The sequence below is a fragment of the Salmo salar genome, chromosome 13 (genome assembly GCF_965601325.2).
Source record: "Salmo salar chromosome 13, fSalSal1, whole genome shotgun sequence".
NCBI classification, from domain to species: domain Eukaryota; kingdom Metazoa; phylum Chordata; class Actinopteri; order Salmoniformes; family Salmonidae; genus Salmo; species Salmo salar.
Genome location: NC_138303.1, coordinates 20711225 through 20993447, shown reverse-complemented (window position 1 = coordinate 20993447; position 282223 = coordinate 20711225). Strand labels below are relative to the sequence as shown.

Genomic DNA, 282223 nt, shown 5'->3' with positions numbered 1-282223 from the left:
TGCCTCTAACCCTAGGAAGCTCTTTGACACCTTCTCCTCCCTCCTGAATCCTCCTCCCCCTCCCCCCATCCTCCCTCTCTGCGGATGACTTTGTCAACCATTTTGAAAAGAAGGTTGACGACATCCGATCCTCGTTTGTTAAGTCAAACGACACCGCTGGTCCTGCTCACATTGCCCTACCCTATGCTTTGACCTCTTTCTCCCCTCTCTCTCCAGATGAAATCTTCCGACTTGTGATGGCCGGCCGCCCAACAACCTGCCCGCTTGACCCTATCCCCTCCTCTCTTCTCCAGACCATCTCCGGAGACCTTCTCCCTTACCTCACCTCGCTCATCAACTCATCCTTGACCGCTGGCTACGTCCCTTCCGTCTTCAAGAGAGCGAGAGTTGCACCCCTTCTGAAAAAACCTACACTCGATCCCTCCGATGTCAACAACTACAGACCAGTATCCCTTCTTTCTTTTCTCTCCAAAACTCTTGAACGTGCCGTCCTTGGCCAGCTCTCTTGCTATCTCTCTCAGAATTACCTTCTTGATCCTAATCAGTCAGGTTTCAAGACTGGGCATTCAACTGAGACTGCTCTTCTCTGTGTCACGGAGGCTCTCCGCACTGCTAAAGCTAACTCTCTCTCCTCTGCTCTCATCCTTCTAGACCTATCTGCTGCCTTTGATACTGTGAACCATCAGATCCTCCTCTCCACCCTCTCCGAGCTGGGCATCTCCGCCGCGGCCCATGCTTGGATTGCGTCCTACCTGACAGGTCGCTCCTACCAGGTGGCGTGGCGAGAATCTGTCTCCGCACCACGTGCTCTCACCACTGGTGTCCCCCAGGGCTCTGTTCTAGGCCCTCTCCTATTCTCGCTATACACCAAGTCACTTGGCTCTGTCATATCCTCACATGGTCTCTCATATCATTGCTATGCAGATGACACACAATTAATCTTCTCCTTTCCCCCTTCTGACAACCAGGTGGCGAATCGCATCTCTGCATGTCTGGCAGACATATCAGTGTGGATGACGGATCACCACCTCAAGCTGAACCTCGGCAAGATGGAGCTGCTCTTCCTCCCGGGGAAGGACTGCCCGTTCCATGATCTCGCCATCACGGTTGACAACTCCCTTGTGTCCTCCTCCCAGAGTGCTAAGAGCCTCGGCGTGACCCTGGACAACACCCTGTCGTTCTCCACTAACATCAAGGCGGTGACCCAATCCTGTAGGTTCATGCTCTACAACATTCGTAGAGTACGACCCTGCCTCACACAGGAAGCGGCGCAGGTCCTAATCCAGGCACTTGTCATCTCCTGTCTGGATTACTGCAACTCGCTGTTGGCTGGGCTCCCGGCCTGTGCCATTAAACCCCTACAACTCATCCAGAACGCCGCAGCCCGTCTGGTGTTCAACCTTCCCAAGTTCTCTCACGTCACCCCGCTCCTCCGCTCTCTCCACTGGCTTCCAGTTGAAGCTCGCATCCGCTACAAGACCATGGTGCTTGCCTTCGGAGCTGTGAGGGGAACGGCACCTCCGTACCTTCAGGCTCTGATCAGGCCCTACACCCAAACAAGGGCACTGCGTTCATCCACCTCTGGCCTGCTCGCCTCCCTACCTCTGAGGAAGCACAGTTCCTGCTCAGCCCAGTCAAAACTGTTCGCTGCTCTGGTACCCCAATGGTGGAACAAGCTCCCTCACGACGCCAGGACATCCGGAGTCAATCACCACCTTCCGGAGACACCTGAAACCCCACCTCTTTAAGGAATACCTGGGATAGGATAAAGTAATCCTTCTAACCCCCCCCCCCCTTAAAAGATTTAGATGCACTATTGTAAAGTGGTTGTTCCACTGGATATTATAAGGTGTAATTTGTAAGTCGCTCTGGATAAGAGCGTCTGCTAAATGACTTAAATGTAAATGTAAATTCTCTCTACTATTATTCTGACATTTCACATTCTTAAAATAAAGTGCTGATCCTAACTGACCTAAGACAGGGAATTTATACCTTGATTAAATGTCAGGAATTGTGAAAAACTGAGTTTAAATATATTTGGCTAAGGTGTCTGTAAACTTCTGACTTCAACTGTACATATCAAATTCAATTGTTTTTGTCACATCTGCTGAATACAACACTGTAGACCTTCACTGTAGACCTCACAGTGAAATGCTTACTTACGAGCCCCTAACCAACAATGCAGTTTAAAAAAATACAGATAAGAATAAGAAATAAAAGTAACACGTAATTAAGAGCAGCAGTAAAGTATCAATAGCGAGACTATATACAGGGGGCTACCGGTACAGAGTCAATGTGCTGGGGCACCGGTTAGTTGAGGTAATATGTACATGTAGGTAGAGTTATTAAAGTGACTATGCATAGACGATAACAACAGAGAGTAGCAGCGGTGTAAAAGAGGGTGGGGGGGCAATTCAAATAGTCTGGGTAGCCATTTGATTAGGTGTTCAGGAGTCTTATGGCTTTGGTTTAGAAGCTGTTTAGAAGCCTCTTGGACCTAGACTTGGCTCTCCGGTACCGCTTGCCATGCGGTAGCAGAGGGAACAGTCTATGACTAGGGTGTCTGGAGTCTTTCACAATTTTTAGGGCCTTCCTCTGACACCGCCTGGTGTAGAGGTCCTGAAAGGCAGGAAGCTTGGCCCCAGTGATGTACTGGGCTGTTCGCACTACCCTCTGTAGTGCCTTGCAGTCGGAGGCCAAGCAGTTGCCATACCAGGCAGTGATGCAACCAGTCAGGATGCTCTCGATGGTGCAGCTGTAGAACCTTTTGAGGATCTGAGGACCCATGCGAAATCTTTTCAGTCTCCTGAGGGGGAATAGGCATTGTCGTGCCCTCTTCACGACTGTCTTGGTGTGATTGGACCATGTTAGTTTGTTGGTGATGTGGACACCAAGGAACTTGAATCTCTCAACCTGCTCCACTGCAGCCCCGTCGATGAGAATGGGGGCATGCTCAGTTCTCTTTTTCCTGTAGTCCACAATCATCTCCTTTGTCTTGATCACGTTGAGGGAGAGGTTGTTGTCCTGGCACCACACGGCCAGTTCTCTGACCTCCTCCCTATAGGCTGTCTTGTCGGTGATCAGGCCTACCACTGTTGTGTCATCGGCAAACTTTATGGTGGTGTTGGAGTTGTGCCTGGCCATGCAGTCATGAGTGAACAGGGAGTACAGGAGGGGACTGAGCACACACCCCTGAGGGGCCCCTGTGTGAGGATCAGCATGGCGGATGTGTTGCTACCTGCCCTTTCCACCTGGGGGCGGCCCGTTAGGAAGTCCAGGATCCAGTTGCAGAGGGAGGTGTTTAGTCTCTAGGTCCTTAGTTTAGTGATGAGCTTTGAGGACACTGTGGTGTTGAACGCTGAGCTGTAGTCAATGAATAGCATTCTCACATAGGTATTCCTTTTGTCCAGGTGGGAAAGGGCAGTGTGGAGTGCAATAGAGATTGCATCATCTGTGGATCTGTTGGGGTGGTATACAAATTGGAGTGGGTCTCGGGTTTCTGGGATAATGGTGTTGATCTGAGCCATGACCAGCCTTTCGAAGCACTTCATGGGTAAAACAGTATGTAAACATTATTAAAGTGACCAGTTTTCCATTATTAAAGTGACCCGTGTTCCATGTCTATGTAGATAGTGCAGCAGCCGTTAAGATCCCGGGTTGAGTAACTGGATGGTAGCCAGCTAGTGACAGTGACTAAGTTCAGGGCAGGGTACTGGGCGGAAGCCGGCTAGTGATGGCTATTTAACAGTCTGATGGCCTTGAGATTTCACAACTATCCGTAAAGTGGGTCTAATATAGCATGCAGTAACATTACCATTCACTGTAACCTTGTGTAACTGGTCATTCTCTTTGATTAAACACAACTTTAAATCCATGTGTGCTTTTTGGTTACTCTGTTCTGTAAATGTTACTTACAGATTATGTCCACTAGATGGCGGTAACATATCTTCACTGTAGATCTGTTACTTTGGCTAGAGATCAATCTGGAGGAAAACATGTTGGTCTCTGATATTAATAAAACCATTGCATATTCTAGAATGAGGATGTCAGTTCTACCGTCAAAATACATTTCCACTATCGATTTGTGACACCAGTGCATCGCTGTTCAAAAGGTGCCGTATGGTACATGTTTCTGTTATACCAGCCTCCTCAACACTGTTCAAAATGTGTTTCAGGTTTGCTCTATGAGAGGAAAGATCCGCCAGCAAGACATTGTCTTGGAGATGCTGCCACTGCCTTTTTGTGTGTTTGCATTCACAGCTGAGAATAGATCTGTCCCTCCAGGATTCTATGATTGCATGTTGTTGTTGCAAAATCAGCAATTCCCCGCTTATTATACGAGTGCTTGCAAATTTCCGCATAAAACAGTCAAATGATCGCCATTTTGTCGCATGGTTCAAAAAAGACACACATCAACAAACTTTTTCCCTCGTCAATGCATTTTCCCAACAAATTGGACAAAATCATTGCATATTGCCATGCAACATTTCAGAATTGCCGCAGCAGAATCAAACATTTTTACCCGCAAATATCACCAAGAAATTCCTCTTAATCTTGAAGGGACTGAATAAATGACCAACACTTTTCACATTGAGGAAGAATCAGAAACTCCCCACTGTTTAGAGTTGGCAGGGGGTGGTATGTGTGTGTGTGTGTGTGTGTGTGTGTGTGTGTGTCCCTCCCTTTAGTCTGTGCCTTTAGTCTACTTTGTCAAGTGGTAGTTAAAGTGAGACAGTGATGCAGTGAGCTCCATTGTGAGAGTGGTCAAAGCCATCCTAAAAACATTTGGGAGTTGATGGAGCTGATTTCACGATGTTCATGAGGCCTGAAATTGTGTGTGTGCGTGCATTTTCTTGCGGATGTGTAAAGAATACCCTCTCATTGACTCTGAGGGGTTGGGAACAGGCCTTATGTTTGCCTGTTGATCCATCCAGTTCATCCATTCAACAATTTGTCTTTTATTCCTTCACTTCTGGCAGGTTTCTGTCCCTTAGCTCCAGTGATTCCCTTTGATGAGGCCCTGCTCTGTGAAACAGTCTGTGGAACCAATCAGAAGCTGGAAAGAGGAGAGCCTCCTAATGTAATTACCTCAGCCAATGGTATCTCTACTATTGATGATGATTCACCTATAATTCTAATTCTATGGAAATGTATTCCTCAGTCTCAGGCTTCGCTTGTTATGCTACATAGAATGTTTTTTATTATTATTATAATTTTTTTTAGCATATAAAGACATTCTGGAACTCATTTCCCACCTATCTGATGAATGTTCTGAACTGGTGGTCCATCAGATGACCAAAGTCCTGCTCTGTGTTTTGAGTGTCATGTATAGAGAGGAGGCTAGACTGGTATGGGCTTTCAGTGAGGAATAGAGAAGAGGTCTTCATTAAGGAGTTGAAAATGCATTGAAACTCAAGTGAACTCAGTTGTTCCTACACTATGTAATTGGTCAGTGGTGGTCCATTCCCAAGCCTGCAGAACAGGACCATACACATGGACCATGGTCCGTCACTCTCCCTCAGGGCGAGACACGTGTCAGCTGACCACTGGGGTTTCAACATCTATGGCTGGAATGAATAACTGACTAATTACTACCACATTTCCTCCACAGAAATGGAAGGAATCTCAGCCAGACATAGAAATACATAGGAATCAGTGGAGGCTGGTGGGAGAAACTATTGGAGGATGGGCTCATTGTAATAGTTGGAATGGAATTAATGGAGTGGTATAAAATACCAAACATATGGAAATCACATTTGACTCTGTTCCATTAATTCCATTCCAGCCATAACATGAGTCCGTCCTCCAATAGCTCCTCCCACCAGCCTCCGCTGTTAGGAATATATTGGTGTAGGACCTAAAGCTTTAAAGCTAGAATCCTTAGTTGCTACAACATGTTTTGACTTAATGAATTAATGATATATACCCAATGATTCTTGAAGAATATAACTTATAAATGCCTCATGAGCTTAGTTCAACTCTCGTACCCCATAAGAACCCAAAATGGAATCTTGTTTTACTCCAATGTTTGTAAACAATGTAAATGTATTCGAACACTAAAAATGGTCTCATATCCTCAAAAAATGGATAAAACTATACTTTTGATATCATGGATGGTCAGTCCTTGTATCCGTAGCTCTGTCTATGCATTTGAGAGCTTTTTACCAAAACAGAGGTGGGGTGCCGCTTTGTTATTGTTTAAATTCATGACAACTTTAATGGATATGCTATTTCATATGTTTAACAGACATGTGAACACCCTACTGTGGATGTGTTAGGGAATTTGACATCAGGAGTACAGCTCCTCAACATGCTCTCCAATTAGTTAGGATTTTCAGTCAGACGGACCATCACTGTGTCCCATTCTTCCATCCCCCCACCCATTATAAAACTATTCTAATTGAGTCCGGAATTGCAACCATTTCCTTTTAATATCCCTGATTTGTTTCATTTGGGGAGCCCAGCCTGTGCTGCCTGTCACATACACACAGACACAGAAAACACACACAGGGTCTAGCGAGCAGGATGCGGAGGATGACTGTGTGGAACCTCAACATACCCTCCCAGGCCCTGTTAGTCAGTCAATGTGGGTTTTTTACTCCATTAGATGTGGAATGGTCATTTCCATGGAGCTCACAGGTTGGTCAGGCTGCCAGTAAAAACACTGATCTCTCTGTCTCTCACTGTGCCCCCTCAGCAGAGCAGGAGCTAATGCAGTGAGGGAGTGTGTGTGTGTGTGTGTGTGTGTGTGTGTGTGTGTGTGTGTGTGTGTGTGTGTGTGTGTGTGTGTGTGTGTGTGTGTGTGTGTGTGTGTGTGTGTGTGTGTGTGTGTGTGTGTGTGTGTGTGTGTGTGTGTGCGCATATGTGTGTGATGAGAGAGAGAGAGTTATGGGTCAATCTGCATAGCCATATTTCTCAGGTTTCATGGAAGAATTGGCATTGTCTCTCTTTCTCACATTGACAGTCAATCTGTTTAAATCCATCACCACTTTGTGGTAAAGCGAGGTTCATAATTGTAATGAATAGCTTGTCAGAGTGTGGGCTTTAGTAATTGACCATGTCCCCATGATTACATGTGCGATGGACTGGTATTAACCTAGTGGTTAAGAATGTTGGGCCAGTAACCGAAATGTCACTGGTTCAAATCCACGAGCCAGCTTGAGCAAGTAACTTAACACTGATTGCTCCTCTAAGTTGCTCAGGATAAGTGCATCAACTAAAATGTGAATGTTTAAAGCAAATTGGCATCATTTATGTTTATAAAAAATGTAATTCACAGTATAGTTATTACTTAAAGGAAGAGATATGCATCTGTAGGTCCAGGTTGCAGGCCTGACTGTTTTCTATGCTGAGTATTCCCAACCCAGACAGTCTTTCCTGAGACATTGTGCATTACATGTCCATTGTGCTGCACACAATTTAAGCTTAGTCTTAAATGATGCATGCCAATATATACCAGAGATAATGGACTGTTAATGTTACCAGCAACGTACCAGGCTGCATACTACTGCTGGCTTGCCTCTGTAGCTAAGCAGGGTGGGTACTGGATGAGAAACCAGATGCTGCTGGAAGTGGTGTTGGAGGGCAAGTAGGAGACACTCTTTCCTCTGGTCCCACAAAAATATCCCAAGGCAGTGATTGGGGACATTTCCCTGTATAGGGTGGTGTATTTTGTCTTGGATGTTAAACAGGTGTCCTAACTCTCTGGGGTCACTTAAGATCCCATGGCACTTATCGTAAGAGTAAGGTAATAAACCCTGGTGAACTGTCTAAATTCCCAATCTGGCCCTCATATACCATCATGGCCACCTAGTCATCCCCAGCTTCCAACTGGCTCATTTCCCCTCTCCCTTGTAACTATTCCCCAGGTTGTTACTGTAAATGAAAATGTGTTCCCAGTAAATTTAGCTGGTAAAATAAGTTTATTTTTTATTTTTATTGCAACCACACAACTCAAATGCCAGTTCACCAGTTGATCTATAAATTCGACATTTTTTTCAAGCCCTCATCTGTTTGCATCTGCCAATTTGTTGGCTGTCCAGAATCCAGACGACCTGTCCCAGAGTTTCCTATACAGTTCATCTCTTTCCGTAACGTGTTGAGACCGTGGCAATTAAGGAGAACAAGAGGCTCAATTAAAGATGTTTCAGAACTGCTGTACTTTAAGCACCACTCCCCTCTGCACAGTTTCACTGATGTTGCTATAGCAATCAAGCTATTTTTACCATCCCTGTAACTGTCGCTTCTGTGGAGAGATCGTTTTGTAAACTAAAACTCATAATGAACTACAAGAAGAAGCATTAGACTCTCGGCCTGAAATATGCTTTGAACACCTGAGTAAGCTCCAGTCATTGCACTGATGCTGTCGTAATGAACACGATGGGAGACAGAGAGCTGGTTTCAAGCGCAGGGCGCAGCAGGTGTTTATTGCAAAGGACCACAGGAGGAAGCAGGTAGCTGGGTCCAGGGGCAGGCAGAAGGTCATACACAAGGGGTCCAAAAGGGCAACAGTACAGGAAGGGAAAAGGCTTGTAACGTAGTCCGGGAGATCAGGCAATAGGTGGATAACAGGAAATCCGAAAGGTTAAAGTACAGGCAGGGAATAGGCAAAAGGCGTCGTTAGTGAGGCAGACAAAAACTATCATACACGGGAGGAGTAAATCACGGGAAAAACAGCTCTGAAAGACGTGTGTCACAAAACAAACAATACCTCACAGTGTTGGGGTGCAAAGAACTGAACTAAATAGAATTCAGGTGATTGGGATCTGGAGAGTGAGCTGCGTTCAGGGGATCTAGGAGTTTGAGAGTGTGAGCTGGAAAGTGGGCTGGAAAGTGAGCTGCTTTCAGGGGATCTACGTGTTTGAGGGTGTGAGTTGAAAGCAGACGTTACACCCGTTGTAGCCTACTCCACGGCATTTATTCACTGATATCCTCTTATACTTTCAATCAGTTGAAAAGCGCTGCATCATATGAGGCAAAATGCATCATACCATCTGTATTTCTATATATTGAAAGCTATATATCTTGAATACATGTTTTCTGGCATGCAAAACATTTTGGGACTACACTGTATAAACAATGGGCTAATGATACAAATACCAAAATATTGTTTTCCTTTAACTGCTGAGTGGGTGGGGGACAGAAGAAAGGGGAGTGCAGTCTGGTAGCCATGACTCTAGTTGATGGACTGCATTCGATAGGTCTATAGAGCTCATTCCCAGGACCATATCTGAATTGTGAATTCACATGTCATTTTATGACTTTTTCTTCTCGTTTAAACTATAGAAAAATTGCAGTTTAAACATTAAGCGCTATATGGACCACTTTGGTTCTGAAACCAGATGTGTGTTTATAAACCTTCACCAATGTATATTTTCTCTGATGGAGAATGGTAAACAGCTCAGTCCGTCCTTCATGTAATGCACAGTCAATCAGTGTTAACTACACTGTAAATATTATATGATTGACGCCATGTGAATGTGCAGTGAAGAATTGTGTGTATGTGCAGTAGGGATGTGACAAATGTAAAACCTTTCTTCATGTTTAAACTGCAAAGTTTAGTTTTTTTTACAACAACAAAAAAATCATAAAGTTACATGTGAATTCATAATGCAGACATGGTCCTGCTAATGACCTCTAGAAGGCAATGCAGTTAATTCCATCTACTACAGGCTACCAGACAGCGTTCACCTTACTGCTGTCCCCCACCCACTTTCCAACAATGGTAGTTCATGCCATTTTTAGATTCTCTGCTGTGTGCCTCTCCTCCGTGTTCTCAGTGGTCAGTACATGGGACTTCATGTCCCACTTCTCATCAATGTGATGGCTCACTGCAGTGATGTATGAGTGTTTTCATATACGTCCAATAATCTGTTGTTAATTCCACGTATGGGGTGTTTAAAAGCTCTTGCTTTGTACTTACAGAGCAATTATTGAACAATTTCTCCATCCGGACCATCACAGTTTTTCGACATTGCATCTTGCAGCCTGGTTCTAGATGTGCCATATGGGTATTGAAGCAGACATCCTCTACCATTGACAATGTCTGCATAACAACTGGAATCATTTCTGGAATCAGCGCTGTGATTTTCTCATTGAGTCCCTTATTGTCTTCTGTTGGGTCTCACAGTTAGGGGATTTGTTTCTAAAACTTAACGATCCCAATGTTGTTTAAACGTTCACACCCCTGATGTGCAGTGAGAGTCAGTGAAGGATATGACCATGTGTGTAACTGTAGATTGTGTGTGTTCAAAACCCTCTGGTTTTACCTGGTTATTCCTTTCCCCCCTCAGAAGTTTTAAGTGTGTTCATGAGGCAGGCACGTGCACTCTCCCAAGGAGTGTTTGAGTGTGTGTGTATGTGTGCGAGTGTGTCTGTGTGTGAGGAACAATGCTTGAGAGAGCGTGTGTGTGTGTTTGAAGCTCAGAGTGTGTTAGTTACTATGCTCAGAAGAGAGCTATGCGTGTGAACAATGTGTTGTGTTATAGTAATCTGCAGAAGTAATTGATGGCAAGAGCTGAAAACAAGGCCATGGCCCTTTGAAGCCTGGTCAACAGCCGACGTGTGTGTCTCTTTGTGTGTGTGTGTGTGTGTGTGTGTGTGTGTGTGTGTGTGTGTGTGTGTGTGTGTGTGTGTGTGTGTGTGTGTGTGTGTGTGTGTGTGTGTGTGTGTGTGTGTGTGTGTGTGTGTGTGTGTGTGTGTGTGGTGTGTGTGTGTGTGTGTGTGTGTGTGTGTGTGTGAGAGAGAGAGAGATACTTGGTATGAAAGCCTGCTGTATTGGCCTGCTAACTTTAATGAAGTGACGCTTCAACAACTACTACCTAAGTGAACCTACTGAAGTGGTCAAAACATTGCTAGTTATGAATGAAACCTCTATGAGCATCTTACAAGGTGCAGTTATTTTACTTTCTTTTCATATTTGTCATGACACAAGGCGAGACCCAGATGTAGACACAGGAGGCAGATGGTTGGAGTCTTAAAATGTTTATTAATCCAAAAAGGTAGGCAAGAGAATGATCGTGGACAGGCAAAAGGTCAAAACCAGATCAGAGTCCAGGAGGTACAGAGCGGCAGACAGGCTCGTGGTCAAGGCAGGCAGAATGGTCAGGCAGGCGGGTACAAAGTCCAGAAACTCCTTGAGTTTAGCCATGAGATTCTAACTCTTGGGATGGAGGCTGACTAGGGACATACAGTACCAGCCAAAAGTTCGGATACACCTACTCATTCAAGGGTTTTTCTTTATTTTTACTATTTTATACTTTATAGAATAATAGTAAAGACTTCAATACTATGAAATAATACATATCGAATCATGCAGTAACCAAAAAAGCTTTAAACAAATCTAAATATATTTTATATTTTATATTTGAGATACAAAGTAGCCACCCTTTGCCTTGATGACAGCTTTGCACACTCTTGGCATTCCCTCAACCAGCTTCATGAGGTACTCACCTGGAATGCATTTCAATTAACAGGTGTTTCTTGTTAATTTGTGGAATTTCATTCCTTATTAATGCGTTTGAGCCAATCAGTTGTGTTGTGACAAGGTAGGGATGTTATACAGAAGATGGCCCTATTTGGTAAAAGATCAAGTCCATATCATGGAAAGAACAGCTCAAATAAGCAAAGAGAAACGACAGTCCATCATTACTTTAAGACATGAAGGTCAGTCAATCTGGAACATTTCAACCACTTTGAACGTTTCTTCAAGTGTAGTCGCAAGACCCATCAAGCGCGATGATGAAGCTGCCTCTCATAAGGACCGCCACAGGAAAGGAAGACCCAGAGTTACCTCTGCTGCAGAGGAAAAGTTAATCAGAGTTACCAGCCTCAGAAATTGCAGCCCAAATATATGTAGATGTCTGACACACGCACAGGCACACACACGAACACACACACACTGTCACTGCCTTCGTGTTTGTGTGTGTGTTTGCATTCACAGCTAAGAATAGATGACCAACACTTTTCATACTGAGGACTCAGAGATGCCCCATTGTTTAGTGTTGGCAAGGGGTGGTGTGTGTGTGTGTGTCTCCCTCCCTTTAGTCTGTGCCTTTAGTCTCTTTTGTCAAGTGGTAGTTAATGTGAGACAGTGATGCAGTGAGCTCCATTGTGAGAGTGGTCAAAGCCATCCTAACAACATTTGGGGGTTGATGGAGCTGACTTCACAACATTCATGAGGGCTGAAATTGTGTGTGTGCGTGCACGTGCGTGTGTGTTCTTGCACATGTGTAAAGAATACCCTCTCATTGACTCTGAGGGGTTGGGAACAGGCCTTATGTTTGCCTGTTGATCCATCCAGTTCATCCATTCAACAATTTGTCTTTTATTCCTTCACTTCTGGCAGGTTTCTGTCCCTTAGCTCCAGTGATTCCCTTTGATGAGGCCCTGCTCTGTGAAACAGTCTGTGGAACCAATCAGAAGCTGGAAAGAGGAGAGCCTCCTAATGTAATTACCTCAGCCAATGGTAGCTCTACTATTGATGATGATTCACCTATAATTCTATGGAAATGTATTCCTCAGTCTCAGGCTTCGCTTGTTATGCTCCATAGAATGTTTTTTATTATTATTATAATTTTTTTTAGCATATAAAGACATTCTGGAACTCATTTCCCACCTATCTGATGAATGTTCTGAACTGGTGGTCCATCAGATGACCAAAGTCCTGCTCTGTGTTTTGAGTGTCATGTATAGAGAGGAGGCTAGACTGGTATGGGCTTTCAGTGAGGAATAGAGAAGAGGTCTTCATTAAGGAGTTGAAAATGCATTGAAACTCAAGTGAACTCAGTTGTTCCTACACTATGTAATTGGTCAGTGGTGGTCCATTCCCAAGCCTGCAGAACAGGACCATACACATGGACCATGGTCCGTCACTCTCCCTCAGGGCGAGACACGTGTCAGCTGACCACTGGGGTTTCAACATCTATGGCTGGAATGAATAACTGACTAATTACTACCACATTACCTCCACAGAAATGGAAGGAATCTCAGCCAGACATACAAATACATAGGAATCAGTGGAGGCTGGTGGGAGAAACTATTGGAGGATGGGCTCATTGTAATAGTTGGAATTGAATTAATGGATTGGTATCAAACACCAAACGTATGAAAATCACGTTTGATTATATTGCAGCTTTTACAATGAGTCAGTCCTCCAATAGCTCCTCCCACCAGCCTCCACTGAAAGGAATACACTACATGGACAAACGTAGGTGGACACCCCTTCAAATTAGTGGATGTGTCTCTTTCAGCCACACTCGTTGCTGACAGGTGTATAAAATCGCGCACACAGCCATGCAATCTCCATTGACAAACCTTGGCAGCAGAATGACCCATAATGAAGAGCTCAGTGACTTTCAACTTGGCACCATCATAGGGTGTCACAATTCCATCAAGTCAGTTTGTCAAATTTCTGCCCTGCTAGAGCTGCCCAGTAAACTGTAAGGGATGTTATTGTGAAGCAGAAACATCTAGAAGCAAAAACGGCTCAGCCGCAAAGTGGTAGGCCACACAAGCTCACAGAACGGGACCGGCGAATGCTGAAACACGTATCGCGAATAAAATATTCTGTCCTCAGATGCAACACTTACTACTGAGTTCCAATCTGCTTCTGGAAGCAAAGTCAGCACAAGAACTGCGTCGGGAGCTTCCTGAAATGGATTTCCATGGCCGAGCAGCCGCACACAAGCCTAAGATTACCTTGCACAATGCCAAGTGTCAGCTGGAGCAGTGGAAACACATTCTCTGGAGTGATGAATCACGCTTCACCATCTGGCAGTCACACAGACTAATCTGGGTTTGACGGATGCCAGGAGAATGCTACCTGCCCCAGAGGGCCAACTATAACATTTGGTGGAGGAGGAATACTGGTCTAGGGGCGGTTTTTCATGGTTCGGGCTAGGCCCCTTAGTTCCAGTGAAGGGAAATCTTAACCCTACACCATACAATGAAATTCTAGACAATTCCGTGTTTCCAACTTTGTGGCAACAGTTTGGGGAAGGCCCTTTCCTGTTTTAGCATGACAATGCCCCTGTGCACAAAGAGAGGTCCATACAGAAATGTTTTTTCCAGATCGGTGTGGAAGAACTTGACTGGCCTGCACAGAGCCCTGACCTCAATCCCATCGAAGCCCTTTGGGATGAATTGGAATGCCGACTGCGAGCCAGTCCTAATTGCCCAACATCAGTGCCCGACCTCACTAATGCTCTTGTGGCTGAATGGAAGCAAGTCCCTGCAGCAATGTTCCAACATCTAGTTGAAAGACTTCCCAGAAGAGTGGAGGCTGTTGTAGCAGCAAAGGGGGGACAAACTCCATATTAATGCCCATGATTTTGGAATGAGATGTTCGACGAGCAGGTGTCCACATACTTTTTGTCCTGTAGTGTATATTGGTGACGTTGCTACATACATTTTTTGACTTATAAATTAATTATATATACCCATTGATTCTTGAAGAATATATCTTGGAAATGCCTCATGGTCTTAGTTCAACTGTCTTACCACATCAGAACTGAAAATGTAAGCTTGTTGTACTCCAATGTTAGTAAACAATGTAAATGTACCCAAACATTATATATCCTCAAAACATGGTTAAAACTATAATGTTGATATCATGGATGGTCATTCCTTATATCCATAGCTCTGTCTATGAATTTGAGAGTGGTTATATTCCTCCAGGCTTACCCCTCAGCTTTTTACCAAAACAGATGTGGGGTGACCGTTTTGTTATTGTTTAAATTAACGACTCTTGTTTTAATGGTTAAACTATTTCAGATCTTTATCAGACGTGTCAACACCCTACTGTGGACGGGCATTTGACTTCAGGAGTACAGCTACTCGCCAAGCTCTCCAATCACACTGAAAAAATATATAAAGACGACATGTACAGGTTTGGTTTCATGAGCTGAAACAAAATATCCTGGATCTTTTTCATACGCACAAAAAGCTTATTTCTCTCAAATTTTGTTCACAAATTAGTTTACATCCCTGTTAGTAAGCATTTCTCTTTTGCCAAGATAATCCATCCACCTGGCAGGTGTGGTATATCAAGAAGCTGATAAAACAGCATGATCCTTACACAGGTGCACCTTGTGCTGGGTGACAATAAAAGGCCACTCTATAATGTGCAGTTTTGTTACACAACACAATGCCACAAGTTTAAAGGGAGTGTGGAATTGACAGGTTGACTGCAGGAATGTCCACCAGAGAATTGAATGTTCATTTCTCGTCCATAAGCCGCCTCCAATAATTTGGGTTATCATCTTTCCAAGGGCTTCGACTGCACTGCCACGCGCAACTTTTTCTCAGCTGGCACAATTTGATTGGCTGCTGTCTAATTCAAACTGTAATCCGTTAAATGAAGAGTTGATGCGCTGCACACTTTTTTTAATAGCATAATTTTTTATATTTGGGCTTGGGGAGGGTATCAAGTCAGTTCGAGTCAAAAGGCTCAAGTCCAAGTTAAGTCACGAGTCATTGGTGTTAAAGTCAAAATCGAGTTGCAAGTCATCATATTTGTGACTGGATTCTGACTCGAGTCCAAGTCATGTGACTCGAGTTCACACCTCTGGGTATCTGTGACCATCAGATGCATATCTGTATTCCGAGTCATGTGAAATCAATAGATAAGGCCCTAATGAATTTATTTCAATTGACTGATTTCCTTATATGAACTGTAACTCAGTAAAATCTTTTAAATTGTTGCAAGTTGCATTTATATTTTTGTTCGGTGTTGTTTGGAGTTCCAGTCAGACGGACCATCACTGTGTCCGATTCCAACAACCCCCCAGCCCTTGTAAAACCATCCTGCTTGGGTCAGGAATTGCAACTATTTTCCTTTTAATATCCCTGATATGTTTCATTTGCACACACACACACACACACACACACACACCACACACACACACACACACACACACACACACACACACACACACACACACACACACACGCGCATGCATGCAGGCACACATACAGTCGTGGCCAAAAGTTTTGAGAATGTGAAAATTTATATTTGTGTCAGTCTGCTGCCTCAGTTTGTATGATGGCAATGTGCATATACTCACTCTGAAATCTTCATCCCTAACTACAACGTTTTCAGACAAGATAGAACGACCAAAGGGGGCGGTGTTGCAATCTACTGCAGAGATAGCCTGCAGAGCTCTGTCCTGCTATCCAGGTCTGTACCCAAACAATTTGAACTTCTACTTTTAAAAATCCACCTCTCCAAAAACAAGTCTCTCACCGTTGCCGCCTGCTATAGACCCCCCTCGGCCCCTAGCTGTGCTCTGGACACCATATGTGAACTGATTGCCCCCCATCTATCTTCAGAGCTCGTGCTACTAGGTGACCTAAACTGGGACATGCTTAACACCCCAGCCATCCTACAATCCAAGCTTGATGCCCTCAATCTCACACAAATTATTAATGAACCCACCAGGTACAACCCCAAAGCCGCAAACACTGGCACCCTCATAGATATCATCCTAACCAACATGCCCTCTAAATACACCTCTGCTGTTTTCAACCAAGATCACTGCCTCATTGCCTGCATCCGTAATGGGTCAGCGGTCAAACGACCTCCACTTATCACTGTCAAACGCTCCCTGAAACATTTCAACGAGCAAGCCTTTCTAATCGACCTGGCCCTGGTATCCTGGAAGGATATTGACCTCATCCCTTCAGTAGAGGATGCCTGGTTATTTTTTTTAAATGCCTTCCTCACCATCTTAAATAAGCATGCCCCTTTCAAGAAATTTAGAACCAGGAACAGATATAGTCCTTGGTTCTCCCCAGACCTGACTGCCCTTAACCAACACAAAAATATCCTGTGGCGTTCTGCATTAGCATCGAACTGCCCCCGCGATATGCAACTTTTCAGAGAAGTTAGAAACCAATACACACAGGCAGTTAGAAACGCCAAGGCTAGCTTTTTCAAACAGAAATTTGCTTCCTGCAACTCAAACTCTAAAAAGTTCTGGGACACTGTAAAGTCCATGGAGAATAAGAACACCTCCTCCCAACTGCCCACTGCACTGAGGATATGAAACTCTGTCACCATCGATAAGCCCACTATAATTGAGAATTTCAATAAGCATTTTTCTACGGCTGGCCATGCTTTCCACCTAACTACCCCTACTGCATTCAACAGCACTGCACCCCCCACAGCTACTCGCCCAAGCCTCCCCATTTCTCCTTCTCCCAAATCCATTCAGCTGATGTTCTGAAAGAGCTGCAAAATCTGGACCCCTACAAATCAGCTGGGCTTGACAATCTGGACCCTTTCTTTCTAAAATTGTCTGCCAAAATTATTGCAACCCCTATTACTAGCCTGTTCAACCTCTCTTTCGTGTCATCTGAGATTCCCATAGATTGGAAAGCAGCTGCTGTCATCCCCCTCTTCAAAGGAGGTGACACTCTTGACCCAAATTGCTACAGACCTATATCCATCCTACCCTGCCTTTCTAAGGTCTTCGAAAGCCAAGTCAACAAACAGATTACCGACCATTTCGAATCCCACTGCGCCCTCTCCGCTATGCTATCTGGTTTCAGAGCTGGTCATGGGTGCATCTCAGCCACGCTCAAGGTCCTAAACGACATCGTAACCGCCATCGATAAGAAACAATACTGTGCTGCCGTATTCATTGACCTGGCCAAAGCTTTTGACTCTGTTAATCACCACATCCTCATCGGCAGACTCAGTAGCCTTGGTTTCTCAAACGATTGCGTCGCCTGGTTCACCAACTAATTCTCTGATAGAGTTCAGTGTGTCAAATCGGAGGGCCTGCTGTCCGGACCTCTGGCAGTCTCTATGGGGGTACCACAGGGTTCAATTCTTGGGCCAACTCTTTTCTCTGTATACATCAATGATGTCGCTCTTGCTGCTGTTGAATCTCTGATCCACCTCTACGCAGACGACACCATTCTGTATACTTCTGGCCCTTCTTTGGACACTGTGTTAACAACCCTCCAGACGAGCTTCAATGCCATACAACTCTCCTTCCGTGGTCTCCAACTGCTCCTAAATACAAGTAAAACTAAATGCATGCTCTTCAACCGATCGCTGCCTGCACCTGCCCGCCTGTCCAGCATCACTTCTCTGGACGGTTCTGACTTAGAATTTGTGGACAACTACAAATACCTAGGTGTCTGGTTAGACTGTAAACTCTCCTTCCAGACTCACATCAATCATCTCCAATCCAAAGTTAAATCTAGACTTGGCTTCCTATTTCGCAACAAAGCATCCTTCACTCATGCTGCCAAACACCCTCGTAAAACTGACCATCCTACCAATCCTCGACTTCGGCGATGTCATTTACAAAATAGCCTCCAATACCCTACTCAGACTGCATCCAGCTTGTTATCACAGTGCCATCCGTTTTGTCACCAAAGCCCCATATACTACCCACCACTGCGACCTGTACGCTCTCGTTGGCTGGCCTTCGCTTCATAATCATCGCCAAACACATTGGCTCCAGGTCATCTACAAGACCCTGCTAGGTAAAGTCCCCCCTTATCTCCGCTCACTGGTCACCATAGCAGCACCCACCTGTAGCACGCGCTCCACCAGGTATATCTCTCTGGTCACCCCTAAAGCCAACTCCTCCTTTGGTCGTCTCTCCTTCCAGTTCTCTGCTGCCAATGACTGGAACGAACTACAAAAATCTCTGAAACTGGAAACACTTATCTCCCTCACTAGCTTTAAGCACCAGCTATCAGAGCAGCTCCCAGATCACTGCACCTGTACATAGCCCATCTATAATTTAGACCAAACTACTACCTCTTCCCCTACTGTATTTATTTATTTATTTATTTATTATTTTGCTCCTTTGCACCATATTATTTATATTTTAACTTTGAACTTTCTTCAAATTATAAATCTACCATTCCAGTGTTTTACTTGCTATACTTTATTTACTTTGCCACCATGGCCTTTTTTGCCTTTACCTCCCTTATCTCACATCATTTGCTCACATTGTATATAGTCTTATTTTTGTCTACTGTATCATTGATTGTATGTTGTTTTACTCCATGTGTAACTCTGTGTTTTTGTATGTTGTCGAACTGCTTTGCTTTATCTTGGCCAGGTCGCAATTGTAAATGAGAACTTGTTCTCAACTTGCCTACCTGGTTAAATAAAGGTGAAATAAATAAATAAATATACTCCAGAATGTTATGAAGAGGGATCATATGAATTGCAATTAACTGCAAAGTCACTCTTTGCCATGCAAATGAACTGAATCCCCCAAATTTCCATTGCATTTCAGCCCTGCCACAGAAGGACCAGCTGACATCATGTCAGTGATTCTCTCGTTAACACAGGTGTGAGTGTTGATGAGGACAAGGCTGGAAATTACTCTGTCATGCTGATTGAGTTCGAATAACAGACTGGAAGCTTCAAAAGGAGGGTAGTGCTTGGAATCATTGTTCTTCCTCTGTCAATCATGGTTACCTGCAAGGAAACACGTGCCGTCATCATTGCTTTGCACAAAAGGGCTTCACAGGCAAGGATATTGCTGCCAGTAAGATTGCAAGCGCCAGGACCGTCTCCTAAAATTGATTCAGCTGCGGGATCGGGGCACCACCAGTACAGAGCTTGCTCAGGAATGGCAGCACAGTAAGCACAGTAAGGCAAAGACTTTTGGAGGATGGCCTGGTGTCAAGAAGGGCAGCAAAGAAGCCACTTCTCTCCAGGAAAAACATCAGGGACAGACTGATATTCTGCAAAAGGTACAGGGATTGGACTGCTGAGGACTGGGGTAAAGTCATTTTCTCTGATGAATCCCCTTTCCGATTGTTTGGGGCATCCAGAAAAAAGCTTTTCCGGAGAAGACAAGGTGAGCACTACCATCAGTCCTGTGTCATGCCAATAGTAAAGCATCCTGAGACCATTCATGTGAGGGGTTGCTTCTCAGCCAAGGGAGTGGGCTCACTCAAAAGTTTGCCTAAGAACACAGCCATGAATAAAGAATGGTACCAACACATCCTCAGAGAGCAACTTCTCCCAATCATCCAGGAACAGTTTGGTGACGAGCAATGCCTTTTCCAGCATGATGGAGCACCTTGCCATAAGGCAAAAGTGATAACTAAATGGCTCGGGGAACAAAACATCGATATTTTGGGTCCATGGCCAGGAAACTCCCCAGACCTTAATCTTATTGAGTACTTGTGGTCAATCCTCAAGACGCGGGTATACAAACAAAAACCCACAAATTCTGACAGCATGCCAGGGCGGATTGCAGAGGTCTTGAAAAAGAAGGGTCAACACTGCAAATATTGACTCTTTACATCAACTTCATGTAATTGTCAATAAAAGCCTTTGACACTTATGAAATGCTTGTAATTATACTTCAGTATTCCATAGTAACATCTGACAAAAATATCTAAAGACACTGAAGCAGCAAACTTTGTGGAAATTAAAATTTGTGTCATTCTCAAAACTTTTGGCCATGACTGTACACACACACACACACACACACACACACACACACACACACACACACACACACACACACACACACACACACCACACACACACACACACACACACACACACACAGGGTCTAGCGAGCAGGGTGCGGAGGATGACTGTGTGGAACCTCAACATACCCTCCCAGGCCCTGTTAGTCAGTCAATGTGGGTTTTTTACTCCATTAGATGTGGAATGGTCATTTCCATGGAGCTCACAGGTTGGTCAGGCTGCCAGTAAAAACACTGATCTCTCTGTCTCTCACTGTGCCCCCTCAGCAGAGCAGGAGCTAATGCAGTGAGGGAGTGTGTGTGTGTGTGTGTGTGTGTGTGTGTGTGTGTGTGTGTGTGTGTGTGTGTGTGTGTGTGTGTGTGTGTGTGTGTGTGTGTGAGTGTGTTTGCGTGTGCGTATGTGTTTGCGTACATGAGTGTGTGTGCGCACAAGTCTGTGTGTGAATGAGAGAGAGAGTTATGGGTCAATCTGCATAGCCATATTTCTCAGGTTTCATGGAAGAATTGGCATTGTCTCTCTTTCTCACATTGACAGTCAATCTGTTTAAATCCATCACCACTTTGTGGTAAAGCGAGGTACATAATTGTAATGAATGGCTTGTCAGAGTGTGGGCTTTTAGCAATTGACCATGTCCCCATGATTACATGTGGGAAGGATTGGTATGGGATATGTGTGTTTGTGTGTGTGTGTGTGTTGCCTATAGGACTAGCTGCTTACTAGCTGTTTACTAGCTGCTATATGGACCACTTTGGTTCTGAAGCCAAATGTGTGTTTATAAACCTTCACTAAGGTTTTTTTTCTCGGACTGTGAATTCTAAACGGCTCGGTCCAGTTCTTCATGTAATACACAGTCAATCAGCGTTAACTACACTGTAAATATTATAGGAAATTGAGTTACGCCATGTGAATGTGCAGTCAAGAATCGTGTGTATGTGCAGTGAGAGTCAGTGAAAGATATGACCATGTGTGTAACTATAGATTGTATGTGTGTATGTGGTAGTCAAGCCTTTACCAATATGAGCCCACTGGGGCAGTCCCAGCACTCTCCCACGCGGCTCAGGCTGCCCCTCTATCTCCCTCCCTCTCATACAGTCCTGGTCCCCGAGGGTCAGTTGTGGAGCCCCCTCACTGTGTTTTTTCCTGGTTATTCCTTCCCCCCCTCTGAAGTTTAAAGTGTGTTGATGACCGAGCTGGACTTCCTCTCCGCTCACTCTGGGCTCCACAGCCACGGAGGCTTCACATGTCTGTCTCCATGACCCAAACGTGAGGCAGGCACGTGCACTCTCCCAAGGAGTGTTTGAGTGTGTGTGTATGTGTGCGAGTGTGTCTGTGTGTGAGGAACAATGCTTGAGAGAGCGTGTGTGTGTGTTTGAAGCTCAGAGTGTGTTAGTTACTATGCTCAGAAGAGAGCTATGCGTGTGAACAATGTGTTGTGTTATAGTAATCTGCAGAAGTAATTGATGGCAAGAGCTGAAAACAAGGCCATGGCCCTTTGAAGCCTGGTCAACAGCCGACATGTGTGTCTCTTTGTGTGTGTGTGTGTGTGTGTGTGTGTGAGAGAGAGAGAGATACTTGGTATGAAAGCCTGCTGTATTGGCCTGCTAACTTTAATGAAGTGACGCTTCAACAACTACTACCTAAGTGAACCTACTGAAGTGGTCAAAACATTGCTAGTTATGAATGAAACCTCTATGAGCATCTTACAAGGTGCAGTTATTTTCCTTTCTTTTCATATTTGTCATGACACAAGGCGAGACCCAGATGCAGACACAGGAGGCAGATGGTTGGAGTCTTAAAATGTTTATTGATCCAAAAGGGTAGGCAAGAGAATGGTCGTGGACAGGCAAAAGGTCAAAACCAAAAGGTCAAAACCACACCTGGAGGGGGTGAGACAATCACAGGAACAGGTGAAACAGATCAGGGCGTGACAATATTGTAATGTAATCTACACCCTGCAGCTGTAGGCAAGGATAAGGGTGCAAGAAATCATATCGTTGAGTTTGGCAATGAGATTCTGACTCTTGGGATGGAGGCTGACTAGGGACACACAGTACCAACACACACACACACATGGTGACAGAGGAGGTACTATTCTCGGGTGCCAGAAGGAATGTCTGAGTTTTCTCACTAAAAACAGACAGTGTTACATTTGTCTGACACAGGGCTCAAAACAGCCTCTCTCAACATATCACCACCTCCATTTCAATAATGGACGATTAGAGGTTGCATTTTATATAGTACTTTTTAAACACTAAATTGAAACATCTTTCTAACCACAACAATTGGATTTCCTTGTGACCCACCATGTAACCAACACCAAAGCTTCTTGTCAAGACACAGTTTTAAGCCACACACTTCCTGATCCTGCACCATCTCCACTTCTACTCTACCTGAGGCCTCTCGTCCTCTCTCCTCTCCTCCTCCCTCCCCTCCTGCCATCTTTCCTCTGTGGATGTGTCATTTCCTCCTGCTGTGTGAAGTGTGGAGCAGCAGGGAACTTTCATTGATCTCACTGCTGAGTTTGTCTGCCATGCTCGCCTTCTCCTGTGGATCATGTAGTTTTGGATATCCCACTTGGCACAAACTTCATTTCAATGTCTAGTTTTGATTTAGCTTTGGTTGAGTTGTCATCTAATGTGAATTCAATGTGAAATAATAATAATAACAAAAAAAGTTGGGTGAAAAAAAACACAAAATTCCCTTTCGTTGATGACTTTTTGGAAATCCAATCAGTTGTCCACCTTGATTCAATGTAAGTCATCACATAGAATTTTTGTTGTTGAAATCATGTGGAAACAACGTTGATTCAACCAGTTGTTGCCCAGTGGTATACTACTGTAACTATCTTTCTCAGGTTTCTGTCTTTCTCACTGTTTGTAAGAGGTTTTGTTTTTCACTCTCTCCCTTTCTCGTTGTTTCACCCTCCCTGGCTAACCATATCCCTACCGGCTAGTCAGAGGCGAGCTTTGTGTGTCTCTGTGTGTGTGTGTGTGTGTGTGTGTGTGTGTGTGTGTGTGTGTGTGTGTGTGTGTGTGTGTGTGTGTGTGTGTGTGTGTGTGTGTGTGTGTGTGGTGTGTGTGTGTGTGTGTGTGTGTGTGTGTGTGTGTGTGTAGCCTTTGGCATGCGGTGCTACTCCCTGGCAGACCCTATCACAGCAGAGAGGATCTGAGCCCTGGAATACATCCTCCCTCCCTGCATCCCCCCATTTCTCTCTATCCGTTTTATGAAAGAATGTCTTTAAAAAGTAAACAATAAAACGGCCCAGCTTGCTGTGGGCGGGGCTGAGCCCAGATCTTCATGGCCTCTCTGTTTTCTTAGTGTCTGTGTGTTGGAGTGAGCGCTATGAAGTGAAAGCTGACCTCTCCCAGCAGTTCTTGGCCCTGGCGACATCCCTGTCAAAGGCTCAGGGAGGGAGAGGAAAGGCAAAAGGGAAAGTCAGAGCTCAATATGACTTTCAGCTGTGTATATGGGGATGGCTATACAGTCAGCAGCAGCCATGTTTCTTATTCTTTATTACTGAGAGTTAGGCTATCCACCCAAAAACCTCCCTGCTCACTTCTGGGGAGAGGGAGAGAATAGTATTTTTCCAATGACTTGAACAGCCATTTAACAGCCTTTTGGAGGAGGCAAAATGGACCATACCATCCTCAGGAGTTTAGGGGAGGTGAATAAATGGACCATACCATCCTCAGGCGTTTAGCGGAGGTGGATAAATGGAGGGTACCATCCTCAGGAGTTAATGGGAGGAGGATAAATGGACCGTACCATCCTCAGGAATTTAGGGGAGGAGGATAAATGGACCATACCATCCTCAGGAGTTAATTGTCATTGGGGGTGGCAGGTAGCCTAGCGGTTAAGAGCGTTGAGCCAGTAACCGAAAAGTTACTGGTTCGAATCCCTGAGCTGACTAGATGAAAAATCTGCTACTCTGCCCTTGAGCAAGGCACTTAACCCTAATTGCTCCTGTAAGTCGCTCTGGGTAAGAGCGTCTGTAAAATCTTAAGTAGAGGGGGATAAATGGACCATACCATCCTCGGGAATTTAGGGGAGGAGGATAAATGGAGAGTACCATCCTCAGCAGGAGGTTAGGAGCAATGAGGCAGTACCTGGTTTGGGCACAGGCAGTATTGGAGTGATCACACATTCGAAAGTCCCAGTGGTCTGTGCCTATGTATTTTTTTAGAGAGTATGGGTCATCTGGGTAAATTGTAATCCATATATTTGTATAGTCTACTGAGCAGCATTTCAAATCACTCTCTCTCTTTGTCTTCCCCAGCAGGTGTGTGAAGTGCTAGCCCGTTAATCACAGTCTACGTCTCATGGTACAGTAGGACCTGTGATTCATTCACAGACCTTATAAAAGTCCAGAAAAATCTATTTTCTTCTCTTTTCTTCCCTCAAGTATAACAGTAGATCTTTCTCCCCACTCCTCTTTCTCTTCCCCCACCTCTGTTCTTTTCTCTTTCTCTCACTGTCTTTCTCTCTCTGTCTTTCACTCCCCCCTCCCCCTCTCCCTCTATCACCCTCTCCTATTTCTGTGGTCTAGTGCCCGGACAGATTTTACAGACAGGTTTCTGGAGGGGGAACCAGGTTTCATGGGACAGACAGCCAGGACAGTGGGGCCCAGGATGGCTGGTTGGAGGACTGGATTGGGCTGGTGGGATAACAGGCTCTCTGTCTTCCCTTTATCCCCCCACCCTCATCTCTCTCTCTCCCTGGCCAGACCCCCACCCTCCTCTCTCTCTCTCTCCCTGGCCAGATCCTCACCCTCCTCACCCTCCTCTATCTCCCTTTATCCCCCACCCTCCTCTCTCTCTCTCTCTCCCTGGCCAGATCCCCACCCTCCTCTCTCTCTCTCCCTGGCCAGATCCCCACCCTCCTCTCTCTCTCTCCCTGGCCAGACCCCCACCCTCCTCTCTCTCTCTCCCTGGCCAGACCCCCACCCTCCTCTCTCTCTCTCCCTGGCCAGATCCCCACCCTCCTCTCTCTCTCTCTCTCCCTGGCCAGACCCCCACCCTCCTCTCTCTCTCTCCCTGGCCAGATCCCCACCCTCCTCTCTCTCTCCCTTTATCCCCCCACCCTCCTCTCTCTCTCCCTGGCCAGACCCCCACCCTCCTCTCTCTCTCTCCCTGGCCAGATCCCCACCCTCCTCTCTCTCTCTCCCTTTATCCCCCCACCCTCCTCTCTCTCTCTCTCCCTGGCCAGATCCCCAGCCTCCTCTCTCTCTCCCTTTATCCCCCCACCCTCCTCTCTCTCTCTCCCTGGCCAGACCCCCACCCTCCTCTCTCTCTCTCCCTGGCCAGACCCCCACCCTCCTCTCTCTCTCTCTCCCTGGCCAGACCCCCACCCTCCTCTCTCTCTCTCTCCCTGGCCAGACCCCCACCCTCCTCTCTCTCTCTCCCTGGCCAGACCCCCACCCTCCTCTCTCTCTCTCCCTGGCCAGACCCCCACCCTCCTCTCTCTCTCTCTCCCTGGCCAGACCCCCACCCTCCTCTCTCTCTCTCCCTGGCCAGACCCCCACCCTCCTCTCTCTCTCTCTCCCTGGCCAGACCCCCACCCTCCTCTCTCTCTCTCTCCCTGGCCAGACCCCCACCCTCCTCTCTCTCTCTCCCTGGCCAGACCCCCACCCTCCTCTCTCTCTCTCCCTGGCCAGACCCCCACCCTCCTCTCTCTCTCTCTCCCTGGCCAGACCCCCACCCTCCTCTCTCTCTCTCCCTGGCCAGACCCCCACCCTCCTCTCTCTCTCTCTCCCTGGCCAGACCCCCACCCTCCTCTCTCTCTCTCTCCCTGGCCAGACCCCCACCCTCCTCTCTCTCTCTCCCTGGCCAGACCCCCACCCTCCTCTCTCTCTCTCTCCCTGGCCAGACCCCCACCCTCCTCTCTGTCTCTCCCTGGTCAGACCCCCACCCTCCTCTCTCTCCCTGGCCAGACCCCCACTCTCACCTCAGTTATTCAGCTCTAATCTGAGCAGTGTCTCGTGCTGCTGTCACCACTGCAACTAAAATAGTTTAATTTGACAAGTCTCTGTCAGTGTGTGTGTGTGTGTGTGTGTGTGTGTGTGTGTGTGTGTGTGTGGTGTGTGTGTGTGTGTGTGTGTGTCTGTCAAAGTTTGCATGTGTCTCTTTTTGTGGGAGTGTGTGTGTGTGTGTCTCTGTGTACTGTGTGTCTCTGTGTACTGTGTGTCTCTGTCAGTGTGTACGTCAGGGACAGGCATACTGGAGCAAGGTGGCCACGAGCTTGACCTATGGGAGACCTTTCATACCAATGGTAAACCACGGGCAATAAACACAGCCCTGATATACACACAATACAGGGCATGATCCGGCCAAATGGTTATAGATATGGCTGAGGACTGAGACATGGCCAGCGGTTTGAGATGGGGCCTAATGGTTATAAATACAGCTGAGGACTTAAGATATGGCCAGAGGTTTGAGATGGGGCCAAATGGTTGGATTTATGGCCAATTTGTTATAGATATGACCAAGAGTTTGAGATCATGCCAAAGGCTTTTAGATTTAGCAACCTAAGCACCTTCAACTCAACCAAGGCAATACAGACAAACGCTTGCACACACACACACACACACACACACACACACACACACACACACACACACACACACACACACACACACACACACACACACACAATGTAATACTCCCTCTAAGGAGTAGGCAAGGCCCTAACAGTGGGAGTGGGCTGGGTGGTCCCCTATGGCTATTTTCACTGGCGTCACTATTTAATGTAAACAAGAATGAAATATGCAGATAATTGGTATTGTTTTTATCTGAAAAAGGTTTGTTTAATTTGTATCACAATACGAATGGGACTGTAGATTTGAAGGAAACCTATGGGCAAAATAGTGATGACACCTTTGAGATGAACTTAGAAAAGCATCTGCCATATTGCTTAATCCTATACACGATCAGTATGCAAACACTGAAGTTGTAGGGGCTAGGGAAGGGGGCTAAGGGTTGTTGCTGTTTACATACTCTGTTCTCTTTTGTTGCTCTCACACGTGAGTGGCACGCATGACATTTATCATAGTGATGTCACACAAAGCGATGTTACGTAATAGGAAGCCCATGTGAGAAGGGTTTTACTGGACGGGTCTCAGATGGACTCACCCAAAAGATTTACTGTCTTTGTTGTTTACCCAGAAGGAGCATTACTCAGATGATTCAATCATTATGGACCGACTCACAATCCAAGAAACTGCCCTCTCTCTCTCTCCCTTTCTCCTTCTTCGTCCTCCTCCTCCTCTTCTTGGCTCTGTCTCCTGTCTGTTTGGTGTGTGTTGATATGCACCTTCGTTTAGTCCTGACCCAGGTTACCTGGGAAGTAAACACACACTGGGCCCTGCTCCATCCTCTCATTACTGCTGAACTTCGGCTCTGTAATGAAAGTAATCCCCACTGTCCAGAACAGACTGCTGGGTAGAAGACTAGCCCATAGACTGCTGTGAAGAAGACTAGTCCGTAGACTGCTGTGTAGAAGACTAGTCTGTAGACTGCTGCGAAGAAGACTAGTCCGTAGACTGCTGTGTAGAAGACTAGTCCGTAGACTGCTGTGTAGAAGACTAGCCCGTAGACTGCTGTGTAGAAGACTAGTCCATAGACTGCTGTGTAGAAGACTAGTCCATAGACTGCTGTGTAGAAGACTAGTCCATAGACTGCTGTGTAGAAGACTAGCCCATAGACTGCTGTGTAGAAGACTAGCCCATAGACTGCTGTGTAGAAGACTAGTCCATAGACTGCTGTGTAGAAGACTACCCCATAGACTTCTGTGTAGAAGACTAGCCCATAGACTGCTATGTAGAAGACTAGCCCATAGACTGCTGTGTAGAAGACTAGCCCATAGACTGCTGTGTAGAAGACTAGTCCATAGACTGCTGTGTAGAAGACTAGCCCATAGACTGCTGTGTAGAAGACTAGCACATAGGCTGCTGTGTAGAAGACTAGCCCATAGAGTGCTGTGTAGAAGACTAGTCCATAGACTGCTGTGTAGAAGACTAGTCCATAGACTGCTGTGTGGAAGACTAGCCCATAGACTGCTGTGTAGAAGACTAGCCCATAGACTGCTGTATAGAAGACTAGCCCATAGACTGCTGTGTAGAAGACTAGTCCATAGACTGCTGTGTAGAAGACTAGCCCATTGACTGCTGTGTAGAAGACTAGTCCATAGATTACTGTGTAGAAGACTAGCCCATTTTAGATCAATAGTTCCCAAACTGTGGGTCGGCAGAGGAAGTGCGGGGGTGTAAAGCTGCACATTTTTCTCTCCGCCAACAAGAGGGGTGTGAACACTGTATGTCATGAAAACTGCTGGTGCCCATAGAAATACACTATATATACAAAAGTATGTGGACACCCTTTCAAAATGAATGGATTTGGCTATTTCAGCCACCCCAGTTGCTGACAGGTGTATAACATCGAGCACACACCCATGCAATCTCCATAGACAAACATTGGCAGTAGAATGGCCTTGCTGAAGAGCTCAGTGACTTTTATCTTTGCACTGTCATAGGATGCCCCCTTTCTAGCATGTCAGTTTGTGAAATCTTTGCCCTGCTAGAGCTGCCCCGATCAACTGCAAGTGTTGTTATTGTGAAGTGGAAACGTCTAGGAGCAACAACGGCTCAGCCGCGGAGTGGTAGGCCACACAAGCTCACAGAACGGGATCGCCTAGTCCTGAAGCGCATGGCGCGTAAAAACATCTGTCTTCGGTTGCAACACTCACTACTGAGTTCTAAACTGCCTCTGGAAGCAATGTCAGCACAATAACTGTTCGTCGGAAGCTTCATGAAATGGGTTTCCATGCTCGAGCAGCTACACACAAGCCAATGCTGGAAGGGGGGCCTGAGTGAACAAGTTTGGGAACCCCTGCTTTAGATAATGGGCTTTGTGCTGAACCGCTGCATTTTAAACATCAAGCCAGTGCATTGGGTTACCATTCAGGATGCATGATTGTGTGTGTGTGTGTGTGTGTGTGTGTGTGTGTGTGTGTGTGTGTGTGTGTGTGTGTGTGTGTGTGTGTGTGTGTGGTGTGTGTGTGTGTGTGTGTGTGTGTGTGTGTGTGTGTGTGTGTGTGTGTGTGTGTGTGTGTGTGTGTGTGTGTGTGTGTGTGTGTGCACACGCCTTTGTGCGTATATGTGTCTGTTTTGTCGGTCGGGGATAAGTCAAAATCTGTCACGGCAAATCACTTGACTGCATTTTATATCCGGTTCTAATAATTTCTGAAGGGAAGACGTTGTGTCCAATCTAAGCAGTGCATCTGAAAGCTCCATTGGTCAGACAGACAGCTGGGTATCTCCGAAAATGTCCTGGGGACACTATATGTTGGAGCTGCCGTTGATGGAGAGCGAAGATCTGCCCTGTACCATAATGATACTCTGCTCTCACAGCTTTCCGTCTGCAGCTCTTCCTGCACACACAGCACCGAGCTCGCCAGACACCGTGGGTAGACAAACAAAGACAGGCTGCTCGGATGGAAGCGTGCAGAGTAGTGTGGTTTTATTGGATGCTCAGTGCACTGGGAAAATTACACTGGATGTTTTGATTCTATCCATCAGATTGATGCCCCAATCTGTGCTGGTGTAGTTTCAGCCAGAGATGGAGCCTAGTCTACAGTGGATTTGCAGTGAGGCAAACTCAGTTTGAGGTGTAGAAGTTGAATGGGCCGTGCGCCATCCCAGGTAGCACATTTGGTTCCTTGGAAGTGGTGGGAACGTATGTTTTTGGTTTCACATTGGTTGTGGGAACGAAGCTATACATTTCCTGACCAGTATTGACCAGTAGTGTTGCCTGTTCTGGAAACGTTTATTTTTAGGTTGCAGGGAGGTTCTTTGAATGTTTTGCATAGGTTCCTTGAACGTTTTCAAGGGAGGTTTCATTAATGCTGTGAGAATGGAAATTCTAGGTTATTTTGAGGTTTTTGAATGACTTCCTTAAAACTTTCACTGAAGTGATTTGCGCGGAAAGGTGAAGCATCAGTCCATGTGTACAAGTTTTGTGCTCTTGTATGAAGCAATCACTCCCGCATTGCTGACCAAAATGAGCTTTAACCAGGCTAGTAACTCACTAACTAGCGCTGAATATCAGTAAATGTGCACACGGCTACAGGAGGCTCTGCTCTCTGGTCTTAAATGCACATATAGGTAGACTACTCTCAGTCAGGGGGATGGAAGAACCGCTCATGCCTGTCAAATAGAACAAGGCTCCTCAGCCTACAACAAAATCACCAAATCAGTCTTGAAGTTAGATTTGATTTTTTTGCATTGAAAGCGAATGTTATTATTCTGGCAATTCTGTGTGGGACTGCTCCAAGAGCTGCTCAGCATACGCACGCAGTTTAGAGGGAACATTGCTGAAATGGTATTTACTGCCTGTGAGAGAGACAGGCTTCTGTGCTAATGCCGAGAGAGAGGAAACAAGGATTATTCTCCTCTCCCATAAAAGCAAGGGAGGAGAAATGGACAAACGCATGCCTTTGATATCCACCCAAATGGCTAAATGCTTGGCTTTGAAACCCCACTGACAGTGACACAAACTATTTACAGGCTCTTATCAAAAGAAAGATGGCACACCATGCAGATGAATCTATCACTTCATATTGTACTCTTATCTTTATTTATCTCTCTCTCTCACTCTCTTTCTCCCTCTCTCTCTTTTTCCTGTGTTCTACGATGTTTCCTAGTGTGGACAGTAGATGGACAAACATATGCACCACACACAAACACCACACACACACACCTGAGCCTGTCTGGGGTATTTGAGAAGTGGAATTTTAATAGAGTGGAAAGTAAATACATTTTTTATTATAGCCTGCAGATTCAGGATAAGGCTACTTTTCTGACCCACAGTCATTCTTGTGCCCTCGCTCATTATCTGTCTCTCTGCTATACTTTTATTCTCTCACTTCTGCCCTCCATCATTCTGACTCTGTTTAATTCATTGAAATGTCTTTGTTTCACCTGCTTTCCCTCTTCCCCCCTCTGTCGTTCTATATTCTCCTATTTCTTCCCCCATAATTTTTTTTCTCCCCTGGCAGACCCATAAAAGCCATGGAATATTTGTCAAATTAGTGATCGTCACACCCTCCCAATTTAGAGACCAGCTTTTCAAACGCTCGAGAAACAACTCTATCTCTACGTGTGTGTGTACGTGCATGCATGTGTGCATGTGCACGTGTCTCTCTGTGTTGTTAGGGGGGTCACAGGGGTGGAGACAGAAAAGTAATTTCTCAAAAACAGGCATACATACCCTTTGAATCAAATAAAAAACATATATTCGTTGCATACACATATTTAGCAGATGTTATTTGTCACATACACATATTTAGCAGATGTTATTGCTCACATACACATATTTAGCAGATGTTATTGGTCACATACACATATTTAGCAGATGATATTGCAGCTGTAGCGAAATGCTTGTGTTCCTAGCTCCAATAGCGCAGTAATATCTAACAATACACACCAATATAAAAGCAAATAAATGGAATTAAGAAATATAGAAGTATTAGGATGAGCAATGTCGGAGTCCGGAGTATGTGTATGTGTGTGTATACGGTGCCTTCGGTATTGTATTCAGACCCCTTGACTTTTTCCACATTTTCTTACGTTACAGTCTACACACAATACCCCACAATGACAAAGCAAAAACAGGTTTTTAGACATTTTTGCTAATTTATAAAAATAAAATAAAAAAGTATTCTGACCCTTTACTCAGTACTTTGTTGAAGCACCTTTGGCAGCGATTACAGAATCGATTGTTCTTAGGTATGATGCTACAAGCTTGGCACACCTGTATATGGGATGTTTCTCCCATTCTTCTCTGCAGATCCTCTCAGGCTCTGTCAGGTTGGATGGGGAGCAATGCTGCACAGGTATTTTCATCTCTCCAGAGATGTTCGATTGGGTTCAAGTCCGGGCTCTGGTTGGGCCACTCAAGGACATTCAGAGACTTGTCCCGAAGCCACTCCTGCGTTGTCTTGGCTGTGTGCTTAGGGTCGTTGTTCTGTTGGAAGATGAACCTTCGCCCCAGTCTGAGGACCTGAGCACTCCGGAGCAGGTTTTCATCAAGGATCTTTCTGTTCTTTGCTCCGTTCATCTTTGCCTCGATCCTGACTGGTCTACCAGTCCCTACCGCTGAAAACAACCCCACAGGATGATGCTGCCACCACCATGCTTCACCATAGGAATGGTGCCAGGTTTCCTCCAGACATGACATTTGCATTCAGGCCAAAGAGTTCAATCTTGGTTTCATCAGACCAGAGAATCTTGTTTCTCATGGTTTGAGAGTCTTTAGGTGCCTTTTGGCAAACTCCAAGCGGGCTGTCATGTGACTTTTACTGAAGAGTGGCTTCCGTCTGGCCCCTCTACCATAAAGTCCTGATTGGTGGAGTGCTGCAGAGATGGTTGTCCTTCTGGAAGGTTCTCCCATCTCCAAAGAGGAACTCTAGAGCTCTGTCAGAGTGACCATCAGGTTCTTGGTCACGTCCTTGACCAAGGCCCTTCTCCCCCGAATGCTCAGTTTGGCAGGGTTGCCAGCTCTAGGAAGAGTCTTGGGAGTTCCAAACTTCTTCCATTTTAGAATGATGAAGGCCACTGTGTTATTGGGGACCATCTATGCTGCAGAAATACTTTTGTACCCTTCCCAAAATCTGTGCCTCGACACAATGCTGTCTACGGACAATTCCTTCGACCTCATGGCTTGGTTTTTGCTCTGACGTGCACTGTCAATTGAATTTACCACAGGTGGACTCCAATCAGGTTGTAGAAACATCTCAAAGATGATCAATGGAAACAAGATGCACCTGAGCACAATTTAGAATCTCATAGCATAGGGTCTGAATTCTTATACAGTATTTCTGTTTTTCTTTTTAATACATTTGCTAAAATTTCTAAAACCTGTTTTTGCTTTGGCCAGCTAGTGGTGACCATTTAATAGTCTAATGGCCTTGAGATAGAATCCATCAATCAATCAAATGTATTTATCAATGTAACGGCTGTTGCAAGGAGTACACCAAGGCGCAGCATGGTGAGTGCTCATCATAATATTTTAATAGAACACTTTCAACAAAACAAGAAAATGAACGACAGCCAAACAGTTCTGTCAGGTTAGCAACACTAAACAGAAATTAACCACCCACAAAACCCAAAGGAAAACAGGCTGCCTAAGTATGGCTCCCAATCAGAGACAACGATATACAGCTGTCCCTGATTGAGAACCATACCCGGCCAAAACAAAGAAAAACAAAACATAGAAAAAAGGACATAGAATGCCCACCCTAGTCACACCCTGGCCTACCCAAAATAGAGAACAAAACCCTCTCTATGGCCAGGGCGTGACAATCAAGCCCTTTTTACATCAGCCGATGTCACAAAGTGCTATACAGAAACCCAGTCTAAAACCCCAAACAGCAAGCAATGCAGATGTAGAAGCACAGTGGCTAGGAAAAACTCCCTAGAAAGGCAGGAACCTAGGAAGAAACCTAGAGAGGAACCAGGCTCTGAGGGGTAGTCAGTCCTCTTCTGGCTGTGCCGGGTTGAGATTATAACAGTACACGGCCAAGATTTTCAAAAGAAGATATAAGCTTTCAGTCTCTCTGTCCCAGCTTTGATGCACCTGTACGGACATCACATTCTGTATGGTAGCAGGGTGAACAGGATGTGGCTTGGGTGGCTGAGGTCCTTGATGAACTTTTTGGCCTTCCTATGATACCGGGTGCTATAGATGTCCTGGAGGGCCCCCGGTGATGCTCTGGGCAGACAACTCCTGACACCCAGAAGCTTTTGAGAGATTCAGGAAAAAGAAAAGAGGGTCAGGGAATTCCAAATAGGTCAGAGTAGAAATCCCAATATTCCATGCCCTAGTTCCACACGTGCTAGGATGGCACATGTTGCATCGTCGCTATGTCAGACATCCCTCATGTCTTGCCATTTACTTAACTGAGATGTGTAATGTTTTCAGCGGGCTGAGCTAGCTGAGGTTGATCAGAGTAAATTCTTACGGTTGCTGCTTTGTTTTCATTCTTTATTAAAAGAAAACATCTCTGGGGCAGACCCAGTAACTCTCCCCAAAGCCTGCTCTTATTGAAACAACCTCTCACTCCCTGTCAAACCATCATACGTGTGTCCGTGAGTGTGTGTCCGTGTGTGAGTGTGTGTTCGTGTGTCTGTGTGTGTGTGTGTCTGTGTGTGTAAGTGTGTCTGTGTGTGTGTTTGCGCGTATGCATATTCTCCAAACCACAGTCTTCTCTACACCCCAGATCACTGCTCTCCATGCCAATATCTCATACCACTTAGGAGCCTGTGATTTTCTCTAGAATCAGAGTGATAGCCATAGTGGATCCTTGAGAAAACTCCTCACTCTTTCCACATGCCCTTTCCCATCTCTGGAAAGAGACACAGTAAGCTGTACATCTAATGGTCTGTCTTCCCAATCATGGGCTACTAATGTAACTGTCTGTGGCTCACTGACAGACAGATGCTAATCATCCTGCTGCTCTGTGAACAGACTGGAACACACACAGCTCTGAGACACACAGAGAGTTGCCAGATGGTCCCTGTTTCACAGCTCATAGTCAGTCCACTGCCATTCAGACATAGTGTCAGGCCTCTCAATCTAGTATCCACAGCCATTTACACAAGCTTCCCAAATTTGTGTATAGAGAAACTGTCGGAACGCAAAGGGGACGTGTGTGTGTGTGTGTGTGTGTGTGTGTGTTTTTGTGTGTGTGTGTGTGTGTGTGTGTGTGTGCGTGCGCGTGTGTGTGTGCGTGCGCATGTGTGTGTGATTATTGGTCACAAGTGTAAATCAAGCAGGCATGAGCAGAACCTTGAAACCATTGTGTCAAAATCACAGTTTGCATTTCATTACTAAGATTTTGGAACGGACCGGCACCTCAAAACTTACGTAGGGAGTAATAAACATCTGGTTATAAGCTCTAAGTGTGTGCGTGTGTCCAAGAGCTCATCAGTGAACCAAACCTCTTTCCAGATTCTTCAGCAGAGATGTGTGTTTAACTGGGAACAGAAATCATGGAGTAGAAACCTCGTCAGATTTGGACAGAGTAAAGTCATACTACATTTCTCTGGTATAGAGCTAGAAGGAAGATAGGAAACAGGGATGGGTAGTTAGCACATCCTAGGAGGACAGATAGACTGTGGTGAAGGAGCTATGGACAAAAGGGTGGCTGGTTTGGGGATAGGGAAAGGGGCTACGGCAATGGTTTTCCATGCTATTCAACTCCCAAGGCCTTTCCTATATTGGTAAACCACCGGCCAGATCGCTCAAGATTGACTTCGAAAATGGACGTCTGTCCATGTCCTGAGGAAGTCAGGAAATGCCTTCAAAATGTTGCCACTTGCCACTTGGGGCAACATAGAGCACTATTACAATCAAGTAGACTTGGGTTTTGCTAGGGTGTTCTGGACAGGGGTGGCGGATGGGCGTAATCCCATACGGAGCAGGAGGAACAACCCAGGGTGTCAAAAACACTTTGAAATTTGACATTTGGAGCAACTTCTACATTTGTAGTAATGTGGATTAATGTCAGAATCTGAAGTGAAATTGGCAAAACCGTGAGATCTTTTTGAAGCCACAGGGCTATGGCTATCACTGACTGTAAGTAAGAGAGAATTTGTGTGTGTGTGTGTGTGTGTGTGTGTGTGTGTGTGTGTGTTACTGTTTTCCAAAGTGCCTCAATTCCCACCCCGGATCACATGAAATCCAGGATTGGTTTCGGTCCGCTCCGGCCCTGGGAACTCATGTCTTTATTAATCTGAGATTTGTTTTAACAGCACCACTTTATATGAGGGATTATCCTGCTAGACAGAGTAAATCCACACACGCACGGACACACACACACACACCTGTCCTACTCCTCACCACATAGGCGAAATCAGAGACCCCTTTCTCTCACTTCGACACCCCTCCATTCAATCTTTTCAATACTGACGTATTTCCACTGATCCATCTCATATGTACAGTCAATACAGTCCTGGGATGACACTTCTGTTTCCCTACGGAAGTGACTGAGATACGCCATGGAAAACTGATTGTGCGTGTGAGTGTGTGAGTGTATCGGAGTGTGTTTGTGAGAGATGTGTGTGTACGTACATGTGTTTGTGAGAGAGAGTGTTCTGCCAGCGTATGCAACTGACTTACCTAGTTACCTACATCGTTTTCAGTAGAGACGGTAACGCTAATGCTATGTCTGTGTAGATGTGCAACGAGTGGTGTACTGCCCGTAGGTCATTGGCTCCAGTGTTAGCCAGAGCGGCAGCTGTTGTGTGTTGGTATGTGACCTACATTGTGTCATCAGTACACTGACAGGGACTGACAGGGGCACGACGAGTCGGACAGACTTAAGGGGATAGAGGTCACTTTGTCTTGCCTAACTTGTGTGTTTGTGTGTGAATACTTCTGTGTGAATACCTCAGTCTGTCTATGTGAAGACAGCTCACTGGGAACTCATCTGGAAATGCCTCTGGGAAACCTGGTTGAGAAAAAGTATCTGGTATCTGGCATCGTCTGCATTCTGGGAGCTAACACATGTCTTCAAGTCTCAGGCAAGGTTATTATTTATCACGCACATCTTCTTGACTTCCCTCAACGCCATCATGTGCTAGAGGTACAGTATTTGACCACTCTGATGTGGTTCAAATGATTAGAGTGAGTGCCCCTCAGCCTAGAGAAAAGCTTCATCCTGGAGAGAAACACTCAGATGTGCAGCTACACTGCCCCGGGGTCCCTCAGCTGACGTGTGTGTGTGTGTGTGTGTGTGTGTGTGTGTGTGTGTGTGTGTGTGTGTGTGTGTGTGTGTGTGTGTCCAAGAGCTCATCAGTGAACAAAACGTCTATATCAGAGACGTTTAATATCATTATTGTTATTATTGTTGATGTTATTATCTGTCTCACTTTGCTTAAGCATCAGTCACCTTGCCAATCATGCTAATGAATCTGAGAAAGAGCAAGAGCATGAGTGTCCCAGCAGATGCTCCCCTGACCTGTCCCTGCTACAGTTGACCCCATGAACCCTTCCAACCCCAGGCCATCCTCCTCCAGCTTCAAATACTGTAATTCCAGTGTGGGGTTTCAATTGTTGGATTCCCCCCCCTCTAACCTTCCCCACACCCGCTCCAAAAAACTGAAACCAGGGAAAGCAAACACCACTGCCCTAGGTTGGAGTGCCCCATATACTATCAAGATAATGACTTTATTATCATTGTGGGACCTCTAGAAACATACTACTCCACCCTCCATGGCTCCCCCCAGCCCACCCTCCATGGCTCCCCCCAGCCCACCCTCCATGGCACCCCCAGCCCACCCTCCATGCCTCCCCTAGCCCACCCTCCATGGCACCCCCAGCCCACCCTCCATGGCTCCCCCAGCCCACCTTCCATGGCACCCCCCAGCCCACCCTCCATGGCTCCCCCAGCCCACCCTCCATGGCTCCCCCAGCCCACCCTCCATGGCACCCCCAGCCCACCCTCCATGGCTCCCCCAGCCCACCCTCCATGGCTCCCCTAGCCCACCCTCCATGGCTCCCCTAGCCCACCCTCCATGGCACCCCCAGCCCACCCTCCATGCCTCCCCTAGCCCACCCTCCATGCCTCCCCTAGCCCACCCTCCATGGCACCCCTAGCCCACCCTCCATGGCACCCCCAGCCCACCCTCCATGGCTCCCCCCAGCCCACCCTCCATGGCTCCCCCAGCCCACCTTCCATGGCACCCCCTAGCCCACCCTCCATGGCTCCCCCCAGCCCACCCTCCATGGTTCCCCTAGCCCACCCTCCATGGCTCCCCCTAGCCCACCCTCTATGGCTCCCCCCAGCCCATGCTCCCCCCAGCCCACCCTCCATGGCTCCCCCCAGCTCACCCTCCATGGCTCCCCCCAGCCCACCCTCCATGGCTCCCTTAGCCCACCCTCCATGGCACCCCCAGCCCACCCTCCATGGCTCCCCCAGCCCACCCTCCATGGCTCCCCCTAGCCCACCCTCCATGGTTCCCCTAGCCCACCCTCCATGGCTCCCCCTAGCCCACCCTCCATGACTCCCCCCAGCCCACCCTCCATGGCTCCCCCCAGCCCACCCTCCATGGCTCCCCCCAGCCCACCCTCCATGGCTCCCCCCAGCCCACCCTCCATGGTTCCCCTAGCCCACTCTCCATGGCTCCCCCAGCCCACCCTCCATGGCACCCCCAGCCCACCCTCCATGGCTCCCCCAGCCCACCCTCCATGGCTCCCCTAGCCCACCCTCCATGGCTCCCCCAGCCCACCCTCCATGGCTCCCCTAGCCCACCCTCCATGGCACCCCCAGCCCACCCTCCATGCCTCCCCTAGCCCACCCTCCATGGCACCCCCAGCCCACCCTCCATGGCACCCCCCAGCCCACCCTCCATGGCTCCCCCAGCCCACCTTCCATGGCACCCCCCAGCCCACCTTCCATGGCACCCCCCAGCCCACCCTCCATGGCTCCCCCCAGCCCACCCTCCATGGCTTCCCCAGCCCACCCTCCATGGCTCCCCTAGCCCACCCTCCATGGCTCCCCCCAGCCCACCCTCCATGGCACCCCCCAGCCCACCCTCCATGGCACCCCCCAGCCCACCCTCCATGGCTACCCCCAGCCCACCCTCCATGGCTCCCCCCAGCCCACCCTCCATGGCTCCCCCTAGCCCACCCTCCATGGCACCCCCAGCCCACCCTCCATGGCTCCCCCCAGCCCACCCTCACCTGACCCCAGGGTGGGGGCTGTGAAATACCCCTGATCCAGGCACAGGCAGCAGAAATTGGGTGGATGGACACATAAATGGATGGATGGACACATAAATAGAAAGTGATATCCAGTGGAAAGAGTAAGGGGGGAAGAGAGCAAACAAGAGAGTGAGACAGACCAAAGTGTGCACTTGTTTAATCTGAACCCCCAACTTCCTGGCGTTAATCCTTGGGAAGAAGAGTCTGGCATCCTCTTGCCACGTGATTAGCTTAAACAATAAGAGCCAAGTGGTCAATATGTTACAGCTGAATCAAGAGGCGAAGAAGACAGCTTGTCTGTCGAAACGTTGGATATTAGGTTATTAAATTATTGCATCTGAGCTCCTAGAGTATGCGGCTCTCCTTTAATTTTACAGCTGAATCGCCCAGAACTCATCTAACAAGGCAACAAGTGGCTCAGTGAAGCGCAGGCATTTGGGGAATGATATGCCTTCTTTGATGTTTTAATGAAAGGCATTCTCTCTCTCTCCAATTCTTTCCCTTCTAGACCTCCTCTCCTGTTGTTTGATGCTCTGACCGCCGTATGCACTGAGGCTGATGAGAGCTATCGAGTTACTGTAATAATGGCAAATTATTCAACACAACAGCAGTAAATGGACTGTGAATGAGTGACTAAAGATGAGAGCTGGTTCTCTGTATATTTATCCCTCTCCATCCTCATCGACCTTCTCTACTTCCTCCCTAATGCACCTTCTCTTCCTCTACATCCATCTATCATCTTCTCCTGCCTTCTACCCCTCCCTCCTTTCCTCACCTCTTCTGTCCCTCTACACTCTCCACTCCCATACTAAGTTATTCCCTCGGTCAGCCATAGTAAAGGCAGAGCCAGTCTTAGTGGGCCTCCATCATAATTGTATACACAGAGCAAACCTTCATCAGGCTCCAGTGATTGTTGGGTCTGTTTACTGACTCTGGAGGTGATTGATAACAGCTTCCACATTGTTTACTGTGTGGGACGGACTGCTGGCATCCACAAGCAGTGTGTAGAAATCTCCAGGCCTCTTCAGACAGCCTGCTCCCTGTGGTTACATAAGGCCACATGTGCAGGACCATGTCCTCATCCCCTGACCAAAGTCTAGCTGACTGGACTGCTGCCTCCTTCCTTCCTTCCTTCCCTCCCTCCCTACCCCTGGGAATAACTGAACTAAATGCACTCAATTCAATTCCGATGTTTCTCATTTGCTCTCTCTCTCTCTCTCTCTCTCTCTCAGCAGCTCAGCATTGTTCCGTTTCTACAAACGTCTACATTTAGAAGGTTAAGGTTTTCGATAGGTTTAACATCAACATTCTGAATGGTGAAGGTAAGGGTTAAGGTTTGGGACTCATTCTGAATGGTGAAGGTAAGGGTTAAGGTTTGGGACTCATTCTGAATGGTGAAGGTAAGGGTTAAGGTTTGGGACTCATTCTGAATGGTGAAGGTAAGGGTTAAGGTTTGGGACTCATTCTGAATGGTGAAGGTAAGGGTTAAGGTTTGGGACTCATTCTGAATGGTGAAGGTAAGGGTTAAGGTTTGGGACTCATTCTGAATGGTGAAGGTAAGGGTTAAGGTTTGGGACTCATTCTGAATGGTTAAGGTAAGGGTTAAGGTTTGGGACTCATTCTGAATGGTGAAGGTAAGGGTTAAGGTTTGGGACTCATTCTGAATGGTGAAGGTAAGGGTTAAGGTTTGGGACTCATTCTGAATGGTTAAGGTAAGGGTTAAGGTTTGGGACTCATTCTGAATGGTGAAGGTAAGGGTTAAGGTTTGGGACTCATTCTGAATGGTTAAGGTAAGGGTTAAGGTTTGGGACTCATTCTGAATGGTGAAGGTAAGGGTTAAGGTTTGGGACTCATTCTGAATGGTTAAGGTAAGGGTTAAGGTTTGGGACTCATTCTGAATGGTTAAGGTAATGGTTAAGGTTTGTTTACAAACAAGTGTCCACCACTGGGATCCACAGAGTAATAGGATTACTCATCCACCACCCCGTCCACAACGACCTAGCAAAACCCAAGCCTACTTGATGGTAATAGTGCTCACTGTTGCCCCTAGTGGGCGGTTTTGAAGGCATTTCCCGACGTGCTCAGGACACGGATAGATGTCCAAATTTCGAAGTCACCGCTTAAGAGATCTAGTTAGAGAAGCATACACCTCACAAGGACATAAAAAAAAGTTCTGTTATTTTTTTCATAGCTTTCTTCATGGCTCTCCATCCGGTTTGTCCTGAAGTGAGGAAAACAGGCAGCACCAGATCTTTGTTCGACCCCTCGCCTGGAGATATCCTTATCATTCTCTCTCTCTGGCTTGATACTCATTTTGTTTTAAGGAGGAAACAGACAAGAGTTTAAGGTCAGTTTTGTGTTTACACCAGCTAATGATTAAGATAGGATTTAGAGAGTAACCTGATCCTAGATCTGTGCCCAAAGGCAACAACTACTCAAACTAAATAACAAGGAACATAACAGGGGATGTTCAGTGTTAGAGCTCCAGCAGCTGGACAGTGCCAGCGTGCAGAGGGAGCGTGTCACGCCCAGCCAGGGCCACCTTTCTCTGGCAAAACGAGCGTGCCTGTTCCCCCTCTGGCTGTTTGTCTGGATGGAGTGTCACCAGCTCCACATGCTGTGTGATCTCACACAGTCTCACACGGTCTACTGTGTCCTCACCTGACGTGACCACCAGAATCTTCTAATGATGTGTTTACACAGGCAGTCCAATTCTGACCTTTTTTTTCTTGGTTTTTGACTAATCAGATAAGCTCTGAAAAAGAGCTGATGTGAAAAGTTCTGATGTGATTGGTCAAAAGACCAATTAGTGGAAAAAATATCAGAATTGGGCTGCCTGTGTAAACGCAGCCTTATTGTGATACCATATGATCATGCGCTTGATGTAACTGTGTGAGAAGAATGTTGTATGTCTTTATTCCCAGTGCTGTGTAATCTCAATAAAATGATATTGTCAAGAAAGTCCAATACGAAGCAGTAGTCTGCTATTTATAACTTTAATGAAAACAGTTGTGCCAGAGGAAAGAGAGAAAGTGTTGTAGAGAAAGAGGAACAAAAAAGGAGAGAGGGGGCGGAAAAGAAAGTAGACCAGAGGCCCAGTTCTTCCATAAACAATAAAGCTAAGAGATCTGTAGATATGAATGTACATAGATTAGACCAGGCCAGAGAACCCTTTCCCCTAATACCACAGCACGCACTTATACAACTGCACTTATTGTGGTACAAGGGACGATGCAGGAAATGTTGACTGGATGAAGTCAATCAGTCTGGGGCCCTGTAGACTGAATCATTTAGGAAGTCATGGGGTTTAGGTCGTACCATTCACTCAACAAGGGGGTGTCAGGAGAGCCCTAGCCCTCATTACCTTTGATTGGAGGGGGAGAAACGATTGCCATTCCCCCATCAATTAAATGCAAGTCCAGTGGAGGCTGGTGACTTGAAAAATTGAGGAGGATGGGTAAAGGCTTGGACCGCACAGAGACGTCAAAGCGTCTTTAAAAAGACAAATTATTTTAACCTAAAGCATTTAATATAGACATTTAGAGTACAATATTATGGGGAATGGGATTGAGAGAGCTACTTACACAGCGTTGGGAAGGGATCACAGCAGTGATTGAATGAGTGTATGAGGCATGAGTTGAGGTGTTCAGAGGCTTCAGTGCAGGACAGGCTCATCATGAACGGATGGTGTTGGAGAAGAGCTCAACTCTTCTACTGGGGGCAGGACAGGATTTTACTGGGAAGACAAAAAACAATAACACAACACACTACACAGTTAGACAAAAAAGCTAAGAATGAGTTAGTTCAAACAAGGAGTACAATTACTGATGTGTAATAATGCGATTGTGTTTGTAATTTCCTCTACATAGAAAATTGACCGGTCTACTCACAGTGCTTGGAGAGGAAACATTCAATGTGGCAGTGGATGAGAGGGCACATGAGACGTGGCTTCAGTTCAGTGGTAGTGGAGTGGTCATCACCTCTTAAATCAGGGAACAGGAGGGGCACTCACTTAGCTGTAAATACAAATAACAGATAAATTCCACTGCAGCTGCGCCAGCGTGGGTTTTGTCAACAAGCTTCTACATGGAGTTAAACTCAGACATTTCAGAATTCACAAAGCCAAACACAGACTGCGCATCTCGCCCACTTGACACATCAAAGTACATCTGAGAAATGTTCCTGGATAAAGCCCTGACTGTTCACATACCTGATGACAACTGTGAGCAGACTGGTAGCACCATAGGTCCCAGAGTGGTGGGGACATTTTCTATGGGCTATGATGGGACCAGTTTTTCTAATCCGGTCACATGGTTTTAAAAACTTCTGGGGAAAAAAGGATGAAAACCCTGTCAAACAGCAGCAACCTTAGACTTAGAATAGACTAACAGGGTGTTTCCTCTACCCAGACACAGAGACAACAACTGATGGACAATAGAACTCACAGGGCTGAGCTTTTTATGCATGCTTGCATAGTGCAGGCCTATGCAACTGTAGTCCTAATTAAACATTTACTCACAGTCTAAGTCATCACTATTATGTCGATTGATTCATTCCAGTTAGTCATTTGGGATTGAAAAGGTCTATTTGAATATAAACCACATTTGATCACATTCACATTTTCTCCTGACACACAAATGGACTATAAATACAAAACGTTACCAATTACTTACCCTGACCAGATGGACCAGCATAGGCTGTATGCAGCTGCTCTTATTAGTAACCTACAGTTGATCAGACTGAAAAATAGTATTGTTTTCATCCCATATAACATGTCAGATTTCTAATGTTTAGGTGTAGCCTAGGCTGCTGCAACATTTATGTAAAGAGTTTTTGCTTGTGTCTGCCTGGAGTGATGTGTTAATACCGGAGGAAAGTGGAAATGTGCTACGTCAACCTCTCTTTTTAATCTCACGTTTAATGGATGACGCAAAGGAAGCGATTAAATCATTCTGAATTGATTTTGACATCCCAGAGAAGACAACAGAAACTTCCATATGCTCAGCAAGTAAAGCATCATAATGTGCAATTACCTCTACAAGCTCCTTGTACAGTAGTTGCCCTTGTTAGTTGAACTTTCCCTCTCGTCGTGCCCCTAAGTAAAAGCCAACTCTTGCCGATAATCTGCATGTGACCCTGTTCTTCTTACCTTCTCATTGTGTTGTGCAGTTTGAATACGCAGATGTTTGTCCATTACATGATCGATGCAGCTTTTTCCAGGAAGATTGAATCTGATATGGGCAATAAAGGGCTTCTTCAACAAAAAAATCCACTACATTGTTGTTTGCATTAGCTAGCCATTCTGGAGGAGAAAACTGCACCCTGGTAGCTAGCTACTTGCTACTAAAGTTAGCAAGAAAAATGTAAATAAATTGCACTAACGCGACACAAATATAGTTCTAAAACCAAGAAAACAATATATAATCTAATCTACCTCTTCTGCAGTTTGAAGAAACTAATTTGAATTGAATAATATCCCCAAAATTCTCAACTATCACTCTTCACTCTCATTCTCTATCCAAAATGTCACCAACTCACCAAGATTATTAACACATAGAACCCCCATAATGCTCTGTGGCACAACCCCAACACACCACACTAGGTTCGTTCTCTAATCCTAAACCTATTTTTGGAAAGACAACATGTCAGTACATATTGCAAAAGCTTTTATTGGTTGGAGGACGTCATCCGGAAGTGGTCATAATTACCATGTAGGTCTATGGAAGGGGGTAAGGCCCGCGAGGCTCCTAGGTTTTGTATTGAAGTCAACGAACTGTAGCCAGAGGAGGACGGGAAATAGCTGTCCTCTAGCTAAACCATGGTGCTAGCCTGGAGTGTGTTGTTGAGACTACTGTAGACCTTTATTGCAAAACAGTGTGTTTTAATCAGATATTTTGTTACGTGAATATATTTAGTAACGTTTTATCTAAAAAAGGTATCTTTTGAATGTTTCATTATTTATTCACTGAGTAGAATGGTCCTCCCTCTTCCTCCTCTGAGGAGCCTCGACTGATGGAGTTCATCTGTAAGTGGTTATACTGTAAAGCCTGGCTCTCAGATGGATTTTAGCTTATTCAATTATAATTTTTTATAGAAAATGTGCACAATTAGGGTTTCCAGAATGTTGCATTCCGTGCTGAGGGATTTAGTGCCATTCTGTGTGTGTGTGTGTGCACGCGCGTGTTTGTGTGTATGTGAGTGAGTGAGCGAGTGAGTGAGAGAGAGCTCTATAGAAACCAAGCTCACAGTAGAGAAATTGGCTTGTCTAACAACACAGCACGCTTTTCAGCAGTGATTATGTTGCTTGCCATGGTTTATTTTCACATCTATCACCCTGCACTTTGTTTCTGCCCTGAAGGATTGTTATCTGTACATGACACTGTTTAGTTCATTGGGTTTAGGGAAGCAATAACATCATATCAATAGGATAACGAAGCACCCTGGACCTCAGTGGATGGTGGATGTGGAGTGAAAGGGAAGGTTTAATGTTCAGGGCTTGTGATATGTTTACTTGAGTGTGAGAAAGAGAAAACATTGAGAGAGGGGGAGCAGAAGGAGAAAGAAGGTGAGAGAGGGAGCAGAAGGGAGAGAGAGAGTGAGAGAGAGAGGGGGGGAGAGAGGGAGAGAGAATGAGAAAGAAAGATAAAGTAGATAAAAGGAAATGTTTACTGGAGTGAGCATTGTGGGGTCCAGGATAAGCCCATCTTTCATTTGGACATGGGTGGAAGTGTATGTACTGTACTGTAGCTGAAGTTTTGCCTAGCAGGGATGGTTATTGGTTATTATGGTTATTATGTTGCTTTTTGTGTTTCCCCCCACTTTGTCGGAAACAGAACCATACAATGAACTTTGTTGTAGGAAAGAAAACCAGCACACCGCTTAACCCTCTCAAAGGGATATTTTTTCACAAACAAGATCAATTACAGTACCAGGCAAAGGTTTGGACACCACTACTCATTCAATGGTTTTTCTGTATTTTCTACATTTTAGAATAATAGCGAAGACATCAACACTATGAAATAACACATATGTAATCATTTAGTAGCCACAATTTGCCTTGATGACAGCTTTGCACACTCTTGGCATTCTCTCAACCACCTGGAATGCATTTCAATTAACAGGTGTGCCTTCTTAAAAGTTCATTTGTGGAATTTCTTTCCTTCTTAATGCGTTTGAGCCAATCAATTGTGTTGTGACAAGGTAGGGGTAGTATACAGAAGATAGCCCTATTTGGTAAAAGACCAAGTTCATATTATGGCAAGAACAGCTCAAATAAGCAAAGAGAAACGAGTCTATTATTACTTTAAGACATGAAGGTCAGTCAATCTGGAACATTTCAAGAACTTTGAAAGTTTCTTCAAGTGCAGTGGCAAAAACCATCAAGCGCTATGAAGAATCTGGCTCTCATGAGGAGCACCACAGGAAAGGAAGACCCTGAGTTACCTCTGCTGCAGAGGATACGTTTATTAGAGTTACCAGCCTCAGAAATTGCATCCCAAATAATTGCAGTTACAGACACATCTAAACATCAACTGTTCAGAGGAGACTGCGTTAATCAGGCCTTCATGGTCGAATTGCTGCAAAGAAACCACTACTAAAGGACACCAATCATAAGAAGAGACTTGCTTGGGCCTGATTAGTCAACATTTTAGATTTTTGGTTCCAACCACAGTGTCTTTGTGAGGCAGAGTACAGTAGGTGAGTGGATGATCTCTGCATGTGTGGTTCCCACTGTGAAGCATGGAGGAGGAGGTGTAGGGGTGCTTTGCTGATGACACTGTCAGTGATTTATTTAGAATTCAAGGCACACTTAAACAGCATGGCTACTACAGCATTCTACAGCAATATGCCATCCCATCTGCTTTGTGTTTAGTGTGATTATCATTTGTTTTTCAACAGGACAATGACCCAACACACATCCAGGCATTGTAAGGGCTATTTAACCAAGTGATGGAGTGCTGCATCAGATGACCTATCATCCACAATCACCCAACCTCAACCCACTTGAGATGGTTTGGGATGAGTTGGACCGCAGAGTGAAGGAAAAGCAGCCAACAAGTGCTCAGCATATGTGGGAACTCCTTCAAGACTGTTGGAAAAGCATTCCAGGTGAAGCTGTTTGAGAGAATGCCAAGAGTGTGCAAAGCTGTCATCAAGGCAAAGGGTGACTACTTTGAAGAATCTCAAACCATATATATTTCCCCTATTGTACATCATCCTAAATTGTTTAATTTATACATGCACAACTAATAATGTGGCTTATAGTGTTTCTAGTGTAGTCTGTAGTTTTTAGCTCAGTGTTCACTGTGTACATAGTGTATGTGGACTGTGTAGATTCTGCATCTAAATATCCCTATATTCTGTTCATCATCTCTGTGTATTCTGTTAAATGTTGCAGCACCATTTCACAGAGTCAAATTCCTGTACATGCATAATGTGTTTGGTGAATAAAGGTGATTCTGATGGTTTAGCATGTTGAATGAAAACGATATCACTAGCCTAATATGTGTTCTTCTCCCATCTCTCTCTGTTACACTGTAATACATAACTCTCACGCATGTTTGTAGATCGCCTGGTACTGTAATGGTTTACTTGTTATGTGTGAGCTCTAAGAGCACAGTGGTCACAGATGCTTACCCTTTCCAAGCAAAGTATGGGGTTTAAGACTGCATTGGCTTGCATTGATGGAATTCAGAATGTTTAGAATTCCTGGACGGCCTCCAGGACAGATGGTTTTCAATGTCACATCACCTAATCAGATCCATGCAACAATAATAGAATCCAATGTTCTTGTGACTGACGTAAACTCCACCCCCGGGGAGGGTTAGGACTCTTGCTGTAGACATTTCCATTTGATGTTTTGGTATAAATTAAAACAATGGCACTTTTATTTTCTTCCTTTCCTCTTGGTCTTCATCTGGGAATGTTAATTGGGGGGTGGAAAGAATGTCGCAGCATGTAGGGGTCACTAAGCCATCTTGGGCAATGGAGCACATAAACACAGAACGAGCCTGTACACACGCACATGCACACACACAGACTTGCCCCCCTCCTTACAGCAAGTTGGGATTAGACCACCATACGGCAGCCATATTGCCTGAGAAATACAGGAGATAGAAACCTGCTGCTCTTGTTGTCTGTTAATGGAGTGTTTGGCTTGTAGCCTCTCTCGCTGAGGAGGAGTTAAGTGGAAGTCACCAGAGCGGTTCTCATTTCCATGCCCTGACCTAGCTCTTTCATGTGGATCCAGCAGGCTTTATGCAATAACCTGGCCTGCCCGGCCCTTACATCACACTGCTGGGTCCCTGGAAGGAGGAACTGGTCTCACATAGACTCACTGACCTGTCTCGTCTTCCATGACCACCACTGACAGTACGGGGTCTGTGACCAGGTTGTTGTTGTTGTTTGGGCTGAGAGCCGTTGAGTTGGTGTCTCAGGCCTGACATCATTATTAGGCCTTTCAGTTAGTTCCCTGTTTACCCCTGGATTGCCCCAGTAAACACCCAGCTGGGTCAACATGGCTCTGTCTGTATGCATGTGAGTCAAACACTACAAGGTAAACATCACATCACTATCTCCTAGTGGCTGAACTATTGATGGACTGTGGTCTTGGGAAATGAACATATGATGTCCCATACTGCTTGGGGAGCCGGAACATAATTACAAATCATTTATAGACTAAAAATTGACCGCAACAAGCCAAAACAGATATAATATTTGACTAAAACTTAATATTTTCAAATCTTGTTTACATATGTATATGATCATGTGTCTCTCTATTTTGCGTGGGAATACTTGGGAACAGATTTCCAAAATTAAAATCAATTGGAGCTGATTTCCTGGTGTTTTTAGTAAAATGAAAATTCCTTTTTTTAATTTTTTTTTTATACATTTATTTTGGTCAGAAAACTTGGGAGGGGGCAAATAAAACAACCCACGGGCCAAATGTGGCCGCTAGTTGGGGAACCCTGCTCTCGAACCTCATGTAGAACTTCCTTACATACTGTATCTCCAGTTCCACCAAGCGTCAGATATTTGACCCCACCTCATAATGACCTCTGTCTTGTGATTGGTCCTTTCAATACACCGACTGAAGGTGAATGTCACTCACTCCTCCTTTTAAATTAACCAATGATAAATCTGTCTCCTTAACCTTAACCCCTCTGGGCCTAACTAGACCTTGTTTTCTGTTACTTTCACTTGTCTGTCTTACTCCACACCTAGACACACACCGGCTGTAGACACCTCATTTCTCATTGTTAAATGGACAGTGAGCGCTCTCCCTTCTGAGAGATGGAGATTTACGACATGTGAGTCGTTTTATAAGTCCTCCATTATGTAAAGTTAGAGAGCACTGTGGCAATCATAACTCCACACACACTGACAGGCCCTCTCCCACAGACAACAATCCCATCCAACATAACACATACACTGAGTGTACAAAACATTAGGAACACCTTTCTAATATTGGGTTGCACCCCCTTTTGCCCTCAAAACAGCTTCAATTATTCAGGGCATGGACTCTACAAGTTGTCGAAAGCATTCCACAGGGACGCTGGCCCATGTTGACTCCAATGCTTCCCACAGCTGTGTCAAGTTGATCGGATGTCCTTTGGGTGGTGGACCATTCTTGATACACACAGGAAACTGTTGATCATGAAAAACTCAGCAGCGTTGCAGTTCTTGACACACTCAAACCAGTGTGCCTGGGACCTACTACCATAACCCGTTCAAAGGCACTTGCATATTTTGTCTTGCCAGTTCACACTCTGAATGGCACACATACACAATCAATGTCTTCATTGTCTCAAGGCTTAAATTCCTTCAACCCGTCTCTTCCCCTTCATCTACACTGATTGAAGTGGATTTAACAAGTGACATCAATAAGGGATCATAGCTTTCACCTGGATTCACCTGGTCAGTCTATGTCATGGAAAGAGCAGGTGTTCCACACACACACACACACACACACACACACACACACACACCACACACACACACACACACACACACACACACACACACACACACACACACACACACACACACACACACACACAGAGGCAAAGTTCAGAGCTGTTCCTGGTCACACAGGACGATCTTGGATATACCTGTCTGGATAATTAGATGAGAGAGGCCACACAGGGCTGGGGCAACTAGGTCATTATTAGGCTAGTCTTGTGGGGTATATCGAAGTGTGGAAGCTGCCATGACATGATCTACAAAAACGACATCAAAGTATCTCCTTCATTTGGCAACATTTACACATTTCCAAGGAGATCCTTGGGCTACTTTTTTGAGTTTGTTTCAGAGAGCAAGAGGGACTTCACATGAGGGAGAGAGGAGGAAGAAATGGAGGTTCAGAAGGAGCGACCAGACTTGGATCAAACAGGAGGGAAAGATCGAGGGAATAAAGAAAATGTAGAAATAGTGGAAGAAAACGCAGAAATATGTGGAGTTCACTCTCTCTCAACATGAAGGAATCATTCCAGAATTCCAAGCCCCCAGACTTCCAGCTGCAAGGTTGGGACCTGCCTGGGAACAGGGATCAGGTCATCTGGAAATGACAGGAAGGTGTGAAGTGGACATGCTGGTAGGAAGAGGCAGAAGGAAAAGTGATCAGTCTTTACAGTTTAAATGGTATGGAAGGAGATTCAGTGAACTGAATGACTGCTGTGCTTTATATCTCTCCCTACGTGGCTCTTAGAAAAATATGAGTACACTAAAAATGAAAAGTACTGTATTAGAATACTGAAGGTATCTTTTTCTCATATCGTTCCTCATATCTTTCTCATGTTTTTCTCTCCTTTGATCTCTCTATACTATACTGCTGTCCCTCTTTCGAAAACGAATTCTACTCCAACCATCTCCTCTCCTTCATCCTCATCTGCTCTCCTTGTCTCTCTCTCTCTCTCTCCTCCCTCAAGTGTTCTCTCATGTCACACATGTTCTCTGATAATTAGCCGGGGTTGTGTGATGTTGACCTCCTATTGGGTGGCCGTCTGATTGACAGCCCCCCAGACACAGGCTGGATTCATAGGCAGCATAAACACTCAAAGCCATATTAGTAGCTTTGCTTTGTCATTGTCGTTAGTCACTTAAAAACCCTGCTGTTATTCTGTTGTTTATCCTTCTGTCAATGACTCATCCAATATGACATATTTCTGATTTCATGGTCCACATACAGAAATGAATGCACAAATGCACACACACAAGCACACACACACACACATACGTGCACCTACACACGCACACACAGTCTTGTATAACTAACCTTGTGGGGGGACACAATTCAGTCCCATTCAAAACCTAACCCCAAAACCTAACCTTAACCCTAACCCTACAGTACAGTAGCTCCTAACCCTAAAACTAATCCTAGCTCCTAACCCTAATTCCTTGTGTAGCAAGGAATTTTTGTTTGTTTACTATTCTTGTGGGGACTTGTGGGGACCCCTAACACACACACACAAATGCCACTTTTGAATTCTGAGTAGTTCCTCATGTGTTGCAGCTACAATAACAAAAGGGTGGGTCAGAAACATTGGTGTTATGTATCTGTGGGCCACAAGAAGCTAGGAAAGGCTAATAATGGGTTGGGGGTGGGGGGTGGCTGAAGTCAGACAACAGTTTGGGAACCACACTGTTTGTGAGGCCTGAGGGGGTCACCACAAATAACAAACCCAGCAGCGTTTTTGTTGCTCATTAGGGATATGGCTAATAGTACAATTGTTCTTGTGTTGTCATCCTCCCAGTGAGGGCCTGTTCTCTCACATGTTATTGATCAGGAAGAAGCTTCGCTGGCAACATGCTCATGGATGAGAGAGTCTGGGACCTATCAAGTCGATTTTCATGGGAGTAGATAAAATCGTATTGTGTTGCATAATAAGTGCGTTATCTATTGTATGATAGTACTGGGCGATTAACCGAAATTTAGTTTTTCCATTTTTTAAACAACTAATTGTCTGACGTCGGTTCAATTATTTGAATTTCATTTTGTTCGTAGTAGGGAGTTGTAGTTTCCAACAGGCCAATGTTCTACATAGTTTATGGCAGAAAATGTGAAAAGGAATTACAATGGCCATAATCCATTGAGCGGCTACTTGTGCGGTCTGTTTCTTTTACGACTGCTATGCAACAGACAGAAGAAAGCACCATCAAGAGGTGATCGATAGAGAGCAGTTGATTCGTGAGGTATTGGTATTCAGCAGTCATAAAAGTATACCTTATTTACTTTGTAGAACTACTAAAATATTGATTTTGTCAACCAGAACTGGCAGCAGCTTTATAGAGATAAGATGATGACTTGGAATGAAATAGTAAAGTTATCAAATGAAACAAATGGAATATATACAACAACTGAAATATTTAATTGAAATAAAGTTACGACCATCATGGGAGTTGTTTTAATTGTTTTAAACCACTAATCGCTCAGTACTATTGTCGCCAAACACAGTCTCCAACACAGTATCCCAGAGAGAGTTTATCTTTAGAATGCAGTCTATGAAGTGTATCTGTGCCCCATAACACCTATACCTCAGATATGGAAGCCCTATCTGACTGAAGGGATTCGGTATGTTGACCAGACTTGAATCAGAGACAAACGCAATGGGAGAAATTAAGTCGGAAACACCAATCTTACAGTATATTCATGGTTTAGAGTGTTTATTGTAAAAGGTGCACAGAGAGGCTTGGACACGTAAATGTGATGGCTGTGTCAGAGTTCAAACATGACAATTGCTAGGTTGCTGGCAGGCCAGTGTGAATATTGGATTACACTGATAAAACAACACACTGAACAATTAAACTGTGTAATGCTGATAGGTGGTTCCATGAGGGCCATTAAACAAGAAAGGTAGGTAGGTGTGTGTGTGTGTGTGTGTGTGTGTGTGTGTGTGTGTGTGTGTGTGTGTGTGTGTGTGTGTGTGTGTGGTGTGTGTGTGTGTGTGTGTGTGTGTGTGTGTGTGTGTGTGTGTGTGTGTGTGTGTGTGTGTGTGTGTGTGTGTGTATGTGTGTGTGTGTGTGTGTGTGTGTGTGTGTGTCTGGACAGAGTGAGCGTGGACAGAGTGTGCGTCTTGTCCTCTTGTGCTCTTGCCCTTGCTGTTACCATACATCAGGGTGGATCCTGGTTGCTGGCTGGGACCATAAGCATTGTTCTCCTCACAGACACAAAGAGCCAAGATCAGATGTTCATGCTGCCCACACCCTTGCCCTCTTAAGGGAAACTAACAGACTAGCCAAAATGATTTCATTTCTAAAACACAAAGACCCAATGATGCCCCTGAAGCGTTGTATAGCAACATATCTCAACGATGAGCTCATATGTTTTCCAGAACAGGAGTAGTTGTGGAACTCATCCCAACCACTCTCTGGCATGGCAGGTGTGTCTGATCTCCAGTTGTCAGGAATGCCAGAGGGCTTGGGATTCAGCAACATTTGCTCTGTAGATCTGAGATGTTTTTCCAAATGCTTCTCACTTGTTATCCTCTCGTCCGACAAGGCCAAGTGTGAGAGGATTACAGGCCATGCCAACATGTCCAAATATCCCCGTCACCGCTGCTAGCATCAGGTGTCAGGCCTTGTTACTCTCAGTGCCCTCCCCCCTGCATACCCCTGTCCCCCTGCATTAAGCTCCAAATCTAGCCCCAGGCTTCTCGGGCCTAGGTCAGCCCACACCTGGATGAACCTGTCAAAAGAGGTACAGGGACTAGAGGAGACCAGGGTAATAATGTTGTTGAAGGCTGTTAGGGACCTTTTTTCTTTGCTTCCAGGCTTCCTTAGTTTCCTTCAGCCTCATTGAAAAGAGTAGAAAGCTATAACGAATAGAGTAGAGGCCTGGAGGTGATTCAATGTTCATTTACCTTTATTAACCAATCCCTTAAAATGATATGAAAGGACAACATGTAAGGCAGCCAATAAAACATACTGGAACGTGGCCCCTGCCTGATCAACAGAAATCCCTGATTGCTTATAAGAGATTCAATAGAGAAATAGTTTGAGACACATGCAATGTTTTGAGGTTGTGAATGCTGGTCTCAGTGAGGGCGGGGCAGTCTTGTTTTATGTTGTATTCACACTAAGCTTGTGCATACCACAGTCAGACATGGGGAAATGATTAGGACATAGCTAAGGATTTTATTGCACTTGTGGTGTGTGTACAAATATATTCTCTTTACCACTCCTGAATACACATACACAGACCCAAATCCTCAGACATTGTTGTAAATGCACGCAAACACGTGCCTGCAAACGCACACACCGACACGTACACACTGACACGCACACATACTGTATATTAAAGTGTCTCACCCTCTCTCTCTCAGTGTGGGATAATGTTTAACTGGTGGTGGAAAGCAGGCTTTGTTTTTAAGACTGATCCTCAAAGCTTCAGTGTTTCTCCTGCACCTTGCAGCACCTTTAGGCACAGACTTTGGTCAAATCCTAACATTCTCCATTGAGAGGTATAACAATCTGACCTGAGATCAGTTGAATCTGTAGGGGAAACCTCTTCCTACCATCATCTTGCCCGGTTTCTTAAAAAGAGTTCCTGATCTGTCTGGCGCTCTGGACTGATCGTGTCCACAGATCTCCCGCTCCAAAGCTCTGATGGGCTCCAGCTGCCGGCTCTCCTGAGCCCAATGCATCCCAGATGGACCAGAGCTGGCTGCACAGGCACACAGCTGTGCTGGGAGAGAGAGGGAGATGAGAGGAAGGAGGTGGTGGAGAGAGTGAGCAGGAGTGTGAGAGAGAGGGAGGGGAAACAAAGGAGAGAAAGGGAGAATGAGAGAGGGGGATAGGATTGAGAAAGGGGTAGAGAGAGAGAGGGGACAGAAGGGGAGAAGAAGAGAGGGAGGGAGAAGGGTCTGGTAGACTTTGACTGAGCTAGAGAAAAATAGGGGGTGGTTCTGTGTTAAATTGATAGAGGTTAATGCAGGTTAAATGGAGAATGAGTTCACTTTACAGCGTAGTGCTGTAAATGGTGCTGCAAAGCCAGTTGTGAGAGCAGTACTACAGCCATCTACTCAATGACCAGAGAAACAGGGAACGGGGACTCAAGGAAGAGTGGACCCTTTAAGCGGCTAATGGGGATCCTAATGAATACCAAATACCAATGCCAAACAAGACAGAAACCTGGATATTCTGCCAGATACAGTATCAGTTTGAAGTAGCAACATGCATGATTCATAGAAAGTTTCTCACTCAATCAGTCACATTTGATATGGTGTAGTCATGTGTGTGTGTGTGTGTGTATGCGAGCGTGCGTGCAGCATATAGAAGCACTAAGTAAATAAATATCTATCATCAGCCACTGAGTTATGTGATAAGCATCTGTAATGGATACCTAGCTAGCACATAATGTTCTGAGAACCATATGTTTCTTAGAGCTTGGTGAGAGCGTGGTTGTCCTATGGTTATTTTGCATACAACCTTCCCACAACGTTCTGGGAATGGTGCAGGATAGTCGCTTGACTTTCGAACATTCTCAGCACATTTAAGGAACTTGACAAAATAACTTCATTTTCTTGGTATTTCATTACTTTAACGGAACGTTTCCTGATAGTTCAAACATGGTTACATTTAATAATTTTTGGGGTAATGTTCTAGGAACGTTCTCCAATAGTTCAGAGAATGCTAAGAAACAACGTTCTTCTGTGGGAATTTTAATGCTTCAGCATAACGTTTTTTTGGAAGGTTTCCTAAAGGTTAAATAAATAAAAGTAAATTCCTCAATGTTCTATTTAAAAAAAATATATAAGGTCGACGTCCCCATAAAAATCAGTCAGTTTAAGCTAGAGATGTCTGGATGCATCTCAATCTACCACATCCTCCTATGTCACACTTCTGCATCTGCGGTGAAAGGTGTTTGCCAGACCATGAGACATCCCAAAAATTGGTCTTCTCACAAAATCGTCTGTAGTGTCGGAATGGCCTACAAACTATAATGACCCCTCTATGGAAGGAGGAGGCTCACGAACACAATGGTGTTCTCCGTTTTGCTCTACAACCCCCACAAGCATCATGGGACTCTTCTGAAGTCTGTCGAACAGTTTGGGCTACACACTAATATGACCCCTCTGTGGAAAGTTTAGTCTCTTACAATCACGTATGTTGTTTTGCTCTAGGATGCCCACAAGCCTCACATGACTAGTCTGAAGGTATCTGGGTACCTAGAATGTTTATGGAAGTACTGTATATAGGTGACACTGTTAAGTGCCAAAAAGAAAGGGTTAAAACATGTAAAACAGACGTGAATTTTTTTTTTCCTGATCTTTCTTATACCTCTCGGATATAGGACAGACACTTTAGAACAAACATATAGAATGCATTCGGAAAGCGTTCAGACCTCTTGACTTTTTCGACATTTTGTTACGTTACAGCCTTATTCTAAAATTGATTAAATCGTTTTTTCCCCACATCAATCTACACACACTACCCCATAATGACAAAGCAAAAACAGGTTTTGAGATACAAAAATCTGAAATATTACATTTACATAAGTATTCAGACCCTTTACTCAGTATTTTGTTGAACCACCTTTGGCAGCGATTACAGCTTCGAGTCTTCTTGGGTATGACGCTACAAGCTTGGCACACCTATATATGGGGAGTTTCTCCCATTCTTCTCTGTAGATCCTCTCAAGCTCTGTCAGGTTGGATGGGGAATGTTGCTGCACAGCTATTTTCAGGTCTCTCCAGAGATGTTCGATCAGGTTCAAATCCGGGCTCTGGCTGGGCCACTCAAGGACATTCAGACACTCCCAAAGCCACTCCTGAGTTGGCTTGGCTGTGTACTTAGGGTTGTTGTCCTGTTGGAAGGTGGACCTTTGCCCCAGTCAGGTCCTGAGTGCTCTGGTTCCAAACATCTTCCATTTATGAATGATTGAGGCCACTGTGTTCTTGGGGACCTTCATTGCTGCAGACATTTTTTGATACCCTTCCCCAGATCTGTGCCTCGACACAATCCTGTCTTGGAGCTCTACGCACAATTCCTTCAACCTCATGGCTTGGTTTTTGCTCTGACATTCACTGTCAAATCATGTCATGTCAAATCAATTGAATTTACAACAGGTGGACTCAATCTCAAAGATGACCAATGGAAACATGATGCACTTGAGCTCAACTTCGAGTCTCATAGCAAAGGGTCTGAATACTTATGTAAATTAGCCTGTTTTCACTTTGTCATAATGGGGTATTGTGTGTAGATTGATGAGGGAAAAAAAATATTTAATCCATTTTAGAATAAGGCTGTAACGTAACAAAATGTGGAAAAGTCAAGGGGTCTGAATACTTTCCGAATGCACCGTGCATTCAGTTCTCAGTGTTAACAAAACTCTCTATCCTCTATCTTGTTAAGTGTGTTCAGGTGTGTTGACCACACCCACTAATGAACCTTACCTGAATTTAATGAGTGGTTGTTTCCTTTAAATGGGGTCTGTTTCAGTAGGCTAGAATTAACAGCTTTTCATGAGTTAAAAAACATGGCTGCTCCGTCCTCGTGGAGCAGTGAACTAAATCCATGGATGGAGAACAGAAGATGATAGGTTCAAATCTCACTGATGCTGTGTCATAATAAACAAAGAAATGTGGTTGCATGATTAATGCCTAAGCAAATTAATTTCTGTGGTGGAATTCAAAACAATTAAACTGCGCTAACAGTGTTCTTGAAACATTCAGTGAATGTATAACCTATCATTTCCATTCTCAGAACATTAATGAACCTCCCAGGAAAACATTCAGGGAACCACAGAAACATTTTGTCAGAACCTTCCTGCAACCTAAAAATATATGTTCCCAGAGCAGGAGAAACGTCCGTTCTGAGAATGTTTAAAAACTTTACATTTTACCTGTCAGGAAACGTATGGCTTCGTTCCCAGAACCAATGTTAAACCAAAAACCTACATTCCCACAACTTCCAAAGAAGCCAATGTGCTAGCTGGGTATTGCCTAATGTAATTCACTTAGCAAAGCTGCTACACAGAGTTATTTTAGACATTCGATTTCCTTGTACTTGGACACAACATACAATCCTAAAAAATACAAACACACACTCAGTCCTTTGGAAGTCTGTATTTCCAATCTGCCACTCCCATCTCTCCCCTGTGCCCTGTTCCACACACACGCACGCACGCACGCACGCACGCACGCACACACACACACACCACACACACACACACACACACACACACACACACACACACACACACACACACACACACACACACACACACACACACACACACGTTGCCTGGCATATAGGAAAGCGGTTTTAGCGGTTTGACCATTGACGTTTAATTAGCTTTTATTGCTATTGTTTCTACAGCGAACAAAGGACCAGCAAGCCAAGAGCTCCTCGCTGCCAGAGTTCTGACACACCGGCGTTGCCTTGCTATCCAGCCCAGCTTCTCCTCTGTGTCATGTAAAACTCCTTACCCACACGTGCTGTTCAACGTGCCTCAGCAAGCATTATTCTCTGTCTCCAATACTGTAGTCTCTGTCTCCAATATTGTGGCCTTTAAGTCTGCAGCTGTCTTCAATTGTCCTTGCTAATCTCCATTTATAGTCAGTGAAAATGAAAGTTAAATAACATGCGTTAAGCCTAAAGGCATTAGCTCTGGAAGCTAAAATGAACCCTCAAGTCTCGGGCAAGCCTACTGAGTTGAAGCCTGTACCTCTGCTACATAAATGTAACAGACTTCACCAATAACAGTCACCAAAAACTGTCTTCATCAGACATGATCTCAGATACTACATACACTGGTTGCACAATGAGTAAGATTACAGCTATTGCTAGTCTAAAACAGTCCTATGAACTTGAATGTTCCCCATTTAATCCTTAAGAGTCTATTGACGCACACCTGCGTTAATTTAAGTTACATTATAAAAATATCCCCATCAAAATATGTCAGTTTAAGCTAGAAATATCTATGTTTTTTGCATGGGCTGTCACGGGATCAGTCTGAAGGTAACCCATACAAATGGATGGAAGTATAGAGCTAGTTTTGTGCCAACAGAATTAAGGGGTAAAATATGTGTTCCAAATTTTTTTTCCTGAGCTTTCTTATATCTCCTAGATATGAGACACTTCAAAATCTTATTCCTTATGAATTTTTTTTTACTATCTTTTTTGCCATTTCTGAATGTGTTATCCAAAGTCTTTCTATTGGATATAGTAGTAAAGGCCAAAATCCAAATTGTATCAAATAATATATATATATATATATATATATATATATATATATATATATATATAGTACCAGTCAAAAGTTTGGACACACCTACTCATTCAAGGGTTTTTCTTTATTTTTTACTATTTTCTACATTGTAGAATAATAGTGAAGATATCAAAACTATGAAATAACACATATGGAATCAGGTACTATCCAAGAAAGTGTTAAACAAATCAAAATATAAAAAAAGTAGCCACCCTTTGCCTTGATGACAGCTTTGCACACTCTTGGCAGTCTCTCAACCAGCTTCACCTGGAATGCTTTTCCAACAGTCTTGAAGGAGTCTCCCCCCTCATCATCTCTGTATCTGTGCCATTTGACATCCACGTCATGGTATTATGCAATTATTTTCATGTCTTCTTTGGTTATTACCAGTACAGGCTTCATAAAGGCCTCATTACCGTACCACACTCAAATAGTACACTCATTTAGTCTCTCTCTCTCTCTAAGTGTTCTCGTGGGGGTTTCTGCAAATCACTGTGTTACAGCTTGGCATATTTCACTCATTGACTAATATGTTCAGGCATTGAAACAATGTTGTTACTCACATAAGTGGATTCTTGCTTTTAGAACACAAAAGCAGCATTTAAGAATAAAACATTATGACAGGGATGCTTGTCAAAAAAACACAAGCATTTAGGATTGATGGAAATTAAACAACTAAACATTTTATTTCCAAACTGTCATAATTTTTTTGGGACAGATTATTTTTCAGAAACATTACAATATTTCCCTCTAATATATTCATTAGACCCGTGAGCTATTTGTTATTGTCATTGAAAATAGATCCTGGCACGTGAGGAGAGTCTTATCTGCTCTCTAAACAACCCAACAAAAGACCAGATGCACAGTTGACATCCTACCAACATCCTATAATTGAACAGTGATTTTCTCAATGATAGGCAGAGACACGCAAGTCATTTATAGGTTATTCAACATTAGTTTCTTTACCACGGACATTCGTGCGGTTGAGTCCCATTTTGTGATAACATGGACTTTATGGGCTAGGAGTCCTGCTAGCGGGACACCTGTCGACAACTTCCGGTGAAATTGGAGGGCGCGCAAATCAAATAAATAATCATAAAAATTATGGATATTAAACATTTAGGTACATACAAGTGTCTTATATCGATTAAAAGCTTAAATTCTTGTGTTGAGGACAGACGTTCCGCTAGCGGAACGCCTCGCCAATATCCAATGGAAGAACGTGGCGTGAAATACGAAAACCTCAAAAATGCAATAATTTCAATTTTTCAAACATACGACTATTTTACACCATTTTAAAGACAAGACTCTCGATAATCTAACCACATTGTCCGATTTCAAAAAGGCTTTACAGCGAAAGCAAAACATTAGATTATGTTAGGAGAGTACATAGCCAAAAACAATCACACAGCCATTTTCCAAGCAAGCATATATGTCACATAAACCCCAAACACAGCTAAATGAAGCACTAACCTTTGATGATCTTCATCAGATGACACTCCTAGGACATTATGTTATACAATACATGCATGTTTTGTTCAATCAAGTTCATATTTATATCCAAAAACAGCTTTTTACATTGGCATGTGATGTTCAGAACATGCATTCCCACCAAAAACTTCCGGTGAATTTACTAAATTACTCATCATAAACGTTAACAAAATACATAACAATTATTTTAAGAATTATAGATACAGAACTCCTTTATGCAATCGCTAAGTCAGATTTTAAAATAGCTTTTCGGCGAAAGCACATTTTCCAATATTCTGAGTACATAGCTCAGCCATCACGGCTAGCTATTTTGACACCCGCCAAGTTCGGGGCTCACTAAACTCAGAATTACTATTAGAAAAATGGTATTACCTTTGCTGTTCTTCGTCAGAATGCACTCCCAGGACTGCTACTTCCACAAGAAATGTTGTTTTTGTTCCAAATAATCCATAGTTATGTCCAAATACCTCCGTTTTGTTCGTGCGTTCAGGTCACTATCCAAAGGGTGACGCGCGAGCGCATTTCAAGACAAAAAAATTCAAAATGTTCCTTTACCGTACTTAGAAGCATGTCAAACGCTGTTTAAAATCAATTTTTATGGTATTTTTCTCGTAAAATAGATATAATATTCCAACCAGACAATAGTGTATTCATTCAAAGAGGAAAATAAAAAACAGCATGTTCGCGGGACCCCGCATATCCAATCTCTTTGTCACCAGGCAGACCACTGACAAACTGAGCTACTATACTCTGCCCAGAGACAGGAGATGCCTCAATCCGCTTTCTGAAGGCTTTAGAGAGCCAATGGAAGCCTTAGAAAGTGCTATGTAACCCCACAGATACTGTAGTTTCGAAAGGGACTAGAAAGAAGAACTACAAATTCTCAAACAGGCCACTTCCTGCTTGGAATCTTCTCAGGTTTTTGCCTGGCATATGAGTTCTGTTATACTCACAGACACCATTCAAACAGTTTTAGAAACTTCAGAGTGTTTTCTATCCAAATCTACTAATAATATCCACATTCTCGCTTCTGGGAAAGAGTAGTAACCAGATTAAATCGGGTACGTTTTTTTCATCCGGCCGTGAAAATACTGACCCCTATCCCAAACAGGTTAATCTATCTGCACTGTCCGATTTACAATAGGCTTTACAGCAAAAGCATGCCAAGCGATTGTTTGAGGACGGCGCCCCACATCAACATATCTTTCCACCGGCACAGGCTTCATAAAAATACAAATAGCGATTACATTTTCACTTACTTTTTGAAAATGTTCCTCTGATTTGCAATCCAAAGGGCCCCATCTACAACATGAAGTGTTGTTTTGTTAGATAAAACCCTTCTTTGTATCCCGAAAAGTCTGTTTAGTTGGCGCCATCGATTTGAGTAATCCAGTCATTCAACATGCAGAGAAAGGAATCCAAAAAGCTACCGCTAAAGTTGTTAAAACAAGTCAAAATACATTTCTATTTAATCCTCAGGTACCCTAAAATGTAATTAAACAATAATATTTCATACGGAAAGAAGTATGTTCAATAGGAAAACAATATTAGCAGGTGCGCGTCCTCTTTGTCACACATGCACAGACTGATTTCCAACTCCGAATCCCAGTACTAAAACTCATAATTCTTCCTCGTTTGGGAAGAAACAAGCCTGAAACCTGGAACAAAGACTGTTGACATCTAGTGGAAGCCATAGGAATTGCAATCTGAGAGCTGGATTTGGATATGCCCCTATACTTTCCGTTGTAAGAGCATGGTTTCTAAAAATATATATATATATATATATATATATATACTGCTCAAAAAAATAAAGGGAACACTTAAACAACACATCCTAGATCTGAATGAAAGAAATAATCTTATTAAATACTTTTTTCTTTACATAGTTGAATGTGCTGACAACAAAATCACACAAAAATAATCAATGGAAATCCAATTTATCAACCCATGGAGGTCTGGATTTGGAGTCACACTCAAAATTATAGTGGAAAACCACACTACAGGCTGATCCAACTTTGATGTAATGTCCTTAAAATAAGTCAAAATGAGGCTCAGTAGTGTGTGTGGCCTCCACGTGCCTGTATGACCTCCCTACAATGCCTGGGCATGCTCCTGATGAGGTGGCGGATGGTCGCCTGAGGGATCTCCTCCCAGACCTGGACTAAAGCATCCGCCAACTCCTGGACAGTCTGTGGTGCAACGTGGCGTTGGTGGATGGAGCGAGACATGATGTCCCAGATGTGCTCAATTGGATTCAGGTCTGGGGAACGGGCGGGCCAGTCCATAGTATCAATGCCTTCCTCTTGCAGGAACTGCTGACACACTCCAGCCACATGAGGTCTGGCATTGTCTTGCATTAGGAGGAACCCAGGGCCAACCGCACCAGCATATGGTCTCACAAGGGGTCTGAGGATCTCATCTCGGTACCTAATGGCAGTCAGGCTACCTCTGGCGAGCACATGGAGGGCTGTGCGGCCCCCCAAAGAAATGCCACCCCACACCATGACTGACCCACCACCAAACCGGTCATGCTGGAGGATGTTGCAGAACGTTCTCCACGGCGTCTCCAGACTCTGTCACGTCTGTCACATGTGCTCAGTGTGAACCTGCTTTCATCTGTGAAGAGCACAGGGCGCCAGTGGCGAATTTGCCAATCTTGGTGTTCTCTGGCAAATGCCAAACGTCCTGCACGGTGTTGGCCTGTAAGCACAACCCCCACCTGTGGACGTCGGGCCCTCATACCACCCACATGGAGTCTGTTTCTGACCGTTTGAGCAGACACATGCACATTTGTGGCCTGCTGGAGGTCATTTTGCAGGGCTCTGGCAGTGCTCCTCCTGCTCCTCCTTGCACAAAGGCGGAGGTAGCGGTCCTGCTGCTGGGTTGTTGCCCTCCTACAACCTCCTCCACGTCTCCTGAGACTGGCCTGTCTCCTGGTAGCGCCTCCATGCTCTGGACACTACGCTGACAGACACAGCAAACCTTCTTGCCACAGCTCGCATTGATGTGCCATCCTGGATGAGCTGCACTACCTGAGCCACTTGTGTGGGTTGTAGACTCCGTCTCATGCTACCACTAGAGTGAAAGCACCGCCAGCATTCAAAAGTGACCAAAACATCAGCCAGGAAGCATAGGAACTGAGAAGTGGTCTGTGGTCCCCACCTGCAGAACCACTCCTTTATTGGGGGTGTCTTGCTAATTGCCTATAATTTCCACCTGTTGTCTATTCCATTTGCACAACAGCATGTGAAATGTATTGTCAATCAGTGTTGCTTCCTAAGTGGACAGTTTGATTTCACAGACGTGTGATTGACCTGGAGTTACATTGTGTTGTTTAAGTGTTCCCTTTATTTTTTTTAGCGGTGTATAAGAAAAAAAAAATATGGTTGGTTTTTCTTTGGATTTTCTCCTACCATATCTATTGTGATATAGTCTCAAACATTATTTTAACATTTCTACAAACTTCAAAGTGTTTTCTATCCAATGGTACCAATTATATGCATATCCTGGCTTCTGGGCCTGAGTAACAGGCAGTTTACTTTGAGAACGTCAGTCAGATAGGAAGTGGAGAAAAATAGACCCTAGCCTGAAGTTAACAACGCGATGAAACTTTGTTGCCCCTTGCTGAAACAAGCAAGTTTGTTGTATCAAACAATGAATAGAATGGGCTTGGAACCTCTAACCCTGGCAATTTGACTGGTAATCTCATGGGTACACTTGGAATAGCTGCCTGGTATTGTGTTTCCATGGTAATGTAGAACGTTCAATGCAAATGATATTAACTGATGCAATGGAATGTATGTTTTGTAATATCAGTTGAGTTGAATCAACAAATCACAGAACATACTGATGGGTACACTTCCTGCTTTTACTTTGTGCTTTTACTTCCTTCTTTGCTCCTGTGGGTACACTCTCAATGGCCGCCAGTCCAACCATTATGCCATCATTGACTTGAGGACCCCAATCTATTTCTATAGCAGCATATGCAGTCAGAAGCAGAGGAAAGGAGAAAATGTGGGTCTTTTTTTTGCTATGCGAACGGTTATTATGGAGACTGCTGTCATTTGGCTGGACAATTACCATCATCCAAAAATTCCATGACCATCACACTCCTGATATCAATCAGTTAGGTCTCATTCAACATGTCCTCCATCCTTAAATCACTGTCTCTCGATCCTAATACTAGAAACACGTCAGGCTACCTATTAAGGATGAATGTTAAATCCAGGTGACCCAATAGGAAAGCAGACTGTGTTCCAATAGAGAAGGTATATCATCATATACATCATGTTGGCCTCACATACACTATGTGTTGTTGAATAGCACTCAATGTATTTGGCAAACTTATCCCAGAAAAACATAGGGAAGTATGTACTGTAAAAGACAAGGGGGAAAAGAATGCAGGATAATATTTTGTGATGTAAAAACTCCTGGGTCACATGTAGCTCTTAGCTGCTCTACTGTGTGTGTGTGTGTGTGTGTGTGTGTGTGGTGTGTGTGTGTGTGTGTGTGTGTGTGTGTGTGTGTGTGTGTGTGTGTGTGTGTGTGTGTGTGTGTGTGTGTGTGTGTGTGTGTGTTTGTGTGTGTGTGTGGCTCCATGTCTGAAAGAGCTCTTTGTTTCAGTCCAAGGTTTCTGGATTCAACTAATCAGATGGATTAAGGGCAGCTTTGAAAGTTCAGCGATCTGAAATGGCCATCCGAACAAAAACAAACATACTTCCACCAACCCGGCCACCTGACTGCGCACACCTTGCTTTAGCTTTAGAGAATATGAGCCAACAGAACGCTAATCCTTGAAATGACCAGTGAGTGTTTAAACAAAGGCAGTTTGAAAGCAGACTGATAATAGCTGGAGAAGTAAAGGGAGGATTTGCCTCCTCTGACCCACAGTCATCCAACAATGGAATCATAATGAAGTGTCCATTGACTCTCGATGGGGAGTTTTGAGTGGTGCTCAGTCTGCCATTGTGACCCACAGAAGCAGCTTAATCTTTCAGTTGAGCCCCGGGCTTGTCTTCTCTTTGTAGGCCTCGCTCCAGCTTTGGCTGACTGGTTGCTCTAGGTCAGGCCTTTGAGACTTTAATACAAGCCAGATTTAATCAGTTACTCTTTTAAGTAGCATCTGTTGGTATTGGGATGTCAAACCCAATCAGCTTGAATGTAAAATATAATGATCTACATGCAGGAAAAGCCAAATATTTACCATGTGCTTATATTTGACTTGTAAATTCATCAGTGTGAATCATGCTATAAAGTTCAATTACAGAGGCACATGTTTAAATGAGCACAATGTGATTACATTTGATTTACATGAGCACAATTTCATTATACACTGCAATACATTTGATCTCAGTCAGAGAGAAGAGACTGAAACATTCTATTACATTATTAGAGCGGTAGATACACCACATCTCCGATGAATGTCATTCAGATCAGGCCAACTCAGAAGAAACAGCTTGTTTTTTTATGAAAGATTTTGAATATGACTGTTTCCCAAATAGTAGGTCTGGTCGTACTGGTGAGTCTTATCTCTTCCTCCTGGGTCAGAACATTGTCACGACTTCCGCCGAAGTCGGTCCCTCTCCTCGTTCGGGCGGCGTTCGGCAGTCGACGTCACCGGCCTTCTAGCCATCGCCGATCCACTTTTCATTTTCCATTTGTTTTGTCCTTGTCTTACACACCTGGTTTCAATCCCCCAAATACTTGTTCATTATTTAACCCTCTGTTCCCCCATGTTTGTTTGTGAGTGATTGTTTATTGTATTGCGGTCCGTATTGTGGCCTTGGATTTATTGACGTGTATTGTGATTATTGTTGAGTAAAATTGCGACTTTACTCATATCTGCTGTCCTGCGCCTGACTCTTCTACACCAGCTACACACAGACGCATTACAAACATAGAATTATACATTACACTGGGCTGTGACTAGAATTACACATTACACTGGGCAGTGACTAGAATTACACATTACACAGGGCAGTGACTAGATTTATACATTACACAGGGCAGTGACTAGAATTACACATTACACTGGGCAGTGACTAGAATTACACATTACACAGGGCAGTGACTAGAATTACACATTACACAGGGCAGTGACTAGATTTATACATTACACAGGGCAGTGACTAGAATTACACATTACACTGGGCAGTGACTAGAATTACACATTACACAGGCCAGTGACTAGAATTATACATTACACAGGGCAGTGACTAGAATTATACATTACACAGGCCAGTGACTAGAATTATACATTACACTGGGCAGTGACTAGAATGATACATTACACTGGGCAGTGACTAGAATTATACATTACACAGGGCAGTGACTAGAATTATACATTACACTGGGCAGTGACTAGAATTATACATTACACTGGGCAGTGACTAGAATTATACATTACACTGCGCAGTGACTAGAATTATACATTACACAGGGCAGTGACTAGAATTATACATTACACAGGGCAGTGACTAGAATTATACATTACACTGGGCAGTGACTAGAATTATACATTACACTGGGCAGTGACTAGAAATATACATTACACTGGGCAGTGACTAGAATTATACATTACACTGGGCAGTGACTAGAATTATACATTACACTGGGCAGTGACTAGAAATATACATTACACTGGGCAGTGACTAGAATTATACATTACACTGGGCAGTGACTAGAAATATACATTACACTGGGCAGTGACTAGAATTATACATTACACTGGGCAGTGACTAGAATTATACATTACACTGGGCAGTGACTAGAATTATACATTACACAGGGCAGTGACTAGAATTATACATTACACAGGGCAGTGACTAGAATTATACTTTACACTGGGCAGTGACTAGAATTATACATTACACAGGGCAGTGACTAGATTTATACATTACACATGGGAGTGACTAGAATTATACATTACACATGGGAGTGACTAGAATTATACATAACACATGGGAGTGACTAGAATTATACATAACACAGGGCAGTGACTAGAATTATACATAACACAGGGCAGTGACTAGAATTATACATAACACAGGGCAGTGACTAGAATTATACATTACACTGGGCAGTGACTAGAATTATACATTACACTGGGCAGTGACTAGAATTATACATTACACAGGGCAGTGACTAGAATTATACATTACACTGGGCAGTGACTAGAATTATACATAACACAGGGCAGTGACTAGAATTATACATTACACAGGGCAGTGACTAGAATTATACATTACACTGGGCAGTGACTAGAATTATACATTACACTGGGCAGTGACTAGAATTATACATTACACTGGGCAGTGACTAGAATTATACATTACACTGGGCAGTGACTAGAATTATACATTACACAGGGCAGTGACTAGAATTATACATTACACAGGGCAGTGACTAGAATTATACATTACACTGGGCAGTGACTAGAATGATACATTACACAGGGCAGTGACTAGAATTATACATTACACTGGGCAGTGACTAGAATTATACATTACACAGGGCAGTGACTAGAATTATACATTACACAGGGCAGTGACTAGAATTATACATTACACTGGGCAGTGACTAGAATTATACATTACACTGGGCAGTGACTAGAATTATACATTACACAGGGCAGTGACTAGAATTATACATTACACAGGGCAGTGACTAGAATTATACATAACACAGGGCAGTGACTAGAATTATACATTACACAGGGCAGTGACTAGAATTATACATTACACTGGGCAGTGACTAGAATTATACATTACACTGGGCAGTGACTAGAATTATACATTACACTGGGCAGTGACTAGAATTATACATTACACTGGGCAGTGACTAGAATTATACATTACACTGGGCAGTGACTAGAATTATACATTACACTGGGCAGTGACTAGAATTATACATTACACTGGGCAGTGACTAGAATTATACATTACACAGGGCAGTGACTAGAATTATACATTACACAGGGCAGTGACTAGAATTATACATTACACTGGGCAGTGACTAGAATTATACATTACACTGGGCAGTGACTAGAATTATACATTACACTGGGCAGTGACTAGAATTATACATTACACTGGGCAGTGACTAGAATTATACATTACACAGGGCAGTGACTAGAATTATACATTACACAGGGCAGTGACTAGAATTATACATTACACTGGGCAGTGACTAGAATGATACATTACACAGGGCAGTGACTAGAATTATACATTACACTGGGCAGTGACTAGAATTATACATTACACAGGGCAGTGACTAGAATTATACATTACACAGGGCAGTGACTAGAATTATACATTACACTGGGCAGTGACTAGAATTATACATTACACTGGGCAGTGACTAGAATTATACATTACACAGGGCAGTGACTAGAATTATACATTACACAGGGCAGTGACTAGAATTATACATAACACAGGGCAGTGACTAGAATTATACATTACACAGGGCAGTGACTAGAATTATACATTACACTGGGCAGTGACTAGAATTATACATTACACTGGGCAGTGACTAGAATTATACATTACACTGGGCAGTGACTAGAATTATACATTACACTGGGCAGTGACTAGAATTATACATTACACAGGGCAGTGACTAGAATTATACATTACACAGGGCAGTGACTAGAATTATACATTACACTGGGCAGTGACTAGAATGATACATTACACAGGGCAGTGACTAGAATTATACATTACACTGGGCAGTGACTAGAATTATACATTACACAGGGCAGTGACTAGAATTATACATTACACAGGGCAGTGACTAGAATTATACATTACACTGGGCAGTGACTAGAATTATACATTACACTGGGCAGTGACTAGAATTATACATTACGCAGGGCAGTGACTAGAATTATACATTACACAGGGCAGTGACTAGAATTATACATCACACATGGGAGTGACTTTGATTAATGTCACAGTTTTTAATGTTCCGTTGGTAGGATAATCTTAATAGTAGGTCATCAATTATATTTTCTAACGATTGCATGTTAGCAAGGAGAATGGAAGGCATTGGGAGTTTACTCGCTCGCCTCCGGATTCTTAGAAGGATCCCTGATCTGCCTCCCCTTTTCCGGCGTCTTTTCTTTACGCAAAAGGCGTGGATCTGGGCCTGTTCCAGTGAAAGCAGGATATCCTTCTCGTCGGACTCATCCACGGTGAGTAATCGCTTATCTGATGTCCAGAAGTTACTTTCGGTCATAAGAGATGGTAGCAGCAACATTATGTACACAATAAGTTAAAAAATAAGTTACACAAAACGCAAAATAAAATAATAAATTGCTCAATTGGTTGTGAGAATGTAAAACGTCAGCCATGTTCTTCGGCGCCATCTTATTTGGACAGGACTATGAGAATGTCCTGTTGAGTTAGCTTCCAGGGTGTTGCTTAAGACTATGGACATGGCTTATCTATGAGGATGCAGGCATGTAACACTGATCCTGATGCTCAGGCGTGATAACACACCTCTCACGCATGGGGATAGGAAAATGTGTCTGTGTCTTCACTTTCCAGTCTGCGGTGGGTCAGGTCATCCCTTATGACACCAAAAGGTCAAAGGTTATTGCTATCTTCTGCACCTTTCATTCCCATGAATACTCACTTTCACTTTCATTCCTATGTCATTCCCTCAACACAGGTTAAACACAAACACAGCACAAACACCACATTCCTCTTCATCCTGTCCAATTTGTAGCCATGTGAGAACTCCAGCCAGTGTTTGTAAACCCACTGAGTGCCCTGCCTGTCATTTGTCATTGGGGGACAGCTTGTGTGACTTTGTGTTGATTTACAGAGAGCAGTCAGGCAGCCTGCTGAGGCAGTCTCCTAATGGAGTGGCACTGTATGAGGAGATCTCTTGGACGGCTAGGCTTGTTTTTCCTGCTATGATTGTCTCTGGAGGCCACCGGACTTGATCGCTTCCAGACAGTTAACTGGCCACCTGGGAGCCCTGGTCGCTGGGTGTGTGTGTGTGTGTGTGTGTGTGGTGTGGTGTGTGGTGTGTGTGTGTGTGTGTGTGTGTGTGTGTGTGTGTGTGTGTGGTGTGTGTGTGTGTGGGGGGATGTTAACTGGGCAGCAGCAGACAGCCAAGTCTTGTGACTGACTGAGGGACACCGTATTTTCTGGGATGGGGTCAAAGGTGAACATATAGGACATTCACATTCCATATTCCATATTCCCACAGGGGACCAAAGGCATGCCATAGACAACAACAACATCAACATCAACAACCTCAACAACAACAATAACAACAACATTAATAACACCTGAAGTATTAACAACAATACAAGTCGATGGTATTTCAAAAAGCAATGAGGCAGCCAGCTAACATTCCTACATTTTCTACACCAACTCCTTATTCCTTCATCATAAAGAAATAAATGGGCATATCTATCTCACAACAAGCTCTCACAGTCTCACTGCAGAATTGGCTCTAAACGTTATATTTCAAAGTGTTTTTGACACTCTGGGTTGACTCCTGCTCAGTATCTTTCCATTTCTGAAAACGTCAAATTTCAAAGTTGCTCCAGACGTCAAATTTAGAAGGTTAAGGGTTAAGGTTTGGGATAGGGTTAAATCATTTATTTTTTAAACCCAGTCCTACTTGATGGTAATAGTGCTCACTGCTTCTACACCTGCATTGCTTGCTGTTTGGGGTTTTAGGCTGGGTTTCTGTACAGCACTTTGTGACATCAGCTGATGTAAGAAGGGCTTTATAAATACATTTGATTGATTGATTGATTGATTGATTGTTGCTCCTAGTGGCTGGTTTTAATGGCATTTCCTAATGTCCTTAAGACATGGATAGACATCCAATTTGGAAGTCACTCTTGATTGATCTGCCTGCTGTGACTGTGACAGTTCGAGCATTTATCTTAAGATAGCTAGGTGGGACAACCACATACCTCAGTCATAGTAAGTAGATTTTTCCTCAATAGTAGCTATCAGCAAAGTCAGAGCTAGTAAAAGGAGAAAAAAGTCAAGTGCTAGTTAGTTCACAAAAAGTTAGTTCACAAAATATGTCTATTTTTATAAAAATATGAATCGACGAGGTCGCGGGATGCTGTAGGATTATTTAAGATATATTCTTTGAAGACGTAGGGTTTCATGAGGTTTTGGAAGATGGGCAGGGAGTCTGCTCTCCTAGCTTCAGTGGGAAGCTGGTTCCACTGTGTGGGTGCCAGGACAGAGAACAGCTTTGGCTGTATTGAGCGGGAGCTGTCCTCCCGTCGAGGTGGGAGGGCCAAGAGACCAGAGGTTGCAGAATGTGGTACTCAGGTTGGGGTGTAGGGTTTGAGCATAGCCTGAAGGTAGGGAAGGGCCATTCCTCTTGCTGCTCCATAGGCAAGTACCATGGTCTTGTAGTGGATGCAAGTGAAGTGTGTGGTGGAGCACTTAAGTAGGTTGAACAGCAGATGGGCTGCAGCGTTCTGGATAAGTTGCAGGGGTTTGATTGCACAAGTGGGGAGCCCAGCCAACAGAAAGTTGCAGTAGTCTAAACGGGAGATGACAACTGCCTGATTAGGACCTGCGCCGCTTCCTATTTGAGGTAGGATTGTTGTAGAGCAGGGATCATCAACTAGTTTCTGCCGCAGGAGGTTTTTTTTCTTCAGCGGAAGGTCAGGGGGCCGGAAACATAATTACAAATAATTTGCAAATTGACTGCAAGAAGCCCAGATATAATATTTGACTAAAACATAATAATTTAAAACCTTGCTTACATTTGTAGATGATCACGTGTCTCCTATTTTTCGTAGGAAGACTTAGGAACAGATTTCAAAAATAAAAATCACTTGGTGCTGATTTCCTGGTGTTTTTACAGTCTTTTATGTCCAACAATAAAAATTGAAAAATAAATAAATATATACTGTACCAGTCAAAAGTTTGGACACACCTACTCATTCAAGTTTTTAATTTTTTTATTTGACTATTTTCTACATTGTAGAATAATAATGAAGACTTCAAAACTATGAAATAACACATATGGAATCATTTAGTAACCATTTTTTTTAAAAACAAATACAAATGTATTGCATGGAATAGCCTTCATTTCTCAGAACAAGAATAGACTGATGAGTTTCTGAAGAAAGTTCTTTGTTTTTGGCCATTTTGAGCCTGTAATCAAACCCACAAATGCTGATGCTCCAGATACGCAAGTAGTCTAAAGAAGGCCAGTTGTATTGCTTCTTTAATCAGCGCAAAAGTTTTCAGCTGTGCTAACATAATTTCAAAAGGGTTTTCTAATGATCAATTAGCTTTTTAAAATTATAAACTTGGATTAGCTAACACAATGTGCCATTGGAACACAGGAGTGATGGTTGCTGATAATGGGCCTCTGTATGCCTATGTAGATATTCCATAAAAAATCTGCCGTTTCCAGCTACAATAGTCATTTACAACATTAACAATGTCTACACTGTATTTCTGATCAATTTTATGTTATTTTAATGGACACAAAAAGATGCATTCTTTTCAAAAAGAAGAACATTTTTAAGTGACCTCAAACTTCTGAATGGTAGTGTAGCTTTCCGTGCACATAAAGACCAACCCACCATCTTGTATAAGATGCAATGGTGGGTGAGTGATTTGGCATTTTTAATAAAGTGCAAGGATGCATGATAAAAAAGAGTCCAGTCTGTGTAAAACAGAGGAGGCTGCATGCATATACAACAAGTCACCATTATCAATTACAAAGAGAAAAGGCCTGAACAAGCTTCTTTCTAGCCATAATTGGGAAGCAAGCCTTGTTACGAAAATAAAAACCCAACCAAAACGTATTTGTAGAATGACACTTTTTCAATGGATAAGGCACCAGATGTGACAATGCTAACCTCTGGCTGAATGCGAGCTCTGGTAAAGGTCATAGATTTTTTGTATATTCAAGACCAGTTTGAGACCATGAAGGGAGGCCTGCTCTTCAACAGCCTGAACCAGAGAAAGAGCACATGAATATATAATATGACTGTGTCATCTTCATATAGATGCAGCATTCCATTTCCCAGATCGTTAATAACATTTGAAAACAACACAGGAGCTAAAATGGAACCAGGGGGCACACCTCTATTAATCTCAAGAAAGCTTCACTTGTGATTGTCAGCATATACACATATGGCAGAGCCGAGTCACTTGGTGTATAGAGAGAAGAGGAGAGGGCCTATAACCGAGCGCTGGGGGACACCTGTAGTGAGAGTATGTGGTGCAGACACAGAACCTCTCCACGTCACCTGGTAGGAGTGGCCTGCCAGGTAGGATGTAATCCAAGAGTGTGCAGAGTCTGAGACAGCCAGCACTGAGAGGGTGGAGAGGAGGATCTGATGGTTCACGGTGTCAATGGTTGCAGATAGATCTAGGAGGATGAGAACAGAGGAGAGAGAGTTAGCTTTGGCAGTGCGGAGAGGCTCCGTGACACAGAGGAGAGCAGTCTTGGTTGAGTGACTTGTCTTGAAACCTGACTGGTTGAAGTCAAGAAGATCATTCTGAGAGAGATAGTGAGAGAGTTGGTCAGAGACAGCCCGCTCAAGTGTTTTGCAAAGAAAAGAAAGAAGGTGGTTGGTTGCTGAATCAGGAGACAAAAGGGAGAAAGATTTAGCAGAAGGGAGAGATGATAGAAGAGGATAGAGTAGTGGGAGAGAGAGCGAAGATTGTGATGGCGCATGATCATCTGGGTAAGGGAGAGGGAGACAGAAAAGAAAAGAAAGTAGTGATCTGAGACCTGGAGGGGGGTTGCAGTGAGATTAGTACGCGAGCAGCCTCTAGTAAACATGAGGTCAAGCATATTTCCTGCCTTGTGAGTGCAGGGGACTGGGAAAGTGTGAGGTCAAAAGAGGCAAGGTGGGAAAAGAAAGAGTGTCAGGAGGTTGAAGTCGCCCAGTACGAAGAGCGGTGAGCCATCATCAGGAAATTAGTTTATCAAGATGTCAAGCTCATTGAGGAACTCTCTAAGGTCACCTGTTAGGCGATAGATGACAACAATGTTAATCTTAAGTGGACAAGCAATGACCAGATGCTCTCGGACTATGAGAGAACACGTTGTCAGATGAAGAGAGAACAGCTGGAGTAACAGTGTTCTCTGGGGTGATCCATGTTTCTGTCAGGGTCAATGTCAGGGTCTATGGCAGCATTAGGCTGAGATAAACTTGCCGTTCTTGACCGCAGATCGGCAGTTCCAAACGTTGCCGGAGACCAGGAATTGCACATGGGTTGTGCACGCAGGGTATAGTAAATTAGAAGGGTTGCAGCCAAAGGGTGGGGAACGTCTGTAACGCCTACAGGGAGCGGAGCGAATAGGTATAGAAAACACACACATAGTTGCCAAACCTACAAAAGAGCTAGATGAGATCATCTGAAAATAACTAGGTAAGAAACTCAAGTGAGAGAGGGGTGTGGAGCCTTCCTCTCTTTCCTTACTCAAATAACTCAGAAGAACAACTCGGCAGAACAATCTTAGTTTTGGCGACGAGACTGCCACTGACAAGAATGCCATTGAAAACGTGAGACTGAAGTACTAACACTACTTGCTAATTTCTAAGAAATCACTCCCTCTCCTATACAGTCACTGATTACCAAAACAACATCATTCACAAATTGCCCTGCCCCTTAATCCTGGTTGATGTGTAAACAATCAGCATCAAAATTATGAGTAGTCAGCAGTTTACACACCAAGTAGGCTACTGGGAAGACAGGCAGCACTTAGCAAAAAGACAGTACTAGACAACAACAGATTAAGAAAACAATTATTCTTATCACTCCTGGAGATATCAGGAGTCCTCTGGCTATAGAATGATGTGGCACTGAGTGGCTTAGAATGTAAACAAGCTGACAACACACACACACATAAAAACAAACATACACTTCTTCTCTCCTCCATTCTCTCTGAAATATTCTTTCTGTTCCCTGGAGCTTCAGGATATTTCAACGTGTCGCCCTTCCTTTCTCTCTGATATTGGGCATGTGTATGTGTGTGACTCTGATCCACAGATGTGGAGACGGGATATTTAGTAGGTATCTCCTCTACAGAGCTACAGTGAGGGGAAAAAAGTATTTGATCCCCTGCTGATTTTGTACGTTTGCCCACTGACAAAGAAATGATCAGTCTATAATTTTAATGGTAGGTTTATTTGAACAGTGAGAGACAGAATAACAACAAAAAAATGCAGAAAAACGCATGTCAAAAATGTTATAAAATTATTTGCATTTTAATGAGGGAAATAAGTATTTGACCCCTCTGCAGAACATGACTTAGTACTTGGTGGCAAAACCCTTGTTGGCAATCACAGAGGTCAAGTTTCTTGTAGTTGGCCACCAGGTTTGCACACATCTCAGGAGGGATTTTGTCCCCACTCCTCTTTGCAGATCTTCTCCAAGTCATTAAGGTTTCGAGGCTGACGTTTGGCAACTCGAATCTTCAGCTCCCTCCACAGATTTTCTATGGGATTAAGGTCTGGAGACTGGCTAGGCCCCTCCAGGACCTTAATGTGCTTCTTCTTGAGCCACTCCTTTGTTTCCTTGGCTGTGTGTTTTGGGTCATTGTCATGCTGGAATACCCATCCATGACCCATTTTCAATGCCCTGGCTGAGGAAAGGAGGTTCTCACCCAAGATTTGACGTTACATGGCCCCGTCCATCATCCCTTTGATGCGGAGAAGTTGTCCTGTCCCCTTAGCAGAAAAACACCCCCAAAGCATAATGTTTCCACCTCCATGTTTGACGGTGGGGATGGTTTTCTTGGGGTCATAGGCAGCATTCCTCCTCCTCCAAACACGGCGAGTTGAGTTGATGCCAAAGAGCTCCATTTTGGTCTCATCTGACCATAACACTTTCACCCAGTTGTCATCTGAATCATTCAGATGTTCATTGGCAAACTTCAGATGGGCATGTATATGTGCTTTCTTGAGCAGGGGGACCTTGCGGGCACTGCAGGATTTCAGTCCTTCACGGCTTAGTGTGTTACCAATTGTTTTCTTGGTGACTATGGTCACAGCTGCCTTGAGATCATTGACAAGATCCTCCCGTGTAGTTCTGGGCTGATTCCTCACCGTTCTCATGATCATTGCAACTCCAAGAGGTGAGCTCTTGCATGGAGCCCCAGGCCGAGGGAGATTGACAGTTCTTTTGTGTTTCTTCCATTTGCGAATAATTGCACCAACTGTTGTCACCTTCTCACCAAGCTGCTTGGCAACGGTCTTGTAGCCCAGTCCAGCCTTGTGTAGGTCTACAATCTTGTCCCTGACATCCTTGGAGAGCTCTTTGGTCTTGGCCATGGTGGAGAGTTTGGAATCTGATTGATTGATTGCTTCTGTGGACAGGTGTCTTTTATACAGGTAACAAACTGAGATTAGGAGCACTCCCTTTAAGAGTGTGCTCCTAATCTCAGCTCGTTACCTGTATAAAAAAGACACCTGGGAGCCAGAAATCTTTCTGATTGAGAGGGGGTCAAATACTTCTTTCCCTCATTAAAATGCAAATCATTTTATAACATTTTTGACATGCATTTTTCTGGATTTTTTTGTTGTTAATCTGTCTCTCACTGTTCAAATAAACCTACCATTAAAATTATAGACTGATCATTTCTTTGTCAGTGGGCAAACGTACAAAATCAGCAGGGGATCAAATACTTTTTCCCCCTCACTGTATGTACTAAACTCAGCAAAAAAAGAAACGTCCTCTCACTGTCAACTGCGTTTATTTTCAGCAAACTTAACATGTGTAAATATTTGCAGACATGTGACTAACAGAAACGGAATAATGTGTCCCTGAACAAAGGTGGGGTCAAAATCAAAAGCATTAAGTACTGCAGTGCATCTCCTCCTCATGGTGCATCTCCTCCTCATGGACTGCACCAGCTTTGCCAGTTCTTGCTGTGAGATGTTACCCCACTCTTCCACCAAGGCACCTGCAAGTTCACAGACATTTCTGGGGGGAATGCCCTAGCCCTCACCCTCCGATCCAACAGGTCCCAGACATGCTCAATGGGATTGAGATCCGGGCTTTTCGCTGGCCATGGCAGAACACTGACATTCCTGTCTTGCAGAAAATCCCACACAGAACGAGCAGTATGGCTGGTGGCATTGTCATGCTGGAGGGTCATGTCAGGATGAGCCTGCAGGAAGGGTACCACATGTAGGAGGAGGATGTCTTCCCTGTAATTCACAGCATTGAGATTGCCTGCAATGACAACAAGCTCAGTCCGATGATGCTGTGACACACGGCCCCAGACCATGACGGACCCTCCACCTCGATCCCGCTCGAGAGAACAGGCCTCGGTGTAACTCTCATTCCTTCGACCATAAACGCGAATCCTACCATCACCCCTGGTGAGACAAAGCCGCAACTCGTCAGTGAAGAGCACTTTTTGCCAGTCCTGTCTGGTCCAGTGACGGTGGGTTCGTGCCCATAGGCGACGTTGTTGTCGGTGATGTCTGGTGAGGACCTGCCTTACAACAGGCCAACAAGCCCTCAGTCCAGCCTCTCTCAGCCTATTGTGGACAGTCTCAGCACTGATGGAGGGATTGGGCATTCCTGGTGTAACTCGGGCAGTTGTTGTTGCCATCTTGTACCTGTCCCGCAGGTGTGATGTTCGGATGTACCAATCCTGTGCCGGTGTTGTTACACATGCTCTGCCACTGCGAGGACGATCAACTGTCCGTCCTGTCTCCCTGTAGCGCTGTCTTAGGCATCTCATAGTACAGGCATTGCAATTTACTGCCCTGGCCACATCTGCAGTCCTCATGCCTCCTTGCAGCATGCCTAAGGCACGTTCACACAGGTGAGCAGGGACCCTGGGCATCTTTCTTTTGGTGTTTTTCAGAGTCATTAGAAAGGCCTCTTTAGTGTCCTAAGTTTTCATAATTATGACCTTAATTGCCTATCGTCTGTAGGCTGTTAGTGTCTTAACGACCATTCCACAGGTGCATGTTCATTCATTGTTTATGGTTCATTGAACAAGCATGGGAAACAGTGTTTTAAACCCTTTACAATGAAGATCTGTGAAATTATTTGGATTTTTACGAATATTCTTTGAAAATCACTATGAGGTCCTGAAAAAGGGATGTTTTTTTTTGTTGCTGAGTTTACATGACTGTGGGCCTAATAGAATGTGGTGAATGAATTCTGAAGATAATTAGGTAATTGGATCAAGCTATTAAGGTCTGATAATGCTGTCGTGAGTCTATCACTGGCCTCATTTAACCTTGATAGCCCTGGCCGCAAGTACAACTCAAACCAGACCTCCTCATAATTGTGTATCAATAAAACTGTTCATGCCCACTCCCCACCACCAAACCCATACCTCGTACTCTATTTAACACCGTGGCTTCACATGGTGTGTTGATTCCATATACTTTAATAAACAGTAGATGTTGTCTAATCTGTTTTGTTGAGGTTCTTACTAAAAGCCTTATTCTATATATATATATGAATATATGAGAGAGAGAGAGAGAGAGAGAGAGAGAGAGAGAGAGAGAGAGAGAGAGAGAGAGAGAGAGAGAGAGAGAGAGAGAGAGAGTGAGAGAGAGAGATGACAGTGCAGTGGAGGGGTGAGAGATTAGAGGGGAGAGTGTAGAGGGAGAGAGAATCCTCTAATCTGGAGAATGTGTCTCACGGCCTACATATGGCTGTAATGATGGAGGTAGACACACACACAGACACACACTGGCGTCTCCCAGCCTGAGCATATTCCACTGGGGCTGGATGATGGCACACACACATACCTTTGGCAGAGTGGGACCCCTCAGCATCCAGGATTGAGCCAAGATTTACCCCCACTCACACACACACACACACAGGCAGTTGTGTACTGAAAAACTATTGGAGGCGCCATATGGGACATTCTGCTGTAATTGAAGTCATTTGTTGTGGCACTCGGCAGTGCTGACGCTGTACTTAGGTTGGAGTCAAGCTGAGAGCATCTCAACTATTCAGAAAACTGTCAATTATCTAGCTACCCCTTTTTCTCCCCTCTTCCCCATTTTTCCCCACTCACCGGTAATTTTCCCTTCTGATTCTCTCACTGTTTGCCCCATACTTCCAATGCAATCTGTTTTTTTTTTACACGTATCACGCCTTCCGTCCATGCTCAGTATCTACTTCTTTGGTCTCTAACACATTCTTCTCTACCCATAGCCTCCCTTGTGTCTCCTTCAATTCCCCCTCAATTCCCCATTTTATACCCCTCGGTTCTCTCTCCGTGATGCAAAGCCGTAATAGAACCCTGTTGTCAATTATCACTGGCTCTCTCCTCATTATCAATTGTGGGAGAGGAATGTGATGTCGCAGACAGGGGCCAGCTGGTATGAGACCACCCTTACACCCCCTACCAACAACCTACCACTTGTAATGAACATGATGAAAGACAGAGAGCTGGTTTCAAGGGCAGGATGCAGCAGGTGTTTATTGTTAAAGGACCACAGGAGGAGGCAGGTAGCTGGATCCAGGGGCAGGCAGAAGGTCATACACAGGGGTCCAAAAAGGCAACAGTACAGGCGGGGAAAAGGCTAGTAACGTAGTCCGGGAGATCGGGCAATAGGTTGATAACAGGAAATCCGATAGGCTAAAGTATAGGCAGGGAATAGGCAAAAGGCGTCGTTAGTGAGGCAGGCAGAAACTATCATACACGGGAGGATTACATTACGGGGAAACATAGCGCTCCGAATAGAAGTGTGTCACAAAAGAAACAATACCTCACAATGATGGGGTGCAAAGAACTGAACTAAATAGTGTGTGATAATGACATACAGGTGTGTGAACAGGTGATCAGAAGTCAGGTGATTGGGATCTGATCTCCCCTGAAAGAGTGAGCTGCGTTTAGGGGATCTAAGTGTTTGAGAGTGTGAGCTGGAAAGTGAGCTGCGTTTAGGGGATCTAGGTGTTTGAGAGTGTGAGCTGGAAAGTGAGCTGGAAAGTGAGATGCGTTCAGGGCATCTATGTGTTTGAGAGTGTGAGCTGGAAAGTGAGCTGGAAGGTGAGCTGCGTTCAGGGGATCTAGGAGTTTGAGAGTGTGAGCTGGAAGGTGAGCTGGAAAATGAGCTGCGTTCAGGGGATCTACGTGTTTGAGAGTGTGAGTTGGAAGCAGACGTTACACCACTCCTGTTCATACCATGCATTAGTGGTGGTTGAGGTTAATTGTCCAGCATTCAAAGGGTCTGGATAGGATAATATCTCTCACCAAATCCAAAATTCCCAGTTATTGATTCAATAACTCCTAGCAGTCCTAGCAATTGTTTTGATAGATAATTGATGAGAATAATTTATCTATCAATCTAACACAGAAAGTGTACCCAAACACGCTTCAGCCCAGTTTGAACAAAAATGGAATCAGGTGCTTGACTGAGGGACTGGGGCAAGGAATGTTTTTTGGACATTCCAAGTCTTCTTTTCCCACCAGTAATTCAACATTCCAGGTAGTCATCTCCCACACTTCCCAGAGAAACCCAAATCTGAATGGATCTCCGTAACCCCAGTCATCACAGTGTCATCCAACATGTTTATTCTTCCTTTCCCACTCCCATAGTGACTGGGCTAGGTCCATATCTTAGACCAGTCATCTTTGATTCCAGTCTCACCACCAAACCTGACCCTGAGCATGCGGTGTGATATCAGTATGTTTAGATTACGACTGGCGATTGGCGTGTGTATTCTCTCTGGAGATGTCTCGCTCTCAATGATTGATGTGAGCAGAATGTAGATTTGAGTCTGGACCAGGGTTCAAGCGTTTTAAAGACGATTCACAACGGTCCAAATTTAAACTTGAACTTTCTCACAAATCTTCTATCTACATAGTATATGAATCCATCATTTTCAGAAAAAGCTGAAGATGAGTGTGTTTTTCTCAAGTTAAATGTCACTATGAATGTAGAACATAGACGTTATCGTACACGTTAGGATCAAGATCATTTCTCAGAGCTGTGACACCTAGTCTCAATTTCAGCCAAAACAGGAACTAATGTCTGATAGGAAAATCATTTTGTCTGTATTCATCTAAACTGTTATGAAAGTAAAATGTGATGCCAACTTTGTTTGCCAATCAGATCAGCAGACCTTGAGTCAATTTTTCCAAAGGCTCATTTTAGAGTGGGGACCGCCAGTGTCCAACATGCATTTAAAAGAACACAGAACTTTATTAATGGATCAAAACATAATGTAGTCTTTATTTGTTGTTGCTTGTACTCATCTGTGGTCACATGGGTAGAGAAAAGATCATTAATGGGATAAACATGGTCATGGAAGTGTAAAGAGAATACATAGTGTTGACATGGATGGGTAGAATAGATCAAAGACTGACCCTAGTCTTTGTTTGCCTATAGCTGGGGTCTCTGAGTGCAAGCTAGCAGACTGCTGCCTTTGTCGGGTACCCACTGTGCACATTGATGGTATCTTACCTTACTTATACAGTAGGCATACATTTACCCATTTAAGCAGTTGATCAGCCCATTCTCGGGCCTTGGTATGTTGTGGTCCAACATGGGTAAAGGGCATGTGTGGAGTGCACTGGGGCCCTGTTTGTGTATAGCTGTGGCCTCTGTATGCAGATTAGAAGACTCCTGTCTTCATTGGGACTGCTTTAGAGAGTAGGGTCTGAATGTAGAGCTGACAGTAAACATAGTCAGAATACCAAACCAACAAAAACAGCTGCCGTCCCTTTAACAAGAGTTTCCCTCTCTTTCTCTCAGTCCGTTTTTGCTTATATCCATTTTGTACCCCCAAATCCTTTTCTCTTGCTCTTTTCTTCTTATCCATTAACAGTGTTTTCCACTTCAATTTGTTACTGTGTGCTTTGGGGCCCATTTGCCCATGAAAACATGTCCCACCCCTCTCTGTCCCAGACTGCCCTCTCTGGTCAAGCACACACACATACGCACGCACACACTAACACCAACACACACACTAACCCCCACCAACACACACATTAACCCCCACCAACACACACACTAACCCCCACCAACACACACACTAACCCCCACCAACACACACACACTAACCCCCACCAACACACACACACTAACCCCCACCAACACACACATTAACCCCCACCAACACACACACTAACCCCCACCAACACACACACTAACCCCCACCAACACACACACTAACCCCCACCAACACACACACTAACCCCCACCAACACACACATTAACCCCCACCAACACACACATTAACCCCCACCAACACACACATTAACCCCCGCCAACACACACACTAACCCCCACCAACACACACATTAACCCCCGCCAACACACACACTAACCCCCACCAACACACACACTAACCCCCACCAACACACACACTAACCCCCACCAACACACACACTAACCCCCACCAACACACACACACTAACCCCCACCAACACACACACACTAACCCCCACCAACACACACACTAACCCCCACCAACACACACACTAACCCCCACCAACACACACACACTAACCCCCACCAACACACACACACTAACCCCCACCAACACACACACTCTCCCTGGGTGCGTTTAGGCAGAGTGTGGTTTCATCCATGCATCCAGCAGCAGCAGTTATAATGTTGAGGCTTGCTCTGCTCTGTAATTTCCCAGAAGGTCACTGCCAGCCAGTACACACATAATATCTCCATCAATACACATAATATCACTGGGCACTGCCAGCTGAGAAAGCCAAGCCATCCTTATGATGTAGTATATGGCAGACATTAGCTCTGACCATCCATGATTCATGGGTCACTGCTTTATAATAATGTGCATTAGTTATGCAGTTGCTGCAGGGGATCTGAACTTTGCTGTTCATTACGGATTGACTGATCCGCCACAATATCAAAGCCATGTTTCCATGTTGCACAACCCAGTCTGTAGCTAATCCAGTCAACTACGTAACACATACTCACCCAACACTCCAAAGCTTCCTCGCGTTAACCTAGACTTCTCTGCGGCCTGTCACCATGTATCTGTGCTGTGAGAGTTTTTGTTCAGATGGCCCTGCTGTTTTTTTACACTCTGGTTTTCATTGGCTTCATGAGCGCAACTGTAAATTCCTGAAGGGCTGGTCTGCGCTGTCACAAAGGACGCCATCCAGGTTTTTCTCCAGATTTAGGAACCTCTCTTTCCAATGTGCAGTTGAAACAATAAAGTGGTCACCCCACCACTGTTTTGGGGGATGGGGCTGAAGAAATGTACTGTAACCACTCTCAAATTCATAGACAGAGCTATGGATACAAGGACTAACCATCCATGATATCAAATTATAGTTTAAACCAAGTTTTGAGGCTATACAGTGTTTGTTTACATTTATGCTGTTTACAAACCTTGGAGTAAAGCAAGCTTATATTTTGGGTTCTGATGTGATACGACAGTTGAACTAAGCTCATGAGGCATTTCTAAGTCATTTTGTTGAAGAATAAATGGGAATATGTGATTGATTTTTAAGTCCAAAAAATGAATTTATGAACCCATTCAGCCAACTTACAATCAATCGACAATAAAATAGACGAACTACGAGCACGTACGTCCTACCAACGGGACATTAAAAACTGTAGTATATTATGTTTCTCTGAGTCATGGCTGAACGATGACATGATGAACATACAGCTGGCGGTTTTAAGCTTTTTCGGCAGGATAGAACAGCGGCCTCACTATTTACCAAGAGAGTTTACATCTATATTTTTACATACCACCGCAGACCTATGCTTGCACTAAGACCGCACTCAATGGGCTGTATACGGCCATAAGCAAAAAGGAAAACGCTCATCCAGAGGCGGCGCTCCTAGTGGCCGGGGACTTTAATGCAGGGAAACTCAAATCAGTTTTACCTCATTTCTATCAGCATGTTAAATGTGCAACCAGAGGGACAACAACTCTAGATCACCTTTACTTCACACACAGAGACGCGTACAAAGCTCACCCTCGCCCTCCATTTGGCAAATCTGACCATAATTCTATCCTCCTCATTCCTGCTTACAAGCAAAAACTAAAGCAGGAAGCACCGGTGACTCAGTCAATAAGAAAGTGGTCAGATGAAGCAGATGCTAAGCTACAGGACTGTTTTGCTAGCACAGACTTGAATACATGTATGTTCCGGGATTCTTCTGATGGCATTGAGGAATACACCACAACAGTCACTGGCTTCATCAATAAGTGCATCGATGACGTCGTCCCCACAGTGACCGTACCTACATACCCCAACCAGAAGCCATGGATTACAAGCAACATCCACACTGAGCTAAATGGTAGAGCTGCCGCTTTCAAGGAGCGGGATTCTAACCCGGAAGCCTATAAGAAATCCCGCTATGCCCTCTGACGAACCATCAAACAGGCAAAGCATCAATACAGGACTAAGATTGAACCGTACTACACTGGCTCTGATGCTCGTCGGATGTGGCAGGGCTTGCAAACTATCATGGACTACAAAGTAAAGCACAGCCACGAGCTGCCCAGTGACACAAACCTACCAGACGAGCTAAATTACTTCTATGCTCATTTCGAGGCAAGTAACACTGAAACATGCAAGAGAGCACCAGCCGTTCTGGATGACTGTGTGATCACGCTCTCTGTAGCCGATGTGGGTAAGACCTTTAAACAGGTCAACATTTACAAGGCTGCAGGACCAGACGGATTACCAGGATGTGTACTCCGAGCATGCGCTGACCAACTGGCAAGTGTTTTCACTAACATGTTCAACCTGTCTCTGACCGAGTCTGTAATACCAACATGTTTCAAGCAGACCACCATAGTCCCTGTGCCCAAGAACACTAAGGTAACCTGCTTAAATGACTACGACCCACAGTACTCACGTCTGTAGCCATGAAGTGCTTTGAAAGGCTGGTTACGGCTCACATCAACGCCATTATCCCAGAAGCCCTAGACCAACTCCAATTTGCATACCACCCCAACAGATCCACAGATGATGCAATCTCTATTGCACTCAAGACTGCCCTTTCCCACCTGGACAAAAGGAACACCTATGTGAGAATTTTATTCATTGACTACAGCTCAGTGTTCAACCCCATAGTGCCCTCAAAGCTCATCACTAAGCTAAGGACCCTGGGACTAAACACCTCCCTCTGCAACTTGATCCTAGACTTCCTGACGGGCCGCCCCCAGGTGGTAAGGGTAGGTAACAACATATCCGCCACACTGATCCTCAACACAGGGGCCCCTGTGCTCAGTCCCCTCCTGTACTCCCTGTTCACTCATGACTGCATGGCCAGGCACGACTCCAACACCATCATCAAGTTTGCCGATGACACAACAGTGGCAGGCCTAACCACTGACAACAATGAGACAGTCAGAGGTCAGAGACCTGCTCGTGCGGTACCAGGACAACAATCTCTCCCTCAACATGATCATGACAAAGGAGATGATTGTGGACTACAGGAAAAGGAGGACCGAGCAAGGCCCCATTCTCATCGACAGGGCTGTAGTGGAGCAGGTAGAGAGCTTCAAGTTCCTTGGTGTCCACATCACCAACAAACTATCATGGTCCAAACACACTAAGACAGTTGTGAAGAGGGCACGACAAAATCTATTCCCCCTCAGGAGACTGAAAAGATTTGGCATGGGTCCTCAGATCCTCAAAAGGTTCTACCGCTGCACCATCGAGAGCATCCTGACTGGTTACATCACTGCCTGGTATGGCAAATGCAATACACAGGGTAGTGCGTACAGCCCAGTACATCACTGGGGCCTAGCTTCACTTGTTATTTTACTGCTGCTGTTTATTATTTGTTACTTTCATTTCAATGTTTTACTTAACACTTTTTTTTTATTAACTTCTTAAATCATTGTTGGTTAAGGGCTTATAAGTAAGCATTTCACTGTAACGTCTACACCTGTTGTATTCGGCGCATGTGACAAATAACATTTGATTTGATTTGAATGTAGCAACTGCGGATTGCCCTTTTAACTGCCATACCAAAAGTTGCATATACACACCTTTCACTAACTCTGTTCGCCTTGTGGAATGTGTTCCACTAATTATGAAGCAGTAATGGGTGAGTGTAAATCTGCTGAGGGGTGTCATGGTTCTGTTGGAGGAAGACAGGGCTTCCCTGCTGTCTCAACCACATAGTGTACTGTTTCCATGTAGTCAAATAAAGGCTCAGTCCAGTAACTATAAGTCATTATAACAAGGGAAAAGGATGATGACCAAAACAAAGACTGTAATTACTCAATACTTCACTCAGGCAACTTCTTAACATTGCTGTGACAAACTCACAGTAATGATATTGGAGTATTGTCTTGGTTCCAATAAAAACAGTGCTGACTACTTACTTCTATTCTGGGATGCTATGGAGATGTACAGTATATGATAGTGAAATTATATTTTATGGAGCTTATCTGGAAGATGGGATGGAGCCGTATAGTGATTGTGATGATGTCTGGTGATATGTCTAAGGAGAAGCTGTGATATAGGCTGACGTGTTCAGTTGTTAACAATGTTTTATAGAAGTGGTGAGGGACTGTACTGGGACCAGCTCTGGAGAAGAAAGTTGGGGAGAGAGAAAAATAGAGGGGAATGAGGGGCAGGGCTGGGGAGTAACTGATTACAGTTACATTACAAGCAAAAATATTGTCTATTACTGATACTTTTGAAAAACTAGATGACTAGTTCTTGGATTACTTTTAAATTCAGAAAGGATGCTAGCAAAAAAAGACATTATGTTTTCTCAATGACATTCAATTCAGCATTGAAAAAGTTTACGTTTGTTCCACCTGAGTGAGTCTGACCACAAGTCAGAGACCACTATGATGACACACCAAATTAGTTTGATGGATCCTTTTTGTCTTCTTTGAAAGCCTCTTAAGGGGAAAGTAATCCAAATGTAACTGAAAGCAATCAGATTTCGTTACTGAGTTTAGGCAATTCAAAAGTTACATTACTGATTACAATTTTGCAAAGGTAACAACTGTAACAGATTACATTTATAAAGTAACCTACCCAACCCTGTTGATGGGATAGTGGAGGGAGGGGTAAAAGAGGAATGTAATTGGGCTGATTGAGAGAGAGAGACAGAGAGACAGAGAGACAGAGACAGACAAGGGGTAGCGAGTGAAGGGGAGAGTTTAGAGAGAGAAAGCAAGAGTGTTTTGGATGGTTAAATGAGGAAGGTTCTCAAAGGTCAAGTGCAGTGGACTACAAGGTGTTGAAAGCGTTCCACAGGAATGCTGGCCCATGTTGACTCCAATGCTTCCCACAGTTGTGTCAAGTTGGCTGGATGTCATTTGGGTGGTGGACCATTCCTGATATACATGCGAATTTGTTGAGCAAGAAAAACCCAGCAGCGTTGAGATTCATGACACTGGTACGCCTGGCACTTACTACCATACCCCGTTCAAAGGCACTTACATATTTTTTTTCTTGCCCATTTACCCTCTAAATGGCACACCTACAGTTGAAGTCGGAAGTTTACATACACTTAGGGTGGAGTCATTAAAACTCGTTTTTCAACTACTCCACAAATTTCTTGTTAACAAAGTCGGTTAGGACAACAATTGTTGGAAGAATTACTTGTGTCATGCACAAAGTAGAAGTCGGTTAGGACATCTACTTTGTGCATGACACAAGTAATTTTTCCAACAATTGTTTACAGACAGATTATTTCACTTATAATTCACTGTATTACAATTCCAGTTGGTCAGAAGGTCAGAAGGTCAGAAGTTTACATACACTAAGTTGACTGTGCCTTTAAACAGCTTGGAACATTTCGGAAAATGACATCATGACTTTAGAAGTTTCTGATAGGCTAATTGACATTATTTGAGTCAATTGGAGGTGTATCTGTGGATGTATTTCAAGGCGCACCTTCAAACTCAGTGCCTCTTTGCTTGACATCACGGGAAAATCCAAATAAATAAACAAATTGTAGACCTCCACAGGTCTGGTTCATCCTTGGGAGCAATTTTCAAACGCCTGAAGGTACCACGTTCATCTGTACAAACAATAGTACGCAAGTATAAACACCATGGGACCAGGCAGCCGTCATACCGCTCAGGAAGGAGACGCGTTCTGTCTCCTAGAGATGAACATACTTGAACATAAGCCACTGCTCCAAAACCGCAATAAAAAAGCCAGACTACGGTTTGCAACTGCACATGGGGACAAAGAACGTACTATTTGGAGAAATGTCCTCTGGTCTGATGAAAAAAAAAATAGAACTGTTTGGCCATAATGACCATTGTTCTTTTTGGAGGAAAAGGGGGAGGCCTGCAAGCCGAAGAACACCATCCCAACCGTGAAACACAGGGGTGGCAGCATCATGTTGTGGCGGTGCTTTGCTGCAGGAGGGACTGGTGCACTTCACAAAATAGATGGCATCATGAGGAAAGGAAAATTATGTGTATATATTGAAGCAACATCTCAAGACATCAGTCAGGAAGTTAAAGCTTGGTTGCAAATGGGGCTTCCAAATTGAATTTTTACCTTAGTTTAACTAGGCAAGTCAGTTAAGAACAAATTTTTATTTTCAATGACAGCCTAGGAACAGTGGGTTAACTGCCTTGTTTAGGGGCAGAACGACAGATGTTCACCTTGTCAGCTCAGGGATTCGATCTTGCAACCTTTCAGTTATTAGTCCAACGTTCTAACCACTAGGCTATCTGCCACAAGGCTAAAAACCGACAATGACCCCAAGCATTCTTCCAAAGTTGTGTAAAAATGGCTTAAAGACAATAAAGTCTGTGGCCATCACAAAGCCCTGACCTCAATCCTATAGAAAATTTGTGGGCAGAAAAAGCTTGTGGAGCAAGGAGGCCTATAAACCTGACTCAGTTACACCAGCTCTGTCAGGAGGAATGAGCCAAAATTCACCCTTCTTATTGTGGGAAGCTTGTGGAAGGCTACCCAAAACATTTGACCCAAGTTAAACAATTTAAAGGCAATGCTACCAAATACTAATTGAGTGTATGTAAACTTCTGACCCATTGGGAATGTGATGAAAGAAATAAAAGCTCAAATAAATCAGTTTCTGTACTATTATTCTGACATTCCACATTCTTAAAATAAAGTGGTGATCCTAACTGACCTAAGACAAGGAATTTTTACTAGGATTAAATGTCAGGAATTGTGAAAAACTGAATTTAAATGTATTTGGCTAAGGTGTATGTCAACTTCCAACTTCAGCTGTACACAATCCATGTCTCAATTGTCTCAAAGTTTAAGAAATCCTTATTTAATCTGTCTCCTCCCCTTCATTTATACGGATTGAAGTGGATTTAACAAGTGACATCAATAAGGGATCATAGTTTTCATCTGCAATAAATTAGTTAATAGACCAATAAGACAGAGAGTTCCAAACCTTTCTGCCAATAATAGCTAGTTTTCAGTTTTTTTGGTTGCTTGAAACATTGCTCTTTGCTAAGAAAAAAATTGTGTTTCTGTTTTTAACAATTTTTATTGAAACCAATCACGGTAAGGTACTTCATTGTTACCCAGAAATGATTTGATATTGGGATAAAAATGCTCGCATTGTCTTACGCCATCATAAGACATATTATATATTATATATATATAATATATATATATTATATATTGACATATTCGCCATCACGGTTGACAACTCCCTTGTGTCCTCCTCCCAGAGTGCTAAGAACCTTGGCGTGATCCTGGACAACACCCTGTCATTCTCCACTAACATCAAGGCGGTGACCCGATCCTGTAGGTTCATGCTCTACAACATTCGCAGAGTACGACCCTGCCTCACACAGGAAGCGGCGCAGGTCCTAATCCAGGCACTTGTCATCTCCCGTCTGGATTACTGCAACTCGCTGTTGGCTGGGCTCCCTGCCTGTGCCATTAAACCCCTACAACTCATCCAGAACGCCGCAGCCCGTCTGGTGTTCAACCTTCCCAAGTTCTCTCACGTCACCCCGCTCCTCCGCTCTCTCCACTGGCTTCCAGTTGAAGCTCGCATCCGCTACAAGACCATGGTGATTGCCTACGGAGCTGTGAAGGGAACGGCACCTCCATACCTTCAGGCTCTGATCAGGCCCTACACCCAAACAAGGGCACTGCGTTCATCCACCACTGGCCTGCTGGCCCCCCTACCTCTGAGGAAGCACAGTTCCCGCTCAGCCCAGTCAAAACTGTTCGCTGCTCTGGCACCCCAATGGTGGAACAAGCTCCCTCACGACGCCAGGACAGCGGAGTCAATCACCACCTTCCGGAGACACCTGAAACCCCACCTCTTTAAGGAATACCTAGGATAGGATAAAGTAATCCTTCTAACCCCCCCCCCTTAAAAGATTTAGATGCACTATTGTAAAGTGGTTGTTCCACTGGATATCATAAGGTGAATGCACCATTTTGTAAGTCGCTCTGGATAAGAGCGTCTGCTAAATGACTTAAATGTAAATGTAATGTAAATGTCTTACAGGGTCAAACCACCAGCTGTGAAAAAATTACCAAATTGTCATTGTTGAGTAAAAGTATATATACCTTAATAGGAACTTACTCAAGTAAAAGTGAAAGTCACCCAGTAAAATAGTACTTGAGTAAAAGTCTAAAAGTATTTAGTTTTAAATATACTTAAGTATTAAAAGTACAAGTAAAAGTATAAATAATAAAAAATTCCTTATATTAAGCAAACCAGACAGCACCATTTTCTTGTTTTTTAAATGTACGTATAGCCAGGAGCACACTCCAACACTCAGACATTATTTACAAAATATGCATTTGTGTTTAGTGAGTCCGCCAGACCAGAGGCAGTAGGGATGCCAATGTGTTCTCTTGATATGTATGTGAATTTGACAATTTTAGTGTCCTGCTAAGCATTCAAAATGTAATGAGTACTTTTGGTTGTCATGGAAAATGTTTTGAGTAAAAAGTACAATGTTTTCTTTAGGAATGTAGTGAAGTAAAAGTAAAAGTAGTCCAAAATAAAAATAGTAAAGTAAAGTACAGATACCCCCAAAAATGACTTTGTAATACTTTGAAGTATTTTTACTTAAGTAATTTACACCACTGCAAATCACAGGATGCTTAAATTAGGAAGATTCTTTGACCATCTGTTTTTGCAGATGTGTGTGTGTGTAGGGGTGTGTGTGTGTGTGTTTATCTGTAACAACAGGAGGTGCATTGTACTCTGCTTAATTTGTGTGCATTCTGTTCTTATTCGTGACCCAGGGGGTACAAGTATTGGTTAAGAATGCACAGCAGGCCAGTTCCCATCTCTCTCTCACACACACACACACACACACACACACACAAACTCTTGTTGCTATGCCTTGTACAATATGTCAGGTATATAATTTTAACCCTTAGAATGCCCTGCCACACCTTCGCTGGGTCGCCAGAATAGACATACCCAGCTAGCACATCTGGCTCCTTGGAAGTTGTGGGAATGTATGTTTTTGGTTTCCCATTGGTTCTGGGAACGAAACCATACGTTTCCTGATCAGTAAAATTGAAAGTGAACGTTCATTTTTGGGTTCCAAGTAGGTTCTGAGAAGGTTTTACTACGGTTCCCTGAAAGTTTTCTTTGAGGGTTTTAGTAACGTTCTGAGAATGGAAATTGTAGGTTATTTGAAAGTAACTAAATAACGTTCTGAGAACATGTTTCAATTTTAATAACACTGCTAGCTTAGGTTAGCTGTTTTGAACTCCAAGCACAGATAGGACAAATGGAAATATATTTGCTTTGGCAATAATCATGCAAAGAAATATATTTTTATCGTGGCACGGGATCTGTGAGATTCAAACCTATGAGCTTCTGTTCTCTGTACATGGAATTAGTTCACCGCGCCACCAAGAGGGGGCTAGCAGCATGCCGTGTTTTTTTTTTTTTACTCACTCAAAGAAGTTTATTTTTGTATTTTCAAACAGACCATATTTCAAAAGAAAAGCACTCATTAAGATCAGGTGGCCAATTAGTGGGCGTGGCCCCAAAAAACGGAACACTTAACAAAATAGAGGATAGTGTCACGTTCTGACCAGTATGAGGGTTATTTTGTTAGTGTAGGCTGGTCAGGACGTGGCAGAGGGTATTTGGTTTATGTGGTTCGGGGTGTGTGTATTATGTAGAGGGTAGTGGATTTATGTATTCCGGGGTTTTTTGGTCACTGCTCTGTTAGTCTATGTTCTTTCTAGTTAGTCTGTTTTCTATGTTTAGTTAATTGGGGTGTGGACTCTCAATTGAAGGCAGGTGTTGTCTAGTTGCCTTTGATTGAAAGTCCTATATATTAGGGTGTGTTTGTAATTTGTGGGAGGTTGTCACTTGAATTGCTGTCTTGTGCCTTCAAGTCTGTCTTCGTCGTCCATCGTTTTGTTTTGTTTTGTTTGTAAAAGTGTTTTCATTAAAGTTAATTATGAGCACTCAACCCGCTGCGCCTTGGTCCATTCCTGACGACCATCGTTACAGATAGAGAGTTTTGTTGATGCTGAGAACGGAATGTATATGTTTTAAATAACATTCTTAGAACAGTCTCTGAACGTTGCAAAAGTTCTTGTGTTTTTTATGGAAAGTTTTCCTAATGTTCTCGGAACAATTTGAGAGCATGACTTTAAATAGAACCATGAGCAAACCTGTAGGAAATTTTATGATGAAAGTACTGAAATTCCCACAAAAGAACGTTGTTTCTTAACATTCTCGGAACAATTTGAGAACATCACTTTAAACCCGCAATATGTAACTTTTGGGGCAAACTGACCAAATCAAGTTTTGTTTTTGTGTCTTTTACTTTTGGTTTTGTACACCAGCTTAAAACAGCTAAAAATACAATATTTTTGGTTATGGAAAATATATTTCACAGCGGTTTAGATGCTACAATGGTTCTCTACACTAGCCTTGCTTGTTTTGTCACATAAACTAAAATTAGACTAACTATTAGAATTTTATCAACCAGGAAATAGCAGAGTGATTTCTACAGGAAACCTGTAGGAAACATTATGCTGAAGTACTGAAATTCCCACAGAAGAACGTTGTTTCTTAATGTTCTCTGAACTATTTAAGAACAATCCCAATGTCAAACCAGTTAGAGAACATTCCTAGAACATTACCAAAATTTAAATAAAATGTATCCATGTTTGAACTATGTTTTTGTCAAGTTCCTTAAATGTGCTGAGAGTGTTCCAAAGCCAAGCAACTATCCTGCACTATTCCCAGAATGTTGTGGGAAGGTTGCATGCAAAATAACCATAGGACAACCATGCTCTCACCAAGCTCTAAGAAACATATGGTTCTCAGAACATTATGTGCTAGCTGGGAAGTGTTTGTTGTAATCCCTAGCACCAAGGAGTGGTATATTTAACCTGATATCAGAGTCAGCAGATGAAAAATGATAGTGGAGTAGGAGAGTCAGTTCAAAGTGTTCAGATGAGGCAGACAGGGGTTCGAGGTTATTGCTGGGATCTCTTAAAACCTCTTGACGGTCGCCTAGGATAGGGGGCGCTACAGCGGCGGGCATTTTAAACGGCCTCCTACTCAAACTCAGAAGCTAGGATATGCATATAATTAATACTTGTGGATAGAAAACACCCTAAATTTTCTAAAACTGTTTGAATGGTGTCTGTGAGTATAACAGAACTCATATGGCAGTCAAAACCCCGAGACAGATCGTAACAGGAAGTGGAATTCTGAATTGCGGACTCAACTTCATCACTTTGCCTATAAATCACACCGTGAGCTATGGTTCATTGAGCACTTCCTATTGCTTCCACTAGATGTCCCCAGTCTTTACAAAGTGGTTTGAGCCTTCTACTGTGAAAACTGACACAATGAGAGTCTGTGGAACGTGGTCACATGAGGAGGGCCATCACCATTATGACGCCGGCGCCCCTGGCTACCCTCCTCTTTCGAAACGTTTTGAAAGACAATGCAACCGTCCCCCTTGAATGTTATTGGAGCTCTGGTTGAAAAAGGCCCTAAAGATGTATGTTATACAATGTTTGACATGTTTGAACGAACCTAAATAAAAAAAAAATGAATTTTGTTGAAAGAGGAGTCCTGCGCACGACGTAACTTTTGGAGCAGCCTTCAGAACGCGTTAACAAGAACAAGCTATTGGAACATAAAGGATTAACTTTTTCAAACGAAAATACATTTGTTGTGGACCTGGGATTTCTGGAAGTGCCTTCTGATGAAGATAACCTCTTGACGTTACCCTACGATAGGGGGCGCCACAGCGCATTTTGGAAAAAAATTTGTGCCCATTTTCAACGGCCTACTAATCAGACTCAGAAGCTAGGATATGCATATAATTAATACCTGTGGATAGAAAACACCCTAAAGTTTCTAAAACTGTTTGAATGGTGTCTGTGAGTATAACAGAACTCATATGGCAGTCAAAACCCCGAGACCGATTGAACCAGGAAGTGGAATTCTGAATTGTGGACTCAACTTCACATCGTTGCCTATTATTCACACCATGAGATATCGTTCATTGAGTACTTCCTATTGCTTCCACAAGATGTCGCCAGTCTTTACAAAGTGTTTCGAGCCTTCTACTGTCGAAACTCAGTGAATGAGACGCGTTGGAAATTGGTCACAGGGGGAGGGCCATCACCATTATGACGCCAGCGGCCCTGTCTACCCCCACCTTTGGAAACGTTTTGAAACACAATGAAATCATCCCCCTCGAATCTTATTGGCTCTCTTGTTGAAACAGGCCCTGAAGATTTATGTTATACAACGTTTGACATGTTTGAACGAACCTAAATGGGAAAAAAATGTTTTATTTCGAAACGGCTGTGGCGCGCACGGCAGAGTAGTTGGATACACCGTTCGGACGCGCTAACAACAGCAAGCTAATGGAACATAAAGGATGGACTTTTTCGACTGAAAATACATCTGTTGTGGACCTGGGATTCCTGGAAGTGCTTTCTGATGAAGACAACTAAAGGTAAGGGATTATTGACAATATTATACAACATTAGATGTGATATGCGATTGTTCCAAGATGGCGCCGAGCTGTATTTACTAGCTCATTTTCTGAGTATCGCATCCCATTTTTATCGCTAAGTGTGATTACCCAGTAAAGTTATTTTTAAATCTGGTATGACAGGTGCTTTCAAGAGATATTCATCTATAAATCTTAGAATGACAATATTACATTTTAAACATGTTTTCGAATAGTAATTCAGTAAATTGTAGCTCTGTTACCCCGGATTGCATTTGACAGGAAAATAGTTAGTCAACGTCAGACGCCGATGTAAAATGCTGTTTTCATATATAAATATGAACTTTATTGAACAAAAGAATGCATGCATTGTGTAACATGATGTCCTAGGTGTGTCATCTGATGAAGTTTGTAAAAGGTTAGTGCTGCATTTAGCTGTTTTTTGGTTATTTGTGATGCATGTGGTTGGTCGGAAAATGGCTATGTTGCTGCTTTTACGATGGACTCCTCTAACATAATCTAATGATTTGCTTTTCCTGTAAAACCTTTTTGAAATCGGACGACGTGGGTCGATTCAGGAGAGGTGTATCTATAAAACGATATGAGACAGTCCTATATTTAAAAAAAATAAAAATACATTTCGTTATGCTAATGTCGCTAGGAGTTTTCCCTGGATTTTGATCCCGCTGACGGGACGAGACGCTGAAGAGGATAATCAAAGGTAAGGGATTATTGACAATAGTATACAAGAGTAGATTTGATATGCGATTGTACCAAGATGGCGCTGACCTGTAACGGTAGCCTATTTTTCTGAGTATCGCATCCCCTTTTATCGCAAAGTGTGATTACCCAGTAAAGTTATTTTTAAATCTGGCATTACAGGTGCTTTCAAGAGATATTCATCTATAAATCTTAGAATGACCATATTACATTTAAAAAAAAATGTGAATAGTAATTTAGTAAGTTGTAGCGCTGTTTCACCGGATGCATTTGAGGGAAAATAGTTAGTCAACGTCACGCGCCGATGTAAAATGCTGTTTTTATATATAAATATATAAATATGAACTTTATCGAACAAAATAATGCATGTATTGTGTAACATGATGTCCTAGGAGTGTCATCTGATGAAGATTGTCAAAGGTTAGTGCTGCATTTAGCTGTTTTTTGGTTATTTGTGATGCATGTGGTTGGTCGGAAAATGGCTATGTGGCTACTTTTACGATATACTCCTCTAACATAATCTAATGTTTTGCTTTTGCTGTAAAGCCTTTTTGAAATCGGACAACGTGGTTCGATTCAGGAGAGGTGTATCTATAAAACGATATAACATAGTCCTATATTTGAAAAAAAAAATTGTATTAAATTTTGTTATGCTAATGGGGATAGGATTCGGGATACGGGACGCATACGGGACGGAGCCCGTCCAGAGGTTAACATCCCAGTCTGACAGAAGAGTGGAAGTCTCAGCTGTAGGAGGCAAACATAAGCAGTGAAACAAAATATATTTCCAGCTGTGTGGGGGGAGAGTATATTTAGTGTGTACAAAATACCACACTTACCCTTGAACCAGGGGCTAAAGGGAAAGGATGTGGAGAGAGAGAGAAAGGACTGGCAACTGGGTTGGAGTAAACAGGGCAGAAGGGAGGAGATGAGGGGGTTAGGAACTGATCAATCTGCACCAGTGATCTAATCCCGATATCCTCCCAGTACTCTCCCAGTCCATCCACCCAAGTTTCATCCCTATTCTGATCCTGTTTTTTTCTGCTCTTTCACATGATCAGCTAAAACCTCCATTATGTGCGTGTGTGCCTGTGTGCGTGCATGTGTGCATGTGTGCGTGTGTGTGTGTGTGTGTGTGTGTGTGTGTGTGTGTGGTGTGTGTGTGTGTGTGTGTGGGTGTGTGTGTGTGTGCCTGTGTGCGTGCATGTGTGCATGCATGTGTGTGTGTGTGTGTGTGTGTGTGTGTGTGTGCGTGTGTGCCTGTGTGTGTGTGCGTGCGTGTGTGTGTGTGTATGTGTGCGTGTGTGCCTGTGTATTTGTGTGTCTGTCCAGTCCATTCAGAGCTTCCTCTCTTTATTGGCTGCAAGTTTGGCCACTGAGTCTATGAGTTTCACCTTTGAGCCAGGCCTACCCACACTGTGGCCCCATCCCAGAAAGGAGGAGGAGGAGGAAAGGGAAGAGGAGCGGATGGAGGAAGAGGGGATGGAGGTGGAGGAGAGGGAGGAGGAGGGGGTGGAGGAGGAGGAGAGGGAGAAGGGGGAAAGGAGGAAATACGTTGGTGAGGAGAAGAATAATTAAGATTTAATTTAAAATTGTATTGACTGCACTTTTTACAAAATGTTCAATTACAAAAGTATCCTTACACACCTCACAGCAACAGCAGGAACATGGAACTAGCCAGCCTGAGATCAAGACAAAACACAGGTGCTTTATAAAAACAAAAACCTTAATGCCATTGTATCAGAATGAATATCTAAAACAGACTGAAAGGAGAATAATGAAGAGGTTGTTGAAGTATGATCCTCTGTTGGCAGCTTTTCTCACGGCTCATTTTCAAGAATTCGTGAACCTTTTATGGTTGTTGGTAATGAAAGGCAGTTTGCTGAGCAGAGAAAATATGTGCCGATCCAACAAAAACATGCAGATTACAGAAATACGGAATATATTCAAATATACAGTACATCTCCTGCAACGCTCACACAAAATAGAGAATGTTATTTGTTGTAAATACAATGGCACTCCATGTCCAAAATAAATGTTTTGAGCATATGGAACATTTTAAGTATGCAGCTTATTAGTACAGACTGTTTGTGTGCGTGCATGCATGTGTGGGTGCGTGTGCATAGGTGCAGGTGCATGTCCCAGGCTCCCAGACACACTTTGAAGACATGACTACTACATACAGTGAACCCCCTACTGTTTAAAGGAGCAGCTAATTGCCTTGTAGTAAAGTTGTGTGGGTGTGTGCTTGACATGAGCCAGGTGTCATTACAAAGTACCTTGTTGCTTTCTTTTCTTTGGGGAGTATATGGGTCGTACCTAGGAAGTTGTCTTCCATTAAGAAGGCATGGTAGTTCTCTGTTTATTAGCTCCTACGGTCCCACCTGACACCGCCATCCCTTTTAAACATTGTGGGCACTATCGTAAAAAACCTAACGCAATGGTAAATCTTAGCGCTGGCGGTAGGGCTATAGGTCCGGGGGTGTGTCAGAAATATTTTTGCTATTTTCACTGTGGGAATTATGAGTACAATAGCTGGCGATATTGCGAAAGGGCTGGGTTTTCATTAATAAATAAATTCCACTCACTGGCCAATCAACGCATTTCATGGTTTAACATCTTCACTTCTTCAGAATCAGTGGCGGATCCTTAAGAACTTCTTCGGGATCGGTGTCCCGTCCACAGGATAGTTGAGCTTACGTAGGCAAATGCGATTAGCATGAGGTTGTAAGTAACAAGAACATTTCCCAGGACATAGACATATCTGAAATTGGCAGAAAGCTTACATTCTTTCTAATCTAACTGCACTGTCCAATTTACAATAGCTATTACAGTGAAATAATACCATGCTATTGACTTTAGGCGAAAATTGAAAAAAAGGGGCAGATCGTTAAAACGGCATGCCGGAGTTGCTACTCCTTTTGGTTTGTATCCATCCCTATTTTCAATGAGTGCCTCTTTTCTGGTTACGCTCTCCTCCCAACAAATTATTCAGTCCTATGAAGCCATATCAACGCTAGACCTAGGCTATATCTTGCTTATTGAGAACATGCCTCACACATACAATCAGTGGTGGAAAAAGTACTCAATTATCATACTTGAGTAAAACTAAAGATAACTTCATAGAAAATGACTCAAGTAAAAGTGCAAGTCACCCAGTAAAATACTACTTGAGTAAAAGTCTAAAAGTATTTGGTTGTAAATATACCTAAGTACCTGCTCTGCAGGTAGGCCTGTGTGAATTGTGAATGATGCAAAAGCATTACGGCAGAAGACTCACGAGTAGGCCATTTCGAAACCTTTTATCGATAGGCTACTTGGCAAATGAATGGCCAGGAGAAGCAAGACAGCAGACACGTTGCTGTAGAACCAGCTTTCATTAAAGTAGGCTAAGGGTGGCCTATTAGTGCCTGCTTTTTAATCAAATGAAATGGAAAACAAGCAAATGTTACAGTAAAATAACTTCAATGTTTCTAAATACAAGTCAATGGATCATATCATGTCTCGTTCCATGATGGCATATAGCCTAGATGGAGGGTTTTTTACACACAACCAAAATAACAACAGGAGCTGTTTAAAATAATGTACTATAGCCTACATAGATAAAAAGAGGATGCTCCAAAATTGAGGGAGGGGAGGCTATTCTTGGTTTTTAATTAAATTAAACAAAATGGGTAAAAAAACTAAAACGGGCACATAATGATATCTCACTTGTTCCAAGCTCTTATAAGACAGGTAAATTACCAATCCTGGCGCTATGGTTTGAAAACAGAAGAGTGCCTGCTTTAAAAGGTCAAAATTGCAAACAAGTGTGCGTTTAACAATTGCTTTGACTTAATGCCAGCCGGAAATAGAGCCCTCTCTGTTTGAGCTACAGACTGCTGTTCAGAGGGTAATTGTGCTGGTGAACTCCCATGTTGTTGAAATAGAGCCCTCTCTGTTTGAGCTACAGACTGCTGTTCAGAGGGTAGTTGTGCTGGTGAACTCCCATGTTGTTGAAATAGAGCCCTCTCTGTTTGAGCTACAGACTGCTGTTCAGAGGGTAGTTGTGCTGGTGAACTTCCATGTTGTTGAAATAGAGCCCTCTCTGTTTGAGCTACAGACTGCTGTTCAGAGGGTAGTTGTGCTGGTGAACTTCCATGTTGTTGAAATAGAGCCCTCTCTGTTTGAGCTACAGACTGCTGTTCAGAGGGTAGTTGTGCTGGTGAACTCCCATGTTGTTGAAATAGAGCCCTCTCTGTTTGAGCTACAGACTGCTGTTCAGAGGGTAGTTGTGCTGGTGAACTCCCATGTTGCGAAGCCTCCTAATTGCGGTTTAAGAGTGAAGAGAAACAGATGCAGTAATTAAACTCCCCACTTGGTTTAGAGTGGAGTAGACAGACGGAGTACAAACCCAGTGTAATGGCTGTCGTCTGAAGTTGAAGGAGTAGATCAAAGTGCAGCATGGTAAGTGTTCATATGATGAAACTGGCTCTCATGAGGACCGTCACAGGAATGGAAGACCCAGAGTTACCTCTGCTGCAGAGGATAAGTTCATTAGAGTTACCAGCCTCAGAAATTGCAGCCCAAATAAATGCTTCACAGAGTTTAAGTAACAGACATATCTCAAAAGCCACTGTTCAGAGGAGACTGCGTGAATCAGGCCTTCATGGTCGAATTGCTGCAAAGAAACCGCTACTAAAGGACATCAATAAGAAGAAGAGACTTGCTTGGTCCAAGAAACACGAGCAATGGACATTAGACCGGAGGAAATCTGTCCTTTGGTTTGTTTAGTCCAAATTTGAGATTTTTGGTTCCGACCGCCGTGTCTTTGTGAGGCACAGAGTAGGTGAACTGATGATCTCCTCATGTGTGGTTCCCACCATGAAGCATGGAGGAGGTGGTGTGATTTTGTGGGGGTGCTTTGCTGGTGACACTGTGATTTATTTAGAATTCAAGGCACACTTAAGCAGCATGACTACAACAGCATTCTGCAGCGATACACCATCCCATCTGGTTTGAGCTTAGTGGGACTATCATTTGTTTTTCAACAGGACAATGAACCAAACACACCCCCAGGCTGTGTAAGGGCTATTTGACCAAGGAGAGTGATGGAGTGCTGCATCAGATGAACTGGCCTCCACAATCACCCGACGTCAACCCGAATTAAATGGTTTGGGATGAGTTGGACCGCAGAGTGAAGGAAAAGCAGCCAACAAGTGCTCAGCATATTTTGGAACTCCTTCAAGACTGTTGGAAAAGCATTCCTCATGAAGCTGGTTGAGAGAATGCCAAGAGTGTGCAAAGCTGTCATCAAGGCAAAGTGTGGCTACTTTAAAGAATCTAAAATCGAAAAAATATTTAGATTTGTTTAACACTTTTTTGCTTACTACATGATTCCATATGTGTTATTTCATAGTTTTGTAGAAAATAGTAAAAATAAAGAAAAACCCTTGAATGAGTAGGTGTGTCCAAACTTTTGACTGGTACTGTACATTACCACAACGTATGCTGCTCAATTGTAGTAAGCTACATATTTATCCCATCAGTCTCTATGATATCCATGCCAGCTGTAAAAGTATGAAAGGGTGTAGTGTGTGTATGTGCATTCATGCATAGGCCTATTTTGTGTGTATACCTACTAAATGTTGGATCCCAGACCATATGAGCTAGGGCACTTTGATTTCACTCTACATTGCTACATTCTCTGCCTTCGATGGGCACAAACAACCATCCCAGAACACAAACTGCATATCTCTCATACAACGATTGATATACCCTGTTTGGAGAGCTCTCAGATCACTGTCTGGTTGCGGTGAGGTTTAGCATAGTGTTGGCTACTGGCACCGACCAGCGCCCTTTCTCTCTGGTTAACTGGGTTGTTTTTATATCTAATTGCTTGCCGCAGATGTGACAAATGATGCCAGATACCACAAGGGAAATAAAACCAGCCATACATTATATACACACGCAAACACACACATGCACGCAAGCATGCACCCACGCATCCACGTACCCACAAACACACACACACTTTTACCATATAAGATTTATGGGTTTGATGGGGAATAGTGGGGCTTATTTGTAGAATGGTGGTTACTAGTTGTGGCCCCAGGGAATGGAGAGTGGCCAGAGCCTGTGCCAACAGTCTGTGGCACGTGGGAACAATTAACTACTCTCCCTGCTAACAATAATGAGTCGTTAGGACGTCCCCGGGACGTCAAGAAATGGTCACCTAAAAGTCACCAGGACGTTGTGTCATGGTCCCCTGAAGGTTTTGTCTAGTTTACTGTGGTCCCAGAGGATGTTTTTAGGATGTTCTTGGGACGTTGTGGCATGGTCCCCTGGAGGTTTCTGTCGAGTTCCCGGTTTGACCCGGGGACGTCACCAGATGGTCTCAAATAAACTTTAGCCCCTTACAAAATAAATAAAACATTCTACCTAGGGTGCATTCACCTAGGGTGACTTTTACTTGAGTAATTTTTCTATTAAAGGTATCTTTACTTTTACTAAAGTGTGACAATTTAGTACTTTTTACACACTGTATATATATATAAATATATACTTTCACTATATATACAAAAGTATGTGGACACCCCTTCAAATTAGTGGATTCAGCTATTTCAGCCATACCTGTTGCTGACAGGTGTATAAAATTGAGCACACAGCCATGCAATCTCCATAGACAAACATTGGCAGTAGAATCTCCTTACTGAAGAGCTCAGTGACATTCAACGTGGTACCGTCACAGGATGCCACCTTTCCAACAAGTCAGTTTGTCAAATGTCTGCCCTGATCAAATGTAAGTGCTGTTAATGTGAAGTGGAAACGTCTAGGAGCAACATCGGCTCAGCCTCGAAGTGGTAGGCCACATAAACTCACAGAACGGGACCGCTGAGTGCTGAAGCAGGTAGAGTAAAAACACTCACTACCGAGTTCCAAACTGCCTCTGAAAGCAACGTCAGCACAAGAAAGGACAAATCTGGGTTTGGTGGATGCTAGAAGAACGCTACTTGCACGAATGCATAGTGTCAACTGTAAAGTTTGGTGCAGGAGGAAAAATGTTCTGGAGCTGTTTTTCATGGTTTGGGCTAGGCCCCTTTCCACTAGATGTTGGAACATTGCTGCAGGGACATGCTTCCATTCAGCCACAAGAGCATTAGTGAGGTCGGACACTGATGTTGGGTGATTAAGCCTGTCTCTTGTCTGCGTTCCAATTCATCCCAAAGGTGTTCGATGGGGTCGAGGTCAGGGCTCTGTGCAGGCCAGTCAAGTTCTTCCACACCGATCTTATGATGGCATTGTCATTCTGAAGCAGAAAAGGGCCTTCCCTTTCCTGCATCTGTAGGTGTGTGTGTTTGTGGCTGAGAGGGAGATCAGTGAATCTACATCCCATAACTGGTCTTTAAGGGGAGATCAGTGATGACAACTGAGTGACAACTGAGTGAATCATAATCTACCAAATTACTGTGCCACTGAATCAGTTCATTGATGTCTCTTATCAATGGAGGATTGTTGGCAACAGTAAGTGGACACACTTATTTCTCCATATGTCCATTACAGTCTAATTTATCCTTCCTGTTAGCACGTTTCCTGTATGTCTGACTTTAGGTTAACACTCTGCTCCTTCTGTATCTGTCCCTGTGTCTCAGAGAGATGAATAGACACTCTATCCTTTCCTATCTGCTCCGCTCTCTAAAGACCCAAGTTCTATCACTTCTATATTGGTTCCTCTTTTTCAAATAGATAGAGAGAGCGGCTGTCTGTCGTTTTGTACTCATGTCTTCAAGAGATGGGTCCTGTCCTTGTACTGTCAGATCTCTATCTTATAGAGAAAGATACATACTTACTCAGGGCTCTGCTACTGCCTAGCCCAGCCCAGAGCTCATATTCTGCTCCAGTGTTTTAACTGGCGGCTGTGTGTTTTATGGTTTGATGTTGTACCTCTTGCATCCTGTTTCTGCTCCTAGGTATGCAGTCCAGGGTTTACTAACGTGGTGTATGTGTGTGTGTGTGTGTGTTGCGCGTGTTTGCGCATGTGCATGCGTGCCTGCATGCATGCATATATGTGTGTGTGTGTGTGTGTGTGTGTGTGTGTGTGTGTGTGTGTGTATGCGTGTGTGTGTGTATGCGTGTGTGTGTGTATGCGTGTGTGTGTGTGTGTGCGCCCCAGACTGTGGCCTGTATGAGCCGGCCTCACAGGAAATTGAGAAAAAAGCCAAAGCTTTAACTCTCAGACAGAGTTTTATGAAAATGTGCAGTGTGTGTAGCTTTCTTTCTGAGTTGAAAGAGTTGGTACCTTTATTTTATCAAATGTTTTGTGTTGATTGCCATCACCTCAATTAAGAACCTCAAATCAAGCTTTAAAACAAAAACCCCCAAAATACAAAATGTAAATATCTTCTACAGTATATGTGTGGAACATTTTTTATTATGTCAAGTGTCAATGAAACACAAATTGTTGTGTCTTCAGGATTTTTACCCAGTTGGTGATTTCATTATATTAAGTGTGGTGTTGAACCCGTTCTCCAGTTAGGGGATTAGGCATTTAAAAACCCATCTACCCCGACCGACAGACCGACCGACAGACTGACAGACCGACAGACAGACAGTCCAGTGTCCAGACAATCTAAAGGATAGAGCGATAAAGAGAAGCAGAAGCAGAGAGACCCAGACCCAGAAGCAGACCCAGACCCAGATCACAGGGTGGTGAAGGATCCTCCAGTTGTTGCCAAATTCTCTCCTCTGCCTCTGGGGTTCAGAGGCACTGAGAGGTAATAAAATCAGCACAGAGACAGAGCCTACTGTGGACAGGGCTATGGAGAGGAGGAGGGGAGGGGAGGGGAGGGAAGGGGAGGAGAGGAGAGGTAAAGGTGGACAAACCAGGCGATTGTCCCCTGAGACTGTGTGTGTAAGTGCGCTCGCACTTGTTTGTGCTCTCCACAGACTGTGGAGAGCCAAAGGTTAAGTACTGTATGTAATCCTCCCTCTGATCCTTCACACGGCAGGGGAGGCCTGTCTTAAATCATGGAGACAGTCTTGTGGAGAGAAGAAAGCACATTAAAACTGTCCAAAAACAGTTGGTTTTGGGCCCAAGCAATGCTGAGGCACATTCTTCACAATTGCTATTGAATCTGTCATTTAGAAGAAGATCAAACTCAGTCCCACTTTATTGCAACTCAAAACTGTTTAAAAAAATGATCTTGGTGATGTGCAAGGATAAAAACAGTAACAGAAACACACACTATTGTCAGTTCAGGGTCAATCAATTGACTGTGTAGAAGTTCTCCCACCAGCCGACCCCCATTCAGGGATCTGATGGCTGTCAGTGCAAGGCCTGAGTAAGGGCAATGCTTCATTGATGGGGCGTGCATGGAGGGAGGGAACTCCATTTCCCTCATTCAGACTCAGAATGGCCTACTCCAGTATATAGACCTGGGAAGGGCTATTTTAGTATGCAGCATCGTGGGATAGTCACTTGACCAGCCACCTTTGAATTTACCATCAAACCCCACTGTTTGTGGGGGCCTGAAGTGAATAATGCTTTGGATGCTGAAGGTTTGTTGTAAGATCAATGGTTGAGGAGACCATTCAGTGGAAATCTCTATATAGCCAGTCCAGGACCTCCTCCAGCTCAATACCACCAGGCACTGCTGCTGTAGATTTGAGAGGTCAGAGTATATTGTGACACCAAGCGCTTTGTTCCAATCCAAAGGTTTCTGGGCTGTCTTTGTCGTTGTCACTCCAAGCTCCTGACTCTATGGTTCTACTCCAAACATTCCCCAGTCGTCTTGGCCCGTTCCCCAGTGTTTTGGAAAGCGGTGACATTGGTACCACTCAATACTTCAGAATCAGCTTAGAACCCAAGCCAAGCTGGTGGCCAGGGAGAAACACTGGTCAGCCCACAGAACCAAACCCCTCTATTATGATGGAGAAATGGGGGTTAGGGGTGGAGGGGTGGGGTTAGGGGTTTGTGGGGCTTGGGGTGGGGTGGTGGGGTTTGGGGTGAATGAGGGTGTGACTAAGGGATGGATTACTGGTCTTGGAGAGGTTGGTGGAGTGAGGGTAGGGGAGGAGAATGTGGTGGGTAACATTCTCAGGCCGAGATAGGAAGGGGTCAAAAGGGAGCAAGGAGAGAGTGTGTTGGTGTGTTACTCTATTTTATAATCCCAAAACAAAATGGATGAACTCATGGTCCTATATAAGACAAACACTTTCACTTCACCTTGTGTGAACCGGATACATGCGCGCACACACTCGTGCACGTGCACACAGACAATCACACAGGTGCTCACGCGCACACACACACACACACACACACACACACACACTAGAATCTTGTGCCAAACCATTAGAATGATAGGCCCACTTGCAGAACATTGACCCCGAAACCACAAAGGAGCAAACACATTTATTCCAGGCCCCTTCACTGACTACGACAGGACAACACCCCTCTTATCAGGAGCAAGTGTAACTTGGCTTGAAATATTTTCCTCAAGTGCCTGATAATATAATCCTCAATGATTTACGTAACTCAAGCCACAGCAGGGTTGAAGTTTTGGTTCTCTGTTAAGTTCACAGCAGAGAGAGGGTAGGCATATGTGTGTCCACACAAAGCAAAGTAATAAACCCATTGAACTTGACTGGCTCAACCATTTCTAAACACAGCTACCAGACCCTCCATATGATGCTGGGCTTTCCCCTTTCATGTGTGTATCTCTAGTCTTATTGGAGAGGAATCAGAGAGAATGGAGAGAGTAAGACCTTATCCCTCACACATGGACACAATTATGCCACTTCACACAATGTGGAGTTTAGTGCTATCATGAGGATCTGCCTTCCGAGGTATTCCCACAGCAAAAACACATACCCTGCACATTCCCACCAGATCCCTGGATACCGACCCACAAAACCGGAATAATATTTAGCCTCGGAATATTCATTACACAGGGCGTTTATTTGTGGTATGAAAGGGAATAACATTGACTTATTGTAAACTTCTTGCCTTTTCAGCCCAGCCTCGATTTGTAAAGGTCATCAGTGGGTTGAACTGTCCTAAAAGGTCACATACATTTATCTGACTCAATATGCAGGGGAGGCAATACATACAACCAAAATGTGTAACGGAGCTAATTTACACTAAATGTTGATTGAAACTGTATACTGGTAGAGAGGGGGAAATCAATCAAACATAAGAAGATGATCGTTCCACACACTGCCTGTTATATGTGTTCTCAATGACCTACCAGGCTTATTACAGTTATTTACAATCACTTTGGCACTAATTTCAGAACCTTGATGTCATTTTTCAAAACTCTAGACACAAAACTCACAACTGATGATCAAAAGGCACATTTTTCAAAACTCCAACATTTTTACCAAATGCTTGGATACAATACACATAAAGCTAAGATCATTTGTTCATTGAACTAAAATCCCCTGTTCAAGATGACACAACTTAACATCAAAGTATTACCATTTCAAAATGCAATTCACACATTACATCTGAGATGACTGTCTATTCATTTCATTACAATGATCTAACTATCAATTGAGACAACTGCTCTAAATGATAAGTAACTGTTGCATTACTCTGAAACTGACGGACAATATTCCATGTTCAGATCATGAAAGTTTCAGGATAACGAGATTCATTGTGTAACGAGTGTGCTTAGAGTCGGGAAGCAAGTTCAGGGAGTGCGTTTTAATAAATAAATGTAACATAATGCGAAACACAAACAACGCACAGGGGAAGTGACATATATAGGGCAGGAGTGACATATATAGGGCAGGTAATCAAGGAGGTGATGGAGTCCAGGTGAGTGTCATTATGCGATAATGCGCGTAACGATGGTGACAGGTGTGCACCTTAACGAGCAGCCTGGTGACCTAGAGGCCAGAGAGGGAGCACACGTGACACATTTACACCAATTACCGTGGGACATGAACCAATTGTACAACATTATCTATGGATATATATCAGACACTATGGTCCCATGTACCACTTCTCCAGACCATGTTTTAAGATTTGACATTACTGTACACTCACTGGCCACTTTATTGGGTACACTTGTCTAGGACTGGGTAGGACCCCCTTTCACCTCCACAACAGCCTGAATTATTCACGGTGTTGTACGTTAAGAGATGCCCTTCTGCACACCCCTGTTTTAAACAGCTGTTATTTGAGCATTTGTGGCCTTTCTGTTAGCTTGTATGAGTCTGGACATTCTCCTCTGACCTCTCTCATTAACAAGGTATTTTTGCCCACAGAACTGCCACTCACTGAATGTGTTTTGTTTATCGCATCATTCTCTGTAAACTCTAGAGACAGTAATGAGTAAAAAATCCCAGGTGGGCAGCTGTTTCTGAGATGCTGGAACCACCATGTGTGACAACAACAATCATACCACCATCAAAGTTGCTTAGATTACGCATCTTATCCATTCTGTTTGGTCCAACAACAACTAAAGCTCTCTACTCTATATACTCTATATATTGAGTTGCAGGCAGCCACATGATTCGCTGTTCGAAGGAGCAGGCTATTTGCGTTAACACGCAGGTGTACCTAATAAAGTGAGTGTATGTATGCAGGCCTTTGTAATTGCTTTTCCAATACTGCCAACTTGTTACTGATGATTGATTTCACATTGTGGTACGAGTATATAGTGAAATGAGTGGTATCCACCTACAACAACATGGCGATAGCATGGAGCCGGCAGGTGATCCAGGTCACAATGGAGGTCAAGCAGTGGGAGGAGGAAGACGAGGACGACGTGGTGGTCAAAGGAATGACAGGGGACAAGCACCCCTTCTGAGAGGTGGTCGTGGGCCTCGTTTGAGAGGTGTGGGGGAACATGGTAGAGGACAAGGCCACGGACCAAGACAGCGGCAGCAACAGCAAAGAGTGTCCAATGAAATCTGAGCAATAGTTGTAGACCATGTCCTAAATCATGGCATGACAATGACTGAGGCAGATACAATGATTCAACCAAACCTCAGAAGATCAGCCGTGGCCTCAATCATCAGAACTTTCCTCAATGAGAACCGGTAAGTCTTCAGCATGCACTAAACATTAGGCTACTCTCAACTGTCAAATGACTGTATACTGCATGCCAATGTGTACCACAGAGTAGGTGATGTGATTAAATGTGTTCTTACTGTCATTTTGCCTGCAGAATTGAGACTAGGCCAAATAGGGGAGGCAGAGACAAAATTCTGACTGACCAACAAGAGCAGGCTGTGGTCAATTTGGTTCGGCCCAGAAATGATATTCGCCTTACAGAAATTCGGCAGCACATCTTAGACAATGATGACATGTTCAACAATGTGGAAGCCATAAGTTTGCCGACTATTGCACGCATGCTGAAAAGGCACCAGGTGTTTCAAAAACGGCTATACCGTGTGCCTTCTGAAAGAAATGCAGACAGAGTGAAGCAACTGAGGACTGAGAATGTTCAGGTATGTTTCTGTTGTGAAAAATGTCCCAAAAATTCTACATCATTGTAATCTGTAATTCTCTTTCCAAAATGTATTTTAGAGGGCGATGGAGCTGGATGCAAATTCTTATTTTTGGATGAGGCAGGCTTCAACCTGGCCAAAACAAGAAGGAGAGGTTGGAATTTCATTGGCCAGCGGGCAACCATCCAAGTACCTGGACAACATGGGACCAACATCACCATGTGTGCAGCTATATCGGAAGATGGTGTGGTGGGACGCAGACCTCGTATTGGATCATATAATGCAGCTCTCCTTGTAACCTTCCTTGATGAGGTAAATCAGGTCTGTAGAGCTGATGGCGTGACCTATGTCATTGTGTGGGATAATGTCAGGTTCCACCATGCTCAATTGGTGCAAGCATGGTTTCAGGCCCATCCACAATTTACCACCCTGTACTTACCCCCCATACTCTCCTTTCCTTAACCCGATTGAGGAATTTTTCTCGACATGGAGGTGGAAGGTATATGATAGGCGCCCTCACGAACAAGCAACCCTTCTCCAGGCCATGGATGACACATGCAATGACATCACGGCAGACCAGTGTCAGGCCTGGATTTGCCATGCCCGAAGATTCTTCCCAAGATGTTTGGCTAATGAAAACATCCATTGTGATGTGGATGAAAACCTGTGACCAAATCCACAAGACAGGGTTGATGGAAATATAGTACAGTAATCAAGCCTTTGTTTAGCTTTTTACAGTAAGCCAGGTGAGGAACACTGCAGTTGACATTTACTGTAGTTTCTTTCTTTTTTGTAGCTAATTATTTTTGCTTTGATTCAAAGAAACCTATGTTGTGATTTTATTGTATTTCATCAATACATTTCCGATTTTGTTCAGTGATTGCACTGTGTCTGTATTATTTTCTCTACTAGTAATTTTACAGTGGTGTATTTACGTGTAGAACCATAATGAAACAATGTTTCACATATTTTGTACTACAATATTTAATAATTGTATGAACAACTACACAGTGAAGCTATCGGTATCTTGTGTGTGGGTGATCTAAATGAATGTTCCTATGGTATTTCATGATAAATTAGTTATTTGAACCAATGATTCTGCCAGTGCAAGGTTTCTTTAAAGATATGAATGCACAATGCAATGTTTTGAACACTGGATATCCTGTGTTACAAGTGATGACCGTTTTCAGTTTTGTGTCTAGAGTTTTGAAAAATGACCACAAGATTCTGAAATTAGTGTCAAAGTGATTGTAAAAATCTGTAATAAAGTGAGCGCAATAGAAAATCTGACCTCGGCGTTACCATGGCATTACAATCAGCACTCTACCTGCCTCCTGAAAAACCAGAGAGATATTTTTTAAGTGCTCTGGATACAGTGCATGCCCTGTGCATTGTGAAGGCAGTATGTTTTCTCTGCCAGACCTGGAAGGTGTGTGAACATCAGCATTGGTCACAGCTCCGTGGCCAGGGCAGCAGGAGGATTGCGTCAGAGGTAGAAAGAGGAACAAGACTGGTCCTGGCCAGTAAACTGCTCTTTAATTGCCATGCAACTGAGAGCACATTGGTCTGGAAAACAAGGGGCCCATTGTAAGAGCATGTTCATCTCAACACACCTCATATTTTCAACACACCAGTTCTCCCCAGCCTTCCAGCCCCGCAGCCCCACCAGCGCCGCTCTACACACACACACCCCAGCATGAGTCCACAACATTTACGAGCTAACACAAACAGAACAATTAGGATACATGAACGCAACAATTAAGATAAGGGATTCCAGTCCTACACACACACACACACACACACACACACACACACACACACACGTATGTGTGCAGGTACGCACACAGCAGTAACAGTAGTAGTTTGGTCTGATAGCCTACAGCCAGCTCTTTGTCCAACGTCGTGAGGGGATTGAGGTATGTAAATGGTAAACTTGGCTCTGTCCCTAGATAAAAGGAGACATTGTGCTTGGATTTTTCAGGGACTGGAGAGCAGTATAATGAGGTATGGAGTATGGCTGAGATGATGGCTGTGTGTGCATGTCTGTAGTGTGTCTGTTGTGTGACTGTGGTGTGTGTGTGTGTGTGTGTGTGCGTGTGTGTGTGTGTGTGTGTGTGTGTGTGTTGCAGTAGTTGTGGGGAGGGTGGTGGTCTGCGGTAATCAAAGCCTGATGTTGAGTAGACTATTGTACCCCCTGGAGAGAGAATGGCTCTGTGTGTTTCTATGTCTCTGTGTGACTGTGTGTGTGACTGTGTGCGCGTGTGTGTGTGACTGTGTGTGCGTGTGTGTGTGTGACTGTGCGTGTGTGTGACTGCGTGTGTGTGTGTGTGTGTGTGTGTGTGTGTGTGTGTGTGTGTGTGTGTGTGTGTGTGTGTGTGTGTGTGTGTGTGTGTGTGTGTGTGTGTGTGTGTGTGTGTGTGTGTGTGTGTGTGTGTGTGTGTGTGTGTGTGTGTGTGTGTGTGTGTGTGTGTGTGTGTGTGTGTGTGTGTGTGTGTGTGTGTGTGCGCGTGTGTGTGTTTCTACAACGTGACAGAGAAAGTGTTGATGATAAATCCAATGTAATCACAAAGCCATAATGGCAGACCAGGGATGTCGTGCAAGCTAGTATGAGCTCATGTCTCGTATGGATTGATACATCAATCATATGGATTTCATAGAGTAACTGTACCGATAAGGACAGCTTGGCAAATGGAAAACATACATCTAAGTATCAGATCTGTGATTCAGACCTCTTTTACTGTAGATGCATTTGGATCCATTTTGACATGTTAACCTAACAAGTGACCTGGACAGATTTAATCAATTTAATCTGTTGACCCATTTAGACGTATTTCAATTTGGATGCATTTTGATTTTTGATAAGAACTATTTATTTTTTTTGCAAATGGTTTTGTGCACCTTTTTTTGTTAACAATGCCACCACTGTTGCATAGGTTGACCTAGAAAGTCCCATTTAATTTTGTTGGGTATTTACACTATGATGAATCTGAAAGTTCTGGCAAATAATTAAATAAACGACTAAATGTAATCAACCTATAAGTTCTCTCAGAAGAGGACATTGTGTTTATCTTTTTACAGAAGGTAACAAAGTCCCCCCTGTTTGTGTAAACCGCCATGAGGCCATCTGAAATGGAAAAACCTGGACAGGATTCCAGATTTTTATGAACCTTTATTTAACCAGGGGAACCTATTGAGACCAGGGTCTCATTTCCAATGGTGCCCTGAGAACAACAGTTCAAGCAATGTGAGCAACAATTCAAGCATGATCATTACAAATGTAGTTACAACATTTCGAATAAATGATGTTACATTCAAAAGGGCAGTAGAAACAAATATATACAATCAATCAATCAAAACAAGTGCCGTTTTCACTGGTCACATTTTTTATTTACCTAAATTCATCTTTTGGGACCAAAGAATCAAGTTTAAGAGTTCCAGGACTGAGGGGTATAGTAACTGAAAGCAGTCTTCCCTAACTCAGAGGAGACCTGCGGAACCTCTTCCATTTTAAAAGTGAGGTGATGTATCATGGGAGTTTCTGGAGAAGTGCTTTATATACGAATAATATCCCATGTTGGGTCCTTCTGGTAGAGAGAGACTCCCAGCCTACAGAACTATATAAATAACAATAATGTGTACGGAAATCATCACCAGTGATCACCACTCTTTGACAGAGTCACAGCGAGAGGTAGCTTACTACCTCGTACACTTGCACATCGACTCAGTACTGGTACTCCCTGTATAGCCATGTAACTTTTACTCCTCATTGTTATTCGTTACTGACTGTGTATTTATTCCTTGCGTCACTATTTCTATTTTTATCTTCAGCTTTTTTGATTTGTTAAAAAAAGAACGGTTAGTAAGCATATCAATGTTAGTCTACACATGTTGTTTACTAAGCATGGGACAAATAACATGGCATTAGATTAAACTAACTGCTTTACTTCATAGAAAGATAATGAGAGAGAGCAGGGCTAATACGAGAACTGCTTTTCATTTGGGACCGTTGTCATTCTCTTAACGGTGGCCAGGATGCAATATGCCCCCTCCGGTCACAACTGTGTACCTCTCTGTCTCACCTCACCCCTGTGTGACAACATCCTCACCCTCCTCCCGTGTCACCATGCCCTCTCACCAGTATTCCCTCCACACCTCCATCACAAACCTAACAGAGGGTGAGTAGTCATACACACCTGTCACAGGGACACTAAAAGACACGAGGGACTGTGTGGGTTGAACAAAGGAAAGAGGAGAGGAAAAGGTGAGCATTGGATCTATATGGTGAAATGTTGTTCCATTCCCACACCTATCTATGTCATATCCCTTTGGTCTTATTGTGGAGAAAAATATATGATTTCATCACAGGAAGCCAACCTGTGAACCTAATGAAAATGTCTTTGTCCCTCTATCTGTGGGTGGCTATAGGGCTGGTCTATAGGGCTGGTTGATAGGGCTGGTCTACAGGGCTGGTCTACAGGGCTGGCCTATAGGGCTGGTCTACAGGGCTGGTCAACAGGGCTGGCCTATAGGGGTGGTCTACAGGGCTGGTCAACAGGGGTGATTGTAGGTAATCTAGGTGTTTGCATACTGTATGCCACACACAAGCATACACACGTGTATGGGAGAAAATACTTAATGAAGTCTTTGAAATGGTGCTCTACTCATGGGGGACAAGGGAAGATAAATAAAAAAACACATATTTGGCCTTCATCAAGGTACTTTTTCCTCTGCTCCATGTGAATGTCCACCACCCACCAACCAGCTGTTACCCTGTATGTCCCCCCTCTTTGTGGAGCTATTCTGTGGGCCTTTAATACCAGTGGTGTGTAAATTGGGGGGTAATTTATTGCTGTCCATCGTGAGCGGTTAAAGATGGGGGTCTGATTTTACAGTTGGTGTCAAATGTTAACAGCCAGGGTTTATAGTGGAAGTGTGTGTGTGTGTGTGTGTGTGTGTGTGTGTGTGTGTGTGTGTGTGTGTGTGTGTGTGTGTGTGTGTGTGTGTGTGCAGATGGTTTAACTCCTACCTGTATTCGGGTTGAAAATGGCCACTAATAAGCGCCTAAACTGGAAAGTAGTGCCTGTACATTAAGGTACATGACATCAGACCTCTGGCTCTGCCTTCAGAGTGCTGTGTGGGTTTTGACTGCCTTGAGTTGCCCCCATCCCTCCCGCTAATTGGGCAACTTTTGCATATTTTTAGTTGTCTAAGTGAGGGAAATATTGTAAATTAAAGGAGAAGTTTACCCAAAATCCAGAAACTTCCAAGTGAATCCATACATTGAAACTAGCGGCGATTTCCCTCTCCCCTCTCTCTCTGGAATGCAGACAGCTGCAAAAACAGGTCACTTGTGACGTTGCTGGATGCAGGCCTCGCTCTGCTCCATTGTCAGTGAATGCATGATTCACAAATCCGCGAACTGTGGACAAATTCATTGTTTAATTGAAAGCGTATGGCCAAATGAGCTATTTTTGTCAAAAGTACTATCCGTTTTGAGTCAGGAAATCTGTACTTTTCCACCTAAAATATTTGCTAATATTTTATGTCATTATTTTATGTAGCCAACTGCCACAGTAGCGGAGATGGGTAACTGTGCATGTGCGCCCTCATGGGGGAAAGCCTGCCCACAATATGCCCTTATATAGAGCTTGACGTCACAGATTTATTTGGTGGGAGAAGGGGCTGGTGCAAAAGTTGATAGAGTTATCCTATCGCAAGTAAAGTTAGTTCCGCAGAGTGGAAAAAGAGATGGTATCAAGAGCAGGCTGGTGTTCAGTCTCTAGCTGCACTTTATACAGGAAATGAAGGGAAGGAGGCACCAAATCTTATTGTTTTCCAGTAAAATATATATAGAGATGCAGAAGATCAAATCAAATGCTTTCAATATCCTTACTACTTCTACCCTCCAAAAAACATGAATCTCTGACATCAAGCTCCATATAAGGGCATATTGTGAAGTTTCTACATAGCAGGGTTTCCCATACGAGAGCGCTTATGCTCAGTTGTTACCCATCTCCACTGCTGTGTCAGTCGGCTACATAAAATAATGACATAAAATAATAGAAAATATTTTAGGTGGAAAAGTACAGATTTCCTGACTCCAAAGTACTGATAGTACTTTGGACAGAAATAGCCAATTCGGCCGTATTCTTTCAATAAAACAATGAATTTGTCCACAGTTCGTGTATTTGTAAATCATGCATTCACTGACAATGGAGCTGAGTGAGGCCTGCATCAAGCAACTTCACAAGTCATGTGACCTGTTTTTGCAGCTGTCTCAGTTCTGCACTCCAGAGAGAGAGAGGGGAAGAGGGCAAACTGCACTGAACTAGTTTCAATATGTGGTATCACTTGGAAGTTTCAGGATTTTTGGTAAACTTCTCCTTTAAGATGACTAGATGTAATTTGAAAGATAAGATGTTGAGAATTATAATAAATACCGCTTTCATGTCATACAAGCAAGCCGAACACCCATGAGTCCAAATGTGCACTTCACATTTCCAAGTCATAAAACTCAATTCATATACATTGTCAACGTTTATGATCACTATGTTTAATGTGCGGTTACAAGATGACAAGTCGTCATACCCTGGGTTGTTCTGAACAGAATGAGCCTGTGTTTGTCTATTGTGAAGAACATTTGCAGCGGAACACACACCTGAATGCACTCATGACTCCTTTCGATGCTCACCAAAATTACGTGAAAGCCTAACACTGTAAGATTGTATTTTATAACTTAGCTAGACATGTTGACAATAGAACAAGCTTCAAATCATGCCCACCTAGCCCAGAGTGAGATTTATAATGGACAATTTAGGGATTGCGTAAACAACAACATTAATTGTGTGATGGCGGGGATGCAGAGTTGTGTTCCAAACGAAACAACTACAAGTGTGCTTGCTCTAGTTCCTCAACGGCACAACTAGGAGAGCTCAAAAAAACACTTTATTGTTGAACTCTTCTTTGAGTCATAAAAGTGGATTGAAATGACTTAGGAACTGTACACACTGTGGAGAGGTGTGTGTCCACTTGGAGACAGCAGTTTGTCCTCTCACCCAAACCCGTCATTTTTTTGTGTTGCACCTACCGCACATTTTTCAGGAATAGTCATCATGTTACTGAATGTATCCAGAGTATTTTCAGACTTCGTTATCAACAAATGCGGCGAAAAGTACATTAAATGTAAAATGCAAAAAAATCAGCAATGTAATGTTTGAATTCAATCTTGTGCCAGGTAAACGGTTGTGTACTCACCTTTGGTCTAATAATGCTCCATTTTACTTCCAAACTGTTCCCTTTCAATTGCTCCCATGATTATGCATGTGATTTTCATATTTCTTCTGTAAGAAACATTTACATTTAGCCCTATCCGTAGAGGCCAATTCCCAGGAGTAAAGGGTTAATGGTCAGGGTTTAAAGAGTAAAAGAGTGAGGTCAAATCACCTAAAGGGTATGTCACACGGGGCAGACCCTATACTTACTTTTACCTCACAGTTTTTTAGTTGATATAAGAATCAATGAAAACTGAAGTTCAGGCTACCCGAAAACCAACAATCACACGTGCAAACACGCATGAACGCATGCACACACACCCTCCCTCTCTTCCCTCATACACCACGAGGCTTCAAATGGCCCCATGTCCGTTGGCAGAAGCCTGGCGAAGGGAAATCAACATATCACCATATATTACAACTGATCATGTACACATGTGACTCAGGCCCATTCTCCACCCTGGCAACAGCTGCTGAGCTGGAGCGAAATCCACATGCCTATGAAATCCATAATAACTTAAATAAATATTCTCTCCTTCTTTTTCTTCTTCCCTCTCTTTATGGAGAGAGGTCGTTTCCCAGGTCACTACTGTGAGAATGGATCGAGTGTCCTAACTCTGAAATAAAAGGCTGATGTCACAACCCAGGAATCTGTCTGTCTGTCTGTCTGTCTGTCTGTCTGTCTGTCTGTCTCTCTCTCTCTCTCTCTCTCTTTCACTCTCTCTTTTATGTCTGAATCTAATAAAAGTGTGTCCAGAAAAAGCACAGGCTGATAATAGGAGGCAGTGTTGGGTCATAGAAGGGTTACAGTAATGCAACTAATTGAGTGGTGTACTGTTTCGCTAAACTGGTTTCATTAAGCCAGTCTCTGGTGGCTCTTTCAGCGCAGGAGTGTTCACACTGTGTTGTGGGACCATAGCTGACAGTTGGGCTCAGGGAGCTCTCTAGACTTTAGAGTAGTACTGAGAAACCTTGGAAAGCATTTGATATATTCACAAAGTGATCAATAGGAGGCCAATGCATGGATATCATCGTTTTGTTTTTCTCTCCTAAGTTCTCTTGCAGATTTGGACGCTATTTGTCCAGATAGATAAGAGTGCTTATCTGGAACTGCACACAAACGTTTTATAAAACTATGAAGCTACGAGGAATCTGGCTTCCATATTGAACTAATCTACACCAAATCACAGACAAATGACCAGAGAGAAGACGCATCAAATCAAGAGAAAACAATCATGAGTATTACTATGGATTCTCAAGATTCCTATCACCTTCATTTGTTTCTTGAAGTTTGTTTTATAACAACTTACCAATTTGATTAAAGTTCATATACCTGACAGCACAACTCACTCCATGTGCACACCTGCACTGACTAAACAGCAAAGCAAGAAAGCTCCCAGAAAGCAGAAAGCTCCCTGAAAGCAGAAAGCTCCCAGAAAGCAGAAAGCTCCCTGAAAGCAGAAAGCTCCCTGAAAGCAGAAAGCTCCCAGAAAGCAGAAAGCTCCCAGAAAGCAGAAAGCTCCCTGAAAGCAGAAAGCTCCCTGAAAGCAGAAAGCTTCCAGAAAGCAGAAAGCTCTGCTACAGAACATATTCAAATATGTATTCTTCCATTATTTGATCTACTTTAGATTGTCAATATAATCAACATCTTCAAATCAACAGACGTAAAAGTGATTTAGTGCGTTAGCGGACAGCTAATTTCCTCACATAGTCCCTGACTGGATATGCTAGGGTCTTAATAGCATCTGGTTTAGGAGTGGCTGGGTTGGAGACAGCCATGAAAGTCTCATGTCAGTGATCCACCAGAAAGATGGCTTCAAAGCACACTTCTCAAAGGATCTCTCACTACCAGAAAATACACAGTTTAGAAACTGTTTCCTCTTCACTTTTCACATCTGTCTTGTCTTGGAGGTGACACCGTTTAAAAACTGTTTCCTCTTCACTTTTCACATTTGTCTTGGAGGTGACAGTTATGGCGGTGACAAAGGGTGAATCTTCTCCAACTGCCTCCCTCTGTAGACATAATCAGTTTGTGTGTGTGTGTGTGTGTGTGTGTGTGCGTGCGTGCGTGTGTGTCAGTTATTGGGAAGACAGAGAGTGAATCTTCATCAGCTTCCAGAATCTAGATCAGCGGCAGCATGAAGCTGCAGCGAAACTATTCTGCAGATACCAACACTTTGGGCTTTTTGGACGAACACAGTGTGTAACATTTTTTGTTTGCTAAACAGCTCTACCAGTGCATCGCTTTTATGAGATAAATTCCATGGCAAGTGTTGAGTGATATTCTTTGTGCAATTCAGAGGACAGAAAATGTGTGTGTGTGTGTGTACCTTTATGTGTGCATCATTTAGAATACTGCGAGGTGCTGTTTTCCTTTTACAATGGCTTACAAATGAAGAGCAAACAAGACAGTGTAAACTATAGGCACAGTGGTAAGAAGGGTCTCCCACATCAAACACTCAAACAAAGGGGTCGTTTCATACACCTGTCTCTCCCTTCACGTCTCTCAGGATGGCTCTACTCTCTTCTCACAGGCAACAACAATAAGACACAATTAGAGAGGAGGGAAGGGAAGCGACATTTAGTGCCCTAAACCAGGCACAGGTGACCATCTACTTACTGGTTATTTATCCAGGTGTGTCCCAATGACATTGCTATATTTTTTGCTCTCTCTTTCCCTTAGCTGATAAGAGATATACAGAAAGCAAGGTGGTGTTTAACTGATAAGAGGTATACAGAAAGCAAGGTGGTGTTTAACCTATAAGAGATATACAGAAAGCAAGTTGGTGTTTAACTGATAAGAGATATACAGAAAGCAAGGTGGTGTTTAACCTATAAGAGATATACAGAAAGCAAGGTGGTGTTTAACCGATAAGAGATATACAGAAAGCAAGGTGGTGTTTAACTGATAAGAGATGTACAGAAAGCAAGGTGGTGTTTAACTGATAAGAGATATACAGAAAGCAAGGTGGTGTTTAACTGATAAGAGATATACAGAAAGCAAGGTGGTGTTTAACTGATAAGAGATATACAGAAAGCAAGGTGGTGTTTAACCGATAAGAGATATACAGAAAGCAAGGTGGTGTTTAACTGATAAGAGATATACAGAAAGCAAGGTGGTGTTTAACCGATAAGAGATATACAGAAAGCAAGGTGGTGTTTAATTGATAAGAGATATACAGAAAGCAAGGTGGTGTTTAACCGATAAGAGATATACAGAAAGCAAGGTGGTGTTTAACCGATAAGAGATATACAGAAAGCAAGGTGGTGTTTAATTGATAAGAGATATACAGAAAGCAAGGTGGTGTTTAACTGATAAGATATACAGAAAGCAAGGTGGTGTTTAACTGATAAGAGATATACAGAAAGCAAGGTGGTGTTTAACTGATAAGAGATATACAGAAAGCAAGGTGGTGTTTAACCGATAAGAGATATACAGAAAGCAAGGTGGTGTTTAACTGATAAGAGATATACAGAAAGCAAGGTGGTGTTTAACCGATAAGAGATATACAGAAAGCAAGGTGGTGTTTAACCGATAAGAGATATACAGAAAGCAAGGTGGTGTTTAACCAATAAGAGATATACAGAAAGCAAGGTGGTGTTTAATTGATAAGAGATATACAGAAAGCAAGGTGGTGTTTAACTGATAAGAGATATACAGAAAGCAAGGTGGTGTTTAACCGATAAGAGATATACAGAAAGCAAGGTGGTGTTTAACTGATAAGAGATATACAGAAAGCAAGGTGGTGTTTAACTGATAAGAGATATACAGAAAGCAAGGTGGTGTTTAACTGATAAGATATACAGAAAGCAAGGTGGTGTTTAACTGATAAGATATACAGAAAGCAATGTGGTGTTTAACTGATAAGAGATATACAAAAAGCAAGGTGGTGTTTAACTGATAAGAGATATACAGAAAGCAAGGTGGTGTTTAACCGATAAGAGATATACAGAAAGCAAGGTGGTGTTTAACCGATAAGAGATATACAGAAAGCAAGGTGGTGTTTAACCGATAAGAGATATACAGAAAGCAAGGTGGTGTTTAACCGATAAGAGATATACAGAAAGCAAGGTGGTGTTTAACTGATAAGAGATATACAGAAAGCAAGGTGGTGTTTAACCGATAAGAGATATACAGAAAGCAAGCTGGTGTTTAACCGATAAGAGATATACAGAAAGCAAGGTGGTGTTTAACTGATAAGAGATATACAGAAAGCAAGGTGGTGTTTAACTGATAAGAGATATACAGAAAGCAAGGTGGTGTTTAACTGATAAGATATACAGAAAGCAAGGTGGTGTTTAACTGATAAGAGATATACAGAAAGCAAGGTGGTGTTTAACTGATAAGAGATATACAGAAAGCAAGGTGGTGTTTAACTGATAAGAGATATACAGAAAGCAAGGTGGTGTTTAACCGATAAGAGATATACAGAAAGCAAGATGGTGTTTAACTGATAAGAGATATACAGAAAGCAAGGTAGTGTTTAACCGATAAGAGATATACAGAAAGCAAGGTGGTGTTTAATTGATAAGAGATATACAGAAAGCAAGGTGGTGTTTAACCGATAAGAGATATACAGAAAGCAAGGTGGTGTTTAACCGATAAGAGATATACAGAAAGCAAGGTGGTGTTTAATTGATAAGAGATATACAGAAAGCAAGGTGGTGTTTAACCGATAAGAGATATACAGAAAGCAAGGTGGTGTTTAACTGATAAGAGATATACAGAAAGCAAGGTGGTGTTTAACTGATAAGAGATATACAGAAAGCAAGGTGGTGTTTAACTGATAAGAGATATACAGAAAGCAAGGTGGTGTTTAACTGATAAGAGATATACAGAAAGCAAGGTGGTGTTTAACTGATAAGAGATATAAAGAAAGCAAGGTGGTGTTTAACCGATAAGAGATATACAGAAAGCAAGGTGGTGTTTAACTGATAAGAGATATACAGAAAGCAAGGTGGTGTTTAACCGATAAGAGATATACAGAAAGCAAGGTGGTGTTTAACTGATAAGAGATATACAGAAAGCAAGGTGGTGTTTAACTGATAAGAGATATACAGAAAGCAAGGTGGTGTTTAACTGATAAGAGATATACAGAAAGCAAGGTGGTGTTTAACTGATAAGAGATATAAAGAAAGCAAGGTGGTGTTTAACTGATAAGATATACAGAAAGCAAGGTGGTGTTTAACTGATAAGAGATATACAGAAAGCAAGGTGGTGTTTAACTGATAAGAGATATACAGAAAGCAAGGTGGTGTTTAACTGATAAGAGATATACAGAAAGCAAGGTGGTGTTTAACTGATAAGAGATATACAGAAAGCAAGGTGGTGTTTAACTGATAAGATATACAGAAAGCAAGGTGGTGTTTAACTGATAAGAGATATACAGAAAGCAAGGTGGTGTTTAACTGATAAGAGATATACAGAAAGCAAGGTGGTGTTTAACCGATAAGAGATATACAGAAAGCAAGGTGGTGTTTAACTGATAAGAGATATACAGAAAGCAAGGTGGTGTTTAACCGATAAGAGATATACAGAAAGCAAGGTGGTGTTTAACCGATAAGAGATATACAGAAAGCAAGGTGGTGTTTAACCAATAAGAGATATACAGAAAGCAAGGTGGTGTTTAATTGATAAGAGATATACAGAAAGCAAGGTGGTGTTTAACTGATAAGAGATATACAGAAAGCAAGGTGGTGTTTAACTGATAAGAGATATACAGAAAGCAAGGTGGTGTTTAACTGATAAGAGATATAAAGAAAGCAAGGTGGTGTTTAACTGATAAGATATACAGAAAGCAAGGTGGTGTTTAACTGATAAGAGATATACAGAAAGCAAGGTGGTGTTTAACTGATAAGAGATATACAGAAATCAAGGTGGTGTTTAACTGATAAGAGATATACAGAAAGCAAGGTGGTGTTTAACTGATAAGAGATATACAGAAAGCAAGGTGGTGTTTAACTGATAAGATATACAGAAAGCAAGGTGGTGTTTAACTGATAAGAGATATACAGAAAGCAAGGTGGTGTTTAACTGATAAGAGATATACAGAAAGCAAGGTGGTGTTTAACTGATAAGAGATATACAGAAAGCAAGGTGGTGTTTAACCGATAAGAGATATACAGAAAGCAAGGTGGTGTTTAACCGATAAGAGATATACAGAAAGCAAGGTGGTGTTTAACCAATAAGAGATATACAGAAAGCAAGGTGGTGTTTAATTGATAAGAGATATACAGAAAGCAAGGTGGTGTTTAACTGATAAGAGATATACAGAAAGCAAGGTGGTGTTTAACTGATAAGAGATATACAGAGAGCAACGTGGTGTTTAACTGATAAGAGATATACAGAAAGCAAGGTGGTGTTTAACTGATAAGACTATGTGAGGTCTCTGACACTTGACTGTATTTGGGTTTACCAGGTTTATGAAAGACAGGGTCGTATGAGGAACGCTTTGGCTGACACTGTTTCTTTCACTGTTCATCACCTTAATTGTATGTGCATCAGTTTAATGTACTCCACTGTGGTTTTGTCATGTACTGGAAGTAGACATGTTGAAGATGGATGAAGTGGCTATATGAAGATGGATGAGGTGGCTATATGAATGCATCCAGTGGGGGCTGAGAGGTGTGGGGTAAGGGGTAAGTGGTAGAGGGAACACAGGGAGGCTGATAGAGGGTCCATCCCTGGGTCTGGGTAGAGGCGCACATGGAAACCCCTCACTGCACAGTGGCTCCCCTTTGATGTCCAGCTGCTAGCAAGAGACTGGCGGAGAGGGATGGGGGCGTATAGAAAGGAGGGAGTGGGGGACCGAGAGAAAGAGACAGAGAAGGAAGTGGGTGGTAGATATGAGGGAGGGGTAGAGAGAGAGAGAGGGAGAGAGAGAGAGAGAGAGAGAGAGAGGAAAAAGCCTGCTGCTGCAAGAGCTGGTGTGTGTGGGGAAGAAGAGAGAGGTAGTAAAGGGGGAAGGAGGGGTAAAGGGAATGAGGGGTTAAGGAGGGGTAAAGAGGAAAGAGGGTAGGTTAGGAGGGTGGTGGCCTGGATTGCTCTTTTTTTCCATTTGAGTCTGGTTGGAGAGAGAGAGAGAGAGAGAGAGAGAGAGAGAGAGAGAGAGAGAGAAATAGGGGTTGTTCCCCTGTGTCTGGGCTGGGCAACATGTCAGGCCAGGGGTAGGGGCTGGGGTTTGGGAGGGATATGCAAATGACTGCTGCCTGTCAGCCTGCCCCCTCAGAGTCAGTATTGGAGCACGCTGCTCCACACACCTCACACACACACATACACACACACACACACACACACACACACAGCATACAGAAGGCTGTGGGAGCTTAGTCAGCACGTCCCCCGCTCACTCACACACTCGCGTTTGTGTATGGAGCTGTGGCATTCCTAGAGACCATCTCTGCCTCTCTATCTCTCACTCTCCTCTGTCTGTCTCCCCCTTTTTCACCTGTCCTTCACTTTACATTTGGTTGTGCTCTCTCCCTCCCTCCCTATTTCCCTCTTCCTTTCTCCATCTCATTCTCTAGGTTTTCTTCTGTTCTGCCTATGGCTGGCAGCTGTCTGGGAGAGATGTGTTGAAGAAGAGAGGTGCAGGACAGGTCAGATTGCTGTTGACACTGCAGATGTTTGGACTAGAGGTTTCCCTCAGGGCTGACTGAAGACAAGACAACAACACTGCAGGCATCAGGATCCTGACACACAGCTCTTTTTTTAAATCTCCTTTCTAGATATCAATCGGTTCCTTAATCATTTATATTGGTCCTCCTTTTTGGTGCTTTTCCACGGGTGCTATTTTGGCAGCCTCTACGAAGGGAAAATGAGGTCCAAGTTTTCTCAAGCTGCTCTGCAGCCCTTTATTCTAGGAGTGTTCCTGTCACTGGTGGACACCAAAGGAACCTTCTATGGAACAGGCCATGGAAACCCGTTCTTTGGAGGAAGTCATGGCAACAGATACAACCTGTACAAGGCTGGAGTCAACCCACATTACAGCCCAGGAAAACCCATGACCCGCCACAAGTAAGTGCATCTCCTGAAACTGCGTCTAGCTTCAACTTTACTAGTAAAACATTTATACAGCACCTCTCCAAGTGATTTACAAGGCAATAGGGATTTCCATGGCAAATAGAATATGGGCTTATAGCTCTTTTCCACATTAATCTTATATCTTCACCCATGTTAAGAATGGGTAATACAAATATGCTTTCGGTTAGTGTATCGCTTCAATAACACTGGCTGAATTGACTCTGTTTCACTCTCTCACAGACACACACCGTCAGCCTATCTCTGCGGTTAAAACCATCTGTGACTGAAGATAAACATTATGAAGAAACAATGACATGCCACATTATGGAGACAAAGAGCTCATTATAAGAGGAGAGCTGAGCTGATGTCAGGGGTATTGATCTTCTGAGCTCTGTGTGTTTGTGCGTGCGTGCGTGTGTGTGAGCGTGTGTGTGTGTGTGTGTGTCTGTGTGTGTGTGTGTGTGTGTGTGTGTGTGTGTGTGTGTGTGTGTGTGTGTGTGTGTGTGTGAGCGTGTGTGTGTGTGTGTGTGTGTCTGTGTGTGTGTGTGTGTGTGTGTGTGTGTGTGTGTGTGTGTGTGTGTGTGTGTGTGTGTAGGGGGAGCTCAATTAGAAGCAGACATACAGCTGGGTACCCCTAGCCAGATGGGAGTGGTGCTAATAGAAGTCTAAACCAGTACCAAGGCTTGTTGCTTTTGGATCCTGTTTTACATTTACATTTACATTTACGTCATTTAGCAGACGCTCTTATCCAGAGCGACTTACAAATTGGGTTTAGTTATGTGGTAATTCACAGCTCAATTCAATCAAACCCTTATTGAGGTATGGTATATTTTGGGAAGGGAAAAACCTACTACTACTACTACCTGACAGGCTTCCCTCACATTGAGTCTTGGGGCTTGTGTCAAAATAAGAAGTGTGTGTATGCTGGCTAAAGTTTAGTCATGAAGACACCTCAGTGTAATTCAATACCAGGCTACAGTAGATTTACAGTAAGGGGTTAAAATGTGGGGACATACTTTGTGCTCCGACGCAAGTAAAGCTTTTGATCTCTTCTAGTCACCACCAAATACTTACTCAAGTGATAAAATAGCTGGCTCTGGGGGGAGAATCTCTCGTTCCACTTCCTGTGGTTCTCTCCCTCGTTTTATTATAAAACCTAAAAACGACTATCGTGGCAATTCATTGATTATACACACGAACATAGGAATTGTTAGGTTGTTTGGCCCTGGGGTCTTTTTGTTGTCTCCTTTCTCTCATTCTCCTGCTTGGCTTCCCCTGAGAGCTGGACCACTCTGGACAGCTCCCTGCTGTTTTCCTCTACCAGCCCCAGCAGACAGAGCCTGGCCTGGCCCTACTTAGACTTTACCCTCACCCTCCTCCCTACTCACCACTCCCTCACCCTTCCCTCACCCTCCTCACCACTCCCACACCCTTCCCTCACCCTCCTCACCACTCCCTCGACCTTCCCTCGCCCTCCTCTTTACTCACCACTCCCTCACCCTACCCTCACTCTCCTCACCACTCCCTCACCCTTCCCTAACCCTCCTCACCCCTCCATCACTCTTACCCTCTCCTCACCCTCCTCACCACTCCCTCACCCTCACCCCTCCAACACCCTCCTCCTTCCTCACCCCTCCCTCACCCCTCCTACACCCTCCTCCTTCCTCACCCCTCCCTCACCCTCACCCCTCCTACACCCTCCTCCTTCCTCACCCTCCTCCCTTCTCACCCTAATTCACCAAGCAGACAGACCCTGACCCAGCCCGACGTAGTCTTTATTCCGACTCTTAACCCGCCTTTATCACCCGCCTCACCCATACCCAGAGGTATTTTTTGGAGTATTTTCAAAGTCTGTAATTTTACTTCTACTTGAGTAGGATATTTCAGCATTCTTTCCACCCCTGGTGAGGGAGTGAAAGGGAGTTTGTGCGTGAGGGAAAAAGGGAGTGAGGGCAGTGAGGGGAAGAGTGTGAATGGGTGAGTGAGTGAATGTCAGCCGGTCCCATGGAGTAACAGAGGGGTGAACGAGGGATTGAATGGGTGAAAGAATTAGAAATGTTTATTTCTGGAGTCTGAAGTATATTGAAGTCTGGCAATTTTATTGTTTATGCACATAATTTTACATTGCGTTTTTATTTATCAATACATTTTAATTCCTTTGAATGTTTAATGTTAACTGCATATTTTTGACAAATCCTTAGTTTTCTTTTACATACAGATGTACCTTTTTGCAACTCATATAAAAAACGTAGTTCCTACTGTACATTCATTTCCTCTCTCCCTTTTTCAATGTAATGCATTGAAAAGATAATGTGTAACAATGTTCAGGTAACCTTAGCAAAATTAGCTAATTATCAAGGTCAATTTTTGATTTTTTTTAAAGTAACTCAATTACTTTTTCTCTGAGTACTTTTTAAATCAGCTACTTTTTACTTTTACTTGAGTCAAATGTAATTGAAGTAACGATACTTCTACTAGAGCAGGATAGTTCAGTTGTCAAGGCTCAGGAGAAGACCCTGATGCAGACCGTTTCAAAGTAACAAAAGTTTATTACGAAAACAGGGGGGCAGGCTCAGGGCAGGCGGAGGTCAGTAATCCAGGGTGGTGTGACAAGGTACAGAACGGCAGGCAGGCTCAGGGTCATGGCAGGCAGAAAGGTCAAAACTGGGAAAACAGGAACTAGAGCAAGACAGGCGCACGGGAAAACCTCTAGTAGCCTTGACGAAACAAAACAAACTGGCAACAGACAAACAGAGAACCCAGGTATAAATACACTGGGGATAATGGGGAAGATGTGCGACACCTGGAGGGGGGTGGAGACAAGCACAAAGACAGGTGAAACAGATCAGGGTGTGACATCAGTACTCTTTCCCCACCTGCCCTTATCCTTACCTCACATTAATTCACCCAGAGAGGTCTCTCCTAATGTTGCCTTTATCCCACCCTAATCCATATATTCACCACACCATTCCTCACTAGATCTCACACACTCTCTCCCCTTCCTGTCTCTCTACCCTCACCCTCAATCACTACCTCTCCCTCCCCTTCACCTTCAACCACCTTCCTCCCTATCACCCCGTCTCACCCTCAACCTCCCCCTTCCTGCCTATCCCTCCCTCTCACCCTCACCCTCAACCTCCCCCTTCCTCCCTATCCCTCCCTCCCTCAATCTCCCCCTTCCTCCCTATCACTCCGTCTCACCCTCAACCTCCCCATCATTCCCTCCATCTCACCCTCTACCTCCCCCTTCCTCCCTATCATTCCCTCCATCTCACCCTCAACTTCCCCTTCCTCCCTAAAAATTAAGAAAATGAGTAGGCGTGTCCAAACCTTTGACTGGTACTTTACTTTAATAATATCCCACGTGCTGCAATGAGCCTGTGTGTGTGTGTGAGAGAGATTATCTGGAATTTCTAACACATAGAAATACCAGTGATAACATAACACACATGTACAACGCTACATAACAAAATACATTTATTTCCGTAGGCTACTAGTCACTACATGGAATTAACACATCACAACGTTCTCCATCTAGTCTTCTGCCGTTGGTGTGTTGGCCGTTTTTCTTGTTTTGCTTTTAACTGTCTTGTTGCAATGGAGCATGTGATTTGACAGCCGTTCAGCCCCATTCATGCCGACTATTTCCTGGTGGGAGGGAATGTGGCCCTCTCCTCATTGGTAGTAACAAGGTAGACAATGATCACAATGCCTACAACTGGACTGCATGGGGACTTACACAGACCATAGAGGGCTACAGGGGGAGTATTGGGGAAAATGTTTGTTTTGCACTCCAACTTAGCTCATTGGGATGTTGTTTGTAGTGTATTCTACTGCTGCCATGTTTCTGTCTTCATTTTAACATAACTCCAGAAATGTAGTGGTTGCATACACAGCATTCAGAGGGAGGGCTCCACAGGAAACTTATAGAGTGCAGCCCCAAGCTAGGTTCACATGGGCTGTGTCATTCATCTCAAACTCAGAAGCAGGAGTCAAGCCAATTCAATGCAAGTTTAGCGTTTTGAGCTATTTCCATGTGAAAATATCATGGGATGCTGCTTATGATGGTATTGCTTTTTGCACATTTCCACAAACTTCAAAGTGTTTCCTTTCAAATGGTACCAAGAATATGCATATCCTTGCTACAGGCAATTACATTTGGGCATGTCATTTTAGGCGAAAATTGGGGGGGAAAAGGGGCGGATCCTTAAGAGTCAGCTGATTCTCACAAAAATCTTGTCAATAGACTCTGAAAATGGTTATGTGAGCCAGACCCAGATATGGATACCAGTGGGTAGGGGGCATAGGCTATACCGGGTCTGTCTGTCTGTCCGTCCGTCTGTGCATCTGATAAACTTGACAATTACAAGTTGTGTATACAGTATATTGTGAGATTTGCAGAGATGACAGCAGTGATACTTGTCACATGCACATTACTTGTCACATGCGCCGAATCAAACAGGTGTAGACTTTACAGTGAAATGCTTACTTACAAGCCCTTAACCAACAATGCAGTTAAGAAAAATAAGTGTCCAGAAAGCATTTACTAAAATAAACTGAAGTAAAAACGATAAACAAAGTAAAAAATAAGAAAATAGAAAAATAACATAAGTAAATGGCAACAATACAATAATAGTAACAAGACTATATACAGGGGGTTCCGGTACAGAGTCAATGTGCGGGGGCACAGGTTAGTTGAGGTAATGGAGGTAATATGTAAACGTCGGTAGAGGTAAAGTGACTATGCATAGATAATAAACAGAGAGTAGCAGCAGAGTAAAAATGGGGTGGGGGGGTGGAGGAGTCAATGCAAATAGTCCAGGTAGCCCTTTGATTAGCTGTTCAGGAGTCTTATGGCTTGGGGGCAGAAGCTGTTAAGAAGCCTTTTGGACCTAGCCTTGGTGCTCCGGTACCACTTGCTGTGCGGTAGCAGAGAGAACAGTCTATGACGAGGGTGGCTGGAGTCTTTGGCAATTTTGACACTGCCTGGTATAGAGATTCTGGATGTGCAGGAAGCTTGGCCTCAGTGATGTACTGGGACGTAGGCACTACCCTCTGTAGGGCGTTGTGGTCGGAGGCAGAGAAGTTGCCATTCCAGGCGGTGATGCAAACAGTCAGGATGCTCTCGATGGTGCAACTGTAGAACTTTTGGAGGATCTGAGGACCCATGTCAAATCTTTTCAGTCTCCTGAGGGGAAATAAGCATTGTCGTGCACTTTTCACAACTGTCTTGGTGTGTTTGGACCATGTTAGTTCGTTGGTGATGTGGACACCAAGGAACTTGAAGCTCTCAACCTGCTCCACTACAGCCCCGTTGATGAGAATGGGGGTGTAGAGGCTTTGATATGGATGCATTCAGCTATAGTCAACTCTGCTGTTGTGTGCTGTATGAGTCCATAATGGAGAACCAGAGGTTAGAAATAACTTTTTAATACTTTAATATTTAATATTTCTCAACAAGCAGTTGAGCTTGTCGCTATGATTTTTATACCGCTTTCTCTTTGCTCACTCATAATGCGAAGTATATGTCCGACAGTCAGCATTATACTGTAGCAAACACAACATACTTTCTTTCCCACGATGACAGTCATTTTACTCCCGGACTGCAATGTCTTGGTTTTAGTAGCTATAGCCTAAAGTAGATTAAATGCATCAGGAAATACCTTGGGCTAAAGAGAGGTATTTAAATGGGCTAGCACAAGAACTGCCGGTATTTGAGTCTTACTGTGCTTCCAAAAGTAAACAAGCTATAGGAAATGTGTGTGCCATTTGTAAGTGGGATTGTTGTGTGTGCACTGTATATGTCTGAGCTGAGTTCTGGAAAAACAGCACCTGCATCGTTTCGTTGTTCTAAGACAGGGATGGGCAACTGCAGCCCGCAGGACCCCTTTTGAAGGCTCTTTGATTTATTTTGGGTGGGGCCTCAACTTACTTTTGCGAGTTAGAATTTTCTAAATTTGGTTGTGCATCATCAGTTTTTCTCTCGTTCTGTAAGTAACTGATAGTAAGTCAATTAGCCCACGCCAGCTAACATTTTTTCAGATTGCTAAGTTAGTTCAGCGGCCAGCAATGTAAACTTGTATCATGGTTGAATAACCTGCTGGGGGGCCCCCATTGATTGTCTCACTCAGATATCATATTAAAAACTGCACCTGCATCATTTCATTGTTCTAAGACAGGGACGGCCGGGAATTTAGTTATACAATTGCAAAATCTTCTCTCCACCCCATGGCAAAATGTTGATAATTGCACAAAATTGACTCTAAAATGGGCCCCTCGTGATGAGTTTCAGAAGAGAGAGAGACCGAGAGATAGAGAGACCGAAAGAAAGAGAGAGAGACAGAGGGGCCGAGATAGAGAGAGAAGCCAGGAGAGAGATCAGGAGAGAGATTTTGGGGATCATATGCAAGACTGATCATATGCAAGACTTGAAACATTTTTGAACGTTTTTCCCTGGTCCACTAATAAATCTGTCTGAGGTGACATGAAGGGACAGGTAGGCAGGAACCTTGCAGTTGAGAACAACATGTTAAAATCACACTTCACATTGTCACTACAACTATGGAAGACAGCGAGAGAAGGTGTGGAATTTTCACTGTTGGACATAAAAGACTGAAAACAGGAGGAAATCGGCAGTGATTTTAATTGAAGAAATCTGTCCAAGTATTCACACACATAATAGAGAGACACGTGATCGTATACAAACGTAAGCATGGTTTGAAATGATATTTTAGTCAAACATATCTTTTTGGCTTCTTTCAGTCAATTTGCAGTCTACAAATGATTAGTAATTATGTTTCGGCCCCCTGACCATCCACTCCAGAAAAGTTGATGATCCCTGGAGCATAGTGTTTGGGGAGGAGAGAGATTGTGAGAAAGTTAGGAAATTAGATATAAATTGAGAAAGAGAGAATGAGGAGGAGGAGCAGAGAAAGAAGGAGAACAAAGAAAAGGGGGAGATGGATTGAGAGGTGAGTTGTTTTGGATTTGGGAGAGGTTGGGGGACTACTTGCAATAATATTTGCAAAGCGCTCCATAGGAGAATTTGAAAGGGATTTATCCTTTCCCTTCGGAGACTCAGAGGGGATTTAGGAACTATAAGGAAATAATGGAAAGATTTACAGTGGGACCAGACCAGTAAAATGACTTACTCACAGGCTGAATCACATCCGGACGTGATTGGGAGTCCCATAGTGCGGCACACAATTGGCTAGCATCGTCCGGGTTTGGCCAGGGTAGGCCGTCATTGTAAATAAGAATTTGTTCTTAACTAGTTTGCCTAGTTAAATTAAGGTTAAATGAAAAAAAAAATGTAACGCCAATATTTTAGAGACACATTTTCCCCTCAGATTACACAGATCCACAAAGAATTCAAAAACAAACCCAATTTTGATAAACTCCCATATCTACTGGGTGAAATAACACAGTGTGCCATCACAGCAGCAAGATTTGTGACCTGTTGCCACAAGAAAAGGGCAACCAGTGAAGAACAAACACCATTGTAAATACAATCTATATTTATGTTTATTTATTTTCCATTTTGTACTTTAACTATTTGCACATCGTTACAACACTGTACTTAATATGACATTTGAAATGTCTTTATTCTTTTGTAACTTCTGTGAGTGTAATGTTTACTGTTAATTTGTATTGTTTATTTCACTTCTGTTTATTATGTACGTCATTTGCTTTGGCAATGTTAACATATGCCAATAAAGCCCTTAAATTGAATTGAGAGAGAAAGTGGAGAAGTATTGGGAGAAGGGTGAGGAAGGGACTGTGCTCTGTCTTTTGGGGGAGGTTGGGGGGACGTGGTGTGAGGTGAGGCATAGAGAGAAAGAGGGTGAGGCAGGGTGGGGTAGGGTTGAAGAGGAAGGTTTGTTTTGGGGAGAGAGCTTGGAAGGTGAGATATCTGTTTTGGGTAGTGTGGAATGGTTGAAAAGAATTACGAGAGAACTGTCTTTCAGGCAATAGCATGTAGGGTTATCGACAGCTCTCTGTTGTGTACACATCTTTGATGGTGAAGATGGAAAGACTGAGAACAGTGTGAAGTTTAATCCTCTCATCTCAGATCCTGGATCAGTTCATCCCTGCTCCCCAGAGTCAAGATTAACGCAGTCTTACCACAATAGACCAAGTCCAAATTCTCAGTACCAGGACAGCAGCTGAGGCCAGCTGAGCCACTCACTCACTCACACACACACACACACACACACACACACACACACACACACACACACACACACACACACACACACACACACACACACACACACACACACACACACACACACACACACACACACACACACACACACACACACACACACACACCCTCCCCTCATATTCATGGCTATGAAGCCCTCGTAATCTTTACGGCTCTTGCTGTGCGGTCTCAGTGGTGGTGAGGCGAGGAGGTCAGATCTCCAGTATGTGTGTGTGGTGCTGTTCTCAGGTTTATCTCTTCATCATCTCCATTAACGTTCTCTGTTTCTCATTGACCCTATTTGCTGCTTTCCAAAGCAGATGGATTGGCCTTGAGGTGCTCTGGCCCAAATCACTGTCTGTAGAGAGACACATTGAGTTCACAGTATCTTAGCTCTCTCTCTCTCTCTCTCTCTCTCTCTCACTCTCTTTCTCTCTCTCACGCTCTCTCGCTTTCATGCTCTCCCGCTTTTTACCCTCCCTCCATCTCGCTCGCTCTCTCTCTGTCTGTCTTTGAGACACCTGCTAGGATTGAATAACACAGGGACCCAAATTACATTGACAGACCCATGAAATGGAAATGGGGGGCTGGAGAGAAGGGAGGAGGAGGAGAAGAGGGGGTAAAAAAGGGGGGGTGACAAGTTGGAGAGAAAGGAGAGAGTAAGTTTGAGGAGAAAGTAGAGGAAGAGGGAATGGGAGAAGGATGAGGGAGAGGGGGAGTAATCAGAGTGGAGGAAGTAAGGAGAAGGATGAGGGGAGAGAGGGATGAAAGCAAGAAGGGAAAGAAGGAGAGGAGGGGAGCAGAGGCTTTCTGGTGGCTGTGCCCATTTGGATTCCTGGTCTGAAGGTTGCTCACTCAGCCCAGATGTGCACCTGACAAACAAATCTGGGCGTGTAGTCTGTTTTCCCTCCTCCATCTGACACCACACACACACACCTTTCCATCAGCTGTCAATCACCTTAACTTCTTAACCCTAAAACAGGCCTTCTCCTTGCACTCTCATGAATTAACCAATAACAGGAAGTAAAGCTGTTTCATACTGTCAATAAATCCAGCCTTTATAGGGAGGAAACTACCACCATAAAATCCTCTTCAGCATTTTACTGTATGATTTACTGTAAAGGAGGTCTTCTATATGAGTGTGGGTGTGAGGGGGATGTGTGCTCATGTTTGCCTTTGTACGTGTGCACAGTGATTTGCATGTGTACTTTCTTGCTTTTTGTTATTTTGAGAAAATGGACACAGACTTTTCCAAAGGCACAATATATCCCTCCCACTAGAAAGTGGCATTAGTGCAGTCCATTGACTCTAAGAACATCCCATAATACTTCACCAGGTCAGGTCACACGACAGCACTGCTAACCACTTCCTTGACGACGCACACCCCGGCAACAGGTTTCCTGCTCTGTATGAAAGGAGCCCAGTCATTCCTACCCCAGTCCCCTATCAATAGAGTCAACACAGGGAGAGAGCGAGAGTTCACACACACACACACACACACACACACACACACACACACACACACACACACACACACACACACACACACACACACACACATACACACACACATACACACACACATACACACAGAGAGAGAGAGAAAGCTAAGGGATGCCTAAACCAATAAGGCAGTGGTTTCTCATAATTTTCGACAGCCTGTCCTCTCTCTTTGCCTCATGAACCTGTTAACTTGGCATGCACACACTTGTCTGCCTCAAACGTATTCCCTCATTTTCCTCCAAAACACTTCTGTGTGCCCTGGAACTGCTGTGGAGCAGTGCTACGTTTCACACTTAATAATGAGTATCCCTTGGAACCCCAACAACGTCTAACGTCCAAAAGAAGCCAGAGCACTGCTTCCTGTGTGGACCGGCCTAGGAACATTTAGCAGTTGCTATAGTTGCACTGGCGTCAAAGTGACAGAATGAGCCTGCAGAGTCTCTTGGAGACAGTCAATGGCTGAGTCTCAACAACACATATGTCTTCATGTAGGATTTTGGCCTCAAGTATAGTGCACTGAATGCGAGAATCAGTGTCATTGGAAATGTCTAACTTGGGCCAGAATTCAACTTGATTTTCATCACTGCACTTTCAGAAAGTGTGGTACGGAATGAGTGAATTCCAACCTTGGCCATTGTGAAGAGCTGCTGTGTGTGCTGGAGTGGCAACCGTCACTAATGTTGTTATGGACAGAGTTCTACGGGAGAAACAGCATTGGCTTGAGGACATGACGATATCCTGTTGTTTTTGTTATTGATGTTCTCTTTCTCTCGATCAGAAACCACTGTGCATATGTGGTCCAGAAGAACATCACGTGTACGACGCAGGACGGCATGGCCACTTACGTGACGGCAGAGTACACCACTAAGTGCATCTGGGGGCAGAAGTGTCCTGTCGTCATGTAAGTACACTTCACTTGCTCACGCGCACACATTTACACGGACTCTGCACACACACAGGCACACATACTCACATGCAATCATCACATACGCTGCTGCTACTCTGTTTATCATACTGTATCCTGATGCCTAGTCACCTTACCCCTAAACATATCTAACCCTACCACTCCAGTATCCCTGCATATTAAATATGGTATTGGCACTGACCCAGTATATAGCTTACTTACTTTTAATAGCTCACTTACTTTTTTTTATGGAACTATTACATTGTTGGGAAAGGACAATAAAAACATAAAACGATATAATTACTGTAGAGAATTCAGACCCAGCAGGCTCTGACACTCATACTAACAGTAAGAGGAGGTTGAAAAGGATACTGACTATGAGACTCAACCACTGTTGTACACTTTCCATGTAGTTTTGACGAGCATGGCAAAGCAGTCAGTGTGCTTTGCATTTGGACCAATGATATGTATAAATCATGGATGACTGACAGGGGGCGTGGTTGGAAACAACCGTGTAGCCATGACGGTACTCTTATTGAAAACAAGATTTTGGAAGCTTTAGAATGACATGTTATATTATCTACATTCGTTTTTGACAAGTATATTCTATTACATACATCTTATTGCATACTTTAAAATTATATTATGTGAACTGAACATCATTTTTTTAAATTAGATTAAAAATCTTTTCCTTAAAGTTTTGTTTGTGCTGCCCTCTGGTGGTGTCAATGTGTACTACTAGTTAATGCCATACTGTCCCCCCAGCTGCACACCCAACTGTGTTGTTTTGTCAGTGGCTCTGTGACTCTGAACTGGCCACAGGGGTTTGAAAGTGTTGTTTGACCATTTCTTTTCATCCCAGTGGATTATAAACAAACATATATTATGGTTATTAATGTAATGAGGGTGTGAGCTGGGATGTCATTCTCTCTGGTGTGACTGAAGCCTCTCAAAGGTCCTCTGTAGTGACATCACAGAGATAAATAGTCAAAGGATTTCTGCTTCAAATAAAATGGAGGGAATCAGAAAGATTTTTTTTTTTTTTTACAATGACAGCCTACCCCGGCCAAATCCTCCCCTAACCCAGACGACGCTGGGCCAATTCTGCGCTGCCCTATGAGACTCCCAATCACGGCCGGTTGTGATACAGCCCGGAATTTGAACCAGGGTCTGTAGTGACAGCTCTAGCACTGAGATGCAGTGCCTTAGACCACTGCGCCACTCGGGAGATGGAGAGAGCGTGAGAGAAAGAAAGAGAGTAGAGATTACTAGCCTTTAGTGCGATAACAGGCGTAGTGAGGGTATTAACCCTGGTAACAATCCCTCACCTGAGCCTGTATAATCTCCACACTACACCGCCTCTTTATCCCCTAATCTACTGTTTATACCCTCCCCCATCTCATTATACACACCCTCATCCTTTGATCTATCCTGTCCTCTCCTCCCATCTCACTTTCTGATCTCTTGTTATCTGCTCTCTCCTCCTCTCCATCTTCCACTCCTTCTCGCTCCTCCTCTCCATCTTCCACTCCTTCTCTCTCCTCCTCTCCATCTTCCACTTCTTCTCTCTCCTCCTCTCCATCTTCCACTCCTTCTCTCTCCTGCTCTCCATCTTCCACTCCTTCTCTCTCCTCCTCTCCATCTTCCACTCCTTCTCTCTCCTCCTCTCCATCTTCCACTCCTTCTCTTTCCTCCTCTCCATCTTCCACTCCTTCTCTCTCCTCCTCTCCATCTTCCACTCCTTCTCTCTCCATCTTCCACTCCAGGTACCGGAGCTTCTACAAGCCTAAATACAAGGTGGGTTATAAAACCATCACTGAGCTGGAGTGGAGGTGCTGTCCTGGATACTCTGGAGAGAACTGCTATGATGGACCCACCTCCCTGCCCGATATGATGCCCCCCTACAGGGGTGGTGCCCCCCACCGCCCAGGAACGAAGGGATACCCTCACGGGCAGCCCCGACCCCCCTTGGACCACAAACCTGTCCCTGGGGGGGCTAATCTGGAGCCTGGGAGGCCATTCCCAAATCAGCCTGATAGTAGACCCATTCCCACTGGACAACTGCCCACCGGGAACGGCAAACCCAACTATGGTCAGACAAGACAGGGGTGGAACATTAACTAATTTGTATTTTCAAACCCTGATTTACACTCCTCCCTCTCCTCCCCTTGCCCTATGTAATCATTGTTTTCTTTCTCTCTAGGTTATAAAGTTGCTGTTAGTGGAGAGCGTCTGGACCGTATGGAGGTGGACCTGCGTCGCCTAACCCAGGGTCTGGACACTCTGAACGGAGTGGTGGCTGGCCTGGAGGACCGTCTGCGGCTCTCTCTCCGGGAGGATACCAACAAGATGCTGGGCTCCCTGCTCTCCACTGCCCCCCGTCTCTCTGACTCCTCCGTTGGCTTCGGGGTGATCCCAGACGGGACCCCAGACGGCCTGAAGGGGGGAGAGGGTTTCCCCGGGTTTGGGGATCTGGCTGGGCGGGTGACGGAGGTGAAGGATGAGCTCAGAGCCAAGGGACACATGCTGGAGGAGATACAGGTGGGTGCTACAGTTTTGTGATTAGAATAGTTTATGCTAGATTATGGAAATGTAGAAAAACAAGTAGATGTCCAAATCAATAATCCAACTTTTGGCACAATGCAGATCAGAACGATCCTGAATCTCACACTGAGATTCTGTATATCTTTGACTCCGCACTGACCTATTTCCACACAATGTCAAGAGTTTGAGGAAAGTGCTACCTAAAACCAAACCATTGTCATTCTCATTCATTAGGGCATGGTTCTGGGCCATGACTGGCAGCTGAAGAGGATGTTGGAGGCTGCGACCGGCAGGCCCATCCCTGGATCGGGCTCTCCCTCCATCATGGAGCTGCTGGATGCTAAGCTTGCCGGTGTCCGCGCTGAGATCCTGGACGGCTTCGAGAGGCGTCTGTCTGGCCTGGAGAACCACTGTGAGGAGAGGATAGGAGAGGTCCAGAGACAGTGTCATAATGAACACATGAACGGACAGGAGCAGATTCAGCAGTCACTGGACGGCAGAGAGACTGGCCTGAGAGAGGAGCTGGGTACTCTGCAGGCCCAAATACAGGGACTGACCCTCACTGAGAGCTGCTGCGGACAGGTACCAATTCACTTTGGGGCTCTATTCAATCCATATAGCTGAAATTTACAGGCAATCTTCCCGCTTTACCGGAGAATGCATTCACAGTAAATGCTGCATATGACTGCTCAATCGAAAATGTACATTACATTTCTATCACACAATCTGTAAATGGCTTAAACATGTACATGACTAAAGTATTGGCTTATTGCTACACTATATGCCTGACATGTCACTGTCATTGCAGGTGAACAGCCTGTCCCAGCGGGTGTTGATGCTAGAGGAGTCAGTGACGGGGTTAACAGAGTCTCAGCGCCAGCTCCAGGCTGCTCTCACTGACCAGACTATCCACATCGAGACCCTGATAGAGGCCCGTCTGGAGAACATGGATGCCCGGCTCAATGCCACCGAGTCTGGGGAAGTAGGGGTTGGCGGGGTGCCTTGGGACCTGGACAGCTTCAAGACCCTGCTGGAGGACAAGCTGAAGATCCTGGAGAACAGGGTGTTTGTGGCCGTGGAAGAGCTGAGAAACGCCACTGCCCCAGCTCTGCTGGAGGGTCAGGTGGTGCCCGCCCTGGAGACAGAGATTGAGTCAGTCAGGAGGAGAGTGGAGGGAGACCTGGACGGCATCCAGAAACAGCTCACAGACCTGGAGCTCCTCTGCACCTCCTCCTGCTCCCCCGCAACTCCCCCTGAAGGAGGCGCAGGGACAGGCCTAGCGGAGGAGGAGTGTGAGGAGGTGGAGAAGAAGGTGTCAGGTCGTCTGGACTCCCACGCCGACCAGCTAGACCATCTCAACACCACGCTGCAGACCCTTCTGAACCGTATCGCCCAGGAGGACGAGGAAGGCTCTGTCCAGGGAGAAATCACCCTCCTCAAGATCAATGTCAACTCTGTCAACCGCACCCTGAAGGGTCTGAGGGACTCTGTTAGCTTGTTCACTAAGGGAGTGGGCCATGCTAATGCCACGTGGACACACAGGGAGAACCAGCTAGCCACCGAGGTCCAGGGCATCACCCAGCTGGTGGGGCGCCAGGCCTCCCTCCTAGGGGCCGGGGAGCGCCGACTAGCCCAGCTGAAGGGGGAACTGGTGGGCCTGAGGAGGAGGCTGGCCGGAGAGCTGCAGGGCTGCTGGAGCACGGCCCTTGGGGTTCAGAGGGAGGTGAAGGAGGTGGATAGTCGCGTGTCCCAGGTGGAGGGACAGTGTGGCAGCCTGGGGGAGCTGGCGGACCACCTGGAGAGGATCAGGGCAGAGCTGGAGAGACACTCTGACTCGTACCTGTCACAGGTGAATGGAACGCTGGCCAGTCACTCTACACAGCTAGCCGAGCTGAAGGGAGAGATCAAAGACTGTGTCGGGAAGGGCTCAGCCAATCATAGGGGAGACCAGTAGCAGCCGAGCTACAGAGAGAGACTTGTGTGTGTCAGTAGTGTGAAGAGGATTCACATTTTCGTCTGCTTTCCTTCATCTCCTCTGATGGGAAAGGTGAGAAGAAATTCCGAGCAGGATTCCATCATATTGCTTTGACCTACCCTAACTGTTCAGATCAGGGAAGGAGATGAGATGAGGAGAAGAGACGAATTGAAACTATTGACATGCACACTTGGTTGTATAGTTGGGCAATATTTTCCCTAAAGGGACATTTTTGTTGTTTTTCTGATATTTTTGTTGTTTTTACATTTTATTTTGATTTTTAACTGACTTTTTAACTTATATGAAGAAAAGATGGTTGCATTGTTATACTTTACATATTAGAAATATTTGTGTAAAACCAATAACAAAAACAAAGTGAATGATGTAAGACTAATGAGCAGCTATGGGCTTCTACTGGCAAACACGCTCCACTCTCTGTGTGGACTCTTCCTTTAAAAATACTGTAGCCTATGTCAACATGAAAGGTGCTATAATATTTGTAAACATTTAGTTTTTTTTATTGTAAAAAAGAAATGTATTTCTCCTTAAAGTTTTGTGTTTTCTTCTTTGGTCATTCTGATGTCTAAGACGTAATAGTATTATGCTGAAGAGTTTTGATACTAAAGGTGAACTAGTAGCCTGTTCCCAGATCTGTTTGTGCTTATCCATCTCCATTGCTCATTGTCAAGCCAAACAATGAGTGACGGGCAGTTGACATGATGGCACAAACCGACTGGCACTCATACTAGGTCACTGGGCCTACTCATACAAAAAACCTCACATTACCCATGCAAGCTAAGGTAACTGAACTAAATGACTATCACCCTGTAGAACTCACCTTTGTCATCATGAAGTGCTTTGAGAGTCAAGGACCATACAACCTTCACCTTAAACGACACCCTAGACCCCCTACAATTTGCATACCACCCCAACAGATCCATGTACGATTAAATCGCTTAAGCACTGCACACCGCCCTATCCCACCTGGACAAGAGGAATACCTGTGTGAGAACGCTGCTCATCGACTACAGCTCAGTTTTCAACACCATAGTGCCCTCCAAGCTCGTCACTAAGCTCAGGGCCCTGGGTCTGAACTCATCCCTGTGCAACTGGGTCCTAGACTTCTTGACAGGCCAACATCAGGTGGTGAGGACAGGCAACAACACTTCTGCCATACTGAGCCTCAACACAGTGCTTGCTCATCCCCCTCATGTACTCCCTGTACACCCATGACTGTCTGGCCGATCACGACTCTAACTAAATCATCAAGTTTGCTGACGACACGACAGTGGTAGGCCTGATGACCAGAACAACAAGAAGGAGGTTAGAACCCTGGCGAAGTGTTGCCAGGAAAATAACCCCTCCATCAACGTCAACAAAGCAAAAGGAGCTGATCGTGGACTACATGAGACAGAAGAGGTAGCACGTCCCCATCCACATCGAGGGGCCATAGTCTAGAGGTTAAAAAGCTTCAAGTTCCTTGGCTTGCACATCATTGAGGACCTGAATGGTGCCACCACACCGACACTGTGGTGAAGAAGGCGCAACAGCGCCTCTTCAACGTCAAGTGGCTGAAGAAATTTGTCATGTCACCCGAGCCACGGTCTGTTCACTCTGATACTGTCGAACGGAGAAGGTACAGGTAGGTACATCATAGCCGGGACTGAGAGACAGCTATCACCAGACCATCACACTGTTGAACAGCCATCACTAGTCGGCTACCTGCTCGATACTCAGCTCTGCACCTTGAGACTAATGCCCCATGTGAGACATTGAACACTGGTAACTTCATATACTGTTTATATACTGTTGCTTACTCACTGTGTATGTATATACTGTATTCTCCACATAGCCCATCCTAATATACCTACTATTGTACATACCATTTTCTTTTCTAAATGATATACTGTCTATACAAACACCACGTATTTATATTCTGTAACTGCTCACGCTAATATACAGTATCTTTGGATCATAAATTGGACTAGCTCTGACAGTTGTTGATTTATTGTTTTGATTTATTGATTATTTGTGTATTTGTATTGTGTTTGAGAGACATTCTACTGCCCTGTTGGAGCCAGTGACATAAGCATTTCACTGCACCTACTATAACACTTGCAAATCTACGTACGCAACCAATAAACTCTGATTTGATTTGATTTCTCATGTTCTGATGCAGATCTAAGAATAACCAGCAGGAGGCATCAATTCCTCTGATAATGACAGAAGTTTTGTGGTTTATTCTTTAGAATTTCAGTAGTATTTTCATTACACAAGAACAGTATGTTAAACACTTCCTCCTTATCAGGGACTGCACATTGCATACCATTCACTAAACAGAACAACATGTTTCCCATACCAGGTGGACTAGACTATCGGACTACAGGGTAAACAGAAGGACAGGATGTGACTCAGCACTGTCACCAGGATGGGGAGGCTCCAGAGGAGAATAAAAGGGTGGCAGTGAAAGGAGGGGGAGGGAGGGTGAGAGTAGAGAGATGGGAAACACTGCTGTGGTTGGCAGTGTTAGAGATGGAAGGGTGAGAGGGAGGAAGAATGACATTGGAAGAGGGGGAGGAAGAGAGGAGAGCGTTTGAAGAGCAGATGGATGAACAGGCGTCACTCGTGTCCCTGACAGATATGCAGGCAGGAGTCACAACAAGGCTGTGGAATTACTGTGATGGAATGCACGCATACACACGAACACACACACACACACACACACACACACACACACACACAGTGAGGGAAAAAAGTATTTGATCCCCTGCTGATTTTGTACGTTTGCCCACTGACAAAGAAATGATCAGACTATAATTTTAATGGTAGGTTTATTTGAACAGTGAGAGACAGAATAACCACAAAAAAATACAGAAAAACACATGTCAAAAATGTTATAAATTGATTTGCATTTTAATGAGGGAAATAAGTATTTGACCCCTTCTCAATCAGAAAGATTTCTGGCTCCCAGGTGTCTTTTATACAGGTAACGAGTTGAGATTAGGAGCACACTCTAAAAGGGAGTGCTCCTAATCTCAGTTTGTTACCTGTATAAAATACACCTGTCCACAGAAGCAATCAATCAGATTCCAAACTCTCCACCATGGCCAAGACCAAAGTGCTCTCCAAGGATGTCAGGGACAAAATTGTAGACCTACACAAGGCTGGAATGGGCTACAAGACCATCGGCAAGCAGCTTGGTGAGAAGGTGACAACTGTTGGTGCGATTATTCGCAAATGGAAGAAACACAAAAGAACTGTCAATATCCCTCGGCCTGGGGCTCCATGCAAGATCTCACCTCGTGGAGTTGCAATGATCATGAGAACGGTGAGGAATCAGCCCAGAACTACACAGGAGGATCTTGTCAATGATCTCAAGGCAGCTGGGACCATAGTCACCAAGAAAACAATTGGTAACACACTACGCCGTGAAGGACTGAAATCCTGCAGCGCCCGCAAGGTCCCCCTGCTCAAGAAAGCACATATACATGCCCTTCTGAAGTTTGCCAATGAACATCTGGTATGATTCAGAGGACAATTGGGTGAAAGTGTTGTGGTTAGATAAGACCAAATGGAGCTCTTTGGCATCAACTCAACTCGCCGTGTTTGGAGGAGGAGGAATACTGCCTATGACCCCAAGAACACCATCCCCACCGTCAAACATGGAGGTGGAAACATTATGCTTTGGGGGTGTTTTTCTGCTAAGGGGACAGGACAACTTCTCCGCATCAAAAGGATGATGGACGGGGCCATGTAACGTCAAATCTTGGGTGAGAACCTCCTTCCCTCAGCCAGGGCATTGTAAATTGGTCGTGGATGAGTATTCCAGCATGACAATGACCCAAAACACACGTCCAAGGCAACAAAGGAGTGGCTCAAGAAGAAGCACATTAAGGTCCTGGAGTGGCCTAGCCAGTCTCCAGACCTTAGTCCCATAGAAAATCTGTGGAGGGAGCTGAAGGTTCGAGTTGCCAAATGTCAGCCTCGAAACCTTAATGACTTGGAGAAGATCTGCAAAGAGGAGTGGGACAAAATCCCTTCTGAGATGTGTGCAAACCTGGTGGCCAACTACAAGAAACATCTGACCTCTGTGATTGCCAACAAGGGTTTTGCCACCAAGTACTATGTCATGTTTTGCAGAGGGGTCAAATACTTATTTACCTCATTAAAATGCAAATCATTTTATAACATTTTTTACATGCATTTTTCTGGATTTATTTTGTTGTTATTCTATCTCTCACTGCTCAAATAAACCTACCATTAAAATTATAGACTGATAATTTCTTTGTCAGTGGGCAAATGTACAAAATCAGCAGGGGATCAAGTACTTTTTTCCCCTCACAGTGTGACAGACAGACAGACAGACAGACAGACAGACAGACAGAGCTCAACAAAATAAAGGGAACACTAAAATAACACATGCTAGATCTGAATGAATGAAATAATCTTATTAAATACTTCTTTCTTTACATAGTTGAATGTGCTGACAACAAAATCACACAAATAATCAATGGAAATCCAATTTATCAACCCATGGAGGTCTGGATTTGGAGTCACTCAAAATTAAAGTGGAAAACCACACTACAGGCTGATCCAACTTTGATGTAATGTCCTTAAAACAAGTCAAAATGAGGCTCAGTAGTGCGTCTGGCCTCCACGTGCCTGTATGACCTCCCTACAACGCCTGGGCATGCTCCTGATGAGGTGGCGGATGGTCTCCTGAGGGATCTCCTCCCAGACCTGGACTAAAGCATCCGCCAACTCCTGGACAGTCTGTGGTGTAACGTGGCGTTGGTGGATGGAGCGAGACATGATGTCCCAGATGTGCTCAATTGGATTCAGGTCTGGGAAACGGGCGGGCCACTCCATAGCATCAATGCCTTCCTCTTGCAGGAACTGTTGACACACTCCAGCCACATGAGGTCTAGCATTGTCTTGCATTAGGAGGAACCCAGGGCCAACCGCACCAGCATATGGTCTCACAAGGGGTCTGAGGATCTCATCTCGGTACCTAATGGCAGTCAGGCTACCTCTGGCGAGCACATGGAGGGCTGTGCGGCCCCCCAAAGAAATGCCACCCACACCATGACTGACCCACCGCCAAACCGGTCATGCTGGAGGATGTTGCAGGCAGCAGAACGTTCTCCACGGCGTCTCCAGACTCTGTCACGTCTGTCACATGTGCTCAGTGTGAACCTGCTTTCATCTGTGAAGAGCACAGGGCGCCAGTGGCGAATTTGCCAATCTTGGTGTTCTCTGGCAAATGCCAAACGTCCTGCACGGTGTTGGGCTGTAAGCACAACCCCCACCTGTGGACGTCGGGCCCTCATACCACCCTCATGGAGTCCGTTTCTGACCGTTTGAGCAGACACATGCACATTTGTGGCCTGCTGGAGGTCATTTTGCAGGGCTCTGGCAGTGCTCCTCCTGCTCCTCCTTGCACAAAGGCGGAGGTAGCGGTCCTGCTGCTGGGTTGTTGCCCTTCTACGGCCTCTTCCACGTCTCCTGATGTACTGGCCTGTCTCCTGGTAGCGCCTCCATGCTCTGGACACTACGCTGACAGACCGCCTGCAGAACCACTCCTTTATTGGGGGTGTCTTGCTAATTGCCTATAATTTCCACCTGTTGTCTATTCCATTTGCACAACAGCATTTGAGATTTATTGTCAATAAGTGTTGCTTCCTAAGTGGACAGTTTGATTTCACAGAAGTGTGATTGACTTGGAGTTACAATGTGTTGTTTAAGTGTGTTTTTTGAGCAGTGTATATAAACACACACACACACACACACACAGTTGAAGTCAGAAGTTTACATACACTTAGGTTGGAATCATTAAAACTCGTTTTTCAACCACGCCATACATTTCTTGTTAACAAACTATAGTTTTGGAAAGTTGTTTAGGACATCTACTTTGTGCATGACCCAAGTAATTCTTCCAACAACTGTTTATAGACAGCCTATCATTATAAGTGAAATAATCTATTTGACATCATTTCAGTCAATTGGAGGTGTACCTGTGGATGTATTTCAAGGCCTACCTTCAAACTCAGTGCCTCTTTGCTTGACATCATGTGAAAATCAAAAGAAATCAGTCAAGACCTCAGAAGTCTGGTTCATCCTTGGGAGAAATGTCCAAACACTTGAAGGTACCACGTTCATCTGTACAAACAATAGTACGCAAGTATAAACACCATGAGACCACACAGCCATCATACCGCTCAGGAAGGAGACAAGTTCTGTCTCCTAGAGATGAACGTACTTTGGTGTGAAAAGTGCAAATCAATCCCAGAACAACAGCAAAGGACCTTGGGAAGATGCTGGAGGAAACAGGTACAAAAGTATCTATAGCCACAGTAAAACGAGTCCTATATCGCCAAACCTGAAAGGCCGCTCAGCAAGGAAGGCGCCACTGCTCCAAAACCGCCATAAAAAAAGCCAGACCACGGTTTGCAACTGTTTGGCCATAATGACCATCGTTTTATTTGGACAACAAAGGGGGATGCTTGCAAGACGAAGAACACCATCCCAACCGTAAAGCACGGGGGTGGCAGCATCATGTTGTGGGGTTGCTTTGCTGCAGGAGGGACTGATGCTCTTCACAAAATAGATGGCATCATGAAGGAACATTATGTGGATATTGAAGCAACATCTCAAGACATCAGTCAGGAAGTTAAAGCGTGGTCACAAATGGGTCTTCCAAATGGACAATGACCCCAAGCATACTTCCAAAGTTGTGGCAAAATGGCTTAAGGACAACAAAGTCAAGGTATTGGAGTGGCCATCACAAAGCCCTGACCTCAATCTCAAAGAATATTTGTGGGCAGAACTGAAAAAGCGTGTGCGAGCAAAGAGGCCTACAAACCTGAATCAGTTACAGGAGGAATGGGCCAAAATTCACCCAAATTATTATGGGAAGCTTGTGGAAGGCTACCCAAAACATTTGACCCAAGTTAAACAATTTAAAGGCACTGCTACCAAATACTTATTGAGTGTATGTAAACTTCTGGCGCACTGGGAATGTGATGAAAGAAATAAAAGCTGAAATAAATAATTCTCTCTGCTATTATTCTGACATTTCACATTCTTAAAATAAAGTGTTGATCCTAACTGACCTAAGATGGGCAATGTTTACTAGGATTAAATGTCAGGAATTGTGAAAAACTGAGTTTAAATGTATTTGGCTAAGGTGTATGTAAACTCCTGACTTCAACTGTCTGTCTGTCTGTCTGTCTGTCTGTCTGTCTGTCTGTCTGTCTGTCTGTCTGTCTGTCTGTCTGTCTGTCTGTCTGTCTGTCTGTCTGTCTGTCTGTCAGTCTGTCAGTCTGTCAGTCTGTCTGACTGTCTGTCTGTCGTCGACTGTCGCGTCTGTCTGTCTGTCTGTCTGTCTGTCTGTCTGTCTGTCTGTCTGTCGCGACGTCCCGTGTGGCTCAGTCTGTAGAGCATGGTGTTTGCAACGCCAGGGTTGTGGGTTCGATTCCCACGGGGGACCAGTACGAAAAGAAAAAATAAATAAATAAAATGTATGAAATGTATGCACTGTAAGTCGCTCTGGATAAGAGCGTCTGCTAAAATGACAACAACAAAAAAATACAAAAAAATGTATATATATATGTGTGTGTGTGTATATATATATATATATATATATATACACACACACTTACATATATACACACAGCAGGATAAAGCAATTACACAGCATGGGCAGGGAACAGCTGGGTGCCCGTTCCAGCAAACTTTACCCTCTCCCTCCCTGGGGACGAAGCGAGGCACAGAGGGACCCAACCATGGATGACCTAGAGAACAGACACACAGGAGAGATAGAGATGCTCTGAGGCTTGTCACTTTGTGTGCTGATATGAAGCGAAGTGACTGAAACACACCAAAACACACAGAATAGGAACAGAGTACTACCCATAGAATGAGGAATTGCCATTTTTCAGCACTGAAGGCCAACTCTTTCATTAGTGGCATAAAGACTGCTGGAGAGAGGCACAAACGCACATACATACATATACTGAACAAAAATATAAAAACACAAGAAAATTGAAATAAATGAATTAGGCCCTAATCTATGAATTTCACATGACTGGGAATACAGATATGCATCTGATGGTCACAGATCATTACAGAACAGTAGGGGCGTGGATCAGAAAACCAGTCAGTGTCTGGTGTGACCACCATTTGCCTCATGCAGCACGACACATCTCCTTCACATAGAGTTGATCAGGCTGTTGATTGTGGCCTGTGGAATGTTGTTATACTCCTCTTCAATGGCTGTGCGAAGTTGCTGGAAATGCCTGTCCATATCATAACCCCACCGCCACCATGGAGAATTCTGTTCACAACGTTGACATCAGCAAACCACTCGCCCACATGACTCCATACATGTGGTACGCGGTTGTAAGGACGGTTGTACTTACTGCTAAAATCTCTAAAACGACGTTGGAGATGGTTTATGACAGAAATTAAAATTCTCTGGCAACAGCTCTGGTGGACATTCCTGCAGTCAGTATACCAATTGCACACTCCCTCAAAACTTGACATCTGCGGCATTTTTGAGTGGCCTTTTATTGTCCCCAGTACAAGGTGCAACTGTGTAATGATCATGCTGTTTAATCAGCTTCTTGATATGCTACACCTGTCAGGTGGATGGACTATCTTGGCTAAGGAGAAATGCTCACTAACAGGGATGTTAGCTTTTTGTCCGTATTGAACATTTCTGGGATCTTTTATTTCAGCTCATTAAACATGTGAACAACACTTCACATGTTGCATTTATATTTTGGTTGAGTGTACATATGCTTACGCACATTCCCCGGGCACCGATGAAATGGACTTCGATTAAGGCAGCCGCCGCACCTCTCTGATTCAGAGGGGTTTAGTTAAATGTGGAAGACACATTGAATGCATTCAGTTGTGCAACAGATTAGTTATACCCTTTCACATTCAAACACGTTTTTCTAATAAAACCGTCGAAAGAATTGCGTGTCACTGCACAGAGTGTATATGAATGAACAATGAGCAAATATGACAGTTCAATTCTGTGGCATGTCTCCTAGTGGTTTTAGACGATTGAATGGAGCCAAATGAAAAGGCGGGTGACTGCAGTGGGCTAACCTGAGATGTGCTGCTGCTGATGTTCTGAATGTCGCCCACTAAATGCAGCTCTGTGACCCTCCTCTCGGATTCTCTTTCTGCTCCCTGCTGTGACGGATGACACACACACAAATTTAAACAACCAAAACCTTTGTCCCAGTCACTGATCTGATACAGAACAGCTGTGCAGTGGAGAGAGTTCTGTTAACAGGAGGCATGATGTGGTCTAGTTCTCCTACAGTACTCGTGTGACTAACTCTGACCACTCTTCTCCTTACTCCTCCCATTTCTAGCCCTTTTCTGAGCCAACATGTCCCCCTTCATTTCAATGATTTCAGAGCACATGGACATCGTTTAAAGTTCATTTTATTGGTGTACTTTTGACAATAACGATGGTAAAAAAAAAAAAATCATACAAATGTTCAATAATCAAAAGATAATGCAGCCAGACAGACAGACGTAAGGCTGACATCAAGTTTTACAAGTGGCTTCAGATGGCTTCAATTCAAGGAGAAATAAAGTCCTTACAATCAGAGAAAGATATATTAGTAATATAGTCATGTATTTATTCTTCTTTTAATTTGCCTTTATACAAAAACACATTTTGGGGGTGTATAATGTAGAGTTGGTAGCAGTTGGAACATGGTTTGGCTTCCTTGTCCCATTATTACAAGCATAATGGTGTTTTTGGCTGATGCAGTTCTCCCTATGCACTATAAGCAGTGCTTGACTTGGACTGATATAGGTGCCAGTACTCATTTTGGGTGCCGGTACTGTTTATTTAGGTGCAGGAGCTCCACAATATTTTTGAGCTAGTATTCTATAAGAGGAACAGGAGGTCAAGCAGTAGAACATTTGAGGTGTCAGTACTCAGCTCTGGTGAGCTCCTGCCCAAGTCAAGCACTGCCGATAAGCTACACCTTACCACTTTAGACTACTGAGATGACCCACATCACGACAATGGGAACTATTCCAGAATGCTGATGGACTAACCCTTACAATATTCCTTATCTACAATGAGTTTGGAACCAATAATGTGAAAGTGATTATGTAGCACTTGATGAGGGTAAGTAGGTCCATGGCACCAGAAGGAACTCAGTGGAACCCCTTGTTCGTTAAGCATTTGTAGGGATTTAAGACCTTTAATTTCTCTTTTCAATAACACTAGACACAATAATATTTACAGAGTGGACATTTATCTTATATGCACCTTTTCATTCAATTTAAATAGATTTGCTCATAAAAAAAATGTAAGGGTGTGAAAACACTGAAATAAATTAAAGAGGTTTTTATTAAGGCTTGCCAGTCTGTCAGGGCGTCGGTGCTCATCTCTGAGACGACTAGCCTCCATGATTATCCAGTCTGCTACATGTACATCTAGACAGAATAATAACAGTGGCTAGTCATACCAGGGCGGAGCAGCGCTGGGCCCTTCATTTCGACTGGCACAGAATGGATCAGATCATGGCTCTTCTAGGTCAGAGAGGAGCCTGACAAGACTGGGGCGTTGCAGCACAGGGACACCCTGGCTGAGCTCACCACACTGACACAGGATCAGTTAGAACAACAATATAATCCCATTGTCTTCCGGCAGATGACGGGACACGCCGTTAAGACGATCGTTGGGCTATCTGACGTAAGACCATGCCTAAACCATGGTGTCCCCAGTCCTAATCCTCGAGAGCTGCAGCACTGTAAAGACCAACCAATGTCACTGACAGGACAGAGGATACTACAGTACATGTTTACTTGGTTTCCCAGGTCTAGGTCACTCACTGGCTCAAGGCAAAGGAACAGAACCAGAGGCTGCAGGCCTCGGGGTCTGGACTGGGGCTAACCTAGGTCTGGGGTTAACCTAGAAGTGACAGACAGCAGAGGGATTCACACCCAGGCCTCAGGTTAACAGTACTGCTGGGTTTTATTCCTCTCCTCCTCCAGCAGTAGTGGAAACCTTCGGGCTCCAGCCTACAAACTCAGGCTCTCTGAGCAGATCAGAGCTTGAAAACAAACAAAACCTAAATATTTACAAACAAAAAACAACAACCTCTTGTAAATGACACCTGGGCCCCTGGCATTGACAGGCTCCACCATTTCAATCAAACACACTCGAAGAGGAAGACTTTAGAAAAACTAGCAGCTAATGTCAACAACTCTCCACTAAGCACCTCCAACGTGATTGGCTACAGTAGGTAAGTAAACACATGCTTCTAGTTGGGTGACATTAAAAAGAGGAAGGATGAACCAGTAAGAGGGGTACTTCCTGTAGCTATCTACACACAGGATTGGTTCCCAGGCAGCACGTAGTGAGTGGCTCCCCCAATCGAAGGGCAAGCAGATCAGCACCATTGATTATCGATGAAGAAACAGAAGGTGCTTAGCAGGAGGAAGTGACTTTATAATTAGGCGTCTTCCTCTTCCTGTGGTTGTCACACAAAATGGCCTACGTCTACAGTGCCAGTTCAGCTGATTAACGAACATATAAAATCCAAAATTAACCCCTAGATCCTAATCTCTATGCATGTGTGTAGATCCAAGTGGATTGGACAGGTATAAGCAATATGGCAGACATTCCAACTAGCATTTTAAAAAGGCATGGTGGAGCCGTTACCATTTTGCTAATTGTTTCAGATCTAAGTGCATAGAGTTTAGGGGCAGGGGTTGATTTGGGATTTGGAACATCTTTTCCACACAGGTTGAACTTTCAATCTCACACCAATTTCACAACCACAAGTTTCAGTGCTTCTAACACAGCCTGTCTCACAGCAAGTTTTCTACTGAATCATCATCATCACCACAATATCAACCACAACAAAATCAAACAAGCAATCAATCAATCACAGGAAGTCATCTTTAAAAAGATTAAATAAATAAAAGGAGGTCCCGCCTCCGTCATATCATGGGAACACAAAAAAACTTTTTTCCCAAATGATAAATCTGAAGAAAGTCAATGTTTTGACAAGGCGATGTGTGTGAAATGAACTAACAGTATATTAAAGCTATGGCGACACAGACATGGAGGGGCCAGTGTGTTGGAATATAGGCCTTTGAACAGACAACAGTAGGACCACATTTGATGTTACTTCAGTACTGTGACAAAATAAATTCACTCAAACACTGCCACACACACACACGCTAGGACATGCACTCTACACACACACACACACATATATATGTATGATGGGATTATACATGTTCTACTGTAGAGGTGTAGTGCTGTAATGTTGTATGATGTACCGTTTTATTTTTGCCTTCATTTGTTTGGACCACAGGAAGAGTTGCCATAGCAGCAGCTAAATGGGGATCCTTAAAAACTACAAATACAAAAATACACATATCTGCACACAGGAGAAGACGAAGGGCTGGAATTGCTGGAGATATTTGGAGCGGTGAATGTACCTTAGTTTGTGAGGTCTCATGTAGCACACCATCCAAACACAAAAGCCAGTATTCAGACTTTTCCCACACACAGACATACACACTGGCTAAAGATTAACCACTTGCTAATGACTTCATCTGTGTCTGCAGTTACTTTCTGACCTTTGAGCAGTGCCTAAGGGCACCGTCATCAAAGTCCAGCAGGATGGGGGGGATGGAAAGCGTTGCCACGGTGTCTAACCAACGTCAGAATGACATTACACGAAGCAGCTGCAAACACAGTGCAGTGTCTCGTTAAATATACACTAGTGAAAGTGCCTCTGCAGCCTCCATCTCAAATGACCCTATAGATTAATAAACATGTATGTTTAGGGTAAAGGGGAAAGAACAGGGTCTCCAGTTTTAGACTACCTCTCAAACATCATCCTATTCCTATACAGCGTTACGCATTATTTTGGAACACACAGGCCTATAGGGAAAAGGGTGTCAATTGGGAGACAGGCTTAAACTGCATGACATGATGTGAACGTTTCAGTTTAGGAGACTCACTAAACATGTGTCTGACATCAGATAATCCCTCAATGCAGTCAAAACAGGATGCTGACAAGCCCATGTGCATAGCTATCCCTCTCTCTCACACACACACACACACACACACACACATATACATACATACATAGCTATCCCTCTCTCTCTCTCGCACTCATACATAGCTATCCCTCTCTCTCTCGCACTCACACATAGCTATCCCTCTCTCTCTCGCATTCATACATAGCTATCCCTCTCTCTCTCGCACTCATAGCTATCCCTCTCTCTCTCTCACTCACTCATAGCTATCTCTCTCTCTCTCGCACTCATAGCTATCCCTCTCTCTCTCGCACTCATAGCTATCCCTCTCTCTCTCGCACTCATAGCTATCCCTCTCTCTCTCGCACTCATAGCTATCCCTCTCTCTCTCTCTCGCACTCATAGCTATCCTCTCTCTCTCTCTCGCACTCATAGCTATCCCTCTCTCTCTCTCTCGCACTCATAGCTATCCCTCTCTCTCTCTCTCGCACTCATAGCTATCCCTCTCTCTCTCTTTCGCACTCATAGCTATCCCTCTCTCTCTCTCTCGCACTCATAGCTATCCCTCTCTCTCTCTCTCGCACTCATAGCTATCCCTCTCTCTCTCTCTCGCACTCATAGCTATCCCTCTCTCTCTCTCTCGCACTCATAGCTATCCCTCTCTCTCTCGCACTCATAGCTATCCCTCTCTCTCTCGCACTCATAGCTATCCCTCTCTCTCTCGCACTCATAGCTATCCCTCTCTCTCTCGCACTCATAGCTATCCCTCTCTCTCTCGCACTCATAGCTATCCCTCTCTCTCTCGCACTCATAGCTATCCCTCTCTCTCTCGCACTCATAGCTATCCCTCTCTCTCTCGCACTCATAGCTATCCCTCTCTCTCGCACATACATAGCTATCCCTCTCTCTCACACATACATAGCTATCCCTCTCTCTCACACATACATAGCTATCCCTCTCTCTCACACATACATAGCTATCCCTCTCTCTCACACATACATAGCTATCCCTCTCTCTCACACATACATAGCTATCCCTCTCTCTCACACATACATAGCTATCCCTCTCTCTCACACATACATAGCTATCCCTCTCTCTCACACATACATAGCTATCCCTCTCTCTCACACATACATAGCTATCCCTCTCTCTCACACATACATAGCTATCCCTCTCTCACACATACATAGCTATCCCTCTCTCTCACACATACATAGCTATCCCCCTCTCACTCACACTGTACTGTCAAAGATTTCCAATTTGCTAGGCTAGTATGTTTATTTAGCTAAAGGTGTGTCTACTGTGCAGTTTGCTGTGACCAGTCAGCCACTCTGCACACAAGTCAGTCTCAAGCTAATGTTATACCTTTGTCCACAGCCTCTCCCTCTCCCTCTCTCTCTCCCTCTCCCCATGTCCTACACAGAACCAGCTGTGAGGACCTACTCTGTGTGTGTATGTTTTTCACAGGTTTAATAAATCAATGAAAAAATATTCAGGTCAAAATAAAATCAAAGCCTAGGGACCGTGTCAGCAGATTTGTGTGTGTGTGTACAAACTAACTCCTTCAGCCACATACACAAACTACACTACTGTCCCCTCCACACCACAGCCCTATAGAGGGAACGTGTTCCTGTTGCCGTTATGGTTACAGTTGCCATTGTCTCCATGAGTGAATTAATGACTTACTGAACAAATTAATGAAAGAATGAATGCTAAAGGCCCAAAATGGTGTGGAAGGCAGGTGGAGACAGAAGAGTGGAGAAGCCCGGATGATAGAAACAATTGATGGACCACAGCACAAAACGAGTGCGGCTTTCTCCTTACTTTCTCTTACACGTCACGAGGATTGATCAATCAACACTGTTCTGCATGTCTTCTTTTATGCTTAAAAAAACTGAATCAAAGTAAATTAACTAAAAAGTCCTAAGGAGTGCTGTGACTGGTGAGATATGGCTGACGTCCATAATGACTTAGTTTCCCCAGAGGGCTGTGCGGCCCGCTGCTTCCTGGTCAGTTATAGTCTGCTATAGGGGCTAGCTTCCTGCTCAGGCTGACTGATATGTTGGTGTAGAGAGGCCTCCGGGACAATAGGGGGGAGTACTGCAGGTTGTTGAGCCCATCCAGACTCTGTCTCTCCTTAGAGCGCCTTAGAAGAGTGTACCTGGGAGGACAGAAGAAAGACAGGGATCAGACAGAGGAGGATGAAGTCTGCCGGCCTCGAGCCTAGACGCTGGTCCAAGGTCAGTTTGGGTCCCAGAGAAGATGAAGTAGAAGAGACCAGAAGGAAGTCATGGTAGACTATTGGGAAATACCCCAGGTTTATGACGACTCATTTGACGTGTTTGACCAACTGCTGACTTGTAAAAGTTGTTAAGTATTTAGGAATGAGAGTAGAGAGGGTATGCTTGGAATGTAGCTCCCAAGCAAGTCACATGCAAAATCTTTGGAGGAGTGGAGAAATCCCTGAAAGCCACTAACTCGGACTCTTCATGTGACTGGCTCACATGGGCCGGGGCTACATTCCTCTCACAAACACCCTCTTTATCCAAACCTCCAACTATCACCGGGGATGTGTGTTAGTGTACTAGAGAGTGGCGTGTGTGTGTGAGAGACTAACCTTCCCAGGAACTGCACCTCGCCACGGTGGTGGTGTGGGATTGACATGTAACGGCCCAACTCTCCCTGCGGCCGACTGACCGTGTAGTTAGCGTACTGCACCCTGTCAGACACACAGTAACACACTCACAACGGCATGGTATAAACAATTCAAACACACAGCACAAACTGTACAGTACATACTGTAGTCAGTGATTGTGTAACGCTTTGGGCGCAGTAGACACATCTGCTTCAGTGGGAGTGGACTCTGAGTCGTGTGTGTGTGTGTGTGTGTGTGTGTGTGTGGCGCGCGTGTGGGGGGGATAACAATGCTGTATGGCAAAGACAAATGGAGGAAGAAAGCCTGCTGTGTGTCCAAATAGCTCTCACAATCTCACTTCTCAAAAACGTATTTAAATTGTCTCATACAATATGTACTGTGACCCCACTGAAGTTCTCCCGCGACCCCACTAGGGTTCGTAACCCCGACTTTGAATTGCAGTGGGTTAAAGTTTGGGATAGGATTAAACAATGTCAACACTATCAACAGCCTCGCACTGTAAACCTGTCACAGGGGACATGGTGTGTGTATGGAGGTGTGTTGTCTATGTTCTGTATGAGTACAGGAAGTAATAAAAGGGAGGAGTGAAGCGTGTGGGTATGGAGGGCGTTCTCCTCACCTGTTCCAAAGGTCGTCGTCCTCTCCTCCCCAGCCCCAGAATGCATTGGGAAAGCCATTGATCTTGGTGAACTGTTCCACTGTTAGACCACTGACGCCACCAAAGAACTCATTGTACGGAAGCCTAGAGGACACACACACACACACACACACACACACACACACACACACCACACACACACTTAGCATTAAACACACATATCTAAGAAATAGTTAGGAGAAACTACAACTAATGGAAAAATAATGTGTGTATTAGCACATGCATGCGTGTGCGCACGTGACAATACACACACGCGCGTCTGAAGGTTTGTGAGACTCACATGTAGGAGTACTTGTTGAGTTTGACAGCAAAGTGGCGAGGCATGTCTCCACAGCCGTAGTAGTTCCTGTCGTTCTCCAGCATGTGGTCTACATCGTGGAACACCATACAGTCCCAGTCCAGGTCCCGCATAGCCTCCCGGAAGCCCACGTTAAACAACATGGCCCTATTGAAGGGCTCACTACCAACCTAGGAGGAGAGAAGGGGAGGGAGGAGTGGTCCGAGGGAGGGAGGGTGGGAGAAGAGAAAGAGGTTATCCAGTGAGCCACACATACCCAAGCAGTTCTGTGGTTATCCAGTGAGCCACACATACCCAAGCAGTTCTGCGGTTATCCAGTGAGCCACACATACCCAAGCAGTTCTGTGGTTATCCAGTGAGCCACACATACCCAAGCAGTTCTGCGGTTATCCAGTGAGCCACACATACCCAAGCAGTTCTGCGGTTATCCAGTGAGCCACACATACCCAAGCAGTTCTGCGGTTATCCAGTGAGCCACACATACCCAAGCAGTTCTGTGGTTATCCAGTGAGCCACACATACCCAAGCAGTTCTGCGGTTATCCAGTGAGCCACACATACCCAAGCAGTTCTGCGGTTATCCAGTGAGCCACACATACCCAAGCAGTTCTGTGGTTATCCAGTGAGCCACACATACCCAAGCAGTTCTGTGGTTATCCAGTAAGCCACACATAGCCAAGCAGTGTGTGTGTGCGTGTTTACCTGCTCTACAACATAGAAGGCGAACTGTAGCCTCTGTCTCTGTAGTGCTGGTATCAGGTGTCTGAGCAAGATGGGCAGGTGCTCATGGCGGTTTCGGAATGGGACCAGTATCGCCACCTAGGGATAGGGAGGGGAACAACATTATTACACATCAGATAAGGCACAACCACTAAAGAAGTAAGGAAGAAGGTATTTAAGTATTTCAACAGGCCTTTCAAAAATATACATTTCACACAATCAGATATGGCATCCATTGATCATAGCATGGGGATGGGTGGATTGAAGGTCACTCTGGAGAGGGCCAACTAAATGCTTTCCCTGGTTTTGGTTTTTAGAAGAGTCATCTTAGTAGCAGCAGCAGCTTTAAAGAGATTCTCCAGTACTTTTGTATACTTCTTAGCCAGTAGTTCTGAAAGCCAAAACTGATCCCAGTAAATTGTGTACTTGTGCAGAGATGTGCACCACATCATTGCTCTCTTTCTCACTCTGCTGTGTGTGCATCTTGTTAGCTGTCACTCAAATGGCAAGGGGCTGAAGCTCATTGGCTAGAACTCAAATTGCTAGAGGGCTGGCCCACGTGGGGGAACTTGTAGGGAAAATGGCGCAGCACAGGTTCCAGAAAAACAGTCACTTTCAAACTAGGGTTACGTGGCTAAGTGAGGTAAGACCGTAATTATTCTCAGAGATGATGCATGTATGAACTACACATTGACACATCCAGCCCAAAGCAGGAGGTTTAAAAAAAGACTTAGTAATTGCCAAAGTTCCAGAACATGTCTTTAGGTTTCCTTTGAGTCTGAGTAGGGAAATGGAGATGTCAACCATCAAACCCCCTCTGGCTTGGAGTGTTGTTTCCTCTGTCAATCAGCTGTCTTCCTGCAGAAACAGTGTCTGGTTCACACACATCTAGCTGCTCTGTTTGTCTGCCTTCATTTCCTTGAGAAGAAGTTAGACATGGGAGGAATGTAGACCTGGCTGCACACTCTTGAAGTGCAAGATATATTTCCAAGACTAATAACTACATTATCCAGGGCTGATGCATTGATCCAGAGAGGACTGTACAGTACAGTGCCTCCATCAGAGTCCTATACAGGCTACATGCATGTGCAGTATGACAGTGCTATTGTGGTGTGTGTGTGCTGGACTGCGCCAATCACTAACTCACCTTCCAGCGTGGGACACAGTCCCTTGGCTTCCAGTAGCCCCCCAGGGTCATGGTAGGCTCAGCATTCAACAGAAACCTCTCCACATCCTCCAGAGCCATTTCACTCATATTCACCTCCAGCCTCCCCTCTGTGAGTGAGTGAGTGAGTGAGTGAGTGAGTGAGTGAGTGAGTGAGTGAGAGTGAGAGTGAGAGCGAGAGAGAGAGAGGTCAACACTGAATGAACAGGCCAGCACTCAACCATACATACACTTGTAATACTAAATAAACTGACATTCAAGAACTGAGGTAACAGTCTTTCACATAACTAGCTAGGGGAGCACAGAGCCCAGAATAGAACTCTATAGGCATAAAATACCAATCTCATTGTGAAGTGAACTCTTTGAAAGTAGTGCTTGAAATAAATCAAACCTGTTTACACGGTGACTAGCTAATGGTTTAAGGCCAATATTCTAGAGTGAGTGAGTGAGTGAGTGTGTGTGTGTGTGTATGGTTTTACCGTCCTTGTGGGGAACAGAAGTCCTCACAAGGATAGTAAAACAAGGAAACAAGTGAGGACATTTTGCCGGTCCCCACAAGGAAAAAGGATATTGTAGGCTTAGGTTTACAATAGGGTTAGATATTAATGGTTAGGTTTAAGGTTAGGGATTTGGGCTTAAGGTTAGAAAAATCTGATTTTTAAATGGGAATCAATCGTTTGGTCCCCACAAGGATAGTAAAACAAAGTGTGTGTGTGTGTGTGTGGTGTGTGTGTGTGTGTGTGTGTGTACTCACTCATGGAGGGCAGTCTCTCTGGGCAGATCTGTGAGGACAAATAGGTGAAGCTGTCGGGGAGGTATGTGGTGGGCGGCACATCACTCTCACTCAGGTTGAAGTCATAGGCATAATCTGGTCCCAGACAGAAGGAGAAATCAATGGCCTAACCTAAACACATTTCCACTACTGCCAGTATGTCGCTCAGTGTTAATAGTCCGGACACACAGACTGTGTATCAAAATGGCACACTATTCACCTTGCGCTCTGGTCAAAAGAAGTGAACTATAAAAAGGAATAGGGTGCCTAGACGCAGCCAGAGAGAATTCATATTAATTATGACACCTTAGACTACTACTGTAAGCTCCAAAGGTATTGGGTTTTTGCTCTGTACTCCAGCACTTTGGATTTGAAATGATACAATGACTATGAAGTCAAAGTGCAGACTGTCAGCTTTCATTTGAGGGTATACTCATCCATATCGGGTGAACTGTTTAGAAGTTACACATTTCCAAAATTGTACATAGTATCCCCATTTTAGGGGACCAAAAGCCTTGGAACAAATTCACTTACAGTACCAGTCAAGCGTTTGGACACAGCTACTCATTCTAGGGTTTTTCTTTATTTTAATATTTTATACATTGTAGAATAATAGTGAAGACATCAAAACTATGAAATAACACATATGGAATCATGTAGTAACCAAAACAAAGTGTTAAACAAATCAAAGTAGATTTTATATTTGAGATTCTTCAAAGTAGCCACCCTTTGCCTTGATGACAGCTTTGCACATTATTGGCCTTCTCTCAACCAGCTTCATGAGGTAGTCACCTGGAATGCATTTCAATTAACATGTGTGCCTTGTTAAAAGTTCATTTGTGGAATTTCTTTCCTTCTTAATGCGTTTGAACCAATCAGTTGTGTTCTGACAAGGTAAGGGTGGTATACAGAAGACAGCCCTATTTGGTAAAAGACCAAGTCCTTATTATGGCAAGAACAGCTCAAATAAGCAAAGAAAAAGTAATGATGGACTGTAATTTAAGACATGAAGGTCAGTCAATCCGGAACTTTGAAAGTTTCTTCAAGTGCAGTCGCTAAAATCATCAAGTGCTATGATGAAACTGTCTCTCATGAGGATCGCCACAGGAAAGGAAGACCCAGAGTTACCTCTGCTGCAGAGGATAAGTTCATTAGAGTTACCAGCTTCAGAAATTTCAGCCCAAATAAATGTTTCAGAGTTCAAGTAACAGACACATCTCAACATCAACTGTTCAGAGGAGACTGCATGAATCAGGCCTTCATGGTTGAATTGCTGCAAAGAAATCCCTACTAAAGGACACCAATAAGAAGAGACTTGCTTGGGCCAAGAAACACAAGCAATGGACATTAGACCGCTGGAAATCTGTCCTTTGGCCTGATTAGTCCAAATTTGAGAGTTGGTGATCTCTGCATGTCTGCAGGTGTGATGGTGTGGGGGTGCTTTGCTGATGACACAGTCTGTGATTTATTTAGAATTCAAGGCACACTTAGCATGGCTACCACAGCACTCGGCAGCAATACGCCATCCCATCAGGTTTGCGCTTAGTGTGACTATCATTTGTTTTTCAACAGGACACTGACCCAAAACTCATCTCCAGGCTGTGTAAGGGCTATTTGACCAAGAAGGAGAGTGATGCATCAGATGACCTGGCCTCCACAACCACCCGACCTTAACCCAATTGAGATGGTTTGGGATGTGTTGGACTGCAGAGTGAAGGAAAAGCAGCCAACAAGTGCTCAGCATATGTGGGAACTACTACTACTCAAGACTGTTGGAAAAGCATTCCAGGTGAAGCTGGTTGAGTGAATGCAAAGTGGCTACTTTGAAAAATATAAAATATATTTTTACTACATGATTCCATATGTGTTATGTGATAGTTTATATGTCTTCACTACTATTCTGCAGTGTAGAAAATAGTAAAAATAAAGAAACCCTGGAATGAGTAGGTGTGCTGAAACATTTGACTGGTACCGTATATGTGAATTAAAGTAGTCGAAAGTTTAGTATTTGGTCCCATATTCGCAATGATTACAACAAGCTTCTGACTCTACAAACTTAACCTGTCTGGGCTAGGGGGCAGTATTTTCACGGCCGGATAAAAAAACGTACCCGAATTAAACTGGTTACTACTCTTTCCCAGAAACGAGAATATGCATATTATTAGTAGATTTGGATAGAAAACACTCTGAAGTTTTTAAAACTGTTTGAATGGTGTCTGAGTATAACAGAATTCATATGGCAGGCAAAAACCTGAGAAGATTCTGAGAATTGTCTGTCTGAGAATTTGTAGTTCTTCTTTCTAGTCCCTTTCAAAACTACAGTGTCTCTGGGGTTACGTAGCACTTTCTAAGGCTTCCATTGGCTCTCTAAAGCCTTCAGAAAGCAGACTGAGGCATCTCCTGTCTCTGGGCAGAGTATGGTAGCTCAGTTTGTCAGTGGTCTGCCTGGTGACAGAGATTGGATATGCGGGGTCCCGCGACCATGCTGTTTTTTATTTTCCTCTTTGAATGAATACACTATTGTCCAGTTGGAATATTCTCTCTATTTTACAAGAAAAATACCATAAAAATTGATTTTAAACAGCGTTTGACATGCTTCTAAGTACGGTAAAGGAACATTTTGAATTTGTCTCGAAATGCGCTCGCGCGTTACCCTTTGGATAGTGACCTGAACGCATGAACAAAACGGAGGTATTTGGACATAACTATGGATTATTTGGAAGAAAAACAACATTTCTTGTGGAAGTAGCAGTCCTGGGAGTGCATTCTGACGAAGATCAGCAAAGGTAATATCATTTTTCTAATAGTAATTCTGAGTTTAGTGAGCCCCGAACTTGGCGGGTGTCAAAATAGCTAGCCGTGATGGCTAAGCTATGTACTCAGAATATTGCAAAATGTGCTTTCGCCGAAAAGCTATTTTAAAGTCTGACGTGGCGATTGCATAAAGGAGTTCTGTATCTATAATTCTTAAAATAATTGTTATGTATTTTGTCAACGTTTATGATGAGTAATTTAGTAAGTTCACCGGAAGTTTTGGGTGGGAATGCATGTTCTGAACATCACATGCCAATGTAAAAAGCTGTTTTTGGATATAAATATGAACTTGATTGAACAAAACATGCATGTATTGTATAACATAATGTCCTAGGAGTGTCATCTGATGAAGATCTTCAAAGGTTAGTGCTTCATTTAGCTGTGTTTTGGGTTTATGTGACATATATGCTTGCTTGGAAAATGACTGATTATTTGTGGCTATGTACTCTCCTAACATAATCTAATGTTTTGCTTTCGCTGTAAAGCCTTTTTGAAAATCGGACAATGTCGTTAGATTAACGAGAGTCTTGTCTTTAAAATGGTGTAAAATTGTTTGAAAAGTTGAAATTATTGCATTTGAGGTTTTGTATTTCGCGCCATGCTTTTCCACTGGCTGTTGAATAGAGTGGGACGGTGACGTCCCACCAAGCCCATAGAAGTTAATGGATGCATTTGCTGTTTTTTGTTGTTTTTAGGGGGAAGATCAGCTTTAATATTGCAGATAGATTGTGGGTTCCATAAATTCAATTGTCTGCATGATTTCCAAACCCCATATATATTTGTTTGTAAATATATATTTTCCTTTATTATTTTCCCCTAACCCTACCACCCCTCCCCTATTTGGAGTAAACTAATGGACAACAACACTTAGGCTTCTACCTCTAGCTTATACATACATTTTATGGACACAGTATATTTTACAATAGTAGGGGTTGGGCCTGTTTGTTTTTAGTCCCACCCTTCAGCTCCCCTCAACCCCTCCAATTTATCTCTGAACACCATCCAGTTTTGGATGCCATATACATTTGCCATATCCTTTTCAACTGTGCTGTTTCACAAAAGTTCTGAACGTTTACGTATGTCCCCATTACCAGTAAAACATAATCAAAACCCATTTCTTTCACATACTTGCTGTGCTGTTTTGTTGTTAATTTGTTCAGTCGTTTCATTCTCAACCAGGATATCTATGGAGCGCCGTTTGGGCCTTGGCTACGGAGCGCCGTTTGGGCCTTGGCGTGTCAAAAAATATACTATTTAACGTGTCAATTAAGCTTTTTGACCAATCAGGACCTGAATATGACTGCACGTCACATAATAATTGAACGCATTTATTAACTTTTTACGTAGTTATTAAACTATCACTCGTATTTCATATATGTCACAAAGATTCATCGATACGTATGCTCTATGATGCTGGTAAAGTTGTCTCGCCCACCTACAGTGCTGGTCATAAAAAAAGCTAGTTAGCTCATGGATGCAAACAATGTTCTTCCCCAAAAACATAGCAAAGTGAAAAATGGTTTCAGTAACTATAGTTAGCTAGCTAACTATATACTGTAGCTAGGTGTCATCTAAAATAACCCTACATTTATAAGACACTTTTTATTTGATTAATGGTGGTCGGACCCATCTACGTGAAGCTAGCCACAATAAGGATTAGCAACAACAGTGGACTACGCGGTTATCCTTTAAAATAAAAGTATGGCATAATTCTACTATTTGTATTCATTTGCATCACTGTCAATGACACTAATTTTGAAGGCAAACCGCAAATTAGACTGTTGTTCCTAATCCTTATTGTGGCTAGCTTCACAACACATAGTCCGGCTGAGCCTCACTAGCAAGATGAAGCTAGCTAGCTGCTTATAATGTTAGCTTTGGGCAACAGGGTTAAGTAGCTGCCTAGCTATTTATTTTCATGAACTTAAGTTCAATTTCAATAGGCGAACAACAAGTGGCAACCTAGCTAATACTTACTCACAAGGATTACAAAATCGTTGCTAAGAATAATGAAAATGACTGCAGTTTCTACTGGTCATTGTTTTCAGGCTGGTTGTATTGGTGCTAGTTAGGTACCAAGCTAAAGCTAGCTACCCCAGAAGTTGCGGTCTAACAAATTATGCTATATTACCAACGCGGTATTGAAAACACATCGTTCGTGGCTGGTGTTTGCAGACTTTTTTGTACAGCTTTGACAGTGCTACTGTCTCTGATTTAACACGCAAAGACCCAAACGGCATTTCATAGTATGTATGTCGTGAAACTAATCGCAGTGACGCCATTACTGTGCAACTACGATAGGGCAACATCTGAAAAATAGCGCACTTCGTAGTGTGAACCGGTGCTCGACCAGTCTGCGAAAGCCAACGTCACCCACGACAGAGTACAGTTGATTGTCAAGGGCAATGAATTCCATTATCTTGGCTTTAATGGATTTCGCCTTTGAGTTGTCTCGCTGAAATGTTCTTACTCTTTCAAAAGACTGCTCGACTTGTTGACTGCTCCATCCACACAGCAGATATTGTGGGCTAGGTTAGCAATGTTGTGTTGCACGTGTTGCACAACATTTTATGTGGCGTCATTACGTCATGTACCTACGTTATATAGGTATGCACGTCAGCTTTGACATTGGTTTTGCACATTGGCGTTAAACTAGACATCAGCCGATACTGATGTTGGTATTTTTAGCTAATATCGTCTGATTCCGATATGTTCACCGATATATCATGCATCCCTACTCCTATGTTATTGTAATGGTGAGAGGTTATCATGCGTTATGGGTATGATATTGGTGTGTCTGTCTCACTCATCATTTTTCACAATTCATACAGGACTATCCGTAATCATGGTAGCATCCACATTAATGTAGATGTGTTGAGAAACATATTATATCGAGAACCTGTGTTGGCAGTGACTTACCTGTCCCATTGATATTGTAACCACCTCTGACCACCTGCTCTAGAACCTGAACACCGATATTCTTCACGTTGTCCTTGATGTGAATCCCTGTGGCCTGCACCATAAACAGGTACTCATTTACTACAGAGAGAGAAAGAGGGAGGGAGGAAGGGGAGAGAAACATTAGTTCATTGATACAGTCATACTGGCCTGCTCTGTCAAAATGAGCTGCAATTTGGTACATTTTCTGCCAAAAAAAGATTGAGGAGACATTTAGAAACCACACCACTAGCAGGAAGGATGAACTACTGTAAGTGTGAACTACAATGCAGAAAACAGACACTGCTAACTCTGTCAGGGAACTGTAACATCAGTATACAATCCAACATTGAATGAGCAATCATTTTCATAAGGGTTGTATTCAGACTGGAATGTTTATTTCCGATCCTGCATGGATGTGTCTAATATAAACACCTGAGACTAACCCAAATGAAAATAGGGAAGCCCAGTGAGGATGCACCATAAGACTATCATCCAAAGGCAGAACTCCTATATGGTACGTAAATATAAGGCCAGAGCTCTCTCTCCCCCCCTCTCCTGATTTAAACTTAGATATGTGATTTTGCTTGTTGTGTCAAATTAGATCAAGCCCATTTCAAGCTTATATATACTGCTCAAAAAAATAAAGGGAACACAAACAACCCATCCTAGATCTGAATGAAAGAAATAATCTTATTAAATACTTTTTTCTTTACATAGTTGAATGTGCCGACAACAAAATCACACAAAGATAATCAATGGAAATCCAATTTATCAACCCATGGAGGTCTGGATTTGGAGTCACACTCAAAATTAAAGTGGAAAACCACACTACAGGCTGATCCAACTTTGATGTAATGTCCTTAAAACAAGTCAAAATGAGGCTCAGTAGTGTGTGTGGCCTCCACGTGCCTGTATGACCTCCCTACAACGCCTGGGCATGCTCCTGATGAGGTGGCGGATGGTCTCCTGAGGGATCTCCTCCCAGACCTGGACTAAAGCATCCGCCAACTCCTGGACAGTCTGTGGTGCAACGTGGCGTTGGTGGATGGAGCGAGACATGATGTCCCAGATGTGCTCAATTGGATTCAGGTCTAGGGAACGGGCGGGCCAGTCCATAGCATCAATGCCTTCCTCTTGCAGGAACTGCTGACACACTCCAGCCACATGAGGTCTAGCATTGTCTTGCATTAGGAGGAACCCAGGGCCAACCGCACCAGCATATGGTCTCACAAGGGGTCTAAGGATCTCATCTCGGTACCTAATGGCAGTCAGGCTACCTCTGGCGAGCACAAGGAGGGCTGTGCGGCCCCCCCAAAGAAATGCCACCCCACACCATGACTGACCCACCGCCAAACCGGTCATGCTGGAGGATGTTGCAGGCAGCAGAACGTTCTCCACGGCGTCTCCAGACTCTGTCACGTCTGTCACATGTGCTCAGTGTGAACCTGCTTTCATCTGTGAAGAGCACAGGGCGCCAGTGGCGAATTTGCCAATCTTGGTGTTCTCTGGCAAATGCCAAACGTCCTGCACGGTGTTGGGCTGTAAGCACAACCCCCACCTGTGGACGTCGGGCTCTCATACCACCCTCATGGAGTCCGTTTCTGACCGTTTGAGCAGACACATGCACATTTGTGGCCTGCTGGAGGTCATTTTACAGGGCTCTGGCAGTGCTTCTCCTGCTCCTCCTTGCACAAAGGTGGAGGTAGCGGTCCTGCTGCTGGGTTGTTGACCTCCTACGGCCTCCTCCACGTCTCCTGATGTACTGGCCTGTCTCCTGGTAGCGCCTCCATGCTCTGGACACTATGCTGACAGACACAGCAAACCTTCTTGCCACAGCTCGCATTGATGTGCCATCCTGGATGAGCTGCACTACCTGAGCCACTTGTGTGAGTTGTAGACTCCGTCTCATGCTACCACTAGAGTGAAAGCACCGCCAGCATTCAAAAGTGACCAAAACATCAGCCAGGAAGCATAGGAACTGAGAAGTGGTCTGTGGTCCCCACCTGTAGAACCACTCCTTTATTGGGGGTGTCTTATTAATTGCCTATAATTTCCACCTGTTGTCCATTCCATTTTCACAACAGCATGTGAAATTTATTGTCAATCAGTGTTGCTTCCTAAGTGGACAGTTTGATTTCACAGAAGTGTGATTGACTTGGAGTTACATTGTGTTGTTTAAGTGTTCCCTTTATTTTTTGGAGCAGTGTATATATATCTAAGTTATATATATATATATAAAAAAAATTGTGTTTAGGAAGGTTAGATGCTTAACTCCTTGATCCTGCTTCGTAGTATACTGTACCCCTCTGGTCTGTTCTGACCCTAATTGATTATCTGCATTGTGTCTTTACGAGGGGATTCCCCCAAACACAAAGGGTCTCTGCTGAAGCAGCTGACAGAGAAGAATGCTAATATGGAGTGAGACAGAGAGAGGGATGGGGAGAGAGGGAAAGAACATATATCTCATTTAAAATGGCAAGAAAGAGCAACAGAGAAAGAGAGCGAGAGAGAGAGCGCATTTCCCGGGCATGCGCCTCAAAACCAAATGTTACCTGGCTCACCACTCCCCCATGGACTTGAACAGCCTTTTTGGATCAGGTCCACCTATACAAGGCAGCAATCCCAACTTTTACTAGGACCCTAAAGGACTTCACCCTCAACCGTAGCCCCAACACCTCACATAGGAGCAACGGACACCCCGCCCAGACCAGCGAGACATCCTCCCCGAACTCCGAGACCCCCCAAGGACCTGCACCAAGAGGATCCACACCAAGTGGTCCTACACCCAGACCACAGCACCAGCAGACACATCCCCACCCCAACCAGTCAACCTATCCCCAAACAAACCCTTGCAACACCCTATATAGACCCCCCCCAGATCAGTCTTAAACCCCTTCTGCCCCCCCCCCCCCCCCCCCCCCCCCGCCCCGCAGCAAGGACCTCAACATGACAGACACACATATGCCCAGGCCATGAACAGAGCAACAGGCCCAACCCCCACTAATACATCCACCCAATCCCCATCCTGCAACATAATAGGTATGTATAAGATGCTCAACATGCTCTGCTCACAACTACTGTAATGGTAAGAGCCTAAACCACAAGAAAACACTAGACACTATGGAACACAAAGCTTTTACTACCTGGAATATACAGGGTCTGAGGTCATCTGCTATTGGCCTAAAAAGCAGGAACCCAGACTTCGTCCCCCAAAAATTTCATACAGACATTGTAATCCTACAAGAAACATGGTATAGAGACAGAACCACTGGTTGCCCTCTAAGTTACAGAGAGCTGGTAGTCCCATCCAAACTACCAGGTGTGAAACAGGGAAGGGAGGTATGCTAATTTGGTATAAAGCAGACCTACCCCACTCTATTAAATGAGTCAAAACAGGAACATTTACCATCTGACTAGAAATTAATAAGGAAATTGTCTCAGAGAAAAATGTCTTCATGTGTGCTACCTAAACTCAGCAAAAAAAGAAACATCCCTTTTTCAGGACCCTGTCTTTCAAAGTTAATTCGTAAAAATCCAAATAACTTCACAGAATGAACAGAATGGTTCATTGAACATAAACAAGTAATGAACATGCACCTGTGGAACGGTCGTTAAGACACTAACAGCTTACAGACGGAAGGCAATTAAGGTCACAGTTCTGAAAACTTATGACACTAAAGAGGCCTTTCGACTGACTCTGAAAAACACCAAAAGAAAGATGCCCAGGGTCCCTGCTCATCTGCGTGAATGTGCCTTAGGCATGCTGCAAGGAGGAATGAGGACTGCAGATGTGGCCAGGGCAATACATTGCAATGACATCCGCAATAGGCTGAGAGAGGCTGGACTGAGGGCTTGTAGGCCTGTTGTAAGGCAGGTCCTCACCAGACATCACCGGCAACAACGGCGCCTATGGGCACAAACCCACTATCACTGGACTAAACAGGACTGGCAAAAAGTGCCCTTCACTGATGAGTCACGGTTGTGTCTTGATGGTGATGGTCGGATTCGCATTTATCGTCGAAGGAATGAGTGTTACACCGAGGCCTGTACTCTGGAGCGGGATCAATTTGGAGGTGGAGGGTCCGTCATGGTCTGGGGCTTTGTGTCACAACGTCATCGGACTGAGCTTGTTGTCATTGTAGGCAATCTCAATGCTGTGAATTACAGGGAAGACATCCTCCTCCCTCATGTGGTACACATCCTGCAGGCTCATCCTGACATGACCCTCCAGCATGACAATGCCACCAGCCATACTGCTCGTTCTGTGTGTGATTTTCTGCAAGCCAGGAAGGTCAGTGTTCTGCCATGGCCAGCGAAGAGCCCGGATCTCAATCCCATTGAACACATCTGGGACCTGTTGGATCGGAGGGTGAGGGCCATTCCCCCCAGAAATGTCAGGGAACTTGCAGGTGCCTTGGTGGAAGAGTGGGGTAATATCTCACAGCAAGAACTGGCAAATCTGGTGCAGTCCATCAGGAGATGCACTGCAGTACTTAATGCTGCTGGTGGCCCCACCAGATACTTACTGTTGATTTTGACCCCCCCTTTGTTCAGGGACACATTATTCAATTTATGTTAGTCAAATGTCTGTGGAACTTGTTTAGTTTATGTCTCAGTTGTTGAATCTTATGTTCATAAAAATATTTACACATGTTTAGTTTGCTGAAAATAAATGCAGTTGACAGAGGACGTTTCTTTTTTTGCTGAGTTTATATCCCCCCAATAGAATCCCCATACTTTAACGATGACAACTTCTCCACCCTAGAGGGGGAGATCAACCATTTCCAGGCCCAGGGACATGTACTAGTCTGGCGATCTAAATGCCAGAACTGGACAAGAACCTGACACTCTTAGCACGTCCTCCCAAATATTCCCCCTTAGACACAACTATGACAAAACAACCAACAAAAACGGGTCACAACAACTACAGCTTGTCTCACGCTGGGTCTGTAAATAGTCAAATGGTAGGCTTTGAGGGGATTCTTACAGTAGGTACACCTACAGCTCATCTCTTGGCAGTAGTACTGTAGATTACTTTATCACTGACCTCAACTCAGATACTCTCAGAGCGTTCAGTCAGCCCACTGACACCCCTATCAGATCACAGCAAAATCCCACTCAACTTCAGCAATACTCAAATCATGAGGCATCAAAGCCAAAGGAACTGCATAATATTAAGAAAAACAAATTCAATCCCTTCTAGACAACTTCCTGGACAAAACGTTTCACTTAATAGCGAAGGTGTACACTTGGCAGTAGAAATCCTAGATCGTATATTTCATTTTTCAGCTTCCTTATCAAATCAAAAAATGTCAAGCAGACAACTTAAGAAAATTAACAACAATAAATGGTTTGATGAAGATGCAAAAACCTAAGAAAACCTGAGGCTACGCCTTCACGATGGTAAATCACTAAAACAATACAGAAACACACTACGGAAAAAGTAACAGCGCATCAGAAATCAGCTCAATGTAACTGAAGAACTCATAGAATGTAAAATACAAACCCTCCAACCACAAAATGCCTGTGGTGTTGATGGTATCCTAAATGAAATGGTTAAATATCCAGACCACAAAATCCAGTTGACTACACTTAAACTTTTTAACATCCTCAGCTCTGGCATCTTCACCAATAGTATTTGGAACCAAGGACTGATCACCCCAATCCACAAAAGTGGAGACAAATTTGACTCCAATAACTACCGTGGGATATGGGTCAACAGCAATATTGGGAAAATCATCTGCATTATCATTAAAAGCAAACGTGTACATTTCCTCAGTGAAAACCGTGTACTGAGGAAATTTCTAAATTGGCTTTTTACCAAATTACGGTATGACAGTGCACGTGTTCACCCTGCACACCCTAATTGACAAACAAACAAACAAACCAAAACAAAGGCAAAATCTAATCATGCTTTGTTGATTTCAAAAATGCTTTTGACTCAATTTTGAAAGCGGTGTTGGGGGAAAAACATACAATATTATAAAATCCATGTATACAACCAACAAGTGTTTGGTTAAAATTGGCTCTGGCCTTAACACGTACATTTCTTTCCACAGGGCCGTGGAGTGAGACAGGGATGCAGCTTAAGCCCCACCCTCTTCAACACATATCAACGAATTGGCGAAGGCACTAAAACAAATCTGCAGCACCCCGCCTCACCCTACTAGAATCTGAAGTCAAATGTCTACTGTTTGCTGATGATCTGGTGCTTCTGTCCCCAACCAAAAAGGGCCTACAGCAGCACCTAGATCTTCTGCACAGATTGTCAGACCTGGGCCCTGACAGTAAATCTCAGTAAGACCAAAAAAAGTCCAGTTGCCAGGACCACGAATACAAATTCCATCTAGACACAATTGCCCTAGAGCACACAAAAAATGACACGTACCTCAGCCTAAACATCAGCGCCACAGGTAACTTCCACAAAGTTGTGAACGATCTGATAGACAAGGCAAGAAGGGCCTTCTATGCCATCAAAAGGAACATCAAATTTGACATACCAAAACTAGGAACAGGCTAAAAATACAACCATAAAAGGGCAATAGAACCCATTCCCCTTCATGGTTGTGAGGTCTACGAACCAAACAGGAATTCACAAAATGGGACAAACACCAAATTAAGACTCTGCATGCAGAATTCTGCATGCATTATTTGGTGATTCACGTTTCACCCAGAGGATATTTTTGCAGAGCAGAAATAGGCTGATAACCGCTAATTATCAAAATCCAGAAAAGAGCAGTTCAATTCTACAACCACCTAAAAAAAATAAGTGATTCCCAAACCTTCCATAACAAAGCCATCACCTACAGAGAGATGAACCTGGAGAAGAGTCCCCTAAGCAAGCTGGTCCTAGGGCTCTGTTCACAAACCCAAACAGAGCCCCAGGACAGCAATACAATTAGACCCAACCAAATCATGAGAAAACAAAAAGATAATTACTTGACACATTGGAAAGAATTTACAAAACAACAGAGCAAACTAGAATGCTATATTTGGCCCTAAACAGAGAGTACACAGTGGCAGAATACCTGACCACTGTGACTGACCTAAAACTAAGGAAAGCTTTAACAGACTCAGGGAGCATAGCCTTGCCATTGAGAAAGGCCGCCTTAGCCTGCCTTCTTTTGAGAGCCAGGTCTGCGTATGTGCACACTGCCCACAAAATCCAGAAAAGAGGAAAAAAAGAAACCGAAACAATGATCAGGGGACAGACAAATCTCCAGCCACGATCACCACGACGACAGACTCACAAGGCTGCACTTGATATCGAGGAGGAAGAACAAAAATAAACACCAAACTTTCTATGCAGATCTGACCTCCAGTTCTGCCGTCTGTCCAATAAGAACATCTTATACTTATGGCCCCTCCCATTCTGTCCAATAGGATTATTTTATACTGAGATATGGCCCCTGCCCACCCTTCCCTCATCACTGGCTCTTGCCTAGTTCCTAACCTCCTGTGAAATGTATGACCATAGAGACACGTATTTCCCTCAGATTACACAGACCCACAAATAATTCGAAAGCATATCCAATTTTGATAAACTCCCATATGTATTGGGTGAAATACCACAGGTTGTAATCACAGCAGCAAGATGTGACCTGTTGCCACAAGAAAAAGGCAACCAGTGAAGAACAAACACCATTGTAAATACAACCCATATTTATGTTCATTTATTTTCCCTTTTGTACATCGTTACAACACTGTATATAGACATAATATCACATTTAAAATGTCTCTTTTCCTTTGAAACTTTTGAGTGTAGTGTTTACGGTACATTTTTTAAAATTGTTTATTTATCTGTTTTACTTGCTTTAGGAATTGAGAGAGATGGTGTGCAGTAGAGACAGACACGCAATAAAGAATAACTAAAGTTTTTCCTAATTGTTTCCTGTATGTTTCTCTGGGGAGTCAGAGTGGAAAACAGGCCTGTTTCTCTCCCTTTAACCTTCTGTCAACCTTCAAACATGACAACCTGCACCACATATAGGCAGCACCGCACCACATATACAGTTGAAGTCAATAAAACTCGTTTTTCAACCACTCCACAAATTACTTGTTAACAAACTATAGTTTTGGCAAGTCGGTTAGGACATCTACTTTGTGCATGACACAAGTGCTTTTTCCAACAATTGTTTACAGACAGATTATTTAACTTATAATTCACTGTATCACAAATACAGTGGGTCAGAAGTTTACATACACTAAGTTGACTGTGCCTTTTATTAACAGCTTGGAAAATTCCAGAAAATGTAATGGCTTTAGAAGCTTCTGATAGGCTTATTGACATCATTTCAGTCAATTGGAGGTGTACCTGTGGATGTATTTCAAGGCCTATCTTCAAACTCAGTGCCTCTTTGCTTGACATCATGGGAAAATCAAAAGAAATCAGTCAAGACCTCAAAAAAAAAAACTGTAAACCTCCACAAGTGTGGCTCATTCTTGGGTGCAATTTCCAAACGCCTGAAGGTACCACGTTCATCTGTACAAACAATAGTACGCAAGTATAAACACCATGGGACCACGCAGCTGTCATACCACTCAGGAAGGAGACGCGTTGTCTCCTAGAGATGAACGTACTTTAGTGCAAAAAGTGCAAATCAATCCCAGAACAACAGCAAAGGACCATGTGAAGATGCTGGAGGAAACCGGTACAAAGGTATCTATAGCCACAGTAAAACGAGTCCTATATCAACATAACCTGAATGTCCGCTCAGCAAGGAAGACGCCACTGCTCCAAAACCGCCATTAAAAAAGCCAGACTACGGTTTGCAACTGTTTGGCCATAATGACCATCGTTATGTTTGAAGGACAAAGGGGGAGGCTTGCAAGCCGAAGAACACCATCCCAACCGTTAAGCACGGGGGTGGCAGCATCATGTTGTAGGGTTGCTTTGCTGCAGGAGGGACTGGTGCACTTCACAAAATAGATGGCATCATGAGGGTGGAAAATTATGTGGATATTGAAGCAACATCTCAAGACATCAGTCAGGAAGTTAAAGCTTAATCGCAAATGCGTCTTCCAAATGGAGAATGACCCCAAGCATACTTCCAATGTTGTAGCAAAATGGCTTAAGGACAACAGGGTCAAGGTATTGGAGTGGCCACCACAAAGCCCTGACCTCAACCTATAGAACATTTGTGGGCAAAACTGAAAAAGCGTGTGCGAGCAAGGAGGCCTACAAACCTGAATCAGTTATACCAGCTCTGTCGGGAGTCGGGAGAAATGGGTCAGAATTCACCCAACTTATTGTGGGAAGCTTGTGGAAGGCTACCTGAAATGTTTGACCCAATGCTAACAAATACTAATGGAGTGCATGCAAACTTCTGACCCACTGGGAATGTGATGAAAGAAATAAAAGCTGAAATAAATCACTCTACTATTATTCTGACAATTCACATTCTTAAAATAAAGTGGTGATCCTAACTGACCTAAGACAGGGAATTTTTACTAGGATTAAATGTCAGGAATCGTGAAAAACTGAGTTTAAATGTATTTGGCTAAGGTGTATGTAAACTTCCGACTTCAACTGTAGGCAGCACCGCACCACATATAGGCAGCACCGCACCACATATAGGCACTAAATCACAAGACCAAACAGACCAAAAGAATCAAGCATGTCTAAATTGTTATTATTCATTCTGTCAGCACCAGACCTGGGTTCAAATACTGCTTAAAATATCTCAAATACATTTGAAGTATTCTGATTTTGTTTTATTTTAATATATTTGAATGTATTTGGAAATACACTTGGAAAGTATTTGAAAACACTAAAATACACTCCCATGCATTTAACCCAGGTATTTGAAAATAATGTCAAATAGATTTTGGTAGACTATTTGGTTTTTCAAATAAAATTACTTTTTTGGGGCTGTGTATTTGAAAGTACTCAAATACACAGATACCAGATACTCTAAAACTCATGTATTTGAACACAGCTCTGGTTACCCAAATGAGAGCACTGGCTTCTTCTTGCAATGTTAGTGTTTGGTTAGTGGTTTTAAAAAAGGGCCATGTCTGTCCATCTGTCTTGGCGTGGGAACCACATGAGTGGGCTGACTTGGTTGTGTCGTCTGGAAAGTACATGCATAAAGGATGTGGTTCAACTGCTACACTCTCACACACGCACAGTATAATACATTAGGAACACCTTTTCTAATATGGAGTTGCACCCCGTTTTGCCCTCAGAATAGCCTCAATTCGTCGGGGCATGGACTCCACAAGGTGTCCAAAGTAGAGGTCGACCGATTAATCGGAGTGGCCGATTAATTAGGGCCGATTTCAAGTTTTCATAACAATCGGAAATCGCTATTTTTGGACGCCGATTAGGCCGACTTTTATTTTTTATTAGACCTTTATTTAACTAGGCAAGTCAGTTACACTGGCAATACTAAAGTGCCTATAAGAACATCCAATAGTCAAAGGTATATGAAATACAAATCGTATAGAGAGAAATAGTCCTATAATAACTACAACCTTAAACATCTTACCTGGGAATATTGAAGACTCATGTTAAAAAGGAACCACCAGCTTTCATATGTTCTCATGTTCTGAGCAAGGAACTTAAACGTTAGCTTTTTTACATGGCACATATTGCACTTTTACTTTCTTCTCCAACACTTTGTTTTTGCATTATTTAAACCAAATTGAACATGTTTCATTATTTATTTGAGGCTAAATTGATTTTATTGATGTATTATATTAAGTTAAAATAAGTGTTCATTCAGTATTGTTGTAATTGTCATTATTACAAAAAAATAAATGAGATTTTATATATATATATATATATATATATATATATATATATATATATATATATAATAATTAAAATAAAACAAATTAAATCTGCATCGGCGTTGAAAAAATCATAATCGGTCGACCTCTAGTCCAAAGCGTTCCACAGGGATGCTGGCCCATGTTGACTACAATGCTTCCCACTGTTGTGTCAAGTTGACTGGATGTCCTTTGGGTGGTGGACCATTCTTGATACACACGTGAAAAACCCAGCAGTGTTGCAGTTCTTGACACACTCAAACTGTTGTGCCTGGCACCTACTACCATACCCCATTCAAAGGCACTTAAATATTTGTAAACCCTCTAAATGGCACACATACACAAATCTATGTCTCAATTGTTTCAAGGCTTCAAAATCTTTCTTTAACCCGTCTCCTCCCCTTCATCTACACTGATTGAAGTATATTTAACAGGTGACATCAACAAGGGATCATAGTTTTCACTGGGTTCACCTGGTCAGTCTGTCATGGATAGAACAGGTGTTCATAATGTTTGGTACACTCAATGTAGATTAATAGCACAATCAACCACAGCACTACAAAGGCCATATGTTCAGTATTTATATCAGCTGGAAAGCTGTCTATACATGTAATACTCCTTTAGTAAACAAACATACCTATGGTCTACATGTATCCATATCATTGCCAGTAATTAGCAGAGTGGCGCTAAGTGGAGCACTGCCCATTGTCCATTAGACTGTTGCCTGAGAGACTGCAGCAGTGGAAGGTTAGGACCACTACAACTGACTGATTTCTACAAAGCTGTGTCTATGTCCGCATCGCTGTGTATTAGTGTACGTATGGTGTGTGTGTGTGTGTGTCACTCGTTAGCTGAGTCACAAGGCCAACCTGATAAAGTCGAGGACAATGAGCCTTTGAGCCAAGAGGAGCTTTGTCTCAGTGTGTGTGTTTCATATCTCTTGATTCATCTCATCAACCAATATCCCATTCCCAGCAGCATTCCGCAAAACACTCGCTTTCTTTGTGTGTGTGTGTGTGTGTGTGTGTGTGTGTGTGTGTGTGTGGTGTACACTGCCTTACATGCATGCTATCGTGAGCATGGATTGTGTGTGTAACTCCATGAAATGTGATTTATCAGTAATTCTATTACCATGACATTCACATTGGTAGAGACCAATAATAGCCTTGGCTTGCAGAACTAGAGACTACAGACCACCAATAACTGAATCAATTTTCTCCTCTTATGTCTGCAGAACACATAAACATAGCGGAGATTCCAATAAAATACTCTGCATCCGTATCACTGTGTGTGTGTGTGTGTGTGTGTGTGTGCGCGACACACACACACACACACACACACACACACACACACACAGTGATACGGATGCAGAGTATTTTATTGGAATCTCCGCTATATTTTATGTGTGTGCACACACACACGCACACACACACACACACACACACACATAAAATATACACACACATACTACATGAAGGTGTGAGAACATGCATTTTGTGTATTGTGCTTGGGTGTATGCCGTCTGTGTGGAAGCGTGTGTGTGTGTGTGTACACATATGTACCAATTGGAAGGGATTTCTCTAGGGAAACATTTCATTCAAAGACACACAGCCTTATCCCAGTCCTTCTGATACACCCACTCCCTCCATATGGTGAAAAATGAGAGAGGCTGACAGTATTTGATATAGCCTACAGGCACTGAAATACTCCAACTCACACTTTCCACATGCAGGCACCCACTCTTCACTCTGTGCCGATGCCAACTCATGTTATGCCTGAGCGTATCTCGGAGCTCACATACAAGTCACGGTCTGTGTGTTGGGGGGGGGGGGGGGGTCCATAATGATTGAATCATCTGAGTAATGCTCCTTCTGGGTAAACAACAAAGACAGTAAATCTTTTGAGTGAGTCCATCTGAGACCCGTCCAGTAAATCCCTTCTCACATGGCCAGCACTGAACCCTTCTAAGCTTGATGGGAGACCTTGGTCGACCTTGTTCTCCATAGCTCAGTAAAAACACACTGTTCTCATGCCAAGCTCACCCCTACCTCACTTCCCTTTATCCTATCCTCCTCTCTCTCCCCCTCTGTATTCTACCTCCTATCTCTCCCCCTCTGTACATTTTCTGTCATGTTTCAACGTTCCACCATGACAACCATCAGTGATGAATGTGAAGCTGTAAAGGAAGAGGCCTCTGGTAAGCTAGCAGCCATCCCAACTGGCATCCTACTGCTGGCTCGCGTTTGAAGCCATGCAGGGTTGGTATTTTCAATCATTTGATGGAAGGCTAGTATCAGTTTGGTCTTTTAGATCATAATGATTATAGGGAGAGGGAGGACCTGATCCTAGATCAGCACTACTCAGATGCTTTGTGAATATGGGCCCTGCAGATGCAGCATGATGTGACTTTTAATATCTGCTCGGCTGTATTTCCATCTAGTATATGTGAATTCTCCTTGGTCATCTGCAGAGATTAAATTATTGAAAGAATGTTAACTGGCTTACAAGAACACGGCCACAAAATACTGCTATGAAGGCAATATTGAGCGTAAACTCCCTCTCACACACACACAAAGCTCAGCAGTAGGAGATGATCCTGGTGGCTGTCTGATAAGAGCTGAAAGGCCAGGTTTACAATAGGAACACACACACACATACAAGGCTCTAAGGCTTTAAAGCTGTCACTCTGAAAACTGTCATTTTTACCATCAGCCTATATCAGCACTCCCCACATACCTGCAACAGAGCCTGAGGACCTACAAGCACAAAACACAAAGAAAGAGAGATAGCTGTTATTGGCAGAGAGGTTTGGAACTCTTATTTGGTCTACCAATTACCAAAACAGGCTGAAATTTCAGGCAGTGATTTCAAACAGCTCTAACACCAAAAAGGCATTATCATAATTTTCACACTATTATTCCAACCTTAGTGTGGAAGTATATTAAAAATAAAACACAGGAACATCAAAGTTTGACTACACTGGGCCTTTAAACCATTAAGCGATTCAATTGGACCGCAAATAATTACAACAACAAAAGCACAATTATGAAGATTGATTGCTACTATAGAGCAGAAAGTATGTAGATGATGATACTATAGAGCAGAGAGTATGTCGATGATGATACTATAGAGCAGAAAGTATGTAGATGATGATACTGATGATTGCTACTATAGAGCAGAGAGTATGTAGATGATGATACTATAGAGCAGAGAGTATGTAGATGATGATACTGATGATTGCTACTATAGAGCAGAGAGTATGTAGATGATGATACTATAGAGCAGAGAGTATGTAGATGATGATACTGATGATTGCTACTATAGAGCAGAGTATGTAGATGATGATACTATAGAGCAGAAATTATGTAGATGATGATACTGATTGCTACTATAGAGCAGAGTATGTAGATGATGATACTATAGAGCAGAAATTATGTAGATGATGATACTGATGATACTATAGAGCAGAGTATGTAGATGATGATACTATAGAGCAGAGAGTATGTAGATGATGATACTATAGAGCAGAGAGTATGTAGATGATGATACTGATGATTGCTACTATAGAGCAGAGAGTATGTAGATGATGATGATACTATAGAGCAGAGAGTATGGAGATGATGATGATACTATAGAGCAGAGAGTATGTAGATGATGGACCATAGAGTAGTGTTCTAGCATCATTAGGAGGTGCTGTAGCAGGTGAAAGGTTCCCGTTGATGCTAAACTATTATTGGATGTCCTCTCTGGAACCACAAGCCCAGCTTGACCACAGTAAGTGATTCCGAGAAGCTCCAAACAGTCCGAGATCGACATGCTTTACACACGCACGCACCCACACTTCATTTTGCTAAATTTAGATGTGAAGGGGCCCCGCTCGCTGTCAAGACTGGTCGATACACAAACACTCCCTTAGATAAACCGGTCTGTACTTTCCGTAACAATGGATCCATTGAAACAAGCTCAAGCCTTGCTTTACTGTGGGTCATACAACAACAATCGGGATGATCTTTCTTGGCAGCTAAAAAAATTATTTTAATCGTCTAGATGAAAATAATAAATTGTGTCAACTTTTATCAGGTAACAATAAATGCCAGTGCCAATGCCTGCCACATCCTTCAACAGAGAAGTTTCTTCACAAGTGCTTTAATGTAATTTCATCTACTGTATTTCAATAGACACACACACACACACACACACACACACACACACACACACACACACACACACACACACACACACACACACACACACACACACACACACACACACACACACACACACACACACACACACACACACACACACACACACACACTTGAAGAGGGAAGTTTACATACACTTAGGTTGGATTCATTAAAACTCATTTTTCAACCACTCCACAAATTTCTTGTTAACAAACTATAGTTTTGGCAAGTCAGTTAGGACAGTTAGTCAGTTAGGACATCAACTTTGTGCATGACACAAGTGATTTTTCCAACAATTGTTTAGACAGATTATTTCACTGTATCACAATTCCAGTGGGTCAGAAGTTGACTGTGACTTTAAACAGCTTGGAAAATCACAGAAAATGATATCATGGATTTAGAAGCTTCTGATAGGCTTATTGACATCATTTGAGTCAATTGGAGGTGTACCTGTGGATGTATTTCAAGGCCAACGTTCAAACTCAGTGCCTCTGCTTGACATCATGGGAAAATCTAAGGAAATCAGCCAAGACCTCAGAATTTGATCTCCACAAGACTGGTTCATCCTTGGGAGAAATTTCCAAACGCCTGAAGGTACCACGTTCATCTGTACAAACAATAGTACGCACGTATAAACACCATTTGACCAAGCAGCCGTCATACCGCTCAGGAAGGAGATGCGTTCTGTCTCCTAGAGATGAATGTAATTTGGTGCGAAAAGTGCAAATCAATACCAGAGCAACAGCAAAGGACCTTGTGAAGATGCTGGAGGAAACCGGTACAAAAGTATCTGTATCCACAGTAAAAACGAGTCCCATATCGACATAAGCTGAAAGGCAGCTCAGCAAGGAAGAAGCCACAGCTCCAAAACCGGCAGAAAAAAGGTGGACAACGGTTTGCAACTGCACATGGGGACAAAGATTGTACTTTTTGGAGAAATATCCTCCGGTCTGATGAAACAAAAATAGAAGAGTTTGGCCATAATGACCATCAATATGTTTGGAGGAAAAAGGGGGAGGCTTGCAAGCCAAAGAACACCATCCCAACCGTGAAGCACGGGGGTGGCAGCATCATGTTGTGGGGGTGCTTTGCTGCAGGAGGGACTGGTGCACTTCAAACTAGACAGTATCATGAGGAAAGGAAAATGATGTGGATATATTGAAGCAATATCTCAAGACATCAGTCAGGAAGTTAAAGCTTGGTCGCAAATGGGTCTTCCAAATGGACAATGACCCCAAGCATACTTCCAAAGTTGTGGCAAAATGGCTTAAGGACAACAAAGTCAAGATATTGGAGTGGCCATCACCAAGCCCTGACCTCAATCCTATAGAAAATGTGTGGGCAGGACTGAAAAAGTGTCTGCGAGCAAGGAGGCCTACAAACCTGACTCAGTTACATCAGCTATGTCAGGAGGAATGGGCCAAAATTCACCCAACTTGTGGAAGGCTACCCGAAACGTTTGACCCAAGTTAAACAATTTATAGGCAATGCTACCAAATACTAATTGAGTGTATGTAAACTTCTGACCCACTAGGAATGTGATGAAAGAAATACAAATATATATAAATATAAATGAGAGAGAGAGAGAGAGAGAGAGAGAGACACACACAACTGTACATATGTTTCTCCTTTCATCTACTGTACATATGCGTTTCTCTCATATATATATGAGAGATAAACACATATGTAGAGTTGATGAAAGGAGATTTTATTTATATATATATATATACATATATATATATACATATACATATATATATATACATATACATATACATATATACATATACATATATATACACATATACACACAACTGTACATTATGTTTCTCTCATATATTATAAATCTATATATAAATAAATAAGAGAGAGATTACCTGATCTATAATAATGATACCAATGTAAAGATGATGTATTATAGATGACGCCAAAGGAAGCCCTGAACCATGTTTGACTATGATTGTTCTTAGTGCCTCAAAACTCAGTGGTACTTAAAAAACTGAATTTTGTATTGTGACTGGAGTGACACGTAGAAAATATGTATTTAACTAACTCGAAAACACACACACACACACACACACACTTTCAAAACCTCAATCAAAAGCACAAAACTGCACAATACTGTAAGAGCATAATAGATCAAGACACACACACACTATCTGCAGAAGCACGACTTGTGTACATGGAAGATGTATCGCTTACCTGTAGGTCAAACTTACCATCAAGATGGCTGTGTTTTGTTATGTAGGCCTAGAAGAGCTGCCATTCATACAGACTTAAAATACACTCTTTCCTGACCAGCACACAAGCACACACACTTTACATATTTGTGCACTTGTGGGTTTCTATATGCAGTCTGCAGACTGGCATTTCTAAGGAAATCAGAGCCATTGTTTGAGAGAAACTCATTCCTTAGATACAGTTAGCCGAAAGCAAACAAGTACAATATACAGTCGTGGCCAAAAGTTTTGAGAATGACACAAATATGAATTTTCACAAAGTCTGCTGCCTCAGTTTGTATGATGGCAATTTGCATATAATCCAGAATGTTTTGAAGAGTGATCAGATGAATTGCAATTAATTGCAAAGTCCCTCTTTGCCATGCAAATGAACTGAATCCCCAAAATACATTTCCACTACATTTCAGCCCTGCCACAAAAGGACCAGCTGACATCATGTCAGTGATTCTCTCGTTAACACAGGTGTGAGTGTTGACGAGGACAAGGCTGGAGATCACTCCGTCATGCTGATTGAGTTCGAATAACAGACTGGAAGCTTCAAAAGGAGGGTGGTGGTTGGAATCATTGTTCTTCCTCTGTTAAACATGGTTACCTGCAAGGAAACATGTGCCGTCATCATTGCTTTGCACAAAAAGGGCTTCACAGGCAAGGATATTGCTGCCAGTAAGATTGCACCTACAGTGGGGGAAAAAAGTATTTAGTCAGCCACCAATTGTGCAAGTTCTCCCACTTAAAAAGATGAGAGAGGCCTGTAATTTTCATCATAGGTACACGTCAGCTATGACAGACAAAATGAGGGGAAAAAAATCCAGAAAAATCACATTGTAGGATTTTTTTATGAATTTATTTGCAAATTATGGTGGAAAATAAGTATTTGGTCACCTACAAACAAGCAAGATTTCTGGCTCTCACAGACCTGTAACTTCTTCTTTAAGAGGCTCCTCTGTCCTCCACTTGTTACCTGTATTAATGGCACCTGTTTGAACTTGTTATCAGTATAAAAGACACCTGTCCACAACCTCAAACAGTCACACTCCAAACTCCACTATGGCCAAGACCAAAGAGCTGTCAAAGGACACCAGAAACAAAATTGTAGACCTGCACCAGGCTGGGAAGACTGAATCTGCAATAGGTAAGCAGCTTGGTTTGAAGAAATCAACTGTGGGAGCAATTATTAGGAAATGGAAGACATACAAGACCGCTGATAATCTCCCTCGATCTGGGGCTCCATGCAAGATCTCACCCCGTGGGGTCAAAATTATCACAAGAACGGTGAGCAAAAATCCCAGAACCACACGGGGGGACCTAGTGAATGACCTGCAGAGAGCTGGGACCAAAGTAACAAAGCCTACCATCAGTAACACACTACGCCGCCAGAGGCTCAAATCCTGCAGTGCCAGACGTGTCCCCCTGCTTAAGCCAGTACATCTGCACGCACAGTGAGGCGAAGACTTTTGGAGGATGGCCTGGTGTCAAGGGCAGCAAAAAAGCCACTTCTCTCCAGGAAAAACATCAGGGACAGACTGATATTCTGCAAAAGGTACAGGGATTGGACTGCCGAGGACTGGGCTAAAGTCATTTTCTCTGATGAATCCCCTTTACGATTGTTTGGGGCATCCGGAAAAAAAGCTTGTCCGGAGAAGACAAGGTGAGCGCTACCATCAGTCCTGTGTCATGCCAACAGTAAAGCACCCTTCGACCATTCATGTTTGGGGTTGCTTCTCAGCCAAGGGAGTGGGCTCACTCACAATTTTGCCTAAGAACACAGCCATGAATAAAGAATGGTACCAACACATCCTCCGAGAGCAACTTCTCCCAACCATCCAGGAACAGTTTGGTGACGAACAATACTTTTTCCAGCATGATGGAGCACCTTGCCGTAAGGCAAAAGTGATAACTAAGTGGCTCAGGGAACAAAACATAGATATTTTGGGACCATGGCCAGGAAACTCCCCAGAGCTTAATCCCATTTTGAACTTGTGGTCAATCCTCAAGAGGCGGGTGGACAAACAAAACCCCACAAATTCTGACAAACTCCAAGCATTGATTATGCAAGAATGGGCTGCCATCAGTCAGGATGTGACCCAGAAGTTAATTGACAGCATGCCAGGGCGAATTGCAGAGGTCTTGAAAAAGAAGGGTCAACACTGGAAATATTGACTCTTTGCATCAACTTCATGTAATTGTCAATAAAAGCCTTTGACACTTATGAAATGCTTGTAATTATACTTCAGTATTCCATAGTAACATCTGACAAAAATATCTAAAGACACTGAAGCAGCAAACTTTGTGGAAATTAATGTGCGTCATTCTCAAAGCTTTTGGCCGCGACTGTACGGTATATTCGGAAAGTATTCAGACCCCTTGACTTTTTCCAGATATTGTTACGTTACAGCCTTATCCTAAAATTGATTAAATTGTTGTTGTTTTTTTACACACAATATCACACAATGACAAAGCAAAATGTTTGCAATTAAAAAAATGGAAACATAAGTATTCAGACCCTTTACTCAATACTTTGTTGAAGCACCTTTGGCAGTGATTACAGCCTCAAGTCTTCTTGGGTATGACGTTGCAAGCTTGGCGCACCTGTATTTGGAGAGTTTCTCCCATTCTTCTCTGCAGATCCTCTCAAGCTCTGTCAGGTTGGAGGGGGAGGGTTGCTGCAGAGCTATTTTCAGGTCTCTCCAGAGATGTTCGATCGGGTTCAAGTCCGGGCTCTACATGGGCCCCTCAAGGACATTCAGAGACTTGTCCCAAAGCCACTCCTGCGTTGTCTTGGCTGTGTGCTTAGGGTCGTTATCCTGTTGTAAGGTGAACCGTCGCCCCAGTCTGAGGTCCTGAGTGCTCTGGAGCAGGTTTTCATCAAGGATCTCTGTACTTCGCTCCATTCACCTTTCCCTCTATCCTGACTAGTCTCCCAGTCCCTGCCGCTGAAAAACATCCCCACAGCATGATGCTGCCACCACCATGCTTCACCGTAGGGATGGTGCCAGGTTTCCTCCAGACGTGACGCTTGGCATTCAGGCCAAAAAGTTCAATCTTTGTTTCATCATTCATTTCTTATGGTCTGAGAGTCTTTTGGCAAACTCCAAGCAGGCTGTCTAGCTTCCGACTTGCCACTCTACCACCCCCAATTGCTCAGTTTGGCCGGGCGGCCAGCTCTAGGAACAGTCTTGGTGGTTCCAAACTTCTTCCATTTAAGAACGAAGGCCACTGTGTTCTTGGAGACCTTCAATGCTACAGACATTTTTTGGTACCCTTCCCCAGATCTGTACCTCGACTCAATCCTGTCTTAGTGGGACCTTATACAGACTGTTATGCCTTTCCAAATCATGTCCAATCAATTTAATTTGCCACAGGTGGACTCCAATCAAGTTGTTGAAGGATGCACCTGAGCTGAATTTCAAGTCTCATAGGAAATAAGGCATTTCTATTTATTACAAAAACTTTTTTTGCTTTGTCATTATGGGGTATGTGTAGATTGATTAAAACAACAACAAAAAAACTCAGCATTTTTAGAATAAGGCTGTAACGTAACAAAATGTGTAAAAAAAAAAGTCAAGGGGTCTGAACACTTTCCTTAGGCACTGTATATGGAAGCCCTACATCTCTATGTAACTGTTTCTGTTTTGCTGATTATATTGTCATCAATATTTACACATGCACAAACACTTCCAGAAAGCATAGAATGACTGGCTTTGCATGCACTTTCAATATTTAACTGGTCTACAAAAAAAGTGGTTCTTTGTCACATTCCTTCTTTTTCCATCGCTCTACCCTAGTTTTGTACTATCCCTCTCCCATGCCCTCCTCTCCGCCCATGCCCCCATCTCTCCCCCCTCTCATGCCCCCCCTCTCTCATGCCCCCCTTCCCCCCTCATCTCCCCCCTCCTCTCTCCCTTTGTGTTATATCTCACGCTTTCATCTTGATCACTCGCTCCATTTCTCTCATCTCTTCTTTGTGCTGTATTGACCCGCATTCCTTTAAAAAAAAATCTCCCCCTCTCCCCCTTGTAATTTCTTTCTCCATCATATCTCTCTCCCTCTTACCCCTCTCCTCTTCCCTCCATCCTTCGCGCTCCCCATCCGTCTGGTTGCCGGAGATTACATAATCTTAAGTTATCAGCTGCATGCGTTTGTCTTTCCCAAGGGGCCACTCTGTAGACACCTCCAGACAGACACACACGGCTTCTAGAAGCGGGAATTAATTCCTCTCTCTGTCAGACACAAATAAATATCTGATTCATGACCACACACACACACACACACACACACTTTACGCTGAATATGACGACCACATAAACTCTCACTGTTTTATCAAAGGGCCGGATGTCTGTACAACGGTGGAATTTCCCCTTCCAGCCACATTCCAATCTTATGATTTCCCGCACTAACAAATTCCTCTTTTCCCCATCCCTTCCTCTCTCATCTGAGAGGGAAGAGTGAAATCTATTCATTCTCCCTTTAAGAGGAAAACTGCTCTCCAGTCTGAGTTCCGTGATGATGTCACTCACCACAGCGCTTTTTGGCACCATGCACCATGCCCACTTCCTGCTAGAGACAACAGACAACGCTTCCTCTTCTGTCCCTCTCCACCCCCTCTCCCAATTCAGCACCAGGCCAAGCCTGATACAAGCCAGAGACCACACGCTATTCATGCAACATTCTCATCAACTCCTCATTAAATGTAGGCTATGGTCAAACAGAAACGGTAAGCGAGAGATGCGTTTTAGGGATCCCCTTAATCCGAACAGCTACAGAGTAAGAAAAACAACATTAATGCCATACCATTAGTCACCAAATTAGCTCTGGCACTGATTAGGACAATCCTCTGAGTCAACCCAATAGCCCTAAACACGAGATACACATAAATAATTAAACAAACCTGTGAGCAGCAGTGAGTCATCTGTATTAGGAAACTAGGGACAGTACTTCCCCAGAAACCCATCAATCCTCCTTACTGGTAGATATGAATCACTCACTGACAATAGTGAGCAACACACGCACAACACCCCCTTATCATCAATCATATAGGAAGAAATACAAACACAATCATTATTATCTAAAAAGAAATTCAAACACACATAATCATTATCTAAAAAGGGTCACTCACATTCTTTATCCATGTCAGTAGGTGTACTAGCCCTAAGGGGGTGTGTTGAAATGATAGTGTTGACACTATAGGTCACTGAACAGCCCAGATGCCAAATTGCATACATATCCAAAACCAGTTTGGAACATTGCACATCAGTGTTCTATGAATTTCTCCATGCATTTTACCCATATGTACAGTTGAGATTAAATCACCATAAATTATCTCCTAACGTCTAAATGCACTTCTGAAGTACGTGGGAGTGACAACAGAACTTCTAACACAACTTTTGCAATGTAGAATTGACATAATGCAGAAGTGTGATAGGCAAATGAAAGTGACATCTAGCTACAGTATCCAAGCGTGGAGTCGGGTTTTATCATAAGTGACCTCACTGGCAGGCTTGTATTTAATTAAGAACGCTTAAAGGAGATATGGGGGGGGAGCTACACAGTGTACAAAATATTAGGAACACCTGCTCTTTCCTTGACAGACTGACCAGGTAAATCCAGGTGAAAGCTATGATCCCGTATTGATGTCACCTGTTAAATTCATTTCAAAATCAGCATAGATGAAGGGGAGGAGACAGGTTAAAGAAGAATGTTTAGGCCTTGAGACAATTGAGACATGGATTGTGTATGTGTGCCATTCAGAGGGTGAAAGTGCCTTTGAACAGGGTATGGTAGTAGATCCCAGGCGCACCCGTTAGTGTCAAGAACTGCAATGCTACTGGGTTTTTCAGTTTCCCGTGTGTATCGAGAATGGTCCACCACCCAAAGGACATCCAGCCAACTTGATACGACTGTGAGAAGCATTGTAGTCAACATGGGCCAGCATCCCTGTGGAATGCTTTCGACACCTTGTAGAGTCCATGCCCCAACGAATTGAGGCTATCCTGAGGGTAAAAAGCTGGCTGGTTCAGGAGGGACGGGAAGAGAAGTGAGCACACACACGATATGGCACACATACTATTGAGGACATAAGCCAGCAGGGAGAGCAGGGGGCCGGCTAGAGTTCATGTTCAGTCTCACACCGGCCACTCTGCTCCTCCATCTGCTCTTCTGTCCCTTGTGTGTGTGTGTGTGTGTGTGTGTGTGTGTGTGGGGGGGGGGGGGGGGGGGGGGGGGGGGGGCCTCCTGAGTCATCCTGCACACAGAGCTGAGCCACACAACATGGCAGAGAAACATGGGGACCAGATGAAGAGAATAACATAAATACAAAACTAGAGTGCCAGGAACACATTCTCACTTTTACTGTAGAGTAACACTGGAAAATGAACTGAGGGACAGAAAACTGTTGCCTTTCTCTTCACTCTTTCGCTCCGCTCTTCCACTGTTGGCTGTACCCTTGCTGTGGTAAACAGAGCAGGCAGGCGGTAGAACAAGACGCTCTTTGTTTCTTTCAGAGTGGGTTAGTGAAGCGATACCCTACGAGAAGAGGACAGAGCCCAGTTGATTTTACTCAGGTAAAAAGGATGAGAGAGAGAGAGAGAGAGCAAAGACAGAAAAATGGGTGGATACTAAAGAGATAAGGCCACGTCTCTCTCTCCCACCTCACAGAACCACTCTTTCACAAGTGTTCTTTCCTGCCCGTCTCATCCATCCCTCCACCTCCCAATCCTTTATTTTCCTTCCTCATCTGTTTCACAGGCACACCCTGCTCATCCCTAAATGACACTGTCTGCACACTGTAATCCCATAAAGCTGGTTAACCCAATACCCTGCAACTGACACACACACAAATTCTATTTGTGCCCATCCCAGGCAGCATTCGGTCTCATTGTCTCAGGGAGGTGAGCTTCCCTGACAGACCACGCTACAGAGCAGTGATTCATTCATACAGCATCCCCAGCCTCACCCCTTATCCCACTCTCCAACCCCCCCTCTGCAGGCAGAGTCTACACTGCACTTTTATTTGGCAGCTGTCCAGAGCAGTCTTGTGTTATTGCAGCAGCTCACTATGGCTCAGAAAAGCCACACACAACACACACACACACGCACGCACGCGCACGCACGCAAACACAAATAAAATAAACCCACACACACCCTCCTCGTTCTCTCCATCTCCCGCTCTTCCTCAGCAGAAGAAGGGCGAGGTCTCCTCACAGCTGAGGGTTGCTACTGCTCACTGAACAAATGGGCCACAGCACACTCCTCTAACACTACATACAGAGCGGAGGAAGCTAGCAACTACAGACATACAACTGCAAGATACAGAAAAACCCTATACTGCTAGACTGAAAGCAGGACCAGAGCATACATTGTTAGATACAGAGAATTGCTGCAGAAGCTACTACAAGCCTATAAAACCTTCAGCTAACTAGCTACATAAATAATGAATCCACCAATTGTAAGTTGCTCTGCATAAGAGCATCTGCTAAATGACCACTGCTTAATGTAAAAATACAACCACAGCTCCAGAGTAGAACTGAAAGTACTGCAACTGCACTTTAAATAATTCATGATTGAGCTGGGTATACTACATTTGATGTAACAGCTGATGTATATAGCTCAAAAAGGCATCAGACCCAAAGCGATCTTAATCCTTATTCATTTCCCTTAATTTATATTCTAAGTCAGCGGTATTCAACCTGGGGTCCACAGCCATCTATGGGTCTGTGGGGGTACTGCAGGGGGTCCTCTAAGATGAATGAATATCACTAGCAACAGAATAAACAAATTGTGAATTACATACTTACAGTAGAAAATAATGGAATATCTTTCTAATGACGTCAAATGTATTTCTCAACTCCTAATATTGAGTATATTACACTCAGTATCTGACACTGGCTTTGAAAAACCACCCGCAAGTACCAGTCGCAGCAAGTACCAGTCGCAGCAAGTACCAGTCGCAGCAAATGCCACAAGTCCCACTGGCTGCTGGTTAGCTTGCTTGACTTTTTGCCAACACATGGCTAACCTTTGTTTAATCAGCTAAACAGCTGCTATTAGCTAAAATGCATTTGGAGTTAGCTTATTAGCTAGAAAGTGATGTTAGCATAACCCTGAATAGGCTAAATGTGTAGAATTGCAGAAAGATACCTGTTTTCCAAACTACATCTAGTCTACTACGACAGGTTCTTATTTACATTTTAGTCATTTAGCAGACGCTCTTATCCAGAGCAACTTACAGTAGTGAATGCATACATTTCATTTCATGCATTTTTTTTTTGTTGTACTGGCGCCCCGTGGGAATCGAACCCACAACCCTGGAGTTGCACACACCATGCTGGCGTTGCAAACACCATGCTCTATCAATTGAGCCACAGGGAAGATCTGAGCAAGCCAAACCAGCACGGCCACAACAACCTTTCCTAATTAGCCCTAATTCACTTGGCGTTAGGTCTGAGCACGACCAGCTAGCTACTCCCAAATTATTAACCAACTTAACTCCCCTCTAGAGGATTTACAGGGCAGCTCTAACAAGACTCTTTTTATACATGGTACCATGGGGAACAGACAACAGGAAAACAGGAGTTCCTGAAAAGCAGATCGCTGAGATGGCATGGTCAACAACAGGATCTGTTGCAATGGCAAAGTGGAAAGGGTACAGTGTTAAAATTGTCATGACCATCATTACAGCATTTGTCTTAACAACATTGTTTGTTATGCTGGTGAGGACAATGTCATCATCATCATCATCATCCTCCCCATCACCCCGCCCCCCTGGTCCCTATGCGATGAGATAACTGGGCTGTTCATGTTGTTGACATTAGCAAGTGATTCCATTACCACCAGCTGCTGTGTGCCAGCAGCACAAGACCAGCGTAACCACAGCAGCAGTATCAATAACAAGGGGAGGGACGGGCCGCGGAAACAAAGACATTCTTCTCCTGTCCCTCAGGTTACACTGGTGATTAGTGTCCATCTCCCTTACTCCAAACTACCCCCATCCTCACACACCTAATAAGACAACCCGCCCTAGATTAGAGAACACCACATCTAAATGAAATAGATCTGAATCTGAGTGACAGAAGAAGTTGACATGTTTCGGAGTAGGATCAGGGTGGTTTTGCTAGTGTAGTCACTAGGTGGAACTAATCTGCATCAGAGGTGGAGAGAGACAGGATGTTGTGATGAAACAAGAAGACACAATGGTGAACTAGAGGTGCTGCCTATACTTTCAGTGAGGAAGCTGCCACGCAATAGTACACAGGTGTCAAAGTCATTCCACGGAGGGCCAAGTGTCCGTGGGTTTCGCTCCTCCCTTGTACTTGATTGAAAAATGAAGGTCATTAATTAGTAAGGAACTTCACTCACCTGGTTGTCTAGGGATTAGTTGAGAGGAAAAACCAAAAACCTGCAGACACTAGTTTGTATTTCTGAAGTATTCTCACAACATGATGGAAGCGTCCATTTATTTATGAGAGGTCTGACTAAGTGTGTATCTAGGAGGAGTCCGTGACAACATTGGTCTATCAGCCACTTTATTGGCCCACAGTAAATTAGACATCAGAAGTTTCCACATACATCATCTTTATTAGCCTACAATGTATGGGGGGGGGGGGGCATCATTGATAATGTACCAAATAGATTGCTATAGCAAACTAGATAAGTTGTCCTTGCCATATCAGTGAGTAAGTGGGTTTCCCAACTATTTTAGCCCTGCTTAATAGCCTCTCAAGAGAGCACTGTGTCCCATGGTAACCACACAAGATTATGCTCATTAAGTTGAGAGAGGGAGAAAGAGAAATTGCAACAGAGATAGTGCGAATGCGTGTATGCGTGCGTGCTTTCGTAAAGGAGGGATCACACGGTTGATGAAAGGCTAGAAGAGGATTTCTGGTGGTTGAGAGTGACTCGCTAGGTGCAATGAACTCACATTATAATGTTTAACCAAATTCCATTGTTAATACAGCATCACATGTCCTTGGGCCTCACCTTACACATGGTTAAAACAATGGGTCCAATAGCAGCTAGGGCAGAAAGACATAGGCCCACCTTCCTAACACTCTAGAGGGCAGTCAACTGGTTTCCATGGAACAAATGAAAAGTACCCAATTCATAGAGCTTTCACTGTTTGATTACCCATGTGTGGCCATGTCACTTGGACAAATTGCTTGTTCGTTTGAAATGCCCATTTGGCAGATATGAATGAATAGGCCTACTAATATGGCAAAATGAGAAATCCAATCTAACCACACTTGGCGTAATCAATTTAATTCCAAACATATATTCAACTCCCTTCACAGCAGAGCAATAACTTATTCCAAACGCATGGGGACTGATTAAGTGTGTTTGGACGTATGCACCAGGCACAGAATAACTCTGCCTTTTCCATTTGGTTCTCTTGGGGGGAGGAACTGCAGCCACACACACACACCCACACAAAGCCCTGCGGCTGGAAGCAAAATGTTTGTGTTGTTACTGTGACGATAAAGATACACAAAGTCAGTGTTCAGGCCTGATCAAGGTCTTGGGGACCACAAGACAATGACATGCGTCAGATAGACAGACAGTAGGTATCATTGTCTAAAGAGGAGACATTCAATCTATGGAAAGTCTGCAGTGTGGGTGTGTGACTTCCTCAAAAGTCCCCACAAGGATAGTAAAACAATGAAAATTCTCATTTTTCCAGGTCCCCAGAAGGACAAAGGTTATTTTAAGCGTAGGGGTTTGGTTTAGGGTTACAATTAGGGTTAAAATTAACTAGTGACTGGAAATTAGCCCTAAGAAGCCAACTGTGTGAATTGATCAAAGAATTGATCAATGAAGCATCCGAGAGGAAATAAATTTGCCTCACTATTGGCCTCAAGGACTGGAGATGCACAGTCCTGCTCTAAGTTGGAGCCACTGTAAGGAGCACATCCTACAGACCCAGAAAGGCGTAAATATACAACAAAAAACACACACGTCAAGGTACACACTGTTACCCAGATCCAAACCCAGTCCTCACCATTAAGGCAACCAGGTCTATAACAGTGTCAAGAGAAAAGATCAGTATCATTATTCATCTGGGGTAGTGTGTTAACATCATGGAGAATAGAGGACTTTATACACTATATAGGATGAGGCATCTTAGTGGTTTGAGGCTTCCTCTCCTCATCCTCTTCACCTTGACTGATGTAAAAACACATGAAAGAAATATGGTGGATGAAATATACACCGAGTGTACAAAACATTAAGAACACATTCCTAATATTGAGTTCCACCCCCTTCTTGAAAATCCTTCCTGAACCCGTCTCCTCCCCTTTACCTATATTGATTGAAGTGGATTTAACAAGTGACATCAATAAGGGATCTTTCACCTGGATTTAGCTGGCCAGTCGATGGAAAGAGCAGGCGTTCAGAATGTTTTGTACACTGTGTACATTCACCTGTCCAATTCTTTCACCTCAGATGTGACACGAAAGGAGACCGTTCAGACCATGGATGAAACAAACTGGATTTGGATGGACTGAATGGTATCGTTAAGCAGATGAATTCAATTAGGCATTATAGATCCCAAATAGTAGATTGTAGTTTGTTGGCTCTAAAGTGCTACCTCTCTGACCAACAAAGGTAATGAGTTAGACATTACCCTCAATGGTCATTCTCTAGGCAGACTCCTAGTCCCTACCAACCAGCTACACACGGACTGGAGGCCAACAAGACAGACTGACAGCCAGACATGGTTTTTGCCTCCATTCGCATTTGCCAAAATGCAAAGCACCCTGCTACACACCACCATGCTCATGACATGAGCGCTGACACACACACACACACACACACACACACACCCACACCCACCCCTTTTGAGTTTACACAAATCAGGATTCAAATGATGCTATGAGTAGGATGCTGCTTTGCTGCCTTCCATTGCTAAGCCAAAATGACAGCTTGGAAGGAAGTGGCTCGCTATGCACACACACGCGCACGTGTGCCTACACACACGTACACGCCTACACACACGTACACGCCTACACACACGTACACGCCTACACACAGACACAACGTAGTCTCAGAGCATTTTGTATTATTTTGTACGGAAATTTGAGAAACTCCATTTCGTATGATATGTTACAAATTTGCAAAACGTTTGATATGTTATGATTTCCAATTTGTGGGTCTAACGTTAGCTAGGTGGCTAGCTCTAAATTAGCTAGCTCTAGGGGTTAAGGTTAGGGAAAGGGTTAAGGTTAGGGTTTGCTAACAGGCTAAGTAGTTGCAAAGTTGATAATTATCTAAAATGCTAAAGCTGTCCGTGATGAGATCCGAACACGCATTAAGTAATCTTCCATGTTATACAACATAGCATACTAATTTCAATGTCCTGGATTTACACTTACTATGTTACATGTAGTCTATGAGACCAGTCTGCATGCACACACACACAAAAATGAAAAGCATTTCTAAGAAACACAGCCATTCATTGAGCTGCCTTGCAGGAAACTCAGGAGGGGAAACAAAAAATCCTGGAGAAGCAAGCTATGCAGGAAGAGGGGTACAAACTGACCCTGAGTCATCAAGGAAACTACACAACTCAAATGCAACAGAAAATGAAAAATGTAAAAACTTTGCATCACAGGCACAATATTCCTGCGAGTAATTTCCTTCACTTGGATGGGTTTTGCAAGCCTCAGGGTTTTAGAGTCAGGAAACCGGATTCTAAAACCTTTAAAGAAGCAGTCGATGTAGGCCCTGCATGAACAGATTTCAGCTGAAACTCTGCCAACTCACAGACAAATTGTCCATAGCTGTAGAGTCGTTCATCGAGATAAAACAAGCAGAGCCTGCCAAAACCAGACAACAGATTACAAAGGTTCAAAGGTGGCATGCAGCAAGAAAACGGTGACGTAAGAGAGGTTGGTATGGAGACAAAGACACAGTCAAACAGGGAGTCCAGTCAAACCGGGAGAAGCCAGTCAAACTGTGAGGGGGGGGGGGGGGGGGGGGGACATACTCAACCAGAACAGGTTGAGTGAAAGCTGAGCTCACTCAAATTTTTCACTAGATGTTATCAGGTGAGCAAGGCTATAACCTGTTATCTACACATTACAGATGCAGCTAGTGTGTGGAGCATAGTAACATCAGCAGGGCGTTTGTGGTTATAGCATTGGGCCAGTAACCAAACGGTCGTTGGTTCAAATACCCAAGGCGACGAGGTGAAACATCTGTCAATGTGCTCTTAAACAAGGAAACCCTCATTTGCTCCAGGGGCGTCGTACTACGATGGCTGCCCCTGTAAAACAACACATATCACTGCATCTGTCCAGTGTGTGACAATAAAACATTATTAGTATTATTAAATAAGCATTAGAGCCAACCCTCTGCTGCAACACTATGCATAGACATTGTCTGTCTGTCCACTCTCTAGTAATACATTTTAGCCTCAGTCTCTCTCTTTGGGTATCCCGGGTCACCGGAGTCTAAGAAAAAGAGAAGTGCTACCTTTGGTCGCTGTGTGTGGGTGACTGACCGACCATAATAACACACAGCCATAGTTACCACAGCAGGCAACATGAACTTTACTGGCAATTCACACCCACTCTCTCCCTGTAATTAGCAGACTCACATGCTATCAGGATGGGAGAATTATACCATGGAGATGAATGAAAGGGCGTGTGTGTTTCTATTTGCCATAAAAACACGGGCATCAGCCCGGCGTCGCAGGATAAGCTTTAGCAGTCAACACCTTGGCGATGTATGCAATGTCATTTTTAGTGTGTGTGTGTGCGTCTGTATATATGTGTGTGTGTGTGTGTCAGGGTACACTTAACTAAGCTAAAGCACTGTTTTGCTGGTTCAAAGCATGTAGCCTTTACACTCGTACATGGGTTGAAAATGAGAGATTTGGTCACTAATAAGCACCTAAATTTGAACGTAGTGTCTGTACAGTAATGCTATACATGACGTCAGAGCTCAGGCTCTGTGCTTCACAGTGCTGTGGGGGTTTTATACTGACAAACATTCTGAACTTGAGCACCTCGTGTGACAAGAAGTTGCCCCATCCCTCCTGGTAACTGGGAAACATTTAGGTTGGCCGAGTGAGGGGAATGCTGTAAATGAAGAGGACGATGTATTATGAAAGATGAGATGTTGAGAATTATAATAAATACCCACGAGTCCAAATGTGCACTTCACATTTCCAAGTCATAAAGCTCATGTCATATCCAGTGTCAACGTTTCTGATCACTATGTTTGATGTACAGTTACAAGATGACATGGTGTCATACCCTGGGTTGTTCTGAACAGAATGAGCCTGTTTGTTTATTGTGAAGAAAATGCCTGAATGCACTCATGAGTCCTTTCTATGCGCACCAAAATTACATTTCTCTGAATTGCCTTGTGAAAACCTAACACAGTAAGATCTTATTTTATAACTTAGCTAGTCATGTTGGCAATAGAACAAGCTTTCAAATTATACCCACCTGACCCAGATTGCAATTTATAAATGGGCCATTTTTGGATTGTGTAAACAGTAATTGTGTGATGGCGAGGATGCAGGGTTTTTGGGCATAATATGTATCAATACATCACATGCGACTCGTAATAAGACTAAGCAATTAGCCTATTCAAATGATTATCTGACTCCATAAAGATTATTTAGCAATATGCAAGAACACCATAGTGGAGTTACAGTAACAGGCAATGAAGAAATGTCTAAATACAAATGTATTGAATTACTTCGTAAAATGAACGGATTCACATACAAGGCATACACATAAGTTACAATGCATTACAAGGCATTACTCTATGCATATAGATCCTAAGGTTAACTTACAAGACAAAGCATGAACTTACTAGACCGGAGGCCTAGACAATGAGAATTGATCATATAACCTTCCTCCATGGACTGGATACAGGATAAGAGAGAGAACAAAGGCATTTAATTCCATTTATAACATCTGAAGATGTAACCTTTCAACCCAAAACCAACCATTGGTCAATCAAACGATACTAAGTTTACAGAGTAACCTGACCACCAAGGCCCAACCTAAACAGGTTGTCACAGCAGTTAAAGGCTTGTGTAGGGGATGAGACGTATGTAAATAAGACAGCATTCCTGAAAGGACAAGAAAACCTGTTTTAGAGTCATTTAGAGTTCACCCTGTCCAGATACAAGTTACAACAGAGATCACCCATCCATACAGATAGCATCAGAGTTCTCCTCAGTGAACAGTTACCACAGAGATCATCCATCCATACAGATAGCATCAGAGTTCTCCTTAGTGAACAGTTACCACAGAGATCATCCATCCATACAGATAGCATCAGAGTTCTCCTCAGTGAACAGTTACCACAGAGATCATCCATCCATACAGATAGCATCAGAGTTCTCCTCAGTGAACAGTTACCACAGAGATCATCCATCCATACAGATAGCATCAGAGTTCTCCTCAGTGAACAGTTACCACAGAGATCATCCATCCATACAGATAGCATCAGAGTTCTCCTCAGTGAACAGTTACCACAGAGATCATCCATCCATACAGATAGCATCAGAGTTCTCCTCAGTGAACAGTTACCACAGAGATCATCCATCCACACAGATAGCATCAGAGTTCTCCTCAGTGAACAGTTACCACAGAGATCATCCATCCATACAGATAGCATCAGAGTTCTCCTCAGTGAACAGTTACCACAGAGATCATCCATCCATACAGATAGCATCAGAGTTCTCCTCAGTGAACCCGTTTCAGATAGAATAATGCTATAGTATCCATGTTTGGTATCTATCAGTCATTCAATAGTCAGTCCTCTGGATACTGTAACAGATACATTTTGGCCCCTCAGAGGGAGAAGGGCTGACTAGTCCTTGGGCATTGACCTTTGTTCCTGGACCATTTGCCATGCAGCTCCATGTGACAGAGAACACATAAATTAGGGCCGAGCCTACATGTGTACCAAACAAAAAAACTAAAAGTGTGCTGGCTCTAGTTCCTCAATGGCACAGCTAGGAGAGCATTTTTTTTATTTTTATTAAAAGCACCTTATAGTTGAAGACTGTTCGTTGAGTCATAAAAGTGCATTGAAATGACTTAGAAACTGTGCACACTTTGCACACTTTGCAGAGGTGTGTGGCCACAGACAGACACCAGTTAATCCTCACACTTAAACCCCTGTCATTTTTATGTTATGTTGCACCTACCCAACATAATATATCCAGAGTAATTTCCTTATCAAGAAACGCAGCGAAAGGTACAGTGACTGTAAAATAACCCATACAATCAACAGTGTCATGTTGGGATTCAGTCTTGTGACCTCGTGTTCTCAACTTTGGTCTAATAATATTCCCATAAGCTGCAAACTGTTTTCTTTTCATGTGCTCCCATGGTTATGCATATGCTTGTATGTCTTCTGTAAGAAACATTTCCATTTAGCCCCATCCATAGAGGCCAATTCCCACAAGTATAACGTTAAACCCATAGGGCCGTTATAAATGAATAACCAGACACAGAATGTCTTACACAAACATACTGTGATCTACTTGTTCCTGGTACAGAGAGTGAACTTACTTCCTCAACACCCATATAAAAAGGGAGCAGAATAAGGAAGTTGACAGTTTAGCTGCATCAATACTTAAGTAATACCTCCAATTTAGGTAGTAATCACACCTATCATCGCAGTCCATCTATGCTGCAGGGTTAGCTGCAATTTTAGCTTTGAGAACATTACCTTGCATTGTGGTCAGTGTTTTATAAATATTGATTTTAATGACATGTCCATGTCCATTTGATGCACAAATAAACAAATATTACATAAAAATTGTATTTCCAATTTACTGTGAAATCTATAAAACGCAAGCTCGCAAGCTAGCTAGTTAGCAGACTGTAAAATCAAGCGTAACCAAAATGTTCAATGGGTTGTAGACTAGAGATGGCTTTAGGGCAGGAACTTGGCTGTCCCTGTGAGTGAATGCATGATGGAACTAACAGTGGCACAGACCATGTAGTAGTATAACATCCCCTTTATTCAGTACACCTGGGGGCTTCACCTACAAAACAACAAATCCCACACAAACAGCACTGACACACAAGAAGCACCTGGATTTCTCGTCTCGCTTGCTCTGAGTGTGCCGGTGCGTGGGTGTATCTATAAATAGGGCTTGTGCCTTCCCCAGCTCCGACGGGATCCTCTCATGTTTTAATTAAGTAAACTGCAGCCATCAAGCCCAGCTGTGGCCTGCATCCCCGGCCTCCCAACTGCATCACAGCATCCATGCTCCAGGGCCACAGAGAAGCTGAGCTCATATGGGTATGTGTGTGTGTGTGTGTGTGTGTGTGTGTGTGTGTGTGTGTGTGTGTGTGTGTGTGTGTGTGTGTGTGTGAGACGCAGTTTGTTGTGCTTGTTGGAGGGGGTCTATACGTGTTTTTATGACTACGCTCCTGTGACGCAGAAATTAGGGACTGAGCCTAAGGCAGAGAGGCATTCTGGGTAAAACATACTGGTGTTTCGGAAAACTCCCCTGGAGTGTAACAGAGAACGAGGGTACTCCCGATCTGTTTATCCCTGCCCCCTCGTCTCTCCAGCCATCTATTTGTTTCATTCTCCTCTGGTATCTCTTCACCTACTCATCCCAGAATTCTCCCACCCTCCCCTGTACCAACCCCCTATACCCTCCCCTGTACCAACCCCCTATACCCTCCCCTGTACCAACCCCCTATACCCTCCCCTGTACCAACCCCCTATACCCTCCCCTGTAACAACCCCCTATACCCTCCCGTCTCTCCCCTCCACCTACCCCTTATACCCTCCCCTGTCTCTCCCCTCCCCTATACCTACCCCTTATACCCTCCCCTGTACCTACCCCCTATACCCTCCCCTGTCTCTCCCCTCCCCTATACCTACCCCCTATACCCTCCCCTGTCTCTCCCCTCCCCATACCCTCCCCTGTACCTATCCCCTATACCCTCCCCTGTACCTACCCCTTATACCCTCCCCTGTCTCTCCCCTCCCCATACCCTCCCGTCTCTCCCCTCCCCTGAACCAACCCCCTACCCTACCCTACCCTGTCTCTCCCCTCCACCTACCCCTTATATCCTCCCCTGTCTCTCCCCTCCACCTACCCCTTATATCCTCCCCTGTCTCTCCCCTCCCCTATACCCTCCCCTGTACCTACCCCTATACCCTCCCCTGTCTCTCCCCTCCCCTATACCTACCCCTTATACCCTCCCCTGTACCAACCCCCTACCCTGTCTCTCCCCTCCACCTACCCCTTATATCCTCCCCTGTCTCTCCCCTCCCCTATACCTACCCCTTATACCCTCCCGTCTCTCCCCTCCACCTACCCCTTATATCCTCCCGTCTCTCCCCTCCCCTATACCTACCCCTTATACCCTCCCCTGTACCTACCCCCTATACCCTCCCCTGTCTCTCCCCTCCCCTATACCTACCCCTTATACCCTCCCCTGTCTCTCCCCTCCCCATACCCTCCCCTGTACCTACCCTCTATACCCTCCCCTGTCTCTCCCCTCCCCTGAACCAACCCCCTTACCCTACCCTGTCTCTCCCCTCCACCTACCCCTTATACCCTCCCCTGTCTCTCCCCTCCACCTACCCCTTATATCCTCCCCTCTCTCCCCTCCCCTATACCTACCCCTTATACCCTCCCCTGTACCTACCCCCTATACCCTCCCCTGTCTCTCCCCTCCCCTATACCTACCCCTTATACCCTCCCCTGTCTCTCCCCTCCCCTATACCTACCCCTTATACCCTCCCCTGTACCACCTCCCTACCCTGTCTCTCCCCTCCACCTACCCCTTATATCCTCCCCTGTCTCTCCCCTCCCCTATACCTACCCCTTATACCCTCCCCTGTACCTACCCCCTATACCCTCCCCTGTCTCTCCCCTCCCCTATACCTACCCCTTATACCCTCCCCTATACCTACCCCTTATACCCTCCCCTGTCTCTCCCCTCCCCTATACCTACCCCTTATTCCCTCCCCTGTCTCTCCCCTCCCCTATACCTACCCCTTATACCCTCCCCTGTACCACCTCCCTACCCTGTCTCTCCCCTCCACCTACCCCTTATATCCTCCCCTGTCTCTCCCCTCCCCTATACCTACCCCTTATACCCTCCCCTGTACCTACCCCCTATACCCTCCCCTGTCTCTCCCCTCCCCTCCACCTACCCCTTATATCCTCCCCTCTCTCCCCTCCCCTATACCTACCCCTTATACCCTCCCCTGTACCTACCCCCTATACCCTCCCCTGTCTCTCCCCTCCCCTATACCTACCTCTTATACCCTCCCCTGTCTCTCCCCTCCCCTATACCTACCCCTTATACCCTCCCCTGTACCACCTCCCTACCCTGTCTCTCCCCTCCACCTACCCCTTATATCCTCCCCTGTCTCTCCCCTCCCCTATACCTACCCCTTATACCCTCCCCTGTCTCTCCCCTCCCCTATACCTACCCCTTATACCCTCCCCTGTCTCTCCCCTCCCCATACCCTCCCCTGTCTCTCCCCTCCCCATACCCTCCCCTATACCTACCCCTTATACCCTCCCCTGTCTCTCCCCTCCCCTATACCTACCCCTTATACCCTCCCCTGTACCACCTCCCTACCCTGTCTCTCCCCTCCACCTACCCCTTATATCCTCCCCTGTCTCTCCCCTCCCCTATACCTACCCCTTATACCCTCCCCTGTACCTACCCCCTATACCCTCCCCTGTCTCTCCCCTCCCCTATACCTACCCCTTATACCCTCCCCTGTCTCCCCCCTCCCCTGTACCTATCCCCTATACCCTCCCCTGTACCTATCCCCTATACCCTCCCCTGTCTCTCCCCTCCCCTGTCTCTCCCCTCCCCATACCCTCCCCTGTACCTATCCCCTATACCCTCCCCTGTACCCATCCCCTATACCCTCCCCTGTCTCTCCCCTCCCCTGTCTCTCCCCTCCCCATACTCTCCCGTCTCTCCCCTCCACCTACCCCTTATACCTTCACCTGTCTCTCCCCTATATCTACCCCCTCCCATCTCTACCACTTAACCCCTCCCCTGTATCTTCTCTCCCCAAAATCTACCACTTACACCCTCCCCTATATCTATCACTTATACCCCCCGTCTCCCCTGTCTCCACCTACTTACATACCTCCCCTGTCTCCCTTCCTTCCTTTTTACACCCTCCCCCTCCTTCCTTTTTACACCCTCCCCCTCCTTCCTTTTTACACCCTCCCCCTCCTTCCTTTTTACACTCCACTCTCTACCTCCTCCCCCTTTCTTCCCTGTATGGCCATTAGTTTAAGTTGAATTTATTTACACCAAAGAAAGTGATAGACAACAATACAAATAAAAACACATTTCAAAAAATGGTGTGCAGGTTGTGTTAGGAAGCCCAAGGTATTATATGAAAACCACACCACAAAAAAAGTACTAAAATAAAGGTCTGTTAAAACACATAACAAAATCTACCAATTATAAATGAGTAAATGAATTAAATATATGTGTTTTGTTTAAATGTGTGTGTGCGCATGTGAGTGAGAGAGTTAGGCTATATGGAGGATGTCCCTGTATCCAACATCTCTCTCTCCATCATTCTTCCTCTTATCCCCATGTAATTCCTCCCTTTCCTAGTCAATTTCCACCCTTCTTCCCTAACCCCATTGTATTCCCCACCCCCAGAACTACTGTACTCTGACCTCTTCACCTTTATCACCCCTCTATGAGGCACCAGGTGTTGGGGTCTAAACTGTAGCTTTTAGTAGCAGCAGTCCTGCTCCTAGTTACCATCCATTATTAATGGCCTGCTGCTTGTTCTGGTTCTGGCCCCATCTTACTTTCAGGGGTCACGCAGCCATTAAAACACCACAATCAACACCCAGGAGAACCAGAGAGAGAGAGAGAGAGAGAAAGACAGGATATCAGAGTAACGGAAAACTGTTTGCACTAACAAATGGAGATCAACAATAAAATAAGTTAAAAAAAATTGTGGTAAACAACTGAAGCCAATTATGGCTTTAGAACGGCCGTCAATTGTTCAAAGAGTAATCTGGCTGACATTTAAAAAATAATAATAATTTCAAAAAAATTTTTAAAAAAATCGTAGACAAGAGTCAGGGTTAAAACCCCATGACCTGCAAAGCCAATTCCCATCAGTTGATGTGTTCCCCCATATGAACATTGATGAAGTCAGCTTGAATAGGTAAAAAGCACAGGTGGGTCAACAGCCATTCTGATGACTTCGGGAGATCAGCTTCCCTTTGAGGATTTGTAAAGTCCCAACGTGTGACTGGACATCCAATGGGTTGGAGCAGGACATCAAAATGTTTACCAACAAATACACCTGCTGAACTAGGACTCTGTCTTTATAATAGCTAATATGACTATAAAATCATTATTTCATATGCTTATAATGCTTTAACCATGTATTATATGTCTGTCCATGGACAATTGTTTGGGGGTTGAGTAAGGAGAGGTCGGCATTATATAGGCGTGTACCTTTAGTCCCAGTGAAGCAGTATAGCAGCGTTAAAAAATCATTAGAAAAGCTGGATGTTCTACAGTGAAGTGGTTCAAGCCCAATATCGGGGCTTCAATTTATTGCCTACCGCACACCATTTGCACACACTGTATATATATGCTTTCTTTTTCTATTGTATTATTGAATGTACGCTTGTTTATTCCATGTGTAACTCTGTTGTTGTTTGTGTCGCACTGCTTTGCTTTATCTTGGCCAGGTCGCAGTTGTAAATGAGAACTTGTTCTCAACAGGCCTACCTGGTTAAATAAAGGTGGGAAGTGAACATGAGCTTATTGAATAAATAGGACATAAGCACTATAGCTTCTGATCAAGAGACAAGTCAGAACAGTTTAGACCACATTGTACGTTGAAATAGAAGTGATGTTCTGACTATTGTTTCGTATAGAATACATTTATAAAGCATTATAAGCATATGTAATAATTATTTAAAGGAGTCCAAGACAGAGGGAAATACGGTGCTGTCCGAAATCCTTACTTTACCCCCACCCAATAATTTCCTAAACTAGATCCCCAGAACCCCGAGGGGTGCACGTTTTGGCCCTAACACTACACACAGCTGATTTAAATGATCAAAGCTTGATGATTATTTGAATCAGCTGTGTAGTGCTAGGGGGAAGAAGAAAAACACTTAGCAGAATATATTACCACGTTGTTAGTTTTAGCAAGGCCATCTTTGACTAATCGTGAAACCATTCATGACCTACTGTACAAAACATATGCCCTATAGTAACCCTTCTTCCCTGCCTCTGATTGGGCCCGCCTCTGCCGTTTGAATAGCATGAACCATGTGATCGGTTATCGCACTTCAACTAAGTAACTACTAACTTGTTCTTTATCATAGGAATTGTTACTCGAAACAGTTGTCATTTGTGTCAGATTTAATGCAGAATGTAAAGCTACACATTGATTCATGTCCAAGCTTCTCAACAGCATGAGGCTGGAGTGCTATATGCTCAGAGCTGAAGTAGAGGCTTGATCAACCCTCCCCAAATACAAAACTGACCACAGATTAAGGGCAACTTCATCCTTCTCAGCACAGTACTACCTACTAGTTTGCTGAGACACACCCACCCCGGTGATTAGCTTACTCAGTCCTATATCTATCCAGTGGTGTAAAGTACTTAAGTAGTACTTTCAAGTATTTTTACTTAAGTCATTTTTAGGGTATATATTTTTGAGAACCTTTACTTCATTACATTCCTAAAGAAAAGTTTGTACTTTTTACTCCACACATTTCCCTGACACCCAAAAGTACTTGTTACATTTTGAATGCTTCAGGACAATAAATTGTCTAATTCACACACTTATCAAGAGAACATCCCCAGTCATCCCTACTGCCTCTGAGCTGGTGGACTCACTAAACACATGCTTCATTTGAAAATGATGTCTGAGTGTTGGAGTGTGCTCCTGGCTATCCGTAAATGTAAAAAACAAGTAGAATTGTGTCATCTGGTTTGCTTAATATAAGTAATTTGAAATGTATAGTTTTACTTTTGATACTTATGGATCAAAAGTAAACGTAATTGTGAAAATATACTTAAGTATATTTAAAATCAAATACTTTTACTCAAGTAGTATTTTACTAGGCGACTTTCACTTGAGTCATTTTCTATTAAGGCATCTTTACTTTTACTCAAGTATGACAATTGGGTACTTTTTCCACCACTGTAACTCTCTTCACTCACTGTGCTGTGGAAGTCAAACTGTTCTGATCATTCAATAAATAAAATCACACCACTAATTGAGTCTAATCAGGAAATAACTATATTTTCTAAACAGTTGCCTAGCATGTTGTGGCATTAACATTATTGTAATAGCATTCTGTGGCAGTTTGCTGTGCTAGACTCTCACAGTGACTCTAACAGGCAGCATAAGACAGGCAATAAATGGTCAAGAATCATCCCACACAACAAGATAAGAGATATAATACAGTACAGTGTGCTGTAATAAAAACAGCTGACCTTTGGGCCACACATAGAAACTCATGACAACAGCTGGACACCTCAGCTGATAAACTGGCCCTGTAGGAGTGGGAGCAGCTCAGCTACATTACTGCACAATCCTCTAGGAGTTGGAGCAGCTACATTACTGTACATTCCTCTAGGAGTTGGAGCAGCTACATTACTGTACAGTCCACTAGGAGTGGGAGCAGCCAGCTACATTACTGTACAGTCCACTAGGAGTGGGAGCAGCCAGCTACATTACTGTACAGTCCTCTAGGAGTGGGAGCAGCCAGCTACATTACTGTACAGTCCTCTAGGAGTGGGAGCAGCCAGCTACATTACTGTACAGTCCTCTAGGAGTGGGAGCAACTACATTACTGTACAGTCCTCTAGGAGTGGGAGCAGCCCAGCTACGTTACTGTACAGTCCTCTAGGAGTGGGAGCAGCTTCACTCATGTACAGTTCTCTAGGAGTGGGAGCAGCTACATTACTGTACAGTTCTCTAGGAGTGGGAGCAGCTACATTACTGTACAGTCCTCTAGGAGTGGGAGCATCTACGTTACTGCACAGTCCTCTAGGAGTGGGAGCAGCTCAGCTACGTTACTGTACAGTTCTCTAGGAGTGGGAGCAGCTCAGCTACGTTACTGTACAGTCCTCTAGGAGTGGGAGCAGCTACGTTACTGTACAGTCCTCTAGGAGTGGGAGCCGCCCAGTTACGCCACTGTAAAGTCCTGTGGGAGTGGGAGCAGCCCAGTTACTGTAAAGTCCTGAGAGAGTGGGAGCAGCCCAGCCACTGTAAAGTCCTGTGAGAGTGGGAGCAGCCCAGTTACTGTAAAGTCCTGTAGGAGTGGGAGCAGCCCAGTTACTGTAATCTAGCCTGGGTACCAGACTGTTCAGCTATCATTCCACTCCTTGACACTCCTGTTTTTTGCCAAATCATTGCCAAAGACTTGGCAAATGACAGGAGTGGAAGGAATGAAAGCTAAACCGACTGGTACCCAGACTAAAAATCAATCCTCTATAACAAAGTATTCCATTCCATGAATTCTATTCTATTCAACCATGCATGTTGCACTCTGAACCTTGTTTCCAACGTTAGCGAGGATAATAAAATCACCAATAATACAAGTAGATTGATCCAATATGCTACGTTGCTCATCTGCAAAAGAGCAGGAACCCTAAAGCCGTTCTAATTATCCTCAGAGGCAGAAAATCAACAATGACTTCGCCATCATCACGCAGGTGCATTGCTAGCATCCAGTCGCGTCCCGGAATCATGAGCCATAAAATTGTCTGGAGACTTCCAAGCAGCCTAAGCAGAGAGACGCGCGGCTTCCCAAGCCTGTGAAACACTCCCGTTAGTTGCCAGCCCGAGCTGTACATGATCTTCAACACACAGACGTGAGGATCTCATTATAATCACATTAAGGGTGATTTCAGTGTATTACAGATCAATGGGGTCTGACTTACCGATACCAGGCGCTGAATAGATGAAGTACAATGCGGTGGTGGACAGTGAGAAGAGGAATATAAGCCCAAGGAATGACCTTCTCCGAAATCGCAAATGTGTCGGCATTATATAGTCGCAAAAACACGTAGACACGTTTTCTTCTTTACAATAGAGATAGGCTAACAGTAGGCCTCAAATCTCCCGAGCGTGTCCAGATGTAAACGCAATCCGCGAATAATCGGTTTTATTTGTCGACTGCAGCAGGGGATCTGCGGTAAAGATGAGTGGCCAAGCGAGTAGGAAGTCTAGCGAATAGAAAGACAGAATCGAAAGGTAGACAGCTAAAGCCAGCTTTGATTCAGTTTAGAAGAAGTCCCAATGTGGAACAGCTAATCGCGACAATGCAGTCAAAACTGTCGGTGTTGTAGTCAGTGGAAGGACATCATTAGCCTACAGTCAGACGCTGAGGAACTCGGCCGCTCCGGCGGTGGTAGCCTACTATGAACGGAAAGCTACTAGCGTCTATCTTCCACAACAAAATGTGCCATGCCTTTATGAGGAGGCGTCTCGTTTCCCCATAGGGAGTGTGTGCAAACTCTTTTACTACGTCACTGATACTGATTGACTTTATGCAGTGGTGGAAAATGTACTCAATTGTCATTCTTCAGTGAAAGTAAAGATACCTTCATAGAAAATGACTGTTTAATGGCTTCTGTTTATTTATTTATTTTAAATAAAATAATAGCTCATCAGCATTGAGCTAAACTGAGTAAGCTCAGTTGTGACATATTTAGCTTACATTGATTGGACTAAATCGTTTTTGGTATATTTTAGTTGTCACTGTATTAGACGAAAGCATAGGTGATTAAATGGTGTTGAAATGGTGCTAGAATAGTGGAGGCGTCGCCTGTTTTCTTTGCAACTTGCGGTAACTCTCCATGGTTCAAAGTCAATAGTTGTTTAGTAGTCCGAAAATGTCGGAAACATTAACTTGCTTGACCATGCTGTAGGTCATGTAACTGTCTGTTACACATGCAATATGTTTTATGGACTTCACCGGACAGATGTCTCCGGTTTGTGATGAAACAAAGGTGTGGTTGTATTTATTCTGCCACTGTGTCTTCTTATTGTCTCAGCCTTAGGCAACTCCGCCACTTTTCAACTTCATAGTCATTATCTGCAACACCAAACTACTGTCTATATATGTGAAAACTGAGCATTTCTACGTTTAATTAAAAAAAAAGTAGAGTTAAAAAGTTCTGATGACATCATCAAAAGTTAAAACATTTTAAAAACAGTGATTTTTAAACACTGAGATTTGCGTTGACATGGCTAGAAACTCGTTACAAGTTTTGAAAATCAATCAGAGAAGCATTGTTTAGGCCTTATCATTTTAACCACAGATCATAGAAACACACTGGAATAAACATACATTGCCTTTGGAAAGTATTCAGACCCCTTGAATTTTTTCACATTTTGTTAGTTTACAGCCTTATTCTAAAATTTATTAAATAGCTTTACCCCTCATCAATCTACCCCATAATGACAAAGCAAAAACCGTTTTTTTGAATTTTAGCTAATAAATATTTATAAACTGAAATATAACATACATACAGTGGGGAGAACAAGTATTTGATACACTGCCGATTTTGCCGGTTTTCCTACTTACAAAGCATGTAGAGGTCTGTAATTTTTTTATCATAGGTAGACTTGAACTGTGAGAGACAGAATCTAAAACAAAAATCCCGAAAATCACATTGTATGATTTTTAAGTAATTAATTTGCATTTTATTTTATGACATAAGTATTTGATACATCAGAAAAGCAGGACTTAATATTTGGTACAGAAACAATTACAGAGTTCATACGTTTCCTGTAGTTCTTGACCAGGTTTGCACACACTGCAGCAGGGATTTTGGCCCACTCCTCCATACAGACAATCTCCAGATCCTTCAGGTTTCGGGGCTGTCGATGGGCAACACGGACTTTCAGCTCCCTCCAAAGATTTTCTATTGGATTCAGGTCTGGAGACTGGCTAGGCCACTCCAGGACCTTGAGATGCTTCTTACGGAGCCACTCCTTGGTTGCCCTGGCTGTGTGTTTCGGGTCGTTGTCATGCTGGAAGACCCAGCCACGACCCATCTTCAATGCGCTTACTGAGGGAAGGAGGTTGTTGGCCAAGATCTCGCGATACATGGCCCCATCCATCCTCCCCTCAATATGGTGCAGTCGTCCTGTCCACTTTGCAGAAAAGCATCCCCAAAGAATGATGTTTCCACCTCCATTCTTCACGGTTGGGATGGTGTTCTTGGGGTTGTACTCATCCTTCTTCTTCCTCCAAACACCGCGAGTGGAGTTTAGAGCAAAAAGCTCTATTTTTGTCTCATCAGACCACATGACCTTCTCCCATTCCTCCTCTGGATCATCCAGATGGTCATTGGCAAACTTCAGACGGGCCTGGACATGCGCTGGCTTGAGCAGGGGGACCTTGCGTGCGCTGCAGGATTTTAATCCATGACGGCGTAGTGTGTAACTAATGGTTTTCTTTGAGACTGTGGTCCCAGCTCTCTTCAGGTCCTTGACCAGGTCCTGCCGTGTAGTTCTGGGCTGATCCCTTACCTTCCTCATGATCATTGATGCCCCACGAGGTGAGATCTTGCATGGAGCCCCAGATCAAGGGTGATTGACCGTCATCTTGAACTTCTTCCATTTTCTAATAATTGCGCCAACAGTTGTTGCCTTCTCACCAAGCTGCTTGCCTATTGTCCTGTAGCCCATCCCAGCCTTGTGCAGGTCTACAATTTCATCCCTGATGTCCTTACACAGCTCTCTGGTCTGGCCATTGTGGAGAGGTTGGAGTCTGTTTGATTGAGTGTGTGAACAGGTGTCTTTTATACAGGTAACGAGTTCAAACAGGTGCAGTTAATACAGGTAATGAGTGCAGAACAGGAGGGCTTCTTCAAGAAAAACTAACAGGTCTGTGAGAGCCGGAATTCTTAGTGGTTGGTAGGTGATCAAATACTTATGTCATGCAATAAAATGCAAATTAATTACTTACAAATCATATAATGTGATTTTCTGGATTTTTGTTTTAGATTCCGTCTCTCACAGTTCAAGTCTACCTATGATAAAAATGACAGACCTCTACATGCTTTGTAAGTAGGAAAACCTGCAAAATCGGCAGTGTATCAAATACTTGTTCTCCCCACTGTAAGTATTCAGACAGTTTACTCAGTACTTTGTTGAAGGACCTTTGGCAGCGATTACAGCCACAAGTCTTCTAGGATATGACGCTACAACCTTGGCACACCTGTATTTGGAGAGTTTCTCCCATTCTTCTCTTCATATCCTCTCAAGCTCTGTCAGGTTGGATGGGGAGCGTGGCTGCACAGCTATTTTCTCTCCAGAGATGTTCGATCGGGTTCAAGTCCGGGCTCTGGCTGGGCCATTCAACGACATTCAGAGGCTCATACCAAAGCAACTCCTGCGTTGTCTTGGCTGTGTGTTTAGGGTCGTTGTCCTGTTGGAATATGAACCATCACCCCAGTCTGAGGTCCTGAGTGCTCTGGAGAAGGTTTTCATTAAGGATATCTCTGTACTTTGCTCCGTTCATCTTTGCCTCGATCCTGACTAGTCTCCGAGTCCCTGCCACTGGACAACAACCCCACAGCATGATTCTGCCACCACCATGCTTCACTGTAGGGATGGTGCCAGGTTTCCTCCAGACGTGACGCTTGGCATTCAGGCCAAAGAGTTCAATCTTGGTTTCATCAGACCAGAGAATCTTGTTTCTCATGGTCTGAGAGTCTTTTGGTGCCTTTTTGCAAACTCCAAGCGGGCTGTCATGAGGTTTTTACTGAGGATTGGCTTCCGCCCGATTGGTGGAGTGCTGCAGAGATGGTTGTCCTTCTGGAAGGTTCTCCCATCTCCACAGAGGAACTCTATAGCTCTGTCAGAGTGAGCATTGGATTCTTATTCACCTCCCTGACCTAGGCCCTTCTCCCCCGATTGCTCAGTTTGGCCGGGTGGCCAGCTCTAGGTAGTCTTGGTGGTTCCAAACTTCTTCCATTTAAGAATGATGGAGTCCACTGTGTTCTTGGGGAACTTCCATGATGCAGAACTTTCTTTGGTACCCTTCCCCAGATCTGTGCCTCGACACAATCCTGTCTCGGAGCTCTACGGACAATTCCTTCGACCTCATGGCTTGGTTTTTGCTCTGACATGCACTGTCAACTGTGGGACCTTATATACAGTTGAAGTCGGAATTTTACATAGACTTAGGTTGGAGTCTCGTTTTTCAACCACTCCACAAATTTCTTGTTAACAAACTATAGTTTTGGCAAGTCGGTTAGGACATCTACTTTGTGCAAGACACAAGTCATTTTCCCAACAATTATATACAGACAGATTATTTAACTTACAATCCACTGTATCACAATTCCAGTGGGTCAGAAGTTAACATACACTAAGTTGACTGTGACTTTAAACAGCTTTGAAAATTCCAGAAAATGATGTCATGGCTTTAGAAGCTTCTGATAGGCTAATTGACATAATTTGAGTCAATTGGAGGTGTACCTGTGGATGTATTTCAAGGCCTACCTCCAAACTCTGCCTCTTTGCTTGACATCATGGGGAAATCAAAAGAAATCAGCCAAGACCTCAGAAAATAAATTGTAGACCCCCACAAGTCTGGTTCATCCTTGGGAGCAATTTCCAAACACTTGAAGGTACTACGTTCATCTGTACTAACAGTAGTACGCAAGTATAAATGGGACCACAGAGCCGTCATACCGCTCAGGAAGGAGACACGTTCTGTCTTCTACAGATTAACTTACTTTGGTGCGAAAAGTGCAAATCAATACCAGAACAACAGCAAAGGACCTTGTGAAGATGCTGGAGGAAACAGGTACAAAAGCATCTATATCCACAGTAAAACGAGTCCTATATCAATATAACCTGAAAGGCCGCTCTGCAAGGAAGAAGCCACTGCTCCAAAACCGGCATAAAAAAAGCCAGACTACGGTTTGCAACTGCACATGTGGACAAAGATCGTACTTTTTGTAGAAATATCCTCTGGTCTGATGAAACAAAAATAGAACAGTTTGGCCATAATGACCATCATTATGTTTTGAGGAAAAAGGGGGAGGCTTGCAAGCCGAAGAACACCATCCCAACCGTGAAGCACGGGGGTGGCAGCATCATGTTGTGGGGGTGCTTTGCTGCAGGAGGGACTGGTGCACTTCACAAAATAGATGGCATCCTGAGGAAAGGAAAATTATGTTGATATACTGAAGCAACATCTCAAGACATCAGTCAGGAAGTTAAAGCTTGGTTGCAAATGGGTCTTCCAAATGGACAATGACCCCAAGCATACTTCCAAAGTTGTGGCAAAATGGCTTAACGACAACAAAGTCAAGGTATTGGAGTGGCCATCACAAAGCCCTGACCTCATTCCTATAGACATTTTGTGGGCAGAACTGAAAAAGCGTATGCGAGCAAGACCTACAAACCTGACTCAGTTACACCAGCTGTCAGGAGGAATGGGCCAAAATTCACCCAACTTATTGTGGGAAGCTTGTGGAAGGCTAACGTTTGACCCAAGTTAAACAATATAAAGGCACTGCTACCAAGTACTAAATGAGTGTATGTAAACTTCTGATCCACTAGGAATGTGATGAAAGAAATACAAGCTGAATTAAATCATTCCCTCTGCTATTATTCTGACTTTTCACATTCTTAAAATAAAGTGGTGATCCTAACTGACCTAAGACAGGGAATTTTTCCTAGGATAAAATGTCAGGATTTGTGAAAAACTGATTTTAAATGTTTTTGGCTAAGATGTATGTAAACTTCCAACTTCAACTGTAGATAGGTGTGTGCCTTTCCAAATCATGTCCAATCAATTGAATTTACCACAGGTGGATTCCAATCAAGATGTATTAACAACTCAAGGATGATCATTGGCAACAGGATGCACCTGAGTGCAATTTCGAGTCCCATAGCAAAGGGTCTGATTTTGCAAACATTTCTAAAAACCTGTTTTCTCTTCGTCATTATGGGGTATTGTGTACAGATTGCAGAGAATTTGTTTTCAAAGCATCCTTCACCCATGCTGCCAAACATACCCTTGTAAAACTGACCATCCTACCGATCCTCGACTTCGGCGATGTCATTTACAAAATAGCCTCCAATACCCTACTCAATAAACTGGATGCAGTCTATCACAGTGCCATCCGTTTTGTCATCAAAGCGCAATATACTACCCACCACTGTGACCTGTACGGTCTTGTTGGCTGGCTCTCGCTTCATACTCGTCGCCAAACCCACTGGCTCCAGGTCATCTACAAGACCCTGCTAGGTAAAGTCCCCCCATATCTCAGCTCACTGGTCACCATAGCAGCACCCACCAGCACCCACCATAGCAGCAAGTGTTCCAGCAGGTATATCTCTCTGGTCACCCCCCAAAGCCAATTCCTCCTTTGGCTGTCTCTCCTTCCAGTTCTCTGCTGCCAATGACTGGAACGAACTACAAAAATCTCTGAAACTGGAAACACTTATCTCTCTCACTAGCTTTAAGCACCAGCTGTCAGAGCAGCTCACAGATCACTGCACCTGTACATAGCCCATCTATTATTTACCCTATACATCTACCTCTTCCCCTACTGTATTTATTTATTTATTTATTTTGCTTCTTTGCACCCCATTATTTCTATTTCTACTTTGCACTTTCTTCCACTACAAATCTAACATTCCAGTGTTTTACTTGCTATATTGTATTTACTTTGCCACCATGGACTTTTTTCCCTTTACCTCCCTTATCTCACCTCATTTGCTCACTTTGTATATTAAAGACTTATTTTTCTACTGTATTATTGACTGTATGTTTGTTTTACTCCATGTGTAACTCTGTGTTGTTGTATGTGTCGAACTGCTTTGCTGTATCTTGGCCAGGTCGCAATTGTAAATGAGAACTTGTTTTCAACTTGCCTACCTGGTTAAATAAAGGTCAAATAATTAAAAAAATCCTAATATATTTATTTTGTGTGTATGTCTGTGAGAGAGAAAGAGACAACATGTGACTGTGTGTTGTTTGTGTGTGTGTGTGTGTGCGTGTGTGCGTGCATGTAGCATATGTGTTTGTGCACATTTGTGTATCTGTTTATGTGCCAATGTGTGCATGGGTCTGTGATGGTCCTGTAGACTATGAATGGAAGTGAATATTTCCGCTTTGTAGAAATGTGCATTTTGGCATGTGTCGTGTAGACTATGTGAACATGTTGAGCACAAGGTCAGACCAGCCTATCCCTCAGAGTATGCTTTAAATAGCGCATTTTTAGAGAAATGCCGGGGGATGGGGAACTATGAGAGAGAGAGAGAGAGAGAGAGAGAGAGAGAGAGAGAGAGAGAGAGAGAGAGAGAGAGAGAGAGAGAGAGAGAGAGAGAGAGAGAGAGATGTGCCCTGGGCCATGCCAAAGAGGAAATGGTAAAGGGAGAAAAAGAGTGGTGTTGGTGTGTGCATGATCACCCCAAGCCACACAGTCAGTCAGTCAGTCACCACCTACATTCATAACTTCTGCCTTAGGCATGGCTTAGCGCAAACCAGGCATTCAAATGTTGGCTACCGTAATTTGACTGGCAACCAACAGCATAACAGCATCCTGATTTAAATGGCAGGCCTGTTGGTACAAAGAAGCAGTGAGTATATGGTTTAATTTACTGTAAGACCCATTGAATGTGGAACAATGGGCAGCATGGGGCTGGGCTGAAGATTGCCTTTTATTGTTTGTAGGCTTAACAAACATGTTCATTTCAATATTTTTTTTTACTGACAATTGAAAATGAATTGATATTTAGAATCTGACATTCACCCCCAATGCCACTAGTGTCGAATTTTCTCCATGTGAAATAGCCTAGGCCTACTCGTTCCAGTCCAGTCGCTATATAATGCAGGACGGCTCTTTCTTCAGAAACTCTAAATCCCGTGAAAAGTCATATCTTATTGCGCCTTATTTATTTTTATTTTTATTTTACCTTTATTTAACTAGGCAAGTCAGTTAAGAACAAATTCTTATTTCCAATGATGGCCTAGGAACAGTGGGTTAACTGCCTTGTTAAAGGGCAGAACGACAGATTTTTAGCTTGTCAGCTCCGGGATTCGAGGGAAATTATGGGAAATTACCGGAAGGCAAAGCCCATAAGCCACTCTAAATATTCAATTCGATGTGAAGATAGTACAGTGTGATTGTTGATATTACTATTTTTGGTGAGTTTATATTTTATATCCATAAATCAGCACATAAAATGATATAGTCAATTTGAAGACCTTCCTGGTGGCACGTAAAAACTACAACTCCCTGGTAGTTCAAACAGGAAGTAGAGTTGTGATGTGGCTAACATGCGATGAAACAGAAATGGATGTGCAAGTATTTTCTCTTAAAACCATCGCTTTGCTGTTTTAAAAGCATTATTTGAAGAATGAAAGGCTTCGGGTATCATCTTGCTATTTGTCTTTTGTTGACGTGGCCAAAATTGTGCTCGACAGAACGAGTTGAGAGACAACAATCGTTGTTAGATTTACACGACAGAGACGATGTTGGCTTGGAACAGGATTATACAATTATTCCCGATGACAACAAAAAATCCTCGAGAAACGAAGGAAATCTAGCTGCTGCCAACCCGCAAAAAGACGGCCACGCAGAGCAATCAACCAGGTGTGATTATAGCTTTTTAATGCGTTGCCCTTGACTGCAACGGGTGAAACAGCTGTCGTTATTCACGGACGACGTTTGTAGAGCAAGGATAGGGGTAGCTGACTAAACTCCACGGTGATGAAGTTAGAGTTCATCAGACACTTCCTTCACCGTGGAGTTTAGTCGGCTACGGTCATGTTTGGTAGACCAAGGTGACCCATTGCATACTCTTGGTAGCCTAGCTAAAATGTCGTTTTGTATGCTTCCTCCCCAAGCCTGGGGATGAGGTTACCTAAAATGTAATGTCAGCAACGATACTCCTTTACATTGAGACATATTCTTATCACACAGAATTAAAAACACACACTGACAAATTACTCTCAAATGACACCCATGTATGCAGGCATAGAGCAGAGTGCACCATGCCTGACCAGAGCCAGGTGCACTTCTGTTTTAGCCATAGGATGTCATTTGATAGCGTATTTACCCACGTGTCTCAAAATGACAAAACATGATAACTCTTATTCTGTCTCCTTGTTCCAGTCTGTTAAATGACACGGATAACTCCAGTAATGACACCCTCCACGCTACCACTGTGGGTGTCAAGGCAACCCCAAAGCCAACCCCGAAGCCCATTCTGCCAGGTGCTGGGGTCAAGGCCCAGGAGGAGGAACAGTCTAGTGGGATGACCATATTCTTCAGCCTACTGGTCATCGGTCAGTAGTGTTGGTCTTCTGCGTATTTTTTATTTTTTATTAAAGCGCCTATGGATTTGAATTATTATTTTTTTTTAGATAGAGAAGAAAGTACTAAATTGTATAGCCTATATTCCGTGTTCATGGCCCTTTATCCATACCCCATCGTTGCAACACTACCACTCCCTCCGATTAGTGTGATCCCTCACGAAACTCCAACAAAAAAATATTTTTCACTACATTTAATCCATAGATTGGCATTTGGAGGAAGGATTGTTGACATATGTTTGACATTTGTATCATAAAGCATAATTTAAAGTAATTAATTGAAGTGGGAACATAATGCTCTATGGATTCAATTGACAATCCATAAAATCATGGTCTTTTTGTTCTAGTTTCTTTGAAATCACCAATTAGTAGTGTTTTGGAGGAAGCTAAAGGAATGGATGATGGGGAATGTTGTGGCAGCACTTCAGACAATCTAGAGAGGACATGTTCTGCCTCTTAGGAATTCCAGTCCTCTGCATTAGTATCGATTAGTGCAGCCTCCAGAGTTAGAAGATATATTCTAAATCAGACGACCAGTGTTTCCCAAATGGTGGGTCAGTCAGAGGTTGTGACTGGATCCTAGACTGGTTCTTAGACTAGATATAGCATATTTGTTGTGTTTAGTCAGTGGGTCACAAGTACATAAAGGTTTAGTTGCATGGCGGCCGAGCACAATAAAAAAACTATCCACAGAATTAATTCAACAAAACCGAATACTCTCACGTTGCTTCTGCAAAACAATTGTATTGTATATGAGGCTCTGTCAGGAAAGCTAGCCTACACAATGCTTAACACTTCCTTGAGCTGCCAATTCATCTTTGGTGAAAGTCAACCTTTAAGTGAGGGGTTTAAATGGATTGAGTGCTTCCTTATTCCTAAGTACTCGTTAGTCTATTGGCTACACGACAGCTTTCAGGAAATGACTCAAGACCCATAATCATTAGTCTAGCTCATTAGTAAAAGGGAAAACCAAAGTGTTTGGTCCACAGATTGATGCAAGCGTTCTACCCTGACCGTTTTCAACTTTTATTTTCACGACACACACATGGAAGCAGTGTTGATCAGCATAATTCAGTATGTGGATTCCCAGCACTTTGGGAGATAAGAGGTTAGACGCTTGATGCTGTGAACAGTCTGACTTGGGAGACTGGACTTCGGTGGTTGGACACTATTTGGATGTTAGATTAAGTAGATTATTGCAGATTAGTCTAAACACATGGATTGGTTCCATTTTAAATCAAATTGTGAAATTAAGCTATAATAACTTAAATGCATTCCTCAGCATTTTTGTTTTCTTGAAGTCAAATTGTTTGGATGCTCTCAAATACTGTATTTTATATTTAAAGTGTGATCTTAACTATGTTTCATTCCCACATTGACACTGTCCCATTTTATCGGTTTTCTCAGGTATCTGCATCATATTGGTGCACCTGCTTATTAAGTTCAAACTGCATTTTCTGCCGGAGAGTGTGGCTGTTGTGTCCTTAGGTAAGTACCACGTGTGATGTACTACTTTAGGTTCATACTGTTTGAGCACTCATTGGACCTAAATATTTTTTCTTGTCTTACAATTTAGCCTTATTCATTTATTACACCATTATTTCTGTCTTCCAACCCCAATTGGGTTGGGCTGTATGTCAGATATCTCCATTTAGATCTTTGCAAGGGCACGGCATCTGCAACAGAAATAGCCTTGCAGGTTGACAGAGTAGAATAGATGCTTGTATAAGATATTACACAGAGAGAACACAGATGGAGAAGATAGTCAACTGTGAGATCATTTCCCAGATTGAAGTTTTTCTGGAGAGGAAATAGTGTTGTATAATTAAGCAATAAGGCCTGTGGGGGGTTTGGTATATGCCAAACACACCACGGCTATGGGCTGTTCTTATGCACAACGCGGAGTGCCTGGACACAGCCCTTAGCAGTGGTATATTGGCCATATACCACAAACCCCTGAGGTGCCTTATTGCTATTATAAACTGGTTACCAACATAATTAGAGCAGTAAAAATAAATGTTTTCATACCCGTGGTATGCAGTCTGATATACCACGGCTGTCAGGCAATCAGGGATCGAACCACCCAGTTTATAATGCCTGTCACGCACACACCACACACAAACAAACAAACCCCTTTCCTCAACCCTGTGCCCAAGGGGACTTCCACAAAGACATTTTATTAGACAATAGCTTTCTTATTCTTTAAAAGATAATACCAAGTAGGGTATCAATGTATAAACATCCACACACTGATGCTCTTTTGGAGTTGGTATTTCCATTTCATGGAAATGTGGCCTTTTCTTAGCTTTGATAATGTGAGACCTTCAACTGTCATGGAGATGAGTGTTTTTTTTATGTGTTGGTGAACTCTTAATGATATCTTGTGGTTGTCTTTCTCTTCCAGGGATCCTGATGGGAGGCTTCATAAAGATAATTGAGTTTCATGAGCTAGCTAATTGGAAGGTATACTACACACTTTGCTGTAAATGTTTAATTCCTGCTTGTTGAATAGAGAGTCTCCCTTAAAAGGGCCTTTTATTCTCGGAGTAGACTGATTACTCATGCACAGAATATGTGAATGTTTGAGATGTCGTCTTGCTTTTTTCAACTTTCTTACTGTCTATTGGAGTATGCGTCTGTGTCTGCCCCAGGTTCCCGTTACCCGTGTGTCTGCCCCAGGTTCCCGTTACCCGTGTGTCTGCCCCAGGTTCCCGTTACCTGTGTGTCTGCCCCAGGTTCCCGTTACCCGTGTGTCTGCCCCAGGTTCCCGTTACCCGTGTGTCTGCCCCAGGTTCCCGTTACCCGTGTGTCTGCCCCAGGTCCCCAGTGTGTCATAAAAAGTGATTCATGCTTCAAGACAGCCCCTCAATTTGTTTAACCCAATCTGGAGCCAACCTAAACAATTCCATGTCTGATATACAGTGGGGCAAAACAGTATTTAGTCAGCCACCAATTGTACAAGTTCTCCCACTTAAAGAGATGAGAGGCCTGTAATTTTCATCATAGGTACACGTCAACTATGACAGACAAAATGAGAAAAAAAAATCCAGAAAATCACATTGTAGGATTTTTAATGAATTTATTTGCAAATTATGGTGGAAAATAAGTATTTGGTCACCTACAAACAAGCAATATTTCTGGCTCTCACAGACCTGTAACTTCTTCTTTAATAAGAGGCTCCTCTGTCCTCCACTCGTTACCTGTATTAATGGCACCTGTTTGAACTTGTTATCAGTATAAAAGACACCTGTCCACAACCTCAAACAGTCACACTCCAAACTCCACTATGGCCAAGACCAAAGAGCTGTCAAAGGACACCAGAAACAAAATTGTAGACCTGCACCAGGCTGGGAAGACTGAATCTGCAATAGGTAAGCAGCTTGGTTTGAACAAATCAACTGTGGGAGCAATTATTAGGAAATGGAAGACATACAAGACCGCTGATAATCTCCCTCGATCTGGGGCTCCACGCAAGATCTCACCCCGTGGGGTCAAAATGATCACAAGAACGGTGAGCAAAAATCCCAGAACCACACGGGGGGACCTAGTGAATGACCTGCAGAGAGCTGGGACAAAAGTAACAAAGCCTACCATCAGTAACACACTACGCCGCCAGGGACTCAAATCCTGCAGTGCCAGACGTGTCCCCCTGCTTAAGCCAGTACATGTCCAGGCCCGTCTGAAGTTTGCTAGAGAGCATTTGGATGATCCAGAAGAGGATTGGGAGAATGTCATATGGTCAGATGAAACCAAAATAGAACTTTTTGGTAAAAACTCAACTCGTCGTGTTTGGAGGACAAAGAATGCTGAGTTGCATCCAAAGAACACCATACCTACTGTGAAGCATGGGGGTGGAAACATCATGCTTTGGGCCTTTTTTTCTGCAAAGGGACCAGGACGACTGATCCGTGTAAAGGAAAGAATGAATGGGGCCATGTATCGTGAGATTTTGAGTGAAAACCTCCCATCAGCAAGGGCATTGAAGATGAAACGTGGCTGGGTCTTTCAGCATGACAATGATCCCAAACACACCGCCCGGGCAACGAAGGAGTGGCTTCGTAAGAAGCATTTCAAGGTCCTGGAGTGGCCTAGCCAGTCTCCAGATCTCAACCCCATAGAAAATCTTTGGAGGGAGTTGAACGTCCGTGTTGCCCAGCGACAGCCCCAAAACATCACTGCTCTAGAGGAGATCTGCATGGAGAAATGGGCCAAAATACCAGCAACAGTGTGTGAAAACCTTACAGAAAACGTTTGACCTGTGTCATTGCCAACAAAGGGTATATAACAAAGTATTGAGAAACTTTTGTTATTGACCAAATACTTATTTTCCACCATAATTTGCAAATAAATTCATAAAAAATCCTACAATGTGATTTTCTGGATTTTTTTTTTCTTCTCATTTTGTCTGTCATAGTTGAAGTGTACCTATGATGAAAATTACAGGCCTCATCTTTTTAAGTGGGAGAACTTGCACAATTGGTGGCTGACTAAATACTTTTTTGCCCCACTGTACACACGGTCTTGTTGTTTACTGTGTGACGGTGACTCAACCTTCAGTATCTGAGAGTTATTTCATGAGTCTCTCACGCTCCTACTCCATCTTTTTATTCTCCTCTCTTTTCTCTGTCTGTGCCCTCTCACTCCCTGGCCCCTCTTTTTGTTCTTCCTGTTCATCTCTGTCCCTCTTCTGTCTTTATTCATACAGCCTCTTTCTCTTTCCCCATGAGGCCCCTGGTCCTCCAGAACTGGTAATGGTGGCAGACTTTGCGTGGATTGGATTGCCAGATGGGGGTCTTCGGGATGCCGTTCCTCACTTACTGTAGTTGTGATCCATGGGTATTGGTTCGAATCCCCATATCCGCAGTGCTAACCTCACACTGAGCTGTTTCTTTGGCGCTACCCCCCCAGGACCACGCTGCTAACTGCCAAGGCCATAATCTACCAACCCCTCAGGCAATGACATCCTGGCTCTGCTCTCATCCTTTTCCATTCATCTCTCTTCTCCAACATGTCTACTTTTCCTTATGTGCTTCCCTCCTGTTATCCTTTCACTCGCTCCCTCCATCTCCCATTTCTCCTCCTGTGTCGTTTCTTTGACGACAGTCCTTTTTTTACCGCATCGTTTCCTCCTCCACTCCAACACGTTGTCTCTTCCCTTATGTCCTTTCCTCCTCCACTCCAACACGTTGTCTCTTCCCTTATGTCCTTTCCTCCTCTCTCTCCATCCATAAATCCATTTCCCCTCTTCAGCATGTGTAGTTTCTGTTCCTTTTGTTCTTCCCTGGCAGTCCTTTTTTTTTAACTATGCAAGTCATTTAAGAACAAATTCTTATTTACAATGGCGGCCAAACCTGGCCAACGCTGGGCCAATTGTGCGCCGCCCTATGGGACTTCCAATCTCGGCCGGATGTGACACAGTCTGGATTCGAACCAGGGACTGTAGTGACGCCTCTTGCACCGACATGCAGTGCCTTAGACAGCTCCTCCACTCGGTAGGACAAGAACACTTGAACATCAGATCGACGTTACTTACTCTAATTCTGCCTTCTACTTCGACTCTTCTGCCCTGGGCTCTCTGCAATTCCAACCCAATTTCCGGGCTACCCAAGAGAAAATGTACGTATAGTCACGTAATGATGAGATAGATGACCTCAGATCGCGGATTTGCTACCAACGGGACTCTCGGAATTGCAATATTCTTTGTTTTTCAGAAACCGTTGCATCAAGTCTGACACCAACAGGCTCTTGAACAGCTTCTATTCCCAAGCAATACGAATGATAAATAGATAACAACATGGCGACACAGATTGAGTTTACCTTGTAACTTCATTGACCTTTTATTTCAGTATTTGCACTGTCTCTATGCACACTCACAGGGCCCTACACACTCACACACACCCACACACACACACACACACACACACACACTGTCACTCCATGTCCTTGCACATAATATGCACATACAGTGCATTTGGAAAGTATTCAGACCCCTTCCCTTTTTTACACATTTTGTTATGGATGGATTAAATATTTTCAATCAACACAATACCCCTTAATGACAAAACGAAAACAGATTTTTAGAAATTGTATTAAATGTATTAAAAATAAAAAACAGAAATGCCTTAAGTATTCAGATCCTTTGCTATGAGACTCGAAATTGATCTCAGTTGCATCCTGTTTCCATTGATCATCCTTGAGATGTTTCTACAACTTGATTGGAGTCCAACTGTGGTAAAATCAATTAATCGGACATGATTTGGAAAGGCACATACCTGTCTATAAAAGAACCCACAGTTGACAGTGCAAGAACCAAGCCATGAGGTCGGAGGAATTGTCCTTAGAGCTCTGAGACAGGATTGTGTCGGCACAGGTCTGGGGAAGGGTACCAAAACAGTTCTGCAGCATTGAAGGTCCCCTAGAACACAGTGGCCTCCATTATTCTTAAATGGAATAAGTTTGGAACTACCAAGACTCTTCCTAGAGCTGGCTGCCTGGCCAAACTGAGCAATCGGGGGAGAAGGGCCTTGGTCAGGGAGGTGACCAAGAACCCGATGGTCACTCTGACAGAGCTCCAGAATTCCTCTGTGGGGATGGGAGAACCTTTCAAAAGGACAACAATCTCTGCAGCACTCCACCAATCAGGCCTTTATGGTAGAGTGGCCAGACGGAAGCCACTCCTCAGTAAAAGCCTCATGACAGCCCGCTTGGAGTTTGCCAAAAGGCACCTAAAGGACTCTGACCATGAGAAACAAGATTCTCTGGTCTGATGAAACCTGAATGCCAAGTGTCACATCTGGAGGAAACCTGGCACCATACCTACGGTGACGCATGGTGTGGCAGCATCATGCTGTGGGGATGTTTTTCACTGACAGGGACTGGAAGACTAGTCAGGATCTAGAGAAAGATGAACAGAGCAAAATACAGAGATCCTTGATGAAAACCTGCTCCAGAGCACTCAGGACCTGGACTGGGGTGAATATTCACCTTCCAACAGGACAATGACCCTAAGCAGACATACAATACAACACAGGAGTGGCTTTGGGATAAGTCTCTGAATGTCCTTGAGGCCCGGACTTGAACCCGATCGAACATCTCTGGAGAGACCTGTTTAAATATTTGCGCAGCAAAGCTCCCCGTCCAATGTGACAGCTCTTGAGAGGATCTGCAGAGAAGAATGGGAGAAACTCCCCAAATACAGGTGTGCCAAGCTTGTGTCATACCCGAGAAGAAGCGAGGCTGTATACGCTGCCAAAAGTGCTTCAACAAAGTATTGAGTAAAGGGTCTGAATACTTACGTAAAAGTGAATATTTCCGTTTTTTTATTTATAATAAATTTGCAAACGTTTCTAAAAACCTGGTTTCGCTTGGCCATTATGGGGTATTGTGTGTAGATTGAGAAATTGTTAATTTAATCCATTGTAGAATAAGGCTTTAATGTAACAAAGTGGAAAAAGTCAAGGGGTCTAAATACTTTCCGAAGGCACTGTACATTTTATACTGACTCTGCACACCCACTCGCATGCAAGCTGCTGCTGCTACTCTGTTTATCTTATATCCTGTTGCCTAGTCACCTTACCCCTATACATATCTACCTCCATCACTCCAGTATCCCTGCACATGTAATACGGTATTGGAACTGACTTTTTAAATATTTCCTGTATATAGTATGCTTACTTTGTGTATATATTCTTTTGTTCTAGTAATACATTGTTATTGGATATTGCGTTGCTGGGTTTGCGTTTGCAAGGAAGGCATTTCACTGTACTTGTGCATGTGACATTAAAAATGTGAAACTAAAATTGCATTAGAAGATCTAACTGAACTAGAAACCGTTCCTAATTCTTATGTAGAGTGGTGACACAATGTACCTTAGTAGTCAAGCCTTATGACTAGTCAACCTGCTCTGTGGTTGGGATTAGATAGACCTGTTTGCTCAGAAATACGTTTTGCATGTCCAAATTTCCCCGTCAGCACAAAGCAGACAGGTTAGCCTAGTAAAAACAGATAACAACATCAAAGATCCACCACCATATTTTACAGTAGGGATGAGCTATTTTCTGCATATGCATTGTTCTTTTGAGGCCAAGCCCACCTCTGGTGTCTGGTGGGTTTGAGAATATCTCTAATTTCTTGTCATATGACCATTAGCACTGGTTCCAATCCAAGTGCCAATGCCGTTTAGCACCCCCTAGAGTTTGCTATGTTCAGATGACAGGAAAAAGAGCTGTTTGGCCTTTGAAAGAACAATGCATATGCAGAAAATACCTCATCCCTACTGTAAAATATGGTGGTGGATCTTTGATGTTATGGGGCTATGTTGCTTCCACTGGGCCTGGGGCCCTTGTTAAGGTCAATGGCATCATGAAATTTACCAAGTACCAGGACATTTTATCCCAAAACCTGGTTGCCTCTGCCAGGAGGCTGAAACTTGGCCTCAAGTTATCTTCCAGCAAGATAATAACCCTAAGCACACGTCAAAATCCACAAAGAAATAGTTAATAAACCACAAAATCAACATTTTGCGATCTCCATCTCCGGACTTGAACCCTATTGGTTTGAAGAGGGCAGTCCATAAGCGCAGATGAAGGTTATCAAGGATCTGGAAAGATTCTGTATGGAGGAATGGTCTAATATCCCTCCCAAAGTTTTCTCCAATCTCATAAAACATTTTAGAAAAATGCTGTATCGTTATCCTTGCAAGGGGAGGGTTCCGGAGTATTGAAAACAGGGGATCCTACTTGTTAGTCTCTCCCTGAGTGATTTGTAATTTTATTTTTTAGCATGCAATATAGCTCAGTATTTGTATCATTTATTTTATACCGTTTTTTTGTTGTCATCTTTATCAATGGATCCAATAATTCTGTACCCCACTGGATATGGTATTCAGGTTGACTATGCATAACAATAATACGATTGTACACACTTAGTTACACCTGAATCACTAACATGCTGTACTTACTGTCACACACGTTGATATTCATAGTCAGCATCGATATAGTGGGGCGATTTACAATCCCCACACACAACGTAACAGCACATGACTCCTGATCCAGGAGCTCAGACAATTTAGCTGAGAGCCAACTGATTTCATTATATCACATTAACCTAACGTGGTGTACAAGAAACGCAAGGTACAGTGTGAGTCAGATAAAGTACGTTATGTATGCATGAGTAGGTTTGTAGACGTGTGTGCCCCCGAGGGGCTTATCATGTGCGTCATGGTGGTGTTAGGCTAGGTCAAACTCAGTCTCGTGCCTGTAAGGGGAGCCTCACTATGATTCACTAGTGTGTGTGTGTGTGTGTGTGTGTGTGTGTGAGAAGCTCTCTTGAAGTGAAAGATGTGTTTTGATAAATCGAGGTCTGTTGCTAACTTAAATAGGCCCTCTTTCCTGTCTCCTCATCTCCTTCTCTTTTCATTTTCTCTCATCCTTTCCACTCCTCGCTCCCACTGACTGCAGTCACCTACATTTTTTTTGTTGTTGCAAAAAATCATTGCTAAAGAGGAAACGAGGTTCTTTGTGTTAACCACCATGTCCCCTGATAGGAAGAGGAGATGTTTCGTCCCAACATGTTCTTCCTCCTGCTTCTGCCGCCCATCATCTTCGAATCAGGATACTCTCTACATAAGGTGTGTGTGTACTTGCGTGCATACATGCGTACGTACGTGTTTATGAGCGTGTGTGTGTTTCCTCTTGGTGTATTGGGATATTTGGTGCTCATCTCTCCACCTCCATGTGTTCTGGTTGCCAGGGTAACTTCTTCCAGAACATTGGTTCCATCACACTGTTTGCTGTCATTGGGACAGCCATCTCTGCCTTCATCGTAGGAGGAGGGATCTACTTCCTGGGACAGGTGAGACTTCTAGAACTCTCCATGGTTGTGGGGTCCCCTGCCATTCCTGGGACAGATGTCCTTCTTGATCTCTCTATCTCCCCATTCCACATCTGTTGTAGCTAATCCACCACCTGGGCTTTACTGATGAGTTGTCTAGTTTTGGACTTTAATGTAGCAATTCATTGATTTGTGTAAAAAAAAAAAAACATATTCAAAATGTACAATGTCTTCCCAGAGGAGATGGCACTTAAAATTAGGAATTAGAACGCATGTTTCCAAAGGTGTCCTCGACAGTGTGATTGCATTGTCAGTCTAGGAATATGTGTGAGAAACGGACAAACCTTGTATAAAACAACCACGATGTCATTTGAGACATGCAGCTCTGTGTTGCAAACTGTTGTGCAATGCTGCAACACTGAAAAAAATCCCACAAAATGATTTGTATTGTAAATGTGTGATGTATCCTGTCTTTCTCTCTTTCTCACAGGCTGATGTGATCTACAAGATGAGTATGACTGACAGGTGAGCAGATCAGCATGACTGTCTGACTGACTGGTGAGGAGGTCCGCATGACTGACTGGTGAGGAGGTCCGCATGACTGACTGACTCTGACTGACAGACTGGCAGGTGGGGAGTTTACCTGTGTAGCTACTAGGGTTGGCTGTTATCCTGAGTTTTCTACCTTCATACCGTTAAAATATATACACCGAGTATACAAAACATTATGAACACCTGCTCTTTCCATTATGTAGAGTGACCAGGGGAAAGCTGTGATCCTTATTGATGTCACTTGTTAAATCCATTTAAATCAGTGTAGATGAAGGGGAGGAGACAGGTTAAAGAAGGATTTTTAAGCCTTGCGACATATAGATTTTGTATGTGTGCCATTCAGCGGGTGAATGGGCAAGACAAAAGATTTAAGTGCCTTTCAACAGGGTATGGTAGTAGGTGCCAGTTTGTCAAGAACTGCAACGCTGCTGGGTTTTTCATGCTCTAGTTTCCTGTGTGTATCAAGAATGGTCTCAGTGTCCCTGTGGAATGCTTTTGACACTTTGAAATGTCTCTGCCCAGACGAATTGAGGCTGTTCAGCAGCATAGCTGGAGCCCTGAGCTGGATATAATTTTATTTGTGATAATGTATTATAGACGGTTAACAGTGGCGCACCCTCCCTCCAAACTCGGGTATATATAACGCCCAAGCCTAGTAGCTACAGTGTCATTATGTAACAATAGTGTATCCTTTCATAAAAAGAGCAGATATTTTCCTCTACACATTTTATTTTATTTATTTCACTTTTATTTAACCAGGTAGGCCAGTTGAGAATAAGTTCTCATTTACAACTGCGACCTGGCCAAGATAAAGCATAGTGGTGTGACAAAAACAACAACAGAGTTACACATACACAAACGTACAGTCAATAACACAAAAGAAAATAAAAATAGAAAGAATCTATGATGCATCCAAGATGATGTAGCAGTCAGACATCTTTGTCCTGTCGTGTCCGTTGTATATATCTTTTTACATCCTTTTCTTCGCATATCTTTTAAAAATATTTTCCTAAACCTCAATTTCTAAATACTCTCCTGCAACCCGCCTCACCCAATGTGGCGTGGATCTGTTTTTTTTTTCTAAAGCATTTCTATTTACTCCGGATCTGGAATCCCTCAACTGAAGCTAGCCAGCTAACTACCTACCAGCTATCAGTTAGCAAACCATTGCTAGCGATCATCAGCTAACCTTTAGCTCGGAAAGCTCTTGCCAGTTCGAACAACGTGACTCAAACCAGAGCATAACGGACCTATCTTTTTTCTCTCTCCAAATCCCCGGATTCCTACCACAAACTCTGAACATTTTCATCTGGATCTTCGCAACTAGCTAACCACAATCCCGTGTGACTACTCCTGGCTAGCGTTTCCATCCCAGAGCAAGCACCAATTAGCCTGAAGCTAGCCCGGCCAGGGCTCCTGTGCTACCATCGAAGCCCACACCTGGGTTACATTATCTGGACCCCTTCTACTGCTGGTACGGGGCACGGAACCCAGCCGATCCTCTACGACTGGAATACCGACATAATCTGCCCGAGGATTCCAACAGGCCCCTCAGGCGCAACGTTCGCTGAAGGCCAAGTCCGCTAACCGCGGCCTGCTAGCTACCTAGAGCTACTTGGAACCCTACTAATCTACGACTGGTCTATCGACGTCACAGCACAAAGAGGCAAAACAGATTTACCTCCATCGCGACATCCCCCAAAGGCCCTTCTGCTAACTTGCTAGCCCCGGTCTGCTAACTGCTAGCTCGCTTGCCACGGTCTGCTAACTGCTAGCTCGCTTGCCACGGTCTGCTAACTGCTAGCTCGCTTGCCACGGTCTGCTAACTGCTAGCTCGCTTGCCACGGTCTGCTAGCTGCTAGCTCGCTTGCCACGGTCTGCTAGCTGCTAGCTCGCTTGCCCCGGTCTGCTAGCTGCTAGCTCGCTTGCCCCGGTCTGCTAGCTGCTAGCTCGCTTGCCCCGGTCTGCTAGCTGCTAGCTCGCTTGCCCCGGTCTGCAAGCTGCTAGCTCGCTTGCCCCGGTCTGCAAGCTGCTAGCTCGCTTGCCCCGGTCTGCAAGCTGCTAGCTCGCTTGCCCCGGTCTGCAAGCTGCTAGCTCGCTGTCTGAATCGCCGTGTCCCCAGTCAGCCCAACCACTCACTGGACCCATATGTTCACTTGGCTACGCATGCCTCTCTCTAATATCAATATGCCTTGTCCATTACTGTCCTGGTTAGGGATTACTGTCTTATTTCACTGTAGAGCCTCTAGCCCTGCTCAATATGCCTTAACCAACCATGTTGTTCCACCTCCTACATATGCGATGACATCACCTGGTTTAAACGTCTCTTGAGACAATATCTCTCTCATCATTACTCAATGCCTAGGTTTACCTACAATGTACTCACATCCTACCTTACCTTTGTCTGTACACTATGCCTTGAATCTATGCTATCGTGCCCAGAAACCTGCTCCTTTTACTCTGTTCCGAACGTGCTAGACGGCCAGTTCGTATAGCCTTTAGCCGTACCCTTATCCTACTCCTCCTCTGGTCCTCTGGTGATGTATAGATTAATCCAGGTCCTGCAGTGCCTAGCTCCACTCCCCAGGTGCTCTCATTTGTTGACTTCTGTAACCGTAAAAGCCTTGGTTTTATGCATGTTAACATTAGAAGCCTACTCCCTAAGTTTGTTTTACTCACTGCTTTAGCACACTCTGCCAACCGGGATGTCTTAGCCGTATCTGAATCCTGGCTTAAGAAAACCACCAAAAACTCTGAAATCTCCATCGCTAACTACAACATTTTCAGACAAGATAGAACTGCCAAAGGGGGCGGTGTTGCAATTTACTGCAAAGATATACAGAACTCTGCAGGCTTACTATCCAAGTCTGTACCCAAACAATTTGATCTTCTACTTCTAAAAATGGACCTTTGCAGAAACAAGTCTCTCACTGTTGCCGCTTGCTATAGACCTCCCTCTGCCCCCAGCTGTGCCCTCGATACCATATGTGAATTGATTGCCCCCCCATCTATCTTCTGAGCTCGTGCTACTAGGTGACCTAAACTGGGACATGCTTAACACCCCGGCCATCCTACAATCTAAGCTTGATGCCCTCAATCTCACACAAATTAACAATGAACCTACCAGGTACAACCCCAAATCCGTAAACACAGGTACCCTCGTAGATATCATCCTAACTAACTCGCCCTACAAATACACCTCTGCTGTTTTCAATCAAGATCTCAGTGATCACTGCCTCATTGCCTGCATCCATAATGGGTCTGCGACCAAACGACCACCCCTCATCACTGTCAAACGCTCCCTAAAACACTTCTGCGAGCAGGCCTTTCTAATCGACCTGGCCGGGGTATCCTGGAATGACATTGACCTCATCCCGTCAGGAGATGATGCCTGGCTATTCTTTAAAAGTGCCTTCCTCACCATCTTAAATAAGCATGCCCCATTTAAAAAAAAAAAAAAAAAAAAAAATCTACTAGGAATAGATATAGTCCTTGGTTCACTCCAGACCTGTCTGGCCTTGACCAGCACAAAAACATCCTGTGGCGTATTGCATTAGCATTGAATAGCCCCCGTGATATGCAGCTTTTCAGGGAAGTTAGGAACAAATATACACAGGCAGTTAGCTTTCCTAAGGCTAGCTTTTTCAAACAGCACTTTGCATCCTGTAGTACTAACTCAAAGTTCTGGGACACTGTAAAGTCCATGGAGAATAAGAGCACCTCTTCCCAGCTGCCCACTGCTCTGAGGCTAGGAAACACTGTTACCACCGATAAATCCACTATAATTGAGAATTTCAATAAGCATTTCTCTATGGCTGGCCATGCTTTCCACATGTCTACCCCTACCCCGGTCAACTGCCCGGCAGCCACCCGTCAAAGCCCCCACCATTTCTCCTTCACCCAAATCCAGTCAGCTGATGTTCTGAAAGAGCTGCAAAATCTGGACCCCTACAAATCAGCCGGGCTAGACAATCTGGACCCTCTTTCTAAAATGATCTTCCGAAATTGTTGCAACCCCTATTACTAGCCTGTTCAACCGCTTTCGTATCGTCTGAGATTCCCAAAGATTGGAAAGCTGCCGCGGTCATCCCCCTCATCAAAGGGGGTGGACACTCAAGACCCAAACTGCTACAGACCTACATCTATCCTACCCTGTCTTTCTAAGGTCTTCGAAAGCCAAGTTAACAAACAGATTACCGACCATTTCAAATCCCACCGTACCTTTTCATCTATGCAATCTGGTTTTAGAGCTGGTCATGGGTGCACCTCAGCCACGCTCAAGGTCCTAAATGGCATCGTAACCGCCATCGATAAGAGACATTACTGTGCAGCCGTATTCATCGACCTGGCCAAGGCTTTCGACTCTGTCAATCACCACATTCTTATTGGCAGACTCGAAAGCCTTGGTTTCTCAAATGATTGCCTCGCCTGGTTCACCAACGACTTCTCAGATAGAGTTCAGTGTGTCAAATCGGAGGGCCTGTTGTCCGGACCTCTGGCAGTCTCTATGGGGGTGCCACAGGGTTCAATTCTCGGGCCGACTCTCTTCTCTGTATACATCAATGATGTCGCTCTTGCTGCTGGTGATTCTCTGATCCACCTCTACGCAGACAACACCATTCTGTATACTTCTGGCCCCTCTTTGGACACTGTGTTAACTAACCTCCAGATGAGCTTCAATACCATACATTTCTCCTTCCGTGGCCTCCAACTGCTCTTAAACGCAAGTAAAACTAAATGCATGCTATTCAATTGATCACTGCCCGCACCTGCTCACCCATCCAGCATCACTACTCTGGACGGTTCTGACTTAGAATATGTGGGCAACTACAAATACCTAGGTGACTGGTTAGACTGTGAACTCTCCTTCCAGACTCACATTAAGCATCTCCAATCCAAAATTAAATCTAGAATCGGCTTCCTATATCGCGACAAAGCATCCTTCACTCATGCTGCCAAACATATCCTCGTAAAACTGACCATCCTACCGATCCTCGACTTCTGTGATGTCATCTATAAAATAGCCTCCAACACTCTACTCAACAAATTGGATGCAGTCTATCACAGTGTCATCTGTTTTGTCACCAAAGCCCCATACTCTACCCACCACTGTGACCTGTACGCTCTCTTTGGTTGGCCCTCGCTTCATACTCGTCACCAAACCCACTGGCTACAGGTTATCTACAAGTCTCTGCTAGGTAAAGCTGAGTAGTGTTGGGGGCTATTTTGTAAATTACATCACCGAAGTCAAGGATCGGTAGGATAGTCAGTTTTACGACGGTATGTTTGGCGGCATGAGTGAAGGAGGCTTTGTTGCGAAATAGGAAGCCGATTTGATTCTAGATTTAATTTTGGATTGGAGATGCTTCATGTCTGGAAGGAGAGTTTAGTCTAACCAGACACCTAGGTATTTGTAGTTGTCCACATTCTAAGTCAGAACCATCCAGAGTAGTGATGCTTGTCGGGCGGGAGGATGGGGGCAGCAATCGGTTGAAGAGCATGCAATTAGTTTTACTAGCATTTAAGTTGGAGGCCACAGAAGGAGTGTTGTATGGCGTTGAAGCTCGTTTTGGAGGTTTGTTAGCACAGTGTCCAAAGAAGGGCCAGATGTATACAGAATGGTGTCGTCTGCGTAGAGGTGGATCAGAGAATCACCAGCAAGAGCAACATCATTGATATATACAGAGAAAAGTCGGCCCGAGAATTGAGCCCTGTGGCTCCCCCATAGAGATTGCCAGAGGTCCGGACAACAGGCATGATTTGACACACTGAACTCTGAGAAGTAGTTGGTGAACCAGGTGAGGCAGACATTTGAGAAGCCAGGGCTGAGCATATGCACTGAGCATATTTCCAAAGGAGGGGAGCAGCCTTAGGATGAGGAAGTGGTGTGTTTGAAGGTTCACCCAATGTCTCTGTAGTCACATGCTGTGGAGTGTGTGTGTTTTCAGAAGTCAGTTTGTTTTCGTGAGTCACTCTCTGCCTTTCTGTCTATATGTTTTCACTGACTGTTATCTACCCTTTTTCTACTGTTTTTAACCATGATTAAAACAGCCTGTAAAATAATTGCAAATCCAAAGCTTTCTCCAACAAATTGTTGTCCCTCTCCCTCCTGAAGCTTTGCGTTTGGTTCTCTGATCTCGGCTGTGGACCCCGTAGCAACCATCGCCATCTTCAATGCCCTCAACGTGGACCCTGTCCTCAACATGCTGGTGTTTGGAGAGAGCATCCTCAACGATGCTGTCTCTATCGTACTCACCAAGTACGTATTCCTCCTTCTCATCCCCTCTTTCCTCTTCCACCTCATGCTGTTTTATCTAGGCACTACATGTACATCTGCTGGTAAAGGCCAGTATAATGTGTGCAATTCTTAGTCAGGGCACTCACCCTCTGTCCCTGTGTTGTAATTCTAAATGTCAGATGAGCTGCCATGCCTTGGAAATGCCCCCCCCCCCCCCCTTTTTTTTGCTGCTACAACAGCCTCTACTGTTCTGGGAAGGATTTCCACTAGATGTTGGGACATTGTTGCAGGGACTTGCTTCTATTTAGCCACTAAAGCATTAGTTTGGTCAGCCACTGATATTGGGTGACTAGGCCTGACTCGCAGTCAGCGTTCCAATTCGTCCCAAAAGTGTGTGATGGGGTTGAGGTCAGAGCTCTGTGCAGGCCAGTCAAGTTTTTCCACACCGATCTTGACAAACCATTTCTGTATGGACCTTGCTTTGTGCATGGGGGCATTGTCATGCTGAAACAGAAAAGGGCCTTCCCCAAACTGTTGCCACTAAGTTGGAAACACAGAATAGTCTAGAATGTCATGGAATGCTGTAGTGTTAAGATGTCCCTTTACTGGAACGAAGGGGCCTAGCCCGAACCATGAAAACAGCCTTTCCTCCACCAAACTGTACAGTTGGCACTATGGATTGGGGCAGATAGCGTACTCCTGGCATCCGCCAAACCCAGATTAATCTATCGGACTGCCAGATGGTGAAGTGTGAATCCTCACTCCAGAGAAAGCGTTTCCACTCCTACAGAGTCCCATGGCAGCGAGCTTTACACCAATCCAGCTAACGCTTTGCATTGCACATGGTGAACTTAGGCTTGTGTGCGGCTGCTCGGCCACGGAAACCCATTTCATGAAGGTCCTGAAGAACAGTTTGTGTGCTGATATTGCTTCCGGCGGTAGTTTGGAACTCGGTAGTGAGTGTTGGAACCGAGGACAAATTATTTTTACGAGCTACATGCTTCGGCCCTCAACGGTCCCGTTCTGTTAGCTTTTGTGGCCTACCACTTTGCGTTAGAGCCGCTGTTGCTCCTAGATATTCCACTTCACAATAACATCGCTTACAGTAGACCAGGGCAACTCTAGCAGGGCAGAAATTTGACAAACTGACTTATTGGAAAGGTGGCATCCTATGACGGTGTCATGTTGAAGGCCATTCTACTGCCAATCTCTCTCTGTCATGGTGCTCTCACGTGTTGCCTCGCTTGTATACATTAAATGAACCCATGCAGAGTTGGCCTCTGATAGCGGGTGTTACCCACTTATGGGAACACCTTCCTAGAGCACAGCAGACCGCGCCTTGATTTGGGAGGCCGATGACATCATGGATTAACATAAGATTAACTCCTTGAATGCCCTACTGCTTGAAGTTTGCTGTTCAATGCGCACTTTGCATTGTTTCTCTAGAGTTAAATCTGATCAAGCCTGAACTGTGCGATGTAGTAGGGAGTTGTAGTTTCCAACAGGCCAATATTCTACGTAGTTTAGTGTAGAAAATGTGGTAATTGACTACAATGACCAACTTTGTCCGGTCTTTGTTTCTTTTATGCCTACTACACTAGGTTGTAGCTTCGGGTGTTGCAGACACTGAGAGTGATGAGACAGAAGAGGGATAGAGAGCAGTTGCTACTGTATCTCTACCTGAAAATACATTATCTAAGAGTGAGTGATAGTTGGTATTCAGCGGTCATAAAAATATGCCTTATTTACTTTGAAGAACTACAAATAGTGATTTTGTCAGACAGCATAGGCAGCAGCTCTGTAGAGATGAGATGATGACTTGGAATTAAATAATAAAGTCATCAAATAAAACAAATGTAATACAAACCTGAAATATTTTGGTAAAGTAATGTCAATAATTGAGAATCAGTAATGGGCTGTCACTACCATCATGGGACTTGTATTCATTTTTTTATTCTGTGTTACAACGTTCAAATCATATAATGCTGAGTGCATTTTAATGTCAAAAAATAAATACATTGAAAACGTGATTTATTTTTTTGACGATCTAACTAAAACCGAACCGACCACCAAAAGCACTAATCGCTCAGTACAACAGGTTAGTTTTAGAGTTCTCAGAAAATGACCGTGTTTGTATTCAGACATCAGATATACTGTGTTCCTTGTGTCATCTGTGACTGGCTAGGTCACAGGAAAATATTTGTCATGTTTCCGATGTGTACAGAGCAATCTGATAACCCTGTGTTGGGAGAACAGGTTCTCACACAGACGGGCAGGAGGAAGACACACACACACACACACACACACACACACACACACACACACACACACACACACACACACACACACACACACACATATGCAGATAGTAGATTGAGAGAAGGTTAAACATTTTGTATTGGTGATGCAACGTGACTGCCCTCTTGGGTGACATCATATTAGTGCATAAATGAATGATTTAAAAAAAAATGTATGTCAAATCGCCAATTGGCAACCCATCCCTTATGGTATTAATTGACGCATAAGCAAACATTAAAACAATTCACTATGGTAATTAAATAAAAATCTTCCGGTGTTATCTGCATTGCGCATCGCATATGGAGTGAAAAAGAAACTACATGTTGGATGAGTTACACTATGGCCTTCTGGCAAAATAAAAAGCATATACACTTGCAGGCTGAGTATTTTAGGTCAAATGGGTTACATATTCCCTCCCCAAGGTAATCTATAATGTATTATATTTCCCAAGTAATTATTGACTAACAAAACCATATGAAATGCTCTATACCTAACATCACCATGACGTATTCTTTTCCCTCTTTATGTCATTGTGTCGTTCAGTACGGCCGAGGGCTTTGCCCGGGATGATAACTCCATGGTAACGGGCTGGGAGACATTCCTCCAGGCGTTGGGATACTTCCTCAAGATGTTCTTCGGTTCCGCTGCCCTCGGAACCCTCACCGGACTCATATCTGCCATTGTATCTTCTCTGTGTGTGTGATGGAGTGTTTTGTGTAGTATGTTGATAATATTCCCATTTAACATGTTCAAACACCTTGTAAACACGAGCCTGTTACTGTTTTACCCTTGACCCCTGTGCCAGTTCCTGAAACACTTTGACCTGAGGAAGACTCCGTCTTTAGAGTTTGGCATGATGATCATCTTTGCCTACCTGCCCTATGGCCTGGCAGAGGGCATTAAACTCTCTGGTGAGTCCTCTCATGTCAGTGTAATATCAAGCACACAATGGAATGTCATGAATTTTTCTATGCATTTGCTACCCTATCGTTCACCCCTCTATCTCTCTGTGCAGGTATCATGTCTATCCTGTTTTCGGGGATTGTGATGTCACACTACACCCATCACAACCTGTCTCCTGTCACTCAGATCCTAATGCAGCAGACCCTCCGCTCGGTGGCCTTCATGTGTGGTTAGCACTTGTCTTTCTGCCTCAAGTCCTTTCCCCCATATCCTGTTGTAAAAAACAATGACTTGTGTTATTTATTTTTAACCAGGTAAGACCCATTGAGGTTAAAAACCTATTTTTCGAGGGCAGCCTGGCAAGAAGGCAAAACGGGGAAATGGCAGCGTGTACATAAACTTTTACAGACAAATACAAAATACATACAAAAGACAGTGTCACAATTTTGTTTTCTTCTCCACAGAGACTTGCGTGTTTGCTTTCCTGGGTCTCTCCATCTTCAGCTTCCCTCACAAGTTTGAGCTTTCCTTCGTCATCTGGTGTATAGTAAGTAATCCCAACGTGTAGTGACCAGATATAGCCTAGCATTACTACCAGCTAGTAGTGACCTGATATAGCCTAGCATTACTACCAGCCTGTAGTGACCAGGTATAGCCTAGCATTACTCCCAACCTGTAGTGACCAGGTATAGCCTAGCATTACTCCCAACCTGTAGTGACCAGGTATAGCCTAGCATTACTCCCAACCTGTAGTGACCAGGTATAGCCTAGCATTACTACCAGCTAGTAGTGACCTGATATAGCCTAGCATTACTACCAGCTAGTAGTGACCTGATATAGCCTAGCATTACTACCAGCCTGTAGTGGCCAGATATAGCCTAGCATTACTACCAGCCTGTAGTGGCCAGATATAGCCTAGCATTACTACCAGCCTGTAGTGGCCAGATATAGCCTAGCATTACTCCCAGCCTGTAGTGACCAGATATAGCCTAGCATTACTCCCAGCCTGTAGTGACCAGATATAGCCTAGCATTACTCCCAGCCTGTAGTGACCAGGTATAGCCTAGCATTACTACCAACGTCTAGTGACCAGGCATAGCCTAGCATTACTACCAACGTCTAGTGACCAGGCATAGCCTAGAATTACTACCAACGTCTAGTGACCAGGCATAGCCTAGAATTACTACCAACGTCTAGTGACCAGGCATAGCCTAGAATTACTACCAACGTCTAGTGACCAGGCATAGCCTAGAATTACTACCAACGTGTAGTGACCAGGCATAGCCTAGAATTACTACCAACGTGTAGTGACCAGGCATAGCCTAGAATTACTACCAACGTGTAGTGACCAGGCATAGCCTAGAATTACTACCAACGTGTAGTGACCAGGCATAGCCTAGAATTACTACCAACGTGTAGTGACCAGGCATAGCCTAGAATTACTACCAACGTGTAGTGACCAGGCATAGCCTAGAATTACTACCAACGTGTAGTGACCAGGCATAGCCTAGAATTACTACCAACGTGTAGTGACCAGGCATAGCCTAGAATTACTACCAACGTGTAGTGACCAGGCATAGCCTAGAATTACTACCAACGTGTAGTGACCAGGCATAGCTAACAATGTTCCCTCTAAGATGCTCCCCGGGACTGCCAAGCAGAAGAAATATATCATCGCAAACAGAGAAACACGAAATGTAACATTTTCCCGTTAACACTATCAACGTTTCCCTTTACTGTGGGAATTGTGATCGAATCAACACAATATTAGCCACTTTCAATGCAACATACTGAAACTGACTATGCAAGACTTAGTGTGCAAAAATAACTGTTGTTGTAGGCAGAACTCATCAGAGTAGGATTTTATTGCATTGACAGGCACACCTCAGGCCCGGTGTGCCATAACCAATCAGAGCTGCAGTAGGCCTATATGCAAATTCACCGTTGCCATATATGTATCTGTGCCATTCGCTTTGAACTGGACTGTTTTTTACAGCATGAGCGGTCGTGAGTAGATGCGCTTGTTTTGAGATCCAAGCGAGGGCTACATGTAGGGACGTGTGCACATATGTACATTTGTTCATATCCTTTGCTTGTTAGTGGGTTATTAACCCAGTTATGGGTAATTTGTTGTCAGCAATGGGGGAGTTATTGCTTCCTACAAGAGCACAAAACGTGTGCATTTCTAGACATCTTTGAAAAGTGACTTAGGTAAAAAGCTTTTTTGTCTTAAAGGGGCAGTGTTATATTTTGAGAGGCTTGAATAAGCTAAGTAGCCAATGGTCAGAGGGTAGCATAATTTCTGATTCTCTATAATTAATGGTATGGGAATAATGATGCATTTTATTTTCTCAAGTGGTTTCTTTCATCAAACACAACATTTTCAGTCACCTGCTTGTCTGAAGGTTAACAGGTTAATGTCAAGCCCTGCATGTTTTTTTTTAAAGTCTCATGGAATGTAGGCCTACATTGAACTGCACACATTGGCTGCTACTGTAGGTTGAACAGCTATTTCCATGTTAAAATGTTATGGGATGCATTTTCTCTCTATTTGATGGTAGGCCACTCTGGTAGGCCTACATTATGATCAAATAGCCACAGGAGCCTACTTGGCCACTGTTAAAACTAATTTAAAGCGGGTACAGCCTCAGTGTTCACAGTAAACACGCGACAGAAGTTGAAAAGAATTTTCACAACTTTCAAGTTTGCACTCAGCAGACCTGAAATGTTCTCAGTGATGAGGGAACATTGCCACCTAGTGTTAGCATTCTATACTACAATGGGTTGAGCCGAGATGTGGACATAAGGGTAGGGTTGGGGTTTAACCAGGATGTGGACATGAAGCTAGGGTTAGGGTTTAACCAGGATGTGGACCTGAAGCTAGGGTTGAACCAGGATGAGGACATGAGGTTAGGGGTTTAACCAGGATGTGGATGTGAAGCTAGGGTTGAACCAGGATGTAGACATGAAGTTAGTGCTAGAGGTTAGGGTTTGTCCAGGATGTGGACATGAAGCTAGGGTTAGGGGCAAAGGTTACTGTTTGTGCTGAGCTTTGTATTCTACCTCTTTCCAGGTGTTGGTGTTAGTAGGTCGGGCCGTAAACATTTTCCCGCTCTCCTACCTGCTCAACTTCTTCAGAGATCACAAGATCACGCCCAAGATGATGTTCATCATGTGGTTCAGTGGTAAGTAGAGCATTTCTTCACTACTCTAATACACCTCTATCGGTTTGGCTCTACTGTCCATCCCTCTCTCCCCTTTTCTTGTCTCGCTCCATCCCTCACTCCTTTCCTCTGTTAGGTCTGAGAGGTGCCATCCCCTATGCCCTGAGCCTTCATCTTGGTCTAGAGCCAATAGAGAAGCGCCAGTTGATTGGCACCACCACCATCATCATTGTCCTCTTCACCATCCTCCTCCTCGGCAGTGGGACCATGCCCCTCATTCGCATCATGGACAACGAGGAGAGCCAATCCCGACGCAAGAACAAGAAGGACATCAACCTCAGCAAGACTGAGAAAATGGTAAAAAAAAAAACACGGCAGTGATTTACCCTAGTTCATATAGACATACACAAGCAGACAGATGTTAATGAACACACACTAGCACTCTCTGGAAAGAGGTATCTTGTGGTGTTGCCTCCTCTCATATGCTTCAGTTCCTTCCTGTTTCAAGTTTTGGCACGTGCACATGTACAGCGAAATTACTTTCTTGATAATTCTAAACCCAACAATGCAGTAATCAGTACCAATGTAGTACTAAAACTAACATACGGTAGAATAAGAACAGGAGAAAGTACGAAGCTATCTACAGGGTCAGTTCCAGTACCATATTTACAATGTGCAGGGATACTGGACTGGTAGAGGTAGATGCACTATATGTACAAAAGTATGTGGACACACCTTCAAATTAGTGGCTTCGGCTATTTCAGCCACACCCGTGTATAAAACCGAGCACTGAGCCGTACAACCGCCAAAGACAAACATTGGCAGTTGAATGGCCTTACTGAAGAGCTCAGTGACTTTCAACGTGACACCGTCAGTGGATGCCACCTGTCCAACAAGTCAGTTTGTCACATTTCTGCCCTGCTTGAGATGCCCCGGTCAACTGTAAGTGTTGTTATTGTGAAGTGGAAACATCGGCTCAGCAGCGATCTGGTAGGCCACACAAGCTGACAGAATGGGACTGCAGAGTGCTGAAGCGCATAGCGCGTAAAAATTGTCTGTCCTTGGTTGCAACACTAACTACCGAGTTCCAAACTGCCTCTGGAAGCAACGTCAGCACAAGAACTGTTCGTCGGGAGCATCATGAAAAGGGTTTCAATGATTGAGCAGCTGCACACAAGCCTAAGATCACCATGCGCAATGCAAAGCGTCAGCTGGATTGGTGTAAAGCTCACTGCCATGGGACTCTGTAGGAGTGGAAACGCTTTCTCTGGAATGATGATTCACACTTCACCGTCTGGCAGTCCGATAGAGGAGTCTGGGTTTGGCGAATGCCAGGAGAACACTACCTGCCCGAATGCATAGTGCCAACTGTAAATTTTGGTGGTGGTGGAATAATGGTCTGGTGCTGTTTTTCATGGTTCGGGCTAGGCCCCTTAGTTCCTGTGAAGGGAAATCTTAATGCCAAAGCATACAATGACTATTCTGTTTCCAACTTTGTGGAAAGTTTGGGGAAGGCCCTTTTCTGTTTCAGCATTATGTGTTGGAATGTGCGTGAGTGTGTAGAGTCCTGTCATTTCAGTGTTGTGGTGTTGCCTCTCCTCTCGTATGGCGTCAGTCACTTCCTGTTGTCTCAGTGTTGTGGTGTATGGCGTCAGTCACTTCCTGTTGTGGTGTTGCCTCTCTTCATATGGCGTCAGACCCTTCCTGTTGTCTCAGTGAGAGGAACACTTCAAAGGCCTTACTCACACAAGCGTCAGTCACATGAGACCAGAGGACGAGGCTGATTGCAAACAATAGAAACATTTCGTCAGCCTTTCTTCCTCCCTGATTCTCTTTCTCACTTGTTCATTCATCCCTCTGCATTCCCCCGCTTTCTTGTCCCCCCTCCCTCCCTTCGTTCTCTTCCGTCCCTCCCTCTGTTCTCCTCTTCCCTGTCCCCAGGGTAATGCCTTAGAGTTGGAGCACCTGTCTGAGTTGACAGAGGAGGAGTATGAGGCTCAGATCTACCAGAGACGGGACCTGAAGGGCTTCATGTGGCTGGACGCTAAATACCTCAACCCTTTCTTCACACGACGACTCACACAGGAGGTAACGGCCATTTCAACAGCAAGTGTGTGACATGTAATCCCACCTTGGTTTTAGCTGTGCCACTCTCCCTGACACCATGTTTTATTGGTGTATACACATGCATGCACACGTTCCTATTTGATTCATAAGCACCCAGTCATATTTGCTTGAAAGATGCCTATATCTCCCTGGACTTTCTCAGATGTATTCTGTGAGTTTGTTTTCTGTGTGTGTTCCAGGACCTCCTGCATGGTCGGATCCAGATGAAAACTCTGACCAATAAGTGGTACGAGGAGGTCCGACAGGGCCCGTCTGGTTCTGAGGACGTTGACGACGAGACTGAGCTACTCTGAACCCAACACGCACGCACCTGAGTGTTGATGAATGGGCGGGAAGATGAAAAGAGTGTGTGTCCTGGATTCAGAGTGTGTATGAAAGGACAGGAGACTGCAGAGAGGAACGCTTGTGGAGGAAAACCACTTGTTTCTGCTTCTTCCTTGCGTGTCACCTGTGTGTTCTTGACCACTAATGACTAGTTTCATTCTCTGTGGACTACACCACTCTGCAGCCCCCCCCCCCCCTTCTTCACACCACTACCACTCCTCTACACTGGAGTGCACTATTTGATTTGAGCCAATCCGAAATGCACTGTCGGTGATGTCTGACAAACCGGGTGAAACTGGGAACTGGCAATCACACATTAATTTTCCATTATACCATGTAATGATACTGAAATAGTTTTGTCGATGAGGCTTTCCATGTGCCAACATGTTACTACTCAGCTCTACACGGTAACTACAGATAAGGTACATGGAACATTGATTGAATCGTGGCTAAAGGATAGTGGCCAAATTCTGACCCTTGTGTGTCTATGCAGTTACATGACCTTTTTCCAAGAAAACAAGTTCTATGTAACTACATTTTATTTGAGAGGTGTCGAGGACTAGGGTTAGAAAAGCAGGTTGAAGGGAATCAGAAAGGAACTCCTGTGAAGAGAGAAGCCTCTAGCGAAGCAATATTGGAGTTACTGTTTAGTTCAACTTTCAATGTGCTTTTACATATGCTGATAACTAGATGTTCTGGTAACACAATTTGAATGTTTGCTTTATAAACTACTTATAAGCATTATTGCAAGAATACTTTTTTTGTATGATACCAGGTAATATTATAACATTATGTAGTTACGATTATTTGATTATAATTGTGATAGTAGTTGAAAACAGTTCATAAGCAGGATTTTTAATAAGGTGATATCAAGAGTTTTTTTTTTTTCTCTCATGTGAATCACTTTGATGGAGACAAGGCACCAATGAATGTCTGGGTGACGGGGGGGTAGAGGTCTTGTTTACTTTATATTATCTTTTATATTTAATTTAATTTGTTGCTGGGATGAAGGCTTTTCTGTAAACTCTTGTTACACTAGGCATTGCTGAAAAACACGATGATGGTGATGAGGATCATGATAGAATGTGGTATTTTTAATTTGAAAGAAATTGGCTTGGAGTTATACATAATACAGACATGGCTTGTCATGTGACTCGTTCTTGGCTTTAGTTATTCCTCACGCCTATCCAACCCTGTCAGATCAATGTGAAGTGCCTAGCCGTAGGGGTGAGGGGTCGATTTGGAGTCGGGTAGTAATGTATAATGCAGGTTTGTTCAAATATGTTTAATGTTCAAAGATGCATCACTTTTTAAAAGTCAACATGCTACATTTGACTTTGGTCGTACACACACACATGCTCGTTCTCTATCTGATCAATCTTAAACTGCTTAAATTTCCTATCCTATGACCCAAGTCACATAATCCCACCAATGATATGATTGCTTTTACGAGGACGACCCCAAGCATTACTCTGGGATTGGCTTAAATCCAGTTTCTTTGATAATATTCATGGAAGGCAGAAGTTGTTTTATGTTCAGATATGTTTTTGTCAGTTTCATGCGAAGGAATATAAAGAACCCTGCCTGTTCTAGGTGTAAGATTTTCTAAGATTGAAAATCCTGCAGGTTATGCCTGTAGATGCTGCGTCTACACGTGTTATCTGGATACTGCTTAATGACTACACATGTTATCTAGATGCTGCGTCTACACATGTTATCTGGATACTGCTTAATGACTACACATGTTATCTGGATACTGCTTAATGACTACACATGTTATCTGGATGCTGCTTAATGACTACACATGTTATCTGGATGGTGCTTAATGACTACACATGTTATCTGGATGCTGCTTAATGACTACACATGTTATCTGGATGCTGCTTAATGACTACACATGTTATCTGGATACTGCTTAATGACTACACATGTTATCTAGATACTGCGTCTACACATGTTAACTAGATGCTGCTTAATGACTACACATGTTAGGTTGAGTCTTGTCTACTCTCCCTCCATTCCCAGGCCAGGTTGTCTTGGTTAGCTACTAGTTTGCCTGAGGCATGTTGCAACATGGGAGCAATAATGAACACGTCCCTTCTCTCTCCATCTCAACCTGACAGATGACATGCTATTAATATTGATGTAAGCTGGATTTTAGTATAAAACGTCCATATGATTTATTGACAGCTTAAGGTAGTGGATGTTTCTCTGTCGTTATCTTGTTTTCTACATACAGCAGCATGAGCCAATTATCACCAGTCTCTCCATAGAAGGTTAAAGAGTATCTTGACAGGATAACAGGGGGGTTCACTTGGCGCTCTAAATAAGCACAAGATCATTAGACTACTGAAATAGGTGAGAGTGTGGTCATGCTGTGTGCTTCTAAGCCTGACCAGATTATAGGAAATGGCACACACCACCGGTCAGGTTATTTTGAGCATCTTCCATATCCAGAAAATTTGCTAAATGATCACATTTTTCAAAGATCTGAACATCCCATTTAGTCTCACACTCGGATGATCAGTAGTTGTAGTAATCAGTTCTGACCAGTAGGGGGAGCCGTGTCCACAGTTTAAGTCCCAACAAAGGGTTGTGAAGTGTGGTGTTACAGTAGTCACGTAAAGACATTCTGTAAAGCTTCTTTCATCAAGGCTTTCACTGTACTTTGCAAAGGCGCTGTTTAAACTGTGTAAGATTAGTCAATCAATCAAATGTAAAGTGTCTAAGGAAAGTATTCAGACCCCTTGACTTCTTCCACATTTTGTTACGTTACAGTCTAATTCTACAATGGATAAAAATATTTTTTTCCCTTATCAATCTACACACACTACCCCATAATGACAAAGTGAAACATGATTTTTGAAATACCTTATTTACGTAAGTATTCAGACCCTTTCAATGAGACTTGAAATTGAGCTCATGTGTATCCTGTTTCTATTGATCATCATTCAGATGTTTCTACAACTTGATTGGAGGTGGACATGATGTGGAAAGACACACACCTGTCTATATAAGGTCCCCCAGTCGATGGTGCATGTCAGAGCAAAAACCAAGCAATGAGGGCAAAGGAATTGTCCGTAGCGCTCCGAGACACGATTGTGTCGAGGAACAGATCTGGGGAAGGGTATCAAAAAATGTCTGCAGCATTGAAGGTCCCCAAGAACACCGTGGCCTCCATCATTCTTAAATAGAAGAAGTTTGGAATAACCAACACTCTTCCTAGAGCTTGCCACTGAGCAATCAAGGGAGAAGGGCCTTGGTCAGGGAGGTGAACAAAAACCCCATGGTCACTCTGACAGAGCTCCAGAGTTCCTCTGTGGATATGGGAGAACCTTCCAGAAGGACAACTGTCTGCAGCACTCTAACCATCAGGCCTTTATGGTAGAGGGGCCAGACAGAATTCCTTCCTCAGTAAAGGAAACATGACAGCCAGCTTGGAGTTTGCCAAAAGGCACCTAAAAGGACTCTCAGACCATGAGAATCAAGATTGAACTCGTTTAGCCTGAATGCCAACTTGGTGCCATCTCTACGGTGAAGCATGGTGGTGGCAGCATCATGCTGTGGGGTTGTTTTTGAGCGGCAGGGACTGGGAGACTAGTCAGGATCGAGGGTAAGATGAACGGAGCAAAGTACAGAGAGATACTTGATGATAACCTGCTCCAGAGCACTCAGGACCTCAGACTGGGATGAAGGTTCACCTTCCAACAGGACAACGACCCTAAGTACACAGGCAAGACCGCAGGAGTGGCATTGGGATAAGTCTCAATGTCCTTGAGTGGCCAAGCCAGAACCCTATTGAACATCTCTGGAGAGACCTGACAATAGCTGTGCAGCAATGCTCCCCATCCAACCTGACAGAGCTTGAGAGGATCTGCTGAGAAGAATGGAAGAAACTCCCCATATACAGGTATGCTATGCTTGTAGCGTCATACACAAGACTCAAGGCTCTAATCGCTGCCAAAGGTGCTTCAACAAAGTACTGAATAAAGGATCTGAATACTGAGGCAAATGTGATGTTTCTTTTTTCTCACGTTTTTATTTGTAATTATAGGGTATTGTGTGTAGATTGATGAGGGAAAAAACGATTTAATCCATTTTAGAATAAGGCTGTAACCTAACAAAATGGAAAAAGTCAAGGTGTCTGAATACTTTCAGAATGCACTCTATTTATGAAGCCCTTTTTACATCAGCAGATGTCACAAAGTGCTATTCAGAAACCCAGCCTAAAACCCCAAACAGCAAGCAATGCAGATATAGAAGCACGGTGGCTAGAAAGGCTGGAACCAAGGAAGAAACCTAGAGAGCAACCAAATCAAATTTTATTTGTCACATGCGCTGAATACAACCCTTAACGTGAAATGCTTACTTAGAAGCCCTTAACCAACAATGCAGTTTTAAGAAAAATTTGAGTTTAGAAAAATATTTAATAACGATGCTATATACAGAGGGTACCGGTACAGAGTCAATGTGCAGGGGTACAGTTTAGGTAATACACTATCGTTCAAAAGTTTGGGGTCACTTGGAAATGTCCTTGTTTTTGAAAGAAAAAATCTTTTTTTGTCCATTTTAAAATAACATCAAATTGATCAGAAATACAGTGTAGACATTGTTATTGTTGTAAATTACTATTGTAGCTGGAAACAGAATACTTTTTTAATGGAATATCTACATAGGTGTACATAGGCCCATTTATCAGCAACCATCACTCCTGTGTTCCAATGGCATGTTGTGTTAACTAATCCAAGTTAATCATTTTAAAAGGCCAATTGATCATTAGAAAACCCTTTTGCAATTATGTTAGCACAGCTGAAATCTGTTGTACTGATTAAATAATCAATACAATTGGCCTTCTTTAGACTGGCTGAGTATCTGGAGCATCAGCATTTGTGGGTTTGATTACAGGCTCAAAATGTCCAGAAACAAATTCCTTCTGAAACTCATCAGTCTATTCTTGTTCTGAGAAATTGGCATGAAACTGAAGATCTTGTACAACGCTGTGTACTACTCCCTTCACAGAACAGCGCCAATTGGCTCTAACCAGAATAGAAAGAGGAGTGGAAAGCCCCGGTGCACAACTGAGCAAGAGGACAAGTACATTAGAGTGTCTAGTTTGAGAAACAGATTCCTCACAAGTCCTCAACTGGCAGCTTCATTAAATAGTTCCCACAAAACACCAGTCTCAACATCAACAGTGAAGAGGCGACTCCGGGATGCTGGCCTTCGAATTACAGAGGAACTTCTTGATGCAATTAAAGCCTTTAAGTCCGGGGAACTCCAGGGCTGGATGGCATACCAGTGGAAGACCATTACTAACATGTTATAACCACTCCTATATAAATGGTAGATTATCAGACACTCAACAAGATAGTCTGATTTCATTATTACTGAAACAGTATTCAAGTGGTATATATAAAGACCCAGTCCATTTTAAAAAATTGGAGGCCTTAAATTCTAGCTAAATACTTAGCGCATAGCATTAAAACGGTTTTGTCAGATATTATTCATCCTAATCAGACAGGTTTTTTACATGGACGATACTTTGGAGATAATATAAGACAAGTACTGGAAACAATAGAACACTATGAAATATCGGGGAAACCTGGCCTGGTTTTCATAGCTGACTTTGAAAAGGCTTTTGATAAAGTACAACTGGAGTTTATATATAAATTCCGGGAATATTTCAATTTTGGATTATCTCTTATACAATGGGTTAAAGTTATGTATACAGTGAGGGAAAAAAGTATTTGATCCCCTGCTGATTTTGTACGTTTGCCCACAGACAAAGAAATGATCAGTCTATAGTTTTAATGGTAGGTTAATTTGAACAGTGAGAGACAGAATAACCACAAAAAATCCAGAAAAACGCATGTCAAAAATGTTAAATTGATTTCAATCTCCCTCGGCCTGGGGCTCCATGCAAGATCTCACCTCGTGGAGTTCCAATGATCATGAGAACGGTGAGGAATCAGCCCAGAACTACACGGGAGGATCTTGTCAATGATCTCAAGGCAGCTGGGACCATAGTCACCAAGAAAACAATTGGTAACACACTACGCCGTGAAGGGCTGAAATCCTGCAGGACCCGCAAGGTCCCCCTGCTCAAGAAAGCGCATATACAGTGGGGCAAAAAAGTATTTAGTCAGCCACCAATTGTGCAAGTTCTCCCACTTAAAAAGATGAGAGAGGCCTGTAATTTTCATCATGGGTACACTATAACTATGACAGACAAAATGAGAAAGAAAAATCCAGAAAAATCACATTGTAGGATTTTTAATGAATTTATTTGCAAATTATGGTGAAAATAAGTATTTGGTCAATAACAAAAGTTTATCTCAATACTTTGTTATATACCCTTTGTTGGCAATGACACAGGTCAAACGTTTTCTGTAAGTCTTCACAAGGTTTTCACACACTGTTGCTGGTATTTTGGCCCATTCCTCCATGCAGATCTTCTCTAGAGCAGTGATGTTTTGGGGCTGTCGCTGGGTAACACGGACTTTCAACTCCCTCCAAAGATTTTCTATGGGGTTGAGATCTGGAGACTGGCTAGGCCACTCCAGAACCTTGAAATGCTTCTTACGAAGCCACTCCTTCGTTACCTGGGCGGTGTGTTTGGGATCATTGTCATGCTGAAAGACCCAGCCACGTTTCATCTTCAATGCCCTTGCTGATGGAAGGAGGTTTTCACTCAAAATCTCACGATACATGGCCCCATTCATTCTTTCCTTTACACGGATCAGTCGTCCTGGTCCCTTTGCAGAAAAACAGCACCAAAGCATGATGTTTCCACCCCCATGCTTCACAGTAGGTATGGTGTTCTTTGGATGCAACTCAGCATTCTTTGTCCTCCAAACACGACGAGTTGAGTTTTTACCAAAAAGTTCTATTTTGGTCTCATCTGACCATATGTCATTCTCCCAATCCTCTTCTGGATCATCCAAATGCTCTCTAGCAAACTTCAGACGGGCCTGGACATGTACTGGCTTAAGCAGGGGGACACGTCTGGCACTGTAGGATTTGAGTCCCTGGCGGCGTAGTGTGTTACTGATGGTAGGCTTTGTTACTTTTGTCCCAGCTCTCTGCAGGTCATTCACTAGGTCCCCCCGTGTGCTTCTGGGATTTCTGTTCACCGTTCTTGTGATCATTTTGACCCCACGGAGTGAAATCTTGCGTGGAGCCCCAGATCAAGGGAGATTATCAGTGGTCTTGTATGTCTTCCATTTCCTATTAATTGCTACCACAGTTGATTTCTTCAGACCAAGCTGCTTACCTATTGTAGATTCAGTCTTCCCAGCTTGGTGCAGGTCTACAATTTTGTTTCTGGTGTCCTTTGACAGCTCTTTGGTCTTGGCCATAGTGAAGTTTGGAGTGTGACTGTTTGAGGTTGTGGACAGGTGTCTTTTATACTGATAACAAGTTCAAACAGGTGCCATTAACCTGTTATGGCTAGGGGGCAGTATTTTCACGGCCGGATAAAAAAACGTACCCGATTTAATCTGATTATTACTCCTGCCCAGAAACTAGAATATGCATATAATTATTAGCTTTGGATAGACAACATTCGAAAGTTTCTAAAACTGTTTGAATGGTGTCTGTGAGTATAACAGAACTCATTTGGCAGGCCAAAACCTGAGAAGATTCCATGCAGGAAGTGCCCTGTCTTACAATTTCTTGCCCTTCTTGATTATCTCTATCCATTACAGAGGATCTCTGCTGTTACGTGACCATTCCTACGGCTCCCATGGGCTCTCAGAAGGCGGCAAAAAGCTGAATCGTGGCTTTGCAGGCTCTGGCTGAAAAAAAGTAGCGCGTTTGGGTAGTGGCTGCTCACAGTACTGTGAGACTCAGGCGCGTGCCCTCGTCGACCCCATGCTTTGTTTTCTTTCGTCTGTTTACCTAAACGCAGATTCCCGGTCGGAATATTATCGCTTTTTTACAAGAAAAATGGCATAAAAATTGATTTTAAACAGCGGTTGACATGCTTCGAAGTACGGTAATGGAATATTTTGAAATGTTTTGTCACGATACGCGCCGGCGCGTGACCCTTCGTTACCCTTCAGATAGTGTCTTGAACGCATGAACAAAACGCCGCTATTTGGATATAACTATGGATTATTTGGAACCAAACCAACATTTGTTGTTGAAGTAGAAGTCCTGGGAGTGCATTCTGACGAAGAACAGCAAAGGTAATCCAATTTTTCTTATAGTAAATCTGAGTTTGGTGACTACCAAACTTGGTGGGTGTCTGAATAGCTAGCCTGTGATGGCCGGGCTATCTACTCAGAATATTGTAAAATGTGCTTTCACCGAAAAGCTATTTTAAAATCGGACACTGCGATTGCATAAAGGAGTTCTGTATCTATAATTCTTAAAATAATTGTTATGTTTTTTGTGAACGTTTATCGTGAGTAATTTAGTAAATTCACCGGAAGTGTTCGGTGGGAATGCTAGTTCTGAACGTCACATGCTAATGTAAAAAGCTGTTTTTTGATATGGTAAGTGTATATTTGTAATGCTATTTCTGATTTAGTTGACTCCAAAATGGCGGGTATCTGTATTGCTTGTTGTTGTTGTCTGAGCGCTGTACTCAGATTATTGCAAAGTGTGCTTTCGCTGTAAAGTTTTTTTGAAATCTGACACAGTGGTTGCATTAAGTTGAAGTGTATCTATAATTCTTTGAATAACAGTTTAATATTTTATCAACGTTTATGATGAGTATTTCTGTAAATTGATGTCCTCACTCACCGGAGGTTTTAGGAGGCAAACCATTTCTGAACATTACACGCCAATGTAAAAATGGGGTTTTTGGATATAAATATGAACTTTATCAAGCAAAACATACATGCATTGTGTAACATGAAGTCCTATGAGTGCCATCTGATGAACATCAAAGGTTAGTGATTCATTTTAGCTGTATTTCTGGTTTTTGTGACGCCTTGCTTGGAAAATGGCTGTGTGGTTTTTCTTGTCTCGGCGCCGTCCTTACATAATCTAATGTTATGCTTTCGCTGTAAAGCCTTTTTGAAATCGGACAATGTGGTTGGATTAACGAGAAGTGTATCTTTAAAATGAGATATAATAGTTGTATGTTTGAGAAATTTGAATTATGAGATTTTTGTTGTTTTGAGTTTGCCGCCCTGCTATTTCACTGGCTGTTGAATAGTGTGTCCCGCGGGTGGGACGCTAGCGCCCCACATTTCCCAGAGAGGTTAACAGTCTGATGGCCTTGAGATAGCTGTTTTTCAGTCTCTCGGTCCCCGCTTCGATGCACCTGTAATGACCTTGCCTTCTGGATGATAGCGGGGTGAACAGGCAGTGGCTCGGGTGGTTGTCCTTGATGATCTTTTTGGATTCCTGTGACATCGGGTGGTGTAGGTGTCCTGGAGGGCAGGTAGTTTGCCCCCGGTGACGCGGTGTGCAGACCTCACTACCCTCTGGAGAGCCTTACGGTTGTGGGCGGAGCAGTTGCCGTACCAGGCAGATGTCAGATGTCAGATGACCAAAAAGACTTGAGTTCCTGTATGTTGCCATGATCACAACACGTCTCGTTAATCATAAGGCATACACCCCAACCCTTCTTACCAGAGAGATGTTTGTTTCTGTCGGCGCGATGCGTGAAGAAACCAGGTGGCTGTACCGACTCTGATAGCGTGTCTCGAGTGAGCCATGTTTCCGTGAAACAAAGAAGGTTACAGTCTGATGTCTCTCTGGAAGGCAACCCTTGCTCGGATTTTGTCTACCTTGTTGTCAAGAGACTGGACATTGGCGAGTAGTATGCTCGGGAGCGGTGCACGATGTGCCCGTCTACGGATCTGATCCATTGTCCTGGGTGGTGGGCCAAACAGAGGATCCACTTTGGGAAAGTCGTATTCCTGGTATTAATGTTGGTGAGTTGACATTCATGTTTACATTCATTAGTAATTTCCACGTTTATATGAATTGAACATTAGGATGCTATTGTTCAAGAGGGACTGTTGGGTTCGACATTTTGAACATTGAGATATTAAATAAATGAGAGAAGAAGCGTAGAATCAAAGGAGAAGTTAATGGTTCTCTGAAGAAAGACAGATGGCTTCGGAATGTGTTGGGGGGATGAGAGGAGAGCAACATGTGAAACAGGGGAGACAGATGGACATCTGTAGATTAGATGGAGGGTTTGAGGTCAGGAGGCGAGGACAGATTCTCTTAAGGGAGTAATAAAGGTTTGTTGTCCTGTTACCCTCTTTATTAGCTTCCTATAGAGCCATAAAATGTAAGGATTGGAGAGAAAGAGGAGTGTCGTAAGTGGGATATAAATATCTGGATGGGACAAATGTTGGGTTGTCTGATTACAGCTGTACAGAACCTTTGGGAAGAATTAAACTTGGTTAAAGCTTCTCTAGTGTCCGTGAGTCATTTACTCTGAAAAATAAGAACGTAACACTAGACAGGTGCTTTAACCAACTAAGCCACAGCACCCACAGATGTATCCACATATCACAATTATATGCTCCTCACGTCTTGTCCCCACGCCAAGTTTTCAAAACCAATTGGATGAGATAAAAAGAGGTCCCTCTCATCATGCGTTCTCCACCAATTGTAACATTGACGTACTTGGAAAGGCACTGCTGAGATTTGAACTCAGAATCTCCTGTTTACTAGACAGGCGCTTTAACCAACTAAGCCACAGCACCAACAGATGTAACAGCACACTATTTCGTCTTTCGAGGACAGTAAATGTATCATTTGGGTGTCGAGCTGAAAAATCTGAAGAACGTGTAAATTAGCAGATTAACTAGTTCATGTAACTCATTAACCTACCATGAGCTGGGGGATTTTGTCAAATGGTAGTGCTTTTGTGTTTAATATAGACAGTAAGTTTTAAGTAGTTAAACATTAACGCCATGAACAGGATTCACACCTGGGTTTCCACAGCATTAAGGAAGAGTACTAACCACTATATGATCACAGCAAGATACCAGAGCTTCCTTGTAGAGGATACTCATGTTGGCACAGTGATGTGTACAAGCTGGCTAAATGCTGGAGTTGTTAGCCAGTTCAGCTTTACTCGGTTGGTATGTTTCAATTCATTCAAAAATTGCAATTTTTCCCGTGACGTTGGATAATCTCAATTGCATGCTTCTCACCACTTGCCTCGCCTACTTCTCAAAACCAATTGGATCAGAAAAACAGATCCCTTCCATCATACGTTGTCCACCAATGGTCACATTGAAGTACTTGGAAAGGCACTACTGAGATGTGAACTCAGGATCTCCTGTTCTCTAGACCGGTGCTTTAACCACCTAAAACACAGCACCCACAGATGTACTCACACACTATTTCTTCTCAATTTGGGTATTTCGAGGACTGTAAATGTATCATTTAAGTGTCTTAAGAATCTCTGAAATAGCAGATGAACCAGTTAATGTAACTCATTAACCTACCATGAGATGGGGGATTTTGTCAAATGCCTGAGTTTGTGTTTCTCAGCTTACACAGTAAGTTTTAAGTTGTTCAAAATACAAACCTATTGCCATGTCTTTGTTCATTTCAGTGCCTTGAACAGGATTCAAACTTGGGTTTCTGTGGCCACTAATAACTATATGATCACTTCGAGCTACCAAAAGAATAGTGGTCCCTCCGACTTTCTCCACCAATGGGTACAATGAAGCGCTTGTAAAGGAACTGCAGAGATTCTAACTCCGGATGTTCTGTTTGCTAGACAGGTACTTTAACCAATGAATCACCACACCAATAGATCTAATTTCTATTGCGGATATTGAAGTCTAAACCTATTTAGGGTTTCTTAAGAAATGCTATAGATGAAAGGAAAGTAGTGCGAAACCCACCCAAAAAAACTATTAGGCAACAAATTCAATCCCGTCGAGACAACTTTCTGGACAAAACGTTTCACTGTAATAGTGAAGGTCTAAACTTGGCAGTAGAAAACTTAAATATATTTGATCTCAGCTTCCCTATCAAATCTAAAAATGTCAAGTTGAAAACCTAAGAAAATTAACAACAATGACAAATGGTTTTATGAAAAATGCAAAAACCTAAGAAAATTTAGAAAATTATCCAACCAATATCAGAGATCCAGAAAACCTGAGTCTATGCCTTCACTGCGGTGAATCACTAATGCAATACAGAAATACAATATGGAAAAAGAAGGAACAGCATGTCAGAATTTGCCTCAATGTAACTGAAGGATCCATAGACTAAACACTTCTGGGAAAATTTGAAAACACTAAACAAACATCACGAAGAGTTCTTTCTAAAATGGAGATGTATGGATAAATCGCTACTCCAATCGTTTTGGCCCTATAACAAAGAACAAATAGCAAAAACATATACATGATCAAATACAGATCTTAGAATCAACTATTAAAGACTACCAGAATGCACTGGATTCTCCAATTACATTGAACTACAGGACAAAATACAAACCATCCAACCCAAAAAGGCCTGTGGTGTTGATCGTATCCTTAATGAAATGATAAAATATAGAGACCACCATCTCCAATTGGCTATACTTAATCCTTAGCTCTGGCATCTTTTCCAATATTTGGAAGCAAGGACTGATCACCCCAATCCACAAAAGTGGAGACAAATTTGACCCCAATAACTACCGTGGGATATGCGTCAACAGCAACCTTGGGAAAAACCTCTGCATTATCATTAACAGACTCTTTCCCTCAGTGAAAACAATGTACTGAGCAAATTTCAAATTGGCTTTTTCCAAATTACTGTACGACAGGGGGAAAAACATAAAACATAAAAAAACATACAATATAGAATCCATGTACACAAACAAGTGGGCGGTTACAATTGGCAAAAAAAACACACGTTTCTTTACAAAGGACCGTGGGGTGAGACAGGGATGCAGCTTAATCCCCACCCTTTTCAACATATACAGTATATCAACAAATTAGCGTGGGCACTAGAACAGTCTGCAGCACCCGGCCTTACCCTACTAGAATCTAAAGTCAAATGTCTACTGTTTGCTGGTGATCTGGTGCTTCTGTCCCCAACCAAGGATGGCCTACAGCACCACCTAAATCTTCTGCAAAGATTCTGTCAGACCTGGGCCCTGACAGTAAATCTCAGTAAGACAAAAATAATGGTGTTCCAAAAAAGGTAGTCGCCAGGACCACAAAAATAGAAATTCCATATTACCCTAGAAAACACAAAAAACAATACATACCTTGGCCTAAACATCAGCGTATAAGGGCACAAGGCGAGAACCAGATGCAGACACGGGAGGCAGATGGTTTGAGTCTTGATATTTATTAAACAACCCAAAAGGGATAGGCAAGAGAATGGTCGTGGACAGGTAAAAGGTCATAACCAGTTCAGAGTCCAGGAGGTACAGAGTGGCAGGCAGGCTCGAGGTCAGGGCAGGCAGAATGATCAGGCAGGCGGCTACAGAGTCCAGAAAACAGGCAAGGGTCAAAAACCGTGAGAACTAGTGAAAGAGAATAGAAGCATGAGTACGGGAAAAATGCTGGTTGACTTGAAAAACATTCAAGACGAACTGGCACAGAGAGACAGGAAACACAGGGATATATACACAGAGAGACAGGAAACACAGGGATATATACACCAGGGATAATAAGCGACACCTGGAGGGGGTGGAGACAATCACAAGACAGGTGAAACAGATCAGGTTGTGACACAGCACCACAGGTATCTTCCACAAAGCTGTGAACGATCTGAGAAACAAGGCAAGAAGGGCATTCTATGCCATCAAAAGAAAAAGAAAATTCAACATACCGATTAGGATCTGGCTAAAAATACTTGAATCCGTTATAGAACCTATTGCCCTTCATGGTTGTGATGTCTGGGTTCCGCTCACCAACCAAGAATTCACAAAATGGGACAAACATCCAATTGAGACTCTGCATGCAGAATTCTGCTAAAATATCCTCTGTGTACAACGTGAAACACTAAATAATTCATACAGAGCAGAATTAGGCCGATACTCGCTAATTATCAATATCTGTTAAATTCTACAACCACCTAAAAGGAAGCGATTCCCAAAACTTCCATAACCTGATATGGATAGAGGGCAGTATTTTCACGGCCGGATGAAAAAAGGTACCCGATTTAAACTGGTTACTACTCTTGCCCAGAAGTGAGAATATGCATATTATTAGTAGATTTGGATAGAAAACACTCTGAAGTTTCTAAAACTGTTTGAATGGTGTCTGTGAGTATAACAGAACTCATATGGCAGACAATAACCTGAGAGAAATTCAACCAGGAAGTGTAGGATCTGAGAAATATGGTTCTTCTTTCTAGTCCCTTTCGAAACTACAGTATCTGTGCTGTTACATTGCACTTTCTAAGGCTTCCATTGGCTGTCTAAAGCCTTCAGAAAGTGGATTGAGCCTGCTCCTGTCTCTGGGCAGAAAATAGGAGCTCAGTTACTGAGTGGTCTGCCTGAGGACAAAGAGATTGGATATGCGCGTTCCCGCGACCACGCTGTTTTTTATTTTCCTCCTTGAATGAATACACTATTGTCCGGTTGGAATATTATCACAATTTTACGTAAAAAATACCATGAAAATTGATTTAAAACAGCGTTTGACATGCTTCTAAGTACAGTAATGGAACATTTTGACTTTTTATGTCTCGAATTGCGCTCGCGCGTTACCCTTTGGATAGTGACCTGAACGCACGAACAAAACGGAGGTATTCGCCGTGATGGCGAGCTATGTACTCAGAATATTGAAAAATGTGCTTTCGCCGAAAAGCTATTTTAAAATCTGACACAGTGATTGCATAAAGGAGTTCTGTATCTATAATTCTTAAAATAATTGTTATGTATTTTGTCCACGTTTATGATGAGTATTTTTGTAAATTCACCGGAAGTTTTTGGTGGGAATACATTTTCTGAACATCATGCGCCAATGTAAAAAGCTGTTTTTGGATATAAATGTGAACTTGATTGAACAAAACATACATGTATTGTATAACATAATGTCCTAGGAGTGTCATCTGATGAAGATCATCAAAGGTTAGTGCTTCATTTAGCTGTGTTTTGGGTTTTATTGACATATATGCTTGCTTGGAAAATGGCTGTGTGGTTATTTTGGTCTATGTACTCTCCTAACATAATCTAATGTTTTGCTTTCGCTGTAAAGCCTTTTTGAAATCGGACAATGTGGTTGGATTCAGGAGAGGTTTATGTTTCAAATGGTGTAAAATAGTCGTATGTTTGAAAAAATTGAAATTATTGGATTTTTGAGGTTTTTGTATTTCGTGCCATGCGATCCCATTGGCTGTTGGCTAGGGGTTCCGCTGGCGGAACGGGGTTCTGCTAGCGGAACGCCTAGATGTAAGAGGATAACAAAGCCATCACCTACAGAGAGATGAACCTGGAAAAGAGTCCCCAAAGAAAGCTTGTCCTAGAGCTGTGTTCACAAACAGACCCCACATAGCCCCAGGACAGCAACAACCAAATCATGAGAAAACCAAAATATAATTACTTGATACATTGGTAAGAATTAACAATAAAATAGAGCAAAATAGAATGACATTTGGCCCTAAATAGAGAGTACACAGTGGCAAAATACCTGATCTCTGTGACTGACCCAAACTTAAGGAAAGCTTTGACTATGTACAGACTCAGTGAGCATAGCCTTGCTATTGAGAAAGGCCGCCTTAGCCTGTCTTCTTTTGAGAGCCAGGTCTGCCTATGTGCACACTGCCCACTTCCTAACCTCCTGACAAATGTATGACCATATTAGAGACACATATTTCCCTCAGATTATACAGACCCACAAAGAATTTGAAAACAATCCCAATTTTGATAAACTCCCATAACTATTGGGTGAAATACCTGTCTGCCATCAGAGCAGCAAGATTTGTGACCTGTTGCCATAAGAAAAGGGCAACCAGTGAAGAACAAACACATTTGTAAATACAACCCATATTTAGGTTTATTTATTTTCCCTTTTCTACTTTAACTATTTGCACATAATATGACATTTGAAATGTCTTCATTATATTGGAACTTTTGTAAGTGTGATGTTTCCAATTCATTTTTTTGGTTGTTTATTTCACTTTAGTATATTATCTATTTCACTTGCTTTGGTAATGTAAACATATGTTTCCCATGCCAATAAAGCCCTTAAATTGAAATTGAGAGACACAGACAGACAGACAGACAGACAGACAGACAGACAGACAGACAGACAGACAGACAGACAGACAGACAGACAGACAGACAGACAGACAGACAGACAGAGAGCAAAAGACAGACAGACAGACAGACAGACAGACAGACAGACAGACAGAGCAGACAGACAGACAGACAGACAGAGAGCAAAAGACAGACAGACAGACAGACAGACAGACAGACAGACAGACAGACAGACAGACATAGAGCAAAAGAGAGACAGACAGAGAGCAAAAGACAGACCGACAGACAGACAGACAGACAGACAGACAGACAGACAGACAGACAGACAGACAGACAGACATAGAGCAAAAGAGAGACAGACAGAGAGCAAAAGACAGACCGACAGACCGACAGAGAGCAAATGACAGACAGACAGACAGACAGACAGACAGACAGACAGACAGACAGACAGACAGACAGACAGACAGACAGACAGACAGACAGACAGACAGAGAGCAAAAGACAGACCGACAGACAGACAGACAGACAGACAGACAGACAGACAGACAGACAGACAGACAGACATAGAGCAAAAGAGAGACAGACAGAGAGCAAAAGACAGACCGACAGACCGACAGAGAGCAAATGACAGACAGACAGACAGACAGACAGACAGACAGACAGACAGACAGACAGACAGACAGACAGACAGACAGACAGACAGACAGACAGACAGACAGACAGACAGCAACAGACAGAGAGCAAAAGACAGATAGACAGACAGAGACAGTGAGAGAGAGACAGTGAGAGAGAGACAGTGTGAGAGAGAGACTGAAGCAAATACTATGATAACTTACAGTGCCATGAAAATGTATTTGCTCCCAACTTTTTCATATTTTTGATACTGAATGTTATTAGATCTTCAACCAAAACCTAATATTAGATAAAGGGAACTTGAGTGAACAAATAACAACAATTACATACTTATTTCATTTATTTCATAAATAAAGTTATGCAACACCCATTGTCCCTGTGTGAAAAAGTAATAGCCCCCTTTACACTCAATAACTGGTTGTGCTACCTTTAGCTGCAATGACTCCAACCAAACGCTTCCTGTAGTTGTTGATCAGTCTCTCATGACGCGGTAGAGGAATTTTGTCCCACTTTTCCATGCAGAACGGCTGTAACTCAGCGACATTTGTGGGTTTTCAAGCATGAACTGCTCGTTTCAAGTCCTGACACAACATCTCAATTGGGATTAGGTCTGGACTTTGACAAGGCCATTCAAAAAACATCACACTAGCACCAGCAAGCTTGACAGTTGGTACTGTATGAGGTTCATACTGTGGAATGCAGTTTTTGGTTTTCACCTGGCATTTAGCAGGAGTCACAGGCCAGTCAACACACAAAGCCTTCCTCCTCTTCTTCTCTCCATCTTTCTTCTATATCACTCCATCCTTTTTCTGGAAGCCAGAGGTATGACAAGCATCCTCTAGGGAGAGAACATTAGATCAATGCCACAGAGACATGCAATCAGGCAAAAACATATCTATAACACAGACACATCAACCCATACATGCATGCAGATACAGTAAACACATTTATTGATACACAATGAACGATTGATCACAAATGAACTCAGAAGTGCATATAAAGATTTAATTGAATTTATTAGGATCCCCATAAGCTAGCCTTACTGGGGTCCGACGTATAAGAAAAAATACATTACAGACAAAATACTTTATGATTTACATACATTTAAAACATTAACATGTAGTGTGTGTGCCTCTATCAGTTATACATAAGTCAGTACATACACACAACAAGTAGGTCACATGGAGGAGAGGCGTTGTGCCGTGAGGTGTTGCTTTATTTGTTTTTAGAAAGCAGGTTTGCTGTTTACTTGCGCTACATAAGTTGGAAGGGAATTCCATGCACTCATGGCTCTGTATTATGCTGTACGTTTCCTTGAATTTGTTCTGGACCTGGGGACGGTGAAAAGACCCCTGGTGGCATATCTGGTGGAGTAAGTGTGTGTGTCAGTGCTGTGAGTAAGTTGACTATGCAAACAATTTGGAATTTCCAAGACATTAATGTTTCTTATAAAAACAAAAAGTGACACAGTCAGTCTTTCCTCAACTCTTAGCCAAGGCAGACTGGCAGTCATAGTATTAATATTAGCCCCCTTGATAACAAGGACAATCAAGACGTGCTGCTCTGTTCTTGGGCAGCTGCAGCTTAACCTGTTGGGGGTAGGGGGCAGTATTGACACGGCCGGATAAAAAACGTACCCGATTTAATCTGGTTACTACTCCTGCCCAGTAACTAGAATATGCATATAATTATTAGCTTTGGATAGACAACACCCTAAAGTTTCTAAAACTGTTTGAATGGTGTCTGTGAGTATAACAGAACTCATATGGCAGGCAAAAACCTGAGAAGATTCTGTACAGGAAGTGGCCTGTCTGACAAGTTGTTGTTCATCTTGGCTCTTTTTATTGAAGACTGAGGATCTTTGCTGTAACGTGACACTTCCTACGGCTCCCATAGGCTCTCAGAGCCCGGGAAAAAGCTGAATGATATCGAGGCAGCCCCAGGCTGAAACACATTTATACTTTTGGCAAGTGGCCGATCAGAGGACAATGGGCTTAGGCGCGTGCCCGAGTCGACCCCGTGCTTTATTTTCTTTCGTCTGTTTACCTAAATGCAGATTCCCGGTCGGAATATTATCGCTTTTTTACGAGAAAAATGGCATAAACATTTATTTTAAACAACGGTTGACATGATTCGAAGTACGGTAATGGAATATTTAGAATTTTTTTGTCACGAAATGCGCCATGCTCGTCACCCTTCTTTACCCTTTCGGATAGTGTCTTGAACGCACAAACAAAACGCCGCTGTTTGGATATAACTATGGATTATTTGGGACCAAACCAACATTTGTTATTGAAGTAGAAGTCCTGGGAGTGCATTCTGACGAAGAACACCAAAGGTAATAACATTTTTCTTATAGTAAATCTGACTTTGGTGAGTGCTAAACTTGCTGGGTGTCTAAATAGCTAGCCCTGTGTTGCCGGGCTATCTACTGAGAATATTGCAAAATGTGCCCAGAGAGGTTAATCAGAATGCACTCCCAGGAATCCCAGTTCCACAATAAATGTTTGTTTTGTTCAATAAAGTCCATTTATGTCCAAATACCTCCTTTTTGTTCGCGTGTTTGGTCCACTACTCCAAGTGCAGGAAGCGCGCGCAAAATGTCACGACAAAGTCAAAAGAAGTTTCAATTTACGTTCGTAGAAAAATGTCAAACGATGTATAGCATCAATCTTTAGGATGTTTTTATCATAAATCTTCAGTAATATTCCAACCGGACAATTCCTTTGTCTTCAAAAAAGGAAAGGAACACAGCTAACTCTCACGTGAGCGCGCTCCACTGAACTCATGTCATTCTCTCAGTCATCTGACTCCAGGAGCTCTTATTCTCTCCCCAGTCACAGTAGAAGCATGAAACAACGTTCTAAAGACTGTTGACATCTAGTGGAAGCCTTAGGAAGTGTAAAATGACCCCACAGACACTGTATACTGGATAGGGAATCACTTGAAAAACTATTAACCACTTACTGGTTGGATTTATTCTCAGGTATGAGTTCTGTTATACTCACAGACATCATTCAAACAGTTTTAGAAACTTCAGAGTGTTTTCTATCCAAATCTACTAATAATATGCATATCCTACCTTCTGGGCCCGAGTAGCAGGCAGTTTAATTTCGGCACGTTATTAATCTGAATTTCCGAATTCTGCCCCCTGTCACCAAGAAGTTAAACAGCCATCACTAACATTGAGTGGCTGCTGCCAACATACTGACTCAACTCTAGCCACTTTAATAATGGAAAAATTGATTTAATAAATGTATCAATAGGCACTTTAAACAATGCCACCTTATATGTTTACATACCCAACATTACTCATATGTATATACTGTACTCTATACCATCTACTGCATCTTGCCTATGCCATTTGACCATCACTCATTCATATATTTTTATGTACATATTCTTATTCATTCCTTTACACTTGTGTGTGTATAAGGTAGTTGTTGTGAAATTGTTAGGTTAGATTACTTGTTAGATATTACTGCATGGTCGGAACTAGAAGCACAAGCATTTCGCTACACTCACATTAACATCTGCTAACCATGTGTATGTGACAAATAAAATTTGATTTGAAACACGATCTGACGTCACCTTCCATGATAACCTAAAAAAAAAACACAGATCATAATAACAGTTAAGTTCATTACATTTCTGTTTCAGGAAACTAGACAAACATTGACTATATGTCGAATTATGACATTAACCTTTTCTTTATACCATTTCTAAGACAAATGTCAAAAAAACATAACATAATGCTACTGCTAAAAACATTTTCTAAATGAGTCCATACTCCCTTATTCTACTGGCGACCTCTAGGAAGAGTTACCAGATCATGAAGATGGCAATACATACACTGCTCAAAAAAATAAAGGGAACACTTAAACAACACATCCTAGATCTGAATGAAATAAATAATCTTATTAAATACTTTTTTCTTTACATAGTTGAATGTGCTGACAACAAAATCACACAAAAATAATCAATGGAAATCCAATTTATCAACCCATGGAGGTCTGGATTTGGAGTCGCACTCAAAATTAAAGTGGAAAACCACACTACAGGCTGATCCAACTTTGATGTAATGTCCTTAAAACAAGTCAAAATGAGGCTCAGTAGTGTGTGTGGCCTCCACGTGCCTGTATGACCTCCCTACAATGCCTGGGCATGCTCCTGATGAGGTGGTGGATGGTCTCCTGAGGGATCTCCTCCCAGACCTGGACTAAAGCATCCGCCAACTCCTGGACAGTCTGTGGTGCAACGTGGCGTTGGTGGATGGAGCGAGACATGATGTCCCAGATGTGCTCAATTGGATTCAGGTCTGGGGAACGGGCGGGCCAGTCCATAGCATCAATGCCTTCCTCTTGCAGGAACTGCTGACACATTCCAGCCACATGAGGTCTAGCATTGTCTTGCATTAGGAGGAACCCAGGACCAACCGCACCAGCATATGGTCTCACAAGGGGTCTGAGGATCTCATCTCGGTACCTAATGGCAGTCAGGCTACCTCTGGCGAGCACATGGAGGGCTGTGCGGCCCCCCAAAGAAATGCCACCCCACACCATGACTGACCCACCGCCAAACCGGTCATGCTGGAGGATGTTGCAGGCAGCAGAACGTCCTCCACGGCGTCTCCGACTCTGTCACATCTGCCACGTGCTCAGTGTGAACCTGCTTTCATCTGTGAAGAGCACAGGGCGCCAGTGGCGAATTTGCCAATTTTGGTGTTCTCTGGCAAATGCCAAACGTCCTGCACGGTGTTGGGCTGTAAGCACAACCCCCACCTGTGGACGTCGGGCCCTCATACCACCCTCATGGAGTCTGTTTCTGGCCGTTTGAGCAGACACATGCACATTTGTGGCCTGCTGGAGGTCATTTTGCAGGGCTCTGGCAGTGCTCCTCCTGCTCCTCCTTGCACAAAGGCGGAGGTAGCGGTCCCGCTGCTGGGTTGTTGCCCTCCAAGGCCTCCTCCACGTCTCCTGATGTACTGGCCTGTCCCCTGGTAGCACCTCAGTGCTCTGGACACTACGCTGACAGACACAGCAAACCTTCTTGCCACAGCTCGCATTGATGTGCCATCCTGGATGAGCTGCACTACCTCAGCCACTTGTGTGGGTTGTAGACTCCGTCTCATGCTACCACTAGAGTGAAAGCACTGCCAGCATTCAAAAGTGACCAAAACATCAGCCAGGAAGCATAGGAACTGAGAAGTGGTCTATGGTCACCACCTGCAGAACCACTCCTTTATTGGGGGTGTCTTGCTTATTGCCTATAATTTCCACCTGTTGTCTATTCCATTTGCACAACAGCATGTGAAATGTATTGTCAATCAGTGTTGCTTCCTAAGTGGACAGTTTGATTTCACAGAAGTGTGATTGACTTGGAGTTACATTGTGTTGTTTAAGTGTTCCCTTTATTTTTTTGAGCAGTATATATCACAGTCCATTTGAAGTTACTGTCATCCCTTATAAAAATATATTTCCCTTTCTATATGCAGCCTGAACACAGTACCACTGTATAAGTACCCCAAAGACCAGGACCTCAGGGAACTGGTAATTTACCCCTTTCAAACTAAAAAAAACCATGTTGAATCAAAAATAAACCATTTAGAATTATAACTCTTTATAACTCCCTACAGAAATAATAATAATCTCCTAAAGTAATGGTACAATTTGGATAGAGAATGGTGTTTCTCATGAATTTTATAATGAAACCCCCTTTCTATTTAATTCCTAATGAAGGTTTTCATTAGCAATTTTTAATATTCAGGGCTTTCGTTACCATTAAAATGTTTCCTCTCCCTTTGTTTCTCTGTCCTTCGGAAACTATTTAAATACCTCTTCAAAACATTTCATCCTCCTGCATACCCATTTTAACTGACCCCTTCCAATAAATCCCACAACACGGCGATAGTATCTCTCCACCGAGTCTAACGATTCACTGGTCTCTTTTTCCCCATGATTCTCCTTAACCATCATACCATATAAAAAATGTAAAGTTAATTTTAGATTTAGTTCCCCAATGCTACTTCCGCGTGACCCCTCCACCCTTTCGTCCATTCTAGAATCCCATTCCAGAATAAGACGACATCAAACATAAATGTATTTAAAAATAAAACCACATAAAATGTCTAATGATTTAGACAAACCCTAAAGCCTTCTGCATTTGCAATGAGTGTTCGGTCATATAATTTAAATGTGTTACCTTTAGAATCCATTCCCTTGGTATTTCGCCTAGAATCTTCAAATGTACACCCTTTTAACAATTGTTTCAATGCAGAATGATACTAAGTGGGACTATTTGTAAATCCCATCGGTACTCTAGCCCACGTAAATTGCTCCCCCTGGCAACAGAACCCGAACCAGTGTTGTGACTCCTCAGCCACCGGCACAGACCAAAATCCGTTTTTCATATCTAACACACTGTACCATCCTGAGTCTGATGGAATAGATGGCAATAGGTCTCTAAATCTGCTACCACTGGTGTGATTTTCACTGCATGTTTGTTTATGACACGAAAATCCACAGTAATACGCCATTTTAAGTCCTTCTTTACCGGGTATAAAGTGCTGTTGCGTCTAGCTGGTCCGCGAATCACAATGCCACGTTCAAGTAATATTGGAAGGTCCTCCGTCACCGATTTTTCTCAGCCTCTGGTTTAATAGGGTATTGCTTCATTGGTGGCGGCGGTTCTCCCTCAACCACAACAGGCTTGCACCCTTTGATTAGCCCACAATCTAATGTGTCTTTTGCCCATAATGGAAGGTCCTGAAACAACAATTGCTCTGCTTTCACCGTTCTTACTGCTTATTTTAATTTGTTACCTTTCAGAATCTATTCCCCCGGCATATCGCAAAGATTATCCAACCACAAAATCGGTTCTATTCCTGTAGCCATGTAAAATTATCCTGGTATTGTCACTGGTCCTAGGTTTCATGATATAGGTAGTTGTACCGCCTTAGATTGTGCCCCTGTTACCCTGCTGAACGTGATACTTTTCCCTGTCGCAAATTTAGCCAATTTTTCATCGTATGGAATTAGTGATATTTGAGCGCCTGTATCTATTAGAAAGTTGTGAGACGTGACCTTCTCCTTTCACATAAAAACTGCCATCTCTATGAACCACTATTGATCGAACGGAGGCCATGCACTGCTATGCAAAATGTTCCTGTCCCGCTGCTTTTAAGAGGGTTTGCTGCTGCTCTTTTGACAAAGATGCAAATGCTTTAACAGCGGCATTTCCTCCTAAAGTAGCAGGTTCCAGTACCACCCTACAATCCCTTTTCCAATGACCCTCAACACCACACCTAAAACAGGCCTCTGTTGATTTTCTTCCATTCCGTTTCCCTCCCTGTCCCTTTGTCTTATCTGGGCCATTGTAACCACTGTTTGTGACTTTCACTGTGGCAGCATTAACCACTCGTACTGCTGCGGAGTAAATGGAATTAGATTCTACTCTCAACGCTGCTTGTACTATTTCATCCCAGTGAGAATGCTGATCCACCACCCCGGCAATAGCCGTTTTGATAACAGGTTTCAAACCTGTCATCAAAGCTGACGTACATATTCCTGCATTTTGATCATATCTATCCCCCATTGTCAGGTTAGTATGCAACGCATCATCCATCCCATCCACATAATCACGTACTCCCGCTTTCGCACCCTGAGTACAGTTACTAATTTTACTAGCATCTGGTCGGAACAACACATTCCCAACCGTAGTTAAGACACAACTCTTTCTCTCCAATCCTTACATTTTATGGCTCTACAGGAAGCTAATAGAGGGTAACAGGATAACAAACCTTTATTACTCCCTTAAGAGAATCTTTCCTCACTTCCTGACCTTAACCCCTCCTTCATCTAATCAACAGATGTCCATCTGTCTCCCCTGCTTCACACTTTGCTCTCCTCTCATCCCCCCAACACATTCCGAAGCCATCTGTCTTTCTTCAGAGAACCATTAACTTCTCCTTTGATTCTATGCTTCTTCTCTCTCATTTATTTAATATCTCAGTGTTCAAAATGTCAAGCCCATTTGTGGGTCCTGTGGCTTAGTTGGTTAAAGTGCCTGTCTCGTGAATAGAAGATCCTGATTTTGAATCTCAGCAGTACCTTTCCAAGTACTCCAATGTAATCATTGGTGGAGAATTTATGGTGGGATCGACCTCTATTTTTCTCATCCAATAGGTTTTGAGAAGTAGGCGAGGCAAGTGGTGAGAAGACGCGAGGAGCATAAAATAGATATATGCCAATTTCACCGAAAAATTGCCCTTTTTGAATGACTTGAAACATAGCAACTGAGTAAAGCTGAACTGGCCAACAACTCCAGTGTTTAGCCAGCTTGTACACATTACTTTGCCAACATGAGTATCCACTTCAAGGAATCTTTGCTATCTCGCTGTGATCATGTAGTGGTTAGTACTCTTCCTTAATGCTGTGGAAACCAAGGTTTGAATCCTGTTCACGGCACTGAAATGTTTACCTACTTAACATACTGTCTATATTAAGAAACACAAAAGCTCTACCATTTGACAAAGTCCCCCAGCTCATGGTAGGTTAATGAGTTACATTAACTGGTTCATCTGCTATTTCACACATTCTTCAGATTTTTCAGCTCGACCCCCAAATGATACATTTACTGTCCTCGAAAGACCAAAATTAGGAAGAAATAGTGTATGATTACATCTGTGGGTGCTGTGGCTTAGTTGGTTAAAGCACCTGTCTAGTAAACAGGAGATTCTGAGTTCAAATCTCAGCAGTGCCTTTCCAAGTACTGCAATGTAACAACTGGTGGAGAATGGTTTGAGGGACCTTTACTTTTCTCATCCAATTGGTTTTGAGAAGTAGGTGAGGCAAGTGGGGAGAAGATGTGAGGAGCATATTGTTGAGATTTTTTTTTTTATTCACCTATATTTAACCAGGTAAGCTAGTTGAGAACAAGTTCTCATTTACAACTGCAACCTGGCCAAGATAAGATATGCCAATGTCACCAAAAAAAATCCACTTTTTGAATGAATTGAAACGTACCAACTGAGTAAAGCTGAACTGGCCAACAACTCCAGCGTTTAGCCAGCTTGTACACATCACTGTGCCAACAGGAGTATCCTCCACAAGCAAGTTCTGGTATCTTGTTGTGATCATATAGTGGTTAGTACTCAGCCTTGTTGCTGCAGAAACCCAGGTTTGAATCCTGTGCACGGAACTGGAAATTTAAACCTCTTACTGTGTATGCTAAGAAACACAAAAACTCTACTATTTGACAAAATCCCCCAGCTCATGGTAGGTTAATGAGTTACATTAACTGGTTCATCTGCTATTTCACACATTCTTCAGATTTTTCAGCTCGACCCCCAAATGATACATTTACTGTCCTCGAAAGATCAAAATTAGGAAGAAATAGTGTATGATTACATCTGTGGGTGCTGTGGCTTAGTTGGTTAAAGTGCCTGTCCAGTCAACAGGAGATCTTGAGTTCAACTTTAAAAAGGGCCTTTCCAAGTACTTCAATGTAACCATTGGTGGAGAATGTATGATGGGAGGGACCTCTGTTTTTCTGATCCTAATGGTTTTGAGAAGTAGGTGAGGCAAATAGGGAAAAGACGTGAGAAGTATGACCGAATATTTCCACGACACAATCATATTTCACAAATACCGGAGCATGTGAGTTCAAATAGACATTTTATTACTTCAAAACAAAAGCCGAGCTGGATCATGAATACAACTGCCTTTCAGTCTTGGCACACATGTTTTATTCATTATTCCACCTTACGTCACACTCACAGTAACTCCTCTTAATGGCTCATTCACTCTGGCATTTAGCCACCATTATCAGATTGCCTTCATATTAGGACATGGAACCTATAGAGCCACAGAAATAGGTTCATGTATGTAGGACCATAGTAACAGACCTTGGCACTCTACAGGATAACCATACATGTCATCCTGCTAACTCCTCTGAAAGGGACACCCCTGTTCTGGAAAAGACCCAAGAGGTGTAACCATAGCAACAGTACATAGTTGGCCATAACACAGTTACAGGAATAACCAGTCATGTCAAACCCCCAGACAGGTTCATGTCAAATGGTGTCTATGTGCTCTGGGTCATTATAGAGTGTACTAGCTGGCTCCTTCTGAAATAAATAATTGCCACATATGTACAGAAAAATTCACAATACATGCAAATGAGATATTCCAATGTCACAGAAAAATTGCAATTTTTGAATGAATTGAGACATACCAAATGAGTTAAGCTGAACTGGCTTTCAACACCAGTGTTTAGCCAGCTTGTACACATCACTGTGCCAACATGTGTATCCTCTACAAGCAAGCCCTGGCATCTCGCTGTGCTCATATAGTTGTTAGTACTTTGCCTTGTTGCTGTGGAAACCCAGGTTCGAATCCTGTTCATGGCACTGAAATGTTGAACTTCTTAAAACTTACTGTGTATACTAAGAAACACAAATGCTCTAAAATTTGACAAAATCCTCCAGCTCATGGTAGGTTAATGAGTTACATCTGCTATTTCACACCTTCTTCGGTTTTTTCAGATCGACACCCAAGTGATACATTTACTGTCCCCGAAAGACCCAAATTAAGAAGAAATAGAGTGTGAGTACATCTGTGGGTGCTGTGCCTTAGTTGGTTAAAAGCGCCGGTCTAGTAAACAGGTAGATCTTGAGTTTGTCTCAGCAGTGCCTTTCCAAGTACTTCAATGTAATCATTGGTGGAGAATGTATGATGGGAGGGACCTCTGTTTTTCTGATCCAATTGGTTTTGAGAAGTAGGCGAGGCATGTGGGGTGAAGACGTGAGGAGAGAAAATGTAGATATTCCAATGTCACGGAAAAATTGCCCTTTTTGAATGAATTAAAACATACCAACTGATTAAAGCTGAACTGGCTAACAACTCCAGCGTTTAGCCAGCTTGTACACATCACTGTGCCAACATGAGCATCCTCCACAAGGAAGCTCTGGTAGCTCGCTGTGACCATATTGTGGTTAGTACTCTGCCTTGATGCTGTGGAAACCCAGGTTTGAATGTGCTGGCAGAAACCAACGCTCATATCATGTTCACAGCGCTGACATGGCAATAGGATTGTATTTTGAACTTCTTAAAACTTACTGTGTATGCTGAGAAACACAAAAACTCAGGCATTTGACAAAATCCCCCAGCTCATGGTACATTAGTGAGTTACATTAACTGGTTCATCTGCTGTTTCAGAGATTCTTAAGAATTTTCAGTATGACACTCAATTTATACAGTTACTGTCCTCAAAAGACCCAAATTAATAAGAAATAGTGTGTGATTACATATGTGGGTGCTGTGGCGTATTTGGATAAAGTCCCTGTCTTGCAAACAGGAAATCCTGAGTTCAAATCCCAGCTGTGCCTTTCCAAGTACTTCAATGTAATCATTGGTGGAGAAAGTATGATGAGAGGGACCTCTTTTTCTGATCCAATTGGTTTTGAGAAGTAAGCGAGGCCAGTGGGGAGAAGACATGAGAAGCATGCAATTGAGATTATACAATGTCACGTAAAAATTGCAATTTTTGAATGGATTGAAACGTACCAACTGAGTAAAGCTGAACTGGCTAACCATTCCAGCGTGTAGCCTTCTTGTACACATCACTGTGCCAACATGAATAGACTCCCCAAGCAAGCTCTGGTTGATTGCTGTGACTGTATAGTGGTTAGTTGTCTTCAAATCCTGGTCATGGCACTGACAAGGATTTACATCTGCTTGTGCTGTGGCTTTTTTGGTTAAATCACTTGTCTAGGAAACAGGCAAATCCTGAGATTGAATCTCAGCAGTGCCTTTACCATTGCTTCATTGTAACCGTCAGAGGGGAGAGTCCTCTATTTTTCTCATCCAAGGGGTTTTGAGAAGTAGGCATGGCAAGTGAAGAGAAGACGTGAGGAGCATGCAATTGAGATATTCCAATGTCATGGAAAAAGGGCCCTTTTTGAATGAATTGAAACGTACCAACTGAGTAAAGCTGAACTGGCTAACAACGCCAATGTTTAGCCAGCTTGTACACATCACTGTGCCAACATGAATACCATCTACAAGCAAGGTTTGGTAGCTCGCAGTGATGGTATAGTGGTTGGTACTCTTCTTTGTAGCTGCAGGAACCCAGGTTTGAGTCATGGCACTGAACTTGATAAAGTCATGGCAAAATGGCTGTATTTTGAACAACTTAAAACTTACTGTGTAAGTTAAGAAACACAAAAACTCTGCCATCTGACAAAATCCCCCAGTTCATGGAAGGTTAATGAGTTCAATTAACTAGCTCATCTGCTATTTTACATGTTCTTCAGATTTTTCAGCTCTACACCCAAGTGATACATTTACTGTCCTCGAAAGACCCAAATTAAGAATAAATAGTGTATGATCATATATGTTTACTCATATCTCGCGACCCACCTCTCATACAGTGGTTGCTCCACTAAATGTTTTGTGATTATGCTGCGGCACTTAGAGGTAATTTGTGGTTTAGTACGTTACCCTGCATCACTACTTCATTGCTCCAGACCAGCGCAAGGGGGAGTTAGAGCACTGATTATGCTTTTGGGTCCCAAGGCGCTAATGTGTCCCTAACTGACAATGAATGGGCGACATAAACCTAAATAGAAATTGATAATTGTGCACGACTTCAGTATTACTTACTAAAACTGTTGCTACACTAAGGTTTTTATTCTTTTATTTTCTTAGGATTATTTTTCTCTTACTGTAGTACTGTATGCCACTCCTGATCGGTCAAAGTGTACAGCGCCTGAGTGGCGCAGCAGTCTAAGATGCTGAATAGCTGTGCTGCTACAAATGCTGGTTCAATACCCTTGACTGGAAGACCCATTAGAATACTTTGTTTTGCTCCCTCTAAGAAAATAAATAAATCATTCTAAATAACAAACTGGCTTTATTTATAAATTAGTAAGAATGTCTCACCCCATTTTCAAGAATGGCCTTTTTCGCGCACATTTTATGTTATTTGAAAACAAAATCATGTCCAAAATGTTTATTATATACTTTTAAGTGATTAATATTATTAATTATATAAAAGCCTGCTGGATATTCTCACAGACATATTATTAACCCTGTTATTAGCAGGACAATTGGTCATATTGGTCATGGCACCCGAGTGGCGCACAATGGGATTGCCTTGCAGTTCTCCAGCTGTATCCACCGTAACAGCGGTGGGCGCGTGAGGTTCAAGGTACAGAAGACCGGCCTAGCCCATGGGGAAGGCAGGAGGAGAAAGGGGAAGGGGTTCAGAATTGCTCTGTGCTACCTCGTCCCACTGGGTAGCACAGAGCAATACTTTAAGGGACATTGGACTAATAATGATGCTGACTAGGGAAATGTTCCCGCTGTTCCAGTCTGCACGTTCAAACTGTTAGGTTCTAATTCTCAGAGTAAAAACTCACCGGACACTATGAAAGCTCAAACCAAGTTAATTCTGCCCAGAGGATAAATACAGCTGCATTAGACAAATACATGTTTACAATAGTTGTGGTATATGTACCCCACTTTGGGTGGAGTCTCCTTCTCTCTAAACATTGTATTTATTGCTAGGCAGGAAACTAAGTGATACGGGTAATAAACTTTTCTTCTCCCGTAACGTGACCTGACCTGTCCTTAACTCCCTTCATCACTAATCCATGGCTCGCTCCCCTTATCATTGCCTGCCACAAATGATCACTTTCCCTACACTCAGTACATTCCAAGCTTATTGCACCCACCACATACACTACCGTTCACAAGTTTGGGGTCACTTAGACATTTCTTTGGTTTCAATGAAGACATATATGAAATGAGTTGCAACATGAATTGGAAATATAGTCAAGACGTTGACAAGGTTATGAAAAATGATTTTTAATTGAAATAATTGTGTCCTTCTAACTTCGCTTTTGCCAAAGAATCCTCCATTTGCAGCAATTACAGCCTTGCAGACCTTTGGCATTCTAGTTGTCAATTTGTTGAGGTAATCTGAAGAGATTTCGTTCCATGCTTCCTGAAGCACCTCCCACAAACTGGGTTGGCTTGATGTGCACTTCTTACGTACCATACGGTCAAGCTGCTCCCACAACAGCTCAAAAGGGTTGAGATCCGGTGACTGTGCTGGCCACTCCATTATAGACAGAATACCAGCTGACTGCTTCTTCCCTAAATAGTTCTTAGATAGTTTGGAGCTGTGCTTTGGGTCATTGTCCTGTTGTAGGAGGTAATTAAGCGCCGTCCACATGGCGTTGCAAAATGGAGTGGTAGCCTTCCTTCTTCAAGATCCCTTTTACTCTGTAAATAAAAACATTTTGTGGAAGCTTTCATGTTTCACAGTATCAATGTGGTTCTAAGTCTTATTTGCTCTTCACACACACACAGCCTATTCTTACATCATCAGACTAGCTCCAACCCATCAGACTAGCTCCAACCCAAATGAAAAGATGCCTCCAGCATCTTTTCATTTGTTTTGCATCTCACGAATGTTCTGCTTTGTGATCCAAACACCTCAAACTTAGATTCGTCTGTCCATAACACTTTTTCCCAATCTTCCTCTGTCCAGTGTCTGTGTTCTTTTGCTCTTATTAATCTTTTATTTTTATTGGGCTCTCTGGGATATGGCTTTTTCTTTGCAACTCTGCCTTGAAGGCCAGCATCCCAGTTGCCTCTTCACTGTTGATGTTGAGACTGGTGTTTTGCGGGTACTATTTAATGAAGCTGCCAGTTGAGGACCTGTGAGGCATCTGTTTCTCAAACTAGACACTCTAATGTACTTGTCCTCTTGCTCAGTTGTGCCCCTGGGGCCTCCCACTCCTCTTTCTATTCTGGTTAGAGCCAGTTTGCGCTGTTCTGTGAAGGGAGTAGTACACAGCGTTGTACGAGATCTTCAGTTTCTTGGCAATTTCTCGCATGGAATAGCCTTCATTTCTCAGAACAAGAATAGACTGATGAGTTTCAGAAGAAAGTTCTTTGTTTCTGGCCATTTTGAGCGTGATACTCAACTAATCTAAAGAAGGCCAGTTTTATTGCTGTGCTAACATAATTGCAAAAGGGTTTTCTAATGATCAATTAGCCTTTTAAAATTATAAACTTGGATTAGCTAAAACAACATGCCATTGGAACACAGGACTGATGGTTGCTGATAATGGGCCTCTGTGCGCCTATGTAGGTTTTCCATTAAAAAGTCTGCTGTTTCCAGCTACAATAGTCATTTACAACATTAACAATGTCTACACTATGTTTCTGATCGATTTTGATGTTATTTTAATGGACAAAAAATGAGCTTTTCTTTCAAAAACAAGGACATTTCAAAGTGACCCCAAACTTTTGAACGGTAGTGTACCTTCTTCCTGCAGATAACCATTAACCTCTGGTGTAGCCCCTCGGCTATTGCACCGCTCAGGTCTCTATTACAACTAATTGATTAATAACATTTAAAGTTCAGAAATAATAAACCTATCAGTCCCCCCTTTTAGAACAACTGATACCATACTGTTCAACATTACATAAACTTGGAAATTACTTATAAATGGACAAACAATGATAATAAAAAATGAATACAAAATAAACATAATTAACATTCACAGTGAGGTTTACAAACTCAGACACATGGCCTCTGTTCTATGATCACACCATACACAATCTTATGTCCATTTCTCATAGAACACAGATAATAGCGTGTCCACTGGAGCTGTTGACTTCTTCCATTTCAACTTTCTCCTTCTGGTTCCTAAGAGAGTGATAGCACAAGACTTGAAAAGCAATGAGCAATGGTGCCAGAAGAAATGGCAGCAGTTTTACGGGCACCCAACCAATTGTGGTATTATGTGTTTTGTTTCGCGTTATTTGTAACTTATCGTTCACCTAATACCTTTTTTGCACTATTGGTTAGAGCCTGTAAGTAAGCATTTCACTGTAAGGTTGTATTCGGCGAATACCTGTTGTATTCGGCGAACGTGACAAATAAACATTGATTTGATTTGAAAACATAACACTATGTAACGCCCTGGCCATAGAGAGGGGTTTTTGTTCTTTATTTTGGTTAGGCCAGGGTGTTACATTGGGTGGGTGTTCTATGTTCCTTTTTCTATGTTTTTTGTATTTCTTTGTTTTGGGCCATGTGTGGCTCCCAATCAGGCACAGCTGAAGCTCATTGTTGCTGATTGGGAGTCACACATAAGGAGCATGTTTTTCCTTTGGGTTTTGTGGGTAATTGTTTCTGTTCAGTGTGTTAGCTGTCAGTACTGTTTGGCTGTCGGTTTTTCTTGTTTTTTGTATCGTGTTCTTACGTAATTAAATATTCATGATGAACACTAACTCCGCTGCACCTTGGTTTACTCTCTCTCCCGACAGCCGTTACACACTATTAACAATGTGGTAAGGTATGCATAACTATATATGCATGAAAACCCAAAGTTTGATAACATGTCAATTCCCACTCTCTATTCACCTGACTATGCCTTCAGGATACTTTTCTGCTGAGTTTGGCAAAAATGAAAGGCCTAAAAAGCCTCATGCTTTCGCCCAGTCTTCCCCGTCAGACCACAGGATCCAAGTGGTGTTCCCAAGCCATGTCATTATCACTTTGCTCCCAATCTCCTTCTTTGACACCTGATTGGCACGTCACCTGATAGGCAAGTGCGTATCCCTAATCAATGCTACATCCTCTTGAGGTAACTCAGCATTGTATAGACTTTCACGTCAATGCCTCCGAAATGTTTAGAGCACAATTACCCCAACATCTGTCCTTTCATATGATGCATTAACCAAAAAAGCAGCTAACCCAACCCTACTATGGCGGTTAAAGTAGCTCCCAGACCCAACCCATCTGCATGTATACTGTGGGAATCTAGTCTTTCTCTCTCTCTTTAGCTCCGCTTCCTCTGTCATGGCGTCTTCAAGCTCACCCATTATGCACTTCATGTGAGAACTGTGAACCCACCGAGGAGCGACATGACAATCTTTACCGCTCCAGGTGCTGTAAGGAGTACCATGTGTGGACCAGACCAATGCTGTACCAACAACCCCAGTCTGGTGTATCTTGACGTACACTCAATCTCCAGAATTTAGCCTGTGTACTCGGTTATCTTCTGCTCCTCATGTGCCGCTTCCACCTGGGAATATACACACTGCAATGCATGGGTCATTTCCTGACAACAGGACAACATAGACTCTCCCATTATGGCCAGATTACTAATTTGTGACATGTGAATAACAGCCCCCTATACTCCCATCGGTCTCCCAGTTTCGAGTCATCATAAAATGATATCCCAACAATGCCACTAAATTAACCCCTGCTACCACTGACACTGCCCATGAGGCATACCTCAAATTCCCTCATTTGCGCCGTAGTCCAATTCTATGCTGTTACCATAGCCTCTTTTAATTACTGTCCCTACAGCGACAGCCGTGAGTAACTACTGCATGGAATCTGTCAAGTGATCACTGGCTGTTTGAAATTGGGAAAGAGATTAATGACGTTGGAATAATATCCATCCTAACAAAAGTCTGAGTCAAAGGTTTCTTGAAAATTGACAATAGTATCTGAAATGCCAACACTATCTCTGCTACGTTCACCATGATCTGGGTATGTGTAACATTCAATTTAATTTCATAATGGTCCCTATATTGTGCACAGTTAGCTGTCCTATAATGTGCACTGTTAGCTGCTCCTATGAGCTATCTCCTGTAACAATATACATAGTCTCTAGGAATGATACCACTCTATCACCACAACCTTAATTTATGAGCCCCCACAGATCTCCACCCCAGTCACATCACATCCTTTGTTTGGACCACCATCCAGGACAACAGATCGGATCCCAGTAGGCGACCCAAAACAACAGCACCGCAGAAGGGGCAAATGGAGCAGTCTTCTGGTCAGGCTCCTTAGACGGGCACATCGCTCACCGCTCCCGAGTATACTACTCGCCAATGTCCAGTCTCTTGACAACAAGGTAGACGAAATTTGAGCAAGGGTTGCCTTCCAGAGAGACATCAGAGATTGTAACATTCTCTGTTTCACGGAAACATGGCTCACTCGGGATACGTTATCAGAGTCGGTACAGCCACTCGATTTCTTCACGCATCGCACCGACAGAAACAAACATCTCTCTGGTAAGAAGAAGGGCGGGGGTGTATGCCTTATGATTAACGAGTCGTGGTGTGATCATAACAACATACAGGAACTCAAGTACTTTTGTTCACCTGACCTAGAATTCCTTACAATCAAATGCCGACCGCATTATCTACCAAGAGAATTCTCTTCATTATAATCACAGTCGTGTATATCCCACCCCAAGCAGACACCTTAACGGCCCTGAAAGTACTTCATTGGACTCAATGTAAACTGGAAACCACATATCTTGAGGCTGCATTTATTGTAGCTGGGGATTTTAACCTCTATGGGCTAGGTGGGACGCAAGCGTCCCAACCGTGGTGCACTCCATCAACAGCAGGTGCATTTCAAGAGCGGCAAATTTGAATCCAAATAAATGTCAAAATTCAAATTTTTCAAACATACCACTATTTTACACCCTTTGAAAGATAAACATCTCCTTAATCTAACCACGTTTTACGATTTCAAAAAGGTTTTACGGCGAAAGCATAAATTTAGAGTATGTTAGGACAGTACATTTACAAGAGTTGTGTGTAATGTTTTGTCAATTCAAAGACAGGGTCACCAAAACCATAAAACCAGCTAAAATGATGCACTAACCTTTTACAATCTCCATCAGATGACACTCCTAGGACATTATGTTAGACAATGCATGCATTTTTAGTTCTATCAAGTTCATATTTATATCCAAAAACAGCGTTTTACTATGGCATTGATGTTGAGGAAATCGTTTCCCTCCAATAACCGGCAGTCAAGTCAGCACCACAAATTAAATAATTAAAATTAGAAAACATTGGTAAAATATTATATTGTCATTTAAAGAATTATAGATTTACATCTCTTGAACGCAATCAACTTGCCAGATTTAAAAATAACCTTAATGGGAAATCACACTTTGCAATAATCTGAGCACTGCGCCCAGAAAAATACGCGTTGCGATACAGACTAGCCGTCATGTTGGGGAGATCTAAAATCGAAAATACTATGTAAATAATCCATTACCTTTGATTCTCTTCATCAGATGTCACTTCCAGGTATCACAGGTCCATAACGAATGTAGTTTTGTTCAAAAAAGCTCATCATTTATGTCCAAAAATCTCCGTCTTGTTAGCACATGATCTAAGCCCGCCGGACTTCACTTCATGAACGAGGGGAAAAATTATATTTATGTTCGTTCAAACATGTCAAACGTTGTATAGTATAAATCATTAGGGCCTTTTTTAACCAGAACATGAATAATATTCAAGGTGGACGAATGCATTCTCTTTTATAACGTATTGGAACGAGGGTACCCAACATGAACTCGCGCGCCAGGTGTCTAATGGGCCATCATCGTTCCATGGCTCTTGTTCGGTCAGATCTCCCTCCAGAAGACTCAAAACACTTTGTAAAGGCTGGTGACATCTAGTGGAAGCAATAGGAAGTGCCAAAATATTCCTCAGCCCCTGTGTTTTTCAATGGCATAGGTTTAAAGGTAATACAACACATCAGATATCCACTTCCTGTCAGAAAATGTCTCAGGGTTTTGCCTGCCAAATGAGTTCTGTTATACTCACAGACACCATTCAAACAGTTTTATAAACTTTAGGGTATTTTCTATCCATATATAATAAGTATATGCATATTCTAGTTACTGGGTAGGATTAGTAACCAGATTAAATCGGGTAAAAAAAATTATCCAGCCGTGCAAATACTGCCCCCTAGCCCTAACAGGTTAACCTGTTAGGGCTAGGGGGCAGTATTGACACGGCTGGATAAAAAACATACCCGATTTAATCTGGTTACCACTCCTAAAATCGGACATATCGAGTGCATAGAGGAGGTCTGTATCTATAATTCTTAAAATAATTGTTATGCTTTTTGTGAACGTTTATCGTGAGTAATTTAGTAAAATGTTAGCGAATTCCCTGGAAGTTTGCGGGGGGTATGCTAGTTCTGAACGTCACATGCTAATGTAAAAAGCTGGTTTTTGATATAAATATGAACTTGATTGAACAAAACATGCATGTATTGTATAACATAATGTCCTAGGGTTGTCATCTGATGAAGATCATCAAAGGTGAGTGCTGCATTTAGCTGTCTTCTGGGTTTTGGTGACATTATATGCTGGCTTGAAAAATGGGTGTCTGATTATTTCTGGCTTGGTACTCTGCTGACATAATCTAATGTTTTGCTTTCGTTGTAAAGCCTTTTTGAAATCGGACAGTGTGGTTAGATTAACGAGAGTCTTGTCTTTAAATGGCTGTAAAATAGTCATATGTTTGAGAAATTGAAGTAATAGGATTTTGAAGGTTTTGAAAATCGCGCCACAGGATAGCAGTGGCTGTTACGTAGGTGGGACGAATTCGTCCCGCCTAGCCTAGAGAGGTTAACAAGGCTAATCTGAAAACAAGGCTCCCTACATATTATCAGCATATCGAATGCGCTACCCGGGCTGGCAAAATTCTGGATCATTGTTACTCTAACTTCCGCGACGCATACAAATCCCTCCCTCGCCCTCCCTTCAGCAAATCTGACCACGACTCCATTTTGTTGCTTCCAGCCTATAGACTGAAACTAAAAGAGGAAATGCACTTGCTCAGGTCTGTTTAACGCTGGTCCGACCAATCTGATTCCGCGCTTCAAGATTGCTTCGATCACGTGGACTGGGATATGTTCTGGATAGTGTCGAACAACAACATTAATATATACGCTGATTCGGTGAGCGAGTTTATTAGCAAGTGCATCGGTGATGTTGTACCCACGGCGACTATTAAAACCTTCCCCAACCAGAAACCGTGGATTGATAGCAGCATTCGTGCAAAACTGAAAGCGTGAACCACTGCTTTTAACCCCTGTGCGGACATCCAGCGAAAAATCATATCGCCATTTGCATAACACATTTTTAAAATTATATCGTTTTATAGATACACCTCTCCTGAATCGAACCACGTTGTCCGATTTCAAAAAGGCTTTACAGCAAAAGCAAAACATTAGATTATGTTAGAGGAGTATATCGTAAAAGTAGCCACATAGCCATTTTCCGACCAACCACATGCATCACAAATAACCAAAAAACAGCTAAATGCAGCACTAACCTTTGACAATCTTCATCAGATGACACACCTAGGACATCATGTTACACAATACATGCATTCTTTTGTTCGATAAAGTTCATATTTATATATAAAAACAGCATTTTACATCGGTGCGTAACGTTGACTAACTATTTTCCCTCAAATGCATCTGATGAAACAGAGCTACAATTTACTAAATTACTATTCGAAAACATTTTTAAAATGTAATATTGTCATTCTAAGATTTATAGATGAATATCTCTTGAAAGCACCTGTAATGCCAGATTTAAAATTAACTTTACTGGGTAATCATACTTTGCGATGAAAGATGAAAAAATGACTCCTTTATGTTCCAAGAGCTTGTTCTTGTTAGCGCGTCTGAAGGCTGATCCAAATGCTCCGTCGGCCGCGGGACAGCCATTTCGAGAAAATGCTTTTTTTTCCCATTTAGGTTCGTTCAAACATGTCAAACGTTGTATAACATAAATCTTCAGGGCGTTTTTCAACAAGAGAGCCAATAAGATTCAAGGAGGATAATTGCATTGTCTTTCGTTTCGAAAGGGGAGGGAAGCCAGGGCTGCCGGCGTCATAATGGTGATGGCCCTCCTCATGTGACCAATTTCAACAGCGTCTCATTTATTCAGTTTTCCCAGTAGGAGACTCAAACCACTTTGTAAAGACTGGGGACATCTAGTGGAAGCAATAGGAAGTGCTCAATGAACCATAGCTCACGGTGTGATTAATAGGCAACGTGATGAAGTTGTGTTCGCAATTCAGAATTCCACTTCCTGTTTCGATCTGTCTTGGGGTTTTGACTGCCATATGAGTTCTGTTATACTCACAGACACCATTCAAACAGTTTTAGAAACTTTAGGGTGTTTTCTATCCACAAGTATTAATTATATGCATATCCTAGCTTCTGAGTTTGAGTAGTAGGCCGTTTAAAATGGGCACGAATTTTTTTCAAAATGCGCTGTGGCGCCCCCTATCCTAGGCGAACGTCAAGAGGTTAATCAGGGCAAGGCGACTGGAAACATGACCGAATACAAACAATGTTGCTATTCCCTTCGCAAGGCAATCAAACAAGCTAAGCGTCAGTATAGAGAGGAAGTAGAGTCGCAATTTAACTGCTCAGACACGAGAGGTATGTGGCAGGGTCTACAGTCAACCACAAACTACAAAAAGAAAACCAGCCCCATCGCGGACCCCGATGTCTTGCTCCCAGACAAACTAAACAACTTCTTTGCTCGCTTTGAGGACAATACAGTGCCACAGACACGGCCCGCTGACAAAACCTGTGGGCTCTCCTTCACTTCAGCCAACGTGAGTAAAACATTTAAACTTGTTAACCCTCGCAAGGCTGCCGGCCCAGACGGCATCCTAGCCGCATCCTCAGAGCATGCATATTCAATCAATCCCAGTCTGCTGTTCCCACATGCTTCAAGAGGGCCACCATCGTTCCTGTTCCCAAGAAAGCTAAGGTAACTGAGCTAAACGACTATCGCCCTGTAGCACTCACTTCCGTCATCATGAAGTGCTTTGAGAGACTAGTCAAGGATCATATCACCTTCACCCTACCTGACCCCCTAGACCCACTCCAATTTGCTTACCGTCCCAATAGGTCCACAGACGACGCAATCGCAATCACACTGCCCTAACCCATCAGGGCAAGAGGAAAACCTAGGTATTCCACTTGTCCATTCTTACATAGGTATTCCTCTTGTCCATTCTTACATACAGTGAGGGAAAAAAGTACACTGCTCAAAAAAAATTAAGGGAACACTTAAACAACACAATGTAACTCCAAGTCAATCACACTTCTGTGAAATCAAACTGTCCACTTAGGAAGCAACACTGATTGACAATAAATTTCACATGCAGTTGCACAAATGGAATAGACAACAGGTGG

The 282223-nt window shown here is 43.5% G+C and overlaps 3 protein-coding genes and 2 non-coding genes across 6 annotated transcripts; 3 read left to right on the top strand and 2 right to left on the bottom strand.

The window, feature by feature from the left end:
• Window positions 1-124449: 124449 nt before the first annotated feature.
• Window positions 124450-142523, top strand: LOC106566570 (EMILIN-3). Its single transcript, XM_014134698.3, has 6 exons — window positions 124450-125226; window positions 135720-135842; window positions 137612-137937; window positions 138049-138386; window positions 138624-138971; window positions 139198-142523. The coding sequence occupies exons 1-6, from the start codon at window positions 125027-125029 to the stop codon at window positions 140341-140343; spliced, it is 2481 nt and encodes an 826-aa protein (XP_013990173.1). The 5' UTR covers window positions 124450-125026; the 3' UTR covers window positions 140344-142523.
• Window positions 142524-149810: 7287 nt separating this feature from the next.
• Window positions 149811-208053, bottom strand: b4galt5 (beta-1,4-galactosyltransferase 5). Its single transcript, XM_014134699.3, has 9 exons — window positions 207536-208053; window positions 165404-165523; window positions 159653-159766; window positions 158881-159008; window positions 157716-157832; window positions 156997-157184; window positions 156678-156800; window positions 156020-156121; window positions 149811-155563 (listed from the first exon to the last, which is right to left on the bottom strand). Exons 1-9 carry the CDS (start codon window positions 207639-207641, stop codon window positions 155413-155415), a joined length of 1149 nt encoding a protein of 382 aa, XP_013990174.1. The 5' UTR covers window positions 207642-208053; the 3' UTR covers window positions 149811-155412.
• A 7831-nt stretch (window positions 208054-215884) lies between these two features.
• Window positions 215885-243538, top strand: slc9a8 (solute carrier family 9 member 8). 2 transcript variants are annotated; one of them, XM_014134700.3, is made up of 16 exons: window positions 215885-216226; window positions 216749-216921; window positions 218356-218436; window positions 219353-219411; window positions 226493-226576; window positions 226699-226800; window positions 227270-227304; window positions 233447-233590; window positions 236411-236549; window positions 236673-236778; window positions 236883-236999; window positions 237235-237317; window positions 239844-239955; window positions 240071-240291; window positions 241876-242022; window positions 242241-243538. In XM_014134700.3, exons 1-16 carry the CDS (start codon window positions 215991-215993, stop codon window positions 242352-242354), a joined length of 1953 nt encoding a protein of 650 aa, XP_013990175.1. In that variant the 5' UTR covers window positions 215885-215990; the 3' UTR covers window positions 242355-243538. The 2 variants fall into 2 exon arrangements, with proteins under 2 accessions (XP_013990175.1, XP_013990176.1); XM_014134701.3 differs by lacking the exon at window positions 233447-233590.
• Window positions 243539-252987: 9449 nt separating this feature from the next.
• On the bottom strand, window positions 252988-253061 carry trnat-agu (transfer RNA threonine (anticodon AGU)). The gene has a single exon. It is a non-coding gene; the product is annotated as a tRNA-Thr (tRNA).
• Window positions 253062-267833: 14772 nt separating this feature from the next.
• trnat-agu (transfer RNA threonine (anticodon AGU)) lies at window positions 267834-267907 on the top strand. Its single transcript has one exon. It is a non-coding gene; the product is annotated as a tRNA-Thr (tRNA).
• Window positions 267908-282223: the final 14316 nt, after the last annotated feature.

Excerpts from the sequence above, each read along its gene's own strand:
- LOC106566570 (XM_014134698.3), top strand. The coding sequence starts at position 125,027 with ATGAGGTCCAAGTTTTCTCAAGCTGCTCTGCAGCCCTTTATTCTAGGA. Across the intron at positions 125,227-135,719 it reads AAACCCATGACCCGCCACAA|AAACCACTGTGCATATGTGG; the intron begins GTAAGTGCATCT and ends TCTCTCGATCAG. Across the intron at positions 138,972-139,197 it reads CTGAGAGCTGCTGCGGACAG|GTGAACAGCCTGTCCCAGCG; the intron begins GTACCAATTCAC and ends CTGTCATTGCAG.
- b4galt5 (XM_014134699.3), bottom strand. The coding sequence starts at position 207,641 with ATGCCGACACATTTGCGATTTCGGAGAAGGTCATTCCTTGGGCTTATA. Across the intron at positions 156,801-156,996 it reads CTCAACAAGTACTCCTACAT|GCTTCCGTACAATGAGTTCT; the intron begins GTGAGTCTCACA and ends TGTGTCCTCTAG. Across the intron at positions 155,564-156,019 it reads GAGGTGCAGTTCCTGGGAAG|GTACACTCTTCTAAGGCGCT; the intron begins GTTAGTCTCTCA and ends CTGTCCTCCCAG.
- slc9a8 (XM_014134700.3), top strand. The coding sequence starts at position 215,991 with ATGAAAGGCTTCGGGTATCATCTTGCTATTTGTCTTTTGTTGACGTGG. Across the intron at positions 236,550-236,672 it reads CCGGACTCATATCTGCCATT|TTCCTGAAACACTTTGACCT; the intron begins GTATCTTCTCTG and ends CCCCTGTGCCAG. Across the intron at positions 236,779-236,882 it reads AGAGGGCATTAAACTCTCTG|GTATCATGTCTATCCTGTTT; the intron begins GTGAGTCCTCTC and ends CTCTCTGTGCAG.